This window comes from Rattus norvegicus, chromosome 14, assembly GCF_036323735.1.
Source record: "Rattus norvegicus strain BN/NHsdMcwi chromosome 14, GRCr8, whole genome shotgun sequence".
Taxonomy (NCBI): Eukaryota; Metazoa; Chordata; class Mammalia; order Rodentia; family Muridae; genus Rattus; species Rattus norvegicus.
This window is the reverse complement of record NC_086032.1, coordinates 1,974,068-2,262,425: the sequence shown is the minus strand read 5'-3', so window position 1 is coordinate 2,262,425 and position 288,358 is coordinate 1,974,068. Positions and strand designations below refer to the sequence as shown.

Genomic DNA, 288,358 nt, shown 5'->3' with positions numbered 1-288,358 from the left:
GTGTATTTCACTCAGTAGTATGCACTAACAGTAGTTGAATATCAATGTATCACTTCCAAATGATTCAAATTCATTGATCTACTGCTCCTCATTTTGTTAGAGGTCTGTTTTGTGGGCAAAAGTAGCTACTACTGCCTGCTTCATTTCCACGGTCTTTCCTTGTCAGTCTGTCCTTACTGGTGCAGGGAGTTTCCTCTGGGCAGCATATTGTTGGGCCTTGTTTGTCTATTTTGTTTTGGTTTTTAAGACAGGATCTTACTATTAGAGCTCCGACCTGGCCTCATTTTTCTCAGGCTCTTGAGTGCTAATTTACAATTATATATTACCATACCTGATAGCTCTTGGTTTTTTAGTCCATTTAGACAATCTGTATCTTGTTTTGTTTGTTGAGATTATGATTTCACTATGTATCCTAGGCTATCTTTGATCATTCCACAACCCTTTAGTCTCAGCCTCCTGAGTGCTAGGGATTACAGATATCTATTATCTTTTAATAGTAATTTAATCAATTTGGCTTTTGTCATCTTTTACTTGTTTTGAAGGCCCTTTTTTTCCTAGTTAGTCCTCTTGGTTTGGTTATATATACTATAAACAGTATTCATATTTATTTCTCCTATGCATCCCTCACCTAGTGTGCTTTTGTGTGCTTCTGTGTTTGAAGGTTCTCTGCTTTTCCTCATGGATACAGGACTCTCTCAATCATCTCTTGTAAATTGGTCTGGTAGCCCTGGATTCCTTCAGTTTTTCCTTCTTTTGAAAGGTTGTTTGCTTGGTTGTTTGTGGTCCTTCAAGTTGGGACCTTGTAGGCTAGAGAGATGGCTCAGTGTCTAAGAACAGTGCTCTTCCAGAGGTCCTGAGTTCAGTTCCCACCATGTGGTTACATGGTAGCTCACAACCATCTGTAATGGGATCCGATGCCCTCTTCTGGTGTGTCTGAAGACAGCAACAGTGTGCTCATACATAAAAAAAAAAAATGGGACCTTGCCATGTAGCTGTAGTCCTAGTGCCCCCGAACTCATTATGCAAACCAGATTGGCATCAGCCTCAGATCTCCCTGCATTTCTGTGTCCTAAGTGCTGGGATCGTAGGCATGGATGGATACACAACTTCACTGGTATCTTTCAGAGTTCTGTCTTCTTGTGGGACACCTGTCTCTCTATTGCCTGTTTTGGGGACCCTTTTCAGGCCTTAATGTGAGGGGAGGTGCCTAGTCTTATTGCAAGTTTTGAATGATATTCCTGGGAGGCCTTCCCTTTTCTGAAGGGGAGTGGAGTAGAGGAGACTGGGGGGCTTGAGAGGACTGGGAATATTGGAGGGAGAGGGTAAACTCTAGTCAGGGTGTAATATATGAGAGAAGTGGAGTAGAGTGAACTGGGAGGTTGGAGGGGACTGGGAATAGAGGGAGGAGGAGAAACTGCAGTTGGGATGTAATATATGAGAGAAGAACAAAAGAAAAGAAAGGTTAGCACGGGGAATGGAGCTTGTCTCAAGTGCGCAGAGCTTTGAGTTCAGTCCATACAAGCACATTGAAAGTTTTCTAATAAAATCAGAATTTTGCTTACTGATGACATTTTGGTGAGAATTAAAGTCTCCATTGCATTTAGTCAGTCTTTAGAGAAATTTATTGCAAGTGTTTGAAGAAAGCAAGCAATTGGTGTTAAACGTTTTATGATATATAATTTACTTAATATTTTTATTAAAAAGAGTTACATCCCAAATGGCAAGCTTGATTTTTGTCCGCCGCCCTCCCACTTCACCCCCCGCCACAGTGGTAGAATCCAAACATTCTATATAGATTGTTTCTAAAGCCCCCCACACATACATTGTACAAATGAAGGGTTTATTAATTTTACCTTTTTCTAAGAGTTTTTGCTGGCATATCAAGTGTGTTAATAGGTACAGGCATGTAGACGTCTTTCCTCATTGATAGTGTTTGTTGGTCTTTGAGTCCAAGACTTCTGTCTTAGTAAAGCCCTTCTGAATAGGAATTTTGTTATTTCAAGGGTACATCTTTCTCAGGAGATTCACCACAGCAAGTTGAAGGTGAGTGTCCCGTGGTCCGTCTTGTTTCTTCATACACATTGCTATTATTGGTTTCAGGTTGACACCAATTCTCGGCATTCAGAAGCATTCTCCAAAAAATGTGGTATTTACACAGTTTATAGCCACCCTGCTGACAGAATTGCATCTAAAATGTGAAGATCTGGAAAACTTAGCCATGATATTTAGAACCAGCTGCTAACAATGGTAAGTTGGATTGTGTCTTTCTATTTTGTTAGCTGTGTGAGCTTCTGATCATGCTCACGTGTTCACAGCCACAGGTTTAAATTTTCAAAAACCAAGTGCAAACCTCAAGCTGACTTTAGCTTGCTAACAACTCAGCTACCCCTCGTCCTCAGCCGTCTCTGCTGCTTCCTGTCCACTTGACTTTGTACCTGTCCTTGTTGCAGGTCCTCCTTGTACACTCTGCAGCTCCAGTTCTTGCATTCCAGGACACCCCCCTTGTCCCACCTGGGAAGTGTTTCCCCAGGAAACAGCAGCTCACTGCAGTGGCCTTCATGAGCATTCTTGGTCTGCTGCCCCAAGAGTGACATCAGCCTCTTCCTAGCAGCATCTCAGTTCCCTCAGTACAGACAAGAGGCAAATCTGTGTATCTAGCTTTGTTGAATTTTATCCCTGCTTCCAGGAACACTCTAGTCTTTTGCCCTTGCAGGTGACCGTTAGAACATCCCTGAACTGTATTCCTTCTGTTTTCTCATTTCACATGCCCCTTCTTGTGCTCAGATAGGATAGATTCTTTTAATTTTGAATTTGCCTAATTTCTTTAATTAATTCAAAATTTTATTGTAAAAACCAAACACAGAAATACACATATGTAATAAGAATAAGAGATCTTCCTTACTTCTGCTTCCAATCCCCAAAACATACTTGTACTAATCAGTTTTTCCCCTCATTAATTTATTTTTTCAATTTGCCAAATTGTGACTGTTAGTATTAACTGACCAAAAATACCATGGATGAACTAAGGTGTCGCCCATGGTAATTTATTCATTCACTTTACATCCCAATCACTGTGCCACCTCCTGGTCCCCCGCCTCAAATAGTCACTCCTCTCTCCCCTTGTCCTCTGAGAGCGGAGGCCTGCCCTTTATCCTGGCACATCAAGTCTGCAAAGACTACATCTTCTCCCACTGAGGCCAGACAAGGCAGCCTAGTTAGGGGAGGAGGACCCACAGGCAGGCAACTGACTTAGGGACATCTCCTGCTCCAGTGTTGAGGACCCACATCTGTGCCAGGAGGCCTAGGTCCAGCCTGTGAGAGCCCCCAAGGGTCCAGGTAAATTAACTGTCTCTTCCTGTGTTCTACCGTTTTTATATCTGATTATATTACATTACTGTGCAGAGATCCTTTTTGGAGTAGATTTTCTCCTTCTATCACGTGATTTCCAGGGATTGAACTCAGGCTGTCATGTTTAACGGTGATTTGCCTGAGTAGTCATCTCAAAAGTAATTACTTGATTTCCTCCTCTCAAATCATGACCTGTTTTTTTTTTTATTTGTTATATAATCATTCATATACACACACCACTGCTGAGTCCATTTAGGGTTGCTTGTATGTATATTCTTTCATGGCTGACACTTGATGTTGGATAGCCAATCAAGAGGCTCATCCTTGGAGAGGACTAGTTCATTCGTTCTCCCCCCACCCCCTCTACAAATGTTTTCCCCTGCTCTGTTAGCATGTCTACTGCTGCTGCCCTTATTCTGGTCTTTGTTAGGCAACCATATTATTGAAGAATCATGGGTGAGGCTTCCCTGTTATTTCTAGTAGACACATCCCTCCTGGTCTTCGCGCCCCAGTGGTCTTCCCATGCCTTCTTCCTAGATGTTCCCTGAGCCTTGCTTGGGTATAGGAGTTGTGTTGGTGGTTTATCTGGGCTAGGCATCCCATAATGCATTGCTTGCTGTATTCTGAGTAGTTGGGATTTTCTGTGATGGTCTCCATCTACTCAAAGAGAAGTTTTTTTGGTGAGGGATGAAACATTATACTTACGTATGAGTAGAATGTATTTAGGAATTACGATGGTTTAGTAAAGTAGCAGTAATAGGTTCTCCTTTAAGATCATGACCTCATTAACCCTGGGTAGCTGGCTGGGTTTCAGCTATCAGACACTTAGGCTGTTTCAGTTTTGCAGCTCTTGTGGATAGAGTGACCGTGAGCTGTCTGAACAAGCACGTACCTTAGAGTCCTTCAAGTATATGCAAGGAGTGGGACATTTATCTTTACCTTTTTTCAGAATTCACTGATTTCCAGAGTTACTGTTCACACTTTGCAATCACACCAACAGTGGATAAAGGTTCCCCTTTCCCTGCATCCCTTCCAGCACTTGTTTTGTTGATCTTTGCCATTCTGACTGGGGTAAGATGATTTGTGAAGGATGACGAACATTTTTTAAGATTTTCTTAGCCATTTGTATTTCTTCTTTTGAGAACTCTGTTCAGATCCATAGCCCATCTTTGGAAGGGGCCTTTGTTGTTTGGTGATGGTTTTTAGATCTACCTATCCTGTGTATAGCTGGCATGAACTCTCTCCCATTCTGTGGGCTTCCTCTTCACCTGTGCCTTAGTTCCTAGGTAAATGGAGTCCTAGTGCTTTCCTGCACCTGTATCAAAGGATACTGTCTATGTTTTCTTCTGTCAGTGTTTCAGTTTTCACGTTTAGGTCTTTGATCCGTTTGGACTTAGCTTTTGTGTGAGATGATAGCATGGGCCTAAGCATGTGAACATCCAGTTTCCCCAGCACCAATGCTGCTGTCTTCTGTCATCTGTGTCAGATATTAAGTGGCCGGGGGTGCGTGTTCTCACGTTCGAGTCTCTGGTGTGTGCCATACCATTTTGATTACACTCCAGACTTCAAGCTATATTTCAGAGGTACGGTAATCTACGTGCCACGGGTCTTTACGATCAGGATTGTTTTGGCCAACCAGAGTATTGTGTGGACTTTGTGTATCACTGTGAAGAAGGAAATGGGGACTTTGTTAATTCTAACAATCCAGAAATTTAAAGTTTTCATCTCATTTAAATTCATTGAAGTTTTGATTTATTCCTGGATATTTCCTTTCTTTAAAGCTATTGTGAACTGGTGTGTGACATCTTCCTCTGCTTGTCGTTGGTGTATTTTTAAAAGCTATTGATTTGTGCAAGTTGATTCTGTGTTCTGCTACTTTGCTGAAATTGTTGATCATGACAGACTTGTAGGGACCTCTAAGGTATATTATCCTGTCATCTCTTCACATGGATGCTTTTGACTTCCTTCCCTCACCTTGACCTGAGTCCGTCAGTGTGATTTACTACATTCGTTGACTTGTACACGTTGAACCAGCCCTGCATTCCAGGGTAAAGCTAATTTGGTTGTGGTGGTTTACTTTATTTTGTTGAGGATCAATGTTCGTCTGGAATACTGACCTATAATTGTCTTTTCTGTTATGTCTTTATATGGTCATGGTTTTAGTATTAGGGTAATACTATCCTCCTCGATGGAATTTTGTTTGTGCTGCAGTGTTTCCCTGTTAGTTTCTGTTCATTGAGGCATTTCTTTCATGTGGTTAGTTAAGACCGTGCAGCTTGTTTATCTACTCAGAGAACCAGTGCTTAGATTCGTTCTATTTTCCTGTCGTCTATGGGACTCAGGTTAGGTTTGTTCTTACTCCAAATTCTTGAATTGCATCATTAAGTCATTTGCTCTTGCATCATTAAGTTCAAGTGTTCTTTCTGATGGTCTTTTTAACTCAGAACTATAAATTTTCTTCATAGGACTGATTTCAGTGAATCCCAGAAGTTCTGTTTGTTTTTTCATCTCCAGTCATTTTCTTTGACTTCTTCTGTGGACCTTTCATCATTTAGTAATGAGTTGTTTAATCTTACTGAGTTTATTTGCTGTTGATTTTTAAGTTTTACAACATAATGGTCAGAAAGGATACAGGAAATGATTTCAACCTTTCTGAATTTGTTAAGATTTGTTTTGTATCCCAGGATGGGGTCTATTTTAAATACGCTCCTATAGGCTGAGTAGAATATTCTATAGATACCTGCTTATAAATCCATTTGATGCATGACACTAATTAATTGGATGTTTTTGTCCCGATGACCTGTCTATTGATGAGAGTGTGGTATTGAAATCACTATTAATGGGTTGTTGGTTAATCTGTTTTTTTATAGTAGTTTTGTGTGTCTGTTTGGCCAGATGTTAGGATAGTGATCCTGCTTGCTTCCTGGTCCCTCCAGGTTGAAGCACTCTTTTCCATCGTTTTACTCTAATGTGGTGCCTTACAAACAAGACCAGGATGGATTTGTTTCTTATTCTTTCAGCCCACCTGTGTCATGTGACTAGAGAAAGGCGTGTGTTGTTTGCAGCCATGCTGCTGTCTTCTCATTTCCTTTCTTCAGTTTCAAGTATGGCATCCAGTAAGTGTCCCGTGGGCTTGGTCTGTTGGATAGGAATTCTTTCAGACTGTTTGGATCATGGAAAGTTTTTCCTTCTACAATTACAGCAGATAATTTTGCTTAGCTTATGTTACTTGTGCCTCTTTCTCTGTTCTGCATTACTTGGTGTCCTGTGTAATCCTCGTATCTGTATAGATATGTGTGTTGTCTTAGGATGCTTCGTCCTAATCTATGCCTACAAGTTGAAGGTTTAGTTTTGTCATGGCATCCCAGAGTTCCTTTCCTGTGCTTTTAAATAAAATAATCTTTGCCCTGTGAAGCAAAAGTTTTTCCTAAGGGAGGTGAGCTCAGATTGACTTGTATAAGCATCACTTTCAAAAATCTTTAAAAATAACAGTTAAGTTTGCAGCAGGAACACTAGTGGAATGATAGGGACACCAACCCACCCGCAAAACTTTCCACCCAAAATGTATCCTGTCTACAAGAAAAGCAGGGATGGAGCAGAGACTGAGGGAATGGCCAACCAATAAATGGCCTAACTTGAGATCCATCCCATGCGCAAGCACCAATCCCTGACACCATGGGCCCTGGAGGAGATAGGAACTTTACAGAAAAACCAACAAAGTAAACTAACCTGGACCCTGGTGAGCTCAGAGACTAACCCACCAACCAAAGTACACAGAGCCGGACTGTCAGCATAAGTTGGGAGGGAGTAACTGTCTAACAGATTGATAGAAACCACTCCCTCTTTTCCCCATGGTGTAGAGCCAAGGGCTTCACTTATACTAACCAAATACCTTCCTACCGAGCTACACTTCTACATTCTGTTCTTGCTTGCCTGCCAGGAGACCTAGGCGTCCCCACACAGATGTAGCAGATGTGCAGCTTGGTCTTCGTGTGGATCCTGAACAGCTGGAGCAGGGCCTGTCCCAAAAGCTGTTGCCCGCCTGTGAGCTGTGCTCTTCTGGTCTGGCCCTAGTGGGGAGGATGTACCTAGCTCTGCAGACTTGATGCCATGGATGGGGGAAGGATATTGTACGAGGGGCTGACTGGGAGGAGGGGCAGTGATCAGGATCTAAGGTGAATAAAAATTAAATGGTCAGTTTGGAATTTTAAATCCAGTTGTCAGTTCATTACAGCCATGTCCATTGGTGGGAAGGCTTATCAGGCATACTTGGAAACACATGATGCCTAATTAGAAGTCATTCTGAACCTTTAATTAATGGATACCAGTTAAAAGTCATTTAATTAGCACATTTTAAGCATGTGGAAACAGGTGGTATTCAAGTGGCTTATGGACTTTGTCAAGCATAGATGTTTCAATAGACTTTATGTACATTTCTCACTTGCCCCACACTTTCTCAAATTATAAAGGATTATAAGTGAACAAAAACCATATTACTTTGACTATATAGATTTTTTTTCTGCTTATATGGTTGGTTTTTATTGACCATGGGATATTGAGTGTAAAAATTTTAACAGGAGGGCATAGAAGAGAGAAAACTGATGTTTCTTAGCACTAGATCACTTAAGACTTTCTCTGGGATGGAATTTGAACCGGGTCTCTGCCCAGCAAACCACAGAGTGTGACAATGATGCAGAGGAGACGGAACATACAACAATGGCTGTTGTAGATGTTAAAATGTTTAGGTTTCTTATCCAAACTCTTTTTGTTTCCCAGATATAACTTTGGAAGACAGAAGATGAATGCTTCTCACCATACCTAGAGTTTTAGCCAGTTAGGGTCCATGGGTGACTGATGACTAAGTGTGTAACTTCCTCAGACGCAGAAAAGCCATGCCCCAGCAAGAAGGAAGCTCTTACATCTAGACCCTTGAAACACAGGATATGAGGGAAAAATGAAGTCTTAAATTGAAATTTGAGTGAATGTTAGAGAAAATGTAATTATTCTTTTTGATTATAGCCAAAACTTAAGAAAATGATATCTGTGGCATATTGTAAACTCTATCATACAAATAACAGCAAAGTTAGATCAATAAATGTGATCTTCAGTGAAGTCACTTTTTCAAGAGCTGACTGCCCAGCTCTAAGCTCTCACCAGAGACCTCCTGTAATGCAACTACTACCCCCACTTGGTACCACGACATCCCTGTCCTCCTCCTCCATGGTTAGCCTGGGGACTACCCTTGAGCTCCCCATTCACACCTTTTCACCAACCTGCCAAATCTAGCCAGGGTCTTACACCCGGTACCCAGCCTAGTCTGACTACCCCCAACTACCCTCAACCATCCCCATATACACAGCAGTGAATCTCGTGGTTTCCAAGGTATCCCACATCTTGCCTAAATGATCACTCCCACCTAACAATGCCAGCCAGGCTTCTGGTAGGACCTGCCCTACCTACAGCCATCTAACAGGTAACTCCTACACTGCTTCTAGCCATCCTACTTGGTAGCCTGATGCCCCACATCCCATGCCCCCAGCCTCATCTGACCAGCCCTGCCTGTGCCACAGCCAACCTCCAGACTTACACCAGGACTTACCCCAACCACCAACAGAACCTTTTTAATCAGCTTCCAACTTGGTACCCACACTTCCCAAATCCTCCTCCCAGGTTCTAACCAGGTAAGCCACCCTGACCTCCCTCCCATCCATGCCTTTCTACAACTGGCCAAATCTAGCCTGGGTGCACAACTAATGCACCAAACTAGACAAGATGGATGAAGCGAAGAAGTGCAGGCTGACAGGAACTGGATGTAGATCTCTCCTGACAGACACAGCCAGCGCATGTCAAATACAGAGGCGAATGCTAGCAGCAAACCACTGAACCATGGACCCCCATTGGAGGGATTAGAGAAAGGATTGAAAGAGCTGAAGGGGCTTGCAACCCCATAAGAACAATGCCAACCAACCAGAGCTCCCAGGGACTAAACCACCACCCAAAGACTATACATGGAATGACCCATGGGTCCAGCTGCATATGTAGCAGAGGATGCCCTTGGTCCTGCAAGGTTGGACCCCCAGTGTTGGGGAATGGGGGGGCCAAGGGAGAGGTGGATGGGTAGGGGAACACCCTTATAGAAGAGGGAGATGGGGAGGGGATAGGGGACTTATGGACAGAAAACCAGGAAAGGGAATAACATTTGAAATGTAAATTTAAAAAATCCAGTAAAAAAATTAAGAAAAAAGTTTATATATATAAAAAAAAAAGAATTGAGAAAAAAATGCTGAAGCAAACTCAAAGTTAAATGAGGATGGAATTTTAAAAACCCAGTATCTCAATTGGGAAACTCACAATCTTTACACATAGGATGAATCAAGCAGAATATCAAATCTCAAAGAAGAGAATCTAGACAAGTATGGTATATGAATTTTTTTAAAGGCAGGAAAGGAACACACAGGTTATATGGACACCATAACAAAAACCTTTGAATTCTAACCTTAGATGAGGGAAATATCCCAAGTCAGTGGCATGTCCAGATCTTAAACAATACTGAAAAAGAAAATGTCCCCAAACTAAGGAAAGAAAGACACACTCTAACAGATACAAAAAGCACACAAAACACCAAATAAACAAGACTGGGAAATAAAATCCCTATGGCATATCATAATTAAAACACTATCTATATGGCGAATGCCAGCAGCAAACCACTGAACTGAGAATAGAACCCCCGTTGAAGGAATCAGAGAAAGAACTGGAAGAGCTTGAAGGGGCTTGAGACCCCATATGAACAACAATGCCAAGCAACCAGAGCTTCCAGGGACTAAGCCACTACCTAAAGACTATACATGGACTGACCCTGGACTCTGACTTCATAGGTAGCAGTGAATATCCTAGTAAGAGCACCAGTGGAAGGGGAAGCCCTGGGTCCTGCTAAGACTGAACCCCCAGTGAACTAGACTGTTGGGGGGAGGGCAGCAATGGGGGGAGGGTTGGGAGGGGAATACCCATAAGGAGGGGGGGGGAGGGGGATGTTTGCCCGGAAACCGGGAAAGGGAATAACACTCGAAATGTATATAAGAAATACTCAAGTTAATAAAAAAAAAAAAAAAAAACCCACTATCTATATGGGGAAAAGAGTGTATTGAAAGCTGCAGGAGAAAAAACTACAAGTCACATAGAAGGAAAATCCATCAGACTAACAGCTGATTTCTCAGTGGAAACTCTGAAAGCCAGAGGAGCCTGAAGCAATGCATTCCAGGTCCTAAAGGACTATGATAGCCAAACTGGACTAAAATATGCCCAGCAAAACTATCCTGTCATGACTGAAGAAGAACGAAAACCTTTCGGTGATGGTAAGCAACCCTATGTACAACAAACCAAACCTAAGGCAAATACAGGAAGCACACTGAAGGGGGTGAACGTTACAGAGACTATAGAAAGGAACACTAAAGAACAAATTACCACTGAGAACACAACACCAACAATCAACACCATAACCATCACAGTTAATAACTTTAAGTACCAAGAGCTTCAGTTCTCCAATCAAAAGTCATAGCCTGAATACATCAAGAGAACTTCATCTTATCTGCTGCCTACAAGAAACATCTAGTTTTAAAGATAGGTACTGCCTTAGAGATAAAGGGATGGACAAAAATACTCTAATTGGGATCAGGAAGCAATCAGCTTTGCTGTCCTAGTATCTGATGAAACAAGATTTCAAACAAACTAATCCAAAGAGATAAAGAGGGGCTCTTTAATCAAGGAAGGGAGTGTTAACCAAGAAGACATTATTATCCATTATTTGGTACGGACCAAAGTGTGGAGCATCCAATTTTACATAAAAAAAGAAAAACCTACTACTGTATGTAAAGACACAGATTAACTTCAATCCATTTGTAAACGATGATCTTAATGCCTTTTTCCCAAAAGACAGATCATCTGCACAAAAATTAGAGAAACATCAGATTTAATATATATCATACATCAAATGAACTTAGTATCTACAGAATATTCATTCTGCCCAATCAACAAAGAACACACATTATACTCAGCAGCACAAGGAAGCATTTCTAAAATGGACCACACCCTTGGACACAAAACAAATCTACAAATCCAAACATTATTGAGAGCACTCCTGGTATTCTATCCAACCATTAAAAGTCTAGTAAATACGCAGGCTCATGGAGATCCAAAGATCTCATTTCTGCATGATGACTAGAACAAAGAAAAAAACCAAGAAAGAAAAACTATCTGGGACCAAATGAAAATAAAACCTGTGGGACACATTGTCCTAGGATGAAAACTCATAGCAAGCACTAAATGCCTCATTAAAAAATCAGAAAGACCACAAATAATGGCCTAGTGATACAAGTCAAGAATTTGCATAAAACAAGAACAAACCAAATCCAAACCCACTCAAGGCAAGAAATAATGAACTAGGGTAGAGACCATTGAAATAGAAACAAAACCATACAAAGAATCAATTAACCTAAAATTTGCTTCTTTGAGAAGACAATCTAACAGGCCCTTGGACCAACTAACTGTAAAAAGGCAAGGACCTAAACTAACAGAATTTTAAAAAAAAATGGACAGGGAAATATTACAACAGACACAAAAAGAATTCAGAATAATATCAGGGAGAGGAAAACGGAAAACTTGTACTCCATTAAACTTGAAAACCTAAAAGAAATGGATGAATTTCTAGATTCACCAAAACCAAAGCTAAACCCAAAAGAAGTGAAGAACTGAGGGAAGCAAGGAAACTCTCTGCAGGTCTTCACCTCGTCCTCCTCTCCTCCAAATCCAATCCCATCTCATCCCCAGCTCTGGAGCACAACACTTGCTGTGGCCTCCCCTTCCTCTGCCCTCACCTCCAGGGGATCACACAGATCTCCAAACATCCTTCTCCCCGCTCATCCCATTATTCGAACCCCAGCTCCTGCAGGCGATCCATGAGAATCTGTGGCAAATCGAACCAGGAGAGCAGCCAGCCTGCGGATCTTCACCTCTCCTCCTCTCCTCACATGCAGTTCCCCAGTGTCACCCCCAAACCTATGGCTGAGCACCTGCTCTGGCTTTGCCCCCATCTCCCATGGATCACACAGATCTCCAACCTTCCTCCCCAGCCACCAACTCCAGCAGGTATTCCCTAGAAACCCTCCAGCCAAGCCTGCCAGAGTTGCAAGCAAGTAGGCCATTGAAGCAGGTAGGTGAGTGTTAGATCTTCACTCCTTCCCTCTTCCATATCCATTCCCTAGTCTAATCCCCAGCTCTGTAGCAAACTACCTGTTCTGGCCTCTCATTCTCTGCTTCTTTCCCAAGGGACTAAGCAGATCTTTGTGGAATGACCTGTTTCCACTCTCCTAATGGACCCCCTAAACCCCTCCAACTACCTCATCCCCATTCCTGAATGTCCACTCCCAATAACAAAAAACATAATTTACATAGACCAAGCAACACAAAGTCACCTCACCCTCCTAAGAACCAGAGAAGACAATAGAAGCCAAGAAACAAAAAACCACTAAAGATCAGGTATCATCACTTAGTGCCTTCTGGAAACAGGAACCATGGAGCAGTCAGGTGCAGGACACTTCTGGTTTCTGCCTGCTCTCAGAGCAGATGCGGTCCCACAGCTCTCTATTCCTAGATTCCTGCTGGGAGAAAACAGGTCTACAGAAGTGCTGACACACGGGCTTACAGGAGGGTCAAGCCACTGCCAGAGACAGCAAGACCAGCTAACACCTGAGACAACCTGATGAAAAGAGGCAAGTGTAGGAACCTAAGCAACAGAAACCAAGACTTCTTGGCACCAGCAGAGTCAGGTTCTCCCACCAAAGCAAATACTGGATATTCAAACACACCAGAGAAGCAAGGTTTAGATTTAAAATCACATCTCATGATGATGATGGAGGACTTTAAGAAGGGCATAAATAACTCCTTTAAAGAAACACAGTACAACTGGGGTGAACAAGTAGAAGCCCTTAAAGAAGAAACACAAAAATCCCTTAAAGAATTACAGGAAAACACAACCAAACAGGTGAACAAAACCATCCAGGATCTAAAAACACTAAAGAAATCACAAAGGGAGACAACTCTGGAGATAGAAAACCTAGGAAAGAGATCAGGAGTCATAGATGCAAGCATTACAAACAGAATATAAGAAATAGAAGAGAGAATCTTCAGGAGCAGAAGATACCATAGAAAACATTGACACAACCCTCAAAGAAAATGTAAAACACAAAAACTAACCCAAAGTATCCAGGAAATCCACTACACAATGAGAAGATCAAACCTAAGAATATTTGGTATAGAAGAGAGGAAAGATTTCCAACTTAAAGGTCCAGCAAATATCTTCAACAAAATTATAGAAGAACGCTTCCCTAACCTAAAGAAAAAGATGCCTATAAACATACAAGAAGCCTACAGAACGCCAAACAGATTGGACAAGAAAAGAAAAGAAATTCCTCCTGTCATATAATAGTCAACACACCAAATGCACAAAACAAAGAATATTAAAAGCAGTAAGGGGGAAAGGTCAAGTAACATATGAAGGCAGACTTATCAGAATTACACCAGACTTATCACCAGAGACTATGAAAGCCAGAAATCATGGACAGATGTCATACAGACCCTAAGAGAACACAAATGCCAGTGCACGCTACTATATCCAGCAAAATTGTCAACTAATATAGACGGAGAAACCAAGATATTCCATGATAAAAACTAATTTGCACAATATCTGTCTACAAATCCGGCCCTACAAAGGATAATAGATGGAAAACTCCAACACAAGAAAAAAGCAAAAAAGTAATCTTGCAACAAACCCAAAAGAAGAGACATACAAACACAATTCCACCTCTAACAACAAAAATAACAGGAAACAACAATCACTACTCCTTAATATCTCTTAACATCAACGAACTCAATTCCCCAATAAAAAGACATAGACTAACAGACTGGATATGTTAAGAGGACCCAGCATTTTGCTGCATACAGGAAATGCACCTTGGTGACAAAGACAGACACTACCTCAGAGTAAAAGGCTGGAAAACAATTTTCCAAGCAAATGGTCCCAAGAAACAAGCTGGAGTAGCCATTCTAATATCAAATAAAATCAACTTTCAACAAAAAGTTATCAAAAAAATAAGGAAGGGCACTTCATATTCATCAAAGGAAAAATTCACCAAGATGAACTCTCAATACTGAATATCTATACTCCAAATACAAGGGCACCCACATTCATAAAAGAAACCTTACTAAAGCTCAAAGCACACATGGTACATCACACAATAATACATCCCACTCTCATCAATGAACAGATCATGGAAACAGAAACTAAACAGAGACATAGAGAAGCTAACAGAAGTTATGAACCAGATGGATTTAATAGATATCTATAAAACATTTCATCCTAAAACAAAAGAATATACCTCCTTCTTAGCACCTCATGGTACCTTCTTCAAAATTGACCAAATAATTAGTCACAAAACAGACCTCATCAGATACAAGAACATTTAAATAATCCCATCCATCCTATCAGATCACCACAGACTAAGGCTGGTCTTCCACACCAACAAAAACAGCAGAAAGCCCACATACACATGGAAGCTGAACAACTCTCTACTCTCTGATAACCTGGTCAAGGAAGAAATAAAGAAATTAAAGACTTTTTGAGTTACATGAAAAGGAAGGCAAAACATACCCAAACTTGAAAGCAGTGCTAAACCCACAGTTCTGAGTGCCTCCAAAAAGAAACAGGAGAGAGCATACATTAGAAGCTTGACAGCACACCTAAAAGCTCTACAACAAAAAGAAGCAAATACACCCAACAAGAGTAGATGGCAGGAGATAATCAAAGTCAGGGCTGAAATCAACCAAGTAGAAACAAAAAGAACTATACAGAGAATCAACAAAACCAGGAGCTGGTTCTTTGAGAAAATCAACAACATAGACAAACTCTTAGCCAGACTAACCAGAGGGCACAGAGAGAGTATCCAATTAACAAAATCAGAAATGAAAATGGATACATAACAACAGAAACGGAAGAAATTTTACAAAATCATCAGATCCTACTACAAAAGCCTATATTCAAGAAAACTGGAAAATCTGGAGGAAATGGACTATTTTCTAGACAGATACCAGGAACCAAAGTTTAATCAGAATAAGATAAAGCATCTAAATAGTCCCATAACCCTTAAAGAAATAGAAGCAGTCATTAAAAGTCTCACAACCAAAATATGCCCAGAACCAGATGGGCATAGTGGAGAATTCTATCAGACCTTCACAGAAGACCTCATACCAATACTGTCCAAACTATTCCACAAAATAGAAACAGAGTACTACCCACTTCCTTCTATGATGCTACAATTACACTTATACCTAAACCACACAAAGACCCAACAAAGAGAACTTCACACCAATTTCCCTTATGAGAATCTATGCAAAAATACTCAATAAAATTCTCGCAAAGCAATCACATCAAAATGATCATCCATCGTGATCAAGTAGGCTTCATCCCCAAGCAGGGATGGTTCAATGTACAGAAATCCATCAACATAACCCACTATATAAACAAACTCAAAGATTAAAAAAAAAAAGCACATGATCATCTCATTAGATGCTGAGAAAGCATTTGAAAAAATTCAACACCCCTTCATGTTAAGTCAGGAATTAAGGCTCATACCTGAACATAGTAAAAGCAATATACAGCAAACCAGTAGCCAAGATCAAATTAAATGGAGAAAAACTTGAAGCAATCCCACTAAAATCAGGGACTAGACAAGGCTGCCCACTCTATCCCTATTTATTCAATATAATACTTGAACTCCTAGTCAAAGCAATCAGACAACAAAAGGAGGTCAAAGGGATACAAATTGGAAAGGAAGAAGACAAAATATCACTATTTGCAGATGATATGATAGTGTACTTAAGTGACCCCAAAAGTTCCACCAGAGAACTACTAATCCTGATAAACAACTTCAGCAAAGTGACTGGGTATAAAATTAACTCAAATAAATCAGTAGCCTTCCTCTACTCAAAGAATAAGAAATTACGGAAATGATACCCTTCACAATAGTCTCAAATAATATAAAATACCTTTGTGTGACTTTAACCAAGCAAGTGAAAGATCTGTATGACAAGAACTTCAAGTCTCTGAATAAAGAAATTGATCTCAGAAGATGGAAAGATCTCCCATGCTCATGGATTGGCAGGATTAATATAGTAAAAATGGCCATCTTGCCAAAAGCACTCTATTGATTCAATACAATCCCCATCAAAATTCTAACTCAATTCTTCATAGAGTTAGAAAGAAGAATTTGAAAATTCATTTGGAATAAACAAAAAACCCAGGATATCGAAAACTATACTCAACAATAAAAGAACTTCTGGGGGAATCACTATCCCTGAACTCAAGCAGTATTACAGAGCAGTAGTGATAAAAAAAAACTGTATAGTATTGGTACAGAGACAGGCAGATAGACCAGTGGAATAGAATTGAAGACCCAGAAATGAACCCATACACCTGTGGTCACTAGATCTTTGACAACGGAGCCAAAACCATCCAGTGGAAAAAAGATAGCATTTTCAGCAAATGGTGCTGGTTCAACTGGCAGTCAGCATGTAGAAGAATGCAAATCCATCAATTCTTATTGCCCTGTACAAATCTCAATTGCAAGTGGATCAAGGACCTCCAAATAAAACCAGATACACTCAAACTAATAGAAGGAAAAGTGGGGAAGAGCCTCAAACACATGAACATTGCGGAAAATTTCCTAAACAGAATACCAATGGCTTACGCTCTAAGATCAAGAATCGACAAATGGGACCTCACAAAATTGCAAAGTTTCTGTAAGGCAAAGGACACTGTCATTAGGACAAAACGGCAACCAACAATTGGGGGAAAAAATCTTTACCAATCCTACAGCTGATAGAAGGCTAATATCCAAAATATACAAAGAACTCAAAATGTTAGACTCCAGAGAGTCAAATAACCATATTAGAAAGTAGAGTACTGAGCTAAACAAAGAATTCTCAGCTGAGGAATGCCAAATGCCTGAGAAGCACCTAAAGAAATGTTCATCATCCTTAGTCATCAGGGAAATGCAAATCAAAACAACCCAGAGATTCTACCTCACACCAGTGAGAATGGCTAAGATCAAAAACTCAGGGGACAAAAGATGCTGGCGAGGATGTGGAGAAAGAGGAACACTCCTCCATTGTTGGTGGGACTGCAAGCTGGTACAACCACTCTGGAAATCAGTCTGGAAGTGCCTCAGAAAATTGGACATTGAACTGCCTGAGGATCCAGCTATACCTCTCTTGGGCATATACCCAAAAGAAGCCCCAACATATAAAAAAGACACATGCTCCACTATGTTCATAGCAGCCTTATTTATAATAGCCAGAAGCTGAAAAGAACCAAGATGCCCTTCAACAGAGGAATGGATACAGAAAATGTGGTACATCTACACAATGGAATATTACTCAGCTATCAAAAACAATGACTTTATGAAATTCATAGGCAAATGGTTGGAAATGGAAAATATCATCCTGAGTGAGGTAACCCAATCACAGAAAAACACACATGGTATGCACTCATTGATAAGTGGCTATTAGCCCAAATGCTTGAATTACCCTAGATGCCTAGAACAAATGAAACTCAAGACGGATGATCAAAATGTGAATGCTTCACTCCTTCTTTAAAAGGGGAACAAGAATACCCTTGGCAGGGAAGAGAGAGGGAAAGATTAAAACAGACACGGAAGGAACACCCATTCATAGTCTGCCCCACATGTGGCCAATACATATACAGTCATCCAATTAGACAAGATGGATGAAGCAAAGAAGGGCAGGCCAACAGGAGCCAGATGTAGATCGCTCTTGAGAGACACAGCCAGAATACAGCAAATACAGAGGCGAATGCCAGCAGCAAACCACTGAACTGAGAACAGGACCCCTGTTGAAGGAATCAGAGAAAGAACTGGAAGAGCTTGAAGGGGCTTGAGACCCCATATGTACAACAATGCCAAGCAACCAGAGCTTCCAGGGACTAAGCCACTACCTAAAGACTATACATGGACTGACCCTGGACTCTGACCTCATAGGTAGCAATGAATATCCTAGTAAGAGCACCAGTGGAAGGGGAAGCCCTGGGTCCTGCTAAGACTGAACCCCCAGTGAACTAGATTGTTGGGGGGAGGGCGGCAATGGGGGGAGGATGGGGAGGGGAACACCCATAAAGAAGGGGAGGGGGGAGGGGGATGTTTGCCCGGAAACCGGGAAAGGGAATAACACTCGAAATGTATATAAGAAATACTTAAGTTAATAAAAAAAAAACAAAAACAAAAACAAAAAAAAAAAAACAATGACTTCATGAAATTCATAGGCAAATGGATGGAACTAGAAAATATCATCCTGAGTGAGGTAACACAATCACAAAAATAAAAAAACCACACATGGTATGTACTCACTGATAAGAGGATATTAGCTCAAAAGCTCAAATAACCCAAGATACAATTCACGGACCACATGAAGCTCAAGAATAAGGACAATCAAAGTGTGGATGCTTCAGTCCTTCTTAAAAGGGGGAACAAAAATATTCATATAGGAGGGGACATGCATACAAAGTTTGGAGCAGAGACTGAAGGAATAGCCATTCAGAGCCTGCCCCATCTGGGATCCAGCCCATATACATACAGTCATCATGCCCAGACAATATTGCTGAGGCCAAGAAGTGCATGTTGACAGGAGCCTGGTACAGCTGTCTCCTGGGAGGCTCTGCCAGAGCGTGACAAATACAGAGTTGAATGCTAGACATAAACCACTAAACTGAGAATGCTGCTCCCAGTGGAGGAGTTAGAGAAAGGATTGAAGGAGCTGAGGAGGCTTGCAACCCCATAAGAACAACAATATCAACGAACCAGAGCTCCAGGGACTAAACCACTACCCAAAGAGTACATGTGGACAGACCCATGTCTCCAGCTGCATATGTAGCTGAGGATGGCCTTGTTGGGCACCAATGAGAGGAGAAGCCTTTGGTCCTGCTACAGGTGGACCCCCCACCCAGAGGAATGTCAGGGTGGGAAGGTAGGAAGAGGTGGGTGGTTGGGAAGGGAAAACACCTTCATAGAAGAAGGGGGTGGGAGGATGGGATAGGGGGGTTATGGACTAGAAACTGGAAAAGGGGATAACATTTGAAATGTAAATTAAAAATATCCAGTAAAAAAGTGAAAAAAAAGAAGATAGATTAAAAAGCTAGAATATACCTCAATGGTAGGGGATTTATATAATACCGCTAAATAGTAAATATACATAAAAAATAATTCAATAATTAAGAAAAAAAAGTTCATAGTGACACACCTACTCCAACAAGGCTAGACCTCCTAATAGTGCCACTCCCTGGGCCAAGCATATATAAAACATCACAGGAAGCATATAGAATACCACAGACTAGACCAGAAAAAAATTCTTCTCAGCATATAATGAGAACACTAAATGTACAGAACAACAAAAGAATATTAAAAGCTGCAAGGGGAAAAGACCAAATTACATATAAGGCAAACCTATTAGAATAGCACAAGACTTCTCAATACCGACCCTAAAAGCCAGAGGGGCCTGGACATACGTTGTACAGACTATAATAAGAGACCGAAAACACAAGCCCAGACGACTATACTCAACAAAACTTTCAATCATAATAGATGGAAAAAACAGGACATTTCATGACAGAATCCAATTCAATATTTATTCACAAATCCAAACAGGTGCTAGACGGGAAAGTACAACCTAAAGCGGTTAATGACACCTAGGAAATCACAAGGGATGCATCCCAGACCAACAAATTAAAAAGGCGGGAAACACACACACACACCCCAATATAATAACAGGAACCAACAAACATTGCTCATTTCTATCAGTACCACTGATCTCAATTTCCCCAATAAAAAATCACAGGAAATAGAATAGGTGCAAAACCATGATCCATCCTTCTGCTACGTCCTAGAAACACACCTTACCATCAAGGATAGACATCTCCTCAACGTAAAAGTGTGGAAACAGATGTGCTAAGCAAACGGACCTATAAATCAAGCTGGTATATCCATTTTAATGTCTAACAAAACAGAACTCAACCAAAACTAATCAGAAGAGATAGGGAAGGACATTACATATTCATCTGAGGAAAAATCCACCAGGAAAACATTGCAGTTCTAAACGTCTATGCAGCAAACACAAGGGCACCCTAGTTCGTGAAAGAAATGTTACTACAGTTTACATCACAGTGACCCTCACACACTGATAGTGGGAGACTGAATAACCACTTTTCCCCAAAAGACACAGATCATCCAAACAAAAACTAAACAGAAATGCTGTGGCTAACAGACTATAAGCCAAGAGGACATAACAGTAATTCCACAATTCACTCAAACACTAAAGATTATACCTTCTTCTAAGCACCTCATAGGACTTTCTCCAAAGCTAACCACATACTCAGATACAAATCAAGTCTCAACAGATACAAGAAAATTGAAATAACTCCCTGCACCCTATCTGACCACCACAAATTAAAGCTGGATATCAACAAAAACAGGGAAAAAAAAAAGCTTACAAACTTAAGAAAACTAAACTAACAATACTACTGAAAGAAAAATGGGTCCAAGACAGAAATTAGGAGAGAAATTTAAAAACTTTTTAGAATTGAATGTAAATAAATACACAACATACCCAAACATGGAGCGCAATAAAACCAGTTCTGAGAGGCAAAAAAATGGAGAGAGCCAGGCATGGTAGCACATGCCTTTAATCCTTTAATTTAATGGTTGGAAGGCAGAAGCAGTCTGACTTCTATGACTTTGAGGACAGCCTGATCTACAAAGTGAGTGCAGGACAGCCTGGGCTATTACATAAGAAAAAAAAGAAAGAAAGGATAGAAATCACACACAAAATGAGTAAACAGTAAGAAACAAACTCAGGGCTGAAATTAATAAAATAGAAACAAATGGCCACAACCAAAAATAAATTTTAAATTCTATGAAACAAAGAGTTGCTTCTTTAAGAAAATCAGTGAGATTGATAGACTCTTAGCCAAATTAGCCAAAGGCAGGGAGAAGATCTAAACTGACAAAATCAGAGATAAGAAGGGGGATATAAGATACACCAAGGAAATCCAGAGATTCGTGAGGACAAACTTTAAAAAACCCTATACTCCACCAAATTGAAAAATCTGAAAGAATTAGTTACTTTTCTCAATGCATACTGTTAAATAAAAATCAGATAAACAATATCACCTCCCTAGTGAAATAGAAAACAGACCTATAACCCTCTAGTGAAATAGAAGCAGACATTAACAAGTGCTAGATGGCTTTAGTGCAGAATTTTATCAGACTTTCAAAAAAGTTAACCTTGATACTCGTTAAATTATTCCATAAAATAAAAATAGAAAAATAATTGCCCAATTAGTCTTATGAGGTCAGAGTTACCCTAATACCTAAAACACATAAAGAAAAGAATTACAAACCAATTTCCCTCATAAACAGATACAAAAATTCTCAACAAAATACTTGCAAACTGGATCTAAGAACCCATCAGAAATATAATCCACCACGATTTCATCTCAGAGATACAAGAGTGGTTCAATGTATATAAATCCATACATTTAATCCACCCTATAAACAGACCGAAAGAAAAAACTACATGATCATCTCATTAGATAGAGAAAAAGCCTTTAACAAAACTGAACACCTCTTCATGATAAAAAGTCCTAGAGAGATTAGGGATACAAGGGGCATACCTCAAAATAGTAAAAGCAGTTTACAGCAAGCCCATGCCAGTGCCAACCAAAATGAAGAGAAATTCAAGACAATTTCCTAAAATCAAGAACAAAACAAAGTTGCCCATTCTTTCAATATAATGCTTGAAGTCTTAGCTGTAGAAATAAGATAATTGAAGGAGATCAAGAGGATACAAATTGGAAAGAGAAAGCCAAAGGATCTTTATTTACAGATTATAAGATAATATATGTAAGCAATGCTAAAAAATCCACCAGGAAATTCCTACAACCGATAAACACTTTCAGCAAAGTAGCTGGATACGAAATTAACTTTAAAAATCAGTAGCTCTCCTATACACAAAGGACAACTGGACTGAGCCAGCAATCAGAGAAACAACACTATTCACAGGAGCCTCAAATAAAACAAACTATCTTGAGATGAAAAAACTCTAGCCAAGCAAGTGAAAGACTTGTATAATACAGGCTTTAAGAAATTGAAGACAGAAAATAAGATATCCAAAAATTGAAAGATCTCTTTTTGGGGAACCTTGCTATAAAGGTAGCAGTCCCCCATGACAGGATGGCTTTCTGAGCTTAACCAAAAGGGAGGACTCCTTTTCTAAGTGGGGCTTCCCTGTCTCTTTGTCTGGAGAGTGTCCCTGAAGGGAAGTGGCTGGCCTTGTCTGAAAAGTGACCTTGTGCAGAGCTCTCTGCAAGACTGCATAACAGTACACATACACATGAACACACATACATGCACACACACATGAACACACATGCACACACATACACATGAACACACGCACATGCACGCATACACACACACATACACACACATAGACACACACAGGCACGCGCGCACACACACATGAACACACATGCACACACATACACATGAACACACACACACGTGCGCACGCACACACACATACACACGAACACACATACATGCACACATGTGCGCACGAGCACGCACACACACACGCACACACACACATGCGTGCGTGAGTGCACACACACTAAAACAATCCTCAGTAACGGGATCCCTAGCCTAAAGTTTTACTATGGAATTAATAGTAACAAAAACTGCACGGAACAGGCAAAAACAAACATGTTCATCAGTGGGGTTGAACCGAAAACCCAAATATAAATCCACACACCTATGAACATCTAATATTTGATAAAGAAGCCAGAAATCAAATAATAGACAAAAAAGATAACATCGTCAACAAATGGTGCTGGTCAAACTGGACAGTTGCATGTAGAAGAATCCAAATAGAACCATACTTTTTTTTTCTTTCTTAGATATTTTCTTTATTTACATTTTTAAATATTATCCCCTTTTCCGTTTCCCCTCTGGAAAACCCCTATCCCATTCTCCCTCCCACTGCTTCTATCAGGGTGCTCACCCACGCACCCACTCCAGCCTCCCCACCCTGGCATTTCCCTACACTGGGGCATGGAGCCTTCCCAGGACCAGGGGCTTCTCCTGCCATTGATGTCCAACAATGTCATCCTCTGCTACATATGCAGCTGGAGCCATGGATCCCTCCATGTGTACTCTTTAGTTAGTGGTTTAGTCCCTAGGAGCTCTGGAGGAGTCTGGTTGGTTGATATTGTTTTTCTTCCTATGGGGTTGCAAACCCCTTCAGCTCCTTCAGTCTTTTCTCTAACTCCTCTAAGTCCCCGTGCTCAGTCCAATGGTTGGATGCAAGCATCCAGCTCTGTATTTGTTAGGCCCTGGCAGATCTTCTCAGGAGACAGCTAGATCAAGCTCCTGCCAGCAAGCACTTCTTGGCATAAGCAGTAGTGTCTAGTTTGGTGTCTGTATATGAGGTGGATGCCCAAAGGGGCAGTCTCTGGATAGCCTTTCCTTCAGTCTCGGCTTCAAACTTTGCCTCCATATCTCCTCCTATAAATATTTTTGTTCCTGAAGCATCTGCACTTTGGTCATCCTTCTTCTTGAGCTTCATGTGGTCTGTGGATTGTATCTTGGGTAATTCGAGCTTTTGGGCTAATATCCACTTATTGGTGAGTGCATAACCTGTGTGTTCTTTTGTGATTGGTTTACCTCACTCAGGATGGTATTTTCTAGTTCCATCCATTTGCCTAAGAATTTCATGAAGTCATTGTTTTTGATAGCTGAGTAATATTCCATTGTGTAGATGTACCACATTTTCTGTATCCATTCCTCTGTTGAAGGGCATCTGTGTTCTTTCCAGCTTCTGGCTATTATAAATCAGGCTGCTATGAACATAGTGGAGCATGTGTCCTTGATGTATGTTGAAGCATCTTTTGGGTATATGTCCAGGAGTAGTACAGCTGGGTTCTCAGGTAGTGCAATGTCCAATTTTCTGAGGAACCTCCAGACTGATTTCCTGAATGGTTGTACCAGCTTGCAGTCCCACCAACAATGGAGGAGCATTCCTCTTTCTCCACATCCTCACCAGCATCTGCTGTCACCTGAGTTTTTGATCTTAGTCATTCTGACAGGTGTGAGGTGGAATCTCAGGGTTGTTTTGATTTGTATTTCCCTGATGATTAAGGATGATGAACATTTCTTTAGGTGCTTCTCAGCCATTTGGTATTCCTCAGTTGAGAATTCTTTGTTTAGCTCTGTACCTCATTTTTTTTCGGACTGGGGACCGAACCTAGGGCCTTGTGCTTGCTAGGCAAGCACTCTACCACTGAGCTAAATCCCCAACCCTGTACCCCATTTTTAATAGGATTATTTTATTCTCAAGTGTAACTTAAGTTCTTTGTATATATTGGATATTAGCCCGCTATTGGTGTAGGATTTTTCCCAATCTGCTGGTTGCCATTTTGTCCAATGACAGTGTCTTTTGCCTTACATTTTTTTTCACCCTGTACAAAACTCCACTTCTAAAGGATGAAAGATCTAAGTATAAGACCAGATACACTGAACTGGACAGATGACAAAGTGGAGAATAACAAACTCAAGGACACAAGACAAGACTTTCTGAACAGAGCATGGTTAGCCACTAAGATCTACAATTAACAAAAGGCACTCAGGAGACTGAAAACCTTCTGTACAGCAAAAGACACCATCATTTGGACAAAGCCACACCCTACAGAATGGGAAAAGATTTTTACCAACTTCATAACTGATAGAGGGCTAATACCCAAAATATATAAAGATTTCAAAAAACCAGGTATCAAGAAAATGTACATCCAGAAGAACAGACAAATCAAAAAAACTAATGAAAGAAAAAAAAAAACACAAGAGATGCTCTTTTAAAAAATGGCAAATGGTGATGGTAACATTTATAGAAAATGTAAATGGCCTAAAACAGACAAAAAGTTAGAAAGAAACATTTTCCTTTGTTTTTGAGACAGGGTCTTATGTGGCCCAAACTAACTTCAAACTCCTGACAGGCCCAAAGGAGCCAACGGCAGCTTAAAAGCAACGTCTGCACACTGTTGCACACTCGTGTTTGTCACAGCGAGACTCACTCCAGCAAGTGGGTGCCAGTCATCAACACACAGACTGAAAGGGTGAGGTAGGTCAAATGGCTGATGGATGACAGAGAAGCAGACAGGGAGTATTTTAAGCCAGGGAGAAAAATGAAACAGTTTCACAGGAAAGTGTGAAACCATGGAATCATCACTGTGAAGTGGGGTAATGAGACCCAGAAAGGCAAATGCTGTCTTTTTTTTCTGCCATGCAGTCTAGATTTAGAGAGAGAAGAAAGCAAGGTTAAGGAGAGATGATTGGAGGACAAGGGGTAGGAAGCTTGGAGGACAGGAAGGTTATGAGGTAAATATATCAAAGTATGAATCATGTAGAAAAGTGTCATAATTAAAGCCATATTATATACTCTCAAGCACTATTAAAATTACTATACTGTTAAAGTATTTATGTTATGGCAATTACAACAGTATAGATTGATAGAATTTAGTGGGAGAATCCAGAAATGAATCCACACTTTTTCAGTCAACTGATTTTGAACAAAGATGCCACGACAGTTCAATGAGGGGAAAATGCCCTTTTCAACGTACGACACAAGGCGATTCCGTTATCAACTGCAAGAAAGATGTAAGACCCTCACTACCACACACAAAATAAACTCGAAACGGGTCACAGACATATAAGGGAAAAAGAGAAAGCACAAACTTCTTGGGAAACAGTTCAAAGGTCTCTCACGTGGACACCACAGATGCATGGCCACAAGAGACCTCAACAAAACAAGAAACTTCTGTACCATTTTTTTTTTAATCACCATTGTGCGATTGAGGTGTGACTCAGTTAGCAGAGTGCTTGCCCAGCATACACAGAGCCCTGGGTTTGATCCTTAGCACCATATAAAGCAGGCATAATGGTACACACCTATGGTCCTAGCACTTTGAACATGGAGGCGGGAGAATCAGAAGTTCAAGGCAATCCTTCTCTATGCAGTGAGTTTGAGGCCAGTCTAGGCTACATGAGCCCATTCCAGCACACGTGTGCATATACATACACACACACACACACACACACACACACACACACACACACACACACCCTTTTGAGGGGATATAACTCAGCAGTAGAACGCTGTCTAGCATATAAATCAAACAGAATAGGGTAGATTGCTTATGACTGGAAGAGAAAGAAGACATTGGTGGACAGAAACAATGAAACACAATGTTGGTCTTTAGCAAGCCTAAGCTAGGCTGGAGAAATGGAGTTAAGAGCACTGGGTGCTTGCAGAAGACCCACATAGGAGCTCACAGCCACCTGTGACTCCAGTTCCAGGGAATCTGATGTCTCTTCTGGCCTCTGTAGGCACCAAGCTTGCACAGACACACAGGGGAAAAACACTCATGCTATGCATAAATCCTTAAGATAAAAGTAAATGCACATAGTTTTGACAGATATGACTAAAGAAATGCTAAAGAAAGAAACAGGTCAGGGTTTGAAGACTTTGTCCCAGTTTTGTATCTTTCAGCAGATAGCAAACAAGTTCTTTAACAGCAAAAAGGACCAGACATTGGAAGAGAAAAATGGTCCCTACCCTGAGAACTTGGATGCCCTGTGAAGCCCTAATTTATATGTATTATCTCAGTAACGATTTTAACTAAAAGCACTGTCCCTACCCCCAACCCAGCAAAGCATTTTTCTTTGGACACTTGCTTGTATAGTCATGCCACCTAGAAGGCACAGACTAAAAGGTTCCACTCTGACATGATATGAGAGTCAAAGAATGAAGGCAGGTAGGGGTCAGCCCAGGCATGAGTACCCTCAGGAGAGGAGTTAGCAGGGTCTGTTAGGGCCAGTTAGTGCTGGGAGTTGACTACAAGGACCAGAACTCTCTGGGCAGCAAGGCATTTCCAAGCAGATGAGAAGGAGTGTGGGGAAAAAAACCTACAATTACGAACTTGGGAAATTAACTTTCCCAGACCCACCCTGCCCACTATATTCTCTTCCTAAGGTTTCCCAATTTTTTCTAAACGTTGGTGCATACTAAGTTCCAGCTCAGCCGACCTATTTCCCAGAGGAATTTTGAAATAACATTAAACACCGCTCTGCCGCTGGTGAGCTCTTGACCCTCTCAAGGTGTGAGCAGCTGGTTCGGCCACGTGGACTTGGAGCCTGAGTTCTCTCCTCTCCACACCTCCACACCCTGACCCCTGTGTGGCGTTCTTCATTGTTGAAAACCGTGTGGTCTTCGACAACCATCGCCTCCGGGTTTTCTTGTGAATTCAAGATGGCGGAGAATAGGGAGAAAGTTTCAGGAAAACCCCACTGCTCTTTCGGGGACGAAGACTTGTGCTCTGGGTGGTTTTGACAGTGATTTTCACTTTCCATCTAAATACTATGAAACGCCGGGAGCAGTGCATGCAGCTTATATCCAGACCGGAAGGGTTTAAAAAAAAAATCTTGAATATTCTCACCCCTTTGGTATTTTCGAATTTAAAAACCCAGCTAGGAGCTGAGTGTAGTGGCTTATTCCTGTAGCCCCTGAGCTCCAGCAAGCGGGGCAGGGGAGTGTCACTGTGCTGTCAGCTAAGGTTATACGTACCACTGCCATTAGAGCTAGAGACTGACTTGGCATAGGAGCTCTTCCCTGCAGGTAAAGGCCCTGGGTAAAGGAAAAGAACCCAAAACTAAACTCACGTGAGACCCTTTCTTGGAAAGAACAAATGCTCCCAGGCCCGCCTACTTGGTGGGGTCCCCACGGTTTCAGCATCTTGTGGCAAATCATGTCCAATGGTGGTTGTTCTTTTGTCAGGGACAGGATCACTTTCCTAAGGATTCATGACAGAAATACAGCTATCTAGAAGCCCACATCTGCTGAGGGCCCCTGGAAGAGAAGAGGTGACTTCATTGTTAAATGTGCCTAGAAGCTGAAGTCTGGGGTCAGCATTGTAACTGCCATCCAGACTGGGAAGCACGCACTGGTGTGTGCACATCAGAACCCATCGTAGAGGGTCCTTGTCACCATCCTGCAGCATAACCTGCAGACAGAGACTGATTCCCCAAGAAATGTCCTAATAAGACATGGCATGTCCAGTAGAGTTCTTTTTCCAAAGGAAGCTAGCAGAATGGGAACTTGCCTGTCCTTCCCCCAGGAAAACTGATTGCCAATTGACCTGTGGAGAAAAGCCCTGCAGGAGACTTCTTGTCAGAGAGCCAGCCTCATCCCTGGGGTCCAGAAGGAAATTCTGATGCAAGGAGGTGCTAGTCTTCAGTTTGTTCCCTAGCACCTTTGCAGTCATAACCAAGCAGAGAATACTGCATGATTTCAAAAGCCAGCCAGGCACCTTGCAACATCTTCAGGAAATTCTGCACTCCCCTGGGGCTTTCGAAACCCCCCCATCTCTTGCAGAACAAAAGTAAGTTCTCAGTCACCTCCAGTTTCCATCAGTAAAGAAAGTGGAAGCCGGCTGTTTTCTACCTGACCCCAGTCAACCAACCTACGAGGCTTTTGCAGGACAAAGATAACAATGGAACGCACAGAAATGAGAGGGACAATGCAACCTATCTGCCCCGGCCCCACGCTTAGTTCTCAGCCTCCTCCTCAAGCTGCCCTATTAACATTATCTATCTTCAGGTGGAGGACATGAGCACCCAGCATGTTACAGAGAGCCTTCTTCACTGTGGCCGCGTGGCCCTGGCCATCCAGAATCTTACACTTCCTCTCTGTATTCAGCATCTAGACAACATCTTCATTGTCCACAGTCTTGCTGCTAGGAAATCGAAGTGGAAGTTACTAACTTACTCTAAGTCTTTCACTGGAAAAAAGGGCAGAAGGGTAAGACCCAGAGAGGTTTGTCTGACACAAGTCCCATGGCAGCAATTGCTAGAACCCAGTTCTTATACTACCCTCCTATGTGATAGGACACGGACACACACACACACACACACACACACACACACACACACAAAGAGACAACTACAAAACAGGAGAAAATATCTACTAACGACATGCCTGACAAATCTAACAAACTAATACCCAGCATGCAGAAGGAACTCTTAAAGCTCAATAGTGATTTCTATTCTAACCCAATTCTGTTTCTAACAGTAAACATTTCTAAGAAAGAAGACACACCTCTGTCTAACAGGCACATAGAAAACTAAGGCAACATCATTAATCATTAAGAAAATGTAGATAAAAACCACAGTGAGATACTACCTCATTCCAGAAACAATGGATTTTAAAAAAAGAAAACCAGGCATGGGGCTGTATTCCCAGAACTCTGGATCACGAATTCAAGGACAGCTTGGGCTACAGTGAAAACCATCTCAAAAATCAATCAACCAACCAATCAATCAATCAATCTTTTGATAAATCCTACCCCAAGATCCATAGCCAAAGGAAATGAAACAAATTTGTCAAGGAGACATCCCACCCTGCACTCCCACATTAAAAAATTAACTATTGGGGTTAGGGATTTAGCTCAGTGGTAGAGCGCTTGCCTAGGAAGCGCAAGGCCCTGGGGTTTGGTCCCCAGCTCCGAAAAAGAACCAAAAAAAAAAATAACTATTACAAATAAAACAAGAAGTGGAGAAAGCCAAAGTGCCATCAACTGAGGAGTGGACAAAGAAAATTTAGTATTCGGTCATGTAAAGTGAAGGAAAATGACACTGTTCAGCCACTTAACGAAGGAACTCCTAGTTATGGATGTGGCTCCGTTAGTGGGATTGCCTGCCTCGAAAGAAACTACAGATGATCCTCAGGACCACATAGAGCAGGTGTGAGGTCACAACCCTGCAGTCCCAGCGCCTGGGAGGGGTCAGGAGGAGGATCCAAAGTTCAGGGTCAACTGTGACCACCCATCAAGTTCCAGGAAAGCCTAAACTACCAGACACTCTTGTCAGAGAGACAGGTAAATGTGGAGAGGGGGGTAAAGAAGAGAAGGAGGTGGGGGATAGTAGGTGCCAGAATCTAGGGAGACTGGGGTTGGGGAGAAAAGGAAAAAGGTGGATCAGGAAGTGTAGTAATGAGACAGGAAGAAGTATCATAACCAAGGATAAGTCGCTCTGTATACCCCGAAGGCTAGAAAAAAAGGTGGCCTGTTTTCACTTTCAAGAAAAGTATTTGAAAAGGTATCTTTGACCTGATTCAAGCATTAGGCACTAAAGCATCACGTGATCCTCCATTAGCGTGTGCAGATGTCAGCTTCTCGTGTGTAAGCTTATAAATCAAAACCCAACGAGCCTTGAAAAAGACATAAGCATCTCAAGCAGGACTCTCTCCATCCAAACCCACCTGGGATAGGGCAGTCTGCCCGCCTGAGTGAGCGAAACTGAGGCTGCCTTTCTAGCCTTTTCTCCCCACGCAAGGAGCTTGTGAGACGGGTGTGAGTTTCAGTCAGAATACACAGAGGGTTGCTTAATGCCCAGAGATGCTTAATTTTTGTTTGAAAACTTTCAGAGTTTGGGGAAACAACTCAGTTTATGGAAGCTTCTCAGAGGAAAGCCTTTCAGCAGTAAACAGTAAGTTTCCAGTAACAGTCTTTTATCCTGCCACGTGAGGTGTGGTGCTGCACACCTTTATTCCCACCGTGCAGGAGGCAAAGGGGTTCTCTGGGGGTTCCAGGCCAGACAGAGCAACATAGTGGGATCTTGTCTCAGAAGAGGAAGGAAGGAGGGAAGGAGGGAGGGAGAGAGGGAAGGAGGGAGGAAAAAAGGAAGGAAGGTAGAAGGTAGGTTGGTTAGTTGATCAAACAGACGGACAGAAAAGAATGGACTTATCAAATTGTAAGAGTTCCTGGCATTTCATAGTTTCCTGAAGGGATTTTCTCTTTAAATAATGGACGACTGTTGAATTTTACCAAAGGCTATTCACGCACCTGTAATCTTTTGTCCTTGCTTTTTAATGATGAAGACCATTCTTAGGCATATGTCATGTAATCTTGCATCCTGGAGATCTCCAGAATGAGTTAGAAAGTGAAATATTCAACTTTGTCTTCTGTAAGTTCTGCATGTACTGGTATTTTAGTATTTGGTAGGATGAGAGAAACTCTCTGGGCCCATTTTTGTAAGAAGCATTCTAAGCAGGAGTTCAGTTACTTTCACTAACATAGGAATATCCAGATACGGTTATTTTCAAATAGTATTATAAAATATGTATGCATAGCCGTCAGGCTGACCAGCCACCCAAAAGCTGTGGCTACAGCTCTAACAGCCGCTCCTCTGCCTCTCTTCTCTTCCCCCCACTCAGCTGCCACCTCTCCCTTCCCCTACACAGGCCCCACCACTTTCCAACGCCCAGGAGTGCTCCATCACCACAGGAGTCCCTGCTGGGCATGCAGAGGAAATATGGACTCCTAAGCACCAGACTCCAACAGATCCCACTGAAGAGGCCAGACTTACATTCCGAGGCCCCTCTATGAGTCCCTCTGCTATGCGGTCCCACTTCAGCAAAGCACAAAAGTGAGCAAACTGTCTCGTGCACACTATGCCCAGCAGCAGACACGGTGAATATCTACCAGGCGCTATATGAACAAATGAATGCACGATTGAACATGACGGAATCCGAGAGATGAAACACAGACAGCGCCTGATATCGGGATAACTTCCCTGGAGGCGTGGCCACACCCCCTCAGAAACATTGCCTTTAACTCAGCTGTGTGCAACGGTGCCTGACACAGTTCCCACCGGGGTCTCATCTTACTTTCAGTGTAAGTGGTAGGACATCGCCATGCAGGTGTAGGCAGGTGCAAGACAGAACGAGGCCTGTCATTGGAGGAGAAGGAAGGATGTGCGGGAGAAAAGTTTTAGAGAGTGGGAAGAGACTGGAGCTGAGGAGAGGGAGAAGCAATGAAGAGAACATGGAGGTGATGTTAAGATTCCTCTCTGCACATTTACAGGTTGTTATGAATGTTCTTAAGGGATGGATGTGTACAGGGCTTTGTATGTCTAGGTGGGCAATTATATCTTATCAATCGGATCAGAGGTTATTGTGTTGTGTGTTCTTTCAGTTTAAGAAAGTATGTGGCAGCTGGAGACATTAGGCTGCCACGGAATTGGGATGTATATTTCTGGCATGGCAGCAACCTGCCTTGGGAACTAGATGGGTAGAGAGATTGTTGCCAGGTTCAGAGAGAAGCCATCGGCAGTGTGATATGGGATGGAGAAGAGAGGGTGAGAGGCTTTGCTGACTGAAATGAAGATATCTACCAGATATCTTGGGGCACTAAGGTGCAGGATCTAGTGCGGGATTAAAGACAGTGTTTTTGGTTTTTTGTTTTTTGTTTTTTCTTAATAATTTTACAGCAACAGTAAGTGTTCTCAGCTACATTTTAATGGTGAAGAAAATAAAATTCAGACAACTTAAGGTCACACTGCTAATAAGCAGAGCATGGAGTCCCACCCAGGGCTGACTGAGCTCATCCTAGAGTGTCCCACATGCCACTCTCCAGGACAATAAAGCAACAGTGACATTCACCACCCACTACACACACCCATGTACATTAGCAGGAAGGTGGTTATCAGATTAACAGCCTGCTGCTCCCACAGCAGAGAGTGACAGAACTAGGCTTTGCTGAGACTTCCGTGGAGGACAAGGACACAGAGATGTCCCAGGCCTTCTTGTGTACCAAGGGGAAGCCATGTGTGTACTCTTTGACATCAATGTCATTATCAAACAATGGGAGTATTGGGACCCTGACTGAAATGGGTCTGAGTCCTGACAGGTCTGTGCCCTGGGACTAGGTACTCAGCAGTACTCTAAAGCCAGAGCTCTACATCTTGTCATCTTGATGTGGCAGCCGTACCAAATGAGTGTCTTTGGCCCCCACAGATAAAAGAAGAAGGCACCCATTCTCCATTGTTCCTCAAGAGTGAGTGAGTCTGTGACCTGAGAACTGTTGAACTGTTCTGTCACTGAGTCTGTGAACTGTTGGTTTTGCTTTGGTGCAGAGATTCTGGGTCTCATTCCTCTTCTCCTTGCTTTCCCTTTCTCAAATTCTAACTTGCCTGTGTCTCTGCACACAAATCACACTGATTGTCACAGAGGAGGGAAGCTCAGAGCCAACATAGGAGGCAAATCAAATGGGTGGATTCGACTCTTCCTAAGCAAGACAAGCTGGTGTAGAATCATGACGCACCCACACTTTTATAAGGGACAGATGTGAAGCACGCCTGAATTGCTCTAGATTGCTACTTCTTCAGTGGCCAGTGGCAGGGAGGAGAAAAACCAACATCCATATACATTTACACGTTCACCAGGAAACAGGTTTACACTGTACTCCAATCAGGATTTACCACAAGCCTCGAGCACCACACCTAGTGAGCAGGCAAAGCCCAGCCCATTGTCAACAGAGAAAAGTCCATCTCAAACATGAAGGATTTTAAATCAAAATGGATGTTAGAAGAGCAGTATTCTCGCCAGTGCTTGCAGAGCTCAGCTAAAGCTGCCTCCAGTAGTGGGCAGAGAGTGTTGGTTGCTTAGGGGCCAGAGTTTTGGGGCAGCTTAGGAGAAGGGCAACTAAGGCTTGTGAGGAGCAAAAATGAGAATATTTTTATGGTCTACAACCACTCCACATGTGGTTCTCTGGAAATTCCTAGTACAGCCTCTGACCACCAGGGCCCATCCGTGAGCTGGCACACAAGAAGGCTGTCCTACCACGTGTGTTGCATTAGGTCTTCTGATAAATCTGACCCCAGAGATCTGTGCGGATCCTTGTAGACAGCTGATGCATTACTAGCTTTTAGTCACCATTCAAAATGTCTTAATGGCTCTCCACGGAGTCAGCTGTCACTGTAACGAATGCCTGTGATAAAGAGTTTATAAAGGGAAAAGGTTTGCTTTCCGCTCACAGGTCCACAAGTGTCGGAGCGAGGACTTGGTCCTGTAGCTCTGAGCCTGTGATAAAGCTGTTACTGGACCTTTAGGTCCACAGATATGCCACCAAGGTTCCCCATATTTAAATAAAAAAAGTGGAAACCAAATCTGTCCATTTTCTCTCTACCACGACTATGGCCATCTTATGGAACCAAGAGACAAAGGCTAGAATGTTTAAGTGTTAACTGTGAGACAGCAGGGAGGGGGCCTGTTCACTCTCTGTGTACCCCTGCCCCAGACTTTTTTCTTTTAAGATTTATTTTAGAGCTGGACATGGTGCCGCACACCTTTAGACCCAGTACTGGGGAAGCAGAGGCAGGAGGATCTCTGTGAATTCAAGGCCATCCTGGTCTACAAAGAGAGTTCCAGGACAGCCATAGCTGTTTCACAGAGACCCCCCCCCCCCGTCTCAAAAAAAAACAAAAAAACAAAAACAAAAAACAAAAAACAAAAAACAAAAAAAAACCCAAGCAAACAAAGAAAACATTTATTTTAACTGGGCATAGTGGCACGCACTGTAATCACAATACTTGGGAGGCAAGAGGCAGGCATAACCCTGTGAATTCAAGGCCAGCCTAGTCTAGTTCCAGGATAGCCTAAACTACATAGTGGGAGGGGAGGGGGCGCAAGAGTTATTTTAATTATCTGCATATGGGTGTGTTCAACACCTAGGTAACAGTAAAGTTACCTAGTGCTAAGGCCCAGCCTGCCCTGTGATTTGGCTTCAAGGTATCCAACTATCAGGAAGCAGGCAAGGCTCAGCCGTCCAAGTACAGACACCATAAAGACTCCTTTAAAGACATCACTGTGCTCTGGCTGCTAGGTCCTCAAGTGCACGTCAACCAGGGTTGACACTGGCAGGGGACAAAGATGGGTAACAACCACTAAGGGATTTGAATAAGCCTGTTAGAAAGCCCCCAACGGTGGCTGTTGTTGGCCTCCTCCAGAGGTGTGAGAGACTAGTATAAATGTCTGTCACTTACTGTCCTCATGTCAAGAGGCTGAAGGCCACTAGGTGTCTCTGTTTAGAAATCGCTGGACAGTCAGACCCTAGGCAGCGTCCGGATGAGAGCTGCCTAGACACCAATGTGCACAGTACATTGTGTGAGCTCTCCTGTGTGAACTCACACGGTACTGTGTTTGAACCCTACTCTAGCACTCACTATGTGACGGAGCAAGGTACTGAACATCCTCAAGTCTCCACCTGCAGGACAGGCAGAGAAACATGTGCACTCCCTTCATCAACACTGGCTCCTCCGTCACCTTGTGCCACCAGCTCCTTTTCCCACTCTTAGGACCCCTTTCTCCTGTCCACCACATATCCTGTTCTCCTACTGCTGTGTGCTGAACTGTCAGAAAGCTGCAGAGTCCTGTCTTCTGAACACAAGACACTTACACTTCAGAGAAGAAGCCCTGCTACTTCCCAGCCCCGGAATGAGTCTTCCCTGTCAGGTCTCAGGAACAAAGGGAATGAGGCCTCCTTCATGAAGCAACATTCTAATGAGAGACACGGGACAGGGGGCTCAAAACGGAGTTAAGAGATGGTTCCGTTATCTCCAGGATTCACATAAAAAAGGTAAGTACTGGTGCACACCTGTAATCCCAAGGCTTAGAATTAGAAACAAGTGGACTAATGGGGCTCTCTGGTCAGCCAGCCTAACCGTAATCAACAAGCCCAGGTCTTAGTGAGAGGCTAGGCCTCAAAACTTAAGACAGAAGACCCCTAAGAAATGACACTGAACCTGTCCCCTAGCCTTCACACACAGGAAAATAAAGTCTATGCGGCTCTGCAGAATGCCTGTGGCCACCTTACTGTTTACAGAAAGCCGTGAAACAAAGGCTGCTGTTATCAATGGCTGGTTCAAGAAGTGTGATTCTATCTGTAAAACATGTGTTTACACTTTTCTGACGTGTGTATGATGTATTTGTGATGTGTTTACTCGCTCATAAGGGCACGTGTGGAGGCAAGCTACGAGCTGCCTTGAGCTGTCTTTCTCCAGCGGCTCCTCCACCTGTTTTTGTAGACAGGCCTCTCTCTAAACTCTTGTTTCAGCTGGGTTGACTAGACACCAAGACCCCAGGATCTGCCTGTCTTTGCCCCCAGAACTGGGATTACAGACCTGGGCCACTACACCTGGTTTTTAATATGGGCGCTGGGAAATTCCAGGTTCCATACTTACACAACAAACTCTTTTTTAACTGAGCCATCTCCCTAAGAGCCTCCAAGTTCCTTACTAAAAATATTCATTACTCTTATAAGGAGAAAAAAATAACCTTTAAGAGGTTGGGGATGAGGGCTGGGGAGAATTATTAGCTTTGAGGAAAATATGGTTGGAGCTTCTGAGGGCTGAGGGAGAACCGAGCTGGGAGTCAGGGGAGGAGGTAATGGAAATATAAAGATGTGAGGGAATCTGGAGGTGAAGGCCCCAGGGAAACTAGGGTAAGATGTGGGAATGGGAACTGGTCACCAAGACAAACCACCTGACACTATTTCTGTCAATAGCAGGGAGAGCGGGAAAGGTTTCCAGCAGCTGCTGTGGGCAATCAGAAAGTCAATTAGCAGTAAGAGAAGTCAGCAGAGGGGCTCCACAGGAGGATCCAGCTACCCACAAGGAGCAGGTTCCGAGACTGCCAGTAAAGGTATTAGCTACAGACAGAAAGGACCTATGTGGCCCAGCTAGATCCATCCACTCTGCACGGGAGTCTGGATGCCTAGGATTCAACCTGATTTCTAATTAATACAGGAGAACTAGTAATGGTTTTATTTACTGACTTTTGCTAACACATTTTAAGAATACCCTTCCCTAGCTGGGCGTAGTAAGCCCGTCGTTAACATTTTACAGGAGCCATGATGAACAAAATATAAACATTTTAAATAAGGATGCATCTGACTACAATTGTACAGCACACCCTAGTCCCGCCCTCCAACCCAGTGCGGGAGGAAAAAAGTTAAAGCAACATATGGCAAGCATATCATCACGGGATTGAGCGTTCAAAATACTATAACGTTTTTGGTTTCTGTTCTTTTAAATGCTCACTTGAATTACATGTCCAAAGAATTGCAGGTCTCGGGTAGGCCAAACCTAGGATAGGAGGTTTCCCCGCAGATGCAGAGTTCCACATAGGTTTCTCTGCTTACACCTAAGCTACCCTGCCACAATAAAGAAACTTATTATCTAATATATCCTCAACCTAATCCACCTTTTCCTAGGTCCAAAGCCCTAGCACTTCATAACTCTTCCTAAAATGTGCCCACATGTGTAGGAAAATCCTGGCATAGGGGAATCCCTTCCCAGGAGAAAGTCTCAGAGGGTAATTCAGACAAACCTGCCCAGGTTCTCCGAAGCCTCCATACTCTTTCTCCTGGCGCCCTGACTCCACACGTGATCACGCCTACCACCTTGCCTAGCAGAGGTTGGGGGAGAACAGAGCCAATATCTGCTAAAACTAAACCAAAATTAAACAAAAGTGCAAACATGAGCATTACAGGGGGTAACGGGGCAACACGCGCGCCTTACCTCGAAACCAGCCTCGCAAGAGCTGAAGTCTGGCAACGTGCTGCACACAGGAAGCGAGGTGGTGCCCGCGCGGCGGCTCATGGGGAAGTGGGCGTGGCGTGTGGAAGTGGGCGTGGCGCCGCAGCAGCTGTGCGGGCCTTGAGTGAAAGCTGGGGACCCGCCCCGCTTTGCACCCGCCTACCTTGCAGCCATCGACCCTGCAAATATTTACCTTGGGATCTGAGCGACTGAAAATATTTAGCCGGAGCCAGATGCGTCGCGTGTCTGTCCCTGAAATATTAGCCAAAGGAGTGATTTAACAAAATCAAATGGCGGGTGGGGCGCCTGCCTGGCGGAGCTGTTGACTTTGTGCCAGCTCCGGTGGAGCAGCCGGTGCTGGTGCTGGTGCGAGTGATTCCGGAGAATGCCAACAGCTGGGAAGCAGGCCAGACCCATGGCGGGGAAAGGGTCTGTTTTGGTTTGGGGCGGATCGTTTTACATAAATCAGAGATGTGGATATACACCTTCCTTGAAGACTCTTAGAAAAGCTCTCAAAACGACCCTGGGGCACTACACGGGGAGGTGGTTTTATCTCTCAGCTGAAGAAAGAATGCTTGCAAACTGACAAGTCTGAAAAAAACAGGTGTGAGCGGTGCCCTTCTGCAAGCCGGCTGCTGTGCGGTCCTGCCAGCGCTCTGGCTAGCAGGGCCCACTAGCTCGGTTTACAGTGGGCAACCTGAGGGTGAGAGCCCTGGGATTCTACCCTCCTGGGCTGCTTTGTATGTCTGTAAAGGTGAGCTTTTCACTGTGTTAGTGCCATGACAGTGTGGAGACAGCTGCTTGTGAGGGAAGGCTTCAAGTGCGACTCCATAAACCTTTAGCGAAGAATCCAAAGGGGATCGATTGGTGGCATCTTCGAACATAAAGAAAATACAAGGCATGAGCAAAAAACAAATGATTCCTCCCTGTAAAAATAAATAAATAAAAAATATATCAGGGGTGTGGCCTCAAGGGATGGCGCTACTCTGACAAGGGCAGAAACACCCACAGGAGGCGAGCTGAGCAGCTGAGCTCCACTACAGAGAATTCCCCAACCCACGTTAATGTTCTTCATAAATCATAGTCTGAGCCTAGACCTCTCCTGTTTAATGGTAAAAGTGGAAGCTGACGATTTTGTTCTTTAGCATTAGGGATAAAACCGGGTTCTGGTGCTTACCAAATAACCATCAACTCTGACACCGAACTGTAAATTTCTCAGCTCTGGGTTGGTTTATTGGTTTTTGTTGTTGTTGTTGTTGATGATGATGATGATGATGATGATGATGCTTGTCACTTTTAAAAAACACTTCATTTAGTTAGTTAGTTAGTTAGTTAGTTAGTTAGTTAGTTAGTGTTGTGTGTGTATGTATATCAGAAGACAAGTTTTAGGAAACAGTTTTCTCCTTCCACATTATGGTTCTGGGAATCAAACTCAGGTCCTTAGGGTGAGAAGCAAGCACTCTTACATGCAGAACCATCTGGCTGACCCATTTGTCTCCTCCCAACACTTGTTACTGTGTTAACAGAAGCCCTGTAATATGAAACCGAAATGGTTTTCCAGCTTCTGAGTGACTTGCCCTAAAAGTCATCTTTTAGCTCCTGCCTCGCCTTTTCAGGACATCCCGTGTGAGACTACCTCTGCATGGAGTTACCTGGAATTCTAGGCTCTGGGATCCGGCCAGCCTTCCAGGAGCCCAAGAAGGGGCAGAGGAGCCTGAGCTCCGTGCTCATCTCTACTCCTGGAAGCTGGGAAGGTGTCCTTTCCCTGGGTCTAGAATGAGGCTTTGGTGTGATGTGGTCTTTACCACTGGTTATTCTTGATATCTACAACCGTACCCTTCCCTTCTTGTAACACATGAATACCAATGCCCACCACCTCGCCACCCACCCCGGGGCTCCCTGCTCATTTCCACTTCGGCCTTCTGCTCTTTTCAGAGTTCCTCTAAAGTCTCAAATATAATGCAACTCCTGGAGACACTTTCTTGGTTTTTCTGGTGCTGTCATTCATTGAGCTGAGGACCTGCACAGCCCAAGTCTGGCCCCTTTTTATGCACTAGGCCATATTTACACGATATACCATCAAGAGGTTCTGAGGAAAAACTGAGCATGTGTAGGAGGTTTTAAAGTTCTGTTTCATTTTGCCGTGTAGCCCAGGCTAACGTTTTAATCCTCCTGCCTTGTCCTCAGTGCCGGGATTACAGGCACACACCACAGTGCCTAGCTAGATATGTTTAAATGTTAAAGCAACGTCGTAGAATCAGTAAAGTTCTGAGTGGCAGTCTACATTGGGTTTTTATTTCATCACCTTGAAATCCTTTGTTCTGCCTACTACAATAAATAACGTCACTGAAATCTCAAAAAAAAAAAAGTGATGAAACCTAAAATATCTTAAAAGTTGGATTCATTTATCAATTTAAAGTGATGTGTGAATAAACTTATTGTCGGTGATCAAGTATTAAATTGATAGATCTCACCCATGAAGACCCAGAATAACTACTTACAGATTTATTTATTCTATGTGCATTTGTGTGTGCCTGAGTATATGTCTGTGCACCACTTGTGTGCAGGTGCCCTCAGGAGCCGAGAAGGGCACCCGATCCCTGGAACTAAGGTTATACAGGAGGTTGTGAGCTGCCCATGGTGGGTGCTGGGAACTGAACCCAGGTCCTCTGAAGTACTTTTAACTACTACGCAATTTCCAGCCCAAGAAGGAATGTTTTGAAGCTGCCCTCCTTTCTTCCTTCCTGTCTGATCCAGAAGGAATATGGAATCATACAGAATTCAAATGTTGTAAAAATTCATAATACATTCAGCAAAACTGCCCCAGTTCCTTTGTGCTTTATCCTCAGAGCATAAACATTTACTCTCCTTCTCTCATGGCTCTTAAGTTTCCCTTGTGTACACTAGCACTATTAGGGTAACCATTGATTTTTATCGGAACAGATAAAGGGGCAAAGTGACCCAAAGGCTGACCTTTAGGTTTAAACAGAAGAACGGGGACAGGAGACAAGCAGTCCTGGTCAAGGTGGTCCTGCCCATCATTGTCCAACCTCTAGTCCTGAAAGGGTGTCAAGAACAAATTGCTAATCAGCCAGTTGACGTATACCTCTCTGTAGTGGCTATTTGTGGCTGTCAACTTTCCTATATCTGGAATGAGCTACAATCCAGAATTGGAAGGCTCACCTGTGATCCTGATCTTGAGGCTGAGAGATACAAGTTACCTGGGTCTTGGTATGGAGATGTTGAGGCAAAGTGGCTATGAATCCCAGGAACTTAAGGCAAGGAGATCTCTGAGTTCGTGGTCACCTGGGACAAAGCAAGTCCCAGATCCAGGCATGGTGGATCTTTAATCTGGGACACAACCTTCTGCTGGAGACTTACCTAAGGACATTGGAAGAAAGAAGGTATTCTCTCTCCATCTTCTTCTCCTGCCTTGTGGGACTGAGCCACTGCTGGATGCTTGGACTTCCATTCACAGCTGCTGCTGACTACGTAGAGACTACCCATAAGTTCTGTGACTCTAGAGAACCCTGACTAATACACTCTCCCATAAATAACTGTTCTCATCTTGGGGAGGGGGAAGATAGCCTATCCTGCCTGTAAGGCCTTGCAACGAAATGACTCTTGGGTCCTTCAGTCTTAAAGAGTAAAGAGGTAGGTAGGAGACCTCTTGGCTTTTAGACAGACACTCCATTTTGAAATGCACATCCAAGCAGGAGTCTGAGCCTTAGCCATGGAAACAGGCACAGGTGTCAGGCTTCCTTCTAACTCTTAGTTACCTTGTGTGGTTGTTTTTAATTATCAAAAGCAGCTTCTAAGTGTCTGTTGTACGCTGCAGCAGCCGGGCATCTGCTGACTCTGCTGTAAGCTCTTCCCTATATTTCACTGCTCTCAACAGTGCTCTCAGGACTGAGGAGATGGCTCAGCAGTTGAGAGCTCACCTTGTGCTGTAAAATGAATGTATAATTCTAGCAGCCCATGTAAAAGACATACAACCAGATCAACCCGCTACAATGAAGACCAGAATTTGAATCCTTAGATGCCCACATAAATCCCAGGTGAGCAGATTTATCTGCCTGTAATTCCAGCCCCAGAAGGCAGAGATAGGGGATCCCCCAAAGCAAGCTAGCTAGCAAGACTAGTCCCATTCGTGAGCTCTGAGTTTGATTGAGAGGCTTGCCGCAATGAATAAAGTGGAGTAATTAAAAAAAAAAAAAAGAAACAAAAAAAACCTCCCAACCCCAGGCCTCTACACACATACACACAGATGTCCGTGTATACCCACATGTGTGCCCATGCACACTCAAAAATACCCAGACACACATGCACACCACACCTCACATATTTAAAAAATGGGAATGACACTAAGGTGGTGGCAAGCCTCGACGATCCTTAGCCCTCCTCCCTCAGAAGCTGCTGAGGGAGGGTCAGCCGAGGAGACCGTTAAATACAATCAGGGAGAAGAAAGTCTTTAAAAGCCAGACTAGATGGAGAATCAAAGGAATCATACTTTTAAAGATGTATGTGAGGTGTGGTGTGCATGTATGTGTGTCTGTATGTTTTTGCACACGTATGGGCACACAGTCAAACTCAGAACTCACTCAAACTTTCTCAAGTGCTCCCCCAGACCCTTTCCCTCTTCCTTTTGGCTAACTAGGATATTGAGCTGTAGAACCTCTCTCATTCTCCAGGTGAGGCCAGAGATATCTGTCCAGTTTTGGGTTAAACAACATGTAGAAATGAGACTTCATTTGTTTATTTTTTTAGGGATTGAACCAGGGCCACATTTGGCTAGGCCTCTACCACGGAGAAGAACACCTAGTCCTTTGTCTTTAAACATATATGAGTTTTTGGCTTGTGTGTATATATGTGCACCATGTGTGTGTGTGTGCCTGGTCCTCACAGAACGGAGTGTTAGGTGTCCTGGGATTGGAGCTACAGATGGTTGTGAGCCTGCATGTAGGCACTGGGAATGGAACCATAGTCCTCTGCAAAAACAACAAACGTGGGTAACCCCTGAGCTATCTTTCCAGCCCCATTGAAGTAGCAAATCCGTGACATCAGCTATTGAGCAAGGCGGATGCTCCTGCTGTTTTATTCACCTGAAAATTGTCTTCATGTGACCTTTTACCTAAAGCACAGCTTCACTGTATGCTGAGTTCACAGGCATCCTCTCTCGGTGCAATGGTTGCCATGAAATAACCTCTTCTTCTGTTGTTTTGTAAGAGGTAAACTATCCAAGTATGGTGGCTCCCAACACTTGGGAGGTCAAGGCAGGAGGGCTGCCTGTAGTTGTAGGTCAGCCTGGACTCCAAAGAGAGATCACACTGCCCCAAACAAACCATTTTTAAAAACATGAACGGTCAGATTTTTTAAAAGTACTTATTTGGTGTTTGTGTGAGGTAGGGGTGTGTGTGTGGTGGGGGTTAAGGTTCACATATGCTACAGTGTATGCATGGAGGTCATAGGACAATGTTTCAAGGACAATTCTTTTGTCCACCTTCTTTTTCAGGCATGGTCTTTTCTGCTACTGTGCCACATATGCGTTTCCGCTAGACTCTCCTGCCCTACCTCCCTTCTCACGGTAGGAATGTGACTCACCAAATCTAGGATTTACACGTAGATTCTAGGGACCACACTCGGGTCATCGGGGATGTACAGCAATTGCTTTTACACACTGAGCCGTTTTGCCACCCCGTTAGTTTCTGCTTTTTAAATTGGTCTTTTCTCTGGTTGCTTTGAAGGTTCTCTTTCATATAAGTGTGAGTATTACGCAGTTTCGGTATGATGTGTCTGGGTGAGAACTCTATACGCACATATATCCTGCTTGAGATTTGATGGGTTTCCTGCGCTTGAGAAATATCGCTCTTTCCCATTCTCGATCTGCCATCTAAAACTTGTTTGGATGGCCCTTCACAAAGCTTTATTATGTGTGAAGCAAAACACGTCATAAAACTGCACAGAGTAACACAGAAGCCCCACCACAATTCAATACTGCTTTCTCAATACCTGATAGAACAAACAGGCATAAGGTCGCCAGCATTCTCTACCCAATTAGTAAATAAAAACATTCCATCCAGCCGTAGTAAAGTACATGTTGTTGTTATGTACAGAAGGCCGAGGTCGTTACCTGAGGATATATAGCATTTGAGTAGTCTATATGAAGCCCCAAAATTTATTCTCAACACACACACACACACACACACACACACACACACACACACACACACGGGAGAGGGAGATGGAAGGAGGGAAAGAAAGAATATACATTATTTCTGAAGATGAAAAGAAAACTTAGATAGGTGATATTCTGAACCATAGAAAAGTATTACTCTATTTGAAGTAATCTATAAAAAGGTGTCCGAATCATCAATCACGAGGGAAATGCAAATCAAAACCACAACACTAGCACCTCGCCACAGTGAATGTAGTGATTATCAGTAAACAAAAGATAGATGTTGCCACGGATGTGGAGGAAGGGACCTGCTGCCTGGTGCTGGTTGCAGAGCAGCCAAAGTGGGAAGCACACAGAGGCTCCTCACAAAACGAGAAACCAAACTACCATGTACCCAACAACTCCATTTCTGGAACTGAATCTGAAGGAATTGAAATTAGCATCTCAAAGAGATATCTGCAACCCAAGCTCAGGTATCAATATTCTGCAACAATGTTCCCAAGAGCTAGAACAGAAACCACGGAGGGATGACCAGGTGAGGAAAACGTGGTGCAAACACACAAGAGGGTAGAGCTTAACATTTGCAGCAAAGTGTTTGAATTGGGAGGACCCGATGCTAAGATATAAACGAGGACAAATGCTAGTATATGTGCTCTCCATCTCTGTGACAAAAATAATCAATCTAAAAAGAGGAAAGCTTAGTCGGACACGGTGGCACACACCTGTAATCCCAGCACCTCAGAGTCTCCCAGGCTAAATCGGCAGGAGGATCATGAGGCAAGGCCAGAAAAGGCTATAAAGTGAGACCAATCTCAAAGCCAGATACAACGAAGCAGGTTTATTTTTGGCTCACAGTTTCAAAAGTTCTCAGGAAAAATCTGTCCCTGTTGCTTTAGGCTTATGGTAGTATACGTCAGAGAAAACCTGTACTCTCTGCAGATGCTGGAATGCAAACGGAAACAGGCTGAGATCGTGATCCCACAATCCCCTTCAAGGGCACAGTGCCGATGACCTCACTTCCTCCCACTAAGCCCCTCCTCCCTTATTCCTACAATACAGACCAGGGATTACTCCTTCAGTGTGTGACCCAGACAATGTGAAGTCTGAATGCTGGGCTCCCAAAGCCGAGAGGATAGAGAAAAGTGGGAAGCCTTGGTCATGGGTGCAAAGGTCCACTTATGCGAAACGAGTATGTCCTAGAGACCTAGCCTATGCTGTTGTGCACTGTCAGCAGTGATGTAGAGCATTAAAGACGTATTAAGGGTGCAGTCAACTTGTGTCAAGTCTTAGCCCATTAGCTCTAAAGGAGGATGGGACGGAAGAAAGGAAAAACTTTGACAGAGATAAGAAGGCAAATGGGAGACTGTGGTGATGTGTTCAAGGGTGAACACTTATTTCTAAACTCATACATTTATACATACATTAAGTATGTATAGCTTTTTCACGTCAACCATACTTCAATAAAGTGATACTTTTGGGGATTATGACATTTTCTTGAGGAACTGTCCTGTATCTTTTTGTTTTTGTTAAGATTCATTTTTATTTGTCCACGTGTGTGTGTGACATGTATAGGGTACTCACTGAGCCCAGAAGGGGTGGTTTCCCTGAGGCTAAAGTTATGGGCTGTTGAAGCTGCCTTACATGAATGCTGGGAATTGAACTCAGGTCCTTCTGTAAGGGAAACACATGCTGTCCACCACTGGGTCCTCTCTCTAGCCCTGTCTCCTGTTATCTACATAAAATGACCCTCTTTATCTCTGGCAAAACTTGGGTAATTTGATTGTTGGTATTGTTACCACTAAGTTATTCTTGTGTATGTGGGAAGATGCATTCTGGAGCACACATATGGAGGTTAAAGAAAAGCCTGGCACACATCTGTCCACACCAGTGTTTGAGAAAAGCTAGCTCTCCCCCTCCCCCTCCCTCTCCCCTGTCCACTCCCTTTCCCTCTCCCTTTCTTCCTCTGTGTGTGTGCGTTTTTATTTTATATATAAATATTTGCTTGAATGTATGTATGTGCACCACATGCATGCCAGTGCCCACAGAAGCCAAAAGAGAACATCCAAATCTCCTGAAACTAGGGTGGCAGAAATTTGTGAGATACCATGTAGGTGCTGGGAACTATACTGAGATCCTCTTCCAAAATAAGTGCTCTTAATAGCTGAGCCATCTCCTCAGCCCTGAAAAGTGGTCTCTTTTATCGTTAGCTGCTGAAGATGTCAGACTGGCTAGCCATGAGCTTTCTGAGATGCTCCAGTCTCTGCCTCTCAGCTTGCTGCAGGGCTAACAGCTTTATGTGGGTCTCAGGACCCAGACTTCTTTCCTCACACTTGCACAACAAGCAATTTACCAGATGAGCCATCTCCCCAACCCAGTAGTCTCTCATCCTTTTACTTTCAATCTACTCACATGTTTAAAATGGGATTTTTTTTTGGTAGAGTCCAAAAAGATGGTTCAGTGGGTGAAGGTGATTGCAATCAAGCCTGATGACCTGAGTTTAACCCCCAATTCCCACATGATGGAACAAGAGAACTAACTCTCACAAATTGCCCTCTGACCTGTGCAAATGCATGAGCACAGAAAATAAATGTAATTTTAAGAATATTAAGGAAGACAGACAGACTACATAGTGGGGACCTGGTATTCTGTAACAGTTTTCTCCAAGATTGAAACATTCTATCCTTCAGGGAAGCATCCTAAGCAGGAAGGTATACAACTCAAATAGCTTCAGGAAGTCCCCGAAACTGACCAAAGCTAAAAATCCCTCTCAGAAGGACCAACCTGCAAAGACTCTGAGACCAGAACAGATGCCTAAAAGAAGCAAAAACCAGCCAAGCTACATAGAAGAGGTTTGGACCAACTGAGACACCTGGCAAGGACATTCTCCAACCTGTTGGCCTGACTGCAGGTTGTGCAGTGTGCTCCAGGTTCCCAGCTTTTGTGAGTTGACACCCATGCTGGGATTGCTTTGGTAATGCAGCTGTCTTTGAATTATCTGATCCTGTAATTATCTCACCCATATCTCTGTAGTAACCCCAATAAAACTCATTGGGTCACCAAGTTGGATGATGGTGGGATCCCTACCTTGCTCTGTCATGGGTTCCCTAGCTGGGGGGAGTAGACATATCTGTTCCACAGGAAAATTTTTGTCACACAAATCTGGCCAGCCAAGAATACAAAAGCAAGACCATTTCTCAAAGTAAATATTTTTTATTTAAAAAATTTAAAACCAGTTCCTCACTCACTTGTCATATTTCAAATGTCCAATAACTATGTATGTGTGTGTAATACAAACATGCATGTGTGTGTATATAATACATATGTGTGCATGTGTGTATATAATGCATATATGTTCATATATGTTTGTGTGTATAATACATACATGTGCATGTATGCTTGTATGTATGAAGGAGGCGGTGGCAGCACCAGGCAGTCTGTGAGGAGTAATGGCAACCCAGGGCTGAGTCACTCTGCCCCTAGATCCAGACCAGCTGAATGGACAAAGGTAAATCTGCAATATTCTGGCCTGTGTCTCAGGGGTTTTGATAAATCCTAACCATAGACACTGAGGAAAGAAACGAGGTTCTTTCTCTCCAGTTTTGCCCAACTGTAAATAAATTCATTTTTCCTTTATCAAGGTCTGTTTCATAATTTCCCTTAGAAAATGGGGGAACGGAAGTGGGTAGCAGTAGTCCTGACTCCCTGGAAACCCAACAGTTGTGTGAGATCAGCAGTGAAGTCTCCCAGTCCTTCCCTGTCATCCTCAAAGTTCTTTGCTTAAGACAGGAAACCAATTCCTTGTCCAAGTCCTCCTTACCATTGCAATGACTTTCTTGCACCCGAGGTTTAGAGATGTCATTTTCTACATTTTGGCGGGTTGGTGGCTTTCGTCCTTAGCCGCTATGGCCTTACACTTTATTATCTGCATTCACAATCAGGAAGCTATGATACTCCCTGAGACAGTGCCGGGTACAATTTACACAATATGAGTTCGCTTTCTTCACCCTGGAGTAGGTCGGAGCTTCTGGGAGGGCCGGCTGACCTCCATCCAGTTCTCTACAGGTTGAGTCCAACAGTTCCCTGTGGTTTCTAGATGCTGGACTTCCTGAACAGTGTGGTTGGGGAATTTGGAAAGAAGGTGTTGATTGTGATTGGAGTCTAGAAAACCGTTGTGGGGGAGGGCATTTATCAACTTAGTGGAAATAACTCTGCAAACTGCCCTCTGCCACTAACAGGTGCATACACACTTTCTCGTTGCCAGGACCAATCAGCAGGCTGCAAGGGAGCTCAACCCAACAGAAGCAGGAAGAGAGAAGTCACAGAAGAATCATTATCTTCAGAGATTTCCCTCCTTTGACCAAAGAGAGTCAGGAATGCATGGAGGAGGGCTACCAACAATGCAGGGCTTTCTCTGTGATTCTCTCCCAAGCTGTGAGCATCAACGTGAGCTTAAAAGATAATAAATTATAAAAGTCATCTCTTTGTGCACGATATTGATTCATGCTGCAACCCTAGCATTCAGGAGGCTAAGGCAGGAGGATTGCTGTGACCACCAGGTCAATCTGGACTATACAGTGAAACTCTGAGTTAATTTATTAAATCGTGCACACCAGCATACACAGACACACACACACACACACACACACACACACACACACACACAAAACAACAACAACTGGGCCTTAGCAAGAAGGCTCAGTGGTAGGATGCTTGCTGCCAGGTCTGACAACCTGTGCTTGATCCTCAGACCACACGTAGTGGAAGACAAGAATGGATTTCTACAATTCGTCCTCTGACCTCCACATTTTGAGCTGTGGCACATGTGCACACACACACACATTCACACCACACATACACACATACACATACATACATGCACACACATACACACAACGCACATTCAGGCACAAACACATGATGGGGGCACAAAATAGATAATAAATAAATAAAAACAAGTTTCTTCCTGTCCCATAGGTTACAACTTTCTGATAAGTTGGATAGCCTGTAAGATAGTGTTGTGTTATGACACCGTGACTGAGTTTGTGTGCTGGGGATCTTCCAGGCCTTGATTTCCAGAGTCATGTCTTTGTCATTTTTTTTAGAAGAAGATTTGGAGGTAGGAAAGGGGCAAATATGTGAGTAGATTTGGAAATTGAGAACGTGAGAACAGAGCTAGCCTAGGGTTGGGATCGTGTATAACTCAAGATTGGTGAGCTTTGCCTGTCCCCACAACAGTGACAATAGTGACAGAGATCCAGGGTGCACTCGCAGCACCTGATGATCAGAGAATAATGCAAATGGGGCTAGAGAAGTGACTATGGATAAGATAGCTGCAGGCATGGGACCCAAGCTCATGGGACCAAATGTAAGGCCTAGCAACAAACCTTTGTAATCCCAGTGCTCAGGAGACCGCTGGCGCTCACTGGCCAGGTCAATGAGAGACCCTGCCTTGAAGGATGTGTGCAGCATCTCTAAAGATGACATCAGTCCTCTCGAATCCACATGCACCCGCATGCACCCTCACACACACACTGACTTTATGCATGTGTGCACACTTTAAATATATAAATAACAAGTCTGGTGAATGTAGTGCTGTCCTCTGAAGTTTAAAGATGTCTCCCTAAGCCCCACGATGGCCCTGTGAATGGGAATTACCATTACTGTAAAGTCAATTACCCTTTCTCTCTGACCTCAGGGTCAGGAGGAAGAGGGCCAGACATCTAGAGCTGAGTGCCTGACACAGACAGTGAAGCCACATACAGGCTCTGCATCCCAGCGTCCCTTCTACCATGCACGCAGGACATTGGCAACTCCTGTGCACATGAGAGGTGCACAGAGGTCCGCGTTCTCTTTCTGTATACGTCCTGGTTAAGCCTTCTATGGTCGGAGTAGAAAAGATGTCAGGACATCCCAACGACAACAGGTGTCCACCATCAAACCGCACTCCACTGAAGACATGCTAACCGGGTGCTTCAGAGAGTGGCTATGCGGAGGAATGATAAGAGAGGCATTTTTAGGACGACCAAAACAGAGAAACCCACAAGGACACAATGAAAACTGAAACCACACAATCTCTAAATAGAGAAGTAGCAATGAGCTGGTATTTTTGTACAAAAGCAAGAGCTTGGGAAAGAGGGTGCCTGCCGTGGAGATGATGCTTTTCATCTCCACGATTTGGGTGAGAAACAAAACCAATTATTTTGTTGTTGCGGTAAAACATTTCGGGTCTTTCTGGGCTTTGCAAAGAAGTAGCAGTAGTAGAACTAGCAATAATACAAAGAGAGGAATCAGGAGGCCGGGATGGGCATGAACAGACAGAAATCAAGGGCGCTGATAGAATTCTAGTTGTCTTGTTTTAGGTTATAATTGTATGTCTGTGTGTGGGTTTGTGTGTCTGTGTGTGGGTTTGTGTGTCTGTGTGTAGGTTTGTGTACATGAGTGCTTACTAGGCCAATGGCATCGGATCCCCCAGAGTTGGACTTCCAGGCAATATGAGCTACCGGATGGATATGGTGCTGGGAACACGACTTGGATGCCTGCCCCAGAATAGCACGAAGCATGAGTCTCTTGAGCCAGCTCTTCAGACCCAATAAAATGCCAGTTTTTAAGCTCTAACTGCCAGGGTCGCTCAAGGTTATTAGCACATTCACAGCCTACAACTTCATGACACGTATTCCTTTACACATGGCAAGGGTTCTGAAATAAAAAAACACATCCGCTAGGCATGGTGACACACACCTATGACCTCAGTACCAGGGGACGTAAAGACAGGAGGAGCAGTAATCCAACGTCATTCAGCTACACTGGAAAACTCAAGGCCAGACTGAGCTACGTGAGGCCTTGTCTCCACAAGACAAAAACTAAAAAACGTCCGTGTAAGTTTAACAGATGTTAAAGGAAGGGAGCCACACAGAAAATTTAGTCACTCTCTGACAGAGTCTGCCGTCAGGAATGGGATGCACAGTCCTACTCCCCAGTCAGTAAGGAAACATACTCGCATTTCTGATTTTAGAGTCAGGGATTAGGGGCTGAGGACATGGGGTCAGTAGTTATGAGGACCAGAGTTTGGATTTCCAGAACACACATAAATTCCAGGCAGCTGTGGTGGTCCCCTTGCCGTGCTAAATCTCAAGAGGGAGGAACAGAAGATCCCAGGGACAAGCTGGCCATCTAGACTTGCCAAATCTGTGGGCTCTGGTTTCAAGTGAGGAACCCTGTTTTGATATATAAGGTCAGAGTGATTAAGAAAGACATACAAAATCAACTTCTAGCCTTCACATGTATGCACACACGGATGCATGTCAATCACATACATGCAAACACGTACATACACATATGTATATCACACATACAAACACAGAGGGGAAAAAAACAAGTCAGTGAAAAGTAGAGTTTTGTCTCTGGACAGCAGCCAGTGACCGGTGTCAGAGGCAGGTGTATTTCTTTAAGGACACAGAGAATCCTGTTGGTTGTGCCTTCATCCCACAGTTTGGGTAAAGAGATGGTTCTGGAATCCCATCAGCAATGAACAGCTGATTTTTTAAAGATCTCTGGGAGTTGTGTGACAGGAAGAAATTACCAGAATAGATTTATCAAAATGTGTGCGATTCATTCCTAAGTTGATAGTGTTAAAATTAACCACAATCTAACTGAGAATATCAACTAATGACGTGAGCTCACCTTAAAGAACGAGGCCAGTAATTTGACTTAGGGCCAAAGTCCGAGGACCCAAACCCCTGACGGGCCCCTTGTTGATATCCTTTTAATAAGTGATAGCAGGTGCTAATATGAGACATGTGCCACACCTGTAATCGCAGGTCTCAAAAGGTAGAGAAGCCAGAGGCTCAGAAGTTCAAAGTCATATCCTGTTACACATGAGTTCGAGGCCAGGCTGAACTACAGGAAAGCCTGTCCCAAATTTAAAAAGACATCGGTAACAAACATGACGGTGACCCATTTACCTCGAGGCTACTCCACGCCAGAAAACCTTCTCCTGACTTCCTGCCTTTCGTTTCCCCAAGGTTTCCCAAAACTCACGCACCTCCTCAGCCTCCCAAGCCCTGGGTTACAGTGAGGGCTGCACTTGGTTTGCACCGGTAAAGCTCTTGCCCTGTGTGATGTGGTAATCTTTTTTTTTTCTGCAGATTAAGCTTCTGAATTGTGTTTAATCTTTAGAGTGGGATTGGTGAGCAGAGGAAACCAGATGTTTCGAAGAGACAACGTCATAGTGAAACTGAAAACATGGGCTAAGGAAAGATCTATCACAGCATGTGTTTCAGGGACAGCGAGCTTCGGGACATCCAACTCCTTTTTACTTGATAATCTAAAGTCAGGGGCAGGTATGGGGACACACTGGCATAATCCCAGTACTTGGGGTGGGAACGAGAGGATAGCCTGGGACACATAACAAAAAAAAAACGACAACAACAAATTCAGTTAATCCTTGCACACCATGAGACCAAAACAAGACAGCCATGATTTACCTGCTTGACTCTGCAGTAAAACTACTGTCCCTCCCAGTGCAGTCTGGCCCATTCCTGCCAAACTCACATCACACACAGGCGTTCTGATATGAGGAAACTACAGCCAAACTCTTAGTTTTAACCTTTCTGAAACCCTAAGCCCAGACTAGACCATGAAGTATGACTGCTCTTGGCCTCTCGTTCACTTATTCTGTCTGCAGTGTAGGCTCAGTTTAGATTGAAAACATCAGCGGTGCTAGGGAGACATCTCAAAAGTACTTGTTGTACAAGCATGACAGCATGAGCTCAGGACACCAGCATCCATGTGAAAGATGCCATGTGGCAGGCATGTTAACACCGCCAGTGTAGGGGCAGAGACGGGATCCTGGGAGATCACAACCAGTCTAGCTGGTGATGGATCTTGTCTCAGAGAGTTCAGGTGACAATGACAGAAGAAGACATCCAAACAGACCTCTGAGGTCTACATGCACAGGCACCTACACACACACACACACACACACACACACACATCTGTACACATATGTAGCATATGTGTAGACACCACACACACACACACTAATAAGTAGGTAAATGTATGCATGTATTTCTAACATAGCCACACCCAGAATTCCAATTGCTCTGAACTTTAAATTTTTAAGATAAATTTTGGAGGTGCTGGGAACTAAATCCAGGTTCTTATACATGCTATACATCCAGGTTCTATGATACTATGGAGGTACATGCCAGCCCCAGTAATATCTATTCATAAAGTATTTACTTTCTGAACCGAACTGATAAAAACCCTGGAGAAGTGGTAAAAAATACAATAGACATGATCTTGAGTTATATATTAATTATAAAAGAGTAAATAAAAGAAATCATCAGGAAAATAAAAGTGTAGAGAGAATCTTTATGTAATGTATGGGAGCATCACCTGTCAATAAAGAAGCCTTTGGCCAATGAGCTGAGGCAGGAAGTAGGAGGTGGGAGTTATAGTAGAGAGAGAGAGAGAGAGAGAGAGAGAGAGAGAGAGAGAGAGAGAGAGAGAAATTCTGGGAAATAGTCAGACACTAGATTTGCCTAGAAATTCTGAGGAGACAGATAAATAAACCTGAGAAGAAGTTAACCAGCCATGTGCCACACTTAATAGAACTGGATTATTGACATATGAGCTATTTAGGGAACAGAGCCAAGGTTATTGGACTAAGTAGTCATTAATAAATAGTTAGTCTTAGAGTCATTATTTTTGGGAACAAAGTGGTCAGGAGGAAAAGCCCAGAGTTATATAAAGATAGCTTATAAACGCAGTCACTCTGACACAGCCAGCTTTTCATGATCTCCCCGGGTTTGCCTTGGGGTCAGGATGTATACAACACTCACCCCTCTCTAAAACACATCTTAGAAAGCACCCCCAAAGGAGCATCACTTTTCACAACATGAAAAGGAGGAAAGAAAATAAAAGACATGTCACAGCCATATTTTTATCCACTCACACATGCCAGAAAGTTAGGAGACTCTATGACCCTGGGTCAAGGTGTCAGCGTAATTCTTGGGAACTTCAGGAAGGACAAAACCAGGTCAGAGCTACAGTCCAACCTCAAAAGAATCTCGTGAGGTGAGACAGTCTCTGTTCGATGTTCTTTCCGCTTAGGCTGGGAAAAGCCAATCTCTGTACTGGGTGTTTCCAGAACCCAGCCAGGGTTTTGATAGAATCACAGAACTAGATGGTCAGAGCTGGAAAGTCCCCTTGAGAGCAAGTGGTCTATCTTCCTCAGTTTACAAAAAAAGGAAATTTACCCAGAAAGGATGAACCTGCTAAAAGCCACTTAGGGCTCTGGTAGAGAATACATGCTCACCAGTTCAATGTTCTCTGTCTTAGCACAAGTGGAGGATACACTGTTTCCTCCTCTACAGTGGAGTCAGAATGTCACATTGCAGCACAATCAAGAGAAGGATACATTGTTTCCTCCTTTACAGTGGAGTGAGAATGTCACATGGCAGCCCCAATCAAGCATAACCCACCCAAGGATCACCCAGTCTTGGCAGAGGTTCCATGTCATCTCTACATGCTGCCTATCTCCATTTGTCAGTTAGCTAAATGCAGGGAATCCAGAGAAAGACTCCCAGAACTCCCTAGGAGCACCACAAGAAGGAAGAGGTCAAGATTTCTCAATGACATGCAAAGGCATCTGTGTGCACACAACCCAAATCCACCATGATGTTTGAGAAATAAACTTTATTGTGTAAGCTCTGAGATTTCAAGGCGTGCACTACAGCAACTAGCGAGCTGTTTGCTCTGACAAGCACCCTAGCAGTTTGACGACCATGATGATTAACTTCATGCCAACTTGACTACGTCACAGGGCTCCCACAGAGTTGGTCAAACATTATACTGGGTGTGTCTGTGAGGGCCTTTCTGAATGAGGTTAACACTCAAGTTACTGTGAAAGCAAAGGTCTAATGTCCTCTGTAATGCCTTGCTCAATCAACTAAGGATCAAAATAGAATCATCTGGGGTTGGGGGGGGTCTCAGTCCCACCAATATACTATATCTAAGATGTCAGTGGTGAGCCCTCACTCACACTGGAATGACATTGTTGGCTACCCCAGGCCTCCAGCACCCTCACTGCAGGTGTTGGTCCACCCTCCATAACCATACAAGTCAATTCAATATAATGTTATTTACAAAGGTAACTACAAGGCAATCCTTCCTGCTTTCAATTCAATGGGGTTGCATTCCTTTCTTTAAAAAAAAGATTTATTTAGTTAGTTAGTTATTATATGTAAGTACACTGTAGGGGGTTTCACTCCTTTCCTTTAAAAAAAACACATTTATTTATTTATTATATATAAGTACACTGTAGCTGTCTTCAGACACACCAGAAAGAGGGCATCAGATCCCATTACAGATGGTTGTGAACCACCATGTGGTTGTTGGGATTTGAACTCAGGACCTCTGGAAGAGCAGTCAGTGCTCTTAACCACTGAACCATCTCCCCAGCCCACTCCTTTTCTTTTTGGTACTAGGAACTGAACCTGGCCAGAGGCCTCTGATGCTAGACAAGAACTCTGCCTTAAGCTGCCTCCTCAGACACTTTTACTTAGTAATTTGAAACCAGGACTTGCATATGTTTGTGTTGGCCTTGAACTAGTAGCCAGGATCACAGGCATATACTTCCACATCCAGCACAACTCCATGCTTCTTAACTCAACTGTTCTATTTCTCCAAACTAATGGAAATTTTTCTTAGAAAATTTCAGACTTATATCCTAGACCCGAAACTTCCCAATCTTGGACCACCAATGACTAACAGAAAAGAGCCCTCCACGAAAACACAGGGAATCACTAGGGGTGCACAGAAAGTGTTGGTGTGTTTCCTGGACCAGTTACGTGCTTGGCCCTAGTTTTGGGGCTCCTTCACATCTCCCAGTCCACTGCTGACTTACGTTTCATGTGCCCAATATGAAAATAGGTACTGACCTGTGTGTCAGCCAAAACCTGCCCTGAGTAGTGCTTGACCCGCCTGAAAATGAACTGAGACTTGAAAAGCACTGGTCAGCCGCTTCCTCTGCTGAAACATCCCCCCAACAGAAAAATGCCGAAGACTAAAGAGAAAGTTCTGTGAACTTACAACAAAGTAACAAGACCCACGAGCCTCCCCACAGAGGTTCTATACGTAGTAAAGGATTTGGGGAGGAGAGCGGACTCTTTTGTGGAGCCGCCTGCCAACTGTGCAGGAAATTCCAGGGATACAGCTTTAAAGGGTAGTCCACCCATGCTGGGTTGGGCTTTTCAGTGATGCAGCTGCCCGAGTCACCCACGCTCGGTCAGTACATGCAATGCACTCTGGTTCACCAGGCTAGGATTAGTAGACTTCTTCTCTGTGGTCAGTCACTGGTGCTGCGTCTGAGTGGACAGATGCTTGTTAGGATCCCCAGGAGAAGTTACACAGCAGCAGGCTGCATTGTGAACCATCGGATGCTGAGTACATGTTCAGTGCTGTCTGGCTTTGCTAACACCTTCCTTTTGAAAATTCAACAAGGGATGTGCAATGCACACACGGAACAAAGTCATTTCACAGAAATGTATAAGCATCTACGGACTACAGCCGCTCATTCCTCTTTGAACCATGGGGAGAGGCAGATGAACGGAGAGAGTAGAGGGATAACATAAATCTGTTTTCTTCTGGAGTGAAAGGGCTTTCCTAGCTACATCTGAAGCATGCTTTGATAGTTGTCGTGTTTAGATTTTTTTTAAAATGGTAGTTTAGATAAAGAAAAAAAAAGAGGAAGGTTTTCAAATAAAAAGAGTTTTGAACATTATCTGGCATAACCAAACACCAGGCGAGAGCAAGTCACAGTATGCAGTACAAAAACACTGTGCTGTGGCGGTTCTCCCTCAGCGAGGTCGAGATTATTATCATCCCATGAATAGTGGTCTCAGTGCCGGGAAAGAGGAAGTCGGGTTTCTGTGAAATCTCAGGGAAGGTAAAGTCAAGAGGTGAAATATACAGGGGTCTACTAAATGTTAAAGAAAGAATGGCTCCCAACTGCCCCACAAGTCACACACTGGCATTCTGCTCTGATATGACTGATCTTTCTAACTATAGAATACTTGTCTCTGCAGACCTTAGACACACTGGACAGTTACTTCTCAGAAAGGACAACCAGGGAATGTCTGATTCGTGTGGGGGGGAAAAAACCAAAAAACAGAATTGAAACTAGGCTTCTTAATTTAAAAAAAAATAAGAAATTTCTCAATGAAGTTTGCAAAGCTTTAAGAAGAAAATCTGGCTTCCTGCTTTTGCCTCTTCCCTGCAGTCACAAATCAGGCTTTAATAAGCCTTGCAAGTTTAGGATCCTTCCCCAAATACCAGAAAATGAACTGGCATACTAAAGCAATATGTTTGGGACCAGTCAGAATAATTCAGTCTCAATCTTTCTCACTTTCTCCTTCTCCCTCTCTGTCTCTGTCTTTCACACCCATGTAAAATTTTATTAGTAAATGCTTATTGGAAATTAGGGAACAGCTAACATTTATAGACAATATAACAGAGTAAAAGACTAACATTTAGTGGGTCATGGTAGCCCATCCCTAAATCCCAGCACTTGGATGGTCATAATGAAGTACGAATAATAATTTTAACATTTTTTTTAAACTGTAAATACTTGTCACATAAACAAATTAAAGGAAAGGGCCATAAAACTTTTCAAGAAATTTGAAAAGCACACAGTAAGATTAAATACTTATTAACTACTAGAAGAACTCGTGTATCTGGGTAATTACGCACCTGAACTCTCAGTACTTGGGAGACAAAGGCAAATGAACTACACGGAGAGATCTTATCTCTGAACACTATAACCAGGGCCCAGGTGTAGCTCAGCAGTGGGGTGCTGTAGATCAAAGGCCCCCGATTCCAGTCCCATCACTTACAAAGAAGGGAGGGAAATAGAAATCTTACCCTAATCCGAGTAGAAGAATTCTTTTTCCGAGGGGTCACTCTGGCTAGACTAGAACTGTCCGAGACCCACCGGCGTCCGCCCTGGTGCTGAGAATACGGGCGCTTCCATGACTGGCAAATACAGTTCTGCGAACATTTGTTTCTGTTCTGTTTTGGTGTTTGTTGCCGGGATGAACACAATGACCCCAAGCGATTTGGGAAGGGAAGAGTTTATTTCATCTCACTGATTACAACCCATCTCTGAGGGAAATAAGACAGGAGCTCAGGCAGGAACGGAAGCAGAGACCATGAGGGGCACTGCTCATTGGCTGGATCCCTGGCTCCTACATTTCCCATACAACCCAGGCCTACCTACCCAAGGACAGTAGTGCCACAGTGGGCTGAGAACTTCTACATCACTAGCAAATAAGAAAATGCCCCAGAAGTGGCCACAGGCTAGTCTAATGGAGGCGTTCCTCAGCTGAGAGCCCTCTTCCAGTTGTAACAAGCTGAAAATCAAGATCAGCCACCACAATGTATTTATTTTGTGTGTGTGTGTGTGTGTTATGTATGTGTATGTGCACACATGTGTGCCTGAGTATGAAAGCCAAAGACAATGGCATGTGTCTTCCTACATTACTCTCTATCTTCATCGTTATTATTAATTATTATTTATGATGATGATGATGATGATGATTTTCTAACAGTGAGCCTGGAGCTCACTGATCTGGAAAGACCAGCAGGCCAGCAAGCCCCAGGCATTTTCCTGTTTCCAACTCCCCAGTATCCTCATTAGAGGTTCTTGCCTGGCTTTTCCCATGGATTCTGGGGATCCAAATTCAAATCCTTATGCTTGCAAAGCAAGCACTTTACCAACTGAGCCATCTCTCCACCCCTCAGCTTGATTCTTTAAAAGCTATTTGCCTCCACCCTACCAAAACCATCACACTAAATTTAAAAAATTAAAAGCATTCACTACTCCCATTCAACACAGTACTGACCACTGCTACCACAAAGACAGGAAGAATAACTTAAAAGGAGGGGGAGAAAAAGCTATAATCATTTTCATATCTTACTATTATTATCTTATATAGGCTGTTTAAAATTATATATATAGCAAATGTAACAGAGTTGTAAGATCAGCACACCGTCATATGTGTTTATAAGTACATATATATTCATATAGGGAGAATATGACAAAGAAACTTTTTAAAAACCAAATAAATAATTACTATGTTATATTTAGTATCAAAATGATTCCTACTCTCCTCAAAGTAAACAATGTATCTGTTGATAAACTCTTTCCCAAGGGGAGTCCTAAGCAACATTTACTCTTCCTGCTGTGGTCCCAACAACAAACCAACAGACTGAGGCAAGATTCCACCAGGGACCAAGTGAATTTACTGAGCACAGCAGCAAGAGGGGGTTTCCTGCAGGGTGCTGCTCCCCCAAACCTGCACAGTAGGAATGATGCTTTTCCCTAACTGAATAGATGGAACTCAACTCCGCTAGTTTTCCTTACCCATATACTCTAGCTCCTCCTATTCCCAAGGGCCACAAACAATTGAGGCAGAGTTGCAAACCACAGATAACAGGATACTCAGTTCTGACCCTACCCACATTTCTATAAGGGGAGTCAGCAAGCTCAGGTGGGATAATCCTTTTACCAAGGGACATAACCGAAACCCCAAAGATGGCTCAGAGTCATGACAGTAACACACACCAAAATTCCAAGAAAGTTTTCATGTGCAAGAACAAGGGTCAGGAGTAGCCATGATATTTTGAAGAGAATGAATCAGGTCAGAGAGAAGCCTCCTCTGCTAGTCATTAGGAGCTAACTTTTACTTTAATTATTTATGGGACTGTGGCTCAAGCAGAGATAGACAGTAGGACTAGTGGCAAACCCAGAGAAAGACCCACGGAGAACAGAAACTTGGGCTGGGCGCATAGATTTATGTGATCCTGGAAGTACAAAAGGAAAAGTTAAAAAAAAAAAAAAACAAGAAAGGAAGGAAATAGAAGCTACCACAATCAGAAGGGAAGGGAACTGAACCTGAACCCAGGTCCCCCCTGCAAGAGAAGCAGATACTCTTAAGCACTGAGCCATCTCTCTAGCCCCAGAGATTCTTAAGTTAAGAAAAGAATCAACAAAAACAACCGTAGAGGAATTGTCCTGATTCACTTTCTACTGCTATTAAAAAAAAAAATCTCGACCAAAAGCAACTTGGGAAGGAAAGGATTAGTTTAGCTTACAGGTCAGGATCATAGCCCACCCTAAAGGAAGCTAAGACTCCCCTCAAGCAACCAGGAACTCAAGACCAGGAAGAAAATCTGCTTCCAAGATTTCTACCCATGATTTGTGCAGCCTGCAGTCCAGAACTACCTGCCCAGGGTGGCACCACCATCTATCATCAGTCAAGAAAAGACTTTCCTGCAGGCCAATCTGGTACAAGCATTTTTGTCAGTTGAGGTTCCCTCTTCCCAGATGACCCAAGCATGTGTCAAGTTGGTAAAAAACTAACCAGCTGGGGACATACCAGTACATCTGACTATGCTAACACAAAAACCAAACTGACCTTCTCATCAAAGTGATAAGGCAAAAGACACCTTTAATCCCAGCACTCCAGAGGCAGAGACAGGGAGATCTGAAACAAGGCCAGCCTGGTCTACAGTTGTTTCAGGATAACCAGGGCTACACAGAGAAACTCTTTCTCTTGAAAATGACAAAAAAATGAACAAGAAAAGAGGAAGGTCACGGGAATACACACCCACCATGTTGTCTGACAGAGTCCTTTCATCTTGTAGCCTGTGTTCTAACGAGTGAGTGTTCCGTACACACAGAAAGAAGCTGATAAAGAAACTGGCAGCCTGGTTAAAAAAAAAAAATCCAAAGTTCGTGAACAAACATTTCATGGTGAGGGAGACCAGCCAAGCCAATAAACTTATGAAGAGATAACCATGAAATACAGATTACAACCGCATTCACATCCAATCTCCAAACATCGTTTAAGGCTTGGAAGACACAGGCAGGAATTCTCCCATGCTGTCATCTGGGGGATAGAAACTGATTCTATTTCAAAATAAAGTGAGTCAAGGGGCTTGCCAACCGAAGCCTAGTATCCAGAGTCTAAAGGGTGTGTGTGTGTGTGTGTTTGTGTGTGTGTGTGTGTGTGTGTGTATAACACAGAAATTTTAAAATTAATAAAATATATAAAGTAAATACTTTAGTAAATGGCGTGTATACCTGAAGTTATTATTTCTTCTCTGTAACTTCCAGTGGTTTAAATGTTTTGCTTAGAGTGAAAAGCACTATAATTTAAAAACTTCACTTTTTCCTAATAAGTCTTCAAAAATTATAAAATTTATAATTAAGTACTAAGACATTAAAAAAACCAAAAACAAAAACAACCTTAACCACAAAAATTGTCCAAGCAAGGATTGTTAGAACTCACCTGTAAATCTAACCCTCTGGAGGCAGGAAGATGACCAACTTGGAGCCTAACCTGTCTCAAAAGAAACAAAAAACAAGGTCTAAATTCTCATTATGAAAAATATTTCAGTTTAAAATATATGCCTATATGGTAAATAAATGAATGAAGCACTTAGATATAAATCATAGGTACCCTGACCATAAAATATAAAAAAGTAAGTATAAGTGTTTATTAAAACAAATTAAAAACTAAGCCATGGATTAAAGTTAGAAAGGCACTGAGTGAAATGTCTCTGAAGTTTTTAGGTTTTAGATCTGGCTTAATGATAAATAATGTTTAAATAAATATATAACGGGCTCCATAGAAAGTTTTGACTTGGGTAATAATTCAGAAGTGCAGATTGAACCATACAGAGCCCTAGACAAGCAAAGGAAGAGAGTGAAGACCTTTTGGCTTCCTCGCTCTTAGCTTACTCCTGTCAGATGACCAGGTTAAACAGAAAGGCTCCCAGCAGAATGGCTTATGTCAAATCACTATGCACACCCATTTTTCAGGGGTGGTGGCAGGCACCGGAATGACACTCTGCTGCCCCTTTAATTAAGGCGGTGCTTAGAGACCTCAGTTGTTCCATTTGTGTCTCAAATCAATCAGATGGAATTCACCTTTTACTGGGCTTGAATCCTGATAGCTCGGCACACTTGATAGGTAATTTAATCATGTCTGGTGTAGATGAACACAAACTCAAATTAGCTCCTGAAAGACTCGGCTAACAGGGTTAGCTGTGCTTTTCCACTTTTGTGCAAGAGCTGAGCTTCACCAACTGGCTAGCTGGAGGCGTTATTAAAAATTTAGTGGAAGAAACAAAGGTGCGCTGGGTGTCTCCCGTTACCCTTTCTACTGTTACTCCGGCAGACAAAAGGCATAGAGCCCACCTCGTGAATAATGCAAGGCGGAATATTCACAATCCATTTTTAATGGAGCAAAGTAATAACATTAAGAGAGATATTCTCAATCTTCAAATTTCACAGGGCGACTGGCACAGTAATTTGTTTTGATTCTAAACTGAGGGATACAGAGATAAATATTTTTCCCCAATAAAAGGGCGAATGCCAAAATTATAATTTCTAGCCTAAGCATTAGTGAGACATACTTTCTTGTTATCCCAACTACTTGAGTTGTAAAGCGTAGGAATTGCGAGTTCAAGGCCCAGCCTGGGGGATGGGGGAGAAAGAGAGAGAGAGAGAGAGAGAGAGAGAGAGAGAGAGAGAGAGAGAGAGAGACCTAATACCGTAAACAAAACCTATGAAACAAATATTCTGATGCCATCCGGCAAGATGGGGAGAAGACAGAACCCACGGGTTCAATCAGCTTGCCTCCTCCTTCATTATAATTTTACTTTTGAATCAGGTTGGTCCTAAGAGACGGGTGCCCACACTGACTTGTGAACAAGGCGCCTTCTGATCTTCTTTTGATAGGGCTTTGCCTCCCCAGATACTGTGAAACGATTCCCCCAAGCCTGGGCTCTTTATCACCCACAGTTTCTGAGACGCTACCTTCAAACCTCTACCGGGGTAAACTTTGAATGGGAATCAGCTGACATGGAAAGATTTAGTCGTGGAAAACCAACAAGGACGGCCAAGGACTTAATCTGAGAGGTTCACCCCACCACCACCCAAGCCCCACTGAGAAAGCCTTGTGTGATTCCCGGCTGCAAACAGAGGCAGATGGCTTTCCATAGAATGAAGCTCCTCCGTGGGACTTGTCCTCACTTCTGTGTTCCCAAACACATGCTGGGTACTCAGTTGACATGTGAGAAATTGATCAGTAGAAATAGTGTTGTCAGTTCCCTGGGCTACGTGGTCTGAGTCTCTGGCTAGAAGCCTTCAGAGCACAGGTAGTAGAGAAGCTAGGACCTTATCCTGGTTTCAGTCTTTTGAAGGACCAACTGATGGAACCGGAACAGAGTAACCTGTGCCGACTAGTTTTATGTCAACTTGCCACAAGTTGGCATTATCTCAGAGGGGAGAACATCAGTTGAGAAAATGTCTCCATAAGATCGGGGTGTAGGCAAGCCTGTGGTGCATTCTCTTAACTAGTGATTGACAGGAAGGGCCCAGCCCATCGTGGGTGGGGCCATCCCTGGGTTGTAGTCTTGGGTGCTGTAAGAAAGCAAGCTAAGCAAGCCACGGAGAGCAAGCAAGAAAGCAGTGCTCTTCATGGCCTCTGTATCAGCTCCTGCCTCAGGGCTGAGTTCCTGCACCAAAATATGGAACTTGGGGTATCCAAGTCATAATAGAATGTAATGGTGATAATCACAGGGTGACCCCAAGGTAAGCCCTGAGCCTCATTTCACATTTCACTCACATTTTAGGATTGCAATTTCCCTTCCATACATCAGCCAGCCAATCAGTCAATTTCTCTCTTTTCCTCCCCTCCCTTTTTCTCCCCTTCTCTACAGTCTCCATGGAATCTGAGTAGTCAAAATTAGGTTGGGGTGGAAGGACCACAGCTATGCTTTATGATTAAGGAAACTAGAAAGTGAAAATACTTGCCAAGACACAGAATACCTCAGTCACACACACACACACACACACACACACACACACACACACACACATTTTAAAAGCATTCAGGTCTCTGAATCAAAGGTCTATAATTTTTCATCTAGAAGCCCATGTCCTCAAAAAACCAGGACATAGGCTTTGTTTAGGTTTTGTTTTATTTTTGTTTGTTTTTGTTAAGGTGAAATTCTCAAAGGTAAAAATTGGTGTCTCTGTGGGTCCATCCAGGACTCTACAAGGCTATAGAAGTTGAGTATTTCATACTTCCTAAGTTTTCATTTAAGACATATTAGCCAGGTATAGTGGCACTCACCTTTAATCCCAGCACTTAGGAGGTAGACAAATCTCTATGAGTTCACTATATAGATATAGTGAGACCCCAGTTTTAAAAGGAAAGGGAGAAATTATATATATATATATAGAGAGAGAGAGAGAGAGAGACACACACAGAGAGACAGAGAGATACAGAGAGAGAGAGAGGAACAGAGACAGAGAGACAGAGAGACAGAGAGAGACAGAGAGATACAGAAAGAGACAGAGACAGAGAGAGAAACTGAGAGACAGAGAGACAGAGAGACAGAGACAGAGAGACAGAGAGACAGAGACAGAGAAACAGAGAGAGAGACTGAGAGACAGAGAGACAGAGACAGAGAGACAGAGAGAGACTGAGAGACAGAGAGACAGAGACAGAGAGACAGAGAGATACAGAGAGAGACTGAGAGACAGAGAGATACAGAGAGAGAGACTGAGAGACAGAGAGACAGAGACAGAGAGACAGAGAGAGACTGAGAGACTGAGAGACAGAGACAGAGAGACAGAGAGATACAGAGAGAGACTGAGAGACAGAGAGATACAGAGAGAGACAGAGACAGAGAGATACAGAGACAGAGAGACAGAGAGAGACAGAGACAGAGAGATACAGAGACAGAGAGACAGAGAGAGACAGAGACAGAGAGATACAGAGACAGAGAGACAGAGAGAGACAGAGACAGAGAGATACAGAGACAGAGAGACAGAGAGATACAGAGAGAGAGACTGAGAGACAGAGACAGAGAGACAGAGAGATACAGAGACAGAGAGACAGAGACAGAGACAGAGAGACAGAGAGACAGAGAGATACAGAGACAGGGAGACAGAGACAGGGAGACAGAGAGATACAGAGACAGAGAGAGAGATTGTTTTGGGGGCTGGAGAGCTAGTCCAGCAGCTTAGAGTTGCCTCCTGCTCTTTCAGAGGACCAGGGTTGGTTATTAGCACACATATCTAGTGGCTTGCAACCACTCAAAACTACTCCAGCCTTAGGAGATCCAATGCTCTCTCTAGGCTCTGTGGTTATGTGCACTCATGCACACATACACACACACAGAGTGTATGTCCGAGATTGCTTAGATATGAAAAAGAAACTCTCTCTCTCTCTCTCTCTCTCTCTCTCTCTCACACACACACACACAGGGATACATGGAAACATAATTAAAACTAACAAAAAATAAATCTTTTTAAAAGTTCTCAGGAATAAGAAAGGGGGGAGGTGGAATATGGAAACTGGAGCAGTTGTGATTTACATTTTGGTTTTCCTCTGCAGTCCTCTGGTCCCGGTGTACCCCACAGGAAAAAAAAAAAATAAGCAAAAACACCAATGCCCTTTCCCCCAAATTCCTGGCCTAATGAAAGACAAGCTGTAATAATCTTAATACTTTATTAAGTTAAAACAACATTCTAATAAATATGATTATGCTAGTTCACAATGCACTCAGGAGATTTAGAAACATTTACACCCGCACAGGAAATGCGTTCTTCCTAGATGATAAGGGGCGGCAGTTGAGGCCACAGCCTTTGCTCCACACCTGCCAGCTTGGGCATCTTATAAAATTCCACCTAACAATAAAAACTGGATTTGCTCATGAATTTTTGAAATAACTCTCCAGTTCTGTTTCGTTTATGCTTGAAAAACTCCAGAAGTGTCAAAAAGAAGTTCGAATGTTTGTGTGGCCTTTTTCAGAACTCCCTTGGAGGCGGAGAACACGGGTTCTAGCTATGTTGGGGTCCTACTGATAGCTTTTGGGGGTTAGGAGCGTCGATTTTAACCTCTGGCTCTCCCATACCTAATGCGGTTTTTTACTCTGATAACCTGTGGCCAACAACCACGCGCTGAGTAAAAGAGGAGCCCGTTCCTCTGAGAGGAGCTGCTCCTCTGCCGTTTCACCCACTCTGATTGGCTCCACGGGACCTCTGACTCCCTCTCATCGCCAAGTCCGCCTTTTCCTGCTCCTTCTCCTGGCAGGCCTGATGGTGCTTCTGATGATTTCAAAGGGATACGTTTCCTTCCCTAAACCGGTGTCTGGTGGAGGACAAAGAGGTCAGCAGTCTCCCCAGAAAGGTCAGTCTTTCTCAATAAAAGCATCGGTGGTGTCCAAAGTTCAAGCGGTGATGCCTCCCCTTTTAGCAGCTGCCCAGAGTTCTTCCCCGCCTGTGAGAAGGGCAGAAAAGGGAAGAACTGGGAGGTGCAAGATCTCATTTGATTCCCGGCTTCAGCTGTAGGGAAGCCCAAAGCACAAACGATTTCTGTGGATCCCACACTGGGCTGACCTTAGAAACAGGAGTTCATCTCCTCCAGGAGCTCCGGGAAGGAAGACGAAGGGGAATAACCAAGATGAGCTTTGCACACTGGACTCAGGGCCTGAGAAGGGGCTGGAGGGAGGCAGGGAAGACATCCCTCACAGTAGTGTTAGACAGTTGGTGTTGCAGACTGCCAGGGTACTCATTTGAGTCCATGCTGAGTCTCTCGGTGCCTCCTGAGATCCACCTTCCTCTGGAAGCCCTTCCCACACAGGTCACAGCCAAAGGGCTTGAAACCTGTGTGCTTTCTGCTATGAGTGATGAGGTTGGAGCTCTGACTGAAGGCTTTGCCACACACCTGGCATTTGTGGGGCTTCTCACCTGCAAGGATGGGAGACCAAGGGCAGGAAGTATGAGCCTATGATAAAGCTAGAGAGGGACCCGTTGCGACCCTTGTGCTCTTGCTAGCAGCTGCCTAAGACTTTCACGACATTGGAGAGTGATGGTTTGCAACATGAACCAACTCCTGGCCTGCAACTTAGTACCAGTAAGCCACGGGTGTACCAGGTGGAAGGGAGACTTTTTGAGTGGAGGCTCCCAGACAGAGGTCTCAAACGGTTTCCTGCTAAACGGAAACTGAGTAAAGGCCACGTGCCCTCCCCAGCTGAATCCACCCCAGGACCAGCCTGCCAACTTTTAGAAGCACAGGGCCCCCAGAGCAGATGTTCAGCAAGAGGTGGGAGGGGCTGTCCTACAGACCCTGTGACTGCTTTCATCAGAGGAAGTTTTCAAATCTGAGTTTCCAAGTGGGTGTTGTTTTGTGTGACCAGTGAAGCTGTCTTCCTTCTTGCTCTTGAAGAACACAGGTTTGTCCAATGTCTTAAATTTTTAAAAATCCACATTCGAGCCACAAATAATGTCCTAAGGTTGTCTATTCTTTTTTTTTTTTCCGGAGCTGGGGACCGAACCCAGGGCCTTGAGCTTCCTAGGCAAGCGCTCTACCACTGAGCTATATCCCCAACCCCTAAGGTTGTCTATTCTACCTTTTACTTCTTTCTTTCTTCCTTTCGAGGTTTGAATCACAGTATTCTTAATATGTCAACGCTTCACAACAGATCAATAGATAACAATAGAGGGAAACTGTTTAAAAGCAGGCGATAGGAAGAAAACCAACAGGTTTTGTCTTTCCTGGTCTTGTGCTCTGGTTAAAATTTGAGGAAATGACACATGTTCCCAAATAATCCCTTCATGGTTCTATGGTTGGTACTTGACCTAGAGGGAATCAAACCGAAAAGTGCCTGTTTGCTGGTTTCTAAAGAACGTCCATCTCTCTTTGTGCTCAAGATTTCTTTTTTTTTTTTTTTTTTTTTTTTTGGTTCTTTTTTTCGGAGCTGGGGACCGAACCCAGGGCCTTGAGCTTGCTAGGCAAGCGCTCTACCACTGAGCTAAATCCCCAGCCCGTGCTCAAGATTTCTTGATAAAGACTCACCCCACAAAACTTACCCTGTCCCTCTAGAATCAAATATGTCTGAGAAATGAATTCTACCCAAGGTTTATTAAAACATTTAAATAATCATTTAATTAAATAAACGTTTCATAAAGACTTAACTGGCCATCCAGCCAAGGTTCCATATGCACTTTGACAAGTTTCGCAAGCAACTTATAAAGAGTGAATTACAAGGAAACTTCAGTCAAGGGGACATGATTAAACCGAGGCTGTTTTGCCTGAGTTTTCTGATACAAATGTCTACACTGTTCACAAATACTTACTAACATTAATTGTGGGGTCCTGAAGGCACTGTGATTTTTTTTTTTTTTAAATACAGGATCTTGCTGTATAGTCCCAGCTGGCCTAGGACTCATTATGTAGCCAAGGCTAGCCTCCATCTCACAGGTCTCTACCGGTCTCTGCCTCCTGTGTACCACTGTATCCCACTGTGGTCTGATTTAAAGGATCGCTTTAGTTCACAAGCTCCTGAGAGTAAGCCCACCCATCTGCTCCTGAAGTGTTAAGGAAGGTGTCCCAGACTGGAAACAGGAGAACTGAAACTGACTGACAGATCACTCGCTGTCTGAGTAAGAGGATCCCAATTTACTGTGTGGAGCAGCAGGAAAAAAACCAAAGGGGAATGAACCATTTGAAACTTGGATGTTCCAAAGTACTAGGTAAGGAATTGTCACCGTTGGGGAACAAAATTGTTGATGTTTCAAAAAGAACAACAAACGAATCCTCCTTAACCAACTCCCACAGCTGTGAAAGTCTGCTACACAGGAAACAAGTCCAGACTACATGAATTTGAGAGCTCAGACCAACGAACCTGAGCTTGAACTCTGTAATCCTGGACGCATTATTTCATCCTTCCGAGCCTTGACTTCCTCATCTCTAAAATGTGGCTGAAGAAACAGCTCCTGTCTCCTGGAGTTGTCAACACAGACAGCAGGAAGCTTGGGAACACTTGCCTTTCTTTCTCCACTCAAAGTGAGCCTTATGAAAATGAAGCCTGGGTGACCTATATGAATCCTGACATCTCTAGAAAACGTTTACGTTGACCCCCTGGGAGGACTTGATGCAGCAAAGCTGTTACCATAGAGGAAGATACTCCTTCAGACCCAAGGACAAACCAATGTTCCTCTCCCTCTCGGGGAGAACTCATTGGAGACAGAACATTGGAGGGGAGTCATCTCCAGGTATCTCCTGCAAGCCCAGCCTTAGCTCACCTGTGTGGATGAAAGTGTGTTTCTTCATGTCTGACTTCTGGTGGAACCTCTTGCCACAGTACTGACAGGGGTAGGGCCGGGTATCCGAGTGAATGAGTAGATGTGTGGACAGTGTGGATGACCTCTTGAAGCTCTTGCCACAGATCTTACAGTCAAAGCTGCGTTCCTGCAGAAAGGAAGGGAGGGAGAAATGGGTGCCTCTTCCAGCAGCCTTCGTGTGGCTGGTGTTCTCTCTCTCTCTCTCTCTCTCTCTCTCTCTCTCTCTCTCTCTCCCTCCCTCCCTCCCTCCCTCCCTTCTTCCCTCCCCCCCCTCTCTCCCCAACACCTACTGATCTCCCAAAGTCAGAAACCCTCTTCTCCCTCCACCCCATCATTCAACACCCACTGATTAACATGTTTCCTATCAAAACACTTCACAGCCACAACCCTCCACACCCCAGGGCAAAAGTGTAGCTCCGCCCTGAATTTTTGACACCCTCTTCAGCAGGACATCAGCCACTTAAGATTGCCCCTCCTCCCCGTCACTGTGGGGTTGGGACCAGATGGGCTGCTGTCACAGACACTTGTGTAGTATTTTCCTTATCTCCCTCTCTTTAGTCATCATACAGGACCTGGTGTGCTGTGATTCTCAGGTGCCCAAAGCCTCGGACTTAAACAAGTTCTAAATGGATGAGTAAATGGCTAGCATTCACTACTGGACGCTGTGCGTGAACTGAGATCCTCCCTTGCCAGTCAGGAAAGATGAAGGGAACATAAACAGTCAAGCCAGTGCATTACAGCAAACTGCGACAAAACACCAGAATTCCACCGCTGGAGGCTCACAGCGGTGCGACGCTGCAATCTCAGATTGCACTACACTCTGGACCTCTATCACCCAGGATTCTCTGTACACCTAAATAGGAGCAAGCAGAAGGGGCACCGAAAGGCCGTGGAAAGTCCTGGGACAGTAGGAAAGTGGCTGGTGCCCAAGCGGAGGACGAACTGAAATATCCCCAGTGCAGCGCCAGGACGCAAGCGCCAAGCTTACCTGCGAGTGTACGGCCTTGTGTTGCTCCAGGCTCACCGCGTGCCCGAAAGTCTTGCCGCACATCTCGCACGCAAAGGGTCTCGTGCCGCTGTGGGACCGGCGCACGTGCACCTCCAGCCCATGCGGTGTGGAAAACACCTGAGGGCGAGTGGGGGGAGGGCAGGGAGAAGGTCGCTGAGGCGGGTGGCGGGGTGCGCACGCTGGAGGGTCACGGGCTGGGGACACAGGGCTGATGAGGCCGGGTGCGCGGGAGCCTCACCTTGCTGCACTTGATGCATTTGTAGGAGCCGCCGCCCAGCAGCAGGCGGGTGCACAGCAGCTCGGACTCCACCTTGACTCCCACACTCTTGTCCGCGTGCAGCTCGTGGCCGCGATCTTGGTACAGCCGGCCTGCGGCTGTGCTCGGCCGCTCGAACAGCCCGGCCGCCGCAGGCGCGAAGTCGCCATAGAGCCCCAGGCCCCCAGCGCTGGTGGCGCCGCTGGCTGCTCCGCAGCTCCCAGGCTGTCCCGCACCCGCTCCGCCCGCAGCCTGCTCCGAGCCGTAGCGCGCGGCCGGGCGGCCGGACTCCGCGCCGCGCTCGCAGAAGAGGCTCAGGCCAGCGCTGCGCTCCAGCGCGCTGCACTGCCGGTAGCTCTGCACCAGGTGCCGCAGGTCAGACCCCGCGAGGCCGCTCCACGCGTAGGGCTTGAAAGGCAGCGTGTAGGGCTGGGCTTCGTCCAGAGAGCGACACAGCGACTTCTCCGACGCTGAGGAGGCACAGGAGGCCGTTGGGTCAGGTTCGAGGCTGCTGGGCGGAGCCCGCAGTGCATAATCGCTACTGTCAGGCGCCCTAGCTGGTTAGAAAACCAAGTACACCCGGACACCCCGGATAAAACTCAGGTGGGCCCGCGAGGCTCCCGGGCCAGTGGGAGGGCAGCAAAGTGGTACTTAAATGGTACAGATTGAAGAGGTGGGTAAATTCATGATGGTTCTCTGGCTGGACCCCACCCACTCCCAGCCCCGAGCCCCTGCTAGTCCTGTTGGGACAGACACCTAGAGCTTAGGCCTAGGGTCCTGACTCCTGACTCCTTTTGAGTACTCCTCCACTCAATTCCTTTCTCTTTGCAATAGACTATGAAGAACGGAGAAGGTCAATACATTTTGGGCCCAGGCTATCTAGGAGTATCAGACTAAACAAACTGGGATGGCACCAAGATTTCTCAAAGCTATGAAGCTTTTCAGTGTGGTCAGCAAGGGGTAGCAGACAGGGGCGCCAAGTGTGCCCATCCCTGAGAAATTCCTGATGAAAAGTTACAGTTAAGGGCTAGCCACCACCTTCAGAAGAACACCTCTCCCTTCACACGCGTGGATTTTGCTACAACTGGATAGTGAATGGATGCAAGGAAATGTGCCACAGACTCTGGGCGGACCTGTCCCATGAGAGCCTGGTCACACGCAGCCAGGAAGAGCCCTCTGCTTGCGAGGGTGAATGAGCTAGTGTGACCGGGAAATAACCTGCTCTTGGCAGGACTTGGATTGATCTCCTTTCTACTTCTTCTGTGACCTGAGATACCCCCATCAACCCTCGCCAATAGCTCCCTGGAAATGAACCTGAGCATGCTGATTCCCCAGACTGGGCCTTCTTAACAGGAGAGAAAATGAAACTTGTGAAGGCAGAGCCAGCGAGCTGAGATTTTCAGCAGCAACCTCACTCCCCAGTGTGGTGCCCGGCTCTGTCCCACTGCCCAGGTCTCCTGCTTGAGGTATTCAGGTCTGGGTCCTGGATTCTGGGATCTGACACTTTCTAAACAATGAGTTCTGGACATAAAAGAAATGTCAGCCAGAGAGGACCAGCTCATTTGACCTCACCTGTCAGTTCCTGGGAAACGAAATAAGGGCCAGCCTAGAGCTAAGGGTCTTGGAAGGAGGTAGAGAACACCGGGCAAGATGTCCCGCACATCTGGATGCCTCCCCCTGAACCCTGTTCCCTTAGGAGCCAGCTCCCTAGGCTGACCCTGTGCATGCCTTGTGCGGGCTTCCCTCCGTGCTGTGCCTCCCCTCTCCCCCGCTCTCTGCCACAAGCCCTCGCCACGGGTCCTTACCTGGAGATACAGAGGGAGAAGGGGGCCTCCAGTAGTCCTCGAACTCGGAGCTCGGGTCACAAACGCTGCCTTCGCAGCTGTTGGGGGACGCGGAGGCTCTGTCTGGAGCCTCGGTAAGCTGAGACTCGGGGGACAAACGCTCTCGGGGCTCCATCTTCGACTCTCCTGCACTCACAGCGCCGCCGTCTGCGGAGAAGATTCAGGAGAGAAATAAACCTAAACCTGGCCGAACTGAAGTGGTTCCACCGTGGTACCCACGTCCTCCTCTGTCCACTCAGACCCGGCCCGGAGCCCTCCCCGATTCAAGAGCCCCGACTGCGAGCACCGGGGCATCTCTGGCAAGCTCAACAAATCTGAGCTCCCGGAAACAAAAAAAGCACCCGAGGGGCGTTAGGGTGGCCTCCCCTGATTCCTAGGGAGCGAGGTGGCTTGAAGCAGAGTCGGCGTCCCTGGCAGCTGCCCCTCCCGGCCTCTGCGCGCCTCGCACCTGCTCTGCCCGGCACAGGCACGGTCTCCAGGCGCAGGGAGTAGTCCGGCCCCGGAGAACGCGGCTGGTGGTAGCTGTGCGCCTTCTTGCTCTTGACCAGGAATGAGCGCGGCATGGTGGCCAGCCGCTGGTCGGATGTTTGGACCCTCGGTTACTCTGAGTTCTGAGAGGAGGGGAAAATTGGGTGGAAATGAGGGTCAGCACCGATGGCGGTTGTGGTCCGTTCCCAGGCTGAGGGAGAGTGCGGGCCGGGGAGGAGAGAGGGAAGCCGCGGGAGGAGGGGCTTGGACCCAGGCGCCACGCTCACCAGGTGGCACTCGGACAGGTGGCGCGAGTCCGGGCCTCCGCCGCCACTGCCACGGCTCAGTGGTAAAACCTGTCCCCGGGCTCTGGCTCACGTCCCTTGGCTCTGCCCTGCCCACGCCCCAGCCCCTCCCCTTCCCTAGCAAAGCTAGATCATCACTCCAGAGAACTGTAGTCCACGGCCGGCCCGTTATCCCAAGTCAGCCCTGCAAGCTCGCCTGCTCCCTTCTGGAGCTGCGGCGCGCCCGGGAAGCGTGGATTAGTTTAGCCGACCAGGGGCATCAGTGGTTGGGACCCGGAAGGGGCTTGGAGCCAAAACCTCCAAGAGCCCCGCGACACACAGAAGCGACAAAGGGGCGTACTAGACAGAACTGAGGGACTGGGTGCTGCAATGGCTGGAGCAGAAGGCAGGAAGCCTGAGGGACAGGAAAGTGAGGTGGGGTGGCACTTGTCCCAGGAGAAACGCCCACTGGAATAGTGGCGCGACACTGGCCAGGGCAGCGACCACTGTGAAACATTCCAGACCCGTGGGCCTCGCTTCGGAACCTAAGTCCCGGAAAGAAGTATTTTCCGATCTGCTCACCAAAAATCTTGTCCTAGGGAAGTTGGTGTGAACTGCGCGCTTGCTGGCAAAGCACGCGGTGCCCAAGTTTGTGGAGCGCCAACGGTTTCCCGGGCCAGCAAGATGAAACCGGAGCGCGCACCAGTGAGCAGTGGCCAGGAGGCCGGGGTCCCGGAGCCAGCACGACCGAGAGCTGGCGTCGCTTTCTCTAACCCCCAATCAGTTCACCTAATCTCGGGTCGAAACCTGAGCCCTGCGGGGAGGCGGGGCCGCGACTGCGTCCCAGCTCCTGGCCCTCTCCGGGGGCGACCCTAGGGAGGCCTAGGCTGAAACGGATCCGCCTGCCTCCACTGTCCCAGGCAATGGAGGCTGAACGTCGTCGGCGGGCTCCGGGACCACGGCGTAGGGCTGCGCACGCCCCTGACCCTTGGGCTTCGTGCGGTTCAGACTGCCGGACCCGAGCCCCTTTGCCCGCGGGCACCAAACAGGACACAGCCTGTGGTCCCCAAGGGCTCGACCTAGGCTCCTGGGGACCTCGGGGCGAGGGAGCCACGGGCCTCGGTCGGTTTGGCTCCCAGGACGCGGGCTCCGCCGCTTCAATTTTCCCGCACAGCCAGACGCTCCAACCAAACCACAGTTCTTAAAGCACGCACGGAGAGCAGGGGAACCGGGCGAGAGTTACGGGGGGCCTCGGTGAGGCTCCGGCCAGCGATGGCCAGGAATGAGACCCGTGGGAAAGCACGACTGCCTGGTCCCGCGCTGACCCTGCGTGTCAGCACCACGCGGGACAGGGCAGACACAGAGGTGGTGTCCTCGCCCAGGCCACAAGCCTACGCCTCGGAGGGCTTTGCTGGGTTCCGGGTAGGAGGGGTAGGGGTACGGCGAGGAGGCCCAGCGCGTGGGAAGCCAACCTCGTGCTGCAGCTGGCGTCCCGGGGGCGGGGCGGCACGCTCCTGACACAGCCGCCCGCCAGGCTTCCCTGTCCTCTGAGGCTGGGAATTCGGGAGCTGGAGGCAGGGCGCTCAGGAGGCGGCCTCCAGGGCCCAGCTGCCGCCACATGCCCACCAGATGTTTCCTTCCCGCGTGGATCCCACCCTGCTCTCTGAGAGCCAAACCGTGTGCCCCTCTATTCCAGATCTTTCGCTCCACCGCTTGGGTGGCTTCGGAACCCAGCAGCCCGAGCTCTGCAGCAGGTGGGCAGGTGGGGACCCGCCTGCGCCCTCGGGACGTCCCCACAGTGTCGATGTCCTCCTCCTACCAGTTCTCGAGGCCACCCCCGCCTGGGCAGGAGGCCCAGCAATTCAGCAAACCTACCTGCGGGGTCAGGGCGCGGGCATCGAGCTCTGAGAGTGAGCAAACTGAATCTTGCTTTCGGGAGAGACTGATCTGTCTCTCTGACTTTTTTTTTTTCTTCTTAATCTGCTTCCGAGCTCAGCCCCCAAAACCGCAAACTTCACTTCCTGAGCGTTAGAGGCGCTCACTAGCCTTCTCAGCCCCATCCCCATCCCCCAGTGGGACAGCGGGCCACGAGCCTCCTTTGCGCAAGGGGTCAGGAGGTGACAGGAGGGGGGTATCCTTGCGGCCAACTTCCCCGGGCACCCCTAAGCAGCTACCCCCACCCAATTTGTTTATCTGTGGGGCCGCGGGGCTATCTATGGAGTCCCCGGGATGTCTGAGAACCCAGCACTAGAAATGACTAGAAAGAAAATCGAAGTATTCTTGGCTCCTGGAGACTTCCGCAGCGAGAAGTCACAGATTCAGGACACAGATTGACGGGAGCTGGCGAGCGCTGCGAGCAGGCAGCTCGCACAGTTCCTGGACCCTCTGGCCATGGGCAACACAACCCGGTCGCCTGCTTGGGCAAGCATCGCTCCCCGATCGCAGCCGTGAATCACCGAACCCCGGTGCTGCCGGGCTGGAGCCCGGCCACTGGCCACCGCGTCCGCAGAGCGAAACCTGCGCCTCGGGCCCCCGAAATAACTTGTTGTGGAAACACTTGAGGATAAATACGCCCAACGAAGCTGAAAATACCTTGACACCCAATCCCAGAGGTTTGCTCATTTCCCTTCGGATTTAGGTAACGGTTAAATTTGGAAGAGGTGGGCGAGCGTCGAGCCCGGCGAACAAGGGCCGGGCTGGTGGCGCGTCCAGCGGGCGCCGGCGGCATCGGTGGGTGCGTCCTACCCACCCTGCCCCCGCCTCGCGCTCGCTTCCGGTGGTCGGAGCTGGGAAATTAAAGGCGACTTCAGGGCTGCGGCTCAGCTGAGCCTCACTTGGTCCAGGCTGGGGTGGGTTGGGAGGGGTGGCGCCTGAAGCCGCAGCAGACTACTGGGCCAGGGGCACGTTTGGCGTCATTGCAAAATGAAGGCTTCAGAATAATGTCCACCGTGGCCTTGCCCTCCATGGAGGCGTGGAATTAACACTATTGATGACAGGGTGGGGGCTGGCGCTCAAACCTCACTCTTCTGCAAATAAAAAATATAACCACTTGAGAACATTGTGCTGGGTCTGTGAACTGTGCACCTTCCCGCAGGGGTGAAGCTGTTGTCAGCACAGTGCTCTTCCAAGCGAATTGGGCTGGATTTCGAACGTTATTTCGTGCACCAACATTATGAAATGAGATCCTGGGGGGTCAGGTGATGCCCCGCAGATTACAAAAACAACTAATACGTGCTCAAGCGTATTGCCCTGCTGGTTCTGAAGAACGAACCCCGCGATTTGCACTCTTTTGCCACACACCTGACAGTGAACTAACTGCAATTATATTTTAGATAAATCTAAAACCGTTATAAGAAAAAGCCCTTTCTGTGGGAAAAAAGTCAATGATATTTTTCACTGTAAAAAAAAGTAAATTTGTACAAAGTTTTTGGATAGCATAGCATTTCTTCGGGGTTTTTGATAAGTTACAAATTTTATCAATACAGCCTATATCACTGTTGTGTGGTAGGAGACACATCCTGTCTGCTTGCTATCCAGTCCTCAGCTGCAGGATTCTCAACACACCCCTCTTTTTAAAAAATAAATGAACGCAGAGGTATGCAATTTTAAAAGGATCACACATACTGAATCAGCTAAAGGTAAATCAGGCATATTCTATTAATAATTCATTTATTGTGTGCTTTGTCAATTCATTGGGTCAATTCATAGTCTCAAAGCAACTCTTTACCTTGCTATCTTCTACTCTTCTTGACAAGGAAAATCAAATTTTCAAAAGAAAATTACAAGAACGATACAATTAAACTTCTTATTAAGCAAAACAGAATAAACGGTAGAACTGATTGGTTCTTTTTTCTTTTTTTCATAGAAGCTCAGAGTCAAATTTTCCCACTCAGGCTCTGTGACTAGAGAACAGTTTATTTAAGTGCTGCTGAACACTAAGCCCACCTTTGACTAATCACTTTCTATTCGCTATTGGTGGCCTCTTGGGATTTGGCTAGTAAGAACTGGCGCAAGGGTCCTCTGGAGGCTGTCAGAGGTAGATGGCTGTGGAATCCCCGTGCTTAAACTAAATAAATACACATCAAAGCAGTTAGCAAGCGAGGATAGCACACTCTGAGGTACATGGAGATGCTGGGGTGTGATTCCTATACTTGGGGAGCATAGGAGGGAGGCAGTGAGAATGGCACCCAGAAAGCTTAAAAGGTTGGCTTGGAGAAGAGGTTACAAAGACCTGTCTGGTTCAGTGGCTTCTAATCGCCTCTTGTTTACTTTATTGCTAAACTGAATGTAAAGAGAGAACCAGGTGCCTTGAGAACTCTCCTCCTCCCCTTGCCCCTCCCTCAGCCAGAAGGGTCCCTCTTGCTTTGGGGATCTGATTGAGAGAAGTAAGGTTCATGAGAAACAATTGCATTCACTGGGTTTTCAAGCAATTTACTGAAAAAAAAATTTTTTTTTTTTTTGGTTCTTTTTTTTCGGAGCTGGGGACCGAACCCAGGGCCTTGCGCTTCCTAGGTAAGCGCTCTACCACTGAGCTAAATCCCCAGCCCCCTGAAAATTTTAATAAGTAACATTATTAATGCACCTGTAGATGCCCAATGCCAGATAATCCCATCTTCCGAACAGTATCTGGCCAGCCACCTGTTTATCTGAGGGGCCATCTCATAGAGCTATTGAAAAAGACAAGTGAAGAGGTCCCTCGCCAGTAATCGCCTCAGCGCTCAAGAGGCCGAGGCAGGAAGGCCACACGTAAACACTTAGACTTAGCTTCAAAGAACAAAAGACTTGAAACATGAATAAAGATAATGAGATAGTATTAATCCTGGCTACTCTCCCCCACCCCCCACCCCCCACCCCCTACCCCCCACCCCCCTCCCGCACAGTGTTTAAGGCTTTAATGTTCTCCAGGAGGGAAGATTGGGGATTGGGAAAGCCCAGAGAGGGCGCTGCTCTTGCTCCCAGCATGCATTCTGGTAGTGTTTGCCTCTTTTACGTTGCTCAGATGTTACCGGGAGGGAAATGGACTTCGTGACTTTAGAAGGCAGATGTGATTTTCAGTCTGTGTTCTGCCAAAACCAACCCATGACCATGGGCAAGCTAGCTCAACTTTGCCAGCTGTTTCTCACCAGGAATCAGACCATCAACCAGCAATGACTGCAGAATGGCGGCGGTGAAGTCCTTCAGTGTTCCTTTTCACAGGTTCATCTGGGATGCGAGACTGAAGGGCGGTAGGTAAGAGGGTTATGGAGATGTTTAAAAGTATTACAAAGTGTATTACCTACAATCTGATAAGGAAAAAATGCCCCCCACAAAACCTTCCATGTTTTTTAGTCTGTTCTTGAAAAAAGAAAACAATCCTGTAGCTATAACTTTTTAAAAAATCATAGCTATGGGGTTGGGGATTTAGCTCAGTGGTAGAGCGCTTGCCTAAGAAGCACAAGGCCCTGGGTTCGGTCCCCAGCTCCGAAAAAAAGAAAAAGAAGAAAAAAATCATAGCTATAAGTGTGTGTTGTTTTTTTTCCTAGCATATTTACTTTATAGAACACAAACTTTCTATAGTAAAATTTACTTCAGGGGGAAAAATCACATTAAAACACTATATATAGCATTATTATTAATATGTGCACTGTTGTTTTGTTAACAAAAATAGATTTTAAAATTATAATAATCTTTTGCCATTCTAAACGCTGTAAATAATCTGTTAACTGTAATTTTCTTAAGCACTCTTGCCTAAGCATTGAGCTTTCTCTCTTTCTCTCCCTCCCTCCTCCTCCTTTTTTTTTTTAAAATAGTATGATGTAAGTTTTTTTTAACACCATTTCCTCCTTTTCTTTGTTCATGTGTGCATGGCGCAGGAGATGAACCCATTTCATGCCCCTGTTTCAGACTCTTCCTTTGGAATCTGTTTTTAAAGAGTGGAGTTTCTAAGTCCAGTAGTGAATATTTGAGTGGTCCTTGGTGCCTGTTGGAAGTGTTTTAGGTAGAATCTTGGGTGATACATAAGCCAAAAAATTCAAATCAATAAACAGCTGGAAGACTGCAAGGGGCCATTGTAGAACTGGTCTTTATTTTAGTAGAAGTGTTTGTTAGAACAGTGGCCACACCCTGTCACATTGCTGTAGTTGGTCTCTAGTATTGAAAAATATAAGTCTATTTGATTTTTTTGTCTTTGGAGGAACCATCTTATTGAGCACAGAGGAAAGAAGAGGAGTGCATGGGTTTTTTTTTCTAAAATATTTAAATTCAAACAAATACAAAGTGATAATTGTGTGACATCTGAACTTACCATCAGATACATAATTACCCCTTGGTAAATGGGTAAGTGTGCTGGCCACCAAACGGCACAACCTGAGTTTAATCCCCTAGGACTTACACGAGAAAATGAGAGAACTGACTCCCATAACGGTCTTCTGACTTCCGAATGCCCCCCCCAAATAAGTATAAAAATATATTTTAATATAATTAAAATAAAGCCTTCCCTTTATGAGTAGCAATGGATCAAAACAACATTCAAATAATGACACCGGTTAGAGTTTGATTTGATGGATGTCACTCATGGTCAATAGGCAATGTAAAAGCCAGAAGATAAGGAGAAACTCAACAATAAAAAAAAAAAAAGTGCTATAGCATGTCCACTGTGAGTAAAGCCTGCCTCTCTGAAAATGTACTCCCCCACTGTGTGTGTTCATGAGAGACCTGCAGAGTATCAAACATCTCCACCCACTGAGCCATCTCAGAACTCCTCTCCCTCGTCCCCTTTTGTCCTCTGTGACCCAATCAACTTTTTTTTTAAGATTTATTTATTCACTTTATAAATACATGAGTGCCCTGTCTTCATGAACACCAAAAGAGGGAATCGGATCCCACTACAGATGTTTATAACCACCATACTGTTGCTAGGAATTGAAACCAGGACCTCTAGAAGAGCAGTCAGTGCTCTTAACCACTGAGCCATCGCTTTAGCCCCTAGCATCAACTTTTATTTGCTGACAAACCTTAGCTTTTTCCAATTATAAACCTTAAAATTAGTTTGTCTAATAGACCACTGCCTGCACCCCCCTCCCTTTTTTGAGACGAGATTTTACCAAGTAGCCCTAGTCTTGGTGGAAGCTAATCTGTAGACCAAGTTGTCTTCAACACTGCAATGCTCCCCCAGCATTCAGTCTCAAGGACTGGTATTACAGGATGAGACACTATCGTATATACATGCTAGAATCTTTTAAACACAAAGCAAATGTTATCTTCCTTTAATGACCCTTTTCTGACTGGCATGTTTAAGTCTATAAGTTTATAAAAATATGGTATCACTAAAATGCTAATCTTTATAAGACAGGTTTCACAAATCTGAAGAGGGAGGGAGCTGGTGTTCAGGATTCACATGTGAGAGTGGTTCCTGAGAAGAGACTGAGTAAATAACATATCACAGCATGTGTGGGCTGAAGAGTGTGACTCTTACAGAGACAGACCCAGTGTGAACTCTCACGGAAAAAAGAGTCAATTTTATTTAGTGAATGGAAAAAGTAACGAGAGAGAGAGAGAAAAAAAATGAGTTTATTTTTCTTTTTAGTTTCATCACTTCCTCCAGGGTGTTTGATGAAACACTTTATTCTAAGTGGAAGAGTCTATGTATCATAACTTTAAAAAATTACTCACAAAACCCAGCTCTGGAAGGAATGTCTGACCCAGTATCTAGAGGGGAGGTAGAAGCTAGGGGTTTGGGGAACTTTAGGGTGCAGCTCTGGGTCAGCCCTGGTGATCTCGCCCACCCCAGGCTTGCCTTCAGATGGAATTCCTGGATCAGAGGAACTTTGGGGTCCCAGCGCAGGCAGATGCAACATGCTCCCTGCTCCCAAGGCCTCATGAATAGAGTATCCCGCTGTTCCCCACTCGGAGAATCTAGTGGTTTCTGTTTCAGGGATCTTTATCCAAGTAGTGGTCTAATTAGGCTCAGGTCTGCATGCTGGCCCAGAGATGCTGCCCCAGAAACACGTGCACCTTTGCTCTTTTCTAGATAAGTTAAAAAATCGAGATGACATTTAAGTCCAACAATTCTGTTGATTCAAAAAATCTCATCTCTTTGCACCTGAGTGGTACAGCTTTGAGCTTTGAGCTTTTTCGTGGGCTGGAGAGAGGTGTGAAGGGAACAGAAAATAGGAAGAAATAAAGTCTTTCCTCCCCTCTCTCAAAGACCCATCACCCCAGCAGTGCAGTCTTCTTTGGTCTACTCTCAACAGGAGAGCAGAGAAGAATAGCATTAAAAGTCCTCGAGCAGCTGGGCTGTAAAACATTCTCTTTGTTACTTTCTTGGAAAACAATTTTTTTTCCAGATTTTTCCAACAAGGTCTTATGAAGGCCAGGCTGCCTTTGGATAAGCTGTGTACCTGACTGAGTATGACAGAAACTCCCGATCCTCCTGCCTCGACCACTGTGCTTGGTTTATGTGGTATTGGGCACCGAACCCAGAACTTTATGATGCTAGGCAGGCACTCTACCAACTGCTCTACTTCCTGAACACCAGTAAAACATTCTCAAAGAGGAAATTAAAAACATATACCCATAGGCATCCATCTTCGCCATGTTAGTAAAACACTAGGGACATTTTGAAGTGTGGTCTTCATAAAAACATCTAGATGCTTATCTCCCACGCTGTGACTGTATTATACAGTTGTCCATCTAGACGACGTGCTGTGATTTTACTGTTACGTTACTAGGAGGTTATAGTCTCTGTCTGTCTGCCTCTTCTTTCCACTATTATATATATATATTATATTATATATATATATAATCTTGTATATAATATACTTGGATCATATTCCTAAACCTGTTGTTCTCTCTTAATGCCCATTGGCCCCTTCCTCTTCCCAAATAATCTTCCTTCTACCCTTATGTCCTAATTCTACATACAAAAAAACCATGAATGTCTTCTGACTGTAGCTCCCTTTGTTTAATGTAATTCCCTCCACTTTTCTACACATGACACCTTTTTATGCTTTTTAATGACTGGGTAATATTCCATGGCAAAATTATAACGCTTTTTTTACTCATCGATGGACACTCACCCTGATTCCACATCTTAGTTACTGTGGATATTGGATCAATAAGCACAAGTTTGCAGTTGTCTCTATTGTACATTGGCTTTTATTACTTCTGATGTATTTGCAGGAATTGTATCGTTGGATCCTATGGTAGTTCTATTTTTATGTTTGTTGAGGGACCTCCATACTGAATTGCATAGTGGACAAACTAATCCACACTCGGACCAACAGTCATAAGTGTTCCTGGCTTTTCGTGTGCTTGCCAGTACTCTGGTTTTGTTTTCTTGATGACAGCCATTGTGATCAGAGTGAAAGAGATTTTCAACGTAGATTGGATTTGTATTTCTCTTGTCATTAAAGAGGTTGAACTTTTCCCATGCAATTATTGGTAATTTACACGATTTCCTTTCACGAGCTCTTTATTCATTTGTCATTTATTGATTTGATTGTGCTTTTTTTCTATTTAATTGGTTGGTTCTTTACATGTGATGGGTATTAACTTTGGTCGGATAGAAGGCTGGCAGGATTTCCCCCAGTTTATAGGCACTCTCCTCACTCTGTTTCCTTTCTGTGCAGAGGCTTTTAATTTGATATGGCCCTACCCGTCAGCTCCTGCAATTACTTCCTGATATATTAGAGTCTTATTCAGCAGCTTGTTGCCAATATCTGCATCTAAAACCCTTTCCCTATATTTTATTGTTTCAAAGTTTGTTAAGGTCTTTAACCCATTCAAAACTGACCTTTGTCCAGAGTGTAAAACAGGGGTCTGATGTCAGTCATGTGTATGTCGGATACTAAAGTCTCAGTATAATGTGTAAAAGAGGCCATCCCTCCTTCCCTCCCTTCCTCCCTTTTTTGTACACTTATTTAATACATAGAGTGTTTTGCCTGAGTGCCTACAGATGGCCATGAACATCATGTGTGAGCTGGGAACTGAACTTGGGTCCTCTGTAAGAACAGCAAGTGTTTTTTTAACCTCTGACCTTCTCTCCAGCCCTGGCCATGTTTCTTGCATATGCTTTTGGCATCTCTGTTGAGATTCTATCCTCACTTCTAGCTCATCAACCATCCTGTCAGTGGCAGTACCGTGCCAGTTCGACCACCATGGAGTCTGCAGCACTGTCCAGAATCACCTCCTGTGGTACCTCTAGCATTACTATTGTTCATAGAGAATCCTGTAAACGCTTTTCTTAAAGACCGACCACCAGGAAAGTGTCTTCTGTCTATGAGCAGCCTTTGTACTTGAACACCCAGCTGAAGGCATCAAGCCAGTCATGACTCCAGCATGGCTGGGGCTGGGACTCAGAGTCAAGGTTCTACCTCTATCTGAGGAGCTGTTGGCAGTTGATGGCTGCTGAGAAAGGAGCTCTGGCCCTGCTAGGCTTCCCATGTTCCAGTGAATGACCTTACATCCACACACTATGGACAGCACGTGTGTGTGTGTGTGTGCATGTATATGTGTGTATGTATATGTGTGTATGTGTGTGTGAGTGCATGTCTGTGTGCATGTGTGTATGTGTCTATGTGTGCATGCATGTATGTGTATGCGTGTATATATGTGCATATGTATGTGTATGTATATGCATATGTATTTGTGAGTGCATGTCTTCTGCATGAATCCATGTGTGTGTCTATGTGTGCATGTGTGTATGTGCATGTATGTGTGTATGTGTGAGTGCATATCTGTGTGTGTGTCTGTGTGTGTGCATGTGTATGTGTCTCTGTGTGTGCATGTGTGTGTATGTACATGTTTGTATGTGTGTATTGTGTGTTTGTATGTGTGTATATGTCTGTGTGCATGTGCATGTTTGTGTCCATGTGTTTGTATGTGTATCTGTGTGTATGTGTATGTGCATGCATGCATGTGTGCGTGCATGCGTGCACGTGTGTGTGTGTGTGTGTGTGTGTGTGTGTGTGTGTGTGTATGAGTTGGTTGGGGAAGAAGGAATGAAGAGTGGATATGATCAAAATATACATGTATACACATAAGAAACTCTCAAAGAATAAATTTTAAAACACTTTTTTAAAAGAAGGTTCCTCACCAGAGGTGAGTTCACTATTGAATCAAGACTGAGTCCCTCCTAAGGTCCATGAACACCTACACTGAGTCATTCTCCTGAAGGCATCTACCTCTTACACCTGTTCCAGGAAAGATGATTAACTTCAGAGTAACTGAGGGGCAGCCGAGTATGGTAAAGGTACAAGCCCTGAGTTAGACTGGTGGGTGCTGGAAGTTATGGATGGACCTCCATGAGTCGTGGCTTCCTCATCTATAGACAGGGTAACAGTGGTGGACTTCTCTTGGGTATAAACTGAAGTTTCTTCATAAAGCCCACATTTAAGCTTGCAAATCATTGCAGTCTCACATCTCTAAAGTCTATGTTAGACCTCACAGAATCCTATTGAACCTTCCCGTTTTGCAAGAGGCTGGGAGGAAGGCATTATTTAGGCTCACTGTTTCAGAGAGCATAGGTTACTGTGTGGCAAAGGCATAGCCTGGGTCATGGTGTTTTGTTGCAGTGATAGAAAGCAAGACACTAAAGCTGGTGCCCACTTGCCCGGCCTTCCTGGCTTCTTCCTGGGGCCTTGGTACAGTCCCCACGACCCTGGAATTTCATGCATGCCTGTAAAACCATCACTGCTTGGGTGATGCCACAAGGCCATGGCTAGAGCAGCCTCTGTGTGACTGAACACTTCCCTGTGTGGGCCCTTCCTGCCCTGTGCATCTGTTTGTGCAGGGTTCCCCCTTGGCAAATAAAAGTGTTTCTGTATTAAAATGTATGTTTTCTACATCCTTCTACTCTGCTCATTGATCTTGAATTTCACCATAAATCTGGCTAGAGGCAGTAAGGAACAGGCACGGCACATTCTAAGAGCAGTGCTATCACGGAATCTCTTTAGTCTCGTAAATGGAACATAAAATTCAAGGCCACAGCAGAGCGTGGTTGGATTGTCCAGAACATAACAAATGGTTTGAAGGCTGGCATAGGAGACCAGCACTTTGGTCTTCTGAGCTTGCACCAGATTCATGCACTGATCTCTGCTTCCTGGGCTCTACGTCTTCCCTGTGTCACACCGCCACACATGTTCTCCCGTGTTTGTCTCATAAGAGTTTTGAAGCCCTAAAGATTCACAGTGGTGCCTGCAGTTCTCTTGTCCAGTGTTCTGTGTTAGTTATCACAAAAATAATCCATTAAACAACTAATCAGTTGCTTGAACCAAAACATCTGACAGAGAAGGAAAGAGCTTTGGTTTGGTTTTGTTTCTGAGACAGGGTTTCTCTGTGTAGTCCTGGATGTCCTGGAACTCACTGAGTAGACCATGATGGCTTTGAACTCACAGAGATCTGATTGCCTCTGCTTCTCCAGTGCTAGAATTAAATGCATACAGCATCATGCCTGGCCTAAGAAAGGATTTATTTTAGTTATGTATTAGTTGCTTTTCTGTTGTTGGGATAAAATATCCTAGGAAAATAGAGCTGTAATGCAGAAGTCTTAAAATCCCACTAAGAATATTATGGGAGTTAGAGGAAGGAAGAGGAGAGAAACGGAAGAGAAAGGTATCTGTGCTATCTTGTCTTAGATCAGCTTGACACAAGCTCAGGTCATCTGAGAGGAGGGAACTGCAATTAGGAAAAGAATGTCTCCATAGGATTACTGGGCTGTAGGCAAAACTGTAAGGCATTAGTGATTGATGGTACAAGACCCATTGTGGGTGGGGCCACCCCTGGGCTGTGGTCCTGGGTTCTATAAGAAAGCGAGATGAACAAGCCACGAGGAGCAAAGCAGTAAGCAGCACCCTCCATGGCCTCTGCATCAGCTCCTGCCTCCAGGTTCCTGCCCTGTGTGAGTTCCTGTCCTAACTTCCTTCAGTGATGGACTACAATGTGGAAATATATAAGCAGAATAAACCCTTCCCTCCCCAAGCATCTTTGGTCATGGCGTTTCATCAGCAGTAGTAACTGCAATTAGGACAGCATTTATAGTTATCATTATCATAACTGAAAGGATTTAACTGGAGGAGTCCTCTATGTGGGAACAGCACTGAAGTTTCAGAATGTAGGGCTTGTTAGGAGCAGGAAGTCTGGTGTACACTTCCAAAACATCAGTCAAGTAAAATAAAAACCTTTCCAGACACGTGGTCCTTGGCAGCCAGGCACCCTCCCCTGCAGTCATTCTAGCTATCAGAGCACATCTGGAGAAAGCACGTCTTCTTGTGCATCCCAGGCTGGCCTCAAGCTCTCCATCCAGTGCTGGGCACTGAACCCATTGCATGTTAGGCAAGTCTGCTGCGTCTCCAGCCCGACTGTAGACTACTGCACTGAGAGACAGCAGAGTGAGTATGGGGGAAAAAAACCAAGCAAACAAAAAATAAGAAAGAAAAAGCACCTGTCTAGATATAATGTGTTATTCTAGGTTAGACCCTAGGATAGCAAAAAATAAAAGTAAAAAAAAGGATCTTAGGGGAAATGTAAGGTGGAATGAGACCTAAAGAGAAGTTACTGCAGGGATTAAAAGATGGTGGCTGTGTTAGACAACAGGGGGCTGGTGCAGGTGACACGAGGACTCTGCACCAAGGCTGCAAAGTGCCTATCAATCTAAAACAATTCCAACATGAAGACAGCTCAGTGGGTAAGGATGCTTGCCAACAAGCCTGAGGGCTAGAGCCCGGTCCCTGGGACCCACATATCAGAAGAGAGAACAGCTCCTTCAAGCTGTCCTCACTTATGTTTAAAAACACTAATTAAAAACAAACGAACAAATAAATAAACAAGCGTGAATTTCATCAGAGTGAAAACTTGGCAGTTCAAAGAACAAATTAAGAAAGAGGAAAAAAACTGTTAACAGGAAAAAATATTTGCTACATTTGGATGTCATATATCTGACAAGGAAATTAGTATACAAAATACATAAATTACTCTTACAACTCAACAACAAGTGACAACCAAGACAGGCAGGGTGAAACACATGTGTAATCCCAGCCCTTGGGAGGCGGAAGCCAGGGAATCAAGAATTCCAAGTCATCGTCAGCTACACGAAGACCAGCATGAAGGTATGTGCGAAGGTTTAAAAACAGAGCTAAAAAACAGTCAAGAACAAGATAAACAAAAAGTAAACCAACAAAAACGACATAGTTCAAAGTGGGCAAAACTCTAAGTACACATTTTCCAAAGAGATACACAAAGGGCTGGTAAGCCCATGGAAGTATGTTCAGCACATCAGCCGCAGGGCAAAACAAATTCACCCTCAGAAGCCCCCACAGGACATCCAAGGTGGCCAATGTTGATGGAGACCTAGGGATTGTAGGATCGTGAAGCATTGCCGTCCCTTGAATTAGCTTTGGGATGTCTTGGCGTTGTTAAACACAGGGCTATGTGTGACCCATTGATTCTACCTCTAGGGACACACTGAACTGAAAATCTACGCCCTGATAGAAAGTGTGTATGGTAACTGCATTAACACCGTCTACGGTAGCAAAGACGCGATAACAAACCGTCTGCGAATTTACGAGCGGGTAAACTGGATTCAATATGCACACACTGGAATAATGGGGCAGGGGAGAAGCAGTGGACGTGTGCTACAACATAGATGAGCCCCAAAGACCTTGTGAGCTAGCTCAGTGGTTGAGAACTCGGGCTGCTCTCACAGAGGACCTGGTTAATTCCCAGCGCTCACGCTGGGCAGTTCTCAGCCATTTGCAACTCCAGGTCCAAGGGTGCCAGTGGTCTCTGGCTTCTGTGTACACCTGCATGCTTGTGGTGTGCATACGCTTCAGCGGGAGCACACATACACATAAGCCAGCTGAGACACACAAGCTGACCACTGCCTCACTCCCTTCTTCATGAAGCATCCGGCAGGGCCAGAGCTCTGGAGACGGACAGGAAGCAGCTGAGCGTCTGGAGACACGCTCTCTCTGCATGGAAGAGCTTAGGGGGCCCTCAGCACATCTGCTCACTTGCTGTTTTTGAAAAAAGGGTCTCATGTAGTCCAGGCTGGCCTCAAGCTCACTGTGTAGCCAAGGATGAACGTCTTATCCTTCTGCCTCTACCTCCAGGTGCTGGAATTACAGATGTGTACCATGCCTAGTTTATTGGTGGTGGTGATCAAACTCAGGGTTTTGTGCATTCTGGGCAAGTACTGTACCAGCTATGCCTACAGGCCAAAACTCTTAATAGTGTGGTTGGTCTAACCCCATGCTCCACTAACTGGAACAAGGGCTGGATTTCCAGGGAGATAAAACCGAGGTCAATGGGAATTAAATCCTTTCTTCCCAGTCTGGCTAGGGTAGGCTGTAAGTGTACCTGGAGACTGACTACAGAAAGCCCCAGGAAGGAACACCACAGCTGAGAGCAGAGGATACGCAGAGCCCAGATAACCTCTTCTCGGAGAGATGAGGCTCCAGGCACAGTGGTTGGCCGGCTGCCTGCCCCAGCGTGCCATGCAGAGCTGTGGTAGAAGCGGGGCAGTTAGCCTCTCCCAGGTGCATGTCAACCGCCACAATGCCTCTCCACCCAGAGTCTCTCATGTGTACAGAACGCACTTCCTGTAAAACAAATCAGAGAGACATCTTTCAAGTCAGCCAGCACCTTTCCATTCTCCCCTTAATGAGGATGCCTCTGAAGCAGCAGCTATCCTTGGCAGCATGGGGTGAGGGCCGTTGTCCGCACAGTAGCAGCTTCCTTTTTGAGGGACACGAGGAAGGCTTTCTAAACCTAACTCCTACCTCGGTATACAATGGATTAAGATATAATTCCAACACAGACTCCACTAGGTGGTTTCACCATCGAGGGAACGAAGACAATGCTTAGCTGCACCTGGGACACATTCCAGAAGAGGTCCCCCCACCTCTAGGTGCTGGGTGTTTTGTTGCTTTTTGAGACACTCTCATGTGGCCTAGGCTGGTCTTGAACTTGCTGTGTAGCAGAGGATGGCCTTGAACTTGTGATTCTCCTCCTCCTCCTCCTCCTCCTCCTCCTCCTCCTCCTCCTCCTCTTCCTCTTCCTCCTCCTCCTCCTCCTCCCAAGTGCTGAGAGTCCAGATCTGTACTACTGCATTTGGTTTATGACATGGTGGGATTGTATCTTGGTTACTTTTCTTTTGCCATGACAAAACACCAAGACCAAGGCAACTCGTCAAAGCAGGCATTTCATTTGGGGGCTCATGGTTTTAGGAGGTGAGTGCCTGACCGCCATGGTGGGGAGCATTGCAGCAGACAGGCAGGTACTGTGCTGCAGCACCCTAGAGCTTACACCTGATCCACAGGTACAAAGCAGAGAGAAGAAGAGAGCTACTTGTGAATGGTGAGGGCTTTTGAAACCTCAGAGCCCTCCCCCAGTGACACATCTCCTCCAGGAAGGCCACACCTCCTAGTCCTTACCAAACGGTTCCAACTTGGAAGCATGCATTCAGATAGATGAGCCTAAGGAAGTCATTCTCATTTGGAACCCTGAAGGATGGGGCCCAGGACTTCATAACACACGAGGCGAGAACTGTACCAACTGAGTTACAACCCAGCCCAGATGCAATCTCTGACGTCCTGTGAACTTAATCTCTGCAGTGGCCTGGGTACCATCCAGTAATCACACAGCCCAGAGGTATGAAGAGAATCTCTTTTACTGTATAGAAGCATCATCTGTCAATAAAATGCTGTTGGCCTATCAGCTTAGGCAGGAAATAGGGAGGCGGGGGTTCCAACAGAGAAAAGACGATAAGTTTGAGTCAGGCAGGGGGAGTTTGCTCCAGACACAGAAGAAGACGGTCGCATGAAACTGAGGACCAGATAACCGGCCATGTGACAGACCTTAGAATAGAATAATAAGATGACTAAGTTATGAGCTAGTCAGGAAATGACCCAAGGCTTTTGGCCTGGGCATTTATTCAATAATAATAAAGTCTTAGAGTTGTTGTTTCTGGGAACAAAGTGGTCAGGTGGAAAAATCTAAGGTTATAGAAAACACCATGCATTACAGTGACACTCAAAATTCCGGGTTTTCTATTTCACTGAAAGAATTATTCTCTATAACTAAATAGAACTAATATTTCATTTTCCTAGGAACTAAGATTAACTATTCAAGTATTTCTTCCTTCATGTGTAAATCTTAGGAATGGTTGGAACATTATTTGTATTCGAATGTCTCTAGAATCAATAAATAAACAGAGTAAAAACACATAGGTCAAACAGCATTATAAAGAAAGTAAAGCTGAGGGCCAATGACGTGGTTCAGTGGGATAATGCACTTGCTGCTAAGCCTGAGGACCGAGTTCAAATCCTGGGACCCAGAAAATAGAAGGTGATGACCAGTTCCTGAAGGCTGCCCTCTGACCTCCACACTGGTACTGTGGGTTGTGGGCACTGTCCTTCCAATAAATACAAAAATGGAAAAACTGAGGAAAGGCCCAGAAAGGGCTTCCTGGAGGTGATGCCAACACAGGGCCCTGAAGGAGGTAGGAGCCAGCTTTATGGAATCTGGCAGGAGACATGTTAGAATGGAAGGCCCTGGAGGGGCCACAACTTTTCTTCTGTGATCTGGCAGCTAAAGAAAATAGTGAGCCCCAGATTCATTGAAAAATGGCGTCCTAAGAAAAGAATACCATATGTCCTCCATGTGCACATGTATGTACACACACATGCACACACATGAATGCACATGTGGACAGATGCACATAGAGGCACACACATACAGACATACCTGCACACACACACACACACACACACACACACACACACACACACTGCACATACATGCATGCACACACATGTGCACAGGCCATTTTTTTCTAAATTTTGTCCAGATTCAACCAATACAAACCTAAGCACCAGGTTAGTGCCAAATTTTTATGCCAAACTGTCACTGTTGTTGAGGCAAGGTCTCTTGTCACTGCGGCTGCAAAAACCTCTCCATGTAGCTGAGTGTGACGTCATGTCCAGAGTGCTGTGATCACTCATGTGCTGTTATGCCTGGCTTGTCTAATAACTTTTAAAATTTCATGAATGTGTAAATTTTATAACCTCAGGTTTTATTTTTCCTTCTAAATGTCTTTCATTTATAAGCTGACTTTAAATTCTAAGCACACCTAGTGTTTTTTTAAACTAATAATTTGAGTTAAGTATCCCATTAGTTACTTTTGTTGTTGTTAGGTGAACTTCAAGGGGAGGAGTGGATGAATTTTGGCTCAATATGTGAGAAGCCCACGGTAGTGAAGGCAGGAGGCTACAGTCACCACCACCGGCTGGGGACAAAGTATTCAAACACATGACCCCATGGGTACATTTTCATATCCAACTGTAATGTTCTGCCACTGGCCTCCAAAGGTAATCTCTTAAAGCAAAATACATTCAACTGTAAAGATCTCTGCAGGGTGTGTTTGTTTCTTTCCCCCCCTAAGTCAAGGCTTCCCTACATAGCCTTGGCTGACCCGAGACTTACCACATAAACCAGGCTGACCTTGAAATTGCTGCTGTCCTCTTGCCTCTACTTAAATTACAGGTGTGTGCCACTCCTTGGTAAAAAAGTGCCTTTACCAATGCCAACATGATTCAAAATCCAAAGTCTCTTCTGAGCCCTTGGGACAGTCTGTCTCTAGTGAGCTACTGTTAACAAATTACAGACTTCCAGTACACAAGGGTGGGTATAAGCATTGCCTTTCCAAAACAGAGGGAAGATTTAACAAAGCAAGAGCCAGGACTCTAAAGAGCAAATTCTGGGGGTTGGGGATTTAGCTCAGTGGTAGAGCGCTTGCCTAGCAAGCGCAAGGCCCTGGGTTCGGTCCCCAGCTCCGAAAAAAAAGAAAAAAGAAAAAAAAAAAAGTAAAGAGCAAATTCTGAACCTGTGTCTAGCATCTGTGATTCGTGGTGGCACCATGTGGGTTCTAGAGCTTGGAAGAACCTTCTGCCCAGTCCTATGGCCTGAAGTACATTGGCCTCACTCTTGAGCTGGCTGCATTTGGTGTATACAGCCTCCCTGGGCATCTCCACCCTCCTGCTGTCTTCACTGAAACTCATCCTTCATCTTCGACCCCACTACATACCACCCCTCTTCTTCTGGGGAACTAAGACACAATCTTCATTATCCCGTCACTCTTTCAACCAGCATCCCTATAAAACCAGCTCCATGTGTATGACGCCAAGCTCTGCTTCAAGTCTGAGACAGTGCCTGGCCACCCTGGGCCTTAATTGCAGTGGCTTTTAAGAACCTGCGTGACAGAAGCAGGCAACAGATTTCTCTCAGTGGCCATTTTGGAGCAGAGTTCTTTAGAGGCTGTCTTCTCAGACACTCTAAATTGAAGTTTTTAAAAAATGGGTTTATATATTATTGTACCTTCAAACGTTCCACTGGTGAAGCCTTGTCCCCAAGGCATGGTTTCCACTGTCCCAGTGCCAAGTCTCTTTGCCCACAGTTGCCTTGTCTGCTACTGGGGTCATGTTCCTTTCCTGATAAAACCGTATTTTTTGCATTTGTCTGCTCCTGCCTCCCTGCCTCGATCTGGCTAAAAGGAGTGAGCAAAAGCCACACCACTTCCTAAACGCGGTGCCTTGAAATTTCCCCATACAACAATTCAGCCATTAACTCCAGTTCAGCTTCACTGGTGCAGGGCACAGTAGAATGTGGCCCTGCTAGCCTGTCACACAAATGGCCTCTAGCTCCATGCCTAAGTCCTTGCTCCCCTGGGAAGCCTCTTGAGCCTACCTACCCTTTCCTGTCCACCTTTTGATTTGTATGCTGGCCCTATGTGCTCCCATCATGGCCCATGAGGCTCTGCTTACCACACTACATCCTGCAGCTCCAACTGCCTCCTGTAAACAAGTCCCAAAGGCCTAGAAGTCACCGGATCGTCATCTCAGAACCTCACTGCTTAGTGCTGCCTTCCTGTATTTATTACTTAAACATTTCTGTGACCAAAATACCCTCAAAGAAGCTACCACTCAAGGGAAGTAGTCTTTATGGGCTCCCCACTAAATGTCAGTCCACTGCAGCAGCGGAAGCATGTATGTGCTGGTCACTCCTTCACATTTTGGTGGGTCAGGAAGCAGAGATCTCTGGCTAGATAGGACGGTAGCCATTATCCTCAAAGTCCCTCCAGCAAGGCCTCACTTCATACAGCTATCAAAACTGGGGACTGAGTGTTCAAACACATAAGCATGGAGAGTGGGGCATTCCACACCCTACCCCAACAGGCACATTCATGGCTGCACCAATCAGGATTACCCACTTCCGGAACTTTCTCAACATACCAAATAGCAGATTTGTAGTTACTACATAATCTCTTGGGCTATCCCATCTCCTGGTAAAAGGTCTACTCTAAGGGGACCAGATCCTTCTGGCTACTACTGAAAACACTACAATATGTTTTCAAGGTTCCTCTCTTGCTGTATAATCCATCAGAACTTCACTTTTTATGGGTTCAGGTCCCTTGTAGGCATACATCACACGTACCCAACCTCCATCCAGCTGTTGATGGACAGGAGTTTCTGCTGTGGACACTGGGGTGTAAGTACTGAGTCCTGCTCCAAGTATTTGTCTAGAACTGCTGGGTTGCATAGTGATTCTGTTAAACACTTGTCTTTTTTTTTTTAAAGAATTATTTCTATTTCTTTATTTTATGTTTATGAGTATACCGTAGCTGTCTTCAGACACACCAGAAGAGGGCATCAGATCCCACTACAGATGGTTGTGAACCACCATGTGGGTTCTGGGAACTGAACTCAGGACCTATGGAAGAGCAGTCAGTGCTCTTAACCGCCGAGCCATCTCTCCAGCCCCGTTAAACTCTTTTTCAAAAGCACTGTTCTCCACAGTAGTTTCAGCAGTGGCTCCACAGACCCCAATTTTTCTACGCCACTGCCAAATTTTTATTTTTTCTTTCTTCCTTTTCATGATGTAGTTTGGTGAGGTTACCAAGGTTTGTCCCAAATTTCTTGGTGGAGGAATCCTTCTGCCTCAGAACCCTGAGAACAGAACTGAGGCAGGTATGTGTCTCCAGAACTACTTTTCTTTTTGGATAGCCACCCTAAAGGATGTGAAACGGTACCTACTAACATTCACGTTTTCCCCTCTTCGACTGACTACTACAAATCGATCACGATTTTTCCTGTGTCTTCAAGAAGTATGGTATGTTCTTATATTTAACTCTAGTGACTCTTCTGGTGTATCTGAAGACAGCTACAGTGTACTTATATAATAACTCTAGTGACTTTCTTCGTACGCTTCTAAATTTCTAAGCGTTTCTCAACCATAAGGTCACTTCTATCCTCTCCTCCTTGTGACTGTTCCTGGATGCCACATCCTTTGCATGGCTCCAAGGACAGACCTGACTGGTGAGGGAATGATGGAAAAGACAAATACAGGAAATCTGGAGCCAGAGGGACCAGGCTCTCTGCTGGAGAAACTTCAGCACCAGGAATCTCACATGTGTATTCTATACAGTGGAGCCGAGAGGTGGAATTGTTGCATACAGCCGAACAAGGTGTGGTTACTACATGGACATAAAGAAGGCAGGGGCTGGGGCTGGGGATTTAGCTCAGTGGTAGAGCGCTTACCTAGGAAGCGCAAGGCCCTGGATTCGGTCCCCAGCTCCGGAAAAAAAGAACCAAAAAAAAAAAAAAAAAAAAAAAAAGAAGGCAGGGGCTAGGATATAATGATGGATCAAGAGAACAGGCTTAGCTAATCTGGGGAGGAGCAGTCTCTGCAGGAAAGCCATCTGGGGCCATAAAGACCCAAGGGGAGAGAGCTATGGTGGACATTTTCTTTATGCACTATCAACATCCACACTTGGATCTCATTGGAGGATGACTCTGCCATTTATCTGAGCCTCACACTACAGAGGACAAAGAAGTTCTGTCCTTTTCTCATGGGTCCTTGACAAGTTTGTGCCCAGTCAACAGCACCCATTTACTACAAACTTCACTAAAGGCTTTCTTCTTGCCCCACACCTGGAGATCCACACCTGGAGATCCACACCTGGAGATCCACACCTGGAGATCCACACCTGGAGATCCACACCTGGAGATACTCTGCCTCAATGGAAGGCATGTGTGCTAGTGGCATCTGTGGGTTGAGGCCGTGGATACCACAAACATCGTACAGCATGCAGGATGTCCTGCAACAAAGATGGGAATCCAAACAAACGTTCCAAGGTAGAGAAACCTGGATGATGCATACCTCTCGCAAAGGTCTTGTGATTTCTCACAAGCACACCCGCTTCTTCTGAACTCACTAAATCGACACTGCAATAAGGCTGCGGACCTCAAAGACGTTACGAAGCTCATCCTCAGTAGCTTCTGTGTGACACCTAAAGCACACACGTCTGAGCATATTACTGAACTCACTGATAATGCCTTTAATAACCTAAACTGTATTCGTGATAAAAATATGCCACTGATAATGGTTTCGGAAGGAAACAAATCTAGACATTTGGATGTCTACAAAACGGAAAACATCTTCTGGATACCAACTGCGTGCAGACGGTTTGCCACTCTGTGTGGAGCAGGTGGACGGGACATCCCCATTGAGGAGCACTACCCTCACCAGAACCAATCGTTTGTGGCCAAGTGTCCATCAGTAGGACTCTGGTGCCCCGTCACTCTAAAAGTTAATAATAATTTAAGGAAATAAAATCTTGCAAAATGAGAAACTTTAATTATTTAAAGCAAAGGCACAAGTAAACATTTTAGGTTATACAGTGTTACAATTAAGAAAACCCAACAGTACAATGAAATACATTTATAACTTTGCATGTCCAATGTATTACCGTGCCACCTCTTCTCTGGAAGGAAGAGGTATGTAGGTCCATGGGTGTAATGTAAAAAGTTGGATTTTAAATAGCATCTGCCTACTCTACTGTCAATAAGAAATTTTAATTAATTTCAGAATTAATAAGAAATTAATTAAAAATTGCTTGCTCATCTAGAGTAGCAGTAACTTTCACGCTGAAACTCACTGCTTTAGTGAGTTACTGACTCTGCATACGCTAGCCAGCAATGTCTTGGTGTTGTGCAGTGACCATGCTGACCATGAAGAGCTTACCGAAACATAATTGACATCCTTAGCCTCTAAAATTGAAATTACAGAGCATTATGCATGGTGAACACAGAACCAAGTGACTTCTTACGAAGCCAGGGACAATGTGCTTCAAAAGCAGTGACATCATTTCCAATCAAAGGCACTGCCTGGAAATTCACAAGCTGCACTGTGCTCAGGGCTAGAAAAGGCTTCTTCTCTTGTTTTCAACACAGACAGACAGTTAGCTGGAATATGATGTTTCCATCAACCAGCAAAGACTGACTGGCCGCCAACTGGCCAAACGAAATAAAAACAAACCAAAACAAAAAATTCAAACAACAAGAAACCAGAGTCGAAGTTGAAAAAAACAATCTCTTTGGCCTCGTTCTCCATAAAGAAAATGTATGCATTGATTTTGAAGAAGTCAGATCTGGGTGTGGCACAGTGGTAGAGAGCTTGCCCACTGTGTAAGGCCCTGGGTTCCATCCCCAGTACTGAAAAGAAGGTTTGTTAAAGTGCTTTCTGGATCCTAAGGTCTGGGCTTGCAGCCTCTCCTTTAGTGTCACCTGGGGCGGAAAGTCACTATCCCAAGAGAGCAGGGTTTTCTATGGTCCGTCGTCCGCCCATTTACTCCTTAGATCATTCTTCAAGTTTTAGAACAGATACCATTAGAAAGACACAAAGATATCAGATGAAGTAAAGCTCGTCATTAGAGCACAGTCCAACCCCTTGCAGTCCTAAACAGACCTAAACATTAGTTTGAATGAGACCGAGTCAGATCGGAGCAAAGTGTCCTGCAGGACCCTAACGGCCAGAAGGACTTCACATCTCTCAGGTGTATGTAAATTCAAATTTTTTTTTTTTTGAGGCAAAATCTTACTGTTACACAGGCTGGTCTTGTACTCAAGCAATCCTCCTGCCTCAGCTTCCAGAAAAGGAGGAGATGAAGGCATAGTCCCTACACCTGACTTGACTCAAAGAACCTTGAATAGATGCTGCTTCGAGCACAACAGCGTCAATGAATTCAAGTTGAATTACCATGGTTATTTCACACCTACTTCAAACCACAAAGAGCTCAGGAAGTTCTCTGAGCTTGTTTGTTTTTGGTGGTGCTGGAACTGGAGACAGGGTCGTGGGCATTCAGAGGTAAGCATCCTAACTTATGAGCTGTTCTGCTGGCCCCATTCAGGTTTCCTGATGTGGATCTTGATAACAACAGGGCTACAAGTCGTTTCACTTCACTGGGCTATCGACAACTCCCTGGACTAACAGTTCAGGACTGTCTGGAGAACCCTAAAGGACTAGACCCCAGCAGTGTTGTCAACACTGGGAGCAGGATCCACTCTTACCAGAGCCCTGACTATGATGCTCATGAACGCCCACCTCTACAGAAGACTCTCAGGAAACAGATTTAAATAAACCTACTTTATTGCCAGAGAGCAGGGAACTGAAAAACTCATTAGCTAGGCCTTTAGAAAAGCCTGGAAAGAGATTTGAATTAATACCTTAAATAACTAGCTTGTGATCACAGGTAAATTAAATACTAGAATTTAGTGGGTGCTCTGGACACAGACGGCACGGTTCCAATCTTGTCTGCCAAGTAAGAGAGGAGCTGGGGCAGTCTTGCTGGGAAAGCCTAGCCCAATGCAGCGTAAGGCATCACAGTTTTAGAATGACAACTTTTTTGTTTCTTCTACTCCATTCTGTAAAACATTTTTCTCTACATATACAACATTCTGTGTGCGAATGCACCTCCGTAAATGTACTAAATTCTATTTCCCACTATGGCTCTTCCTTTCCTAGGCTGCCAACAAGAGTGTGGAGACATCCAGTCAACAGTGGCCTGCAGCCTTCCCACAGGTTAAGTGTCCTTTCTCAACTCACAACTAACAGGCATTCGGCTTTCTAGAGAAAAAGTCTGAACACAAGGAAACGACTAAGAGTAAAGGGTTTTTATGGCTTTACCTGTCCGTTAGAAACTAAAGAATTTAAATAGAAGACTCACAACATTTTTTTTTCAGATATATTTGCTGTGCATCTTGGACCTTATTCTAGTGCTAAATTATATTAAATAGATTAGCATGAAATAGTATGTGCTATAGCCTCTTTAACCATGACAAGTTTATTAGTTAAAGATGGAGGAAAGAACTTCACCAGTAGTGTTTGAGCGGCAATCAGTTATGAATCTGCTAGCAAGTTACTAGAGCTGCTAAGCCGGTAGTGTCTGATTTGTATTTAGTTTTCTTTTCACCTGTTATTTACAGAAGTCTTGTTAGAACGCTGAAGGAAGTCCTTGTCAATGTTTGCTACTCCTGTAAGAGGATGCTGGGTGATACAGATTTATAAATATGTACAAATACTATATCTGTAGTCAACCTGCTACTATTCTGACTAACAGAGAGAAGTATAATACACATAAAACTTAGAAACTAAAACAAAAAACTTTCAGAACAATTACTTTGTGTTTAGAAATTATACAGAGAAAAAGTGTCGTGTGACAGTCTCTAATTGCCACAAACAACTGAATTTTAGTGAAGAGAGAGACATCCTCAAACACAGGTTGAATCACATCTAAGTTCTGGTCAGATGGGTAAAGGCAGCTGACTTGGAAGCACATTAATGAACACAAATGTACAGTTTGTTCAAGGAGCATAAAACACTGCACAAGAGCAGTTTTGTTTAAAAAGAACCCAATTTCCCACAGTCCTCAATGTTTAAACAGTCCTCACATTTAGACATAGCAGTATTTTCTAAATAGGAAACATTTATACTCGGTAATACTGTTAGAGCCCCATTTACCAATTACATACTTCAGTCTACTGTGGCAATGGAAATTCAGTGAGCATTTGGCAAAGACAGTCAGAGAAGACTGTAAAACAGACTGATGTGTACAGGACAAGGGATGGCTCCGGCTCTTCTCGTGTAACACTGCTGCCCTCAGGACTCCAGCTGTCACAGTGACGGTCGGTCGGTCACACGGTAGTTGAGTAGGACTCCCTCTGTGGGATCTGCTTCTCTGGAGCCTCCGGGTCACTCTCCTGAGTTCCCAGCACACCATCTTCTGCTTCGCTCTCACTGCCATCTGCCAAAGCAGGATTCAGAGACACGGGGCCAGATTTTCTGTGCAAAGGAAAACCAATGGCACTTTCCTGTAAGGAACTATCTATAAAATCTTCATCAGACGAGTGGAATGACTCATCGTCTCCTATTAGATGGCTGACAATGTGGATCCCATCAAAAGGAGGTCGGCTGGAGAAGTCCCGCTGGCCTTTTAGGCATCTGAGCTGTGGGAACAAAATCCAGGTTATTGGATGTACTCAAAACCAAGGCACACAACTGTCCCATGAAAAAGCAGGTAATTTAGATTCAAGGAAGACAAAGCCTTGATCTTTTCACTTATAGAAATATGTAATGGGACGTAACTCATTCTGATGGACTTTAAGTCCTATTACTAGATTTTATTATTCTTATTCTATAGATTAGAAAATAAACTTGAGAGAAACCTGATGAGATTTCAGAGCTAATAGTTTTAATTTCAACTAAAACTTTATTGTGCTAAGGATAATATGAACTCCATGCATCCCCTGATTTCCACACATCACAGTCTGGCTGCATTATAAATTATACCACTTATTCCCAGATTATTCTGAGGAAAATCACAGACAGCCTATCAATTTATCTGCAAATATTAGCTATGTTCCTAGAGGGCAGGAACTTGAGACAGTACTCTGCACTATAAACTCTGCATCTTGAAAGCATGTCACCTTAATCTGTAAATGAGAAAAATGAATCAGAATTCACTAAATTTCTGAGTCTTGGAACTGGTGAGGTAGATCAGTTGGTTGGGAGGTTCGCCCACAGGGCATAAACCAGGCTTGCTGAGAGCCCCCGCAGTCTCAGCACTGGGGAAGGAGGCAGGGGCATCACAAATTTAATGTTGCTCTCAACTACTTAACAAGTTTGCGGCCAGCTTGAACACATGCTCAAACTCCACAGGCCACCACATACTAACCTCACCTCAAATCCAGGCACATATGCCCGCCCTGTGTGTCACCTCTGCCTCCTCTCCTCTCTCTGGAATGCCTAACTTCTCTCAAAAGGACTAAGATTTTCCCTTTTCTTTTCTCTTTCTTTCTTTCTTTCTTTTTCTTTTTTTTTTTTTTTTTTGATTTGGCAACCACACCTCTGTTCTCTCTCTAGAGATTTCCATCTCTCTCTATGTCTCACATAATGAGTTGAAGAAGGTAAAAGGCTGCCTGCACTTGTGCTGGGAAACTGTTAGCTCTGCTAACCTTCAACTACACCCTCCATAAGCAGCACTTTTCAGAGCCCATCAAAGCTGCACGCTCCCCTCGACCACGGGCATCACCATCTTGCCCTCGGAAACTTAGGCTGAAAATATAGTCAATTCTGACTTTCATTTGTCCTGTATACTGTGTCTATTCCCCCTATAAAAAACGTGGAATTAAGAACAGCAAAAAATGGTTAACTGGCTACCACGGAGGCGAGCATTGAAGGGTGCTAAGATGCACTTCGTGTCCCTGCATTCTCCACTCTATCACCATCCCTGTTCTCAGTGACGAGCTCCGAGTGCCTATCTTTCAAATCTTGAGATAAAGGCAATGCGAAACAGACAGGAAATGTTACAAACGCTTTCAAAACTAACGGCTCTGAGAGAAAAGCCATCTAACCCTGCTGCGCTGCCTCCTAACTTTCCTGACAAGACTTCCAGGAAGAAGTGAAGACACTTCAGCAATTCCTTGCTCGCATGTAACAACTGGAACAAGGGACGCTCTGTTCAGTCAGGCGATTATCTGGCTCAGGCGTTCCTTCAGCTACACAGAACTGTCCCTGCCCTACCACAAGAGGAGAAATTATACTGGGGGACAGTGAAACCAGAGTAGCATGTGGTCCCTTGGCACAGCTGAGGGACGCTAAACTCAGCACTAGATCTTCAGCAAAAGTAGAGACTCGTGTAAGAACCTGGGTCGTGAGGCCCAGAGCTTTACGACAACCGCCATGCTCTGATGCAACATCCCATCACCGTATTGCAACACTTGATTTACAGCAGCTCCAAGTGCTGTTTTCAGTCAGTTAATCTCTTCCTTTCTCTTTTCTTCCCCAGATCCTTCTGAGGAAATACTATGGGACACGTGTCTTCCTTCCTCCTGCTGTTACCAGGAGGGGTAGAAGAACTGTTTGGAAAGCTGTGGTTTTCCTTTGCTCTAAGAAAGCTACCATAATGAACACATTGTAGCCTTTATCAGAAGGTGCAACTACAGAAAATTAACTATAGCTTGAAGACTCTATTTCTCTACATTGAGGATGATGGCTAAAGCCTCTTTGAGAGCCACTGATACAACAAAGCAGAGAAAATTTTTGGTTGTATAAAGAGGTAAGAGATGACGTATGACTGAGGCCGCTCCTTATCTTTGTCTTGGACTAAGGAATGGGAACGCTGGACTGTGGTGAGGAAGGCCTGTGTGGGGCTGTCAGTGAGCATCTGGGCAGGGAATCTCAGGAACTGAGCATGACTTCAAAAGGGCTATATATGGGCAAATCACTGGAAGTCTTCATCGTATCCAGGGGCTTGTGTAGAAGGCGGACGGTAGGCCTTCTGCACCATTAGAGATCTTGGCTTTCTGCTGTAAACACAGTGTTTGTAATCCTCATTACCAGACTTTTGGGAGTTAATTGGGGGAAAAAAGACCTCTCCCATTTAATGAACAGAAATCCTGGAATCTTTTCCTCCTAAGTGTCCTAAGAGAGTATGAGATATTGAGGTTGTGAGAATGGCTGCTGAGATCTGGAGAAGAGGGGGACTCTGGTCTACTGCACAAGGAGGGAGGACTCTGGTCTACTGCACAAGGAGGGAGGACTCTGGTCTACTGCACAAGGAGGGAGGACTCTGGTCTACTGCACAAGGAGGGAGGACTCTGGGCTACTGCACAAGGAGGGAGGACTCTGGTCTACTGCACAAGGAGGGAGGACACTGGGCTACTGCACAAGGAGGGAGGACTCTGGGCTACTGCACAAGGAGGGAGGACTCTGGGCTACTGCACAAGGAGGACTCTGGGCTACTGCACAAGGAGGGAGGACTCTGGTCTACTGCACAAGGAGGGAGGACTCTGGGCTACTGCACAAGGAGGGAGGACTCTGGGCTACCGCACAAGGAGGGAGGACTCTGGGCTACCGCACAAGGAGGGAGGACTCTGGGCTACCGCACAAGGAGGGAGGACTCTGGGCTACCGCACAAGGAGGGAGGACTCTGGGCTACCGCACAAGGAGGGAGGACTCTGGGCTACCGCACAAGGAGGGAGGACTCTGGTCTACTGCACAAGGAGGGAGGACTCTGGTCTACTGCACAAGGAGGGAGGACTCTGGGCTACTGCACAAGGAGGGAGGACTCTGGGCTACTGCACAAGGAGGGAGGACTCTGGGCTACCGCACAAGGAGGGAGGACTCTGGGCTACCGCACAAGGAGGGAGGACTCTGGGCTACCGCACAAGGAGGGAGGACTCTGGGCTACCGCACAAGGAGGGAGGACTCTGGGCTACTGCACAAGGAGGGAGGACTCTGGTCTACTGCACAAGGAGGACTCTGGGCTACTGCACAAGGAGGGAGGACTCTGGGCTACCGCACAAGGAGGGAGGACTCTGGGCTACCGCACAAGGAGGGAGGACTCTGGGCTACCGCACAAGGAGGGAGGACTCTGGGCTACCGCACAAGGAGGGAGGACTCTGGGCTACCGCACAAGGAGGGAGGACTCTGGGCTACCGCACAAGGAGGGAGGACTCTGGTCTACCGCACAAGGAGGGAGGACTCTGGTCTACCGCACAAGGAGGGAGGACTCTGGTCTACCGCACAAGGAGGGAGGACTCTGGTCTACCGCACAAGGAGGGAGGACTCTGGTCTACCGCACAAGGAGGGAGGACTCTGGGCTACCGCACAAGGAGGGAGGACTCTGGGCTACCGCACAAGGAGGGAGGACTCTGGGCTACCGCACAAGGAGGGAGGACTCTGGGCTACCGCACAAGGAGGGAGGACTCTGGGCTACCGCACAAGGAGGGAGGACTCTGGGCTACCGCACAAGGAGGGAGGACTCTGGGCTACCGCACAAGGAGGGAGGACTCTGGTCTACCGCACAAGGAGAGAGGACTCTGGTCTACCGCACAAGGAGGGAGGACTCTGGTCTACTGCACAAGGAGAGAGGATGCTAGCCTCTGCATAAAAAGCCTTGCTTGGGCTTAATACTGAGTGACAGAAGAATGCAAGAAAATTCATGCCAGTGTGCTGAGTCAATGAGAACTGTCAGGACTTTTAGAACTGTCCAGACAATGCCTGACTGCCTGGTGTTGGCCAACTGCCCAGGGAACCCTGTCCTGCAGGGCACATGCAGGCTGTTGTGAGCCAATCTATCCCCTCTCCCATGCTTTAGATGATGCACATCTAAAGTTAAACACTGCTGCTCCAGCAATGTGTTCCCTCTGTGCTTCTGGTCTTACAGGATAATCTTCTGGGTCAATCACGAAATAAAAATAATCGATGAAAACCATTGACTATGTTTCTCAGATAGTGTTGAACTTGTGATCTTCCTGCCTTAACCACTCAAATACTGAGATTTAGAAGCTGAATCACAACATCTGGCTCTGTATGTCTTGAAAAGTACACATATTTTAAGTAAACTATTTTAAGGCTCACTGCCTTTATTAATTCCTGGAAAGACATAAACAAGAATCCTTATGATACCAAACAACAAAAATTCCTTAATTGTGAAACTCCTAGGTGAACCCAGATGATATATGTTTTAAAGTTCCCAATGTGCTGTGAAGTACTTCTGCGAGTCACTAAGAAGCTGGGGAGGAAGAGAGAGGAGAGAAAAAGAATGAGAGAGATTTGCTATGGAAATAGAGGAATTGTGGCTCACATCATAATTAAGGAGCCTTTTATAGAGTCTTGAGACACTGCAAGAGAAGGGTCTTGGGTAGATTATCCTACAAAGATGATTAAGGTCAACATGGCCAACTCAACTTCCTACTGGTTTTATTCCTCAGTCTTTTTCAATTGAAAATAATTTTTTTGAAAAATATCTTCTGATCATGGTTTCCTCTCCCCCAGCTTCTCTCGGATCCTTCCTACCCACCCAGCTCCATCTCTTCTTTCTCTAGAAAACAGGCAAACAAAAAGCAGAGCAGAATGAGGAGAGAGAAAGCATAAGACACACACACACACACACACACACACACACACACACACACACACCCCAAACATACACACCACACACACCACACACACACACCACTCACGCGCACACAGACACATACACCAAACATACACACCACACACACACACACCACTCACGCACACACAGACACATACACCAAACATACACACACACACACACACACACACACACACACACACACACACACACACTATAAAAACACAAAAATCAGAAACCATAATAAACAAGCAAAAGACCAGTGAGACAAAACCAGCCCAAACAAAGAGAGTGAGACAAAGACAGCACTGCGGTCGTTCTGTGTTGACCTCTGCTGCTAGGCATGCAGCTACCCTTTTTTTTTTCTTTTTTTTCGGAACTGGGGACCAAACCCAGGGCCTTGCGCTTGCTAGGCAAGCGCTCTACCACTGAGCTAAATCCCCAACCCCGCAGCTACCCTTAAGTGTGGTCAATATATCCAGTGAGACTCCAGTGAAGACAAGGAACTTTTCTTTGCAAGTGGGTGTCAATCTTAGGCTGCTTCTTGGTTGGGGTGAGAGCTTATGTCCACTTGCCCTTGCTGAGACCTGTCTGGCTTGAACTATGCTTATTCCTCAGTCTTAAAACTAAAACAGTCAAATACTACCAGAGATGTAAAGTTAGCCTCTAAGAGATGCAGGACAAAAACAACACAGGACAGACACCTACACACCTACAGATATGTATACTTACAATGCACCTACTTACACTACATGCCTACAGATATGCATACTCACAACTACATATGTACAGATATGCATACTCACACCTACACACCTATAGATACGTATACTTACAATGCACACCTACAGATATGCATACTCACAATGTACACCTACAGATATGCATACTCACAGGCATTTCATTCTTGTGAGGACATGCTGCCAGGTAACTGCCAACATTGCCTATATTATTTATTATAATATTATGTATATTTTATGTAATATTATTTAGTTTTATTATAAACTTATTATATAAATATCATATTAACCAAAGACAAGCTAGAAAACAAAGAAATTCCATGGTCTCTAACCGTGTGACAAACACTGACATTCATCAAATCTTTTGAGAGAAGTCTAACCTTACTGGTCGTTACGCACACGACCGTACAGCCTGCTTCTCACTGCTAGTACATCTCCATGCTTCTTAGCCTCCTCATCTTCTGACGGTTGAGTGGTGCCTCATTTAGAAATGCACCAAGATCTTCTTAAACAATCCTCCTGCTGGGAAACTTTGATCCTACACCCTCCCCTGCCTGATACACACGTACATGCACATGCACGCACGCACACATGCACACGGTTTAAAGAACCACAATACATCTGAGCACACAGGTCTCAGAGGTGCCCGGTCAGTTCTTTAAGATGTGTATCAAGAGGCATAAAGTCCAGTACAAGGGTCAGCATTCTTAAGAACTTTGACTTCCATGTTTAAGCTAAGAGCCAGAAAGGTGGTAAGAGTTCATACCCTTGGCACTGCCTGGAAAATGATTTGCCTTCAGGTTTACCAGGGTGGTGCATTAACTGACTAGTGCCTGCAGCTGAGGATGACGTAAACTGGTCTTCCTCCCTCCTCTTCTCAGCTGTTGAAAGTCATATAGGTACCACAACAACAGGCATGTCATGTGTCTACTAAAGACACACCCCTGGAGCCTGTGGAGATGGGTCAGTGCTTGCTACACAGGTGCAAGAGCTCAGCTTACATCACAGGACCAGTCAAAAGCTGACGTGGTGGAAGGAATGCACCTATAGCTCTATCACAAGGAAAGGGTGGAGACAGAAGGGTTCTTGGGAGCTCCATTAAAGACCCTGTCTCAAGAAATAAAGTAGAGGGGGCTGCAGAGATGGCTCAGTGGTTAAGAACACTTGCTGTTCCTGAAGAGGTCGTGGGTTTGGTTCTCAAGCACCCACATGGTGGCTTACAATCCCCTGTGACTTCTGTTTCAGGGGATACAGCACCCTCTTTTGGCCTCCATGGGCATAAGGCAAGGGCATAAAGTACATGCATATACGCAGGCAAACAGTCATCCATGTAAAATAGAAATATAAAAACTCCCACATACTCAAACAGGCTTCAAAACTGACTTGCAAGTTGATCCTTGACAGTGATAAAAGCAGGAAAAGTACTGCTCACATGCAAACCACTTTATAAAACAACAAACAACACCCACTTACCAGCTAATGCAAGGGGCACAGGCCTATAATCCTAGCCTGAGTGATAGAGTGAAACCCTATCTCAACCAAAAACAAAAAGCTTCATTTATTCATATTATTGGGTACTGAACCCAGGACCTTGTGCATGGCTGAGAATATAGCTATAGATATGTCTGATGTTGGAGTTTTATATTTAAGTGAGCATTCCAGAAAAACATGGAATATTGGTTGCTGAACATATATTTTATCTTTATCTTTAGTCCTTGGACTACAGGGATGATTTTAAAATCAGTTTTGAGTAATTCAGCATTCTGATTCAGTAAGACACAAACTACATTAAAAAGCTGGTAGAATTCTGGACAGGTCCTGACTACATTCATGCCACCCTTTTACACGTTGGATGCAAACATCAGCAATCAGACAGACAGAAACACTCACGGGGGATAAAGGGCACTGTTCCTTACCTGATGTAGACTACTTCATCATGTTATGCATAAAGAAACAGAGTAGAAGTAAGAACATGAAGAATGTACACAAAGAACACTTAAGACACTAGAGAGACACTTACCACAACTTTAAAAAACAGTAAAACCCCAGCCCTGCACTAATAACAGAGAGACCAGAACTTAGGCTTTTTCTGTAAGCACGGAAACCCCAACCAATTAGCAATTAACAAATGAGGGTGGTAAGATTTATCACCAGCAAAGAATAAGGCATAAAATGCTGTATAGTTAATAACAAAACAGGAAGCTGTTGTGTTCGTAGTCTGATGAGTTTAGGCTTTGACAGGAAGCAGCAGAGTTTCTAACTAATGACAGTGAAAACTCAACACCAAAAGCTAACAGCAGCTGTGAGTATTCCACAGTAAGACTGGCCCTAACATTCCGAACAGAAAGACTGCAGAGACGGCATATTCCAAAGCTCCACATGACTCCATACAGTTAAGTCTATGTCAGTATTGTAGAACTCACCATCGTTTACTCTAGAAACTAAGCCTCTGTATGCTAAATTTATTTTGTGAATCAAACAAGTGACCTAATTTCAGAGTCTTGAAGCTTCTAGATAGAGACCATTACTAAGTAGCAGAGAAATCTGTGCTGAGAAAATCTAGTCACCTGGGCAAAGTGCACACAGGGTCAGAGGAGATAACTGTTTTCTCTCAGTGTTTGCAGTTTTTAAGGCACATTCTAGAACATCATTAACTTATCAAGAGTTAGAGTTCATTTTTATTTGATTTTAAAGAGACACAAATGGTATTTTTCTAATTTTGACATGGAAACAAAGCATTTCACAGTAAGATATTAATAAAAACAGATTTTATGGCATTTTACAGGTAGTGATACATACTACATAAGCAAGCATAACGTTTCTCTGTGTGTGAGCCGAGATTGCATGGTCCACACAAGTCCCACATTCTGAGATTCAAAACTGAGGAAAAGAATACCGGGTATTTTGAAAGACAATCAATCCACAACAAAGTGGAAAAAGCCATCCGCACACCAAAAAAACCCCTAACCAAATGAACTTTGATCACTCCTAGACAAGGTCTGAACTACCGAAGTGAGTCATGTGAGCTGCCAACAGTTGCAGTAAGTTTCCAAGGTTGAGTCATATCAGATTGCAGAGCTCCGTCCGCACATTTGCCTTTGTGTACCACTGTCTGTGAAGCACAGGTCTTCTTAAGCTGAATAACATTTCTGTAGGCAACACTCAACACCAAGAATAAAGTATACATCATGCTTCATATAAGAAAGCAGGCGCAAGCCATGACAGTCACACGGATTGCTAAGGTCTACACATCCTACCCATCCTTATGTTTGGTCAGCAAGTTTGTTCGGTTCTTTATAGAATACTTTCAATAGTTTTTCTGGATTTGAGAATTTAAAATAAATGAAAATAGGTAATTACATGCTACATTTTCTTTCCTTTATCATCATTGCCAAGCTGAGGATCACCCTGATCTCCTAAGCACAGGAATTAGAATGACGTCCAGCCAGGCTCTAAATTTCTCTTAATTATCGGCGTCTTTAAAAAACTATTACAAATACAACAGTGATTAAAACCAGAAGCACACGCCCAAACCAAAAGATTTCCAGAGAATCCAAAGAGGACCCAGTGACAGTGATCATCTGGTCCGGCTTTCTCAATCTATCACTGTAGGCCAAATCCTAAGGTACAGTAAGACGCCTGCCTCACAGAAACACTAGTAACTTATAGAAAAAGAAACAGTCAGTCACTAAGGACTCTGAAAAGTTTAACCAGGCAGTGGTGGTGCACGCTTGTTACCTCAGCACTCAGGAGGCAGAGGCAGGTGGATTCCATAAGTTTGAGGCCAGTGAGGCCTACAGAGAATTAATTCCAGGACAGCCAGGGCTACACAACACAGAGAAACCCTGCCTCAAAAAACCAAAAATACCGAAAATTTAAGAAATTGATGATCCTATGTAAAAATGTATAAAACACAATGGTTAATTCACATGCAGAAGCAGCAAATAGCTGTGTACCGACATGTGAAAGGCAGAAAGTTTGGAATTGGAGAAACTGACCCTGTCTACATGTTTCCAGAGCAGAAGGGAGGGGAGCCATCTATAGAGACTCTGTCACACAGAGGAAGCTCTATGCAGTCCTGTGGACAAGCAAAGTGAGACTATCGCCGATGTCTTCTTCCTGGCAGCTGATGGACCTTGACAAAACTGAAACCATTAGCAATATTTAGACAGCAGTCTAATTAATACCAGTGGTGATGAGGTGGTGAGTGGGGATAAGGTATGAGGTTCTATGTAAATTTATGACCAATCACAGGAAATAAATCACTTCACACTTGTTTCAGTCTGAACTTTTAAGGCTAGATCAAAGTACCACGAACATTTCATTTGATTTAACCTTTAGATGAAGCATTAAAAAAACACTCAGACTGTTAGCAAGATGAGCTCATGAAGGTTTTCTCTTCTGACTGGACTGAATTACTGTTAACAGGAATTGCTAAAGCTTTATGATGGGCTTCATCAGTCTATCAGTCAGGCCACTGGGAGCTCTCAGACAGTGCACTAGATGCGGCAAGCTGAAGAAGAGAAAAAGCAAGTAAGGCTCCTGCCACCAGATACCTTGTGTCAGGAGGAAGAGAGTGTGCGTCTGATGTCCGGTGTCACACCAATGCACAAGACACCCCAGGAGGAGCCCAGCACTGCCAAGAAGAGAGAAGCCTGAAGGCCAAGGCTTCAGCTGGGTCTTTAAGAATCAGCAAGTGTTGGAGGGGAAATTCAGGTATAGGTGGCGTCGTGGTAAGAGACAGAGAGGCCTGAGAACACTTCACGTGTTGAGAAACTAAAAGGATTGTGTGTGGCGGATCTAGGTCTTGAGAGATGAAACAAGAGAAGCAGGGACTGAACTATGAAGGATCTCCATTTATGCTGAGGAGTGACTTGGATGACGTAATGAAAGCTATGGGAGCCATAGAGCAGGAAGTCATGCTGTTACAGCTACATAATCATCTTAACACAGTCTTCTTTTATGGTCTACTAACTTGATGGGAGCATATTAGCTCTGGGCATCAACTGAAGTGCCTTTCTGGTGTGACTTCAATTCCACCACTAATTCCTACAAGGTAACTGAGGAACAAAAAATCTGCCCATACTAACGCAACGAGGGAGTCACCTATACACCTGGATTGTTGCAGGTCCTCTACTGTCTGCGCAGTCACTAACAACCTAAATAGCTGCAAATAAGACTGAATGAGGGATGTAAACAAAGTTAACAGAAAGTCTGCGTCTGACACACAGCAACTGCTAATTGCTGAGTACCATGGGCTCTTTAGTAGGTCACTGGTAGTCGTCCTGAAGCTTTCAGGTACCAGAACAGTCAAGACATATGATCCATTCTCAAAAGATGTACAAATAACTGTGTACGAAGTACCTTTAAACAATGTAATTAAGTTCCATTCATAGACCTCAGGGAATTTCAAAAGACAGAGAACATCAATTTTCAAAGATGGCTACTGAATCAGTAGGTGCACTGGCACACATGAGAACTTGAAAATTTAAGTTAGAGACCAGCCTTGGTTAGTGAGACTTTGTCTCAAAATGAAGGAAAAAATCAGGTAGGGGTACAGAGACACAGCAGCCCACATGTTTGAAGAGGTTTTACCAAGGCCATAGAGCTGCACGACTATCACCACAAGCAACCTAAGGATTCTGTCATCACCCAAACACACACACACACACACACACACACACACACACACACACACACACACACACACACACACACAGCATACTCTGCTGCCATGCATGGTCTGCCTGCCAGCCACCTTCTCCTCAACTCCAGGTAACCACTGATCTGTGGCTGTCTCTGAAGATTTTCCTATTCTGTGCTTCTTATGTGAGTGGTATCACTGTGTGTGTGACCCTCTGTGACTAAATTCTTATACTCTTAGTCTGTGTTACAGCACACATCAGATTATATTCTTCTGTTGCCTAGTTCCCTTCCATTGTATGGACATGCCGCACCTCTACTCATCAGCAGACAGATGTCTGGACTAGTTTTATTTTCTGGCTACTATAACAGTGTTATGAATATTTGTGGGATGATGTCATACGGGTGAAGGCAGGTACAAGATAGAATGAGGCCTGTCATTGGACGAGAAGGAAGGGTGGGTAGGAGAAAAATTTGAGGGAAGAGGAGGAAACAGGCACGGGAAGAGGAGGAGAAGCTGCTGGGAGAACATGGAGGTGATGTTAAGATTCCTCTCTGCACATTTACAGGTTCTTATGAATAGGATGGACGTGTACAGGGCTTTGTATGTCTAGGTGGGCAATTATATCTTATCAATTGGATCAGAGGTTATTGTGTTGTGTGTTCTTTCTTGTGGCGATTTAAGTTCAAGAAAGTATGTGGTGGCTGGACAGTAAGTCGTCACAGAGTTGGGATGTATATGTCTGGCATGGTGGCAAGCTGTCCTGGGGACTAGACAGGTAGAGAGATTGTTGCCAGGCTCAGAGAGTAGCCATCCGCAGTGTGATAAGGGATGGAGCAGAGCGGGTGAGAGGCTTCGCTGACTGAGATGAAGACATCTAACAGGTATCTTGGGGCACTGCGGTGCCGGATGTAGTGCGGGGTAAAAGACAGCATTTTATTTTTTTATAATTTTACAGCAACAAATATTCATGTACACGTTTCAGTGTAGATATTTCACTTTTCTTGGGGATAAAGACAGGAGAGGAACTTCCAGGTGAGATGGAAAGTATGCTTTGCCATTTGAGAAAATGAAACACTGTCTTCTGTATCTGTGCCATTTTCTTTTCCCACTTGCCATGTACAGAGTTCAGATTTCTCCACATCTCTGTCAATTTTAAGTATACACTTATATGTTCCTGAAGTAGAAACTTCCTGTAGGTTTGATTTGCATTTCCTTGATGGTTAATGGTGCTGAACTTTTTTCTTATGGTTATTGGCCATTTGTAGATGATATTAGGAAATACTCTCTTGAGGCTTGGGGGTTTAGGGTAGGGGTCAAGACAGGGTTTCTCTGTGTCGCTCTGGCTGTTCTAGAACTCACTGTGTAGACCAGGCTGATCTCAGACTCAGAGAGATCCACCTGACTCCTGAGTGCTGGCAATGTCAAAGGTGTGCGCCCACCACTGCCCACTGAGACTCTTTACCTGCTTAACAAATTAATTATTCATCTTTGTACACTGAGACTGAAAGCTCTGTATATCTTATTACACACGTTTATATGCCTGCCTGCTGCCTGCTGCCTGCTGCCTGCCTGCTGCCTGCCTGCTGCCTGCTGCCTGCTGCCTGCCTGCTTCCCTCCCTGCCTGCCTGCCTGCGCATGTGTATGGGGTGTATACAGGCACACGCAGGGTGTGCATGTGAAAGTCAGAGCCCAGTCTCTTCCTCTGTTGTTCTATTTCCATTTTCTTTTTAGGATGAGCCTTTACTTAGCTGTAGCTTACCAAACTGGCCAGTGAGTCCTAGAATGCTCCTGTCGCCCTCCCTCTGTGCTGGGATTATATCACCATGCTGGGCTTTTTGCATGGGTGGTAGGGATCTGAACTCAACGGGCACTGCACCCACAGAGCACCCCTATCCCAAGATGCTTCAATATTCGTCTTCTATTTGCAAGCTTGTCTTCTGATTTTCTTGATGCCTTTGAAGCATTAGAGTTGAGAGCTCGCCTGTTCTTTACTGCCTTGTTTATGGTGTCATACCTAAGAATAAATCTTTAAGGTAAGCTCTATTTTCTTTTCCGGTCAAAAATCATGGTTCAATCTAGAAAGTCAGGTACTGGATGTACTCTGTGGAAGACAGGCTGAAAACCACTCTAGTGATAGGGTAAGTTGCTCCACTTTAACAAACATGCTGAAAAATATATCTAAAAACCAGAAATCATATATCTGGCAACAGAAGTATACTTGAAGCAGAAAAAAACTCTGAAAACTCAATTTTCAAACAAATAAATAAAAACCAAGGATGGTTTCAAAATACAAACAAATGAACAAACAAACCTAAACAGACATTTCCCTAAAGATATAAATGGCCAACTGGGCTATTCCAAGATATTCCACTTCCTTAAGCCGTGTAAAGAATGCCCATAAAAACCACATAAACCCTAGTATACCTGAGAGACTGACCAAGGGAGAGTTGTTAGTTAGACAGAGGCTAGCCTGGGCTACAAAGGAGACTACAGTGCTCATATTTACTAGATGGCTGTCACCCCAAAGACAGTGCTAGCTAGAGATCAGAAGCATCACACACACCTGGTAGAAGGGAAATTGTTACGAGTTTTGAAAAACAGTGTGGTATTTCCTCGGCTGGTGAACATGGAGTTGACTTACAAGCCAACAAGTCTACTTATATACTGAAACGCAAACAGGTTCATACATTAGTTTGTATGTGACAATCATGGTAACATTGTGATGCTTTGCATATGCTTGGCAGCCCAGGGAGTGGCACTATTAGGAGGTGAGGCCTTGCTGGAAAAAGTGTGAGGTGGGCTTGGAGACCCTCCTCCTAGCTGCCTGAGGGATGCTCAGTCGGTTCCTGGCTTCCTTTGGATGAAGATGTAGAACTCAGTTCCTCCTGCACCATGCCTGCCTAGATGCTGCCATGCTCCTGCTTTGATGATAATGGACTGAACCTCTGAACCTGTAAGCCAGCCCCAATTAAATGTTGTCTTTTATAAGACTTGCCTTGGCTATGATGTCTGTCCACAGCAATAAAACTAAAGACAAGTATTATTCATGACAGAAGAATAACCCAATGTCTATCAACTAGTCAAGGGATAAAATGTGGTATACTCATTTTTTAATATTAGGCAATATAAAAGAATGAAGTATAGACATTGAGCACCATATGGATAACTCTTGAAGACATTATGCTACATGGAAGGACACAGAAGACCAAATATTACATATTTCAATTTACATGACATGTGCAGTATCATGGAACCTCTACACACATGGAAAGAGGGCCATTGGTGGCCTAGGGTGAGGAAAGAAATCTGGAGGTAATGAGGAGTGACTGCTGATGGTTACAGCATTTCTTCCTAGATTGCCAAGAGTCCTACAACTGTGAGGACCCTGTGAACACAACAAAGGCCCACAGAACGTGAGCTCTGTGTGGGGAAAGCCAATCACACAACTATCTGGATAAAATTATCCTTTGTGTGTATGATTCAAATAGAGATAATGACAGGCTGAAAATAAGTAATTGTATACTTGGAAGGTAATTTCTAACTGATAGAAAAAGGTAATGTAAACCTTCTACACGCAGCTTTTCCCTCAATAAAAAATGATTTGGGATGTAAAGTAAATAAATAAATTAATTAATGAAAAACTATTCAAAGGGAAAATAAATGATGGCTACCTCCTTCAGCTTCATTTGAAACAGAAAAGCAAGCTGCAAGGAAAGCCAAGGGCTCTGGGCTGAGCAGTGAAGTGTGAAGGAGGCCTCCTGAGTGACTTGCAGCTCTCCCTCACTTTCAGGAGCTGTGGCTCCGAATAACACAACTTTCAAACATGTAGCACCCCTCCCCCATGCCAGGGAGCACAACCCCCTCGGTTAGGTCAGCATCCTACTCCTCTGTCCTGCAAGGACGACGTGCAGGCTGCTCAGTGAAGATTGGGCACTTGCAAACCACATGACCTCATGAATGCTATCTTATCACCTCACAGGTTCCTCGCACTGACCACAACTTAAATCAGACAGGCAGCAGAGCAGCGCAGTGTGTGACACGTACACTGGTAGACATTTCCAGCTGTTCTGTTTGTGGGGAGAAAAAATCTGATTATCTCATGTCCAACTGCATCTGTGAGATACTGTTTATGAAAAGCACATGATTCACTGCTTTAAAAACCTCTAGCCACAGTTTAAAACTTTGTACTTTAGTAAATCTGAGAGCCAGGAGTTCATTTTTTACCAAAGCTCCTTTAACTGATACTTGGCAAATGTTCCTAATTTTGAAAAAAAAAAAAAAAGCTAGCACTGTATTATTTAGTTTTTAAAAAGTAACATAAACTTAAGTTGCTAGGGGTGGAAATGCATGCCCTTAATCTTGGTACTGGAACAGCAGAGGCAGGCAGGCCTCCCTAAATTCAAGGCCAGCCTGGTCTAACACTCTTGATCTAAATGAAAAACAAGGGAGCTGTGTTGTCCTGGCCTGGCCTCAGGGCCTCACTGTGATCTCTCGACGACTTCTGTACTCCTCCCTGGTTGCTTCTGGGAGTGCTTGCCCTAACAATGTTCTCCCACACGTGCCTCTCTACCTGAAACATACTGTGCTGTCCTTTCCCTGGCTCCTGTCTCCTCCTCCTCTACTACACAGCATAGGCAGCCCCAGAGCTGGGGACTGTGTGTATGGGGTATGGGGTACCATGTGTGCAAAGAGGACAGAGGAGGACATCAGTGTCCTGCTTTGTCACCTCTACCTTATTCCTTTGACGATTTCTCTCTGAACCTGGAGGTTGGCTAGAGGCCAACAAGCAACAGAAACACACCTGTCTCCTCCACCCTCAGAACACATAACCACCCGTCTTGTCTTGTTTTTCCTTAACATGGGTGTTGGGTTCCAAACTCAGGTCCTCCAGCTTCAGAAGCACGTGTCCCCAATATTAAGTCACCTCAGCAGCCCACACTGGGGAGTTCCTGACATGCTTCTGGTCAGGCTTCCATGTGCTTGTACCATAGCACAGTCATGTTGGCTGCTTTCCTCCCACCTCCAATTTCCTGTTCCATGGCTCTCACACAGCCCAGTCTAGGATGAGAAGGACCTTAAGAACCATTTACTATAATTGCTTCAGGATCATACATGGAGGCAGTATCTAAGGCAAACCTGGGAACTGAACGCTGTTCAAATGTTCACTAACTGGATGGATACATAAAATGAACTGGCATTTTAAGGTCACAGGATCAGTGCCAAGGACGGACCTAAAACACAGGCCTCCTGACTCTAAGTCCACAGTGAGTCCTCTAATCATCTCTAGCGTGATGGAGAACAAAGTCACGCACAACCTGGAACAAAAACTAAACTAAGACAACCCCCCCCCCCACATGCACATAGACAGACAGACCAACCAACTGACAGACAGACATTCTGAACTGTTGTTAAAAACCAAATAAACCAAATAATCTACATGAGCATCAAGTATCTTCCTTCTCTCGGCTTTAACAATGTATCTGGAAGAACTGCCCTAACAGTCAAAGGGAAAAAGCAGACGTTAGACAAAGAACAGGAATACTCAGCCTTTAAATATCAGACAGTATCAGAACATGATTTTCATGCAGAACTGGAGCAGCTGAGGAAGACTGGGTTTGCATGTGGGTGAGTTTTACTATTCCTTACCAAGCTGAATGAGCCTTAAGTACGAGTTCTGCAAAGGTCACTGTAGATGTTGGCTCTGTAATCAGGGAGAGTGCACAAGTAACTGACATGCTCTCAGACACTAATGCCTCACTGTTCCTATGGACTATGTAAGAGCCGGCCACTGCATGGTCTTCTCAGAAATGCTGTGGGCTTCCTCTCACCCCCACTCCATCTGCTAACAACTGTTAGAGAGAACCACAGAATTCATGGTAAGTTTCTTGTCTGACAGTTTCTTATATTTTCTACAAAAATATGGGCTGCCACGCACATTTTATTTTTCATAACCTACGTGGTCTTCTGTTTGTTCATTTGTTTGTTGAGACAAGTTGGCTCTGTAGCCTGTGCTGGCCTAGTACTTTCTGTAATCCTACCTGAGTCTCAACTGCTAGGATTACAACTAAAGGTTGCAACTATCCACTTTCTAATGACATGCTTCAGTTGTCTCTTTTCTATCTTCTCCCTCCCCTCTGGAGACAGGATTTTATTCTGTAATCCAGGCTAGCCTCAGACTCCCAGGAACTCCATTGCCTCAGTCTCCTGAGCTCTGTTTTTATAAGTCATCACACTGTCTTACACTGCAGTTCTGTCACTGATACTTTTTAGAACCATTCCTTAGGACATTTACTGGTCAGCACTACTAAACTTTGGTATACACTGTAGTATAAATATTCCCATGTAATGTAAACTACTATTTAGATGCTCACAAACTCAGAACGACAAACTAATGATGGTCATGGGGAGGGGGATGTGCATCCAGGGGCAGAGGAAGACCCAATACTGGAACCAGCTTGAGAGAATTCCCATTGGCAAATACAGGACAATGTGAACTCAAAAAAAAAAAAAAAAAACAAAAACAAAAACAAAAAACAAACAAACAAAAAACAAAAAACAAAACAAAACAAAAAAAAAGGTTACAGTCATGAGCTCCTATCACAGTGTCACAGTGTCTGCCTCAAGAGTAAGCAGACTTAAAGAGCTGACCAAGACTCTCCTCGCTGCTGATTTCCACTTAGGTTGACTCTGAGACTCACAGGGACTAAAACAGCCAAGGACAGGCATGAAGTAGGGTCTGTGGCCTCCCCTTCCTCAGCCCCACTCGGCTCCACATACAGAGTCACTCACCCTGCGGTGACTGGCGTGGCTTGTTCTGAAGCAGCCACTTGCTCAGATCTCACCCTAGAGATCTCCTTAGCTGCTGTTAGATTACCTTATTACTGTATATGCATGTGTGTATCTGCACCATGTGCATAACAGGTGCCCTCAAAGGTCTGAAGAGGTTCCAATCCCTTGAGCCTGAAGTTACAGGTGGTTGTGAGCCAACATGTGGGAGTTGGGACTTGAATCTGGGTCCTCGGAAAGAACAGCCAGTGTTCTTAACCCCTGAGTCATCTCTGCAGATCTGTCCTAGAAATCCTTAGCAAATGTGGGTATTTCCAAGAGATCTTCCTGCTTTCCTAAGTTCTAGCACCTTTCCTCATTTTTTGATTTTGAATTTCTCCTTCAAGTGGTTTTTAACCATCTTAGCACCTCCCACCAGACTTATTTTTTAAATTCTTATGAATAATCTCGTCTCTAATTAGATCACAGATGCACATAATTTATTAACAAGTTAAGAGAACCTGTAACCTACAGCACAAATGAGACACACAAACACATGTGACTGGGCACACCTTTCTCCAGACAATAGAACATAAGCCTGGGAAATGGTTACAGCAAGGCAGCTCATGGAGAACTGAAGTTTTACCCTGAATGTGGTAAATTATATTCTTTCTGAGTCAGGGAATGAGCAGAAAGACATACAGCCTTGTAAATGAGAAAAATAAATAGAACATTTGGAAATTTGGCCACCAGTTAAACTATGACTTCTTCTTACAGAATAGACTCAACAGGTAAACTAAACTGTCTAACTCATCTATAGCCACACTTTTATTTGTTAAATACGGGTATAGATGAATTATGGTCACTATTTTCATCTATTTATTTCTAGAAATATCAAATTTGGCTAGAAAACATCAGTTGCTTTTGTCTAGCAATTCACCTTCTCTTTAAGATTTTATGAAACCCCACTGGAAACTGAGGCATCTGCAAGGTCAGTTAAACAATTTCCCTGTTTTGGATGAAATGAAAATCCAAAATCTGTAAAAGAAAGAAAGGGAAAGAACAGAAGGTGAGACTAGATTTCCCCTCACTGGATAACGTGTTCTGAGGAAAGTGACTCACTTTAATTCAGTGAACTTTTGTATGCTAATAGCATGTCCAGCCACACATATCCTCAGGTTTATAGAAGGGAACAGATGCTATAGATCAAGTCTTTTGCAGGGACATTAATTTGGTCTCAGATACCAACTGTTATGTTATTAAAAGTCCCTTAATTCTTGGGCCTTAACTTCTTCACATATCTAATGAAACATAATGAAATGCTACATAAATTTTAAAAACAGATCAGCCTAAACACACATGAATCTTAACTCTTGGCTTTAAGTGCTGTTATAGCTTGGGTCATCTGTGTTCCCCGGAAGTGCATGTACTAAAGCACTGGTCTCCAGGCTGGCACCAGCAGGAGGTTCTGCAAGTTCTATAAAATGGAAAGTTCTATAACCTGAGGAGTTTTTAATTTTAAAATTCCCACTTAAGTAACAAAATGAATGGCCTTTTAAAATTATAATAAGCATTTTGTGGGCATTAAAAAGTTTTGGTGGATATTTAATCATATCTCTGGCTCAGATGTATATAAATATCAGAATTTTAAAATGAATATTTAACACATTTTCTAAGCAAATATCAGCAAATGTCATTTATAGATCTCCTTTATTCACTCAAATTTATAACTGCCTACTAAGTTTGTACAAACAAAAGATTCTGGACATATGGTGGTCTAACTTAAAAAAAGAAAAACCTGTCTCTTTTGGCCATCTGCAACATGCTCCAGGGAGAAATGTCATAGTTGCCATGCTAATGGCTACTCCTAAGAATCCAGGTATCAGTGCTAATGTCTGTATAGCAGCACAGGGAGAGCAAGTGAACCAAATTTAATGCTGGGTCAACCCAGCTGCTTGTACAACACTTGGGAACATAATGTAACACTGCTTTGTCTTAGTTTTCATGTCCACTCAGCTGAGAATGGTCCCACAATGAAGAGTGCTTTGTCCAAGATCAGCCACCTGACACAGTACTCAATAAACAAAACCACCACTGCTCCACAGACCATCAATGTATCCAACACTGCTCCACAGACCATCAATGTATCTACCACTGCTCCACAGACCATCAATGTATCCACCACTGCTCCACAGACCATCAATGTATCTACCACTGCTCCACAGACCATCAATGTATCCACCACTGCTCCACAGACCATCAATGTATCCACCACTGCTCCACAGACCATCAATCTACCATTCATAAAAGCAACCTTCTTCATCCAGCTGACAATGGACAGGGTCACAGTTAGCACAGGTATAGTGCTGTATGTGCAGAGGGAGACAAATGTGCCAAGTTTCTCTGGAGATGTACCTTCAGTAAGTACAAGACCAGCTAACAAACTGTTAGCAGTTACATGATCAACTACAGTATTAGTATTTAAATAAAAATTTCGGGGCTGGGGATTTAGCTCAGTGGTAGAGCGCTTACCTAGGAAGCGCAAGGCCCTGGGTTCGGTCCCCAGCTCCGAAAAAAAGAACCAAAAAAAAATAAAAATAAAAATTTCATATTGAAAGCTAAAGGTTTAGCAAATTCTAGCATACAAATGTTACCAAGGTCAGGTTGACTTTGGCTATCTTTTTTAAACTGTGAACTGCTATACCAAAGAATGCAAATAGAATGTAAAAGTGGCTCAGTATTTAATCCCCTCAGAAAATAACGGAACTGGACAATGGTAATTATAGCATTAATTTTAAAAATTTTTACATAGTATTCATGAGTAAGTATGTGTGCCTGTGATGAGTTTATGTACATCATGTATGTGTGAGTGTGAACTGAAGCTGCCAGTTGCAAGTTGTCTGACATGGGTGCTGGAAACTGAACCTAAGTCCTCTACAAGAGCAGTGAGTGCTCTTAACCACTGAGCCATCGCTCTGACCTCTACAGCAGTCCTTTCTTTGGTAAGTCTACTCCTGTTTTTAAACGTTTACTTTATACATGTGCATCTATCTGTGTATTACATGTGCACACAAATGCATGTGTGCAGGTATTTAGAAGCCAGATGAGGACATGGAGCTCTGGAGCTAGAATTACAGTCAGTTGTGAGCCTCTGAAACTCAGGTCTTCTACAAAGAGCAGCAGATGCTCTTAATCACTGAGCCATTTCTTCATTCTGTCAGGCAGTCTGACTATTCAACCAGTATCTTGGTTCAAACTTCACTGCTGTTTAACCTGTTTTGTGATAAACTAAAACAGGCAAATGAATTAATCTACTTGGAAACACAATGAAAAAGCATCTCAAACTGACTAGCTGAAATTTCTTCATTCTGTGCCCTACAGACTTTCTAGTTTAAAAGGCTTAGCAGAATCCTTTTACTTGGTCTACCCTCCCTTCTAAAGACCCCATCATTAACTCTTTAGTGAGGTTCAGCCTCCACTGAGCTCCTACCATGTTCTCAGGTTCAGTTCAGAGCCTGTGTGTGGTCCCAGCTGTACTGTGAATTTTCCACGGCCCATGATGTCTATCAGGAGCCTTCTTAAGCCCAGGATTTTGGCTATGCTGAACTGTATCTCATCACAAATTTAAAGTCTTTAATTTGGATTTAGCTCTTTAACAGGACATTGTACTCTGAAGATTAGTTTTCAAGTTTATATAAGAAACTGCTTTCAAAGTCACTAATCTACAGACATACAACACCTCACACACTCATACATAATTAGCGAGTGGTGCACACCTATCATTCCAGTGTCCAGAGGCTGAGGCAAAAGGATTGAAAGACTGAAATCAATCTAGATGGCAAAGCAAGATTCTGCCTCCCAAAACAGATTGATCGATCAATTAATCAATCAACCAATCGATGCATTAAAGCTAAATCTCATGTGAATAATTTCCTGTCTGTCTTGATAAAAACTTTTCTGTTTTTTTAAAGATAATGCATGTGACAATCAAAATTAATGCATATTGATTAATTAGAGTTAGTATTAGAAATACAATCAATTTACCTAATTTTTAATCCAACAATATTAGTTTTCTTACACTTTATGAGAAATTGCTTTATTTCAGAATTTCTTAAAAACATTCTCTGACACAAGGAGAAGTTCCCTGGGGAGGATTTATAGAATTCCACATGCAGAGATGAAACACAAGCTGTTTGTTTAATACATACTAATAGGTAAAGATTATACATAGGATCTGCCCCCAAATGTTTCCATGGATACTAATACTAATGTTATTATAATACCAATTATTTATAATAATTCTAATATATAATTGATACTAATATTGATGCTATCATAAATATTAACTATGCTAATATTGATAAAAATGTTCCTATTCAGAGAAAGCTGAAGTGGCCCACATGAGAATCTGTCCAGTTGGTTTAAGTTTTGTTTCCTCTTCGCTCTTAGACTAACTCCCTGCAGGAAGTTATCTCACCCACACTCAGCCTTCAGCTGAAGGGTGTCAGGCTATGAAAGGGCAATATCCACACTTGTTCCTTTGAGGTTTGAATTCATCTAGTGGCCAAGGAGTTTCCTTTCTTCTTCATTCTTTACAGCAAATCAAGTTTATGCTATCCTTTCAAATGTCATTACTGTGAATAAACATTCCTTTACTAAGATTCAAAGTAAGAGACGCGGTTTCACCTGCATTGCTGATATGTATCATGAGACAATAATGAAGGCTAGGAAGTGACCTAAGCTACACCAGCAAACAGGTTCTCCGTCACCAGAGATTAGTTTAAGTAATTTAAATCAGCCTAAGAGTTAGTCAAATTCTGACAATTTCACTGGCTGAATGCCAGAGATTCTAGGTGCCAGCTTAACAAGCATCCAAACACTGAGAAATCTGTTTAACTGATATTAGGCAAGTATCCTTTTTTGCAATCTCAGTAAGAACACCGTGAGGGGAAAGGAGGCCAGAGGGGAAAGACACCTCCCACAACGGTAGCACCACAAATCTAGTCAGTTAGGTGTAAGGAAAAGTTTAATATAACCAAAGTATATTTAAGGCTCGGGAAACCACCAGGTGTTTTCAGGTCACTCACAATAAAAAATAAGACACAGGTCAGGGATTGACCGTTTTAAGTTATTGCTAAAAGTTTAAGGAAGACAAACTTTAATATTTGGGCACAAAAATCTTTGGTTATAAAGGCAATCTTCTGAGGTGCTCTTACTGATAATCATGAATTCACAGAAACACTTGGCATGAAAAGGTCAGTAATAACGCGTCACACCAACAGAGGAAGGAAGGAAGGAAGGAATATGTGAAGACCAGCACTTATCATCGCTCACTCACCTCGTGAGTCAGCTCTGCTATCTGGTCCTTCAGCTCCCGAATGTACTGCTTAGAGTCAGACCTGTTAAGTTGTCCTTGGAGCTTACCCTCTTCTTTCTGTTTGGGACAATACAACAAAACCAAATCAGTGGACAGGTTTTCCATCATGAACTAAAATATTTCAAGGGGTTGGGGATTTAGCTCAGTGGTAGAGCGCTTGCCTAGCAAGCGCAAGGCCCTGGGTTCGGTCCCCAGCTCCAAAAAAAAAAAAAAAAAAAAAAATTCAAGACCTAGGGCAGCAGTTTAGTTAGCTTAATTCTGAACAAATTCCTTCTGTTATTGGAAAAGAATTCAAAATGAATAAAACTGAGTGTTTCTAAAACATGACTAATGCGTGTTGACAAACCACACACCTTATAAAATAACCCTTGAGAAAGTCTTAAAATTAATTATCCAACAAATCCTCTGATGGCAAAGTTACCCTCAAATTTCAAGGCCATGTATGTAATTATTGTCTCAGGCAGTGCCTAGTCAAGAACTCTCAACTGGAGTTCAAGTTAAACCTGAAGTATTTTGAAGAAACAAAAAGTTCTCCAATTCTAGAAAGGGATAATTAACTGATGCTCCTGCTGAACTTGCTCAGAATGTGTCCTGGGAATCCTCGTGTAGCTGATTTTAAGACACTGCAGGGCTGGAGAGAGGGCTCAGCAGTTCTGAGCATGCACTGCTCTTGAAAAGGACGCAGAGTTCAATCCCCAGCATCCTTGTCAACAGCAGCCTGCAAGGTCAGCCCCAGGGGATCTGGCATAGCAGATGCTCTCCTCTGGACTCTTCAGGCTACTGCACTCACATGTGCATGCCCCACAGAGCCACATGCACACAAATAACTGAAACCTACAAACAAGTAAACCAAGTCTTTAAAAGGGGCTTCTGGTCCTCACAGTTGTTGGGTAGATGTGGAGTCCTTTTCCATGGCAAGGGGAGGAGCTGCCTTTTCCCTTCTCCTCACTGGAGATCCCCCAGCCTGGAGTTTACTATACAGAAGAGGCTAGCCTCAAACTCAAGATCTGCCTGTTCCTGTGTCCCCAGAGCTGAGACTAAAGCTATGTGCCACCAAGACTGGCCAGTTTTCTTATACCATGAAAAGTGAACTCTCTAGATAACGGGCTCCTTAAAGAGTGAAAACAGTTTTAAAATATTCCAAAATGTTTAAAATTAGGAAACTATGTATTGATGCTTTAAATGTTTAGAAGCTGTTAGCTAGAGGTGACTGCTCTAATAACTAAATCACTCCTAAGACCAAAAGAGGACAGACTTACTTTCAACAGTGGACAGCCATCCTGTTTCATTTAAGTATTTCAAAGGCACAGAACAGGGGCAGTAAAGTAAGAGAAACTTCAGCATAGCCCATGGCTCCATAGCCCATGGCTCCCTTCCCCTACGGTCTGCTTGGCTCTACACCAACTCCACCTCACACTGCTGCCTCTTCAATGCAGGAAAAGTCTGCAGTAAAAGGGAGCCAGCGGGCAGAAGGAAAACTGCACTGCGAACAGGCTGCCAGGACTGAGGGTGCTCACTGACAGGAAGAAATGACATCACTGCTCTGGAGTAAGCCCCTGTCCATCCACGGGAGACTAATTTAGTAACAGTCACTTATCAGATGTCTTCAGCAATCCTCAAATCTTCATATCCTGCCATAGTATAGTCTCAATTAAATAAGATGTAAACTCAGTGGGAAGATATAAGCTGATATCAAATTCAACACAAATAAGATGATTAGCCAAAGATAAACTTTTAGACTGTGAGGATGAAGGCAAAAACCACAGAAAGACCTCAGGTTTGAGAAGATGGGGAAGGAGCAGCAACTCTAATTTATATTCACGCTCTTCTGTGGGGACACTTGCAACGGAGAAACTATTCGGGCAATACAGGGCAATACAGGGATCAGTCAGCCTGTTTAAAACAACTGAGTCCAAAGATGTTCCATCCAAAGGTGTGTTTGGCTAAAAATAAGCTTGCTAGAGCAGTTGATGTTTTTTGAAGGAAAGGGAACACTAATGAAAATGGAGACACCTGAAAACTGTCCAATGAAAGAGATGGAGGCCTGGAGGGATGGCTCAGTGGGTAAGGCTTTTTTTCTTGCGGAGGACTGGGGTTCAATTCTTAACACACACATGGTGGCTTACAACCATCTGTGACTCCAGCTCCTGGGATCTGATGCCCTCTTTGATATCCACAGGCAGCATGCAAACATGTGGTCTACACATACACTGAGGCAAAACACTCATAAAATAAAAATAAACAAATCTAAAACAAAGTTTTAAATTAAAGAGATAGAAGGATTTTAATGAAAAAAAAAAGATATCCAAAATGTGTATTAACTCCCTCTCCAAAACCAACAAAACCCCCAAACAAAATGAACAAAAAAGCAATGGTTAAAGACAAACCTCAGTGGTGCCTAGCACACGTGAGGTCCTAGGTTCAATCCTCAGCACCAGGAAACCAAACAATAACAAAAGAACAACAAAAACCAACCAACAAGCAAATGAACAAACAAACAAAAAAACAAAAGCATGTTCCTTGAACTTGTATTTTCTGGACAAAAGAGATTTCCAAGAAAAACATGCTATATTCAATTAAGTCAAATGTATACGGTAGATAAAATATTTACATTTAAAGATACGTGGAACATGAGTAACAACTGTTAGTGCATGCAGGGTCACCTGAGGAAAAAATAATTAATCAGCTCCATTTTTATCTTAGAATATTTCTCACCTACCTGCAGCACCCCAGTGTTCTTACAGACACACCTATCAAAAGACTGAGCATGTACAGACAATGTTCCACTTAAGGAGAGATCAATGATATTTAAAAGGGGAAACAGTCAGAAATTCCCTAAATACCATTTAATGACAAATAAAAATGACCCTGTACAAATTCTTGATTTTTAATGTTGTACAAACAGACTTTCATTTAAATATCACTTTAAGGCTTTTTAGTAAATAACTTCTTTCAGTATAAAAGCAAAATACATATTCAAAATATAAAATATATTAAAGACCTACATATTCTAAGAATTACACGTTAACTTCATAGCACTTCTAAGACAGTTCATTCAATTATCTAATGTTTAAGATTTTTTTTCTAAGTATTTTTATGGCTTCCTATTTTCAAGTAGTGTCATATGTTTGTTTCTGATAAGAAAGTGGGAAATGTCAGCTACAATAATAAATTTACCAGAGACTTGAGTTCTTGAGGTTTTCTTTTGGTCTAGCTGATAACAACAGATTGCCAGCTCACTGGTTTACTAAGTAAAAATAATTAGTGGAGAAAGGGGCTCAGTGTATCGACCCTCCACGTATGCACCAAGGAGACTCTTGCACACACACTTCCTGTCGGATCATAAATGACTCTTGAGAGGGTAGAAAGTAGTGATTCTAACAGGCATACACACCCTCCCCGTTAGCTTTACCAAGACAGTGTCTACCTCAGGATTTGAATCAAGCCTTAAGCCAAAGATTCTGTGTATAAAGCTTTTAACCAAAACGTCGATAATCACTTCACCTAAGTGTTCAGGGGCAAAGAATAATAAAACTTACTTAGAAGTGCATAAAAAGTAAGAAGGCTAGAATAACGAAGAGATGAACATCTGATAAGCAACATCACAGAATGAAGACAGTGACTTAAATGTGCTAATTACAGGGGCTGGGGATTTAGCTCAGTGGTAGAGCGCTTACCTAGGAAGCACAAGGCCCTGGGTTCGGTCCCCAGCTCCGAAAAAAAAAAAAAAAGAACCAAATGTGCTAATTACAGTGTTCTCACTGTGTCTGTACATTTTGCATAGTACTTAGAGGAAAGACATCACTCTCACAGAACAGTCCGTCCCTCCTTCCCTCACACCACCTGCTGGGAAGGTACATAGGCTTCACACTAGCCTTCATTTATATCAGGAGGAAATACCTACCTCCAATGGTTTGTTGACTTTGCATTTAAAATCTACCTTTTGTGCTAAGCACAGTGGCCCATATCTATAATCCTAGCACTGGGCAGTTGGGAACAATTGTATCAGTAGTGTAAGACCTGCCTGGGCCAATTAAATCCTGTCATGAAGGCGGGGTGTGTGTGTTGGGGGGAGTGTCTACCTTTTGAAGGCTGGTAGTTTAACACAACTCAGTGACACAACAGTTGTCTCTCATCTGGGAAGAAGCCGTGGGTTAGCTCCCCAGCACATATGCACAGAAATAAATAAAAATAATCCACATCTTTAGAAGGGGGAACAAAATTATTCATAATAGGAGATACTGAGACAAAGTTTGGAGCAGAGACTGGAGGACTGGCCATTCAGAGCCTGCCTCACCTGGGGATGCAGCCCATATACATACAGCCACCAAAACTAGATAATATTGCTGATGCCAAGAAGTGCATGCTGACAGGAGCCTGATATGGCTGTCTCCTGAGAGGCTCTGCCAGAGTGTGACAAATGTGGAAGCGGATGCTCACAGCCAACCATTGGACTGAGAGTTAGACTGAAGGAGCTGAAGGGACTTCAACCCCATAAGAACAACAATACCAACCAACCAGAGCTCCCAGGGACTCAACCACCATCCAAGACTACACACGAACAGACCCATGGCTCCAGCTGCATATGTAGCAGAGGCTGGCCTTGTTGGACACCAATGGGAGGAGAAGCCCTTGGTCCTGCCAAGGCTGGACCCCCGCCCCCGCAATGTAGGGGAATGTCAGGGCGGGGAGGCAGGAAGGGGTTGGTGTTTGGGGGGGGACCCTCATAGCAGAAGGGGGAGGGGAGATGGGATAGGGTGTTTATGGACAGGAAACCAGGAAATGTAATTTAAACAAATCCAATAAAAATTGTTTTAAAAAAATCAACATCTCTTTCCAATAATAAATGCTCCTTTAATTCTATTTTCCTGGGAATTTAGTATGACAAGTCATAGAGATTAAGCTATACCTTCTCTAAACTTTTTGTAACCAGAAGTGTTCCATATTTGTTTTTGAAGTATTTGCATACCCACAATGCGAAGTCTTTGAGACAAAACCCAAGTCACAACATCATGAGATTTATTTATGTATTTAAAATGTTTGTACTTTGGTTTGTTTCTAAGCCTATGGCCTTAACATGTGAGAGGGTGCTCTCCCACTGAGCTATGTCCCCATTCCACTTTTGTTTTTCATTTTGAGATGGTTCTTGCTAAATTATGCAGACTAGACTTAAAGCTCAGGCTTTGAGCTTATGATCCCCTGCCCCAGTATCCTAAGTGCTAAGATTACAGAGTAAACCACCACATCCAGCTCACAAACACTTTTCACACTCTTTATTCACATACACTGAAAATACTTTTTTAATGGATTTTTAATGCAGAGATTTGTAGGTTATGTATAGAATTTTCCATTTGTCACACATTGCCTGCTTTAAAAAAAGTTTATTTTAGATTTTCAGATTACTGAAATCCAACCTGTATCAAATGCCCAGAGTAGGAAAATACAGTCTAAAACTTCCATCAAAAAATTTGAAAAGTCAGACTCTTTGAGCAATCACTGCAAACTACAAGTGATGAACTTGTCTGGTCTGGACTCTCTCTGTGATGGGCCTGTCTGGTGTAGACTCTTTCTGCCAGCCGACTGGGTTAGGATATAATGCCAGTCCCACTCACACTGCATAATGGGAACAGGTGAAGACCACAGACTCTTCTTCAAATATTGCAGAGACAGCCTGCTCTAAAATTGGATTCGGGGCTCGGTGTGCCACTTAGGGCTGAGTGCCTGCATGCACAGGGACCTGAGTGCAAGCTTCAGAACCTATGTTCTATGTTTTAAGCAGCAACCTCCACACACTAAGGAGTTAACTTCTTATTTTATGCAGTTTATTTGTCATACCGGCTAAGTCGCCCTAAAAATATAACCCGAAACCCAAAATGCTCCAAATTAACCACTCTGAACACTGCCATACTGTGACAGGAGGAGAGTTCTACTTCTAAATGCATGTGACTGTGGATGAGGGAGACTCCATTGTATGCAGAGTAGAGTCATGGTTAGCAGCAACTAGGGTCTCATCAGAGACTGCTGCAGCCCACTCCACTCTTGATGTCTTACTTATACTGGTAAGTCATTCTTCATTACTTAGGCTAACTTAGGTTGATTTCCTGTTAGCTACAATAAAAGAATACTCTAAATAAACTTTCTCAAGTTTTTGTTAGTAACTGAATATGACACTATAAACTAAGCTAGAAATAGTTTAGAAACAGTGATGTCAAAGATAATTATTCAATACTATCACTGGGAGTTTTATAAAGAAAGAGGTTGAAAGTCCACTCACGATCCGATTTCTAAACATCTTAGATTAGGGTTTGAAAGTATGCTTTGAAAGTCATACAAGGGGAAACTGTGAGGTATTCAGTATGAAGACATATGTGTGAAATGTACTGGCTTCAACCACCTTCAAAAATATATAATTTCAAACATTAATTTAAAAATGTGAAGCATATGCCATCCATATACATAAAATATCTCACTAATTTTAAGTTAGGATAACCATGTTATTTCCCGAGGATCTCATACAATCCCTGCACATGTGCAGTGCTTGCATAAGGACATCTCTGAGCTCCAGGTTATCCAAGCCACGTAGGAAGATCCTGTCTCAACCAATGAAAAACCAAATCAAATAATATCCCATTACATAAGTATTTTACTGCCCACCACCACAGTGGCAGGATCCAGCAGGCCAGGATTCATGAAGTTGTTCACCCAGAACCTGTGCATTTCCCGAGTAGATAAACTTCAGAACACAAATGGAAAAGAGCTGTCAGGGTCTTTAATTTACTCTTTCAATTCTGCTGCCAGTTTCACTTCACAGTGGTTTCCGTGCTGGTTTGAGCTGCTCAGGTCCTCTCTACAGTTAGCTTAATTTTGAACTCAATCTCTTTCCAGCTTTGGACAAGGTTTCTCTGTGCAGTCCTGGTAGCCTAGACCTAGTTCTGTGGACTAGAAACTCAGAGACCACCTGCCTCTGACTCCTGAGCCTCGGGATTAGAGGTGTGAGCCACCCCACCTTTACCTGGCTCAGAAAACACTAAAATTTGCTAATGTATAATGAATGAGGAACTAAAAAACTGTTTAGGATATAGGTCCAGACATAAGAGTCTTGTGACTAAAAATCAAGAACTATTCTAAAGAATGAAGAAAAATCAAAGATTTGGTAAGCAACAAAATAATTCTCTGGCCACAGGAAGGCATCGGTGTCTATGGAAAGAAATGACAATAATGAAGGACACTAATTTTCTAACTTACTAATAATGGCAGATGTAGTAAACAGCAACACTAACGCATCTTAGATGGGTCCTGTACCAAGATGTGATACTGTTGCTTCAGCCACAGACTCACTACTTTATCCCCTAATCACAGGAAGCTCTAATCAGAGGAAGCATGAGGAAGAGACAAAATGTGTTCAGGATGTGTCACACTCTAATGGGTCACTGGAAGTGAGGAAACAAGTATCAGGTTAGGGCAGAGAGCAGATTCAGGAGTACCTTCACCTCTATCTGTCGCCCTCCAACACACCATTTTTCAAGCAGAAAACTGAGCGTGGTGCATCAAGCCGGAAGGCTGGGAGAATGTTGTAAGGAACAGTGTTCGCATGTCACCATGCAGCGAACGCAAGAAAGAGATGGCATCAAGCTGCTGTGAGAAGTGGCTGGGAAAATGTGGTTAGCAGGACTAACTCAGAACGCTGGGACACAGAGAAGGTGGGTGTGCCTGAAGGCCACTCTTGTGTGCCTCTTTATCTGTCTCATGTTGGTTATGACTTACCCTATCTTGCACAGGAAGGGCACTTCCTTAGACAGGAAGATAGTTGATTTTAAAAAGCTGTGTTTCAACCTACAGGTTTTAAAATATTCTACACAATCAGACAACAAAGTTTTTAAGATTTTAGACCCAGTAGCTCCTAAGTGATCCATCAGATGCTAGAGCCCAGGTAACAGAAACCTCAACAGACCAGGAGGCAAACGCCACAGCCCCTGGTCTTTCATTTACATCTGCCTAAATTTCCCCAACCTTCTTATTTTCCAAAACTCTCAAACCGATAGAAGAGCTGAGACATCCATACAATACCTCTATGTCCTATAGTCCTATGCAATAAACATTCTATTTCAATTCTTTTCCTTCTTTCTCCACCTATATATTATGCACATAGATATTTGTGATCCACTGGACATAAATAGCAGATATTATGACATTTCCTACTACATACTTCATCATGAATTGTCTGGGGATAAGAAACTGCTCTTTATAACTTGACCTACATACATTACAAATCTCTAAATTAGCAATAATTCCACAATACCATCAAACCTGTTCTTACTCAAACTCCCCCACAAGGACTAAAAATGTTTTATTTACTGTCTAGAATCAACCCAAAATTTGTGCTTATATCTGGTACTTTACTACTTTTTAGCCTTGTTTGATCTATTAATAACCTCTCTACATTTTTAATTGTTAACTTTTAAGGCTATAAATTATTCGTTAAAACAGCACTCTGAAGTCCAATAAAACTCCAAATAGAACACTGTTTTGAAATTACTTTTTCAAAACAAAGAGAAACCAGAGTAAACCAAATACAATGCATATCAAAAGGCTGGTTTAGAAGCTAGGCATGTGGTACATGTCTATAACCCCACTAGACTGAGCTACATATAAAGTGTGCTTCTAGAGTCAAATGTTTGCTATGTAGCTGAGGCTAGTCCAAACTGGACATTTTCTTACCTCCATCACCTGAATTATAGCCCTTGATTACACATCCAAGATACCATTTGGGGGTGGGGACACTTGCCATGAAATAGGCATTCAGAACTAAATGACACCAAGTTCTAACTTACATACGTGAGAGATTGTTTTTGAGACAGGGTCTCAGTATATAGCCCTGGCTGCTCTAGAACTTGCTATGTAGAACATATTGGCCCCCAACTCAGAGACCTGTGGGCCCCTGCTTCCTGAGTGCTGGTATTAAAGGTGTGGTCACCATGCTGGGCAACAGTTAGTTTTTGAAAGACGCTCACCCCAACACTGAGAAGAGCCTATGGAACACAAACACCGAGCCCTGAACTGGTCAACAGGTAAAGGTGCTGCCATTCTGCTAGACTGGTTTCAATCCTCAGAACCCAGAGGGGGAGACTGACTCCTGAAGCTGTTTTCTGACCTATACCTAAGCCACAGCACATCCCAGCACACGCTCAAACGCGGAACATAAAGAAGAGGTGAAAAACAACCAGGGTAGGAGCAGGCTGCTTAATACAGCCTTGGGAGGATCTCTGTGAGTCACTGGAAGGCTCTAGGCTGAAATTCAAATAGTGAAAAAGAGTCAGACACGAAAAATATCATGTAGCAAAAACTTCCAAATATGAGGAACAGCAAGAGCAACAGCCTTCATATGAAAAATGGAGACAGCTGGGTGCAGGCATGGGCGTGGCAATGAGGGCAGGCACCTTTAGTCCAGCACTCGGGAGGCAGAGGCAGGGGGATCTCTTTGAGTTTGAAGCCAGCCTGGTCTACACAGTGGATTCCAGGACAGCCAGGGCTACACAGTAAGAAGCTTTCTCTATAAATAAACAAACATAGCAGAGAAAAAGGAAGGCAGGTATGGCTGAGGCTTGCTTGTGAAGGCAAACGTGCTAACTAGCACAGAAGAAGCAGGCAGAGCCAAGCAGCCCAAGGACTCCTGTGGCAGACAGGAGCTTTGCTGGTAACAGACACTTTGTTGCTTTTACTTTCATTCTTGTTTTCTGTCTAGCAATGGTTACCTTAAAGAACTGAAATGTATGAATATTTAAAAGTTACATCAGGTAATTCGTATATGGTAAAGAAGAGATGACCTAGGCTCTACTCTCTGTATCATCAGGCTTTCTATTCGCCCAAGAGGCAATACTGCAACAGTTTTAATGAGGTTTATTATAAACAGGTTAAATTCATTTAAAGACAAACACACTGTCTTTTTAAAATGATCATATCCAAATTTACTTAAATATGTACATTAGCATATACATTACACATACAAATGTGTATATTTTAATTTTAAATTTTATGTTCTTGTTTGCATATGCCACATGTGTGCTGGTATCTTCTAGAGCTGTAGTTACTTCAGGTACATGAGCTGCCCAGTGCAGGTGCTGGGAACCAAACTCCACTGGAAGAGCAGGAAATGCTCTTGACTGCTGAGCCAGTTCTCCAGCCTCCACATGTGCATGCTTTTAAATGTATTAAATATGCATATATTTAACATAAATGCTCATAAAACACATCCATGATATACTTTTAACACATTAAATAGTAATATACTGTTTCAAATTTGCTCCTTTCCACTTAATGTCTTGTAACTATTTATTCTTCCTAAAAGATGTGTATGAACCTAGAGAATATCAAAGACTAACCATTCTACTAATGGGAAAGATTACCAATTGTTAAAAACATGATAACTCAGTTCAATTTCTAACACTAAAATTTTACAATATACACACATAAATACACATCATCAAACAAAATAAAAATACACTATGTTAAAAGTAATTTTGTATCTAGGCATCATACACAAAAACAAAATAAAAATTTGTGTTAAAAGTAATTTTGTAGCTATGCATCTAAAGATTTCACATAAGAATGCAGAAGGGGGGTTGGGGATTTAGCTCAGTGATAGAGTGCTTGCCTAGCAAGCGCAAGGCCCTGGGTTCGGTCCCCAGCTCCGAAAAAAAGAAAAAGAAAAAGGAAAAAAAAAAAGAATGCAGAAGGCTGGTGAGCTGGCTCAGCAAATAAAAGTACTTGTGGGAAAGTCTGAGTCTGAGCTAAAAAATGGAAAGAACAGACTCTACAAAGTTGCTCCACATTCTCCATGTGTGTATTGTGGTGTGTACACACCCACACGCACACCCACACACAATAAAGTAAACAGAAAATTTAAATAACACAAATCTAAAATAGAAAATATAAACAGTGATTAATGAAATAAGTTTACAGATGTTTGGAGAGAGTCGTGGTGGCACATGCCTGAATTCAGCACTCAAGATGAGGCATAATGACCTTGAATCCAAAGCCAGCCTGGGCTACATAAGCCCATGTCTCAAAGGAAAGTGAGACCTGCAGTGCGCACACTTGTGGCAGTTTACTAGTGTCACATCAGCATGGTTTTTAGATTACACGTGTGTGTTGGTTACTCTGAGTCCCACTGGCTTTCCCCTTCTGAGTTTTCTTCAGATATCTGACACACAAGCGAAATTTTCACCTAAGTCAGTTATTAAAATTTTATATATTACTTCTAGAATTTGAAATAATTATTTAATAGACCTTGATATTTTTTTAGTCTTGTTAGTTAAAATGAAAAGCACTGGTTATAAATAACTATCATAGCCCTAAAGGAAATAGCTGAAACAATTAGTAATCTCCCCCATGTTCTTTTCATAAAGATTTCAAAATAAATCTAAGGTTATGCATAGGATGTGGGTTTACTCTGGGAGTAGTATTACAGAAGGTCTGTGGTATTAGCAGGGTCATGACACAACACAGGTTGCTTAATCTCAGAAGCAAGTGTACAGCTTACATTTAAAAGTATTTTATGTTACAGCCACAGAGAAAAAACTCAATAAAAGAGGTTGGAGTACACAGAGGCAGAGCTAGGCTCTGTCCCTGTTCAAAACCACTTGGCTCTACAGAATACTTTCAAGAAGCTGCCTCTTACCTATTTTAAAGGTTAAATAACATTTTATGGCTATATTATGAAACGAGGCTCAACGGTCAGAGAGGCCACAATATTGACTTACAGCATAGCTAGAATTGTTATGTTCTAATTCGTTATTCTCAACTCATCTATTAAGGGAAAGGTCTTATGCACTGTAGCTGCACTGAATGGCTGCAAGACCTTGACAGGTAGCACCCGAGTGAAGTGATGCTGAAATGGAGAACAACTACTAACTTTAACAAGTTATTCCTGGCTTATAACTCAATCCCAAAGACAGGTAGCAGCCTGGCTAATGAATGAAGTAATACTGAAACATCAAGAACAACCACTAACTTTAATAAGCTATTACTGATTTATAACTCAGTCCCAAGGAAAAAAAAGTTAATCAGAACAGTAAATGTGGTAAGTGGTAACCTCTCCATGACTTTGAGGTGACTCATTTGAAACATCTAAAAACAAATCACACTAATCTCGTGTGCAACTGATGAATCCTCAAAACAGTTTCCTGTCATTTAAAGTCATGAGCACAAAGTTTGAATAGTCTTTTTAGTAACCTGAAGAAAATGAAAACACATTTGAGTATCTATAAGATATACGTTCTGAAAAGTACAGAAGGGAGAAAAGAAGTCAGAGTTACTTTTCTAGCATTTTTTTCATGCAAAGTTTGACTTAGAAAGAGAAACACATACTAGAAGTTTAAAGTGACACTTCTGACAACTCAGGACAAATATGCACATGAAAAGATCAGCCCTAGACTAAAAGCTAGAAAATGTCTCTTATAAATTGTAGTTTAGCTGGGAGTAAATTACTATTGTTACAGATATTTTTAAATCTACATAATCTGAGTTTCTAAACACTATGAAGTCATATAATTTACATTAGACGTTATCTGGAATAATCTTAAGTTTAAAGAAAAATTGAGCAGGTATTTCCATGTAATAGTCATGTAGCAGTCACTTTCCCCATCAGCCTCTTACATTCTTTGGCTATGTTTGTAAAGATTCAGGAACCAGTTTGTAAAGAACCAGGAACACATAATTATGAACTCAGATCTTTATACTGTCTCCAGGCCTGACAATCCCCACCCCCTTTTCTGTTGTAAACATTGACCTGAGACATAGTAACAATTTATTTACGTCTTTAGGCTCCTCTGGCTGTGACAGTTTCTCAGATTTGTATTTTTTTTCCCATGGCTTTGAGCTATGCTAGTCAAGTATTTGCAGATTTCTACAACAGAATCTGGGTACAGGAAGAAGATCCTAAAATGCCACATACAAATCCTAATGACAAGACAGCAAGCAAGGTGAAATACTCCCTATACCCAGCTATCTATGTTGAGAGAGTTACAAACTAGCTGTTTCTGCATTTTAAAATGCCCAAAGTAAAAGTCCTAAAAGACAAATACTTTATAATTTAAGGAAGTTGTTCAAAAGGGAAACAATAAATATACTTTGAGGATCAGATGGAATCTTCTCAGACAAAAAGAAGTTTGTCAGCCATAACACAACATATAAATTATCACCCACTGTGTAACTATTAATTTAGGAAGCTGGAAAGTACAAATCAATTACGAAGTTTTATGGTAAATTCCATAATTCAGAAATCATACTGTAATTTCACACTATTAAAAGGATTAAAATTTAAAGGTGGCAGTAAGACCTTATCACTTCCTTTCTATCTCTGTCAAAAGTGCACGCTGCTCAGGGCACACTGATTTAAACCTAGATCCCACATTCTCTGTCAGAACAGAATTGTGAGTGGGCGTTTCCTAAGCCAAGAGTGGTTGGGGTATTGCCCATCTGAGGCATCCCTAGAGGTTATCTGTTGGGCAAACTAGAAAATGTGGGTAAATGTTACTAAGTACCAGGAAAAGAGCCAAAGTTGGGTTTGAGTAGACCCATACCATTTTAAATGAAAACTTTCCGTTATTTGTAACATAGAAATACAAACCTAAAGGATCACTTAGGACACAGTTTAACGTGGTTTTGATTAGACAACATGCTTTTTTTTTTTTTTAATCAACAAAATACAAACTCAGTTCCATGGCTAAGAATTGGGAAGCATGGTTTAATTTTCACCTATTTTCCTCAATGGAGCTAAAATGAACTTTTCTATGCCTTATCCCACTGATTCTATATATTGTCAATGTAAAAACAGTTCAGACAACATTTGGATCCACTGAGCAGGGGAAACACCAACAGGAGGAAAAGTGACTTTTGCCATTTCCCACTACTCCAAAAATGACACATTCTTACATGCATTATTCTAAACGAGGTTTAATTTGAGCATTTTTTATAGGCTAAATGATATACTCAAAACCTTTCAGTGATTTTCCATGTTTCTCAGAGAAAAGCCAAAGTTCTTAGGTTCCATGTAACAGGTCCTATTTATTTCTCAGACTTTCTCCTCCCTTATCTGATGCCGCCCAGAGACCACTCCATTTGCTCACTCTGGAAAGGCCGACATGTCCTTACTCTTTCCAGTGCATGCTTTGCCCATATCTGCCTGTCTTACTTTGTTCCTTATTATTTTTAAGTGTATGTCTGTGCGTGCGTGTGTGCATGCGTGCGTGTGTGTGTGTACAGAGGTCAGCAGTGTCAGGGTCCTCTGGAAGAGCAGCCTGCACTCTTTACCACTGAGTTCTCCAGCCTTGCATGCCTGTCTTCAAAGCCTTGTTTAAATGTCCCTTCCAAGGAGCCTTGCCTGGTCACATTAATAAAGGAGCAGCAGTCTTATCTCAGCACCTTCCTTTTCTTCTATTCTTTCACCGTGACTTTCATCATCTAAACTACACTCCATGGGAGTCACTGATACTGTTCGTCAAACTCTTCTGCTTGCCACTGACTAAATAAGGAGATAAGTTTGAGTTGCTTACTAATCCAGCTAGTGATCTGAACACTAACATGTGTATCACAGACATGCCATAAATCTTGGCTAAACTGAAGTCAATACCCACTTAGATTCATAATTTAACCTGCTTTTCATATCTTTTAGATGGGAATAACATTTAAGATCAAAACAGCATTTCAAGAAATAAACGGCCTCACTTGCATTTTAATAAATATGAATGTTTTGACTATCTGTATATGTTGATGTTAGAAATAGTGAAACCAAGTAACAGTTCTTCCTCACAATGAACTTCATACAAAAAAGCTGAAAACCGTGTACCGACCCTGGTGTGGGACGGCATAAGGAGCTGCAGAGGGCGCTGCCGGAAGCACAGGCGCATGGCTGGGGCTGGCCGTGCCTCACCACTCACACTGATGGCTTTGTCAGAGGAGGCCGTGTGACAGCCCATGGCACCCAAGGAAAGGAAGTCATCAAGTTGGAAGGGAAGGAAGCTGAGAACAAGAACTTCTCTGATGGGAAAGGAACAGAGAGGCTGTAAGCAGTGAGCGGTGCAAGCGAAGGAGTTATTATTAACTAAAGGAGACAGTCAGTCTACGAGGAAGACAGCTTACCTGCCCTGGCAGAGGACTCTAATACTAATGAACAATGTTTTAAATGAAAGGAATTAAAGTGTAGGTTCCATCATAAATAGCAATTCACTTTTAAATCTTCTCTATCTCAGTTTCTCCAAACATAAGGATATGAGTCAATTCCTGCTTTAGATGGTTGCTCTGAAGACTAAACTAAGGAGATGGAAACACTGCTGGGCATGCTGTGTCCAGAAGTGCTGGCTACTAGTATTTTTGTTATTGGTATGCTGGAATAATTAAAGTTGCCAGTATGAAAAATGTTTCTAAAAGCAATAAGTCCATAAACAAAACGTTGAAACAGTGTTTTATATAGCACAAAAATTAGCTTGCTTAGCTCGAGGGATCCATACTGTTCTCTGGTCTCTGCTGGCACTGGCATGGACATGTATACACACTTTTGTAAGTAGCAAAAATAAAAATTAAAAAAAAAATCAAGGAGTTGGGTGGAGGGCCTGGTATTCTGGTTAATGCCTATGATCCCCGCCCAGGATCAGGAGTTCAAGACCATCCTCTAGTGAATGGGGAGGACCGAGGATTCAACAGTGGCAGAGTATTTGCCTAGCAAGCTTGAGGCCCAAGATTTAATCCCTAATACAGACAGCAGAGGGAAAGAGGAGGAGAGGGACGGGAAGAAAGACAAAGAAGAGACTAGGTAGGAAAAAGTACAAAATCCCTGTGTGCTATTGCTCAGCAGGGTACCTGCAGAAAATAAAAATAGTCTGTGTACTTTCCAAACCTAAAGGAATGACACTCAGCATCTTCACCAAAAGAAAGAACATGTGTTGAGGGGAGTGAAGTCAGCCTGTGATGACAACAGTCAGAATGTGGAGGCCTGGGATCCCGAGTTTTAATTACAATCTGAGGCTTCTGAGACCCTATCACAAAATGAACAAATAAGTATGTGAGAAAACAGATGTGTCTGACCTGATTTCAACAATATACAGAGTACAGCATTCAGTATGGAAGCATGAAAGAGTACTCCATGAATATATTCAATTATGCTTTTATGAACACATTTACTTTAAAACTGTAAATAGACAAAGCAGCTTCAGGTAAAGTAATTAAGCTGGAGTGCTGAGGGCTGGAGAGATGGTGCAGCAGCTGAAAGCACTCGGCGCTCCCTGCGCCTGCAGAAGGCCCTCGCTCATTCAGGCTGGAACTCACACCCGGGAAGAACACCACCCTGCCTGACTCCCCTTCCTCTGCTGTGGGGCAGGCATGAGGCAGGATGCGGTGCACATCCACACATGCAAGCACAGTGCTCATGCACACGGAGGCTTTTCTTTCTTTTTTCCAAGACGGGGATGTTATTAGGATGGAGTCTGAAGCCGCTTCTGCTGGACACCTGCAAGCCCCGCTGCCTGGAGGCTGAACCAGGAGCGTCCAGAGTCTGCGGCCATCTGGGAAAACAGCCGGACCCTGTCTCATCTCAGTTTAAAATGAGCCGAGAATAGCCTAACTTCATGACAGATGGTGCAGAGTGCACATGGCCCTGGGTAAATCCTTAGCATGGCAGGCAGGCAGGCAGGCAGGCAGGCAGATATATGATAGATCAATGATAGATGGATACTCATAACTACACCAAAAAGCATGCTTAAATTATGAATAATAGATGACATAGTCCAAAGTAAAATCAGGGTCTATAACAATATGAGTTACTATACCAAGACTTTGAAAAAGTTTAGTTTGTGAGACCCTAACAAACGCGGAGCCTGGTGCTATGTCTTCCGCTGGAATCCAGAGGCGGGAAGATGGCGGGGTTTCAGGTCGGCCAGGCTTCAGAGCACCACCTGGGAGCACTGATCTGCAGAGATTGTTGTAAGATATAGACTCATAGTCCCCTAGTGGAACTTGAGAATGGTCTGACATATTTCCACAACTATGACAACTGTGAATTATCTGAAGTGTAATATTTTATAACGAAAAAGAGTTTCAAATTTAAACAAAAACAATTTAAGAGGCTGATTTACAGATGTATCTCTGTAGTAGCTCATGCTGGCCTTCAACTTTCAATCTTCCTGTTCTGTCTTCAGAGTGCTAGAACTGCTGTCTGTGGATCTAACCTACATTAAATAAATGTTGAGCTACTGAGACATTTACTGAAAACGTTCTTTCTAAGTGAATTACCAGCAAGTCAGATCAAGAGCACATACGCCTCAGTCCTGAAGGGCTAGGAAACTGCCTCAAAAGTAGAAGGCACAGAAAGTTAAAGAAGACAACGGTGTGCAGAGGGCCACAAAAATTTGGAAGGATGTGAGGGCCCTGCCCTGGCAGGACAGTCTGGAGACAAGTGGGCAGAGTTGCATGTGGGATGGAGACATGGTGCTGAAGGCCACAGTGGACACAGGAGTCTGAGTGATGGCAAAAGGACAGGATTTCATGCTAGGAGTTCTGACACGATTGGGCAGGGAAACGCAACTGACAAACACTTCTGTCAAACAAAGGTAGCTCTACTAAGTGTAGGAAAGTTATCTCCAGTTGAGGCTGAGAAAAAAAAAAAAAACCTGATGGGAGATTACTGACTTAAACGCTGGGAAGACTCAAAAAAGAGGCCTGTTTTTCCTTTTGTAGTGCTAGGTCCATACAGCAGGTAAAATACTGGAGGGACGGCTCAGAGGTTAGAGCACCGACTGCTCTTCCAGAGTCCTGAGTTCAATTCCCAGTAACCACATGGTGGCTCACAACCATCTGTAATGGGATGGGATGGGATCCTATGCCCTCTTCTGGTGTGTCTGAAGACAGCTACAGTGTACTCATATACATAAAAATAAATAAATATTAAAAAATATTGGCAAGGGGGCTGGAGATATGGCTCAGCGGTTAAGAGCACCGACTGCTCTTCCAGAGGTCCTGAGTTCAATTCCCAGCAAACACATGGTGGCTCACAACCATCTGTCATGGGATCTGATGCCCTCTTCGGGTGTATCTGAAGACAGCAACAGTGTGCTTATATATAATAAATGAATAAATCTTTAAAAAAAATATTGTCAAGGAACTATAAGGTGCACAATGCTGGCTACTGAAGCTGAACACTTGCACCTCTGGCACGCATTATGGAGGGTAAGAAAGAAGTATCTGACGTTACTCCAGGGTTCAGTGTTCTCAGTGTGGTCATAAATAGTCTAGAAATCAGGACTCAAGACACGAAGAAACAAACTTTGGGATGAAGTAGGAAAAAAACTGACTTCACTCACACCCCACCCCAGATTTACCTGTGGACAAGCTTCTGGAGGACTTTCTTGATCGATGATTGAATGGCAAGGCCCAGCTCACTGTGAGTGGTAGTCCTGCGTGCTCTAAGAAAGCAGGCTGGGTGAGCCATGGGGAGTAACCCTATGCATACATGGTGCTCCTTAGTGGCTTCTGCTTCAGGTCCTACCTGAGTTCTGGCCCTGAGTTCCATGGATGACAAGCTAAGCTGTATGAACCCTGCCCATGCTGCTCCTGCTCACGGTGCTTATCACAGTCACTAAGACACCAGTCAGAGAAGCAAGCCTGGAATACTATCCTCATACAGGATGCTAACTTCTTCATCCTAGGTTATAAATTAAAAACATACAAATCGGATGTGTGGCCAGGACGGGGCTCAGCAGATAGGAGCATTTCCTGCTACTGTAGTGGACTGAGGTTCAGCTCTCAGCACCCACACGGTGACTCAACCATCTCTAGTTCCAATTTCAGGGGATCCAATACCCTCTTCTGACTTCCATGGACACTACACATACACGGCACACAGACATAAATGCAGGGAAATACTCATAGAAATAAAATCACAAGCATTGGTACTTCCAATGCTAGGGGATCCAACACACTGCTGTGACCTCTTCAGGGACGACAGAGTTCACAGATGTATACATGCAGATAAAATACTCAAACACATAAAACAAAACACAACAAAAATAAACCTTAGGGGGAAAAGGAGAATATCAAAATTACTTTGAGGGTGGAGGGTGGGGCAGAAGTTCAGTACATGGCCCAGCCTGATATCAAACTTGTAATCTCCTGCTTTAGCCTCTCAAGTGATGGGAGCAAATTCTCTTTTTTAAATAGAACTGACAGTGTGGAGACATGATAAAGTATTATTCAAGATGGACTGAGAACTGTAACAAAAACAAAGCCCAAGTTCTATGCTAAGATTTTGGACTTAAAAAAAAAAAAAAAAAACTAAACCTTTTGTGCATCAAAAACAACCACCTGTGGGGATCTGAAACTCTTTTGTGGGTTCTGTGCCTACTGCATGCACATGGTATACGGACATAAATGTAGGCTAAAGACTATACACATAAAATAAAAATAAATCTTAAAAAAGTGCCCCACAGAAGGAAAAACTGGAATTCTTGTGCTCTGAATTAAGGATATAAAATGATATGTGTTACAGAAAATAGAATTGCAATTCAAAAAAAAAAAACAGAAATACTGTCTGACACAGGAGTTGTAGATAATTCACAGAGCTGAATGCAGGAGTATAGGGGGTATGTACACATCTCTGATCACAGCAGCACTGTTCATAGCAGCAAAGGTGGATGGATGATGAATGGATGGATGGATGATGCACTGTAGTAGGCACAGGCAACAAAGGATGCACTCAGCTTTGAAAGGCGTGCACTGCATTCATGAACCTAACAACTTCATGCTAAGGGAAACTAGCCTGTCAAGGATGTTTTGTGATCCTGACAGATCCCTAGAGTGGTCAAATTCAGAGAGATAAGACACCAACACTATGATGGTGAATGCTGGGGCTATGAAAGGGAGGAATGTCAAGTTAGGATTTAATGAGTTTCATGCAGGAAATGAAAAAGTTCTAGATGGTACTGGTGGTCATACAACAGCATAGACATTCTTAATGTCATGGAATAGTAAATTTTAAAAGTTTTATGTTACGAATAAATAAAAATGCCCCCCAAGGCTGAGGACATTTATTAATAGGTAGAGCACTTACCACTCAACTCTGGGGGAACCAAAGTTCAGATTCTCAGCACCTACATAAATGTCAGCTAAGCATGGCAGCTGCCTGCAATGCTAGCACTCAGGAGGCAGAGACAAGGGACCGCTGGAGTAAGCTAGCTGGCAAGACTAAGCAAATTAGCGAGAAACCCTGCCTCAGGAAATACAGTGACAGCAATGGAGAAAGACACCCAGTTTCCATCTCTGGTCTCCACATGACTCCCCACCCTCACACGCACAAAAGCACCCTGAAGCAGATTAACGTTGACAGTAGAACCACAGCCATCAGGAGGCACATGCAGAGAGGAGCTACTCTGGTGTGTGGGAAGGAAGGACGGACCCACCACTCCACATCACTTGCACATCATACCTGGATCTCAAGCTCAGCAATGTGCTGCTGTAATTCGGCGACGGCAGCTATGCTATCAGCTTCCCGGAGCCTCACAGCCATGACTTCTTCCTTATTCTACAGCAGCAAATAAGACATAGCAACAAAACAGTTCAGTTCGAAGCTGAGCATTTTCGGACTTTACAAAATATTAAGATATATAAACTGCAACATCAGTATTACCTTGCAGTGTCTGAGGCAGCCAGGTATAAACAACCACGACCAACAGGATGAACCAACTTATAAATGCCCACTTATCAACTCAAAGCCAACTTATAAATGCCCACTTATCAACTCAAAGCCAACTTATAAATGGCCATTTATCAATTCAAAGCAGGTTCGGCCTCCAGATGAACCTGGTAAAATTTATGAGAAAACTTTTGGGATTTAGGTGTTCTGGGTTGTGAAAGGGGATTATAGGCTTTTACTATTTAAAGTGAGAATATTCAAATTCATTTGTAGAGTAAAAATAATGTGAACACAAACACTATCCAGATACTTTATATAAATGAAAATAAAATGAGCTTAAAGATCATTCACAAACAAATCATAAGCTTTTTAAAAAGATTCATTCATCTTATGTATGTGAGTACACTGTAGCTGTCTTCAGACACACCACAAGAGGGCATCAGATCCCATTACAGATGGTTGTGAGCCACCATGTGGGTGCTGGGAATTGAACTCAGGACCTCTGGAAGAGCAGTCGGTGCTCTTAACCGCTGAGCCATCTCTCCAGCCCCCAAATCATAAGCTTTAATCATAAAAAACTTAATGAAAATGAATCTACTTATATAGCAAAGGGACTGCCTTCCTTGAAAAGTTACAGTTGTTATGGAATTGTTACACTCTAACAAAGGGAACAGGAAGTACTAGGTGCTAAAATGACAATTTATACACTAACATGTATTATCAGGATCTGCAAAGGCAGTAGAGAAGACTGAATCAAGCAGAGCTCACATACGGGGCATTTCAGAGCTAGTGTCCTTGGTATACTTTACATGAATGATAAATAAAAACTTAGAGAAAAATCCTGTATCCATATGCTGAGTCTACCATTCTGAGTCTTTATCCATTACTTAGAAAAACTCAAAACAAATATCTTAATTGAACACTTTAGTTTGCTAACAGGTAAATATAGTATTAAATTCAGAACCACTGTTACCAAAATGTTTAAAGAAAACTGACATCCACACAGAGAATCTATTGACGATGAATCGGCAAGGGCAATGTGGCATTATAGTCTACCAGTTATCACAAGTCACAGGGATGTAACCTCAGTGTGCACTACATTATTTCTAAATGAATCCAGCTCCATTTTTGAAAAAGGACAATTCTTGAGATAGTACAATTCTACTGCTGCCTACAGATTTCTTCAGTCTAAATTCTAAAGGGCATGAATATTTACTAGGATGTAATTTCATCTCTGGATTTCAGTGACACTGATAAACCACTCAAGCTTCACTCTTGGTTTTTAATGACACCAGAGTCAGTTGATGGAATTACAGCTTTATATGTACCTCCAAAAGTCTTAATTTTCAAAGAATAAGGCAGCTTGAGTACATAAGGGCATCGTTCCTACTGTCTGCTAAAGAGTTTAGTACTTCCTGTTAAAGTATCATGACTTCCCTTCAGGAGTCTGCACTTTTCAGTGATTTCTCACACACACTTGTGCTCTATTCTTCACCCGATGGCCCCAGCCAATTGTCCTAAAGCTACTTACATTCCTTTCATAAAAAAGGAATTTATTTTAAATGCAATTTAGTTTAAAAGATTAACAGAAATTGTACTAATTTTTCTTAACCCACCTGCCACACACACTTCTCTTGCTCTCTGTTACGCAAAGATATTAGCAGTAACTGCCTGCTAATATGATGAATCAAGGGAGGAGTTTCAACCTGTGCACTTACCTGCATTTTCAGGTGAGTCATCACAAGCTAGATTTTAAAGGGATGCTCGTCAAAAGGCACATCACAAAGGAGCATTAGTAACTGCCAATGCAGACACAAACTTAACCAAGGCTAAGGCTGAAATGAGGTTCTTCCCTGAAACTCACCCTCTGAACAAAATGGGCTAACCTGTCTGAGAACAACCACTGAAACAAGATCAGGAAAAAAGAAGCAAAATGTAACCTGGGTGTGGTGCATGCCTGTGATCCAAGCAATAAGGCAGAGGCAAAAGAATCAATGAGATTTTGAAGCCAGTTTGGTCTATAAAGTAAAATCAAGGCTAGCCAGGCTATACATTGAAAGCCTGCCTAAAAGAACCAAAGCCAAATCCGATCCTGATAAATGTATACAGCCCCACCGCACTGACACTCACCTTGCATTCAATCTCTGCCTGCCTGCGCTTCGCCTCACTCAACTGGGCAAGCAACCCCTTGTTCTTCAGAGACAGGGAGCACACCTTCTCCTGCAGACTGGTCACCTCTTGCTCTGCTCTTCGAAGCTGGTTACTATTGATCTGGTTCTAGTGAGAAATGTAAATGATACACTATAAAGGATGAAAAATTCAAATAATTTTTTATCTGTCCATCTTATACTTTAACAGCCTATAAAAAGTAATTAAAATGTGTACTAAAAATGGAATGTTATAAAACTGCCTTTTATATTATATTACTTATTTAAATTACTTATATATTTTTTTCTTTTTCTTTTTTTTCGGAGCTGAGGACCGAACCCAGGTTAAATTACTTATATTATTATATTCGTATACTTTAGTATAAAAATGCTCAGCCAACTGTGTGGCATGTGTAGTTCCAGTAATTGGAAGGCTGAGGAAGGATGTTCAATTAAGAGTTTAAGAACAGTCTGGGCTACACAGGGAATCTGAGGACATCCCATACTATATAGCAGGAGAGGGGGAGGGAGGGGAGGGGGAGGGAGAGAGACAGAGATAGAAAGATCTTTAAAAAACCTAAATTCTCCAAAAAAGTATTAAAACTCTTAGCCAGCACATCAGCCTGGCATTGGCGCCCACCCATAATTCCAGTATTTAGAAAGTAGAGGCAGGAGGGTCGGGAGGGAGGGCTAGACCAGCTTTGTCTTTGTAGTGAGTTTGAGGTTAGCCTGGGCTACATGAAATCCTGCTTCAAAATGTTAGAAATGCTGAAAATTTTAGACCTCAATATATCATTTATATAAAAAAAAATCTACAAGCTTTGTCTTATGTGCTACCATTGAAATAAACAACTTTATTTCCGACGGATGTTAATTAAACACTGCTGCAAAGAATTCTAGGATGAAAACTCTTCCAACAACAAAATGCAAACCAGATTCAAGGCTTAATTGTAGGTGAGAAGTGTGTGACAAAAAAGAAAAGAGTATATTCTAGTAATTTCTCATAGTGGGATAATTATATGAGGACCTCAGATAAAATAAATGCTTAAAATTATGAAAGTATACAGGGAAGAAAAAAAAAGCATGAGCAAAAGAGAAGCCAGGAAGAAGGGGCAGGGCAGGGCGGGGCGGGGCAGGGCAGGCCCATCATCTCAGCACTGGAGACCAAGATCAAGGCCACCCTGCAGCGCTCAGTGCTGCCTCAAAGTCAGAGCAGGGGGAGGAGAAACGGTGAATTTGGCCAAAAAAACTTTTTTAGTTTTTAAGCCAGCATCTTGCTATCTAGCCTGGGTTGGTCTGTAATTTATAACCTTTCTGTTTTTCCTGCTGAGTGTTTCAATTATAAATGTGTGTCATCAGACTGGAGAGTTGGCTCAGAGGTTAAGAGCACTGACTGCTCTTCCAGAGGTCCTGAGTTCAATTCCCAGCAACCACATGGTGGCTCACAACCATCTGTAATGAGATCCGATGCCCTCTTCTGGTGTGTCTGAGGACAGCGACAGTGTTTATATATCTTTTAAAAATCATAAAGGTGTGTCATGCCTCATGAAATTTCACAAATTTAAAAACTAATCAAATAAAATTTTTAAAAATCAATATAACCGCTGATAATAGAAATTCAATGAGGGCTAGAGCAACTAGTCAGTAAGTTGAATGGCTGTCATGTGTGGCCACAAAGACTTCAGCTTCCATCTCTAACACCCACATAAAGATAAGCATGGTGGCACAGATTTGAAACTCCAACACTGGGGAGCAAACAGCAGGGGACGGTAGAGCTCCCTGGCATCTAGCCTGGTCAATAGAGGAACTCTCGGTTCAAAGGGAGATCTGTGCCTCCAAAAATAACATGAAGAGGGATCCAGGAAGACACCCCAAGTCAACCTCTGGCCTCTGCATTCCCACCCAAACATATACAAATATGCACATATGCATGACGCCCACATACAACGAAAGGAATAAATAAAGCTTAGGCGTGAATACTGAAAACTGTTAGTGTTCTAACAGAATGTGTAAGACACAGTAAATAAAAGAAGATCCAAATTTTCAGCATTTTTTAAAAGCTGTGGTAAGGTCCGTAAACATTTGAGAAAATTTTATTCTTCCCCTGCCCTCTACAAGAAAAAAATGTGGGCAAAGCCTAGGCCTCGTTGTGTAAGGCTATAATCCCAGCTCCTCAGGAGGCTGAGATAAGAGGACCTCAGATTCCAGGCCAACGTGCTGTGAACTCAAGGCAAGTCCACTGACTGACTTAGTGAGACCACGCCCCAAAGTAAGAAGAGTGACCGAAGCTCGCTGGTACACTACCATGGACTCAATCTCTACTCGAAGCTCACTGGTACACTACCATGGACTCAATCTCTACTGCTTCCAAAAATAACACATGGATATGAGTCTATAGTTCAGGGAGCACCACTAAGCCCAAGGATGACAAAGGCAACCAAATCCTCACCTAGACACGGAATAAGGCTCAGAGCGCTACCAAAGTAGACAAGTCAAGGAGAAAGGCAGGAATACGAAGGACAGAGAATGAAGGCACTTTACCAGAAAAATATGTAATGCTTTAAAGACTGCTTTTCATCCCTATAAGACTTTACTCAATTAAGTGCTCATATAAGAATAAAGGCAACCTCAATTTAAGAAACTTAAAGAAAGACAAGTGGAGTGATACACAAACCTATAATCCTAGCTATTTCATGGATCATGAGTTTGAGGCCAGACTGGGCAACAAAGCAAGAAGGAGGAGGAGAAGGAAGAGGCAAGGGGAAGGAAGAGAAATAGGAAAGATGCAGCAGACAGAGTAAACAGATGAGACAGACCAAATCAAATGAGCACGGACTCCATACGACCACAGCATATCCAATCATCTACAGGCGTACAAGGTGTACATGGAATAATATGTAACATGGATGGACACAGCAAGTTCCCCTGACGACCTTACTGTTTAAAATAAAGACATAATTACTGCCTTTAGAATTCATTTAGCCAGGGAAGTATTTCCAATTTTCCAGGTAATAAACAGTAATAAGAAGTAATAAAGAAGAGAAAATTTCTTACAAGAGAAAATAAATGAAAAAACTAAAATTAGGAAAGAGGAAAAATAAATGGGGGATAACAATGGAAGCTACAAACTAACAGATGATGAGGACTTTGATCTCTGGGGATGGTTAGAGCCAGAATACTGACACCAGTCTTCTGATTAAATAAGCGTGGGGATGCGGACCAAGCTTGAACTCAGTTTAACCTAGAAGCCTCCTAAGGAAAAAGGGAGGGGATTTAAGCTTTTCTTACCAGGGCAGAAGCAGCTCTAAGCTGTAAAGACAATTTAGCTAGGATGAACATCAGACTAGTGGAAGCCAAGGGTTGGCCTAGAAAGATGACGCCCTTCACAGTAGTCACAAATAACATAAAGTACCTCAGTGTGACTCTGACCAAGCAACGGAAAGATCTGTATGACAAGAACTTCAAGTCTCTGAAGAAAGAAATTGAGGAAGACTCCAGAGAATCAAGTAACCCTATTAAAAAATGGGGTACAGAGCTAAAAAAAGAATTCTCAGCTGAGGAATATTGAATGGCTGAGAAGTACCTAAAAAAATGTTCAACATGGTTAGTCATCAGGGAAATTCAAATCAAAACAACCCTGAGATTCCACCTCACACCAGTCAGAATGGCTAAGATCAAAAACTCAGGTGACAACAGATGCTGGCAAGGATATGGAAAAAGAGGAACACTCCTCCATTGTTGGTGGGACTGCAAACTAGTACAAACACTCTGGAAATCAGTCTGAAGGTTCCTCAGAAAATTGGACATTGGACTACCTGAGGACCCAGCTATACCACTCCTGGGCATATACCCAAACGATGCTCTAACATATAACAGGAACACATGCTCCACTAGGCTTATAGCAGCCTTATTTATAATAGTCAGAAGCTGGAAAGAAGCCAGATGCCCATCAACAGAGGAATGGATACAGAAAATGTGGTACATCTACACAATGGAATATTACTCAGCTATCAAAAACAATGACTTTATGAAATTCATAGACAAATGGATGGAACTAGAAAATATCATTCTGAGTGAAGTAACCCAATCACAAAAAAACACACAGGTTATGCACTCACTGATAAGTGGCTATTAGCCCAAAAGCTCAGAATACCCAAGATACAATCCACAAACCACATCAAGCTCAAGAAGAAGGATGACCAAAGTGTGGATCCTTCACTCCTTCTTAAAAGGGAACAAAATATTCATAGGAGGGGATATAGAGACAAAGTTTGGAGCAGAGACAGAAGGAATGGCCATTCAGAGCCTGGCCCACCTGAATATCCAGCCCATTTACATACAGTCACCAAACCCAGACAATATTGATGAAGCCAAGAAGTGCATGCTGACAGGAGCCTGATATAGCTGTCTCCTGAGAGGCTCTGCCAGAGCATGACAAATACAGAGGTGGGTGCTCGTAGTCAACCACTGGACTGAGAACAGGGTCCCCATTGGAGGAGTTAGAGAAAGGATTGAAGGAGCTGAAAGGGTTTGCAACCCCATAAGAACAACAATACCAACCAACCAGAGCTCCCAGGGACTAAACCACTACCCAAAGAGTACACATGGACAGACCCATGGCTCCAGCTGCATATGTAGCAGAGGGTGGACTTGTTGGGCACCAATGGGAGGAAAAGCCCTTGGTCCTGCCAAGGCTGGACCTCCCCAGTGCAGGGCAATGTCAGGGGGTGGGGGTGGAAAAGTGGAGTGGTTGGGGAGGGGAAACACCTTCTTAGAAGAAGGAGCAGGGGATGGGATAGGGGGCTTATGGCCGGGAAACTGGGAAAGGGAATAACATTTGAAATGTAAATAAAAAATATTCAATAAAAAAAAAAGACTCATAAGCTCTTGAACACTTTTTGTCACATACCCCAAAGGTTGGTCTTTTTTAAGATTATTTATTTACATCACAAATGTTGCCCTTCCTTGGTCCCCACAGCTCTTCCCCCTCACCTCTTCCCCTTTGACTCTGACAGGTGCCTCCCCCAGGTATGTCCCCCACCCTGGGGCATCAAGTCTCTGCAGGATTAGGTGCATCCTCTCCCACTGAGGCCAGACAAGGTGCCGGGGTGGGGGGGCGCTTTGGGCCAGCCCCTGTATGCTCTTTGGCTGGTGGCTCAGTCTCTGGGAGCTCCCAGGGGTCCAGGTAAGTTGACACTGTTAGTCTTGCTAACCCACACCCAACAGGCCAAGCATGACAGGACTAGACAGGAGTGCATAACAAGAGACAAAGCGATGCACTGAAGCAGCCTTGGGATGACAGAGAAACTGAATTATCTGACAGACGTAGGGGCTCAGCCTGGTTAGGATGGACACAGGAGGTAAGGCCTGTGCACAGACATATCTCCAAAGGGAAAGCAGAGCCCAGAAAACATCTGTAAATGAAGAGCAGTGTCTGGGGCTGGAGAGATGGCTCAGCGGTTAAGAGCACCGACTGCTCTTCCAGAGGTCCTGAGTTCAATTCCCAGCATCTACATGGTGGCTCACAACCATCTGTAAAGAGATCCGATGCCCTCTTCTGGTGTGTCTGAAGACAGCTACAGTGTACTTATATATAATGAATGAATAAATCTTAAAAAAAAAAAGATGCTTTTTGTCAAACAGAAAGCAGCCATTAACAAACAGCTTGAAGGGACACAGTCAAACCAAACTAGATCCAAGAGATGAAGAAGGGAAGGAATCAGGACAAACGTCTCAACAGACAGAAATTAGTTTAAGTGGAACCATGATATATGGACAGGCAGGATAGGTATAAGAAACTGTGAGGCTGGGTTTTTAAGAGTTTCACTGAGATAAAGCTCATCTATAAAGTTCAGCACTTCAGTGTACATTGAATTTGGAAGTTTTTAGCATATTATGCATTAAAAAACACTGTGGCTCTTTCCCCGTCTTGATACGCAGGAGAAGAACCGTGTGGCCAGGAAAGTGGGCGGTGCTGCCGCCGCCTCCGGTGCCCAGGTGCAGATGCAGCCAAAGGGTAGCCTGAGGTTACAAAGGGGAAGCCCCACAGCAGCCAGGCCCTGTGCTGGTTGGAGGGCTGGCAGGTACTCCTGACCTGCCATGCATTCCAGGGAGGCCTCATACAAAAGGAAATACTCAGCCGCCAAGACCAGGGCTGAAATGAAGACGAGAAAGGAGAAGGTCCTTTGTACTGTCACAAAAACGGTCGGGGGAAACAAGGGCATAATTTTAGCCTCTTCCATATTTTTAATTTCAATAAACGTTTCTGAGAAAGTAATTGGATTAAAGTAATTTAATTTAATTAATGTAATCAATTAATTAAAGTATGGTGCCTGACATGGAATGTCCATTTATTTGTTCACTGGAATACAAAGTGACATGTGAGTAGACTATGCCCCCTACTGACTGAAGAAATCCTCTGAAACAACCAATCACATGTTCCATTAGCACTTCTATGGATCCATGAATTCACACTGCTAAGGATAAAGTTTCCTAAATGTATCAGTAACGTACATGTGCAGACATTTGTTATTCCCTAAACAGGATGGAGTAACAATTATTTCTCTCACATTTATGCTATATTGGGCCTTGTACCTAAGGATGGTTTAAAGTATACTGAAGAATCTATATAGGTTAGATACAAATAATAAACCACTTTATTTAAGGAACTTGAGCATCTGAAGATTTCGCTCTCACCAGAGATCTGCATCTGCTCCACAGATCCTACAGGACAGCCTTGTGTGAAATACAGCTCAAATGAACGGAACTCAAAAAAGCCAAATATCCCTGTACAATACAACAGGCCTTATAAACACAATAATTTGCACATCTTAAGCCAAATTTATTTAAGTTAGGGATTTAATATAGAAAAGGGGAACATGAGAAGACTTAATTACTCAGAATCACACTATACACTGGGAAAGGCAGAATGACCATTGTAGCTGACAAAATGTGATTCTCTACTTGAAATGTAAGGAGACGGTTTTACTCATTACGGAGAAAACCATCTGGTAGGCAGAGCCAGGGTGCTGCTAAATATCATATAATGCACGGGGTAGAGAAATAAAACAAATGATTTCTAGCTCAAATGTTAAAAAAAGTATTCAAATTGAGGATTTTTTCCTTCTTAATTTGTGCAATAAGGCAACCTGATGAGTTTTACTAATAAACCCAAAAGTCTAACTTGTTTCGATTTTATTGAAGGGTCAAAGCAGAGATTACATCTCTGAGGGGAAAAATGGTTTGCCTATAATCTCGGCGCTAAGAGGCTGGGGCACATTAATGGCTCAGAGAGCAGGGTTGCTGTATAAGTGTGGAGACCTGAGTTTAGATTCCCCAGGACTCATACAGAAAGTGAGCTCACGTTTAATTCTAGCGTTGCACACAGTACAGGCAGGCAGGGAGGCAGGCAGACAGATCACTGGACTGTGCTAGCCAGCCAGCTTAACTGAAACCAACAAACAAACAAACAACAAAGACTGAGTTGCTGGAGCTCAAGGTCTGCTTACAGCACTGTCTTCAGAGAACAAGGGCAGGCAGCAAAAGGTAAGTTCTATCTGTCTGCAGGAGGACTAGAAACTACCGTCTAGACCTCAGCTTTTATGTCAGTCCTAAGGACTACACCACAGTGAACCTGATTCATTTACCACTCCCTTAAACATAACAGCACAATGTTCAATCGTTCCATTTAAAACCTACGTTTTCACTGTGCTTAACTTCATAGTATCTCGTCACTGGTATGTTTAGCTATATAAAATAGATTTGAGAAGACAGCTGTGTGGTGCCCTGATCCACACTACTTCCCGCCTACCTGGGCCGGCCCATCATACCTGCGTCTCCATCTCCATCATCCTCTGCTTCATCTCTCTCATCTCTGCCTGGGTCTCCGCTTCTCTGAGGCGAATGCTCATTAGCTCACCCTGCAGCTCACTCACGGCGTTTCTCTTGGGTGGGTCTTTCCACCTCCCAGAAGTCCGAGCTACGTGACGCTAAAGCAGAAACCATGAGATTGCAACACGTACTCTACAGGGGATGAGCTAACAGAACACGCATGTAAGCACTGCCCATCATCAATTGTTAATCTGCTTAAGAGAAGCTTTTGCCCTGTAATCTGTACCCTGGTTGGCTTTGGACGCATGCTCTTCCTGTCTCAGCCTCCTAAGGGCTGGGATTCCAGAGAGACATCACCATGCCCAGCTTAATTTATGCTACTGAACCTGAATTTTTGAAAATTCAATTATTAAAAGCCATGTTCTTCTAAAATTAAATTACATTTATTCACTGGTTTGGGGGTGAGGAATATGCCATAGCACATATATGGAGGTCAGAGGGCAACCTGTGAGTCAGTTCTCTTTCACCCAACTCAGGTGCTCAGCCTTAGTTATGAGGCCTTGCAGCCAAGTGTCTCCTCCCACTGAGTCATCTCACAGGACCCCTCAAAGACCAATTTCAACCTTTACTAGATCTCTCTCTTCCTATCCTCCCAACCTCTCAACCTTCCCCCAGTTCCCCACCCCTCCCACCCTTCAAGCCAAGACCACCATTCTGAAATTGTATGGGGATTTTTGGTGGGGGGAAGGGTTGAAGATAGGGTTGTTTTTTTTTCCTGTGTAGCCTTGGTTGTCCTGGAAGTCACTTCGTAGACCAGGCTAGCCTCAAACTCATCAATCTGATTGCCTCTGTCTCCCAAGTGCTGGGATTAAAGGTGTGCACTTCATCACCCCAGTAACTTATTTAAAAACTCATTCTTCTCTGTCTTAGAGATTGTTACATTTTGTTCTTTGACCTAATTTCTCTCACGAGTAGATACATTCGTGGAAATATACCTAAAGTGTCATTTATTTTTTAACAAGCATTTTCAAAAGAAGTTAAAATGTATGTATATACATTGGTGTCCCTTCAGGTGGTTCACACTTCCCAGCAATGTACCTAACAGTAAAGAAAATCTTCATTTGATGAATGAACAGACTATCAAATTGCCCTCTCAGTTTCATTTCTAGGGTTGGAAAGATGGCTCAGCAGTTAAAGGCTAGATTCACAGCCAAAGATTTAAGTTCCATTTCTATACCATAGGTTAGAGCGATTCATCAGACTAATTTCCCTGTGCAGTGGGTCGGTCATAGCTAACACAGAAACTGGCAAATGATCAAAGTGCAGAGAACAAGTTCATATGGACAGTTCAGCCATAAAGAAGGCATCTGTGTCCCACTCTATCCCAGCAAGGCTCGGGGACCACTGTGAAGAGGGAATGGAAACGCCTAGGAGTGCTGGGGAAGACCAGGGCAAGCAGGGTCTCTTGGCCTGACAGGACACTGCACTCATGAACTGTCAGCAGCTGCAGTTGCTGCACACGGCCTGTATAACCAAGCCAGTGGGCATTCCAGCATGAAGCAGGGCAAGCAGGTGCTCCTGACAGTTGCTCCGGGATAAGGCAGGGTAGGTTTCCTTTAAGAATGTGACCCCTGGAAGATCAATCTTGCTCAAAGGAATGATCCCATACCCATAAGTACATGTGCAACACAGACTGGACCACTGAGTTTAGGAAAAAAAGAGTCCTGAAGGTGGGAGGGAAGAAGGCAAAGGGTGTGTCTGGGAGAATTTGGGGGTGTCTCAATTGTGACAAAAAGCAAGATTCTTCAACACCTGCTATTTCAAATTCACACAAACCAAGTGCTTCTGTTTTAGTCCCTTTAAGAAAGCAGGTCAGGCCTGACATACCTGCCAGTGCTCTTCTAAGTCTCTGACTTGCTGTCGAAGTTCTTTCAAACCCATAATGGCTTCAGCTTCCCTCAGCTTCACAGCAATGAGTTCTTCCTGAAGCCTTGCAATGTTATTCTCATCAGGAAATGAGTTGTTCTTCTAAAGTCAGAGAAAAATTAAGATTTTTTTAAATTAGCTGTATATGCCTGTTTGTACACATGCATACATGTATGGAGGCTGGAGAGTAAGCTATAGGAGTTAGCCCTCTCTGGGGATAGAACTCTACTTGTACTCTTAAATATGGAACATGGAGTTGTATCAAAGTAACAAAGAGGAACTGGCACAGTTAACTGTGAAGATGAGATGAGCTCCCATACTCAAGGACTGGTATAATTAATATAGTCAAAGCGGCCATCCTACCAAGGGCAATCTACAGATTCAACGCAATCCCCATTAAAATTGTAACAAAACTCTTCAAAGAAATTGAAAAATCGATCTTCAGTTTTGTATGGAAACACAAAGATCCAGAAATAGCTAAAACAAGATTGAACAAGGGAGTACTGCTAGAAGGTAAGTTGACCACACAGCTATAATAATAAAAATAGCGTGGTATTGACATGACAACAAACACATTGGCTAACTGAACCAATTAAATCAACGGAATCAAACTGAAGATCCAGATGTCCACACACATGGATGCCTGATTTTTAACAAAGAATCCAAAACTACACACTGGAAAAAAGATAGCATCTTCAACAAATACTTGATCAAACTGGATGGCTGCTTAAAGAAGAATGCAAATAGATCTGTATTTATCTCTGCACCAAACTCAACCCCGAATGGACCAAAGTCCTCAATGTAAAGACCAGATGCCCTGGTCGGATTGAAGAGGAGGTAGAACAATCCTGAGCTCACTGACCTAGTGAAGGATTTTCTGAATTGGCAGCCTTAAGGTTACGTTTATTTTCTGCCTATCCCTCTCTCTTCAGACAGGGTCTCATGCACACCAGCTGACCCTCACCTTACCAGGTAGCCAAGACTGACCTTGAACTTCCACCTCCCAAGTGCTAGGGATTTTAGGTGTGTGCCACCTTTCCTGGCTTTATGTGCTGCAAGCTACCTCCTGTATTCAACTAGCAACATTTCCTTGTTTGCTGATTCAATTAACTAATACTCATAGTTCCTCATGTGTAAAAAACATCAAGTCCAAGTCAACTCTTTAATAAGTACTTAACAAGCATCTAGTACATCTCCCTCGGACTGAGAAGCAGGTACCATTTATGCAGTCTCTTACCTTCTCTATGTCCAGCACTTTGTCCTGCATCTCCTTCAGGGCACACTGAGACTCAGCTTCACTCAGTCTGGCTTGGACCAACTCCTTCTCCAACTGCAGCACAAAATCTTCGTTGTAGGTGGAACTGCATTTATGCTAAAGATTATGAACATATACTGAAATTTCATGGAAACACAAATGTATAAATATATATAAAGAGGAAAAACAATGATTATTTAACTTGGGTATTATGAGCAACTAAAAAGTAAAAGTATATTCAGTGTTTCAAATTATTTCATTTTCTCAACAAATGAGCTTTAAGAAAAGAAAGAAAAAAGAAACAAAGAAGGAAACAAAGAAAGAAAGGAAATTAAAGTTATCATAATTTTTGGTTTGGTAACAAGCTATTACATCCCTCAATGTTCATACAAAGTACCTTTCTTTTTGCTGTCCACCTATCATAATACTAAGAATTTATTTTGACTCTATAGACAGACATGATCTGTACAACACAGTAAACATTAGCCTTATGCAAATACTTAGTCCTTGAAATACGAAAAATCTTTGCTGAGTGTGGTTATAAACAAAAGATACAAACTAGCTTTTAACCTTGAGTTCAACCCCCGGCACCACCAAAAGTATAAAATTAAATAGACACATAAAATACCAAAATGATTTTGTTATGGATTGCATGTTGTAATATTTTAAATACACTAGGTAAAGAAAACATTGATATCCCTTTTGCTCTTTTCAGTATGGATAATACAATTTCTTAGACTGCTTATTTAGATTCCATTGTAGATTACAGGATCATCCAAAGTCTTCAAAATTCTATTTTTAATCCATTGAAAGCAAAAATGGCAACAGTAGTTAAGGTGAAGTATCTTAAATCCTAAAGAAAGTTGTATTTGCTTTAAAGATGTCAATTTCTTTAAAATATTTGCATAGATTAGAGAAAGCAAAGAAAAAGAGCAGATGCTACACAAAGAAATAAACCACAGAGACAGAGGTATGGCACCTTACACAGAAATAAATACACACACACACACACACACACACACACACACACACACACACACAAAATGTGGCCAACTTACATTTTCTTAAAGCCCAGTACATACAAAAACTGTAGTGCAAAAGTAATAAATGTATTATTAAGCTGAGGTGCTGGTGCACATAGATGATCCCATCACTCATTTACTCATTTTAGAAGCTGAGGCAGGAGAATCATGAATTCCACAGCATATTGGGATACATAGTGAGCTCCTGTCTCCAAAAAATAAATAAATTAAAAAAAAATAAGGAAGAAGAAGAGGAGGAGGGGGGAGGAGGGGGAGGAGGAAGAAGAGGAGGAAGAAAGTAGGAAGGGAGAAAGTTATCTAATTCTTCACTACGTTTGTGTGTGTATGTGTGTGTGTGAGAGAGAAAGGGGGAGAGAGAGAGAGGGGGAGAGAGAGAGAGAGAGAAAGAGAGAGAGAGCTATCATATAGCTATCACTTTAGACTTAACATAGATAATTTAAAAACTGGCAACTCCAAAATTTAAAAGAGCTATAGAGAACTCTCCTAGCTGAACTGTTTTGGGTGAATGGTTCTTTCTACTCTACATTAGGAATAAAGTGGGTATCAAAACTATTAAAAATGATCAAATGCTTTCTGAAAGCATTTCAATTTTGTTTATAAGATGCTTGGCATTCTGCCCATGCACCCAACAGAGGTACAAGTGGAAGCATGCCCTCCTCCTAGCTCTGGGGACAAACCCCAGGCTTTGTGCCTAGGCAAGCACGCCTCCACTGAGCCACATCACAGGGCACCTTAGCCCTACTATGCTGGTCAGGTGGAACTGAACTTGATCTTCCCGCCTGTGTGGCTAGGACTAACTCAATCTAAGGCACTTTAACCAACATGTCACGTCTAGTAATTCTGGCTCTATTAAAACAATGCTTATACGGAAAAATGTATCCGCAACCACCCTTCATAAACAACTTAACTGAACAAAAAATACTCTTTTGGACTGATCTCAGCCAAGCTAAAGGTATCATATATATTAATGATGTCACAGATATCCTATGGACATTACCAATGTTAATTTGTAACTCTGAGAGGATCTGTTCCAGTCTGCTTGCCGATATCCTGATAGCCCTAAGAAAATATAAAACTCAGACGGCTCCCATCAAAATAGAAGCTCCTCCACAGAGGAGGAGGAGGAAGGATTGTAGGGGCCAGAGGAGTCAAGAACACCAGGAGAACATGGCTGCCAGAATCAACTAAGCAGAGCTCACAGGGACTGAAGCGGCAACCATGGAGCCTGCATGTGTCTACACCAGGCCTTCTGTATACATTCTGTGGTTCTCTAGCGTGGGGGTCTTGTTGGACTCCTAACAAGGGAAGGGGAGGTTTCGATGGCTCTTCTGCCTGCTTGTGGGCCCTTTTCCTTCTACTGGGTGCCTTGTCCAGCCTTGATATGAGGGTAATGCCTAATCTTCCTGCATCTCGTTATGCCAAGCTTGGCTGATATCACGGGGACAGAGGAGCAGTAGATCTGGGAGAGGAGGGAGGAGGGGCTCAAAAGAGGAGAGGCTGTGGTCGGGGTATATGAGAGCAGAATAAATAAATAAAATTTAAAAAAAGAAAGCAGAATCCCCAACCGGGCAGAAACAAATAACTTGAACCATATACTAAAACACTAGAGAACTACTAGAGACGAGTTTTATCAATAAAATGTATCAAGAGGCTACAACTGGATGACATACAGCTGGGGCTTTTTATAAACACAACACAGACACAGTGTTCTTACTATAAGAAGTTTCTAAAGATTGCATTGAATATTCAAATTAGTAACCTGGACACATACATATTTTGTCTTTACTACATGACAACTACCACAATTATAATGATGGTAGTTGGCAAAGACCATTTATTTCAGTCCACACATAAGCAGGAAATGGCTTCCCTATGTTTGCCCCGAGTTCTGTAATGAATCTCTTCATGCCCCTGTGACCCTAGCAAACCCTATCCCAAGGACAGTGGCAAAGGATGGCTCTGCTTGGTCCAGCTCCAGTCGTCTGCTGGTATTGCAAGAATTTGCAAATATAAGTGATGAAGTTCTCTGCTTCTGTCTTAAGACGGTGGCAGAGCGAGTGACACACCGAGGGTGTGTATTTGGAGATACTTCTTACACAATGGCTAACCCTTTGCTTGAAATACAGAGAATCTTTAGATTCGAGAGGTAGAGGTTTGCATAGACTTTTAACAATAGATCATCTCTTAACACTAAAATCCACATTCCGAAAATGTTCCAAAACCCAAAACCTTTACAATGTGATAATAGTGCTCAAAGTTTCAGAACATCTCGTACATTCAGAATAGGGACGCTCAATCTGTATAGTAAGAGAAGATTCTAATCTAAAAAGACAATGGACACAACTCTTTCAAACACTAACTATACACAGCACTTGTGGTGGTTTGAATGGGAATGGCCCCTAAGGCTCCTATATTTGAATGCTGAGTCACCAGGGAGTGGCACTACTTGAAAGGATTATAAGAATTAGGAGGTGTGGCCTTGTTGGAGGAAGAGAATTACTAGGGGTGGGCTCTCAGGTTTCAAAAGCCTAGGCCAAGCTCTGTGTGTGTGTGTGTGCGTGCGTGTGTGTGTGTGTGTGTGTGTGTGTGTGTGTGTGTGTGTGTGTGTGAGAGAGAGAGAGAGAGAGAGACTTCATAGCAATAGAACACTAAAACAGTGCTGTTCTTTACATTCAAGATGATATATCCACAGAGAGATCCTGCCTCAAAGAAAACCAAACAAACAACAGATACCATATATATTTACATATCCTTCATAAAGGAAGCCATACAACTCTTTTGTACCATTTCTCATAACCCAAATAAGTAAGTGTGAAAATAATGTAAAAGTTCTCTCTCTATATATATATATCACAAGACAAAACAGTAAGACAGTACATGTGACTATCACATCAATAAGCATCTGGAATTAAAAAAAAAAATCACAAAAGTAAGAGTACTCCAGAGCAGACTTCTGTAACATTCTGACCTCCTCCAGCACATGGCACCCAAGGATGGTTACAACCATCCCTACTCCACACGCCCGGAAAAGCCAGGGATTCTGGCTGTCACTGTAGCTGTTGCTGCTGCTTTTTAACCAGGCATAGTGGCAAGTGCCTATAAACTAAAGCATTGGGAACTAAGAGGAGAATCAAACATTTAAAGCTAGTTTGGGCTAAAGAGTCACTATGTGTAACTTCGTGAGACAATGCATCAAGACAAAACGTACAACTTGGTGACAGAGCACATGTCCAGCATGTATGAAGCCCTGAGGTCAAACCCCAGGGCTATCAAAAAATACCTACCATTTAAGTATTATTTCATTTAAATATCTGAAAAACTGCATAAATCCTTTAAAATGAAATTTTATCTCTAGTTATTTTTAATTGCTGTTAATAACAAAGAAATGCTAAGAAAAAGATTCTCACTTTGATGACCTCTTATTATTAAAAATTAAATAAAAAAAGTGTAAATATGAGTATTTAACCTTTAGATAAAGACTAAAGATCAAGATTCAAAGACTATTATTTATTTATTTATTTTTTTTTTGGTTCTTTTTTTCGGAGCTGGGGACCGAACCCAGGGCCTTGCGCTTCCTAGGTAAGTATTATTTTTGATTTATATGCATACGTGTGTGTCTAAGAACCCATGACACGTGTGCACCCCCTCACAGACCAGAAGAGGTAATCAGAAAGTAGAGCTACAGGCAGTGATGAGCAGCTAGATGTGGGGACTGGGAATTAAACTGGGTCCTCTGAAAGAGCAGTATTTGTAACTGCTGAGCCTGATCTCCAGCCCCTCAAAAGGACTTTTAAAAGTTCTGCCCAGGGCTGGAGAGATGGCTCAGCGGTTAAGAGCACCCGACTACTCTTCCAGAGGTCCTGAGTTCAATTCCCAGCAACCACATGGTGGCTCACAACCATCTGTAATGGGATCTGATGCCCTCTTCTGGTGTGTCTGAAGACAGCTACAGTGTACTTATATATAATAAATGAATAAATCTTTAAAAAAAAAAAAAAGAAAAAGTTCTGCCCAGATTTATGCATACTGAGCAATCTTAAGAATTTGTAAGAGGTTCGAGTGTGGTTTGGGGTTAGTAAATGTGCTTAACATGCATGAAACCCTGGATTCAATACATAGCTCCCCACTTTAAAAAAAAAAAAAGCAAAATTACAAGATTAAATGTGTAATTTTTAGAGAGACGTATCAACTATGTTCCAGTTTTATCGGGAATACTGACCCACTGGATAAGTCAGGTACACAGAATTCTTATGTACGATTAAACACATTTTTTCAAATTATTTAGAAAAATCCACAACTTTCAATGATTTAAAAGATTTGGAAAAATAGTGTAATAACTAACTTTACATGTCCTTTAGATAAGAGACATATAGATTATATAGATGGATCCCACATTGGTGAGTTCCATATTTATAGACACAACCCAAGGATGTAAAGTTTTACAAACAAACCCACATCGATTTTTTTCTTGATATTTTTTCTACGTAATATGGTATAATAACTATTCATTTATCTGTTTATTACATTGAATTAGGCATAAATAACTTAGAAATATTTAAAGTACACAGAAGGATGTGTAGAGGGTATATGCTAATATGATGCCATGCTATATAGGAATTTGAACAGCCACAGATTTAAATGTACACAAGGGTTTCTAGAACCAATCATCCTACAGACACCAAGAAATAGCTGTAGTTACTTGATATAAAAGTATTCCCAATAGATTACTTACCAGTTGTAAAGAACAAGCTACATCTTTACAAGGGAGGCTACAGTAACCAATCTAAGCCTAGTAACCAAATTCATCACTGGTCTAGGACACAACTCAGTTTCTGATTAAAAACAAAATGAATTCTACAATGTCCTCTCTCATCTAAATGTCAAATTGAATCTAGTTTATAGAAAATACAATGATATAATGAGAAAGTATCAGAAAAATTCAGAGTGTGAAATAAAACAATGGAGTCCGATCTGCAAAGGCCACTGTTATTTCTGATACCAGTTACTGTCTCTCCTCCTTCTTTAGTCACTACAGACAGAGGCCTAGTGACTTCACTGATCATTTCAAAGACTCAGCTTGTGGTTACACTGATGCTCTGGACTTTGGTTTGTGTAGCTTTCTAATTGATTTCTGTTAGGTTGCAAGCCCCAGGAAAAATAGATAAGGTGCCTATTTCACGTATCTAAGTGAATCTGGTATCCAGGTTCTCTCAGAATGCCTCAGCTGCTAACTGTTATGGGGACCTCCTAGATATCATACCCTGCTCCCTACCCTCAACTCTCCAGGCCAGGGTGCTGGGCTGTTCTTCCTTATAGAATCCAACCGTCTTGGTTACCAGCTCTCTTTGTACCTTTGGGCCTCCTGGCTACTACACCTGACTTCCCTGTCTTCCCCCCAACTACTCCATGGCCTAGCTCAGTCTGGTCACATCTACTCTGGACTCTCACAGATGACCTTGTCTCTGCCTGGGCTCTCCTTTTTACCTACAATAAACTTTCTTCTCCACCACACCTAGGAACAGACAGTCTTGTGTTCCCTTTCCTTTTTATTTATTTTTCTTTCTTTTCTTTTTCTTTTTCTTTTTTTTTTTTTTTGCTTGTTTGCTTTAAGTTCAATTTACTCTCATAAATCTGCATTTTAAGGGCAAAACAAATTATTCTTTTAAGACTTAGTGCCTCACATAACACAAACATTGTTCTAAATTTCTCTACTAAGCATGGCAGTGATGGGGCTCACAAGTGTTCACATTGTTGTGCCTTCAGTAAATTATGAGTATATTCTAGTTTCCTTTCAGACCCGCCTTCTCCCACTAAATGTAAAAATGTTTTAACTTCCAACCGTTTGGGAAGTCTATTACCAATGTTTTCCTGTGTGTGTGTGTGTGTGTGTATGTGTGTGTGTGTGTGTGTGTGTGTGTGTGTGTGAGAGAGAGAGAGAGAGAGAGAGAGAGAGAGAGAGAGAGAGAGAGAGAGAATATGAGTGAGTAAGAGTGAGTGAGTGTGAGGGAAGTGTATTACAAATTTGTGTGGTGGGGGAGACACAGAGACAGAGAGACAGAGAGAATGTGTGTGTGAAGTGTATTACAAATTTATAAATATATATATATATATGAGAGAGAGAGAGAGAGAGGGAGAGAGAGAGAGAGGGAGGGAGAGAGAGAGAGAGAGAGAGAGAGAGAGAGAGAGATGTATTACAAGTTTGTATGTGTGCAGGAGCCCAAGGTTGACAACAGGATCCTTCCTTGACTGCTTTCCACCTTGTTCATCACAGAAGGATCACTCAACTAAACTGAACGTTCATTGTATCTATAATGCAAACTGGTCTGGTCATCCAGCTTGCCTCATGGATCCCATGTCCCTCTTCCAAGTCCTAAAATTACAATCAAACTGCTACTCCCACCCAACATTTACCCAGGTATCCAAATGCCTTAACCACTGAACCATCTCTCTAGCCCCTCTATTACTAATCTGAACCGAATGCTAATAGGGTCAAAGAAAATACTTTAATTCTTTCAAATTTTTAAGAGATCCAAGCACATTATATTTATATGAAGTATTAAATATAATATTTTAAAGTTTGTGACCAGAATATGTGTATTTATAAACATTACATTCATACTGAGGAAGTGTACTTGGCTGTTGTTGGATACTGTTTTATAAATGCTTGTGAGTTCAAAGTCGCAACAGAACTCTGGATTTTCTACTCAATAATGAGAGCTCACCACTGTTACTGAGATGCGGTATTTAAAGACTAAGTGTGTTAGGGCTGTAGAGATTAGCTGAGTTCAATTCCCAGCACCCATATCAGGAGGTTCACAAGTGCCTGTAACTCCAGATCCAGATGCCCTCTTCTGGCCTTTGTGGGCACTGCACACATATGTACAAACCCACACACAGCCACATACAGTATAATTAAAAACAACAAATCTTAAGGGCTACCAACTGAGTTCATCCACATCCCCTGTTTTATTAGTTCAGCATCAAAGCCTTCTATCAGTGGTAGTGCTGACTGCTATATATTGTTGTAGATTTGGCTCACTGCTTACATTATGTTAATTGGATTCCCCACATTACACAAGAATCCGCATGTGTGCATGTAGACACTGACTGCCCCCAGCTGGTTCTAACTGGTAAATGAAGCTGCCAACATCAATCGCTGGGTAGGGAGGCAGAGGTAGGACTTAGATCTCCCAGGCATGAGGACATGCCAGGAAAGGAACAGGATACAAACATGAGAACTGCAGAGGACAGAACCAGCCATGTGAGACTAGGGGAGAGGGGCCCCAGGGGCCACTCCCCTCACTGGGTCTGGGGTAGCAGAGATGAATTATAAAATTTAATAGGAAACGATTCAGGAATATCAGAGGGGAGAGTGAGTTAGCCACAAGGAGGTTTGGAAGTGCCCAGCCATTTAGCTGCTTAGGACACATTAAGTATAAACCAGACTGTTACATGTGAATTACTGCTTCAGTATATCTATTTCTAGATACCATAAAGGTAAACCGGATTGTTACATGTGAATTACTGCTTCAGTGTATCTATTTCTAGATACCATAAAGGTAAACCGGATTGTTACATGTGAATTACTGCTTCAGTGTATCTATTTCTAGATACCATAAAGGTAAACCGGATTGTTACATGTGAATTACTGCTTCAGTGTATCTATTTCTAGATACCATAAAGGTAAACCGGATTGTTACATGTGAATTACTGCTTCAGTGTATCTATTTCTAGATACCATAAAGGTAAACCGGATTGTTACATGTGAATTACTGCTTCAGTGTATCTATTTCTAGATACCATAAAGGTAAACCGGATTGTTACATGTGAATTACTGCTTCAGTGTATCTATTTCTAGATACCATAAAGGTAAACCGGATTGTTACATGTGAATTACTGCTTCAGTGTATCTATTTCTAGATACCATAAAGGTAAACCGGATTGTTACATGTGAATTACTGCTTCAGTGTATCTATTTCTAGATACCATAAAGGTAAACCGGATTGTTGCATGCAAGGAAGCAGCACGGCTGCTACTGTGGGTAGTCCTGAGACGACTTGAGTCCAAACTTACTTTGATACAGATGCTCTGAGTGTGATCTACTTAGGTCTGCAAGCTCTCCGCTTCCATCTCTAATTTATCCCCACCTTAGTACCATTCATTCTACTGCTGTGAAGAGTCACCACGGCCACGGCAACTCACATAAGCACTCAACTGGGGCTGGCTTACACTTTCAAAGGCTGAGTCTACGGTCATCATGGAGGGGGCACGGGACAGCAGGCGAGCAGGCATGGTGCAGCAGCAATAGCTGAGAGCTTACATCTCATCAGCAAGATGGAGACAAAGAGACTGCGCCTGGCTTGGGGTTCTGAGCTCTCCAAGTCCACATCCCCAGTGCTACTCCTCCTCCGACAAGGCCACGCCTTCTGGTACTTCCTGAACAGTCCACCAACTAGGGACTAAGCACTCACACTATGAACCTATAGGGCTCTTTCAAACCATCACACTCTGACTTCAATTAGCACAGTCACCCAACAGTGTGGGCAGACTAACTCGATCTTTAACTCCTGAAAATTCACAATGGGGATGAGTCTCCATCAACTGCCAAGTTATACAAATTTCCAGAGCCATAGAGCAGCCTCCTGTTCCTTCTAAATCTCTGCTACTGAGTGGGTCTCATTCACCAACAGGTCCACGGCTGTTGTTCATCCTCAATGTCCCTAGAGACAAGGACACAAAGTGTGAAGCCTTTAAGAGATGGGGTGTAGTAAAGGGAGTACACTAAGGATATGCCCTTGAGAGAGACACAGAACTCCATCTCTGCTGCCTGGCTGCCATGAGGAACAAGGTCCTACACCTAGACTTCTCATGATGATACAAATGCTGCCATTAGCCCAAGGAAACAACTATGAGCTGAAACCATGACCCAAATACAAATTTCTCCCTGAAAGCTGACTTGCTCCATGTGATGTCACAGTAATGTCCAGTTGGATTATATGCCCACCTTATCCCTAAAAGTGAACACAGGTCTCTGTCCTCTTGTACAGTAAACAGAATTGGTCTATTCAAACATCATATCTTAAAAGCACAACCTTGGCTGTGGGTAATAGCCCCTTTGACCACCAGCTGCCAAGGAAGCTCTCTTCTCATCAATCAGTGAAAACCCAGGTACTATAAATTCCTATCTTCTCTATTTCTCAAATGATTTGGGGGCTAAAGTCTTACAAGCCCTTGGTCAGGCATCTACTGGGGCTCATTTCTCTACTCCAGACCACTGACCTACTCTACTTCAGTTCACATTTATTCTTTATTCTAAAGACAAGCACACCCTGTGTTAAGATATATCCAAGCCTGGCCCTGATGGAGTTTCTACTTGCTTCCCTCTGATCCTACACTGATCACCCTGCTGTTCAGCACAGAACTCCATGTGCTTCTATAAGCACAGTACCTTATTAGTGTGTTTATTAGGTGTTTTATTATAGCTGCATGTTTGCCTACATGCATGTATGCATCTGAGGTGCCCACAGAACCCAAAGGGGAATTGGAACTGGGGTCACAGACAGCTGCAAGCTCCTGGTTGGGTGCTGCGAATCAACCTGCGTCCTCCATAAAGAGCAAGTGTCTTTAACCACCTAGCCACCTCTCTCCAGGCCCCTATCGTACATATTTACTGTAACCACACTGACTAAATGTGTTGTTTTGGTAAGCCTTTTTGCTATATTAAGCTTATTTGTTTGTTATTTAAAGATTACAGAGTATAAAACCATTAGAATTTTTATAAGCAGTGGTAATGTTTATAAACAACGAAAACAGCCTCAACAGACTTCATTGGTAAAGTTCATGTTGTATATGTTTTATCACAATAAAAAATAACAATATATAGATAAAAATAAATGTGTGATGATTAAAAGAAATTTTTAATCTGACTTACAATTCCACTTACAGAAAGTTCTAGAAAAGTCCAAAGTATTCAGGCACAGACTGCTGGGATGAGAGTAGAAAATGAACTATAACCCAGGACATCCTGAGGTGATGAAAATTGTCATTTCTATTGTGGTGATTACACAACCCCTCTACATGTAAACATATCAAATCACATACTTAAATTTCACAAATATGCGGGGGGAAAATATGTGGAAAACGTGAAATGGTCTAGCTCTACATACATCATCTCTGAAACCAAACGAAAGTGCATCAAATATAAAAGACTGCAGTTAGCAAAATAGGACTAAAACCTAAAGCTCTTCACAGCATAGAGAGTGCTACAAAGATGGCAGGAGTGGGCAGTGGCAGGAGGATGCTGTACTAGAAATCCATTACCTCTGCAGGAGTGTGGATGTAAGTATTGAATGGGAGAGGTCAAACATTCATAAATCTGTGTTTAAAGGAAGACTATAAGCAAATTAGCAATAATTGTACTTACTTCCCGTCACTGAACCTATCTACTTCTTTGAAAAGTATTTCTTTTGTCAAAAAATTCAATGGATATGATTCTGATTTTTGGGCTGGAGAGATGGCTCAGCAGTTAAGAGCACTGACTGCTCTCCCAGAGGTACTGGGTTGAATTCCCTGCAACCACACGGTGGCTCACGACCATCTGCAATGGGATCTGATGCCCTCTTCCAGTGTGTCTGAAGACAGCTACAATGTATTCTCATATATAAAATAAACAGGGGCTGGGGATTTGGCTCAGTGGTAGAGCGCTTACCTAGGAAGCGCAAGGCCCTGGGTTCGGTCCCCAGCTCCGAAAAAAAGAACCAAAAAAATAAAAAAATAAAATAAATAAAATAAATAAATCATTTAAAAAAGATTCTGATTCTTTCTCAATTAAAATCTCATAATTTTGCTACATATGACATTGGTAAGAATGTTTTGAATCTTAATTTTGAGGGCAGGGTGAGCTATCAATATTGTGAGATCGTTCACCTTCTTGTTCTGAATAGAGATTAAATGTTTGTAATATTAAAGAATTAATCTTGATTTACCATCTAAAATACTGGCTTTATTTTTAAAATAGTTCACATATAATGCTCTTGAACACACCGTGCACATGGGCCGTCTGATATGAAGCCCCATGCACAGGTGTAAGCTACAAAGTCCTTTGATGCCTTCTCACAGGAACATAACAGTCTCTTCTCACAGAAACACCTTCTCACAGGAACATAATAGCCTCGATATATCTAACCATTTATAGTTACTAATTTCATCTTAATTTCTGTCTTGACTAGAACAAAGGTCCATTAAAGAACGTATCAAATGAACTTATAAAACTGTAGCTATTGCTACAAAATAACATTTCTGTCTTGACATAGTAAATTAATTTTCACCAAGCCATAAAATAGACTAAGAATTCTTAATGAAGCATAAACAAGGCCACATTCCCAAACCTAATTCTCACTTACTGTTTTCTGTGAGAAACACATGTGTCTACATTAAAGTCTTTGGACCTCTCATTTCCTAAAAATGCAATTTCTATTACTTCTACAATAATCTTGCAAGGCATTTTAATATCTTAGATATAAAACTTGAACTTGGAAGTTCAAAGCTATGATGCTAAATTTCATTTTTTCAGTATACCCTCATAGCTTTATTTCTATGATCTATAATTTAATGCAATTTAAGAGACCATCTTCTTTGTGAGGAAAGGGAAATAAACTCTGAAGTAAACATCTGCTTTCTCCCTGGTAAATTTTAGCTCCATGGTGCAGGTCTATTCCACCCTAAAAGATGAGTATGGAGCTTCTCTCTTCCTTTTAGTCAGAAATGCCTAAGCTCACTCTGCTCAGTTTTGTCAGCCCAGATGACTGGCTGTAAACCAGCACTCTGTCCACTTGGTTCACTCTTATGCAAAGGTTTCAGCATTAACTGTCGTTCATGCTTCACAGCTTTAATGCATAAAAACTGCAGCTGGTGCTCATGCATGCATGAGAGCTACTGTCCTTCCACACAAACCCCACTCCAGTGACAACTGTTTCCACTTCATTGTTAAGAACTGTTTTTCTGTTACATGCCCTGTTATTAACTAAACCTCACATAAAAGCAGAACAAACCATTGCAGCTGTGGTCCTTTTAATATTACTTTAATATACCTATTTTTCTTAACTGCCTTCACTAAGGAAAAAAGTGTCTATGGCTTTCACTGCTCTTTTTTGTCCTTTTAATCTTCTAACTTTTTTTTTTTTGGTTCTTTTTTTTCGGATCTTCTAACTTTTGAATGCAAATAATGATGTTTCTTAATTTTACTGAGAAAAAGTAATGCTCTCTTTGCGGTCATTGTATCTGCTGTTCTGGCTTCTTTAGACCAGTAGGTTTGACAGGCTTTCTCTTCCTCCAGCTCCCACTTGAGAACAGAAGCAATAACTTCCTTATCCAACAGCTGCTTTTCCTTCTGACCCTCACAATCCTGTGAAGCTCACCTTACTCTGAGTGTGACAATGAGAAATTATGTCTAAATTCTAAAAGACACTGTGCCAGCTAGTTTTTATGTCAACTGAACACAGCTAGTCATCTGAGAGGAGGGAATACCAATAGAGAAAATGTCTAGGTAAGATCAGGCTGTAGGCAAGCCGGCAAGCCTGTAGGGCGTTTCTTAGAGACTGATGGAGGAGGGCCCAGCCCTTTGTGGGTGGGGCCATACTTGGGCATGGTCCTAGGTTCTGTAAGAAATCAGGTTGAGAAATCATGAGAGCAAGCCAGTAAGCAGCACCCCTCCATGGCCTCTGCATCAGCTCCTGCCTCCAGGTTCCTGCCCTGTTTGAGTTCCTGTCCTGACTTCCTTCCACAACAGACAGTGCCAGGAAAGCATAAACCAACTGAACCCTCTCCTCCCTACACTGCTTTTGGTCATGGTGTTTCTTTAATCCCAGCAACAGAAACCCTAAGACAACACTCAAGGATAGCTATGTAATGAGTGGCTGTTCACATCTTTAGGTTGATGCAATTCATACTTTTTAAGAATTACTGCCCATTTGACAAACTGTCTTCTCTTTAAGTAAATGTAAACATACATTTTAATCCATAACTCAATGTTCCGATATAGGAAATCTAAGCTAGAATATTTCATGAAATATAAGCTGTCAACATTATGAATGTTTTAAATGCATATATTCTAAAATCTAAGTACTAACAACATCTTTACAATGATCAAAAACCAGACGTCAAGATTACTTCCTATAAGAGAAATCTCTGAAAATATACAAAGCATTGTACTTGCTTATTTCCTAGAATTTAGAGTATAACATAAAAGAAAATAGTATCTACTTCTAACAAAACAGATTAAATAAAAAGCACAGGGATCCTTGTGTCCATAGTACGACCCCTCTGAATTACAGAACACACAGGGAGTGAGTGTCTCAACAGTTCCCCTAGAGCTGTGCTTTCACAGTATGACCTAAAGGGAAGGCAAGACAAGCTCTAGCAGACTCCTTACCCAATGGCGATGGTGCTGGAGCTCCCTGATGGTGCTTTCAGCCTGCTCCAGCTTAGCCCTGGCTGCATCAGTCTGTTGTTTGATGGTGGCCAACTCCCGTTTTATGAGGTAGTTTTCCTCAGCCTCCTGGGCTCTGGTCACTTGTCCCTTAGGACATAATTGTTTTGTGTGTATAAAGCAATTTAGAATAAATTCAAGGCAGACTGCCTTGTGAGGTTTAGTTATTTTTTTTTTTTGACATGTTAAAAAAAATACCTCAAAGAACAGAATAGCCTAGGTAATTATTAGCTAGAAGTTTGTTATTTTGCTCTAGCAAATTTGAGGAAACTAAATGAAAATTTCATCTGATAGTCTTAAGAATAATTCTTTTCTTAAATCAGGAAAAAATAAAAGTCATGCAATATTACTGAGTTGTACATGCAGAGCTAAAATGTCAATTAACAGTGGTTAATGTCATAGAACCCACTGTTTGCCATTTAAAATAAATACTTTAAAAATAAGGTTAGCTTTAAAACGTGCAGAGAAAGGCACCCAATTAATGATAATACGTTTATCAAAACATTAAGTATACAGCCATATGCCAGCCCGAAGAATTATTTCTAGAAAAATGCATGTAAAATTGCATGCATAAAGTATGGATTTCTAAGTTTAGGATTCCTTAGAGGTTAGCGAAAACACTAAAAATAAAAATAAAAAAACTATACCTGTATCAATCTATCTGCCAAGGAAGCACTTTCCTACAAAAGGAAAAATTTAGATAGAAATATAAAAGACAGGAAATCAAAGTGATAAATTAGGAATAAGAAGAAACATCCACATCCAAATTCCATCTACTTTTCACTGCTAATTAAAATAGAAGTTTAAATTAAAATCTATTTTTAATAAATGCATTTTTATTTTTAAATCTTAAAAATATCAAAATAGGGACAAAGTAGATAATCATGTTTCTAAAGGAGACAAATGTTTCATTACTTAGGACAAACAAGTACTTTTTCTTGAAAATATACTTTTAAATCTTTATTTTAGGCCTAATCACAGCATCAAATCACTTCCATGAAAGGAACAAAGGGATTTGGGTCAGAAAAATCCCACTCACAAACATGGCAGCAGGTGGGTATAACGTCAGCACCGGAGAGAGAGGGAAGGAGAGCTGACAACAGAACTCAGAAATTCAACTTAAACTCGAAATAATCCAGGATGAACACTTTGGTTCAGGAATTCAACTGAGACCTAAATACTTAGAGAATTCTAAGTGTGAAGCCGAAACCTGAGGGCAGATGCCGGTGGATAACAGATACTCAACTTTCTAGACACGAAACCCACTATCCACTTAGACCTCCTTTATCATTCCAAAGGTGTGGTGAAGTAAACGCCTTCTCTGTGAAAATGTCTAACTCTAATGATGAAAGCTGCATATTTTACTGCAAACTGGGTACTCAGTGAGGGCAGGGATAATACAGATCAAAAGGACTTAGTACACTCAATATATACGTGCAGCTATCAAGAAGTACAATCGCCTTCCGAGCGCTGCAAAACCATCTTGGAGGAGCTATATTTGACTCGGGATAAAGTACACTACCATCACACCATCAGCAAACCTGCAATGAATAGCTTGTTCTTCTGCAACACTACCTAATATAAAATCATGAAGGTTTCTAGAATAAAGGACAAACATTGCGACTATACCCCTTCCTAGTTATTTCTCTCTTGGATATTTAGCTATGAATTTTCGGAGAGATTTTAAATACACCTGGTACTAGCGTAGCATGAGCAGCAGATCCACACCAATTTACTCTGAACCTTTAGCTTTAAAAAAAAGTTTCTGAATTTGGCTATTTTTTTTTTCTTTTTTTCGGAGCTGGGGACTGAACCCAGGGCCTTGCGCTTACCACTGAGCTAAATCCCCAGCCCTGAATTTGGCTATTTTTAACTAAGGAAATTCTCATATTGGTTGCTTCTGCTTTTGCGACACAGTCTCAGACACGTGTCCTAGGTTGGTACAGTACAGCTGAGCATGGCTCTGAACTTCTGACCCTCCTTCTACCACCGCCAAGTGCGAGGATTATGAACAGACGTCACCCTGTCCAGACTACACAGTGCTGACACTGAGATCAGGACTTTGTGCATGCAACATGCCTACCCAAGGAAGCCTCAGACTCTATCCACCAACCCATTCTGTAAAACAGCACTACAGATACAGTCTATCAAGGAGGAAAAACGGGAAAACTCTCTTGCTTTCATATTACATGAAACAGGAAGGAAAAGCTAGTGAGCAGATGTTAAGTCAATTCTACCAAGCAAAGAGTTATAAAAGTACCTGGTGTTGAAAATCAACGTGAAAACAGAATTTAAGGTGGGAACCAGTCACTTTGACTAAATATAAAGCTGTTTGCTATATGCCTTAAAAGAACCATTGCCATGTTCAAACATGAGGCGAAAACGACAGGGCACATTTGAAATTCATCTTTAAAACATCCTGTCTGAATGTTGCCCCAACTAAGTCAGTCACACTTTTTAGAAGTTCTGTGAAAAGAAAGTAAAGGATACCAGTCCATTCTCTAAATAAAACGTCAGCTAAATGTTACCGCGGGTGACACGGTGAGACTTTTAGTAACTAGAGTAAGCTAAGGAAGCTGAGGTCAGCACCACAACTCAGGTGGTGCACACTCCAGACTCGGTGAAGATTTGTTAGAGTTAAACAATAATCATGCAACAGAAACTTGCAATAGTCATTAACTTACTTTTTCTAGTGTTTCAATGCGCTGTTTTAAAAGCCTGTTTTCTGTGCGTAACCTCTGCCAAGAAAAAAAAAAAGGTTGTTTGCAAGGATTCTTGAAGAGGGAAAACAACAGATGCCTAAGTCAACAGTGTTGAGAATGTGTACCTTTTATAATAAAAAATGACTGTAAGGAACTGTTAGATTATCAAACATTGAGTAAGAATACACAGCAAAGGAAACAATCACACTTATTATTCTAGCTGAGACTAAACTTTAAACATTAAATGTAATACTACATAAACAGCCTTTGTTTTCTCCATTCATAATGGCTTGTACTTTTTGTCTTAAGATTTATTTCAATATTCTGTGTATGAGTTTTGCCTGAACATGTATCTGTGCACTACATGTGTGCAGTGCCCAAGGAGTCCAGGAGAGGAGGCTGGAGTCCCTTGGAAGTGGAGAAACAGACAGTAAAGAGCCACCATGTGGTGCAGGGAATTGAGCCCTGGTTCTCTGGAAGAGCAGCCATGCTCTTACCTCTGAGCCATCTCCAACCTGACTTAGATATTCTCATGCTAACATCCCTGTCGCCTAGGGATATTAACAATATAATTGGTGTTCAAATATTAGTTGAACAAAGAATAAACTTTAAAAATGGATATTCATAGGGAAAATGCCAAAATGTTGCTTAAACTATATCAATTTCCATTCATGTTATAAATCCACAATCAAAAAGCCTTCCAATCTATAAATATTGTAAAGCATTTACTATGGATTGTTTCTAATTAAGAAATTAAAAACTCTAATTACCAGTATTTTCTTATTGAATAAAAAGTAAAACCGAATTTTAAAAATATATATTCAATACCATTTGAATAATGTAATTATTTAGTGTCAGACTCTCAATACTTACTACCAAATTACTACTTGTTAAACCTAAATCATTCCTTTGACAATCAATCTCTTCATACTTATTTTTATAGTCCATCAACATAATTTATTAATCTCATAAGTTGTTCCTGAACTTTGTGTTTGTGGGTGTGGTTAGTTCAAGTGTTTGCCCCACTCTTTGCAGTATAGCAGCTGCCACAGACTACAAATATCGTTCATGGTCTGGGAAGGGACACCACCCCAAAAAGAAGGATTCGCCAAGTTTTCTAAGTTACATTTAACAACAAAAGGAAACAGTTTGTTTATCATAAAATATTTAGAGAGCTAAATCTGAACCAGGAAGCACTGTACAAGTTAATTACAATAGAAATCATACTAAAATAAAATTCAGAATATTCACCTGGATTTCCATCTCCCCTTTAAATCTTCTACTTTCCTATAAATATTCCCTCTGAACAAAACAAACGAACAAACAAAAAACACCTAACCAAATGTCTTGATACTGTCTTATTTATGCCCCCACTCAAGTATTCACCCACTCTGGGGCATTGATACTGTCTTTAAATAAATCACTGTATAAACATGTGTGCTATGACTTCATAATTAGCTAACAGGTAAGACTGACTAATACACCTCAGTGTTAATACACACCACACACACGCGCACACACACACACATACACACGCACACGCACACACGTATTCTATGTATGTGGGTGTTTTGTCTGCATGTGCAGCTGCACACCAGAAGAAGCCATCATACCCCACAGCACTACAGCTGTAGACTGCAGGTACAGACAGACAGTAGGAAGTACAGACAGAAGGAAGTACAGACAGTAGAAGCTGCCAGCTCATGCTCAGGGCCTCGGAAGTGCTGTTGAGCTATCTGCCCAGCCCCTCAGGGTCCCTTTCTTAAGTGTTACTTCTCATTTAGACTATTCTGCACTGTAAGTTGCTGCCTAAAGATCTTTTCCATTTTGATTCTGTATTCATATGGCTCGATTTTGTGTGACATCTCTTAAGAACAAGAATTGTTTGTAGAACTGTAAATGAATTAACACAAAACACAAGATGTCTCCCATCCTCAGAAACTTGATTTGTAGTCCGAAATGTTCAAATTTTGTGATAGCCCACACTCTATACCCACTCATCAAGACAAAGACTCTCCCTTTCCATGGGTTCCCACATGGGGTATGACTTAACAGTACTAACAGCCCTAAAAGCAAAGCAAACTGCACAGCAGAGTTTAGTAACAATGGAGGAGGAGGAGGAGACCCACATGGTCCTAGGTATGAAAACTGTGCAGACCTCCAACAGGTTCAGACCAGATGACAGAACTGTGAGCAAGCAGGTCCAGTGGGAGACAGCTGCTATGAGGTGGGCACACTCACAGGGAACAGGGAGGGTCATCACCCAACCAGGAGGCTTCTGAGAAAAACTAGCCAAAACACCTTCTCCTTTAATTGAAGCCATCTGGAGACAAGCAGTGTTTTATAGCCATGCCCAATAACACTTAATGGTCATCATCTGATGCCTACTAGGGCCAAGTGAAAAATCAGACACACCTATCAATAAAGTTAGCTTATGTCGGCAGTTAACAGCACGTGTTCCTCCTTCAGAGAACTTGGGTTGAGTTCTTAGCACCCACATGGTAGACCACAATCAGCACTAAAGCCAGCACAGGGGTCCCACACTCTTTCTGAACCCCAGGGCACTAGGTATGCACATGTTCTACTAATATCCATGCAAGCAAAACATTCAGACATAAAATAAGTAAATCTATTTTTAAGTTGTTTTATGGGATGGACAGAACTGCAGGTAAACACATTTGCTGCCAAGTCTGATACCCTCAGTTCAATCCATGAGACCCATAGGGCAGAAGGAAAGAATCAAATCCCAGAGTTGTTCTCACCAATAAACACATGATCACGCTTGGCCCTTAGGAAGTAGCCCTGTTGGGAGGAGTGGCCTTGCTGCAGGAAGTGTGTCACTGTGGAGGTGCGCTCTGTGAGACCTTCCTCCTAGCTGCCTGAAGCCGATCTTCTCCTGTTTGCCTTCAGAACAAGACAGAGCACTCTCGGCTCCTTCTGTAGCACCATGCCTACTTCAATGCTGCCATGCTTCCTACCATGACGATGATGAACTGAACCTCTGAACCTCTAATCAGTCTCAATTAAATGTTGCCTTGGTCACGGTTTCTCTTCACAGCAATGAAAATCCAAACTAAGACATAAACATTTCTTTTTTTCTTTTCAAAATAGGGTTTCCCAGTGTAGCTCTGGCTGTCCTCAACTCAAATCTGTACGCCAGGCTAGCCTCAAAGTCAGAGAGTCACCTGCCTTTGCTTCCCTCCAAGTGCTCACCACTTATACACCATTATACACAATTACATTTATTATTATTATTATTATTATTATTATTATTATTATTATTAAGCACACTGTAGTTGTCTTTAGACACACCAGAGAGGGCATCAGATCCCATTACAGATGGTTGTGAGCCACCATGTGGTTGCTGGGAACTGAACTCAGGACCTGTAGGAAGAGCAATCAGTGCTCTTGACCACTGAGCCATCTCTCCAGCCCACAATTAATTTCTTTAAATTGTTTTATTTTTGGCATACTAGAGATTGGCACATAAGGAAATTAGATACTGGATCATCCAATCAGAGTGCATAATCCATGATTCCCACCCCACAGCATCAGAAGAAAAGGCAACTTCCAAACATCAGCTCTGAGCGCACCAAGGGCTCATAAGGATCCTAGGCTTGAGGCGGAGAGGTGGGCTGTCTGCAAAGGCACTTGCCAGCATCTCTGGGGCAGACATGGTAGTCTAAGGAAGGGAGCCAACTCCTGCAAGACACAGAGCGCCATCGTACTATTGCCATGCATGGTGCACATGGTACACCTTACTAAAAAGCCAACGACAAAAGGACATATTAACACGCATGCACGTGCACGCACACACACACACACACACACACACACACACACACACACAGAGTCACACAAGAATTACTAAGTGAATAAGTGTAGTAAGAATTGTTTGACGTTGCCAGGCCTGGTGGCAAATGCCTACAGTCCCACTCCTACAGTGGAGCAGTAGGCTCAGAAGGATTTAAAAGGCTTGCCTATCTCAGATAAACAAAGGTTCCAGCCTTTTGGAAACGTTGGGAAATATATCTGAGTTCACTGTGCTGAGCTGGCACTGTACAAACATTAAGGGTTCTATCAGTTTAAAGATGTCAAACTTATTTTTTCTTGTACAAGGTTAGTACACAGTACTAGATATGTAAGACCTTATTTATATGATTACAGAAACCAGTATTTTCTAAATTAAAAGGAATTTCTTGGCTTGCAGAGGTACAGATAAGGAGTTCAGAGTACAAATGCATTTATTTGCTTCAAATTGAAAATCTACCTGCTTTCCGGAGGATGATTCAAAACCATAATTTTTGCTTAAAGGAGAGAAATTTATGCTGGCCAAGGGATCCTGCCAGGCCACAATTGGCCCAACTAGCCCAACCCTTGTTCTGTAAAGCCAAACTATGTCACCCTGCTCTGAACTGCACAACACAACAAATACTTTCTCTGCCAGTTTTACAAACGTTGCAGAAGAACGCAGTTTCCACAGCTCTTCTCCTGAGGAACAGGTCAAGGCATGGAAACAGCTATTTCTTCTCACAGCAGAAGGACAGCAACTTCACTCACACCATCCTACTTCCAACTACAGGCAGATCCCAATACCCCTGGCCTGAAGAAATGTATCTGCAGTGATTTGAAAAGCCCTGTGATGCTTACTTTAATTTCACCTTGCTCTTCCATTTCTTTAGTTTTTATTGTAGTGTATTCTTTTTCAAGTCTAAAAATAAGAGAGAAAATTAAAGGTATATTTTCATCCAAAAGTAGTTATTGTTTAACTTAAAAGAACTTGTTAGCCAGGCATGAGAGGCAGAGGCAGGCGGACCTCTGAGTCTGAGGCCAGCCTTGTCTATAGAGCAAGTTCCAGGACAGCCAGGGCTACACAGAGAAGCCCTGTACTAAAAAGCCAATAGCAACAACAAAGAACATTATTAACATCAAACGCATCCCTGACTTCTCCTCCAGGTACAACTAGAAACAGTTTTTGTGAGAAACGAATAGCAGAGCGGTGGACTGGGTGGAGTGGGGAGGTCAGGACAGGAAATGTAGATGTAGTCCACGCGTGTGACACAGTCCGTGGTAACAACACCCGAGGCATGCACCAGACACAGCACCATGGTTAAGAAGTCACAGTCACACAGCAGGGAAAGCAGGCAACTGCTTTATACCATGAACACTGACGTATCAGAGAATAAGGCATCATGGTTTCTGTACTCTGCTTTATAATTTCTAAGAAGGAAAATAAATATGGCAAAGTATTAATAACTGTTAAAGCTAGATATAAAATATGGGTATTTACCTATTTTTATATATATGAATATTTTCCTGGTTGAAAAAAAATGGTACTTAGGAGTCAGGCTAGTGGCTATAAACTATTCCTTTAGAATTAGAGCTCATGGGTTGGGGATTTAGCTCAGTGGTACAGCGCTTGCCTAGCTCCGAAAAAAAAGAAAAAAGAAAAAAAAAAAGAATTAGATCTCATAAAAAGCAAGATGGAATGCTGTGCTGGTTTTGTTTTGGCAGTTTTAAGTGTCAATGCAAATTTACCTTCTTAGCACAAAGAAAATGACATAAAGAGAGCTTCAAAACGCCAGGTGTGGTGGCACACACTTGTGATTCCAGCACCCAGGAGGTACAGGCAGGAAAATAGTGAACTGCAGATTATTCTGGGCTACACAATAAGCCATATCACAAGAAAGACAAGGAAAGGGCAGACTCCATTGAGCCTGTCTGTGGGTGCAAGCACGCAGACTGAATGAATACAAGTTAAGGATAAAGTACAGAAGGAATATTAACAGCACAGGCCTGGGGGAGATGGGAGCATCTTGTACTCTGAATTAGTATCAAAAAGGAACAAAATACTTTATTTAGAAAAAGGGAGGAAGTCACACATGGTGGCCCATACTTTTAATCCTGTATAAGTGCAGTTAGGAAGATGGCCAGAGTTCAAGGCCAGTCTGACCTACAAAGTGAAACACTATCTCAAAAGAACAGCAAACATCTTGCAAGCACTGCTACAGCTTAGAAACACTTTAAACCACAGAAGCTCCAGCGCATGAACTCTAACTAAGCCATTGGGCTAGGAGTCATTTAAGTAAATACTAGGAGCTGGAGAAGAAACAGCCACAACTCTTACTTAACGTCATACTGACCTTACTTTTAAGACAGAGAAAAGGTCTAAGGCAGGAACTGAGTCTGAGCATCTTGAACATCTTGGAAATGAGATGAGAATCTAAACATCTCTCATCCTTGCTGCTGGTTGGCTGTGCTGCAGGCACGGAGGTAACACTGGGGCAGACTGTGAGGAGAGCCATGTCAGTGGCTAGAACCACTCAATATGTTCTCAGAAAAGTAGCACAGGAGGGAGGCTTGGTGTACAACCTGGTGGTGGAACGTGTACTTAGAATGCTCAGTCCCTCCGCTCACTCCCAAGAGTAACCACGTGATTAGAAACAGCAGCACGCTCGTCCACACGTGCATAAATGCACCTGACTCCCATCAGAATGGGAAGCAAGAAAAAAGAGATCATGGGAGAGAAAAAAAAAAAAGGTATGCAGAGTGATCCTGTGTATCAGTATTAAAAGTGGAATGATAGTCTAATATTGTCTGTGCTGTACTGAAGCTGATACTACCTAGTGAGATTAAAACGTTTCTAGCCTAAGGAAGAAAAATATGGCACTTTTCACTGCACTGTTTCCTATGTCCACTGCACTGCCTAGATGCTTCAGTAAGTTCTACAGCTGTGCGATCATACAAATTACTTACTTTTTCATTTTTTTTGAGTTGTATTTGACTTGGTAAGCTGACTGGATTAATTTTTCTGGGCCACCATCAAACTGATGTGGAATGACCTTCTGGAAGTGCTAAGAAATAATAAATGAAAAGCAGAATTGTTACTATACATGCTCCATTAATGACAGATCTAGAAACATTTAAGAACTCCTGAATGACTTACCTGTAACATCCCTTCCATGTCAAGTTGCATTAATTCTGCCTGATTCATCTGAAGAAGTGCTAATCCTACTCGAAACACTATTTCTAAACCCTGATGAAACAAATTAAATAAAGTTAAATTTGTTTACTCTTCCATCAACAAAAAATTAACCAGTCAAAATAATACCAAAGTAAGCATTAAGGATCTAAACTGAGAACTGACACACATTTTCTGTAAGAGTCAGAGAGCAAGCATTTTACACTTGATGCCCACCCTTCTGACTATACCACGTAGCCCTGCAGTGGACACAACACATGTAAAAATGGGCAGGGCTATGTTCCAAGAAAACAAATGAGAGGACAGATTCGATATGGAAATCACAGCACTGACTACCTGTTGAATGCCAACTCCATCCCAAATTGTTTAGATAAATCATATAAACTGATCCTTCCAAGAAGTTGCATTCAGAATGTTACATTCAGAAACAGAGGACAAAGATCACTTCCATGTCACAGGCAATGGGAGAGCAGTCACAGGAATGACCTGTCTTATTGTTTGGGAAATAGATGCACTACAACAATACTAACTGGGAGAGAATTTACTTCTCATTTACTCTCCCTGTACCATTCAAAGGTGATAAGGAGGATGAATTCAGAGAGCAAGTTCAAAACCTAACTGTATATATCTGAATCCTCGATACAGCCTCAGGAACTGGACCTGTCTGGACTCAGACGCCCCATAAATCTCAGCTTCCTCATCTAACAATGGGAACAGGGTCAGGACCACCCAGTAAGGCTGTTGGGAGGTTTACATGAGATAATTACAGAAGCAGTGCAGTGGAGACACAGGCTCTCTCGCTTCTCCCTGCACTGCCCTGCTCTAATTAACCAATGACTCCTTTATCAATGCTGTTATTCCTAGTCTGTTCATGTAGCTTACCTCAGACATAAAGATGTCAAATATCCTTGTTGCAATTGGTAGTGGGAAAGTTGTAAGAAAGATAGTCAGGAACCAGGATGATGCATACATTGATGTATGGAAACTCTGAGACTGAAAATGTACAAAGAGCTCTGGAAGATACTCCTAGAGAAGAGAAAAGAATAGTTAAAACACAGTTAAGCTGAGGGTTTCAAGGCAGATTATCCCCAGGTAAGCCTACATTAAACACAAAGGCCTAGAATTACAGAAAACTTCAACTGTAAACATTGACACTGAGTTAACAGCTGCACTCTCGGGAGGGCAAAGAAATGACAGGAACTGAACTTCAGGTCCATCTTCACAACGATTCACTGATAAGCAAAACCTATCATAGTCAAATATCCATCCAGCCATAACACTCTACTGAACAACAGAGTCAAAGAATGTTTATTCCTCTTTGTCGTCTTGGTGACTATAGTTGTTGGTGTCCTCTACACTTTTTAATTAGCTTTAATACTTTTTTTTTTTTTTTTGGTTCTTTTTTTTCGGAGCTGGGGACCGAACCCAGGGCCTTGCGCTTCCTAGGTAAGCGCTCGACCACTGAGCTAAATCCCCAGCCCCAGCTTTAATACTTCTAAAAATGTTTAAATAAAAGAAAAGCCATGATGGACTTTCAAGGACTACATATACCATCAGTCAGTCATTCATCTTTACTTCCTGCAAAGTAGGAAAAATGACAAGGCCTTCAGAACTGTCTTAACACTTAGCATCAAGAGTTTAAGGTTTGTATCAACAAACAAAATTACTATTTCAGAAAGAAGAAAAATTACCTCAGATGTATTCTGATTTTTTCTTAAAGTATGAAAACATTTTCATATCCCATTCTTTATACAACACACAAGATTTTATGACTCCAGAGAAAGGTGACTCTCGGCTGGGCGGTGGTTGCACACACCTTTAATCCCAGTACTCCAGAGGCATAGGCAGGCGGATCTCTCTCTGTGAGTTCAAGGGCAGTCTGGTCTACACAGGGAGTTCCAGGCCAGCCTGGGGTACACAAAGAAACCCTGTCTTAAGTAATCTGCCTCTTGTGTCAACAGAAAGGCTGACCCATATTCTAAAACTCTTTCCATCGAACTAAAATTGAACTAAAGAAGAATACTCATACTTTTCTATTAAAGGACAGTACAGTAAGGTTATTTATAAATAAATTTTAAAATTAAGTTAAAAAATAATCAAATCTAGAAAGATAAAAAATTTTCAAAAATGTTTTTCACCTTTCACCAGGTGTGGTGCCATACACTTTTAATCCCAGCATTCAGGAGGCAAAAGCAGAAAGATCCCTGTGAGTTTAAGGCCAGTCTGGTCTACATAAGTTCTAGACCAGCCAAGGCTTCATAGTGAGACCCGGTCTTTAAAAAAAAAAAAAAAAAATTTCCACTTGATTTTGATTCTAATCTTCTTCACGTTTATTGTGACTTCTAGATCATTTGAACCTTAAACTAGTTACATCGTAAGATGGGGAAAATGAGATGTCAGGGGAAGGAAGAGAAGGAAGGGGTGTTAACAGACACAGTGTCCACAAGCAGTGAACTGGCCTGCTACAGGAGACTCAGACCACCCAGCAGTGACAGCAGCAGCACACAGGTCAGTCATGGCACATTTGACACCAATGCTTAAAGTCTGAATGAGAAAGTCCCAGACCGCAGCTGGCTTGTTGACAGCTCCTCATTTAGAAGTAGGTCTAATTGTGCTAAACTGACCAAATCATCATGGAATTAAAACACTGGGTTTTTTTCCCAAATGTTGCTTTGCCCCTTTTTAAAACGTGTTTAAGTATTTTTCCTTCATGTACTTTTGTGCACTGTATGTTTCTATGCCACAGAGACCACAACAAGGCATCTGACCCTCTAGAACATGATTTATAAATGGTTGTAAGGTGCCATGTGGGTGGCAGGAACTACACCAGGTTCTCTATAGGAACAGCCTCTGTGCATTTGTATAAAGTTTGCTAAGATGACTTTTCAAAGAGGGGGTGCAGAAGGTGAGAGTGGACATTTACCTGTATCATGCATTCAAACTGGTACATGCACAGGCCCAACTCTGCCATACTTGGCTTAAACAGTTCACGAAGTCGGTAGTCTTGCATTAATTTAAAAAATACGCAAAAAGCTTCTTCTTCTGGCATCTATTTTAAAAAGAAAAAATAACATTTTATGACATACAAATAAAACCATATTCTAAACAAAGCATAGCTCAGTAGCAAATAGTTTCTTTTTTGCTTTGACCTACATGTGTTTATGTGTGCAGGTGTTCAGAGGCCAGGGGGTCAATCATGGAGGCCACTCCTTGGGCTCCATACATTCTGTTCTCTTGAGACAGGGACGCACAGAGCACAAGTTTCTAGCACTGGGACTGCACAAGCACCTGCCACACCTACTTTTGCACAAGGGTTTTGGACACTGAACTTGGCCTACGAACAATGTTTTGAATGGACATAGAGACCAATATAAAAAGCAGTACAACCATCAAAGTCAGGCGGTTCCAGGCTTCCAAGTCTGAGAATGGAAACTCTGAGACCAATGCCTCAACTGGTCTAATTCAGTAATTTAATTAACCTATATGTCTACAGCTATATATTCAGTATTTAATCAACCTATATGTCTACAGCCATACTACCCTGAACTGAACCTATCTAATGTAATTAACAAGTATCCATTTACAGGTAGATTTTTCCTTCTAAATACAAGAATAACATCAAAACACATATAGACTTTACTCTTAAGGACCTTAGACTTTGGGTTCGGTCCCCAGCTCCAAAAAAAAGAACCAAAAAAAAAAAAAAAAAAAAAAAAAAAAAAGGACCTTAGACTTTCTAGAGATAAACAGATAATACACAGAATAAATCATATTAATTTGTTGGTGGTGATGAATGCTATGGAAATAAACTGGAAGAGGTGGGAGTGCTGGGGAAACAAACCACTATTTATGTAAGTCAGGAAGGAATGGAGACTTAATAAAACACATTTTAAGAACTAGTAAAGGAGATGAGGGAGTACCGAGGAAAGAACAGCCCTGGAAGAAAGAGGGTACAGACCTAAGACAGAAAACGATCCCATGGCTCAGTCCCACTTAGTGGACATTTTGGAAAGGATTAGGAAGTGTGGCCTTGTGGGAGAAGATGTTACTGGCTGTGGGATTTTAGGATTCAAAAGCTCACACCAGGCCCAGTCTCTATCTGTATCTCCTCTCCTTTCCCCTTCTTCTCTCCTCTTTGCCCCTCTTTTCCTCTCCTTCCCCCTCCACTCCAACTCTCGGATGTGAGGTCTCAGCTACTGCTCCAGTGCCACGCCCATCTGCCTGCCTGTCGCCATGCTCCCTACCATGATGGCCATGGCCTCACCCTGAAACTGTAAGCAAGCCCTTATAAAACCTTCTTTTGTAAGTTGCCCCGGTTATGGTGTCTCTTCTTGGCAATAGAAAAGTCTCTAAGACAGACCTAAAGACGGAGTCCTGCTGCAAGCTTGATCAGCAAGCAGAGGCCACTGAGCTGGAGCTCAGGTTAGGCCGTGAACAAGGTGCAATGTGCACAAGCACTTAGCAGATCCAAGCAGAATAAAAAAATTAACCAGATTAAACTTGTATTACTTAAAAGAAGTCACGAGTAAAGGAGTAATAAAGAAGAAAAATGAAAACACTCTAGGTTCGAGTCGTTCTATTAAGTTTTTACTTTTACTTAAGACAGCTGGAAAGCTTTAGGAATTCTGAACAGAAGTGATATATCATGTAGACATTAAAAGAACTTCCGAGTTCTATCCGTAATTGTGTTTTAAAAGTATAAATCGCCCTGGGTTCGGTCCCCAGCTCCGAAAAAAAGAACCAAAAAAAAAAAAAAAAAAAAAAAAAGTATAAATCGCTAGGAAATACCTAATAAGAAAATAACTTGTTTATAGGATATTTTCTTTACTTACATTTCAAATGTTATCCCCTTTCCCGACTTCCCCTCTGGAAACCCCTTATCTGCCCCCTCCTCCTGCTTCTATGAGAGTGCTCCCCCATCCACCCACTCCCTCACTCACTCCCATCTCCCTGCCCTGGCATTCCCCTACACAGGGACATTGAAAGAAGTAACTTTTAAAAAGCATTGAAAATATTTAAGGGATAGCATTTGCATAACTAGATATCTTTCGAAAAATAATAGTTTTCTATTCTTCATTTGCAGTCTATAAGTACATTTCTTTTGGGGTGGGTTTTTTTCCCCCTGAGACAGGGTTTGTCTGTGTAGCCCTGGCTGTCCTAGAATTCACTCTGTAGACAGGGCTAGCCTTGAACTCACAGAGATCCAGCTACCTCTGATTCCAGAGTACTGGAACTAATGGCATGTGCCACCCCCACCCAGCTCTGTAAATACATTTTAAAAGAGAATATCCCCAAAAGATCTCTCAGTGTCCCACTTACTGAAGATGTTTGCAAATGACGAAATACATTTTTCCAGCCTCAACACAGCTAAGGACATAAGGCGCCTGCATGCCCTTCCTCTGTCCTAACACACCCACACATTCTGCTGTGGAAACCATCCCTATAGTAATTCAAGCCCTAAAGCCCCACTGACTTATGCCAATCACAGCATGAAGCCTGAGCCATTTTTATGGCTCTCCTCATCTGACTCTAGTTCCAAGCTTCTGCTTGTGTCTTCCGTGAGATGAAACATGCTGCACCCTAAGGTAGCTGCTATGTCCCCCACCCTCAGGTCACCTGAAAGAGCAGCAGTTAGCAAAGTATCACTTGAACTTCAGAGCCACTTCCACAGAATCAGCCTCTGCTTCCTAGGACTCATGCCAACCAAACAACCCATCTACTCCCTCACAAACTTAATGTGGCCTTCTCGAACTGCTGGGTCGCCTCCTACTCATTTTCACTAAGATGAATTCTCTAGCTTTTGACTCCCCCCTGAAGCCTGAGCCTGGCAGGCAGCTAATGTCTCAGGCTCTACAGCCACACCACAAATTGAAATCTGTTTTCTACTTCTTGTGTACCTATTTCTCCAAGACTAAAACATTCTCTTGTGGAGGGGCAGGAGGCTCAGGAAACAAGAAATTTGGAAGGCCCAAGGCTTCCTAAGGCTAAATACTTAGTGAACAATTGTTAGAGCGAAGTGAAACTGTGGTACGGATGCTGCACAGCAAACTCCAGCAAAGCAGCTGTGCAAGACTCGGTCATCAGGAAGGAAAACACTGCTCTCTAGAATCTAGAGTCTAGATGCTCAGCAGAGATGAACACTAAAATGTTATTTTGAAGTCAATATAAAAGAAGAGATTTGTGGCGAAGTTCACTAGGCTGATAATAACAATATTTGACTTTAATAGTAAAAAGGTGACAATCACAAGTCAGAAAGATTACAACTTTGTGGAAGATCTAACTACATCAACATTAACATACGTAACAACATTAACATATCCCTTACATAAGGGATAACTCAGCTTTACCTACCATGGAAAAATACCCTACAGTAGACGGCTAGCAGCTCTCATAACAGTGGGCATGACAGTGGTGGTCAGCAGTTTGTAGGGTGCAACAGTAGAGAGCAGGAGCTCAGGGAGCCTGAAGCCCTGGGCTCTATCCCTAGCACCTGAGCGACAGACAAAGTGAGAAGGGAGAGTCCTTACACGGGGCCTGAGAGTCACAAAGCAGCTTCTGATTCCTACTCTGTCCACCTCCTTACAACAGACGAGCCTCTGAGTGCCTCCCGTGTGCCAACGCCTGCAGACGCACACCTGCATCACTTTATGTAGCTCTCACAATGTACCACATGAAGATTATCTAAAACAGAAAGGTAACTAATCCAGCCCAAGTGAGTGCAGAACGGAGCCACAAACAACAGCCTACATACACAGCTCACATCAAGTCACTTTCCAGGCCTGAAACTCTGAGACTAAATAAAAAGGAAAATAGAATAAATAGATTTTCGGGTTGGGGATTTGGCTCAGTGGTAGAGAGCTTGCCTAGCAAGCGCAAGGCCTTGGGTTCGGTCCCCAGCTCCGAAAAAAAAAAAAAGAATAAATAGATTTTCAACAAGGCTAAAGAAATTAATGTATATGTCATTTCCCTTCAAAACTATATTGTCTTGTTCTAAATTCTAAGAATGTCCTACCCAAATCCATTCCCAAATTAATCAATAGCATCATGCCCCTGGGACAGTAAAGGAAGCTGAGTGACCCAAGTTACATCCCTGAAAGAGAATCAACCCCTGAAGCTGTGTCTGAGCCACACATATAGAGCAATTATTTTTCCAAGTTAGAAAACTGGGCCTGTAGCTCAGTGATACAGCACACAAAGCCCTAGGTTCAATCTCCAGCAAAGGAGTAAAGAGGAAGGAGAAAGATGGAGGAAGGTAGAGCGAGGAGGGACGAGGAAAAAAGGAAGGGGGAGAGGGGAGAGGGCAGAGGGGAGAGGGCAGAGGGGAGAGGGGAGAGGGGAGAAGGGAGAGGGGAGAGGGGAGAGGGGAGAGGGGAGAGGGGAGAGGGGAGAGGGGAGAGTACAGGACTTGAAACTTCTTTCAGTGGCAAGACAGGATTAGCATACATCGTTTTACCTTTTAAGTGCAAATGTAAATTACTGTGTGTATTATGTTTAGGGAGTTGCTACTCACACCCGCCAACTCACCTGCAGAAGCAGCAGTCCAACTATGAAAGCACTGCCCTGACAGTAGCCAACCTCGCGGTCCACTAAGGAGTACGCCTAGAAGTGAAATGTGACATTCAAATACTCCACACGGATACTCTATCACCTTCTCTAAAACCTAAAACTGGTGGGACGGTTAAATTAAAAGTCTGTTTACTGTTTTAAAAGCTCTTGCTTACTTGTTGCAGATATTATTCTATAAATATTTAAAAAGCAAATGGTTTATTACATAAAATTTCTTTTGACAATTTCCCAATAAGAAAGTGGAAGCTCCTAAGGACAAAGAAAATAAAGTAATTTGCACTTAGAAAGGCCATAGAGCTTAAAAGTCAAGTAAAATCTTTATCTGATAGAGATAAATAGTACATCCAGTTAAGGTAAAACAACAAAATTCAAATGACTTAAGAGACTGGTACTTCACAGAGTTAGATGGGAGAAAAAGAAACTGGGAAGGCAACATTGAAGAAGCCAGGGTATCCTTTAAAGAGCTGAGCACACTTTACAACGAGGACCATTATCACAGCTAGTGAAGTGGTTGCAGTGTGAACTATTTATCATAAAGAACCCAGCATAGGGGGTTGGGGATTTAGCTTAGTGGTAGAGCGCTTGCCTAGCAAACGCAAGGCCCTGGGTTCGGTTCCCACCTCCGGAAAAAAGGGAAAAAAAAAAAAAGAAAAAAAAAAAAGCATAGTCAGTGAAAGTTAGTTAGTTTTGTCAACCAAGGGTAAATAATGTGACAAGTTTTCTAATAAGTTCTCCAAACTACATGTTGATGAAGCCTCAGAATTAAAGCAGAAAGTGCCCTAAAACTAAGTTATTGCCCAAGTACCTGATTATCATGATGGGAATTCATGCTTCAGTATGGAAATGTAGAATTTCTGCCTTTTACAGATTCATTTCATTTTTAAAAAGTGAGTAAATGGAGCTCACCTTCATTACATTAAATAAAACCTCCTGTCCAAGGCTATCTTTTTCCTTAAAGAAGTTGTGTTCTGGGTAAGTTCTGGCAATGTCCCTCCGGATCAGCTTCTCACAAGGTGACGTCATCTTCAGTAGCTCTGAATACTGGTCCTTAACCGGCATAGTCTGAGCATCACACAGAAGCTGCCAAACTATGGCTCTGAAGTGGTGGGGTATCCCTTTACGAACGAGCTCCTAAGAAGAGAAAGGAAACAAACCTCTAACTGTCTCATACCCTATAATCCAAGAATTCTAGGGAGGGGAGTGTTGGAATGGAAAACCTTATCAAATTTATAATGTACAAAGTTTGTTTAATAATAATGAAATTCTTTAAACAAGGCTACGATTTGGCCCTTGGGTAAGTTCTGATCAGGAGCTACAAAGTCATGATAGATAGTCGTTTCACTGAGATCGTGGCCTTTAAAGGTATGAAGGTTCGGTAGTCCAAAGCCACACATATCCTGCTACTGTACCATCACATTCAAAGGGCTGGTGAAGGAAAAAGGCAAAATACTAACACAGACTCTCACAGTTTCAATTCTGAATTTACAAAACGAGAGAATTTAATTTCTAAAAATAATTTTCAATTGTGAATTTCTACAACTTACAACTCCCATCAAACATGGATAATGAAAATAAAAAGGCAACCTGTTCATAACACAGCACACAGATTACTTAGAAGAACCCTTCTGCTTTTCCTAACACCCTACAAGTCCATGTCTCTTACCCTCTAAATAAGAGAAAGGACTTCAGTAAACAGCGAAATACCTTCACTTGCTTTTCTTTCTTCTTGCGTACATCATCCCACTCATTCACAATTCTTCCCCATAGAATCCAAGAGTCTTCCTCCAAGTGGCTGAGGTTGCTGGAGGCCGATGAACTTGAAACAAGAGAGGAGCCGCTGTTTCTTCTTGACCCATTCACTGATCTTAAAGACTTACTGTCTGTCTCTATTAATCTAAACAGAATTAAAACTGTTTAAGATATCATCTCACATGATACTAGATAAAGTAAGAATGGCATTTAAAAACTTCACTACAATAATTAAGTTTTGTTGTTGAAACAGGGTTTCTCTTTGTAGCCCTGGCTGCCCTGGAAACCACTCTGTAGACCAGGCTGGTCTTGAACTAGAAACCCACCTGCCTGTGCCTCCTGAATAGATTAAAGGCATTTGCAATCATGCCAGCTCTACAGTTTGAAATCAGCAACTGCTGCACGTTTTCACTATGCGTAACAGTTAAAAACTGAACCAATAAGATATAAGCATTTAAATACAACTAGCCCCATAATAGTTCATGTTCATTGCCACTGAAAATAAAGAGGCCAATGAAAAGGCTCAGAGGATAAAGTGCTTGCTGCCAAATCTGACAACCTGAGTTCAATCCCCAGTGCCCACGTAACAGAAGAAGGGAACTGACTCCCCTGGGTTCTTCTCTGACCTCCAAATGTGTGCCACAACAGCACACACAAAAGAAATACTTTAAAAAAAAAAAAGTAAGGGAGCTTAGCACAGTGATGCACCCCAATAGTCTCAGAATCTCAGAACAGACTCGACTATCAGGAAGTTCAGCTAATCCCAGAGTTTTAAGACCAGCCTGGACAATCTCAAAAGCAACTCAAGGACCAATAGAATGTCTCAACAGGTAAAGGCACTTGCTGATGACCTGAGTTCAATCCCTGGGGCTCACATGATAGAAGGAGAGAAGCAACTCTCACAAGTTGTCCTCTGACCTCCACAAGTGCCCAAAAATACATACATACATACATACATACATACATACATACATAATACACACACACACACACACACACACACACACACACACACACGTTTTACATTTAAATTAGGGAAACTGGGGTGGGGGTGGCTCCAGGGGGAAAACATATATTTGGAAAAACCTCAACAGAATCTATAGATTCACTAATCCTTAAATCCCATATTTACTATGTGACCAGACCTAACAAGTAATGATTAAACTAAATCCCTTTTTTTTCTGTTCCACATACATGTATAGCCTATCTATCCAAACAGTGTGTGAGTGTGTGAGTGTGTGTGTGTGTGTGTGTGTGTGTGTGTGTGTGTGTGTGTGTGTGTGTGTGTTGAAATTATACATTACACATGAAGATGTGGCACAACCAGGCTCAGATTGCTAGCCAGGAGCAGTGAGCACCGAAACCTGCTATGCTCTGTAATCCCTCATCAGCTCACAATCCAGGCTAAGCAACAGCTTTGAACATCACTGAGCTGGGCGTGTAAAACTATGTTTTTCTCTTAAGATCCCTGTTGGCTTTGGAGACTGCAGCCCTGTTTTAGGCTCCCCTCTAAACAAAGATGGTTAAGGAAATGTAAAACATCTATTCCAGCCAGGTGTGGTGGTCCACACCATAAATGTAGCACTTAAGAGGCAGAGGCAAACAGATCTCTGTGAGTTTGAACCCAGCCTGAGCTACAGAGCAAGTTCCAAGACAGCCAAAGCTACACAGAAAAACCTTGCCTTAAAAAAATCAAGAATCTACTCCATGACTCGTTACAATGTGAAGTTCCAAATTTCAATTACATATGCACAGGTTATAAAGGAAGTCTAGAAAATGTGGCCATAAAAATTATGAATGGTTCAGATAGGAGGAGACCTAAAATGTATATTCGTTTAATGTCACTTTCAGTAAATTCTCAAAAACAATCATCTGTTTGGGGTACAACAAATGCTCTCAGCACTACTTTAAAATGAGTACTGAGGCTGAAAAGTAACATGAGTCAAATCCTGTTTTGTAGATTATAAACTCTTACCTTTCAGAAGTCAGATCTGTACATGTTTATAGCCCTACAGCATTTAGTCCAGTGTGAGCGTATTAAACAAAGGAATGTGGTAATACTGAGTTTTGAAAACCTTGCACATATATCTAGAAGGTATGCTATAAGTCATACTATATTACAAATTATAAAAACAAGTAAGTTCTATCCTTACTTGGAAAAAATCTAATATATTTTCATAGCAACAGAAATGTAAATAATTTTAAAGTTTCCCAAATATTGTTAGAAGCAAAGAAGACAAGAAGATAACGAAATGGGCAATAATCACATAAAAATGGTCCAACTTAGACCACACAGAGCATAATTTAAACCACGCTAACTCTAAAGTCTCCGCACACCAAAGCTAGGCAGCGTGGAGCTAACATGGCTCTCAGAAACCGCCGGTGTCAGACTATGAAATGAACCTGTAGATCCCTATCCTTTCAGTCCACCTCCATTCTCTGGGGAAGCCACCAAACATGGCAGCAGACCCAGCTTTCCCCCTTTGTGGGGGCCACTAAACCCTGCCTCCTACTCCATACCCATTCCTTTGGGTCAACCAGCAAGACTGACTTGGGCCTATTCAATGGACACCCCAACCCTGGGCTCAAGTATGCAATTTTCATTCTACTTCCTGTCTTCCATTACAATCCCTCTAGTCTTACCCAGAGTCCTACAGCAGTCAGCATGCAGGTCCCTCTTCTCCCTGGGCCTAGCCCCAGCGGCTGTCCTCCGCCCCCCAACCCATAACCTAGGGACTGCTGCTAAGCTTTGGTGTGGACTCTGATTTACTCCTTCCTGTGGATTCTTCTGCCCTCCCTTCTAGAAGCACTTGCTACCTTGCCTCCCTCCCCAACCCCTGTGGTCACAGCTGGCAGACACTCTACCTCTTCATTCTTGTGTGTCTTCATTACTCTCTGCCTTACTGCAACCAACTGGCGGGATACCCTCTTCCAACTACACCCCAAACAGTCTGAGAACTCTGCCCCACCTTTCAGTGTGGACAAACTCCCCCTTGGATCTTTCTGGAAGCTGCCCTCAGCCTGTTCTCCTTCCTAGCTCAGCTCTATTCCTCTCTGCCATCCACCAAGCTAAGAAGCACTCCCTACCAGGCAGCCTCAGCCACACTCTCCTATGATCCAGAGAGGGCAACAGACACCAAGTGTCTCAGTTAGGATTTTACTGCTGTGAACATTCACCATGACCAAGGCAAGTCTTTAAAAGAACAACATTTAATTGGGGCTGGCTTACAGGTTCAGAGGTCCAGTTCAGTATCATCAGGGCAGGAGTATGGCAGCATCTAGGTAGGCATGGTGCAAGAAGAGCTGAGAGTTCTACATCTTCACTTGAAGGAAGCCAGGAACTGACTGGACATCTCAGGCAGCTAGGATGAGGGTCTCCAAGCCCACCCCCACCATGACACACCTTCTCTAACAAGGTCACACCTTCTAATAGTGCCAGTCCCTGGGCCGAGGATATCAAACCATCACAACAACGAATGAAACACTCACTCAACCAAGACCAGACCAGACCAGAAGTCAGCATCTACGGGCGCCTCAATCAGGCTAAGCCCCAGTGCCTGGACACCAGTGCAAAAGCCACAGTGATCACTACCCAGGGCGAGATGTCACCCTGAACCCAGGAACCCACCCTACTACAGTAAGCCATAAGAAAGGCAACATAGCTGGAGCACAAGACACGGGCTTCAAAATAGCAATTATGAGTACTGTTAAGGACCCTAAAATGGATAAGAACGGATCCCTAATGAGGTCTCTGAAAACATGAATGAACAGTGGAAGGAAATAATGAGAGTCAAACAGAATCATAAAGAAAACCCAACTGAGGTAAAACTAGAAATGAAAACTGTAGGAAGTCAGGCAAAAACCTCAGAGAAGAAAGCCTCCCCGACAGAGCACAAGACATGGAAGAGAAAATCTCAGGTTCACAACAAGGTTGAAGAAACAGAATACCTCCAAAAAAAAAAAAAATGTTAAATCTAAGTATCCAGGCATAAAACATCAAGCAAATCTGTGATATTATGAAAATCTATAAACTATAGGAAGAAAAAGAAGAGGAAGAGGAAGAAAACCATGACCACCAACAACAACAAAATCATAAAGAAATTTTCTCTAACCTAAAGAAGGAGGTCCCTATCTTGGTACAAGAACCATACAGACAAGACAGTAGACAGGACCAGAAAAGAAATTCCTAGCAACACATAATAATCAAAATACTAAATGTACAAAGACAGAATAGTAAAAGCTACAAGGGGAAAAGACCAAGTAACATAAAAGCAGATCCATTAGAACAACACCCAACTTCTCAGTGAAGACTCTAAAACCAGACAGGCCTAGACGGATATTCTGCAAGCTCTTAAGAGACCACAGACGCGGGGCTGGGGATTTAGCTCAGTGGTAGAGCGCTTACGTAGGAAGCGCAAGGCCCTGGGTTCGGTCCCCAGCTCCGAAAAAAAAAAAAAAAAAAAAAAAAAAAAGAGACCACAGACGCCAGCCCATCTGTTACTATATCTAACAAAACTATTAATCACAATATGCAGATAAGAGGAAATAGTCTGTAATAATAACCAAATGTGAACAGTACCTATCTACCAATCCCCCTTTATAGCAGGTACCATAGGGAAAACTTTCATCTAGAGAGGCTAACCACACCTAAGAAAACACAAGAAATGCATCATCCCAAGCCAGTGAATCAAAAGAGGGATAAGAACTCCACATCATCAAAATAAAAGGAACGTTGTTCAGTGATAAGTCTTAATATTGATGATCTCGATTTTTCCCAATAAAAAGACACAGACTAACAGAATGAATTAGAAAACAAAATCCATTCTTCTGCTATATCTAAGGAATACATCTTACCATCACCAATAGACATTACCTCCGGGAAAAAAGATAGAAAAACATACTCCCAAAAAATAAATCCATGAAGTAAGCAGGTGAAGCCATTTCAATATCTGACAAAATAAGACTTCAAAACAAAATTAAGCAGAAGAGATAGGGAAACATATTACATACTGAAAGGAAAAACCCACTAAGATTGTACAATTCTAAACATGTATACACCAAACACAAGGGCACCCAAGTTCATAAAAGAAAAACTACTACACGTAAAATCACATACTGACCCTGACACACTGATAACAAGTTCAAAACCCAACCTTCACCAATACGTCAAGACAAAAACTACAGAGAGAAATCCTAGAGTTCAATGACATAAACTTAACATACTTAGCCGATATTTACAGAGAATTTCACCCCAAACACCAAAGACTATGCTTTCTTCTCAGCAGCACAGGGAATGCTCTCCAAAACTGAACACATGACTGGACACAAAACAAACCTCAATAGATGAGGAAAAACTATAACAACACCCTGCATTCCATTAGACCTCTCTCTACCAACTAAACTTGAACACCACCGAACAATCTACTACTCAAGATGGACCAACACAGAAATGGAAAAGGAAATCAAACATTTTTTATAATTGAGTGAAAATAAAAACACAACATACACGAAACTTTGGGATGTAACCAAGGCAGTGTTAAGAGGAGGTAAGTTCATAGCACTAAGTGTCCTCCTGAAAAAAAAAAAAAAAAAAACTAAAGAGATCTCATGTTACCACTTGGAAAGCTTCACAACAAAGAGAGGAACTAACGCCCAAAGCAGTCCCCATCGAGCAATAATCAAACTCAGGGCTGAAATTATCCAATCAGAAACAAACAAACACAAAGTTTAAATGAAAGGAAGAGTTGGTTCTGTGACAAAAATCAGTAAGATAAACCCTTAGCCAAATTAACTAAAAGATGGAAAAGAGAAAATTCAAATTAACAAAATTAGAGACAAAAAGGGAAATAACAACAGACACTGGGGAAATAAAGAGGATTTTAAATATGTACTTGAAAAACCTGAACTCCACCAAACTATAAAATTTAAAAGAAATGGATAATTTTCTTGATACATACTACCTACCAAAGTTAAAGCAAGATCAGAAAAGCAATTTAGATAGACCTATAGCCCCTAATAAAATAGAAGGAGTCATTAAAAGTCTCCCAACCAAAAAAAGCCCAGGGCCAGATGGTTTTAGTACAGAATTCTGCCAGACTTTCAAAGAAGAGTTAATCCCAAAATTACACAAAATAGAAACTGAAGGACTATTGCCCACTTCTTTTTACAAGGTCACCATTAAGAATATATAAGTAGGGGGCTGGAGAGGTGGCTCAGAGGTTAAGAGCACTGACTGCTCTTCCATAGGTCCTGAGTTCAATTCCCAGCAACCACATGGTGGCTCACAACCATCCTTCTTCCCGTGTGTCTGAAGACAGCTACAGTGTATTCATATAAATAAAATAAATCTTTAAAAAAAAAAAAGAATATATAAGTAGGTTTTATCCCGGAGATGCAGGGATGGTTCATTACATGTAAATGGATAAATGTAAACTATCATATAAACAAGACTGAAAGACAAAAACCACACGATCATCTCATTGGATGCAGAAAGGCTTAACCCTAACCCTAACCCTAACCCTAACCCTTTCATGATAAAAGTCCTGGAGAGTCTAGGAATACAAGGGACACACCTCAACATAATAGAGGTGATTTATAGCAAGCCCACAGCCAATGTCAACCTAAAGGGAGAGACGCAAAACATTTCTACTAAAATCAGGAATAAGACAAGGCTGTCCACTATCTCCAGACCTATTCAGTACACACAATACATGAAGTCTTAGCTAGAGCAATTAGACAACTGAAGGAGATCAATGAGATATAAACAAGAAGGAAGTCAAAGTATCTTTATTTGCAGATGATATGATTTTATATATAAATGACCTTAAAAACTCCACCAGGAATTGAGGGCTAGTGTCTCACACCTTTAATCCCAGCACTCAAGGTTAGCCTGGTCTACAGGGCTAAAAGTCTAGGACAGCCAAAACTACACAAAGAAACCCTGTCTCAAAGAAAACAAAACAAGGCAAAATGAAAACTCCACCAGGAAACTTCTAAGCTGAAAAACACTTTTAGAAAAGTAGCTGGATACAAAAATCAACACACAAAAACCAGAAGCTTTCCCATAAACAAATAACAGACTGAGCAAGAAGTCAAGGAAACAGTGCTTTTTACAGCTTCAAAAAATAATATGTAAATAAATTACTTTGCAGTAACTCTAGCCAAGCAAGCGAAGTCTTGTATATTAAAAACTTTAGAACATTAAAGAAAAAAATTGATAGGATATCAAGCGATGGCAAGATCCATTGATCGATAGGATTAATATAGTGAAGATGGCTATCCTACCAAAAGCAAATGCAATCCCCATCAAAATTCCAACACAATTCTTCACAGAAATTGAAAAAAACAATTTTCACCTTCATAGGGAAACACACATACACACATGCACGCATGCACGCTCACAGATAGCTACAGCAATCCTGAATAATAAAAGAGCTGCTAAAAGTATTGTCATCCTAGATTTCTAGTTGTAATACACTAATAGTGATAAAAACTGACACACTGAACAATGGAATCAAATTGAAGACCCAGACGTACATCCACAAACCTGTGGACACTCAATTCTTGGCAAAAAAGCAAAAAAAAAAAAAAAAAAAAATGCACCCTGAAGAAAAGACAGCATCTTCAACAAATGGTTGCTGCTCAAACTAGATGGCTGTATACGGAAAGAAGGCAAACATTCTATATTTAGTGCGGTGCAGACTACTCCAAATGGAACCAAAGACGGTGGGGGCTGTGGGTGGGGGAACCGAACAGGATTTAAAAGGAAAGGGATGAGTGGAATCAGGGAGGGATTATTGAGGAGGGAAGCAACACTAAGGGCCATTTGCAAGGTCCCATGGAAACCTATTCCTGTGGGAGCTTCTTAAAATATATGCATATGTAAAAGAAATCTAAATGGAGTGCCCCAACTAGACATTTTACACCACCAAATCAAACTTCCAGTGCCATGAATGAGTTACACCTAGTTGAGTCATTATTCTCACGAAGAGTGACCTGCCTGCAGAGGTGACTGCCTGCAGAGGATGCTAGTGCAATAGTAGCACCAATACTGTGGGCATAACCAGCCACTATTGGACTGGACTGAAGGCCCACTCCACCAGATGGAACCCATGCCTGACCCTGCTCAAGGAACCAAGATCATGAGACTAGATAGGCCATGGTCCTAGGGGAAAAACAAACATTATTGTTCTGCTAAATAATATACCAACAAAAAGACTTCTAACAACACTCTGTTATACACACAGATCAGTCTCTCTCCTACTCAGCCCTTATTAGAGAGGCTTCCCCTTACAGCAGATGGAGACTAAAACAAAGACCTACAGCCAGACAATGTGCAGAGACTGGAGATACTGAACACTCAATCCTACATGGGATGTCTTATTAAACTTCTCTACTCGGAAATCTGAGATCTGTGTGGAGGAGGAAGAGGCGAGAAGACTATAAGAGCCACGGGGGTGGATGACACCAGGGAAACAAGGCCTTCTACACAGCAGGACTGATGCACGTATAAACCCAGACACTGTGGCATCACACACAGAGCCCTCACCCGTCCTGGCCAGATGGGCTCCCAATGCTGAGACGGGGAAGTGGGCACAGGGTCCACCCCTAACCTAGAAGCCATCTCCAATTCACAACCACTTGGGAGAAAAGGTTAGCTCCCTCTAATGGAACCTCACTGGGTATATAAACCACAGTGAAGGTAGGCCCATGCCAGCAGTTGATGGCCTATTAATACAAAATGAACTTAATGGTGGTTTGATAGATTTCTTTTTTTTGGGGGGGGGGGTGTCTTTTTAAATCTTATTGGTCATTTGCTCATATATTATGTGATCCAGTTTTGTGTTGTTATGGGTTATTTTTAAATCTGTTTCTTGTGCTTTTTAATTTTGCGATTGTTTATTCTGGTTTGTTTTTACTCAACTGTTTCCTAAAGTAAGAAAGAAAGAAGGTGTAAATGTGGGACTAGGAATGAATACAGAGAGCCCCCTTTTTTTTACTGGAAACTTTGCAAATGTGTTTTAAAATGATATGAATTACTTAGTGAGGTTATTTTTTAACAGACTTTGTAAAAAGAAGAGGTATGAACAATATAGCTGCTTTCTCGTTTCTTTTATATTCTAGAAAATTTTAGGATGCTCTTCTCAAAAGAGCGCTTGCCTAGAAAGCGCAAGGCCCTGGGTTCGGTCCCCAGCTCCGAAAAAAAGAAAAAAGAAAAAAAAATTAAAATTCTCTTAAAAAATTAAAAAATAAAAAGTTCCTTCTGTCTGAGATTTGACACGTTGTGGAATACTTGACACATCAAGACTCTTCCCAGTGAACTGCAGTCGTCAGTAGTTTGTTCAAAGTGAGAAAGTGAGCCAAAGGTAAGATTTGGTAACCTGGTAACAGCTGCCATCATGACATCACAGCACACAGCCTATTATGAGTTTGTGGTGATGGTGGTGCTACAAAACAAACAAACAAACAAAAAACCTACTACGCTGCCAATCACATCATCCCTGACCAACGGTCACCCTCCCGAGCTGCCCGAGCTGCGTCGGTCTGCGGTACCGCTACAGCCAGGCTGCCTGCCACGAGCCCTGGGCAGAGGCTCCGGCGGAGGGATCCGCAGACGCTAAGGTCTCGGAAGAAGAGACAGCTACTGCGGCAGCACAAAAAGAGCGGCGACAGGGTGATGCGCCAACCGATGTGAAGGCAGATAGTGTCCACGGTGGCTGGCCCGGAAGCTGAGTGGGCCTCGGCCCTCAGCGTATTCTGCCAGGGCCAGGCCAGAACTGCCTGCCTCCTCTTCTGCGGCTGATCCAAAACCAACAAGGCAGCCACAGGCCGTCGGTGCCTGCCGCCTTCCACCAGGGGCCCGCCAAGACAACCTTCCACCATGGCTTTGAAGAGAATCCACAAGGAACTGAACGACCTGGCGCAGGATCCCCCAGCACAGTGTTCAGCAGGTCCTGTCGGGGAAGATATGTTCCATTGGCAAGCTACAATCATGGGGCCAAATGACAGTCCCTACCAGGGTGGAGCATTTTTCTTGACAATTGATTTCCCAACAGAGTACCCCTTCAAACCACCTAAGGTTGAATTTACAACAAGAATTTATCATCCAAATGTTAACAGTAATGGCAGCATTTGTCTTGATATTCTTCGGTCACAGTGGTCTCCAGCACTAACTATTTCAAAAGTACTTTTGTCCATCAGTTCTCTGTTGTGTGATCCCAATCCCGATGATCCCTTAGTGCCTGAGATTGCTCAGATCTACAAAACAGATAGAGACAAGTACAACAGAACAGCTCGGGAATGGACTCAGAAGTATGCCATGTGACTAAAGAGATTATTGGATCCTCTGCGAATAAAAGCTAGGGGAACTCTGAAAGAGAAAGTCCTTTTGATTCCCACTTGACTGTTTGCTGTGAACCCACGATGTACCGGCCTCGTCCTCCCTGGTGCACGGTCTTCATCTGATACAGTACTGTTGCATGTTGCACGCACCAAAAATACTGTGTTTCTGTACCAACACTGTCTCCTAGCAGACGAGCCTTCTCCAGGCATAACCTAGGTGTGAGATTAAAAGTTTTCCTTATTGACTTAAATCTGGATAACAAGGTGTGAGTGAGGGTGGTGGGTACAAGATACTGCTCAGAAGGGGTAAAGGTCCCCAACCTATAAGACAATGAGATGGCTTTTCAGTGGAAGCCATTTACAGCTAAATGTTTAAATGAATGAAAAGCTAGGTGAAGAACATGAATGTTCCTGTACTCATTTTATTCCAAAAGACCTAGAGCTTAAATGAACATTAAAACCAACCAGACTAAGCCAACCCACCTCCTGTATTTTAAAGTCTAATTGGTCAACAAAAATAGATCGGCACTATCGGTCCATAAAGTGTGCCTGGCTTTGTTCCCAAATCCTTTATACACGGATGACTCAACCTATTTTCTTTCACACTTTCTCTCCATATTCTTTGGTTTACTTGCGGTTTCTCAGTTGATTCATCACTAATAGCTCTTATTTTTATTATATTAACTGCTTAATCTATTTGGATGTAAAGGTAGACATTCAACTTGATGAAAAAAGCTTGTGTATAGAGACCTAATTGCTCCTCTGGAGCTTGTACAGTCAAGAATGATGCATCTGTGTAATAAACCAATTATTCTAGCCATTACATAAATTTTGTGTGAATAGGCTTTTTTTACTTTTAAGAACTTATTTAGCTGAAATTATTGAATTTTCCCTCAGCCTTGTCATTTCATTTAGATTGGTCACATTTTCAAATTATGAAACAATTCCAGGTTATAGCTAAAAAGATACTTTTAGAGTAATTTTATTAAATAAGGTAGAAACCTGAGCTTAAAGGCATTTTCATGAATATCCAACCTCCCAGGAATAAAACTTAAGAAACTTGCTTTGTTAATAAAACTAAGCTGCATTTTACCAAAACCTTGTGACACTCCTAGGTACATGCATAAAACAAAAAGGTATTGGTGAGTTAAAGAATAGCTTTGACCAAACTCAAAGAAGAGCACAATCACAAAGAATAGCCATGATATTTTAATTGTGCTATATATGCAGCTCTTTGAAGTCTTCCCTGACTCATACTCTAGTAAAACATTAGACACGCCAACTGTATTTGTCTGAAACAGCATTCTTTTCCTAACAGAACTGTAAGCCAGCCATTCTTCAGTCATGCTGGTATTCTCTAGGCATCAGGCAAAATGCATCTTTACACCGTCACACACACTCTCTCTCTCTCTCTCTCTCTCTCTCTCTCTCTCTCACACACACACACACACACACACACACACAGAGGAAGATCACAAGTTCAAGGCCAGCTTGAACTATGTAATGAGAGTGTCTCAATATCCCTCTCCCCCAAAAAAAGCTTGAATAAAAAAATGTAGCTCTAACATAGCATAGCCAGACACTGCAGTATACATTGGTAGTTGTAACACATGGGAGGCAGAAGCAGAAAAAGCACTACAAGTTTAAGGCCAGCCTGGTCAGTATAGGGAGCACTAGGCTGGTCAGGGCTACATAGATTTTGTTTAAAATAAAATCTAAATAATGAATCCTTTAACAAATCTATAATTTGCATAAAGCCTACAAAAGTGTAGTGCTCCAGGCTTCTCACTCACCACCCCACCACTCCACTGGAACGAATATACAGTGCCTATAAAGCTTAGGGCAGTGTGATGTCCTGGGCCTTCACACTCACAGTAATACACAGGGTAGAAAGCCCACAGCCATGTAGCATACCAGGTCTTCCCATTCACTCACTGGCTCAGAGCCTACAAAGGCCATGTGGTAAGTGTCATACAAGCCTAACAACCGTTGTTAACTTTGATGTTAATGTTGTGTGCCCTTTTCTGTTTAGATATACAAATACCACTGTCTTAACAATGCCATTATGTTATACAATAGTAATAGGATATACAGGATTACAGCTGAGAAGTAACTGGCAAGTCTGTGTAAACACTCATCCTCACATAGTGAAGCCCACAGTGTCTCTTCTAGACCTGTCCTATCACTAAGTAATACAGGACTATACTTAGATAAGGCATGCAGAAAAGAGCATTTACAACTGCCTTAATACATAGACTCTATAAAAATATCGTTAGAATAAAGTCTTCTCGTTTCTTACTGTTTAATGTGGTTAATCATTTAGGGGCCAAAACAGATGGCTGATAGCCATGTCATTTCAACATCAACAGCAGTGCCAGAGGACATAGTGCCTGATGTCAACAATTCCCAGACTTGAGCCTGGTGACTGGGAAAACGGGGTGCGGCACCACTGATAAAAGTCTGTAGCCACTGAGAAGTTCCTCTAAAACTTACTTATTCTCTTTAGCAGATGGGTTCACCATCCTGTAAAGAGTGGAGAATCAGAGAACACAACAACTGACACATATCTGGGTCTTCTATAACAAAAAACTGAATTAAATAATTTATAAACAACAGGTATGTATTATTCACAGTTCTGGAAGGTGGGAAGTCCAAAACCAAAGCACTAAGATTCAGACCTGACAGGGCTATTTCTCACTAACCCTGACTTCTACTAGTGTGTTCACACCTAACCCACCTGACAGATGCTGCTGCCAAAGGCTCCCTAAAGAGTTTCTCTTTAAAAAATATTTATGTATTTATTTATTATGTAAACAGCATTCTGCCTGCATGTATGCCTGTAGGCCACCCCTAAAGTCTCTTTTATAAAAGGCATTAATCCCATCCATGAGAAAAGAGCTTCCTAAAGGCTCAACCTGTTTGTTATATTCTAGATTAGAATCCAACGCAGGATTCTGTTGTCACAAACATTCAGACCACAGCAAAACTACATGCCTGAGGTAGAGGACAGACAAGCTTTCAGGTCAACACATACAGATTCCTCTCTGGTTGATAGAAATAACAAAAGCCACAAGAGTTTAGCACAGAAAACAACTCAAAACAACACACAAAAAGGTAAAAATGGCCTTCTCTCTCCAGTCTGAAAATCCAACTTCTTACTTGCCTTGTTTCTTTTTTTTTTTTTTTTTTTTTTTAAATTTTTTTTTTATTTATTCATTTATTATATATAAGTACACTGTAGCTGTCTTCAGATACACCAGAAGAGGGCATCAGATCTCATGACAGATGGTTGTGAGCCACCATGTGGTTGCTGGGAATTGAACTCAGGACCTCTGGAAGAGCAGTCGGGTGCTCTTAACCGCTGAGCCATCTCTCCAGCCCGCCTTGTTTCTTTAAAATGACAGCTCAAGCTGGAGAGACGGCTCAGTGATTAAGAGTGCTGACTGCTCTTCCAAAGGTCCTAAGTTCAATTCCCTCCACCCACACAGTAGCTCACAACCATCTGTAATGGGATCTGATGCCCTCTTCTTGGTGTCTGAAGACAGTTCAGCGTACTCACATACATAAAATAAAATCTTTTTAAAAAAATAAAAAAAGATGACAGCTCAAGAAGTTCAAGAGTCCTTTATACAAAAACTAAGCAAAAAAATAACACTCAGCCAGACGTGATGGCGGATGCCTCAAACCCCAGCACTTGGGAGGCTGAGTGTAGACCAGTGATGGGAGATTCTGAGACTCTAAATAAAATCCTGCCTTCACTTGAAGGAGAGAAGAAACAAAAACCTCAGGAAAAAAAAACCAACTCAAATGAAGTGCTTTCCTATAATGTATGTGAGTATATATGTTTAATGCACTGTTATATAATTTACACACACACGCACACGCACAGGGACAGATAATGGGCTGCAGAGATGGCTCAACTGGTTAAAAGCACTGCTGCTCTTGCAGAAGACCCAGGTTCAGTTCACAGCACACATGTTGGCTCACAACCATAACTAACTCCAGTCCAGCGATTCTAACACCCTTTTCAGCCTTCTCTGGACTCTACAGGTTTACACTCACATTCAGGCAAACAGACACAATAAATAAAAATAAATCCTTTTTAAAGATACATTTTGACATAGACTTGAAGTATCTGTTTTACTTGTAATATTTTCATTCATTAATGAATTTTGCTGGATGTTTTATATAGTATCCTACAGAAGTTGAGGTAAGCTGTTTTTGTTAGATTTTTTTTAAGTATTTAATGAACAGTAGACCATCTAGACCAGATTGTACAACAGAAATACAATGCAAGCTACTTGCACAATTTTTAATGTTCCAGGCAGCAGCCACATTTTGAAAATTTAAAAAGTATCTGATTTGTGTAATTTATTTTATTTGAGTTTCTTAATTTTGAGATAGGGTCTCACTCTATACCCCAAGCTGACCTGGAGTTTGTAGGGATCCTTCTGCCTTATAAGTGCTAGGATTTCAAGGATGAACCAGCATACAGAGCTTACTCTATCCAATAAAGAATGTCATTTCAAAACAGAAAATGTCATTCTAACATGTACTCAGTTTTCTTAAAATTGATGATATATGACTTTTTTCAAAACAAATCTTCAAAATCTGGCATAGTTTACACTTACAGTGTGTCTCAGTCAGACTAGGCACATTTCAAGTACCCAACAACTCTGTTGGCTAGCAGCTAACATACTACACAGTACAGACGTTAGGTAGATATTTAAACTAGGATACCAAAGATTCATGGTAATTACATTTTAAGACGTATGTAGTATACATATGTTGTGTCACAGTTGTGTCATCACTGTTGTGTCTCCTCGAGTGACACACTGGAAAGTGGTAAGCAACAGGAGACAAGAATGCCACACCAAAATGTACCACAGTAGGTAGTAACATTTTCAACAGTAACATTTCCCCACTGAATTGAAACAAATCATCCACACTTGAAGCTTACCTCCTTAAATTCATCTCTGCCAGTGCCTTTGTATTTTTAATAAGAAAAAGAGCACATTAACACAAACTAAAAACATCTGTCCTATTTCAACTTTAAGTCTATCAATTATTAACTTTCTTCAAACAAATCTCTGATATTGCACTAAACTATTTCTTCTTGTTTTTCTGGGCTGCCACATTTACTTTTTAAAGAAATAGCTGCAATGAGACCATGTAGAGGAACATGACTCTGTTCTCATGTATCTTACATCTTAAGTTTCTGCAACACTGCTCCCACTTTCCACCACTTCAATCAGACGGTTACATCTTAAGTTTCTGCAACACTGCTCCCACTTTCCACCACTTAAATCAGACGTTACAGACATACGGAATGGGGCCTCCATGGGGTCCATGCTGCTGAGACACCTACTGTGGGGTCACAGGTAGCAATAATTATGCCAAGCACGTTTTACCTTACACTTGTAAACGACACGACTTCCTTACCAGTGATCAGAAAAATGAGAAGGTGGCAGGGTAAAGAGAGGAAGAAAGCTAGATCTTCAGGTACGACATTTTATTTGGATTTTTTTTTGTTGTTTTTTATAAAGTTTAATATATCTTTCTGCTGGGCCTGGCATGGGCTTTTGAAAACTCAAAGCCCACTGGCAGTGACGCACCTCTAACAAGGCCACATCTAATCTTTCCCACCAAAACAGCTCCACCATTTAGAGACCAAGCATTGAAATATCTGAGCCTACAGAACCATTCTCGTTCAAATACCACACATGAGACTGAAGTCTAACCAAAGTGTCCAATTAACTACCAAAAGAGCAAGTGATCAAGCAAAAAAAAGGAACTGGGTATGGGGCATGCTTTTAATTCTAGCTCTGGGGAGACAGAGGCAGGCAGATCTCTGGGACTTGGAAGCCAGCCTAGTCCAGAACAGCCAGAGCTACAGAGCAGAGAAACCCCATGTCAAAAAAAAAAAAAAAGTTATTTTAACAGATGCCATAGAACAAATATCCACACAACTGTTTCAGGAGAGCCAAAAGCTCTCTTTTGGCCTCAGTGAGCATCAGGCATATAAGTGGTAGACAGATGACAGACAGACAGACAGGCAAAATACCCATACACATAAAATAAAAATCTTAAAAGACTTCTCAAAACTCTGATCTTGTATCACATACAAGGAAATTAATAAAATCACTTGAACCCAGGAGTGTGAGGGGCAGCTAGCAATCCAGTGTGGTGCCATCTCTTAACATCAACAAAGTAAAACTATAAGAAAATACAGAAGATACTTTGTATGACCTTTGGTCACCAAATGCACAATCCATGGAAGTGGATCTTTAAGGTGGTACTTCATCAGAATGTAGGTGCTGTAGAATCTAGGTGCTGAGAAGCTAGTTCAGTCAGTAAGGCACCTCCTGTGTGAACATGAGGTCACATCTGCGTCTGGGTCCTCTGCACCATGAACAAGCCTGCAGCCCAATGGCTGGTGAGAAAGGGAGAACACTTGACAGGAAGGTCCCTGGAACCTGCTAGCCAGATAATCAATGAGCTTCAATGAGAAACTGACCCAAAAAGTACAGTGGAAAGCAAAAGAGAAGACATTCAGCATATATCTCTGGCCTCCACCTCCACACATGCACTTACATCCATGCTGAACACACACCCACATCCATGTGTACACACACATACATACATGCACACATGCACAGCATACAACTTCTATTCCCCGAAAGATATTTTAGGAGAATGACAACCACCAATGGGAAAGGAAGATCTGAAAATCAACCTCCTGAGAAAGAATCTGTACCTTAAACAAAGAATTCTCAGGACAGTAGCTGGAGAGATGACTCGGCGGTTAAGAGCACAGACTGCTCACTGTTCCAGAGAACCTGACTCTGATTACCAGGACCTACACAGTGGCTCTTAACTATCTGCAACTCAAGTCCTAAGGGTCCAATGCCTTCTTCTGGCCTCCAAGAGCAGCAGGCATGCGTATATGATACTCATTATACAGATGCAGGCAGAACAGCTATACATACAAAGTAAAAATAAATTAAAAAAAAAAAGAATTCTCAAGATATGCTAGAGCAAACAACATAAATTTGTAAAATCAAGAGATAATCCAGGTATGATGGTACCTGCCTTTCTTCTTAGCCCTGGTGAGACAGAGGCAGGTGAGTATCTGAGTTCAAGGCCAGCCTGGTCTGCACAGTGAGTTCCAAGTCAGCCAAGGCTACCTAGTAAAACCCTGCCTCCAAAAAGCAACAGAAAAGATATGTGCAGACAGCAAACAAACGTAGAAAGAATACATTAATATCCATAGAAAACATAAATGAACCAGCACGCACTACTGGGACTGGAGAGACGGCTCACAAGTTAACGTACTTGCTGTTCTCACAGAGGGCTCAGGTTCCCAGCTCCCATAGACACTCATAACCACCTTAACTCCAGTTCCGGGGACCCAACACCCTTTTCTGACTTCTGCAGCTACCAGGCACACATGATGTTCAGACATATATGCCTACAAACACACACTTAAAAGTAAATAGTTCTTTTTTGAAAAAGGCATCATTGCCAGACATGGTGGTGAGAGATGGGGGCGTCCTCGGCTACACATAAGCTCCAGGTCAAACAAGAGATCTTATCTCAAAAGACTTAGAAAACAAATAAAACCATGCAGTATCAATATCTACTAAAACGGCTAAAACTCAAAGCCGTGATCATGGCCTAGGGATGTAGTCAGTTGGTAGAGTGCTTGCCTGGCACACAAGAAGCTCTTGGTTCAGTCTCCAACACCACATAAGCTGTGTGTAGTGCACCCCTGTAGAAACAGAACTTACGAGATAAAAGCAGGAGAATGAGGAGTTTAAGATCCCCTTAGCCTGGGCTACATGAGACCCAGTCTCGGAAACAATGTTTGATCATAACTAACGTGATGAAGGTAACCCCATCTTGTCCTAACTCCACTTTAGTCTGCTTGGACACTTCTCAGCCTTCTACCCCATAACAGTGACATCTGCGTTGACAGCACATTTGGGATTTCCATGACCTTGGCCAAAGGTTCAGATGTATTAACCAAACTAATGTTTACATGACATCAACTAAAACAATCAAAGAAGAAACGGCAGGGGCAATTGCCAGCCAGGTAGTGGTGGTGGTGCACACCTTTGATCTCAATACTCAGCAGGCAGAGGCAGCTGCATCTCTGTGAGTTCGAAGTCAGCCTGGTCTACAGATTGAGTTCCAGGACAGCCAGAAACAGCAGACAATTTCTACAGAGAGAAACTCTTGTCTCAGAAGAACAAAACAAAAAAAGAGCTTAATGAAACTGTACATTTTAAAACTATGTGAATAGTTTGAGTTACTAACACATCAAAAGAAGCTATTAAAACTTATCCTTTACCCTTAAAGCTGTAGCACTATACCTTGACCAGACACAAAAGGCTGCTGTCCCTTCCTTTCTTTAGTAGATGACAGTCCAGGGTCCTGGAACTCACTATACAGACCAAGCTGGTCTCAAGCTAGGAGTTTTGGCCCTGCCTTGTTGAGTGCTAAGATCACAGGGTTGCACTGACACCCATCTCTAAAGAGTTCAAAACTTAATAACAGAGTAAACAGAGTCTGGATTCCTAACAAAGGAATGTCTCACTCTCATGGGAATGGGGCCTTGCCTTCCATAGGATTCTTCACTGGACTGAATTATATATTTTAACCAAAGGAAACTATTTAGAAAGTTTAGAGTAAAAAAAGAGGACTGAGAGCACAGGCCAGTGAGGAATGTCTGCCTAACATGCAAGGCCTAGAGGCTCACTCCCCAGCTCTAAAAATAAACAAAAATGGTAGTTTTGCCCTAATAGTTCATAAAATTCATGAAGGATTTAGAGAGTCTAGAGTGCTAAGAAATGAATTAGAGAGTGCTATTAGTTAAAGCTTGTCTTAGTCTTAAACTCATGTCCTTGGGCAATTCCTGAAGGTGTCTGTTCTGTAACTCTGAAGAACAAAGGGCCAGAGACCAGGAAACAAGTACTCTCTGTGTGAATGAGCACTTGAGCTGGACTGTGGCTTGGGCTGTAGGATAAACCAGGAGAAATGGCCACAGCTGCACTCACCTGTTTTGTTCCTCCAGCTTAGCCAGGAGTTCTAAGTCGTCTGGACTCAACTTTGATGGGGAAGATGGTGACTGTGTTGGTGTTGACAGTGTGGTAGATGAGGATGTGGTATGTAGTGAGGCTGATGGACTTGCCACCTGGCTGGCCATCTGACTGACTGTGTGCGAGACTGTGTTCTTCACCCATGAGAGAGTAGAACTCAGCTTTTCTGCCACCTTGTCTGTCGCCACCTAAGAGTAAGGACAAAAAGCATAGTTCAGTTTTATTTCAGTCATTAGCACAAACTTGATACTGCTAAGTTTTCCTTAAAAATCTCTGAGGTAATGGGGATGAAACCTGGTTTTGCTACCATTGCTTTAACATCCAACTTTGAAACTTCTGCTTTTTATTTCATGTTTGCCTACATGTATGTCCACACACCGTGCACATGCCAATTGCCTTCAGAAGTCAGAAGAGGATGTCAGATCCTGAAACTGGAGTTATACACGGTTGTGGAGGCTATGCAAATGCTAGGAACCAAACTCAGGTTGTCTAGAGGAACAGCAAGTGCCCGTACCTCATGAGCCACCTCTGCTCCAGGCTGGGAACTGTTTGTTTCTACTACATGCTTCCAACACCAACAAACCAGAAGAGTGCTTTCCAAGCTATAAAATGAAGTCCAGCCTGAGGGCACACTCTTAATTCTAGCACCTAGGAAGCAGAAGGCAGGCAGGTCTCTGTGAGTTCAACATCAGCCTGGCCTACTCCTGGTTCCAGGAGCATCAGGACTACTAAGAGAGACCTTGTCTCCAAAATATCAAAGAGGATGTTGTCTTACAAAACGTATATTTCACTAGCATATACCTTAAAAATCTATATAGTGCTCAGTTTGCTGTTCAAGTATAAAGATGTAATCTCTCAGCTTCCTACTCTGCCCTTCTGCTCATGATGCCTTACCATTGTAGACACCCCTCATTGAGAACTATGACAAAAATGAACTTACTTCTACTAAAAAAATTAAAAGTATACATACACACAAACTACTTGTGTATATATGGGTATATTCCATCAGGATTTTTCCTTCTTTCTTTGTAAAGGATATTCTTTATTGAGATTTTGGTCAAAAAAAATTCAAAAAGTCAAAGAAGGAGTAGCAGGATGGACAGGCATCCTGAACAATCAAGACTAATGAGAGAGAGAGAGAGAGAAAGAGAGAGAGAGAGAGAGAGAGAGAGAGCGAGAGAGAGTGTGTCTGTGTGTGTGTGTGTGTGTGTGTTTTCAAGACAGTTTCTCTGTATATCCTTGGCTGTCTTGGAACTCACTACGTAGACCAGATGGGCCTCCAGAAATCTACCTCTTTCTGCCTCCCAAGTGCTGGCTGGGATTAAAGGCATGTGCCACCACTGCCTGGTCTGTGCAACAAGATCTTTTATCAATCTAAATACACTAGAGTGCTTTAAAGGTTCCAGCTTCAAAGGCACAAAATTCATTAAAATGGCTAAGAGAGTGGGAGGGCTCAATGCAGAACATACTAGGCTAAGTTGCCACAAGCAACTATAAGACCCAAATGTGGGGTTTGGGGATTTAGCTCAGTGGTAGAGCGCTTGCCTAGCAAGCTGGAGGCCCTGGGTTCAATCCTCAGCTGGGGGGGGGGGGGGGGTGCGCTTGGCTATCCTGGAACTCACTACACAGATCAGGGTGTACTTAAACTCACCAACATCCACCTGACACTACCGCCTGAGTGCTGGGGTTAAAGGCGTGCACCACACTTGGATAAACAATGTTTCTTAGAAAAGGCCTTGTGGACGAGTGAGATGTCTCAGCAGTAAAACACACTCGTGGATGCCTAGAGCTCCCACAAAAGATGGAGAGAACAAGCCCCACAAAGTGTCCTCTGTCCTCCACACGTGTACCATGGCGCACTGTCCATGCACACATATACTTACAGTAATGAGAAACAAACACAAAACTTGTGACACATGTACCCATAAAGATTGTACCATGGGGGGCTGGGGATTTAGCTCAGTGGTAGAGCGCTTACCTAGGAAGCGCAAGGCCCTGGGTTCGGTCCCCAGCTCCGAAAAAAAGAACCAAAAAAAAAAAAAAGATTGTACCATGGCACACACACCCATGAGTGTGACATACATAGGTAGCCATAAAGATCACAAGCCATGCCGTCCTTGTATGATCTTAAGATCTCAACTCTTATGTGATGGGAAAAAGCTTAAGCACTATAAACTATCTTCTGGATTAAAATGTCAGCCACCCTTAAGTTTAGGTATAGCAATTCATGCACAGACATTAAAATACCAATGCATGCGCAAAAATCTGTTCCAACTTCTGACCGTACTCTCATCACAGATTCTCCTTTAAAGCTGAAAAGTGGTGGTCTCTCCCCACATCCTATCCTTCACCCTAGTGTGAAAACTCTACTCAGGAAAAGAACAGTATAAAGACAGACGTACTAAACCATTCCACAAAGCAGTGACACATCTAAGACAACCTTTGTTGTCAGCAGCAGGACTAATGGGACCAGGGTTTTACCCCATTAGATCAGAATCCCTCTCTGCTAGATTCTTTCCTTTTGAAATAGTATTACAGAAGACGCCAGATGGGCCTGGTTACTGAGGGGAAAGTCCCTAAGAAAAGCAAGCAACATGAAATATGGGACCCAAGGAAACAATCATGGGATAATTTACTTAGAAGAACTAGGTCTAGAGCTGGAGAGATGGCTCAGAGGTTAAGAGCACTGACTGATCTTCCAGAGGTCCTGAGTTCAATTTCCAACAACCACACGGTGGCTCACGACCATCTGTAATGTGATCCAATGCCCTGTTCTGGTGTGTGTTAAGAGATTGACAGTGTGCTCACATACATAAAATAAATAAATCTTTAAAAAAAAAAAAAAAACTAAGTCTATATCTTTGAGGGCTTCCAGCAGTTTCTCAATGTGGGTGTCACACCTTCAATGGGTCAGAATAAACCAAGTCAGGGAGGCCAACGTGGAGTTACTAATACTGTCAGTGAGGCTGCCTTTGAGGGGCAGGTTGAACAAGCTGCATGCTGTGCATTCAAAGAGGCATTGACAAGATCTGGTTCCCACAAACAGCATCTAATGACAGCTGCTCCAGGTTTGCCACCAGGTAAAAGTGCTTACCATGCAACCTGGTGACCTGAGTTCATCCCCAAGATTCCAACCTCAGCTACAGTAAATTGTATCAAAAATAGATGAAATTCTAAAATTGCTTTTTGTTTTGACTTTTTCACATCTTTGCATTCAATTCTATAGTGTCTCATATTCAATTACATAGTGTGCCTTATCTTCCATATGCTTTAGGCCTATACTGGACAGCCTTTAATTCCCTGCACTAGAAACTCTGACCAGTGACTTTACCTTTATCTCCGACACACATCTTCAGCATTTAACAGTAGCCTCTTAACCTTTCACTGCTCTTATTTTTTCCACAACATTTTTATTTTCTCTTGAAATTTCTTTATCCCCTATTATTTTAGGATAATGTTTAATGTCCTCCAGTTCTGACGTCATTTTGAAGAAATGAATGACTGTACCTTGTCCTACATGACTATATTTATTCCTGGAAACTTCCTCTCAAGTCTGTTTTATCCAAAATTAATATAGCTACTTCAAATTTCTTTTGATTTATCAGCAAAGCCCTAAAGGGAAGTAAGCAAGGCCCAGGCACAGTGGAACACACCTGCAATCCTAGCACTCTCAAAGCTGAGGCAGGAAGACTCCAAATTCAAGGCCAGCCTAGGGTTATATGAGATCTCATGCCTCAAAAAAGGGAAAAAAGAAAAAGGAAACAAAGATTTACATACATATATACAGAGGAGGGCAGGTATGAAAACATCTGGTAGTTTCTGGTTCTATTTTGGTATGGGGGCAAGGGGAGTTTCCTCTCAGAAATACAAGTTTGTATATGATATGAAAGGACATATTCCCTTCTGAACAGCAACAGCAGTGTTTTTCCAATAACTACTTTACTGAAATGTAAAGTTGTATCAAGGCAATAAAGTTTTAAATCTTTTTTAAAGATTTATTTATTATATGTAAGTACACTGTAACTGTCTTCAGACACACCAGAAGAGGTCATCTGATCTCATTACAGATGGTTGTGAGCCACCATGTGGTTACTGGGAATTGAACTCAGGACCTCTGGAAGAGCAGCCAGTGCTCTAACCACTGAGCCATCTCTCCGGCCCAGTTTGAAACACTTGTATTTATTTGGCACATATAGGTGCTTTGCCTGCATGCCTGTCTGTGTGCCATGTGAATGTCTGGCTCCAAAGCGGGCAGAGGAGAGCGTCGACTTCCTGGAGCGGAGTTACGGAGTTGTTAGCTGCCTGTGGGTGCTGGAACCAACCTGGTCATCTGGAAGAACAGCCAATACTCTAAAGGACGGAGCATCTCTCCACACAGATGAGCTCTTTAATTAAAGACAAGTAGAAGATAAAAGCATGTTGTACCTTTACAACCTGTCTAATCAGGAGTCTCTTTGACATTCTGGGAAAGGCTGCTATTTCTAAATAGCTCTTGTCCTGAGAGTATTTGTACCCACCTCACTTTTCTCTCCATCTTTAAGATACTTCAGGCTATATTCAACATTTTGAATTCAAATATATATAGTAAAAAAAAAAGGGGGGGGGTTGGGGATTTAGCTCAGTGGTAGAGCACTTGCCTAGCAAGCACAAGGCCCTGGGTTCGGTCCACAGCTCCGAAAAAAAGAAAAAAAAATGAGTGTGTTTTTTTTTTGTGCTACTTGGTATTGTCCCCTAATTTAAACCCCACAATACTATATGTCTCATACTGTCCTTACACTGTTACATTAGCTATTATTCCTTAAGAAATAAAAATATTCAGAAAACATCAACACTGTCACCTAAACAAAGTCTACCTAGGTGAAATGACTAAACAAGCCAAAGCACTTGCTGTGTAATCCTGACCACGTGAGCCTGGTCACCAAAAAGCCAGATGCAGTGGCTTGAATGTGTAATCCCAGCATTCCTAAAGATTCAGGAGCAGGAGAACAACTGAAGCTCCAGGTCAGCAACCCGAGTATACAGAATGGAAGAAACAAGAAAGAGCCTGCTTCAACAAGTTGTGAGTCCAGAAATAACTCCTGCACACTATTCAGACTTCCACACATGTACCATTCATTCTCTCACCAGCACTCACGCGTGTCATGTATACACATACTTTTAAAATATAAATAATGTAATTAGAAAGTACATTCAATTAGGCTGGGTGCATACAGTTCAGTGATTTAGTGCTTGCCTAGTGTGTCTGAGGTTCTGGTTCAGCCCCCAACACTTAAAAGGAGGACAAATGCACAGTAAGCTACAGAGAAAAATAAATGTCAACGTATAAACTTGGGTCATGGTTAATACTCAGCCAACCTCTGCTGCTGTATGAAGAAGGATGTAAGGCAGGTGTGGTGGCACCTGTAACCCCAGCACTCAGGAGGCTAAAATATGAAGATTCTAAGTTCAAAGCCTGAGCTACATAGATAGCAAAATGCCTTTGAAAACAAAGACAAAATAAAAAGTCATAATGTGATGAAGCTATCATTTTTAACTATCCATCTGTAGCCTCTCTGGTGTTTCTACAGGTGGCCTGTATTAATTTTCTAGGACTGCCATAACAAAGTACCACGAACCAGATAGCTTAAAACATACGGAATCTTTTGTGCTGCAGTTGTAGAGGGTAGATGTCCAAATGGGGCTAGGATGAAGCTCAGGGTACAGTGTGTGCTCAGCATATGTGGGGCCTCATTCCATCCCCAGCACTGGGAGTGAGAGGGTACAGAAATGTAATGATGTAACTTAGTCTACACCGAGACTAAGGAGAAGCCAAGAGAAGAGTCTCTGGATGACAGACAGCCTAGCTGGGACGCCAGCATTAACTCCCAACCATGCATGTGAACACAATTCACATCATCCTGAGTGGAAGGCACAGGCTACAAGGCCAGCTGGTCTCCTCAGGGTTCTGGCTGCTAAATCCCTGACTCACAGGAGATGCTCACACACCTCAATGATTATATGAAGTCACCAAGTATGATGGTGATTTGTTATACAACTCTACTAACTGGAACAGCACCATGCTGTTATTAAATTAAAATATTAGCAACGCGTAGAGCAAAGTCAGAAAATTAAATTTCCGCTATTAGTAAAGACTAATATGGAGCTTGTTTTTAAGGAGACAGCAGATTCAACTAAAGGGGGGGGAGGTGCTTTTACTTGCCTGAAGGTAGTATAGGTACAAGAACCACATACTAAAAAGGCAGTAATTAGAATTTGAAACCCCAAAAAACTATATTAAATTCTGGAGGCCTGAAAATAGTTTTAATTAAGATTCTGTGGTGCTCTGAATAGGAACGTCCCCATAGACTCCTATGTTCAAATTCTTGGCCCATGGAAGTGGTACTAGTAGGAGGTGTAGCCTTGACTAAGTAGATGTGGCCTTGTTGGAGGAAGTGTGTCACTGTGGAGGCGGGCTTTGAGGTCTCCTATGCTCAAGCTCCACCCACCGTGGAATCAAGAGGTAAAGAATCCTAAGCTCCTTCTCTAGCACAATGCCTGCCTGCATGTTGTCATGCTTCCCACTACAAAGGATAATGGATTGAAACTCTGAAATTGTAAGCCAGCTCCAATTAAATGTTGTCCTTTATAAGAGCTGCCTTGGTTTCTTCAAAGCAATAAAACCCAAACTAAGACAGATAGGGAAAACTCGGGCTGGAGACATAGTTCAGCAGTTAAAACGGCTGCTCTTCCAGAGGACTCAGGTTCAATCCCTACCAAACACATGGAAGGTCACAACTGTCTGTAACTCTAGTTCCAGGGAACTGACACCTTCTGGCCTCCCCGGGTACCAGGACACATGTGGTGCACAGATATAAATGCAGGCAAAATACCTACACACATAAAGAAATCTTGTTTAAAAAATTTTTAAAACATAGGAAAAACTTACTAATTTCTAACTCAAGAGCCAGAATGTAAATAAACCTTCACAAAGATCTACTGAATGATTACATCAGTTATAAAATGATATTTTGATTATCATGCTAAAACAATGCCAAGAAGCCTTTTGCTTAAGTATGCTACATTCTTGAAATCATAAATCTTGTCTTTTATATAAAAAATAAGTTTTTAAATAAAAAAATACGATTCTGTTGTAATTATTTCTATTTTCAGTAAGACCAATTATTGAAACAGGCTAAAATATCAGTAAACAAAGGGATAAGAGCTCTTAGGTCAGTGGTAAACAATTCCTAATTAAATTAAATGTGGAAAATTAGTTCACAGCCATTAAAAGAATGAAACACAAATAGATTCTAGAGCATAGATTAACCCTGAAACAGTGGACTAAATGAAAGAAGTGGAATCCAGACTGCACAGTGACTCCATCTGAATGAAATGCCCATTATAGGGATGTGTGCAGCCAGAAGAGATTGATGAGGGAGAACTGACAAGAACAGAGGAACAGAGCAGCGAAAACGGATGTATAACAGTGTCACCTCCTGAGGTGACAGGAATTGTTTTAAAATTGACTATGACAATAGTTGCATGTATGAATAAACAAAAAGTCACCAAGTCACACTTTAGGTAGCAGTTCTTAACTTGTAGGTCATGACCCCCTTGAAGGTTGATCGACCTTTTTACAGGGGTCCCCTAAGAACATTGGAAAACACAGATATTTACAATTCATAACAGCAGCAAAATGACAGTTATGAAATAGCAATGAAAATAACTTTATGGTTAGAGGTCATCACAACATGTGGTATTAAAGTGTCACAGCATCAGGAAGGTTGAAAACCACTGTTTTAGGTCAATGATAAGGGAAATATACGCTATTTTCATTTGAGACTCAATATAAACGTTTACTCAAGAGGGAACCAATGACAGGACCAAAGTAATGATACCACCAAAGTCCAATCTGGCAAACCAACGAGTTTATTAGAGTTATTCACAAGAGTATAGGTAAAGGGGCAAGGGCCAAGGCAGGGACAACTCAAAGACAGCTACATCACCAAGAGCAGGAACCCTGGAGTTCATTACACTACTTGCAGAGAGCTCAACAGGTCAGAGAATCTCTCCTTCAGGCAGGTCTGAGTCTCTTCCAGGCAGCAGGCTAGTCTGTTCTCCTCAGCAGTTCTTACTGTTTATGTAACCTTGGGGAAAAGGAGGGAGAAACAGACAGACCATTTGAATCTGGTCAGTTTCAGGGACTTCCTGTAACTATGAGTTGCCTGTAATTCTATGTTTAGGTCCTAAGGCCCCATAAAATTTCCATCTTTCATATTAGTGTATCTTTTGATGTCATCCTTGTTCAGGTCTTCTTTAGGCAGTCATGCTGATTAAACCTCATGGGTTTCATCATGTCTACTCTGACATTTCTAGGAAAAGAAATGTGACAGCAAATTCCCTAATCTTCTGGTTCTTAACAATCTTTCTGCTTTCTTCCACTATGATCCTTGAGACTTAGGTACAAGAGTTGGGTAGTATCAGTTGGGGCTGGGCACTACAGAGGTCAGACCTGAAGTCATATGTTACAGGTAACTGTACAAACTGAGCAGGCTGTGTTTATGTATCCAGAGAGAGAGAGAGAGAGAGACAGACAGACAGACAGACAGACAGACAGAGAGCATGAGTGAGAGCGCACAATTAAAGAAATAGAGGCCATAAATTTGAAAGCAGGGGAGTGCATAGAGAAGATCAAAGAGAGGAAACCAAAGGGTGGACACAAAAGTAATTATATTTTAATTTCAAAAACTAAAAAAACTAACATAAAAAATAACAAATGGGGGGCTGGGGATTTAGCTCAGTGGTAGAGCGCTTACCTAGGAAGCGCAAGGCCCTGGGTTTGGTCCCCAGCTCCGAAAAAAAGAACCCAAAAAATAAAAAATAAAAAAAATAACAAATGAGTAAAACAACCCCTCCCCAAAGTCAAACATTACCAAACACTGCTCTTGAGATTTTTCTTAAGATACCGCTCTCCTGTATTTTAGACCCTAGAACTAATATATTCTCTCTCTCTATTCTCTCTATTCTCTCTCTCTCTCTCTCTCTCTCTCTCTCTCTCTCTCTCTCTCCCGGGGGGGGGGGGGGTGTGTGTATGTGTGTGTGTGTGTGTGTGTGTGTGTGTGTGTGTGTGAGATATTGTCTTCATTAAGGACAGGTGTGTGTGCACACATGTGTGCATGTATAGGGGGCCAGAGGTGGTTGTTGGGTTTTCTTATCACTACCCATCTTGTTTGAGGCAGGGTCTATCCCTGAACCCAGAGCTCACCTAGTGTTCACACTGGCAAGTCAGCAAGCGCTAGGGAAGCACCTTCCTTCCCGCCCACCCTGTCCTACCCCCTGCTGGAATTACAGGTGCATGCCACCACACTCATTCTGGGATGACACTGCGATCTGAACTCTGATCCTTACATACAGGTTGCAGACTCTTTACCATTGAGCTTGTTTGGGATTTGTTAGAGTTACCTGAAAGGAGGAAACCTCGATTGAGAAAATGCCTCCATCAGATCTGGCTGTAATTGATGAGGGAGGACCAATCCATTGTGGGTGGTGCCATCCCTGGGCTGATGGTCCTGGGTTCTACCAAAAAGCAGGCTGAGCCACTGAACAGCACCCCCTCTATACACTCAGCATCAGCTCCTGCCTCCAGGTCCCTGCTCTGTTTAAGTCCACATCCGGACCTCCTTTGATAATGAACAGTGATATAAAAGTGTAAATCAAATAAACCCTTTCCTCCTCAACTTTCTTTTTTTTTTTGGGGGGGGGGTGCTTTACCCTAACAACAGAACTTAACATGGGGGTCTCGCTATGTACCCTATTATAGCCTGAAACACAGAATCCTCCTGCCTCCGCTTTCTAGGTGTTGGGATTACAGCATGCATAACTAAACCAGATACAATGCTGAGTTTGGTAGCTTTGCTCTTAGACTTTACGATCCCATGTGTCACAAACTACTCTTCATGTCATGACTGTCCTATTATCATTTTTTGTTAACTTGCTTTGAAAATTTCAGCTTTTCTTCCCTCCCTTTCCTGTTTCCTAGCATGTAGTCTCTGATAGGAAGCTGTGTAATACAACTGTTTTTAATTAGCAAAGATTAATTATACACAGAGGATTATTGTAACAAACATACATGTATGTGTACAGTGATAGTATCTACCCCCCCAAGACCTTTTACAGTTTTTAACTGTAATTTAATTTTATATGTGAGTGCTTTGCCTGCGTGTATGTACATCATGTGTGTGCCTTGTACCCAGAAGTCAGAAAAAGTGGGTGTCGGACCCCCTAGAGTTGGAGTGACATAACTGCGACCCACCATACAGGTGCTGAGAATTAAGCCCAGGTCATCTGCAGGAGTAACAAGTGTCCTTCACTGCTGCCATCTCTCTAGCCTTCAGTCCTCATTCCCCTTCCATTTTACTTTGTCCTCCTCCTCAGACTCCAACTTCAGGAGGAGAGGGGAGCATTTTTGTTTTGGTTTTTCCTTTGTTTTAAGACAGTCATTCTATGTAGCTCTGGCTGTCCTGCAACTATACAGACCAGGCTGGCTTCAAATCACAGAGATGTACCTGTCTCTGCCTACATCTGTTTAATGATGTCCTCTGTTACTTAACATGATGACCTCCAGGTTCCAACCATTTTTCTGGAGACAACATGACTGCATTCTTCTTTGTGGATGAATAAAACTCCACTGAATATAACAATTTTCATTATCCAGCTGTCATAGTCACTGTTCTATTGCTATGAAGAGACACCATGACCAAGGCAACTTATAAAAGAAAGCATTCGATCAGGAGCTTGCTTATAGTGAGTCCATCCCCATCATGGTGGTACAGTTAACAGATAGGCAGGCATGGCACTGGAGCAGCATCAGATCCAAAGCAGAAAGGGGAGTTGGGGGGGGGGGGGTGTAAAGAGAGGAAGAGAGGGGAAGAAAGGAAGAGGGAGAGAGGGAGGATAGAAGAGGGAGGGACAGAAAGAAGGAGAGATGGGAAAGAGAGGAGACAGACGGACAGACATTTGAGTGCTTCATTCCCAGTTGGTAAACTACTGGGACAGTTTTGGAAGTATGTGTCCTTATTAGAGTAGGGGTGCCCTTGTTGGAGAAGGTGTGTCAATGGGGGTGGGCTTTGAAAAGCCTATTCCAGGCCAGTTTTTCTCTACCTGCTGCTTGAGGACCATGATATAAAGTTTTCAGCTACTTCTCCAGCTACTTCTCCAGCATGCTACCATGTTCCCTGTCTTAATGACAATGGACTAAGCCTCTGAAACTGGGAATAAGTCCCCAACTAAATATTTTCCATTATAAAAGTTGCCTTGAACATGGTGTCTCTTCATAGCAATAAAAATCCTAAGAAACCTCCCCAAAATGGTCCTACCAGCTAAGGACCAGGCATTCAAATATATAATCCTATAGGGGCTATTCTCACTCAAACCACTATATTCCACTCTCTGCCCCCATGGATTTGTAGACATGTATAGTGCAAAACACATTTAATCTAATTTCAAAAGTCCCATCATTCTTTCACAGTCTCAACACTACTTAAAAGTCGAAAGACCAAAGTCCTGTCTGACTCAAAGCAATCTCTAACTCTAACTCCCCTGTAAACTCAGAAATCAAATTACATACTTCCAAAATACAGTGGCACAGAATATACATTATTATTCTAAAGGGGATGAAAAGAGACATAATAAGCAAATACTGGACCAAAGCAAGACTGGTCCACAGGTAAACTCACCTCCTGTGACTCCCTATCTGATGTCAAAGGGCTTACACCTGAGAGATCTCCCAAACTCCCACTCCTAGCTTTGCTGACTGGTACACACTTTTCTACTGGGGCGGTTCCTCTTCCTTTATGCAGCTCCCCCTGGCAGACATCCAAAGCTCTGGCATCTCCAATATCTACGGGGAGGGAATCCGACACAGTGCAGCCTTCACTTTCACAGCCTCCATGCAAGGACTCCCCTGCCACATGCCTGGCCTTACTTGTGGAGGATGAGTCCACAGCCCCTTACTCCTGTATTCTTAAACCCTCATTCAGAACTAGGGGCCCAGCCTGCCTGCCAGGTTCTTCTTCCTGCTTGGACAGAATCTGGCCTTTTTAAGTTAAATTTGCATAAACTTTTCTCTGTTGGTGCTCTTTAGGAACAATTCTTTAGGCTTCTTTCTTTACACAAGTTGCAGATTACCCTAAGCCTCCTGAAATAGCTGAAGAAATTTTATGTAGGATCTACTGGGATGGATCACTTTAAAATGTAGGAATGGCAAGATGGTTCAATGGGTAAAGACCCTTGCCAAGCCTGAGGACCTAGTTCAACCTCTGGGACTCACACGCTCGGAGAAAACAGACTGCTGTATGTTGTCCTCTAAAATTTATACACCTGCATGGCACACACGTGCCTGTGTGCACACACATTAAATAACAAATAAAATGTAACCAGAAATGAAGTCACGAGCAAAACAGGTGTGTTTCTTTCACAGAGCTAGTCAAGAAAGCAGACCAAAAGCGAACCAACAGACACAAGAATATGTATGGCATGAGGACAAGGAGTATCAGGACCTGAGGGGGTCTTTCAGGACTACCTTTCAGAAAAAGGCAAAACTTAAGATCTACAAGATAAGCAGGAAGAAGGCCACTGTGCAAAGTGCCAGACCAAACAACAACAAAAACAAGCAAACAAAAAAGCATGCACAAAGGCTTTGAGGAAATAAAAGATGTGCTGGGCTGAACAGCAGTCCTAGAGCCAGTAATGGTTGTGCAGATCTGTGATCCCAAGCAGATCTCAGGATTGCATAGAAAGACACTATTTCTAAACAATAAGGGACAGAGTCAGGCACTGGTGGCTAACACATTTAATCCCAGCACTCAGGAGCAAGAGGCAGGCAGATCTCTGAGTTAGAGAAGAAACTGAAAATATCAGAGATCAAATCATGAAGATGATATTGGGAAATTGAGATCTATCTAGAGTATAACTAGAAACCACTAAAGGTTTAAACATGGGGAGACCACTTGTCTTAGGGTTTTACCGCTCTGAACAGCCACCATGACCAAGGCAACTCTTAAGAACAATGTTTAATTGGGGCTGGCTTACAGGTTCAGAGGGTCAGTCCATTATCATCAAAAGAAATACAAGGATATACTTATATACAACATATGTACCCATAAGCATAATAATGTTATTTGTGATGTGTGCTTTCTTTTATTTGGGACAGAGTCTCATGTATCCTAGGCTGACTTCAATTCATGGTCCCCCCCTCCTTTCTAGAGTGCTGGACTACAGGAATGCACTACCACCCATGGCTCTTGAGAGATTTCATTTAAGAAAATACCTTACATAAAATAAGTATTTTCAAATATATCACTGCTCAATCAGAGCATATATGTTAATATAACTGTAACATTACTATCTAGACGAATCAATCGCACATACTCCAGCGTGTGGGCGTGTGTGTTAAAACACCTAAGGCAATAAAATGGTGCAGCGGTAAAGGCACGTGCCTGACAACCTGATGGTACACACCTTTGATCTCAGTACTAGGGGGGCAGAAGCAGGCAGACATTGTCTGTTTCCAAGGTTTAGCATCCCAGATAAGAACTTTATTTCTTGGGTTCTCTCCCCAACACTTGGGTAATCTATTAATCTATTCCCTGACTAAGAATGCCTATTCCAGATATTTCACATAATAGAATTATAGGATACTCGTCCCTTTATTCACATGATGTTGTGAAGCCTCTGGGGCAGGGTAATACTCATATCATCCACACACATCCCATGTTCTATGTGTATGTCAGGCCTTTCTAGCTCTTGGTTCTTACAAACAATGCTCTATGAACAATGGCATACTAGGAACCACACTGGCTTCTTACAGTTCTAGCACAAGCTACTAAGCACAGTTACAAGGCTCAATAGAATTTGTCTCTGAGTTTAAGTTTCAGTATTATTTACATCCTTAACTGTCCCAATGAACTTGAACAGATAAATACATACTATTTTCACACATGGGAACTTGGTTTTTGTACAGTCCATCATGTCAAGACAACTTTATTTCTAGTCTTAGAAAGTATTCGGGGTCTGGAGAGATGACTAAGGGCACGGGCGGCTCTTCCTCAGGCCCTACATTCAATTCTCAGCACCAACACAGCAGCTCGAAACCATGTGTAACTCCAGATCCAGGGAACCCAGTAAATTCTTTTGGTCACCAGAGGCACCAGGCACATAGGTAGTGCACTGACACACACACAGGCAAAACACCCATCCATACACATAAAAGTTTAAATATATATACTTAAAAAATAAGAGGCAAAAATTCCATAATAATCACCATATGATGAGATCATAGCTCCAGGTTAGCAGCTCTCCTGAAAAAGAGGCAGAACTGAACAACAACTGGTTCTGGTTTTCTCTGTTCTGGCCAAAGAGAAGACACTACTCATCCTCCACAAACCTTATACTGCACCTACTCTACACCAAGCAACACAGAAGTTCACAAGAAAGAATAAGTGGATAATTCTGTAGACCTCTTACAGTTTTTAAATATTGATACTTGAAGTTTAAAATTGACTATTTCTGTGTCTCAGGTTTATCAGCCTCTGAGGACTCATACACTTACGCAGAAACTGGCAGGCTGTGAATATATTTAAGGGTCATTATGGGCTAGAGAGATGGCTCAGTGGTTAAGAGCACTGACTGCTATTCAGGAGGTCCTGAGTTCAATTCCCAGCAACCACATGGTGACCACAACCATCTTTAATGGGATCTGATGCCCTCTTCTGGCCTGCAGGCATACAAGTAGATAGAGCACATACAATAAATAAATAAATTTCAAAAAAAAAAAAAAAAAAAGGAATTTAAAACTACGCCTTTCAGAGCCGAAGGGTACAGTTCAGTGCAGAGCACATATCTAGAGCACAGAACACTGGAGGTTCAATCTCAAGAACAAAAACAAAATTAAGCTTTCAACATTGTTGTTATTGAATAGCCAGCACAGCCCTGGGTTAAAACTATGCCTGTCATTTATATAACATAAACCTTATATAACATATATATAACATAAAACATATATATATAACATATATATAACATAAAACATATATATAACATATATAACATTTATATAACATAAAAATGACTGAGAAGTGGAATGTAAAAATACAACAAACACTGGGAAAAAATCTAAAAATTCATAGAAAATATGGAGAAACGGAAAAACAAGAAACAACACAGAGTGGTGAAAGGCCCCTTTCCTTCAACGTTACTGTGAGCTAAACTTCAGAAAAGCAAAACCTGAACAGTCACCATAGCATAACTACGGGCCAGGCTGCGACAAGACTTCACCCTCGCATCGTATTTAGTCCTTACTGAGATAAGTCAGCGACCTCCCCAGCATGCCTTAGCTAATAGATGCTTGAGCCATCTGATACCAGTCCTAAAATAAATCTAATCAACTGTAAGTCACTGATAAGGTCAGCTACAATTTTAAGACATAAAAACAAAAACATGTCTGAGAATTCCACTCAACTGATAGCTTTTTAGAAAATTCAATTGAAGTACTCAGATGGAAAAGTGGAAAATGGAATTATTTCCATCCTGCAGGGAAATTCCTTTAGACAATTCAAAATAGCTTCAGGAAGTCCCTAAAACTAACCAGATTCACAGTCATTCTCAGAGAAGTCAAGCTGAAATGAACGCTACGGAAGACCAGAACAGCTGTCTGGAAGAGCTTTAGAATGAGTCACCTGGAAAAGACACTCAGCCACCTCCAGGTTCCTGGATGCTGTGAGCTGTCACCCATGCAGGGGTCAGCTTTGATGATGCAGCTGACTTTGAGTTATTTCCACTCCTGTAAATAACCTCTCACCCATATCCCTGTAATCCCAATAAAATACTTTGGATCATCATTTGACTTTGGTGGTTAGAGAGACTCTGTTAAGTAAGCATCACCTGTCAATAAAAAGCCTATGGGCTGATGAGGTGAGGTGAGAACAGAAGGTGGGACATCCCACAGAGAGAGAGGAGTTAAGAGACAGGTGAGATACTAAAGACTCACTGGAATGAAGGAGTCGTCACATGGAACTGAGAAGAGGTGACCAACCATGTGGCAGACTCAGAATAGAATAAATGGGTAATTCAGTTATGAGCCTCTGGCCTTTTCTCATGAAATTCTAGGCATTTAATCACGAAATATTAAGTCTAAGAGTCGTTATTTCAGGGGACAAAGAGGTTGGATGGAAAAGCTCATGGCTACAGGTGGTGTCTATACGTTGGTCTGTCCTGGGCTCCCTACCTGGGATGAAGAGACATGTGTTGTGTCTGTCACAGCCCCACACAGGGAGCTAAGTGTGAAAGCCCACACCTGCAGTCTCAGCCCTAGAGAGGCACCCACAGGCTAAGTTCAAGGGTAGCTTGCACATAGTTAGCTTTCTCAAGGCTCTGGATCTGATCCCACTGACTGAAAAGTAAGGAAGCATTAAGATGTAAAACTTTCCCAGCACTCAGAAAGTAGAGGCCAGCCATGGCTATGTAGAGAGACCCTGACTCAAAATATAAATTTAGTTAGTTTTAAGAAAGTTGTAAAACTTTTAGTTCACTAGACATTTTTCTTTGACTAGTTACAGAAAGTTCAAATAAAGTCAAACAAACACTGAATCACCCTTCAAAATTAAAAGTGCACATCCAGGCAGTGGTGGCACACACCTTTAATCCCAGCACTTGGAAGACAGAGGCAGCTGGATCTCTGTGAGTTCAAGGCCAGCCTGGTCTACATAGTGAGTTCCAGGACAGCCAGGACTACACAGAGAAAACCTGTCTTGGGGAAAGGGGGGGGGGGGTAATCGTACTCCTGCTTACAAACAAGGATACATCAACTGAGTCTTTCCTCAGTTTTTAAGTCTTGTGAACAAGGAATTCCATCCATTTTGGCAAAATAGAGTACACTGGCCTCCCCAGACCCACCATTATGCTTGACAATCAGTTGCCGAGCTCCTCAAGCTTGGGTTCCCTGGACCTGACACAGTTCCTAACTCACTCGACCTGCCTTACGTGACACACAAATGCACCAGGCTGCCTATCCCCTATTACCTTTTCTATCTAACAGTGTAACAAACCGGAAAAGGCAAACAAGTTCACAGCTTTTATTTTTGTTCTCACTTGTTACAGGAATTCCTAATAAATACCCACAGTGCTTCTCATCTATTTATTCACTTGAAACCATCCTCTGGGGACGGTGAGATGGCCCGGTGGGTAAAGATGCTTGCCTCACAAACCTGGCAGCCTGAGTTCAACCCCTGAAACCTACAAAAAGGTGGGAGGAGAACATGGAATCCACACAGCTCTTTCACATCCATATATGTGCTATGGCACACATATGCCTGTTGGTCTGGACATTGTGTGAAAGTGTACCTCTGTATTTTTTTAATTGTTAATACTGTACTGAAAAAGAGCTCAGTATTGGCAGAATTTTAGTACTGTCATTTTTATGACCTGTCACCAGGTTTTCTATTTTGTAAATATTCTTCCTTCCTCACCTGCCTAAAGGCAATCTAGAGGTGTGTATCAGATGTTGTCTCTGTACTGATTGGTTGTAATAAAGATCTGACAGCCAATAGTTTGAGCAGGGAGGAGGAGACTGGAACTTCCGGGCAGAGGGGTGACACAGGAGAGGAAAGCCAAACGGCATGGGAGATTCAGAAGGAACAGAAAGGGACAGGCATGGGGGTCACCATAGACTAGAATAGTTGGTTACGTTTGACTGGTAGCTGAGAGACTGCCCCAGCAAAATGCCTAAGCTTTAAACTCTATGAGAATCTCCACATCTCAGGGAAATCCAAAAAGGTCTCAAATTTATGTTCACATACATCATATACACACAACATACAAACAGTAAATGTAAAATCCATCTTCAACTTCAAGTTCTGTCTTCTCACCATCAAATTATGAGTGAGTCTTCTAAACTACTATTATACCTGAAGGTACATTTTTCTTCTTTCACATCTTATTATATAATAGTTTATTAAAACAACAATTTTATCCAGTAACCATTTAAACACTATTCCAATAAACTAATTTGTAAAAAACCTTTGAATTTATATTAGACACGACAAAATATCTATACTAGGTCAAAGATAGCAACTCATCAAAAAAAAAAAAAAAAAGATAGCAACTCATCATGTCAGTACCAATTCAGAGTCAAAATCTGCATCATCTTTCTACACCAGTGCCTTATAAATGCCCGTGAACTAATAAAAACAGAATGCATTATCCACTAGAAAGTCAATCCCATGCAACTCTCACCACAGATCCAGAACACAGAAGTCAGAGTCCTTCAGGAATCCTAATGATGAACTAACTTGCGAGACCATAAAGAGGAAAACCAACAAAGAAAGCCCAGATTGGGCCAGTTTAACCAGTTTTAGGACATTTTTCAGAACACAGCTGCAAGTGTTGGGTGATTACAATGAACAATGAACAAGTTCTGAGCCGGCATTGTCTTGGGCCCCTAGTGAGGGAACCCTGATGATGGAATGCCCGGCAGACTGCACGAGCAAGGAGGGTCCCAAGCAGCCTCAGTGATAGGCAGCCGGGGTGCAAACAGGAAACAGTAATCAAGCGCAGAAATGAGTGAATGGGATCGTCCTTCCTGAGAAAACTGAAGAGACCAAAGCCAACAGGGTCTACCTGCAAACACAATATTAACTGACATGCATATGAGGAAAGGCTATCATACCACCATGGTAAGTAGTAACTGCCAAGGTCACTTCTGACTGGCATCTTGAGTGTTCTGTAAAAACTGAAAGAAAAATGATTGTGATGTAGCACAACAGGAAGGATCTGAGCCTTAGTCACTCTGTGCTGTTCAAGTTTGTTAAAAGGCACTGTGAGGAGCACCACGGGGCTCACAGGTTCGGTGGCTAAAGAGTACTGTTTAGCAGCACAGACTTCATAAGGACATTTTAATACAAAAATTGACAAGACATATAAAGGTGTGTATCCTGGGCTGGGGAGACGATCTGTAGGTCAATGCTTGCCAAACAAATGTGAGGACTATAGTCTGAAATTTCAGAACTGTTTAAGAAAACAGGGGATTTTTAGGGGCTGGGGATTTAGCTCAGTGGTAGAGCGCTTACCTAGGAAGCGCAAGGCCCTGGGTTCGGTCCCCAGCTCCGAAAAAAAAAAGAACCAAAAAAAAAAAAAAAAAAGAAAGAAAAGAAAACAGGGGATTTTTCACTAGCCTTTATCAGTGAAAACATTATCTGTGTTTAATTGAGACCCTGCCTTGATGAATAAGGTGGAAATCAATAGGAGGGCCTCCAAAACTATGTGCACACGAGTGTGTACCCACACATGCAAATATGTATACACACAAATATATATGCCCACATGTTACACACACACAAAAGGTATATACTTTATATAAGCTTCACATACAAGAAACATTTTATATTTTATTTCTACTTCAGCAGGAACTACAGAGAGAAAATTATGTCTCAACACTTCTGTCCCTTGACTAGGCATGATGGTGTACTTTTTTTTTTTTTCTTTTTTTTTTTCCCCAGAGCTGGGGAGCTGGGGAGCGAACCCAGGACCTTGCACTTCCTAGGCAAGCGCTCTACCACTGAGCTAAATCCCCAACCCCCAATGGTGTACTTTTAACCCTAGCAAAGAAACAGACAGAATCTCTGAGTTTAAGGTCAGCCTGATCTACATAGCAAGTTCCAGGCCAGCCAGTCTCAAACTTTAAAAAAATCAAAAACAAAAACAAAAACAAAAAAAAACACCTTGGCTTATGAGGGTTTTGAAAAGAAAATCGACATATTAGTGTGTGTAGATACACACAGATACACACACACACACAGATACACATACACACACACAGATACACACACCCACAGATACACACACACAGATACACATACATACACACACAGATACACATACACACATACACACATACACACACACACACACAGACACACACACACACACACACACACACACACACACACACACACACACAGAGGACGGCTAGCAAGAGTCGGTTTTCTCCTTCTACCATGTGAGTTCCCAAGATGGAATTCAGGCCATCAGGACACCAAGCATCCACTAAGCCACTGACCCGATGCCTCATGTGTTTTAAAGAAAAAGCTGGCCAAGTATGGTGGTGTACATTGTTGACTGGGAGGCAGAGACAGAAAGACATCTGTGAGTTCCAGACCAGCCTTGTCACACAGTGAGCTCAGAACAGGCAAGACTACATAGAGACACCCTGTCTTGGAGAGAGGGGGGAGAGAGAAAACACCCTGGACACAATGGTGCATGCACACCCATAATCCTAATCCTATCACATGATAGGTAGAGGCAAGAAGATAAGAGATCAAAGCCAGTCTTGGCTACATAGCAAATTTGATGCCAGCCTGAACTACATGAGAGAACTCAAGTCAAAAATTAAAATATGGGGCTGGAGAGATGGCTCACTGACTTAAGATCACTGTGGTTCTTACAGAGGTCCTAAGTTTAGTTCCCAGCACCTACATGGTGGCTACAACTCTATGTAACCACAGTTCCAGAGACTCCAACACCCTCATCCAGCCTCTGCTGTACAGAATTATACACATGCATGTATACATGTAGGTACCAGAGACTCCAACACTCTCATCCAGCCTCTGAAGGGCTGTACAGAATTATACACACACATGTATACATGTAGGTACCAGAGACTCCAACACTCTCATCCAGCCTCTGAAGGGCTGTACAGAATTATACACACACATGTATACATGTAGGTACCAGAGACTCCAACACTCTCATCCAGCCTCTGAAGGGCTGTACAGAATTATACACACACACATGTATACATGTAGGTAAAACGCCCAACACACAAACAAATACATTTTAGGAGGGAAAAAAAAACCAAATGTGAAAAAATAAACTAGGAGGAGGGGTAGGAGAGGAAGACGAGTGAAGAACGCCAAGCTCTGTGGCCACCTGACACAGATGCCTTCACTGTGACTATTAGCAGATGACAAAGGTCTGACTTAAACAGTGGTTTCCGACTTCTAACAACAAACAGGTCTGGAGGTCGAACTCTGTAGTAGAGCACTTGCATAGATGAATATAACAGTGTAAGTGCTACCTCTCCCTATCACAGGACTTTCCTTTAATAACTTTTCAACAAGTTTTAATATTGCATGCTATAATATGCAAAATCTATCACTCACTCATTCAATGGTTAATGCACATGTAGAGTTACAGCTTCCAGATACCCAAACATATTTCTCATCTCTTACCTGACCTTCCCACATTTAAGAGAAGTGCCTTACAGAAAGTATCAAATAGTTCACCAGGCTGAATTATCTCTACAATAACTTCCAATTCTAACACTGTACGATTCTGGAACAATGAGTACTTCTAAAAAGAAAGAATCTGAGAACAGGGCTGGTCTTGGTAACAACAGCCTGTAACCTCAGTGTTGGGAGATGAAGACACGAGGGTCAGGAGTTCAAGGTCAGCCTAGGCAAAGACAGGGAATGAGTGACTCTGTGTGTGTGTGTGTGTGTGTGTGTGTGTGTGTGTGTGTGTGTGAGAGAGAGAGAGAGAGAGAGAGAGAGAGAGAGAGAGAGAGATCTCCCTCCTGGCAGCCAAACTTGGTAACTGTTCAAAAATCAAACTTAAAATGTGTGAATGTGTGAAGCGGGTAAGATGGCAGGCGTGCAGGAGAGATGGCAGCACATATGTATGATAAAAGCACGCATGTATGTATGATAAAAACACGCATGTATGATAAAAGCACGTATGTATGATAAAAGCACGCATGTATGATAAAAGCACGCATGTATGTCTGATAAAAGCACACATGTATGATAAAAGCATGTATGTATGATAAAAGCACGCATGTATGATAAAAGCACGCATGTATGTCTGATAAAAGCACGCATGTATGATAAAAGCACGAATGTATGTATGATAAAAGCACGCATGTATGATAAAAGCACGAATGTATGTATGATAAAAGCACGCATGTATGATAAAAGCACGCATGTATGTCTGATAAAAGCACACATGTATGATAAAAGCATGTGTGTATAATAAAAGCACACATGTATGATAAAAGCACGAATGTATGTATGATAAAAGCACGCATGTATGATAAAAGCACGAATGTATGTATGATAAAAGCACGCATGTATGATAACAGGCAGCTGGGACTCACCAAAGTTAGAGTGCAGACTGAACACATAACCTAGTTTGCTTCTTCATAAAAACATAGCTAAAGCACTGATAGTTTTGCTGAGACTAGTAAGACAGCCCAGTTGTCAAGTGCTTGTGACAGACCCAGGGCCTGACTTCAAGCCTTCATTCCCCACACAGAAAGCTGGGCACAAAGCAGCACGAAGCCGTAACTCCTGCCCTGGAGATGTGAACACAGGGGTCCCTTGGGGCATGCCAGCCCACCTAGCTGATTAGCAAGCTCCAGACTGAGTGAGAGTCTGTCTCAAAAAATACAGGGCAATTTAAGAACAATTCCAGATGTGTACACACACACATGAACACATATACACCACACAAAAGGATATGTGCAAAAGGAAGAAAATGAAATATTGCTGTTGTTTTTAAGACACAAACCATTAAGGTCAGGGAAAACAGGAAAAAAAATACAATCATCACCATTTTCAGAGGCTATAAAAAACTGAGCCAGTATGAGAACAAACTCGGTTTATACCACAGCTTTCTCAAAAAGCTGAGGAACTTCCAGAACAAATGCTGGGGACAGAAACTCCCACACAGCATGACGCTGCTGCTGCAGGTCTGCAAGATGGCTCCGTGCAAGCCCAGCACCCTGAGTTCAAGGCCCAGAACCCATGCAAAAGGGTGTCCTCTGCACACCACACACAGCACGGCACACACACACACACACACACACACACACACACACACACACACACAGAGAAATACAAATTCTAACAATACATTTTTAATTAAAAAAATCAGGGTTGGAGATTTACTTAAGTGGTAGAGCGCTTGCCTAGCAAGTGCAAGGCCCTGGGGTTGGGTCCCCAGCTCCGAAAAAAAAAAAAAAAAAAGGAAAAAAAAAAATCCAGACATTGGCTGGAGAGATGGCTCAGCGGTTAAGAGCACTGACTGCTCTTCCGGAGGTCCTGAGTTCAATTCCCAGCAATCATATGGTGACTCACAACCATCTGTAATGAGATCTGATGCCCTCTTCTGGTGTGTCTGAAGACAGCGACAGTGTACTCTTATGCATAAAATAAATAAGTCTTTAAAAAAATAAATCCAGACACTACTGTCTGAACCTAGAAGTCAAAATGGTAGACACTACTGGGCAGAGAATAGATACACTGAATAATAGTGCCCAGAATTCCCACTGCTCTGAGTCCGCATCAGGTACATGGTGAAATCACCAAACCACATACTTAATACTGCAAATTTTATCATATGCAATAACATCAAGTCTTAGAAGTATTACTGTGTGGGTCCCACCCCTAGAGATGCTGATGTATTCAGTCTACTAATGACAAGATCTCTCCATGAGATTGTAAGACTCAGCCAAAGCTGAGAACTTTTGCCTGAAAATGAGATGACAGGGTAAACCTGGACATTAGTGACTCCTGCTTATGATCTGCTCTTCCTGCCTATTAGCGGTCAGGTGCCAGGTGCTTTTCTTTTTTTTTTTTTTTTTTTTTTTTTTGGTTCTTTTTTTCTGGAGCTGGGGACCAAACCCAGGGCCTTGCGCTTCCTAGGTAAGCGCTCTACCACTGAGCTAAATCCCCAGCCCCTCAGGTGCTTTTCTTAACCACGAACAGAAAAACAAGAGACTGTCAGGCAGAAGACCCGCTACCAATCAAGCAATAATACCAAGTTGAAAGTTAACTTGGAGGAAGCAAACTAAGCAAAGAAAACAAAGTTTACTGAAACTATCTTTACCTTCCTGAAGTAGACCGGAGAAAACAAGATATCCACAAAACAAGGCAAGAGATGGATGAGCGAATGACTAAGGGGAGGAAGCTGAACCTTCCAGCTTACAAAGAGTGATTCATACATACATACATACATACATACATACATACATACATACATACATACATACGTACGGTCAATGAAGCAACTATTTCAGGCCAATCACAAAGGCCCAGAAAGACTAAGGCCCTGCATTACCCACAGTCAGTGGTGAAGAGGCTAAGACACTTAGCCTGTGTAAGGGTACAGCAAGGCTTTTGAGGATCCCATTCCTATCCTCTCACATGTTATTCCTGGAAACACTAACATGGAGTAACTCCAGACCAGGCAGAGTGAAGAACAAGGCTGAAAGCCAGGGCATTAAGCAGAAGTGTTTGTGGCAAAGAGCAATCACCCACTCCCACTTCCTCTGCCCAGCTGCAGAATGCTGGTGGCCAGATGTGTCCTCCTATCCACGGGAGACCCATTCCAAGACATCCAACACTCCCCGGAGGCTCCCATAGCCCCGTCCTCCGCAATTCACTGTGTGACTGTGCCCTGCATGCTGAGGTGCTATGGCAAAACTATCACAACTACTTTATCCTTCCTTACAATTTTACAGACTGAAGATTGTTCTCAGCAACATCTACAACACACAACTTCTTTATTATTATTAAGTCAACAATAGTCGCTGTTTCACTTCAAAGGAGCATTTTTGGTTTTTTTTGTTTTTATTACAGCCCCACTTTTGGCTCACACAAAAGGAAGTACTCTTCCACTAGGGGCCATTATTAGTGAAATAAGCGACACTTGAGCACAAGCAGGGCAATGGCAGAGCAGTCCATCTGACAACCCCAACGGTTACTGAGTAACCAACGGCTGTGTACAGCCCAGATAAGCTGGGACAAAGGAGTAATTAGCATCCCACTTGGATAGTATTCAGCTACTCAAAATGCACGTAACTTAAATCTAAGTGAGCTAATCTGTATCAAGCCCTCAGAACCGTGCCTGCCAAGGAGTACCTACATAAGTCCAATTTTAAGACTTCTTAGTTGTTTATTTCTGGAATTTTGCAGATACTGTCAGACCGCAGATAAAAGAAACCTTGGAAAGTAACACAGTTGCTCATGCCACGGATGTAGGTTCTGTCTCCAACCCTACCAAAAACAAACAAACAAACCAACCACAGAACTAAAAAAAAAAAAGAAAAAGAAAAAAAGAAACGTAAAATCACGAGAAACTAAGCATAATTCGTAAAAGTGGCACTTCACAAAAGATCAATACAAAAATGGCGAACAAGATATTTTTAAACTCGATCACCGCGCAAAATAAAGTCACACACACACTGATAAAGTACTGTACCGCCAACCGAGTCGCAGCATTTTTTCAAGATAAGTATCATCAGTAAGTATGGAATGACTGGAGTTTGAGTGTTAGATGGTCTTGAGAAAAGGCCCAACAGAACCTAAAGCCAGAAATTAAAAATCAAAAACAAGGGGCTGGGGATTTAGCTCAGTGGTAGAGCGCTTACCTGGGAAGCGCAAGGCCCTGGGTTCGGTCCCCAGCTCCGAAAAAAAAAGAACCAAAAAAAAAAAAAAAAATCAAAAACAAAAACAAAAACCCAATAATTTACCAGAAATAGTGCAATAATATACTACAAGAAGGTCGACGGCAGGGGACCTGTATGGGGACAGCCTGGGCTACATAGCAAAACGTTGACCCAGAAATAAAACCAAACAAAAAACAGTATTTTCACTCCTCCGTGGTATATATCCCAACCTAGTTAATTTCTTGTTGGTTTGTGTTGGTTCACTTAAAACTCGTCACCTGGAAACTTAAAACTGTGATCTTTTTACTCCAGATAGACTTGAATGAATTTTCTAAGATTTCCTTGACACAGACTTCTTCTCATAGAAGGCGAGCATTTTCTGCCTTACAGAAAGCAAAGTTCTGGAACACTGAGAAAATGTTACTAATAAAATTAAAGACAAAACACCGCGCAAAGATAAAAACTACCAACAGATCACGCTCCTCTAACTTCAGGAAACTCTGGAATTCATGCCCTCGGAAGAGGCAATTATCACCGCTTGTTGCTCTACAAAACCCCCTCCGGCAGAAACAGGACAGCGAGGGAACCGGTCCAGAACTTTTTGCTTAACTCTCTGGTGAAAAGACCTAAGGTCGTAGTCACCAGCGCAGACGCCACCACCACAATCCGACCCACCGGAAACCCGCGGTTAATCTCAGGCTAGCCCCGTTAGGCGAATGGAGACCCGGCGCTCGGGCGCTCGGCACACCTGGCTCGCCCATCACCTGCTCGCAGCCGCCCGCACGGGCAGCCGCCGCAGGCCGTATGGAGACGCCAACTTTCCGAGCAGGGCGCGGCGGACCGCGGTGTCCTCGAAGACCGGCCTCGAGGCCGCCGGGGCCAGGCGAGCGCGGGGAACGCAGGCCCCGGCGGGCTCGCGCCGAAACTCGGCGGCGGCCCGGCCCTCGGCGGCGCCCGCGCCCTCCCTCGCCGCAGCCCGGCCTGGCGCGGCGCCCCTCACCTTGGAAACCTGGGGTGGACTCCGCCGTCAACATGAACTTCCCATCCAGCCGGCGGCCCCGCCGCCGCCGCCTCCCACCGCCTCGGCCGGCTGGACCTCAGCGGCCGCGTTCCCCGGCTCGCGCCTCCCGCTCGGGATCCCGGTGCGGCCCGCGACCCTCCGCCGTACCGCCGGCGACTCGGGAGAACTCCGCGCAGTGCTGCGCCCGGCCGCTTCAGGAAAGCCCAGGGCGCAGGCGCGGCGAGGGCCTTAAAGAGCCCGGGCCGGCGGCCTCTACGGCATAATGGGTTCGAGCAGGTTAGGGCCCCGGCCGCGCTGGCGGAGCCGAAGTAGAAGCCGAAGGGATTGGACCGAGGAGAGCGGAGGCGGGGAGATCCCTCTAGGTCCTCCGCCCCTCTTTCCCAAGCGCCCAGCCCTCCGCGCTGCAAACTGCTGACTTCCCAGTCGCTCCAGCGGCCCTCGCCAGTCAGGGCAACACAAGACACGCCTCCCCGGAGACCCCGGGCGAGCAACCGCGCCGTGCTGCCGGGCCAGGGGCGCGCACAGCGGAGGCGCAGCCTTGCGAGGGCTGCCCCAGTCCCACTCCCAAAAACATTAATCAAAAGGGCACTCGCGGTGGTAAAACAGGCCTTCCACCAATCCTCTGGACACCGTGGGTTTATTCGGGAGTCCGACAGAGGGCAGAGGGTGGGCAATTATCCAGCATCAACCAAGAAATTCTTAGAAGGAAATTACTTAGTTCGAGACAAAACAAAACAAAACAAAAACAACAAAAAAAGCCTATTCATTTGGGTCCCGTCTCAGGAAGAGCAGACAACAAAAACTAATAAAGGCAATATAAATCATTTTTGCTATACACTTAAAAGTGACCAAAAGGATAGTGATTATTATCACGCAGTCAGAAAAGCTCCAAATTTTTTTTACTAATTTGATACCACTGTTTTTTACATTTATATTTGTAAGACCTGTCCAGAAAAGGTTCCACTACCGTAAACACTTCTAGAAAAGAATATTTTTCAACAAGATTAGAATATAAAAAATGGGAAGTAAAACCACTTGTCCTTCCTCCACCCAGCTTTGAAATTTTCAAAATAGTCTGAGGCAATTATTTTTGCATAACTTTAGGTCAGGTTACTAAAAGCAATTTAACATCTTCATGTTCCAGGCAGTGGTGGCACAAGCCCGTAGTCCCTGCTCTTGAGTGACAGAGGCAGGCAGATCTCTGAGTTCAAGGCCAACCTGGTCCACAGAGCTGAGTTTCAGGACACAAAGACCACTGAGTCTCAAAAAAAACAAACAACAAACAAAAAACTTCTTAGTAATTTAATGCATCTACCATAGCAAAAACATTATAATCTACCTCTCCAATTTATCTGCAAATTCTCTGCTTTTATCTGCTAAAGTTTCCTTGAATATCTCTAATCTTCGATTTTAAATTATTTTAAGTTATTAAAATAATTTATTTTAAATTATTTATCCCCGTTAAGAAGGATAGATAGAAAGATAGCCATGAATGCCCACAAAACTATTAACACTAGCTATTGTTTCAAATGTAGAAGGCAGGGAGGATAACTAAGAGAAGCATTTCCAGAGATGGGAAGATAATTTTTTATGACTATCCAAAGGCTTAAAGTAGTTTTTTTTTTCATTTTAAAGTATGTGAATGAACTACCAGTTTTGAAATAACACCAGGGTATACAATATATGATTCCATATATGCAAAATTCCAGAAGAGGCAAAACTGAATGTAGTGAAAACAGTCGTGATGGGACTGGAGGGACAGCTTATTGTGCTCAGTGTGTGACAGTGGCATTATTTTTGAAATACATGCTCTCAAGATAATAGTGCTGACGAGACCATTAGCTCTGGCCCTCCAGCATTATCCCTGACTAACGCCTTTCTCTCACTCGCCCCAAGTGTGTCAGTTTATTTGACAGAAGAGCTCACACTTTAATGCCCCACTTTTATTGCTAATTCTAGCTCTCACAAGGGCTCAGGCACTGGCGTAAGTGATATTCCACTGTGTGAATCCTACTGACACCACCTCTGCTCCTGCCGCTTACCCTCCGGTGGAAGAGACAGAGGATCTGTGGCAGTGGACAATAGCAGCACAAAGGCTGCTTTTATTTACAGTCAATTCAGTTAGCAATTCGAAGTTCTGTGTTCCATCCTGCAAACCCTGCAGGAAGCCCCTCTAAACCTGCCAAAGGTTGGGGTTGGGGATTTAGCTCAGTGGTAGAGTGCTTGCCTAGCAAGCACAAGGTCCTGGGTTCGGTCCTCAGCTGGGGGGAGGGGGGGGGGGTGTTAAGTCACAGAAACCCATGTCTTTGGTAAAAGTGTTTGAGCTCCATTGGTCCCCAAAAGAAAACATGGGAGGCATTCTTCAGAGAGGTCAAGTCACCCCAGATAGAGAGGGGGAACTCACAGCCACCTTCACCCTGAGCAGCTGGAATTTTAGCTTAAACAAGAAGGGTGCTTGTTTCTATTCTAGAATCTCACCGTCTCATTTGGAGAACACGAGAGCCACTAGACACGTGCTTGTATCTCGACAGCTTCAGCTTCTCAGTCTCACTCACACATTCCAAGCTCGGTAACAGCACCTGTGGCTAGAAGACCACAGGCAGAACGTCGACATCTGTCAGAAGTTATCTTGGTGGCACTGTTGCAGGAGGAAGAGAAAGAGTACTCCTCGGAGGGTTCCAGGCAATGGTTGAAACGTTTTGTGTTTGGGAAAAAAAAATGAAGGCTCACACCAAAACAGTTACATCACACCTCGTTAGGCATTTTACTTACCACAATAGGAATCTAAGATACTCGGGCACAAAATCTGGGGCCTCTCCACTTACCAGGGTTCTAAAAATGACTTCTTCGTCAGCTCTTTTCCTTCACTGTACCCACTGACTATAAGACAGGAGCATTGCCTTACGGAAGAACATCGATTCACAGCGTTCATTCTTGTGCTCTCTGGACCCTCGTGTGGAGGTAGAGACTAGACCACAATGAATGTAAAGATGGGTTATAACTACAGAGTTTGGACAACGTTTTTGCAAGGGTCTGTCCATGTGGTCTGCATGCCTGTTCACATGTGAGTGTGCACGTGTGTAGCAACCACCCTCTTCCTAATTAATTGGGGCAATGTCTCTCTCTCTCTCTTTTTTTTTTTTTTAAAGTATAACTTCCATTTTATTTTTCCATGGTATTTTTCTTTCTGCCTTCATGAAATCACCTCTTTACATGGGCTTTGGTGGAGGTTGGGGTGCAGCGCCAGAAGGTCTGAATCGTGGTGGGGGTGTTTGGTCCTTCCGGGCTTCACAAGATCGATTCCCGACGACCTTGCTATGAATGGCACAGCTCACGCAGTAGTGCAGCTTGAGATAGAGCTTGGGAGGCACGTAAGCGTCGAAGACGTTTGCTTCAGATATGCCCCTGACTGCAGCGGCTTCTAAAATGTTCCGAATGACAAACATCTTAATGGCCTTATCCTTGGGCACGCACCGGGCGCAATTCGTGCAGCGAATTGGCTGCACATGGCCGTGGCCCTTTTTGGCACGACCGTTGTTTCTCTTTTTTTTGGTCGTATTGGAGCCAAGACTCGAAAAGAGGCAACGTCTCTTAACCGAAGCCAGGACTCTCTGCTGCAGCTCCCGCGGCTTGCTTCCTGCTTCCTGTCTGGGCCTTCTGGGACCTGGACTCATAGGCGAGCTGCCTAGCCACTCGGGTCTAAGAATCTGCACATCAGTCTTCACATTCGAGGGTTAAGAACATTGCTTGCTGGGCTATACAGCCCACCCACCACCTTATTTCTATTTTTATAAACTCCGCCAAACCAAATAACGAGTTTCGAAATTATACCGTAAAATGGAATATCAGTACAGGATAAAAGAAGTACCTGATAAAAGCAGTCTGTTTGTTTCTTGGCTTCCTTATCTGTCTGAAGCAAGATAAAAGTTGGTGCAACTAGGATTAGTCATTTCACTTAAACTACCCAACTTTCTGAGAACTCGTAGCTTCCACCTTCTGTACGGTGCGTGACGGTAGGCTGTAACCTAAAATTTTAAGTGTACTCAGCAAAAGTATACTTAACCTCCTCGTATCTCAGTCTTCCCATCCATAAAACAGTTAGTAATATCTACTTAAGCACTAACCTGATATTTAAGTGGAGCATTGATGCCAAGCATATAGACACTCGGCAGGTGGTAGTTATTGCAATTACTATTTCCAAAGCCACAAGGTAACCAGTGCAGATATTAAAAAGACTCTGAATTAGGAGGAAAAAAAATCCTGACTCCACCACCCACTAGCTGTTTGGATGCTGATCTTGTACAGTTCTGTTCCTTAGCTAAAGCTAAGAGTCTAGCGAGAGAGATGGTTCAGTGGATAAAGGGCACTAACCAACCCTGGAAGCCTGCATTCTGTCCCTGGGACCCACATAACAAGGCAGAACAGTGGCCTATGTAATCCCTCCACTTCTTCTGCTCTCGGACGAAAAGCAGAGCCAGAATCAGCCGGAAGACTCACCCATCAGCTAGCCTGAAGTGCACAGCAGCACAAACAAGGGATCCTGACTTCCCGTCTGTGAAGGACACCAAAGCTGTCCTTCCGCCCGCACATGTGCACCATGGCATTCGTGCACCTGCTTTTAGACATTAGCAAATACACTCACTATAGACAAAATGAGGAGCCTGAAAAGCAAAAGTTAAGCCCACCCACCGTGACAGGTGTGTTGAGAGATAGGCTTCTACTTCATGTGAGATGGTGGTCTGTATCAGTCAAGCCAGGGACAGAATTCATTCAGTGTAAATTATCTCTTCCCTTATTCCCACCGAAACAAAAAACACCGCTGCTTTGTAGTATTTTCATGTGGAAGCATATGTAACCCACACTGGCCCCAGACTTGCTATGGAGCTGGTATACCCTTAATGAACCAAACCCTCACCTCCATTTCCCAGGCAGAAACCACCATGCCTGATAACCTTACAGTAAAATTAACTTCGATTTACAATGGCCTGTATACCTAAGCACAAGGGGCACCTAAGGAAAGAAACGACCATCAGTCAACATTGCCACCAACTAGAATTCGCGAACACACGTTATGGTAATCATATTCCTAGGCTAATTTTTATCTCCATGTGGAAAATTAGAAGCCTAAACGGAAAAAGTGGGACTCTATTTATTAAATAAGCAAAACAAATCCCCAGTAGCCAATAGCAGCAGAGAAAGAAACTATTGAAGCACGAAAGCTAATTATTACAACCCTCCCTGCGTGGAAATAAACCTACCACTTTATATAACTCCGGGTTGCTCACATGAACGGCCACAAGTGCAATGAGATAATATTCTTAAAATAAAACCAAAGACGTACCCACAAACAGCTGCTGTGCCTTAAAGACTGAGCGAGGTACACAGATGCTGATCCAGTAAAAGTTAAAATCCCCTGCTGCACTAAGGGCATCTTTATCAGCACTATAAAAAAAGGAAAAAAAAAAACAAGCTGCATTTTCAGACATTTACCTGTCTCCTATTAGGGTTTCTAAAGACAGCAGTCATCTTGGTGGTAACCATGATGGGAGGAGGAGACTAGGAGGCTGGGGATTTGAATTTAATTTACAGCTGACTCATAGGAGTGTTTACATCGGCCGGGGCCCCGGGGCTCCGCCCATTTAACACCCTTTCAGTCCCAGCCCCTAGCTCAGCGAGGTGGTAACTTGAAGGGCGGCTGGGGATGTGGGGGGGGGGGGGATCAGTAAAACGGGAAGCAAAGCCTTTTGAGTATCCAGGCATACTAATAGATGTTGGTTTCTTCTGCTCCCCACTTCCTTCCTCCCTCTCTCCCTCTTCCCTTCCTGACTCATGTCAGAATGATCTTGACTGAGGTGCCCGTTTTGAGGCACCGGCTAGAGGCTTGTCTAATTTGATACTGTTAGCTTGGACTTTAACCTAAGACAAATTATTACCTGGATATCTCTCTATCTCTTTCTGTCTCTGTCTCATCCTCACACCCACACCCACACCCATCCCACCCCACCATACTTTCCTGAAAGTTCTACAGGCTACTGTGTTACTCAGAGACTATGAGTAGAGAGTTTGCCATAATGTGGAACCAACTGGTAGACCTTGTGGGGGTCGGTCCTAAATAGAGCTCCATTTCTTGGAAGAGATCTAAAGTGTTGGTTTCGAAGACTTGTCTTGTTAATCATGGCTTACGTTTTAAGGCACTTATCATGCGTTGGGATCTATGAAATCATTTTTTTTTAATTTTCTTTCACTCTTCTTTAGTTTGGTTTTGGGGACAGATTTCATGAGCTCAGACTAGGCTTGACATTTCTATGTAGCTGAGGCTGGCCTTGAACTCCTGAAATCCTTGCCTGGGATGGCAAATGTATCTGTACTGCCATATCCAGTGGCATTTTTTTATCTATCACCTAAATCTTTTTTAGAACTATGTGTATGCATATGAATTCAGGTGCTTGTAAAGAAGGAGGCATCACATCCCCTGGGTCTATGTTATAGGCAGTTGTAGGTGCCCTCTAAAGGTACTGGGAACCAAATTCAGGGCTTCTGCAAAAAAAACGATGGGTGTGAGACATCTTTCTAGAGGTATAGCCTTTATCTCTAACCCCGTGGTTATCCCCATTCACAAGTAAATGCCAAGAAAGTCTTTATTTGTTTACTCACTCCGCCACTCAAAAAGATATCTCCTAGAGGTTATTTCAAAGCAGAATAGCTGTACTAATGACAGGCACAAGACTGTCACATGATAGGACCTATTAACATTCCCTCTCAGAGGGAGGTTTGAGAGGCTCACAATCCTCATGTGCCTCATGTGATGCCTTCTGAAACGACTTAAGACAGAAACAGGTAACTGGGGTAGGGTCTTGGTATTGAAGATGCCTGTAAGGATCTCTGTGTGTGTGAGAGGAGGGAAGTTCTGATGTTTTAGCTACCTTTAAGTTCCTTGTTGGGGATGTACTCATGTATGTATGTATGCATATATGTATGTATGTATGTATGTACTTATGTATGAATATGGTGATCAACTGTACAAATGCTTTGCTAAAGGGAAGGTCAGTAAGTCACATTTTCAGCTCGATGATAACATTACAAGCACTCACACGAGATAGATATCGCTAGACCCACTTAGGGGTTGTGATGAAGTAATGAATGGCCCAGCGGTTAAGAGCACTGGTTGCTCTTTCCAAAGGACTCAGATTCGATTCTCAGCCACATGGAAACCCACAGTCTCCTCTAACTTCAGTCCCAGGGAATCCACTCCTCCTCTTCTGGCCTCTTCTGCAGCCGGCATATACTCGATGCACAGACATACATGGAGACAAAACACTCATATACATAAAATAATTTTTTTAAGTTGAGAAAACTGTGGCTGACCCACAGTCACAACTAACAGTAAAAGGAAACACAAAATGCAAGTTTAGATCTCCCTTGACTATAAAAACCTGTGTCATTTGGAATTATAAAAACGGGGTACCCGTGTTCACAATCTGATATAGGGAAATATAGTGTGATATTTAAGGCAAATGAAAGAGGCTGGAATGATGGCTTGGTGGGTAAAAGCACCTGCTGCTGCTGAAGAGGACCTAGGTTCACGTCCCAACACGTGTTTGGTGCCTTGCAACCACCTGTAACCCCAGTTGCAGGGACTCTGACGCCCTCTTCTGGCCTCCACAGGCTCCTGCACTCACATAATACACACTCAGGCAAAACACCTCACACAATCAGTTAATCAATACTTTTAAAAAAGGAATGTAAGAAATAAATGGCTAATAGTGTGTATGTTCCCTAATATGGAGATGCAATACGGTGGGAAATACGGAAGGGATACCTCACCTGGAGGGGAGAGGTGTACTGTTTCACTGTCCGCATCTCTCCCGTGTACTTATCACAGATGTGGTCCCCTCACTGAACCTTAGCCACAGTTGGGAGAGTCTTACCTTGAAGGTTTGCAAACCACAGCAAGGAAAGTAAAATCCCTTGTCCTCTCCTCAGGAAATGCTCAGGATGTGAACCAGGAGACCCCACCTATTCTCGGAGAAGCGGACCTAGCACCTAGCGGGAAAACAGCACAAGGATTCCTCTTTCCAACCGGTTCTGTCTTTCCCAAACTTTAATTGCTTTTCTCTTTGTTCAGAGCGGTAAACTTCTCAACAACCTTTGAATGGTGCATTAACCCATCATTTTGTTTGAGACTGAGTTTCTCTGTGTAGCCTTGGCTGCTCTGGAACTCACTCTATAGACTACGCTGCTGGCTTCAAATTCACAGAGATCCACCTGCCTCTGTCCCCCAATAGCTGGGATTAAAGGTGTGCACCACCACCTGGGTTGTTTGTTTGTTTGTTTTTAATTAATTTTTTTTTTGTTTTGAAACAGTCTCTCTATGGGTTGTTGTTGCCGCTGTTGGTGTTGGTTGGTCGGTTGGTTGGTTTTGGCTTTGTTTTTTGAGACACGGTCTCATGTAACTTAGGCTGACCTTAACTCATTATTTAGTTATATTAAGGACAATGTTAAACTTCTGATCCTCCAACCTCTGCATCTTGAAAGCTAGAATCATGAGTCTGGGCTACCACGCACAATGTATATACATTGCCCTCACACGGAATCAAGGCTGGTCTTCACGACAGACAAATAGAACATGGCGGGCGTGCCACAGTGTGACCTGTGACCCTAGTCACTGCACTTTTCATCGTGTTCTTTTGGGTTCGCCTGCTCGGTGAGGAAAGAACACAGATACCCCACCAAAACTGACGACCAGCCTGTGGGATGGCTCAGCAGGTAAAGGCCAGGCAGGGAATGTCTACTGACACCAGTCCTCTCTCGCTCCCACGGAGGTCCTCTGACCCTCTCCTGTGCACACCACGGCACATGTGCCCCATGTTGAACAAATGGTGACTACATTTTACCACATTCAGAATCTGGGTTGGAGAGATGGCTCAACCGTTTAGAGCACTTGATTTTCTTGCAGAGAATCGGATTCAATCCTCCAGCACCCACATGATGGCTCACAACTAACCGTAACTCCAGTTCCAAGAGATCCTACTCCTTCTTACGACTTCTTGAGCATGTTCACAAGTGATGCACAGACAGATGTGCAAGCAAAACACTCCTACACATAAAAAAAAAATTTTTTTAAAGCCAATCAGAAACCAACATGGCGGTTGTTTCAATGAACTACCTTGAAAGCAGACCTTCAACCCTCCCATGCTTTCAGGGACTCCAGTCCTGGTCCCAAACTGACTGCATCCCGTGAGGAAGAAGCAGTCAGAGAGTGGATACTGAGTTCCTGACACTTGAAACCTTAAAGGAAAGTATGTGTTTCTTAGTGTTTTCCTACGTTAAATGTCAAGGTGACTTGTTTCTATAAATAGCAAGATAACTGATCCCATATGGCGGTAACAGAAATAGTTTAACTCTTGCTCTGCTGGAGCGTAAGTTCTAGTGGGAGGAAAAGAAACAATAGACGGATAAATTAAAAAAACATGGTTAGAGGGGCTGGAGAGATGGTTCAGGGGTTAGGAGCACTGACTGCTCTTCCAGAGGTCCTGAGTTCAATTCCCAGCAACCACATGGTGGTTCACAACCATCTGTAGTGGGATCTGATACCCAATTCTGGTGTGTCTGAAGACAGCTACAGTGTACTCACATACATAAAAAATAAATAAATGGGGTTGGGGATTTAGCTCAGTGGTAGAGCGCTTGCCTAGGAAGCGCAAGGCCCTGGGTTCGGTCCCCAGCTCCGAAAAAAAGAACCAAAATAAATAAATAAATAAATAAATAAATAAATCTTTGAAAAAAAACACAGTTAGAAAACTAACTATATGTGAAAGAATGAAGTTGGACCATTACATATATTCAAAAATTAACACAAGGTGGCTTAAGGGATTAGAATTAAGAGACCAAATGATAGGACTTTTATGAGAAAATGTTGTGGTTTGAATAAGAAATATACTCCAAAGAGATTCATGTGATAAAGGCATGGTCCCCAGAGGTGGAACCAGATCGCTAAGAGGTTACTCATGATAACTCTGTCTCAATCAATGGCTTAATCCCTGGGTGGATTCATAATATGATAGCATGATTGGGAAGTGGACCTCGCTGAGAGAAGTAGGTCACTGGGGCATCTCAGCCCTTTGCTGTCCCTTGCTCTCTGCTCCACCGTGCCCTCCCGACAGCCCCAGATAACTATGGAATGCACTCACGAGCTGAAATGAACCTGTCCCGTTAGACTCATCCAGGTATTTGTAACATATATTTTTAAAAAGTGTCAAACAGAAAGCATAGGAGGAAGTTAATTTGGGAATAATTTGTCAGAGGACAATTTGTGGGCAACGAAGCCAAGAGAATGAAAAGAACACCAATGGAATGGGATAAAATATTTGCAAGTCTTATACTTGATCAGAAAATAATGTTTGTGTGGGTGGTGATGGTACGTGCCTTTAATCTCAACACTTAGGAGGCAGAGGCAATCAAATCTCTCTGTAAGTTCAAGGACAGCCTGATCTACAGATCGAGTTCTAAGACAGTCGGGGCTACACAGAGAAACCCTGTCTCAATAAATAAAAAATACATACATACATACATATATACATACATACACACATACATACATACACACATACATACAAAACAATAAATAATAAATAAGTCACAAACACACAAATAAGCAACTTAATCTAAAGCTGGCACATGATATTTAAATTACATTTATTTATTTCTGTATGGATATGTGTGTATAGCAGAGCACACCCATGCCACAGCGTGCAGGTGAAAGTCAAAGAACAGCTTGCAGGAACACATATAACTTCTCAGAGCCCACCTACATTCAATTAAGAGCCAGTGAAGCTAGACAGCTTATATGTGCTTTCGCTAGGTTTGCTCATAAGGGACTCTCAGTCAAAAAACATTTAGACCTTGTGACTGAAGCTGCATTTTACTACAGGCTCCGAGAAAGCAGGCAGAGGAAAATAAACATCTTGCTTTTAATTTGTAACAGGTTAAGAGCCCAGAGTTTGCCTTTTGTCCTGTTTCAGAAGGGCAAACATCACATGACCTCACTTACATGAGGTACCTAGAGTAGTCAGGCTCATAGACACAGGAAGTAGACTGGAAGACACTAGAGTGTAGAGGAGGTGGGTACGGAGTCACTGACTCACGGTGTAGCTTCTGGTCAGCATGTGGTGATGATGAAAATGGAACTAGGTGGTCGGGAGAGTTTTGTAAAACAACAGATGCATTCAGCGCCAGTGGATTCTAACTCAAGATGGGTAAAATGGTAAACTTCTGGTTATGAGTATTTTTCCCACCACAGCAAAAAAGGTAGTCGCCATGTAGTTAAGTAATAAAGCACTTGCCTAACATATGTGGGGTCCTAGGGGTGCTCCCAAACAGAAAAAAAAGGAGGAGGACCTGGAAAGATAGCCCAGCAGTTAATGTACTTGCGCTCTTTCTGAGGATTCAGGCTTGGTTTCCAGTATCAGCATCAGGCAGCTGAAAGCTACTGGCAGGGGCTCTGACATCGACATCTGACCTCTAAGGCTTTGTATACACACACACACACACACACACACACACTCACATGCACTCACACACACTCACAGCATTCATTTACACAGACACACATGCACACACATGCACGCACACATACACCCACATACACAGACACACATGCACATACAAATACACACACACACATACACAGACGCATGCAAGCACGCACACACAGAGCATTCAATTACACAGACACACATGCACACACATGCACGCACACATACACCCACATACACAGACACACATGCACATACAAATACACACACACACATACACAGACGCATGCAAGCACGCACACACAGAGCATTCAATTACACAGACACACATGCACACACATGCACGCACACATACACCCACATACACAGACACACATGCACATACAAATACACACACACACATACACAGACGCATGCAAGCACGCACACACAGAGCATTCAATTACACAGACACACACAGAGTAAAGAACATTATAGGCAGAAAGAACAGCACAAATGTACGTGACATAACCAAGGAACTCCAAGGACACGTGTTTGATGAGAATACACTGAGCATAATTAGAAACATTGCTAATATACAAAGTCAGAGAGAGTCCAATTTCACAGAGCCCCCATAGGCCAAGTTAAGACTTCGGCTTTTGAGCACTTACCTAGGAAGCGCAAGGCCCTGGGTTCGGTCCCCAGCTCCGAAAAAAAGAACCAAAAAAAAAAAAAAAAAAGACCAGCTTTTATTCTAAGCAGAGGGATCTGATGGCTTAAAGGTTAAAAACATCCACGAGCTGTTCTGCAGGGAACTGCCTCTAACTGGCAAGGACTGAAGTCTGGAGACCAACTTCAAGCCACTGATGGCTGTTGGCAGCCTGGTACCTGTGCTGAGAAACTACCAAATATCGATAAAACTTTAGCCAACAAGATTTTCCTTCAGACAGGCTATTGGATAAAAGGGTCAGAGAAGCTTTCGGCCTGAACACTTAAAAGCCAGAACTGCCATTTCCTAAAACAGAGAGGACTGGGGAGGGAACAGGAGTGAGAACCAAGTGCTGGTTTCTTTATCTGCAGTCAATAGATGATTCGCAGGTGGTCGGAGAAACTTTCACAAGGTGCTATCGGGGCAGATGCTAGTGAGTGAGGACCCCACCCTCTGTGGTGGAATGAAGAATGTGGTGGGTAGCTGATAGTGGCTGGACTCCCTTTCTTTGGGTTCTCATCTACTGGGCTGCCTGTGTATTTATATTCTACACCACTGTGCTCTTGCTAGAAAGATCACCCTGAAGGAAGAAAACTGTAGCAGTTGTATCAACAAGGATTCATTTTGAAAAACTTCTATCCAATTCATCTGTTAGTGTTGTATTTCTTTAAAAAAAAAAAAAACGTGTTTCTAATATTTGAATGTATAGTGTGTGTTTGGACCAAGTCTACCCCCAATTCCTTTCTCTCCAACTTCTCCCTTGTTTACCCAAGTCCCTCCCCCTTTATGTGCGACACACACACACACACACACACACACACACACACACACACACACACCGTCTCTCTCTCTTCTTCAAAATATCCACTGAGTCTATTTAATGTGTGTGGATGTATAATCGTTTACTGGAACATATATAGCTTCTCAGAGTCCACCCACATCTCTGAAGAAAACTGACACCCTCTCATCCCAGAAGCCATCAACTCCCAACAGTTCCTCAGAGTCCATGCTGAGACTTGGGCTGTCCTGACCTTGTGCATGCAGTCTGGGCATATAAATTCTTTCGTGCATCTGTACTGTTAGGTCCAGGAGACACTGTTTTGCTGTAGATATCTACTCCCTCCGGATCTTACAATCTTTCTGTCCTCTCTTCTGTGATGATCACTGAAAGCTCATTTTACATTTTCTTCTATCGCAAAAGTTAACACACAAGCTTTCTTTCTTGCTTTTCTTTATTGAGACAGGGCCTAACTCAGTAGTCCAGGATGACTTGGAACCACCCTCCCTCCAACCCCGAGGTCTTTCACTGAACCTGGAAGTTGGACAGGTATGTATGGCTAGGACTGGCTTTCACTGCAGGGAACTGAACTCAGGTCTTCAGAGTTATAAGGCCAGCACTGTATCAGCTGAGCATTGACTCAGCCCTGTATGGAATGTTTTTCTGTGACAACAGTGTAATTAAATTAGAAGGCAACAACAACAACTACAACAACAACAACAACAACAAAAAGGTTTTCTATCTCTTTATATCTTTCTGTTTTTAAGGTAGTGTACTAATGACTTTAGCATCACTGTGACAGACCACTGACATAAACAACAATAAGGAGGAAAGTTCTGTGAACTCATTGTTTCAGAGTGATCAGTCCCATCCTACAGGGAAGACAAGGCAACTGGAGCAGCTTCGTGTGTTTGTGGGAGCATGAGGAAGCAGAGAGTGTTAAATCAGGACCGGAATAGGGGTTAACAGTGACCCACTTCCATCAGCAATGCTCAAGTACCTCCTAAAAGTTCCCCAGAAGCTGAGGTCTGTGTTCAAACCATAACACATGGAAAGGCTACCAATTCAGTCTCTACACATCTTGACCTAAGAAGTAAACTAAATAGTTACTGTTTTTAGTAGTAACTTTATAGCATGGAAGTGTAAGATTGCTAGCTACTGCTGGCATGAAAAATACTGGACAAAATGTAGCTGTCACTTGGGTTGTAGTGGACACTTCATCAAAACAATTTGGACAAATTCTTTCCTGTGTTTCAGGAGACATTCAAGAATATCCACAGCAGCAACAATGTAAGTACTCTGACAGGAGACTGCAGGAGCTTCCTTAACATAATACTATGTAACCGTAGAAAGGAGCAACTGTTCCAGCCAACTGCATGAAGGAACCTTAGGAAGGAAGAGTGAAGTACCAAGCTATCTGCCGAAAGGGTCTCAAGAGCTGAGAACTGAACAGTGATGAGGACTCAGGTTTCTTCCTGGTGTATTCTATGGGCTGCGGCTGAAGGGTCACCAGAACCCAGGAATCAGAACAGCCAGGAGCAACTCAGTGAGATCTCTGCTCTGGTCAGGTTTGTCAACAAAGCTAGGCAAACCTGGGAAGAGGGAGTGCCTCTACGGCCTGTAGGTGTGGCTGTAAGACATTTTCCGTTCTTCCTCTTCTTTTTTATGTACTTACTTATGGTTTTTAATTTACCTCACTTTATTCCGTCATTCAGGAATGCGTGGGTGATTCCTGTCCTTGATGGTTGCCATACACATACTGTGATATAATTATATCATTTCTCCCTTACCTCCCTTCAGATCCTCCTGGATACCCCTCCTTTTCAAACTCATGGCTTCATTAATTGTTGTGTGTGTATATGTGTGTATCCCAAAATACATAAGCACCTGTGGGACATTTTTTTAATTATCAATGTAGGCAGGAGGACTTATGCAGGAAGTGGGCCTGAGCTGTATAAAAAAAGATAGTGAAGCAAGCTAGTAAGCAGGGTTCATCTGTGATCCCTGTTTCACTCTTCCCTGGCTCCCTTCAGTGATAAACTGTAACAAGCTATGAACTGAAATAACATCTTTACTTTTATTTCATAGTTACGTTCAGCCATTATTCTATAACAGCAACTACAACTTTTGCCATCTCTCCAGTCCTGTGCTGCTTTCTCTCTCTCTCTCTCTCTCTCTCTCTCTCTCTCTCTCTCTCTCTCTCTTCTTTTTTTCTTTTTTTCTTCTTTTCTTCTTTTCGGAGCTGGGGACCGAACCCAGGGCCTTTCGGTTGCTAGGCAAACGCTCTACCACTGAGCTAAATCCACAACCCTGCTTGGTTTCTCTTAAGTAGCCTCTTTTCCTCTCCTCCTGAGAGTTAGGCAGATCCTATTCTGTCAAATCTTTCTCTGATTCGTCACTCTGTCTGCCACTCAATTAAACATCACTTTCAAACATGGTGCTTCCTTCTACAAACTAACTTTACTTTCATTGTTTGGGATTAAAAGTGTGTGCTAAGGATGTGTCTGCATTCTCGCCAGAGGGATTAAAGGGTGTGTGCCAAGGCTGAGCCACGCAACTAGAAACAGCCTTTTTCAGTAACACAGTCTAGGAGTTCATAGTGTGATGAAATATCCTGCAACAGTTTAGACCAACTGAGACCTGGAAGGGCAGTCTCCAACCTACTGAGCCATCCGTGGGCTGTGTAGCGTGCTCCAGGTAGCCAGCTTTTTTGAGCTGTCACCCGTGCTGAAGTAGGCTTTGCTGATTGCTAGAGTTAGTATTAGGCTAAGCAGAGTAAAAAATCAGGGGAAGAGAAAAGTCAGGTTTTGGATCAGTTAGCTGGGAGAGGAGTTTGAGCCAAAACAGTTGAGTCGAACAAGCCAGCTCAAGCTCAGAAAGAACTAGAAAAGGTGGGCTTATTCAGCAGTTAAGACTCTGAGGTTGAGGCTGAAAACATTCTAGGCCCAGATTCGACTGTATGAAGGTTAGACGCTTCCAGGACTAGGCCTAGGTTAGCAGACGGAGGCAGTAAGTCTTTAGAGATGCCAATTAGAGCAGAAGAATAAAATATACTTTTACACTAAACCTCTCCCAGGCAGCCTGGCCGACTTCTGCTTCTTCCAGGCAGCTGGTCCAGCCTCAGAACCCTCTTTGCTACTTTTCTCCTCTGAGAATCCTCTTTGTAACTCAGCTTCAAACTTAGACTGAGAAGGATTCTCAGCTTTTATTATTTACTTTAGCAGGGGAGTCTAGTGAATCTGGCCTTTTTTGGGAACTTTCTGAACCTAGTTTGAGTTTAGTCTCTTGCCTTAGAAGCTTTCCTGCAGGATGAGTGTTTCAACACCAAAGGAAATTGTTACACAACAAGAGTGCCCCGGTTTGATTACCATCATTCACATGGTAGTGCATAGCCATTTGTAACTCCAATCCCAGGGGATCCAAAGCTCAGTTTGGACTCCTCAGTATTAGGTACATGAGGTATACATCCATACTTGCAGGTAAAACACTCATACACCTAAAAAACAGTATGTACATTTTTTTTTAAAAATTATATGCCTTCACTTGGGAGGATAAGGCAGGACTGTCTCAAGTTTAAATCCACCCTGAGCTACATACATAGTGAGTTTCTGACCAATCTGGTCTAGACCTTAGGTTGGGCATGAACCACTCCCGCACACCTGTTTTCACAGAGAAATCCTTTACCAAGAGGGAGGAAAAGTTAAAGTGGCTGCTTTCTGACTCAAGCAGAAATGACCCTGCAGGTTAACTTTCCAGAAGAGAGAAAGGGGAGAACTGTTAGGATGCAGTGGTATACTTTGACTGGGCATGTTAATTAGGTGAACCAAAGGCAGGTTTTGATTGCTGGACTTCAATACTTTGATAGCTGGACGTTGGTAGTTAGACTCAAATGAGGAAATGGTCAAATAAGGGGAAGCTTTAGGAATGTAATCTGGTTTTTTGTTTTGTTTTGTTTTTGTTTTTTAGCTAGGCAGAGGGAATGGGGGAGAAGCCTGCCAGATCCCTGTTTGCCAGGCTCAAGCTGGCCAAAGTCCCTTCATAGACTGTGAATCTTTGTCTTTAAAGTGGGGGAGGGGAGTGCTCAGGGAGGCTGGGAATGTAACTCCTTGGCAAAGTGTCAGCTTAGCATACATAAGGCCCTGGGTTCAGTTGCTATGTTGAAGTTCCCTCCTAACTGAAATATTCCCTCCAGGAGCCAGGGAGAGGCTCACGAGATTGAGGTGGACAAGCATCACATATCTGAGAAAGCAGAATGTTGCAAGGTTGTGTCTGTTGAAGGCCCCTCCCCTAGCTTTGTGGAAAAGCAGTAAACAGCTGCTGAGGAAGGAGACTCCGACCTGCAGAGCTGACCTGTTGGCTGTCTGCACAGCGAGCTGAGCACTGTGGGGAGGGGGAGGGGTGGTGGTGGACTGAAGCTGTCTTGGGTTGTGAGGGGTTTGTTTTGTTTCTTTTGGTTTTCCAAGACAGGGTTTTTAATGTGTTGCCCTGGAACTCACTCTGCAGACCAGGCTGGCCTCAAACTCCCAGAGAGCCACCTGCCTCTGCCTCCTGAGTGCTGTGCCACCACTGACAAAGCAGCTGCATGAGTCTTTTCTGTTCCTGGTAAGTAACCGCTCTCCTGTACTCCTGTTAGTAACTCCAGTACAACTCATTGGTTCCGGGGTTGGACTTTTGGCTTATGTCTTTTTAAGTCAAGGTTCCCATGGCCGTGATGAAACATCATAACTAAAATCAACTTGGTGAGAAAGGGATCTACATCACAGTTCATCCTTAAAGGGAGTCAGGACAGGAACTCACACAGGGCAGAACCTGTAGGCGGGAGCTGATGCAGAGGCCATGGAGGGTGCGGCTCACTGGCTTATACCCCATGGCTTGTTCAGCTCACTTCTTACAGAGCCCAGGACCACAGCCCAGGGTAGTACCACGCACAATGGGAAAGGCGTTGATCAGTAATTAAGAAAATTCTTTGTAGTCTTGCTTGCAGCCCAGTCTTCTGGAGGCATTTCCTCAACTGCTCCCTCCTCTCCGATGACTCCAGCTTATGTCAGGCTGACATAAAACCTTCCAGTATAGTGCGGATGTCACTTTGTTCTTGATAAGTTTCCTTTGTGAGGGAAATAGAAATGTGTGGGCTATGTCTCCCCAGGAAAAGTCTCTCACACAACACCCGGGCATCTCACAAACCAGAAGGATCAGAAGTTCAAGGTTATCCTCCATTATGAGTGGCATTCTAAACGATGTCTTGAAATAATTCATACGTATTTAATGATAAATTTTTTAAAATAAGATTTATTTATTATATATGAGTACACTGTAGCTGTCTTCAGACACACCAGCAGAGGGCATCTGACCTCATTACAGATGGTTGTGAGCCACCATGTGGTTGCTGGGAATTGAACTCAAGACCTCTGGAAGAGCAGTCAGTGCTCTTAACCACTGAGCCATCTCTCCAGCCCTAATAATAAATTTTAAACCAAAAAAAAAAAAACATTATTTGATAGTTCTGGTAACTCAGAGATAGGTGATCCTATTACTGCTAATTTATAGGTTAAGAATTCTGCCTCATGGGGTTGGGGATTTAGCTCAGTGGTAGAGCGCTTGGCTAGGAAGCGCAAGGCCCTGGGTTCGGTCACCAGCTCCGAAAAAAAGAACCAAAAAAAAAAAAAAAAAAAAAAGAATTCTGCCTCAGGGTGGTGGCAAGATGGCCCAGTGGGTAAAGGCACCTGCATCCAAGCCTGATGATCTGAGTGGTCCAAAGAACTGACGATCCTCTAACCACCGCATGGGTGCGCACACAAATAAATACATGAATAAAATCTAATTTAAAAAAAATCTAATGAAAAGTAATTTGATCTCAGGAAGCTAATGGAACCACCACCCCCAAGTCTCCACACTTGAAAATAGAGGATTGTTAATAAGCATCTCCCAAGATTTCATCTGTATCCTCTTCTCCGCCTTCCCAACAACACTTGGATGGGAGGACTAGATCCTTTGTTGGGTTCCTCTTTGCCTTCTGCCCCTTAGACCATGGGCCTCCTTCTGTTGCAAAGTAGAACTGCAACAAGACCAAACTACCCATAATCAATGCTACTATCTTCAATAAAATTAGAGAATGAAGCCAGGCACAGTGGTGCCCACTTACAGTGCCAACTAGTCAAGAAGCTAAAGCAGGAAGATTGCTTGAGCCCAGGAGTTCCAAAGTTTGCTATCAGCCTGAGCAACATAGTGAGATGTCATCTCAAAAGTGACCACGATGACTGGAGGTGGGGTGGGTGGGGTGTCAGTGTAGTGGACCTGTTCAGTGTAGCCTTTGACGGAAGCAGAGTGCCAGGTTGTTTGTGTGTGCGTGTATGTACATGCTAAGGACATAGAATGTGGACACGGAATATCAGAAAAGAGAGGCATCAAATCTAACTCTAAGGTGTCTGTTGTCCCTGGCCCTCTATCAAGTATAGTTTATGTGTTTGTCCTTCTCGACCAGAGTTTCTGAACACTCTCTGTACATTCCAAGACCAATCAAATGACTCCTTAAAGCACAAACTTCCCAGGATGCTGACTTCATGCACAAGTGAATAATTAAACAGAAGAGTTCCATTCTGGGGTCTGGAGAGGTAGCTCAGTGGTTGAGAGCATTGACTGCTCTTCCAGAGGCCCTGAGTTCAATTCCCAGCCACCACATGGTGGCTCACAACCATCTGTAGTGGGATCTGATGCCCTCTTCTGGTGTGTCTGAAGACAGCGACAGTGTACTCATATACATTAAATAAATAAATTCTTTAAAGAAAAGGAGCTCCATTCTGATGTCTGTAACTGATAGTAATAATTACACTTTTATGTGTAGACTATTTCCTTGAAGGAGTTGTATTTGTTTTAAAATGCTCAGGAAAGAATTAATAATCCTCATTGTTTCTCCCAAAGATCCTGCTGAATATGTATATATCTTTTTTTTCTTTTCTTTTTTTCGGAGCTGGGGACCGAACCCAGGGCCTTGCGCTTGCTAGGCAAGCACTCTACCACTGAGCTAAATCCCCAACCCTGTATATATCTTAGTTTTTTTTTTTTTCACATGCTCTAGTAATGGAAGGAAAAGGCATATATTATCACTGTAATTTAACAAATGGATTCTTCAAAGGATTTATGAAGTCTATTATTAGGCATATGTTTTAAGCATTGGCTCAACAGGTAAAGGTGCTTGGTACCAAGACTGATGACTTACGTTCAATCCTTGGAGCCCATAGAGTAGAAAAAACCAACCAATTCCCATGTGTAACTGAGGGCTTTTCTACCCATGCTCCAGTTTCCAAAATAACAACTCTGAGGCATAGGTATAGATATAGATATAGATGTATAGAGGTATATATAAATGCCTAGGCCATAAGCTTGGTCTTGTTCTCTGACTAGCCTGTAACTTAGGTATCCTATACTATGAGTGCCTCATGGCTAGTTATGTCTTCCCTGCTTTAAGAATCTGTCCCCTCAGAGTTCCCGAGAAATCTTAGAATTCCTCTCTCCCTACCGTAAGGCCCACTTGGCTCAGCTAATAGGCCAGCAGCTTCTTATTGACAGGCAATGCTTCCATACAGCACACAAGAGAATTCTGTCAACACTTCCCCCTTTTAGGCCAATAAAGGCCTCTTTCTCTTTCAATAGTAAACCATAAGCAATAATAACAATTATGAAAATGTATCAGGTAAGATTTACAATCACAATGTCAGGTCCCTTAGTATTTGATAAACTTGGATAAAGTGCATTACTATCAACCCTATCTTGGTGAGTTCAGAGTTCTGTACCTAAATCAATTCCTATCATAACTTGCATTACCAACCTAAAAGCATCTTAGACTTTAAAACATTTTCTTAAACCCTATACAATTTAAGTTTAATTGTGAGACTGTAACTGTTGTCTTTTTGTGCCACTCAAGTGGCAGAAAAGGCTTTCTCAGCGGTGGACTCCCTTTGGAATCTTTGGAAACTTTTAAACCCTCTGCAGCCGGGCCCTTTCCCTAGACCTCCCTAAGGATCATAGTGCTTTCTAACCACTGTAAAGTTCATAAAAGTCATCTGGGGTGGGGTGGGGTGGGGTGGAGACATGGGTCAGTGGTTAAGGGCACTGACTGCTCATCCAGAAGTCCTGAGTTTAAGGGGTTGGGGACTTAGCTCAGTGGTAGAGTGCTTGCCTAGCGAGCACAAGGCCCTGGGTTCGGTCCCCAGCTCCGGAAAAAAAAAAGGGGGGGGGGAAGAAGTCCTGAGTTTAAATCCCAGCGACCCCATGGGGGCTCACAACCATCTGTAACGGGACCTGATGCCCTCTTCTGGTGTGTCTGAAGACAGATACAGTGTACTCATAAACATAAAGAAATAATTCTTTAAAAAAAAAAAAGAGTCATCTCCAGCCCCCTCCCTAGATTGTGCTAATTTTAAGGGAAAAGTCTGGAGGTTGGGGATTTAGCTCAGTGGTAGAGCGCAGCAAGCGCAAGGCCCTGGGTTCGGTCCTGAGCTTCGGAGAGGAGAGGGAAGCGGGGGAAGTCTGACCAAAAACCACTAATCCCTGAATAGGAAAACTCAACAATCCCTGAGATCCTCCCACCTCCAAGCTCAGGACTTGAAATACCAGCAATCCCTAGAAATCTCCTAGAAAGTTCTGCCCCTCCCTGCAAGAAACCCTATGTAACCCTTTACCTGTCCACTGCCCTGCTGTCTGCTCCAGGAGGCAGAGGGCAGAGGGCAGCGATCCCTGGTTTCATCCTTCCTCACCCTGGACCTCCAATAAATCTCTTTTATGAGATTTGCAGCCTGGTGTGACGTGACTCATCAGAAGACCCAAAAAGAGAAGACGAAAAGGAGCATGGCTGAGGCCCGAGCTCCTCAGTTCAGCTGGGGATAGGCTGCCTGGGAGCTGCAACGCCTCTGCTGAGGAGGCTTCTTCCTCTCAGAGCTGTACGGTTCCTGAGCTCCCGTGTCTCAGAATACTCTTCCCTTAGACACTGTCCCACCTCAGAGCTGTGTGGTTCCTCAGCTTCCAAGTCCCAGGACATCTCCCATCTGAGCAGGAAGGGTAACATCTAAAGGTTCTTTATTCTAATTTAAAGACGTCTCTAACCTCTGTTCTATGGCCTGTAACCTACCATTCCATCGTTCACTCCTCTCCTAACCTGTTTTATTCTGATCTCTCTTAAAAAGGACATACAAAATTGTAATCATTGAAAAAACAATTATTTGCATGCGATAAGTGAAACAAAGTCACAAGGGATCTAGATACATTGTGTCATTGTATTTTCCATTTTAACACACACACACACACACACACATAATTTTCTTTTTTAAATTTCCAACTCTCTCCATAAGGACTTCACTTTCTTAGTTTTGAACTAAATATTTCTTTCTATGATTTTTTTTAAATACCCAGTTTCTTTTCTCTTTCATTGTTTTCAAACTTAATACCTTACAAGTTCAGAAGTTTGGGCTTTTTAGTCCCACTGCAGCTCCAGGATAATCTGCAGGCTCCGCAGGTTAGCCTCCTTAGATAGGTCTAGTAGGCTGCCCTTGCCAGTTTTTGAGTGGAGCCTCATGCTCACCTGGAGCTGAGCCTATCTGCCCAGCTCTGGGAAGTTCTTCTGCCTAGAAGACATGCCCGAGCCTCGGGTTCCTCAGTAGCTATCCTCTGCTCACAGTACCTGTTCCCCACTTTTCCAGTCACTTTCGAAGTTTTCTTCCCTGGCTGCTTTCTTGCCTGTCTTTCGGAGCTTTCTCAGGCCCTATGCTTGAATAACATGCCCTATATGTGTTGCCATTTGTAATCTTGAACTTTTATACCCAGCCTCTTTGTTCCCAGAGTAAGGACTCTGAGACTTATGAGTTAATGCCATAAGTGTTGGCTAATCCCCCAACTATCTCATAAGGTTTATAACTCATTTACTCTAGTCTTTGCCTGACACACAGTTAGTTACATCTCCTTAGTTTCCCATGTCCAACTTCCTCAGAGTTCAGGATGGATCTACTGCTCTTGATTCTTGACTCTCTCTGCTGGATGTCCTACCTTCTAATCCTGCCTCAGCTCATTGGTTAATCAGGTTTTTATTGACAGGTGTTGCTTCAATACCTTACAAAAGAGATTCTCTCTACACTCACGAGTTGTGTTCAGACTCCTACACACACGTGCCATAGAACACATGCACACATAAATAAAAAATAAAATAGATAAATAAATGAATGAATGAATGAATAAATGTAAGCCTTGAAGAACTTCAAAAATAGACTATCATCACTTTTGATGATTCCAGAAGAGATGTACTTATAATTCAAATTTCTAATAGAAATAAATTCCCAGCAATTGTGGGCCTACATTCAGCCCCGACTGTGTTTACCCTGCACCACCACCGTCAGGTGTTGGGCTTTAAGGAAGCTTGGAGATGCCATTCAGGGAGTGGGAAGAATGCAGTCTAGGATGTGGGAAGCTGATGCTGGGATTCCCAAGCTCCCAAGCATCCAGTCGCCGCTGGGAAACCTCATAGAGGAGTTGGGAACAAAGGATTGGAAGTGCACAGGACCTCGATGATGAGCCAAGAACCAGGGGCTCCTAAACTCCTGGACATCCAGGTGCTGCTGGGTCTTGAAGCGTTGGGAACGGAGTCTGGGCCCACAGGCTGAGGATGATGCAATGAGCCTGGGGCTGGGGAAATGGGAGCTCCGACTTAGCTCATTGGCGATTGTCCTTAGCTTGGCAGAGGTTGTCTGGGAGCGCAGAGGGGCCTTTTTCGAAAGACTCAGGCTGCAGCTCGGTAGTCTGCTTTCTCCATGCTCCCCACAGCGGGTCTTTTTTTTTTTTTTTTTGGTTCTTTTTTTCCGGAGCTGGGGACCAAACCCAGGGCCTTGCGCTTCCTAGGCAAGCGCTCTACCACTGAGCTAAATCCCCAACCCCTACCCACAGCGGGTCTTGATGGAAGAGACAGTCCATGTTTATCCATACCGTTTATGTACTGTTCATCGTGGAAAATGGATGCATACCGACTCCTCAGGGTGGACCAGAGATGAAATAACTTTTGCAGGAAGGATGTCTGGAAAGAGAAGCTTATTGGCTAAACCAGCAGATTCTAGATATCTCATTAGCACGGAGAACTCTGTTTTAGGCTGTGTGGGAAGTGTGGTATGTGTTCTGAGCCAAGATTCTACTAGGGAGCAGGGGGCACCCTACTGTCTTGGGTGGGTGCCTGGGTGCCTGGGACTCAGACTCACTCAACCTTAAGTTTCCTGGCATGGTCCACTGTTCCACAAGAACCACTAATAAAGGGTTGGGGACTTAGCTCGGTGGTAGAGCGCTTGCCTAGCAAGAGCAAGGCCCTGGGTTCGGTCCCCAGCTCCGGGGAAAAAAAAGGAAAAGAAAATCACTAAGAAAATGCCCTACAGCCGTTTCTTAGGGAGGCATTTTCTCAATTGAGGTTCTTTCCTTTTGATGACTCTAGCCTGTGCCAGGTTGACATAAATCTAGCCAGGACAGAGGGTAGTGGTGAGATCAACCCCAGGGCTCCACATGTGAAAGGTTAAGGGTCCTGTCACTTTGCTGTACACCTTGCTTGTACTATTTTTCATACAGAGAAACACGAGGGACCCATTTTCTTTCCTCATGTCCTAGTTCACACTCGGGTCTGAGTCAGTGAGATCAACAATAGATCAAGAGAGGCCAGTGAAAGCCCAGCACACATGGGGATTGCAAAGATGTTTTTACATCCTGCGATCTTTGGAGTCTGTCAGGGTTTCCAGGAAGAACTTCCCTTTGATCCGGGCAGGAGGAAATCATCTTGTTCTAGCCTTGAACTTTACAAAGCCATACACAGAAACAAATAGAAAAATCCCATTATTATGTTGGTCACAAAACAAAAGCAACACATGATTAAGGCCACGCCTCACTGAATACACTGTGAACCAGAAACTCCAAGCAGTTACCCTAGTGTTGATACCTTCTAGACACCAGGAAAATGCTAACGCAAATTTCTTGTGCTAAGTCCTCAAAACAGAAGGCAATTGTGTCTGAAGGTCATGAAGACTTTGGTTTCTGATGTTGCTGACATTTGAAAAATGCTTTTTTGTGTAGTGGGGCTTGAGTAATACATTTTTTTAACACAAAAGAAAATTAAATTATGGAATTCTTTTTTACAATGTGAATGCAAAATAGATTTGTTTAAAGTTCTTTTTGTTTTGCATGTTTGCACAAATGTGCTCCTCCTGCATTCATCATCACAGTGGTCCATCGGAAGAGGATGTCAGATTCCCTAGAACTGGAGTTAAAGACCACTGCGAGCTGCCATGTGGGTGCTAGAAATAAAGTCAGTAATCGAGTGCTCCTAACTGTTGAACCATTTTCCCATCCCCGTGGAAAAGATTTTTTTTTTCTTTTCTTTTTTTTCGGAGCTGGGAACTGAACCCAGGGCCTTGTGCTTGCCTGGCAAGCGCTCTACCACTGAGCTAAATCCCCAACCCCTTCCTTTTTTTTTTTTAAAGATTTATTTATTTTATTTATATGTGAGTACACTGTAGTTGGTCTTCATACACTTCAGAAGAGAGCATCCTATTACAGAGGGTTGTGAGCCACCATGTGGTTGCTGGGAATTGAACTCAGGACATCTGGAAGAACAGTCAGTGCTCTTAACCACTGAGCCATCTCTCCAGCCCAGGAAAAGGTTTTTTCTTTTTATTCGGAGCTGGGGACCGAACCCAGGGCCTTGCGCTTCCTAGGCAAGCGCTCTACCACTGAGCTAAATCCCCAACCCCACCTTATTCTTTTGAGGCAGAGTCTCTTACTGAACATGAACCTGAAACCAGGTATGTTCTCAAGCCTGCCTGTAACCTCAGTACTGGGAGGGGAACAGACAGAAAGACAAATGGCGTTTGCTGTGTACTAGCCCAGCTTCCTCGCAAAGAGGGGTGGGGAGAGGCAAGTACTACAATGAGCTGTAACCCCAGTCCTAAACATCCATTTCTTACTTGTCTCCATGTTCTAATTTCTGGTTCCAGATGCATTCCTTGTGTTAAAATAGCTAGAGTTAATTTAGACTTGATGTGAGATATTTTAGAATAGTGAAGAGATATTCTAGAATAGTATAACAACACCAGGCTGGGGAGATGGCTCAGTAGTTAAGAACATTGGCTGCTTAACTGTGAGGATTTGAGTAATCCAGTCAGCTTTGATAACTAGCCAGGCATGTTTCAGGCATCCTGTAACCTCAGCACTGTTGTGGGCAGAGACGAGAAGATAAGTGGCATTTGCCGGGTGCCAGGGCGGCCAAAACTTTTAAGGTTCAGGTCAATAAGAACAAGGTCGAGAAAGACAGAGGCAGGCACCCGATGCCCTCGTACAGCCTTTATGTGTGTATACCCATGCATACACTCACGTTCATACATAGAGCAAGATAGTAAAGATTCTCAGAGAGCAAATCAGTCTTTTCAGGAAAATGAATTTTGAGTATTTTAGTATTGCTTGCTCTGAATTATGTCAATACAAGTGTTCAAAGCCCAAAGAGATCTGAATTTTAAAAGGAATTCAATTGATTTGGATATGGTGATGTCCGCAAGTGGTCTCGGGACTCAAGTAGAATCAGAAGGCTCCTGTAAGTTTGAAGCCAGCCTGAGCTGCAACACGGACACCTGTCTCAATTCAGGGACAGGGCCGAGGTGGCTCGGCAGATGAACACACCTGCTACCCTAACCCCTGATGACCCGATCTTGATCAGCAGAACTCTGATAGTGGAAGGAGATAATTGGGACTTGCAAGTTGTCTCCTGACTTCCACATGCCTGCTGTGGCACAGACAGTGCAGCCCTTAAAAAATAAATAAATGTAAAAAGAAGAAGAAAAGCGGAGAGAGAAAACTCCTTTTAGTACCTTTGAAAAGTTGAGATATAAAGATATATAAACATGATCTGAACTAGTTAATGTGCATGTATATATATATGTAGGTAAACATATACATGCATATGCAAATGTACTATACATATGTTTTGTGTGTGTGTGTGTGTGTGTGTGTGTGTGTGTGTGATTTTCAGAACTCAGATTGAAGCTACCCATTGACAGAATGAAATGGAGATTTTGTGAAGTGGGTGTGTGGTGTGGTCAATCTTCCCCACCCCCCAGCTCTTAATGAATAAAGCTGATATACTGTTAGTATATCAGTATTAGTATGATATTCTAATGTAAGGAACTGCAGCCATCATGCATGATAAGTTAATATGATAATTATGGTTTGAGTATATTTGCCTTTCAGAATAAAATCAGGAGCTGTAAAACTGAAAGCCCATGTAAGACAGCGGTTTTCAACACACAACCTTTTCCCAGGGGTCATATACCAGGTATTCTGCATATCATTGTTACATTACAATTCATAACAGTAGCAAAGTCACAGTCACGAAGTAGCAACAAGGTGATTTTATGGTTGGGGAGTCACAACAACGTGAAGAATTGTATAAGGAGTCACAGCATTGGGAAGGATGAGAGCAACTGTGTAACAAATTCTCCTATTGTGCTTAGAGATGGAGAAGATTCTTCTGGCAAAGAAAATCACATCTCTTGGAGAACTAAGGATCATGAGCAGTCAAAGCTGGCCAGGAATCAGTATTGTGTGTCTAATGATCTCTAACTGCTGTCATTAACAATTTTTAAATTTCTGTACTGAATTTTTAAGAGCTTGAAATTTGTATTTTCTGTAACCAAAACAATATTTTTCTTCCTAAATAAAATAATTATGATCGGAACCCATGGGGGGAGGCTTGATAGTCGTCATAATCAGGGTTTCTATTACTGTGATGAAATATCATGACCAAAAGGCGAGTTGGGGAGGAAAGGGTTTATTCACCTTTGTGCTTACACCTACACAAGGGAAGTCAGGACAGGAGCCTGAGATAGGAGCTGATGCAGAGGCCAGAGAGAGGTGCTGGCTCCTTCTGCTGCTTTTTTATAGAACCCAGGACCACAGCCCAGGGATGGAACCACCCCACAATGAGCTGGGTCCTCCCCCATCAATCACCAGGAGAAAATGCCCTGTGGCTGGATCTCATGGAGACAATTTCTGAACTGAATATCCCTCCTCTCTGATGGCTCTAACTTGTATCAAGTTGAAACAGAAAACCAGCTAGTACAATACCTGAACACATTTTTTAAAAAAAAATTATTACTTTTATTTTATGTGCATCGGTGTTCTGCCTGCATGGGAGTCTGTGTGAGGGTGTCAGATATTGGGGGTTCAGACAGTTGTGAGCTGCCATGTGGGGGGCTGGAAAACTTCCAAGATCTGAATCATCAGAGAGGAAGGAGCCTCAGTTGAGCAAATGCCTACATGAGACCCAGCTGTAGAGCATTTTCTCTTGATTGCTGCTGCTGTCGCTGCTGCTGCATACTATCTGACCCACACACTTCCAGGGGATTCTGCCTCAGCACGGAACTCACCACAGGAGTGCTGGATTACAGATACATACTCCATGCCTGGCTTTCCATAAGGGTTCTTGGGGTCTGATCTCAATGCATCAGGTTTGTGTAGTAATCACTTTTATCTGCTGAGCTATCCATAAAAATACAAATATTTTTTTTCGGTTTTCAATAATTTTATACAAAGTCACAGTATTAGAACTTGTAGAAAACAGGGTGGGAAGGTCTGGGGTGCAGTGTCAGCTCAGGAGGTGTCCATTGTTTCACCTTTGAGCTCATTGACGAGGAAGGCATCCTTCATGTACAGTGTGGAGCGGGATTCATCCAGGGAGAGGGAGTGTGCGCGCTTGATGTCATCCACCAGCACCTCTGTGCCCTGGCCGCTGTGATGAGCTGGAGGTCTCAAGCCCAATGCGGGTTAGCACTGTGTAGGCGTCCTCACTCATCTCCACATCTTCCTCCTCACAGCGGATGCGCAGAATCTGCGTGGTGTCCTTCTCACTGTAGGGCGATGTTGACACAATGAGCAGACGGTCTAGCTGGTCCATGGGGATGCCGTGGGGACTTTGGTACCTGGTGCCTCGGATCCGGGTGATGCCTCGGTTGGCGGCCATGATAAGGACAGCCTCCATGTCACTCTCCAGGGCCCGGTTGAGGAAAGAGAAACTCTCAGTGTCCAGCATGTGGACCTCGTCGATGAACAGCACCCCAGGGATGATCTCCGCTTTGCCCTCCTCCCTCCACTCCGCCACCTTGACATTGATCTATTCTCGGACTTCTGACTTGATCTCCCCAGTGTCTCCTGAGAAGAGGGCTAAGAAGCCCTGAGTGTGGGAGTTGATGACCTCAATCTCATGGAGGGACACGGTGTGCACCACCTCCTTGCGTTTTCGCAGCTCTCCGTCCGGGCACAAACTTGGTCTGGGAGCCATCATAGTCTCGGGCACGTGTGAAAGAGCGGCGCAGCTTAGAAATCTTGCCAGTGGCCTTGTCGATGGTGATTACGTCCCCGGCCTGGACCTTGTCCTTGGTCAGGGACTCGATCATCTTGGTACACAGATCATAGATAGTCTCCATCTCCATGGTCTTGAGAGTCAGTTTGCCCACCTTGAATCCCGTGCATGTGGCTGGCCGGTCAATCTGGATCTCCACCACGTCACCTTCAATGATCTCTGTCTCCTCCTTGATACTGACACCAATGGAACGGCAGAAGGCTTTTGTTAGAGCCTCGGTCTTGCTCATCTCCAGAGAAAAGATTTCACTGCCTGCGATAGCTGTGAACTGTGTGTCTGGGCCCAGTGCCTGGACCATGCCCATGGCAATGGCTGTCTTCCCAGTGCCTGGCTGGCCAGGGATGAGGACGGCCCACCCTGCAATCTTCCCTTCTCAGATCATCTCCAGCACCACGCCAGCTGCACACCAGGCAGCTAGCTGCCCCACCATGCCCTGGGAAGCCTGTCTTGGTTCCAGGGCATCATCCAATCCCAGACCCCGGATGTGGGAGTGAGCGCTGCTTCGCTCGATTCTTGTCACATCGCGGATCTCAGGGACTTTGGTGGTGACTGCCACGGTTGCCATGATGCACACCAACCCAAAAATACAAATATTTTTAAGGAGTTCTGCTGCCCCTGCAAAATCAGAGTACCAGAGTCATAAAATGCTATTGCCAAAATAATTGGGTACACAAAATTTGTTTGGGGAAGCAATTTTCAAAATTGCATTCTCATTGACTTTATAAAGCTCTCGACCTTTCATGTGTTTAAATAATTGTTTGCATTTATTTTCCCCCCTCAGGTATCATACAGCCCAGCCTGGCTTCCAGTTCACTATGTAGCCCAGGCTAGCCTTGCACTTTGTGATCCTTCTTCCTCTTTCTTTTAAGTGTTGAGGCTGCAGTACTGAGCCGCGCACCCAGCCCTAAAAGGAAGCCACCTGAGGAAGGAGACTTTAAAAAGCTAACTAAGAGTGATGGAGGTAGTGGTGGGGCGCACTGATAATGTCGGGAATCCCGGGGACAATGGAAACATAAGGCAACAGGAGAGTGCAGTGGGTTTTGTTTTGTTTTTTTATCATGTAAACTAAGAACTTACTGGAGGTCAGAAGTGCTGGAGAATGAAAAGTATGCGTGAAGCAGATGCCAAGATGCTATGTAAAGGCGGCGGAGACTCTCCTAACTCATGCCTGAGGCTCTGAGGCTGATCTTCCTAGCAGCCCTGTGTGCTAGGAATTCCGATATATATATATTCCAGAAGTGAGTCAAGACATGGAGAAGGCATGATTTCAGCATAGGCAAATTCATTTTATTAAACTTAATCTTACCCCTTCTTGCTTAGAAAAAAAAAATATATTCGTGTGTGTGTTCGTACGCGTGCGCGTTTAAAAATGTCCTAGCAACAAGCCTGCATTTCCTTTTCTCATCTTGCTTGCGTGTTGAGATGACAAAATCTGACATTCGTCCTCCGACCGGCAGGGGGCGATAGGCTGCGCACCCTGATGCCTCCAGCCACTCTCTTTCCCACGTCGCTTGCGTCCTGGAGGTGCTACATACTGCGCATGCGTACGCGACTCCGGTCTTTTTCCCCCTAGCGCGGCCGACTCTGCAGGTCTGCGTGGAGCCGCAGTTGCGGGTCTCTGTTCCGCAGGATGGTGAGTGGGCATCTGGGTCTCAGACCCGCGCGTGCACGGGGGCGCCCCCTCCTCTCGCGGATGCCCATTCGGGGCCCGCTCGTGCGACCCGGGGGGCAGATGGCGTTCGATTCCCTGCTCTGCGGCCGCCGCTCCAGCGTGGCCTAATGGCTGCCGGGTGCGAGCCGGGGGAGGGGCCGCGGCGGAGGGTGCCCGGGACGTGGCTTCCGAGGCTGGCCGCTGGCCGCAGACTCCTCCGGGATCGTCAGGAGTCGGTGCTGCGGAGGCCCGAGTCCCTCGGCCGCGCACAGGGCCCTGAAGCCGGGAGTGTCTGTTGAGGTCGTGGCGCCGCAGCGTCCGGGAAGGGAGTCCGTGTCATTTGGGGTGTGGCTGCCCTTGGCTCTACCTGGCCAGTGTCTGGTCCTGTTTTCAGTGTTTTGCTGGAACCGGACTGAGTTGGGGTGCGGTTCTTTATGAGCGGGGAGTAATTGCAGATCGTACTGGCCTGCTGAGCCCAGTTTAGGCAGGAAGTCAGCGTAGTGCGGTTGTCGGCACAGATTGGGTGCGGTGTAGGTGATACATCCCAGAGGGCTGGCGTGGGGATCGGTTGGTACAGGACGTGGAGGATTGTTTAAAGACAGTACGAGAATGTGTTTGTGCCTGTGAGTGTAGCGAGGAGCCTGCAGTTGTGGAAGGGAGAGGGCTGAGGCTTGCTTGGGCCATCTTTATGTGTTTTTAGACGCTTCGTTGGGTGTACTTGGCGAAGAGAACCACTGCAACAGCAGTTCTCAATCTGGTTCGCGACCCATCTGTCAGATATTTGCATTACGATTAATAACTACGAAATTACAGTTAACGAAGCAGCAACGAGATGTATAGTTGGGGCTCGCCACAGCATGAGGAACTAAACGTGTTAAAGGTTGAGAAGCACCTCACTACAGCGATACTTGTTAACAGTCAGCTTAGAAACATGCTGTAAAAGTTGACGGTCGTAATGATTTGCTTCTGAAACTTAGGCATTGTAATTTAGTGCTCAAACGCTACCAAATGCTAGGTCATCTTGGGCTACATAGTGACAGACTGTCTCAAAAGAAAAGTCAGGGAATGAAACAGTCACCAAAGCACTGATCTTTTTTTTTTTCCTTCAAAGGGGTTCGTGAAAGTTGTCAAGAATAAGGCCTACTTTAAAAGATACCAAGTGAGATTTAGAAGGCGGCGAGGTATGACCAACTTTTCCTGTTTGAGTTCCTGAAGGATCAGCTTCGGGGTGGAACATTTTCTTGTTCAAATCTTTTTTTCCTTGCAGAGGGTAAAACTGACTACTATGCACGGAAACGATTGGTGATCCAGGACAAAAATAAGTACAACACACCGAAATACAGGATGATAGTTCGTGTAACGAACAGAGACATCATCTGCCAGGTGAGCTGTGTTCTAGGCTTAAGCAGCGCGATCAGACCCACAACTCATATTAACTATGGTAGAGATGATTTTCTTGTAGTAGATTTAAAGATTTAAAGATTGCAGTTGTGGGGGTGAGATTTGGAAAACCCAGCTTATGTGAATACTCTCCCAATTACCATAATCTGTCATGTGCTGTCTTATGTTATGGGCTTGTGTGACATTTTATTGATTTAAAAGGGCTGGTAATTGTGAGGCTCATCTGTAATCCAAGCTGTTTCTGTTTACTGTTTAAATAGGTTTTAAAATGTACAGAAACATCTCCTGTGAAAGTCCTTTAAAAAATGGCAATTCCTGTATTCAGGGCTCTTACAGTTAAGGGCGATGCTTAGCTGAAATTTGCTGACCGGGAGACAGATGCAGTTGCTTTCTGTGCAAATTTGTTGACTACAACGGTGGGGTTGTCTGACGTTCTGATAATGAAGGGTGAAGTGTCAGAGACTTGGTCAGATTTAGCTCAAAAGGTACTTTTAGTAAATGATTATTTGCTTTGGTGGGGAGGTTCAGATCATTGTAACCAACCTTGGCTGGCCTTGAATTCACAGCTCTGCCTGCCTCTGCCTCCTCGGTGCTAGGATTAAAGGTGCCCTGTTTTGAGATGGGGTCCCAGTGTATGACCGAGGCTGATCTGTACTTTTTGTAGGACAGGCTAACCTTGAGCTTAAAGATCTACTTGACTTTGACATTTTTTGGAATCTTGCAATATAGCCATGAGCTCAGGCTCTATTCCAAGATATCCCCCTCCCCAGTTTGTTTACTTTTAAAGGCACCTATGATTTCACCAGCTTATCAGCCTTAAATAGTTTCAGTATTTAGAAATAGCTATTATAATTGGTTCTGACATGCTGTATGTATTTTAGCCATACTTTTCCCCCTAAACCACTATGTAGTGACACCACACAGATTAATGTTCATTGAGTTGTCTCTTCTCCCCACATCTTGTTAAAAGGTGGGACAAGTACTGTAGAATTGAAAGCAACACATTAATCTGATTTTTCTCACTGCAGATTGCATATGCCCGTATAGAAGGGGATATGATCGTCTGTGCAGCATATGCACATGAACTTCCAAAATACGGTGTGAAAGTTGGCCTGACAAACTATGCTGCAGCCTATTGCACTGGCCTGCTGCTGGCCCGCAGGCTTCTGAATAGGTTTGGCATGGACAAGATCTATGAAGGCCAAGTGGAGGTGAATGGAGACGAGTACAATGTGGAAAGCATAGACGGTCAGCCTGGTGCCTTCACTTGCTATCTGGATGCGGGTCTTGCCCGAACTACAACTGGCAATAAAGTTTTTGGCGCCCTGAAGGGAGCTGTGGATGGAGGCTTATCTATCCCCCATAGGTAATAAATAGTATTAAGGTTTCTGTCTTGATTCCCTCCATGTTGAGATAGAAAGCACTGGCAGCAGCCTATCCTTCTGAGATGCCGATGCCTGGGCAGTGTAGACTCTAGAGGGGGGAAGCGAGTGTGTCTGTGGAATTCAGAGAGGAGCTGCTAATGATGATACCGCACTAACTGAGCAGTTAGTAGTTGGTCCTTTGATTGCATATGATGTAATCATTGTTTCAAGACGGGACTGATGGCAGCTCCTGAAGTGAATTCCTGGGAGTGTTGTAATTTCTTGTCTGTATACTAAGGTGAACTTTTCATTTTAGTACCAAACGATTCCCTGGCTATGACTCTGAAAGCAAGGAGTTCAATGCAGAGGTGCACCGGAAGCACATCATGGGTCAGAATGTGGCAGACTACATGCGCTACCTGATGGAGGAGGATGAGGATGCGTATAAGAAACAGTTCTCTCAGTACATCAAGAACAACGTGACTCCAGACATGGTAAACATTTACCTGAACACGCTGCTCGCTTACAGAAAAAACTGCTTATTCTGTTTAATAAGGGGTTGTAGTCTTAACATGTGTTTATTTCACGTTGTAGAACAGGTTAGATGTGGCTTTGTGGGTAGGTAAAGGTGGCTACTGAGCTGCTGCTGCTGCGTTGGAGTGAGGTTGTGTACTGGTCAGGTGGGAAAGGGTTTTAGATGCTCATGTACACGGGCTTTTAGCATTTAAAGTCTGGGCAAATGGGTGGTCGGAGCAGCTCCTGCATTGCCTGCTGCATCTTGCTGGTCAAATTCTGTGCAAACTCGATCACTAGCTCTGCATGATGTGGCAGCAGCTAAGGGAACCAGGTTTGCTAGAGTAACTGTGGTGATAGCAATGTACCAACCTCAGGAGCTACTGAGGTGCCCATTCTGTCCCAGTACAGTCTTCCCTCTCTTTTAATAAGAGACTTTTTGTTTTGTGGGACAGGATTTCTCTGTGTAGTCCAGTCTTGGAAATCAGAGATCTGTCTGCTGCTGGGATTAAAGGTGTGCGCCACCACCACCCAGCTTTGGGGGTTGAGCTGGGGGCATGGGGGGAATCTAGGGACTTTATTACCAGGGCCACCTTTGAATTTAAGATCCTGACTTAAAGGCTTGATTTACCGTACCTACTGCACTTTGGTTTTGGGATGGTATGAAAACTTCATTTTAAAGTTTATTGAAATCCTTGGGAGCTGTACTAGTTGTTTGCAAAAAAGTAGGGGTGGGGGAAGTAATTCGAGTTTGATACTGGAATCTATCGGCTCTACAGTTTCCTATCTAAAGTGGAAATACGTCCTGTGGTCTGGTCTGTGTGTGCTCTGGGCATCACCTACACTAGACTCAGCTTGACCTCTTATGAAAGGAAGGGAGCCATGGACAGACTGCTTCACTGCCGTCTTCCGGGATCTTGTGCTGACTCCTCATGTCATGCTTGCTCAGAAGGTTCTCGGGCTTCACATCTTTTTTTTTTTTTTGGTTCTTTTTTTTTTGGAGCTGGGGACCGAACCCAGGGCCTTGCGCTTCCTAGGCAAGCGCTCTACCACTGAGCTAGGGCTTCACATCTTATCACATGCTCATGACTGCTTTTCAGCTAATGCTTTTTATTTCGTGGTACTGGGGATTAAATCCAGGGTTTTCTATGGAATGAAGCATCAGTGCTCAACCTCTGTAGTTCATTTTATCTGGTGTATTCTGTGTAGCTCCTGAAACCTCCTGTTTCTCAGCAGAGTGAATAAATCCACGGCCTCATCTGCATATGCAAAGCTATCATCCTTTCCTCTCTGTTAGGAAGAACTGGGATGTTAAATTTTTGCAGTTTTCAGACTATAATAGTGGGTTGAAGGAACATTCTGTCTTACTGAGTGCCGGGGTCACTGTTGTGAGAGTGTGAGGAAATCTGCACTTCGTGGGGACTTGTCTCTTAGGGCATGGAAGGGGGTTGAAATAGTTGGGGCCTGCAGTGCAGTAGACGTTTCTGCATTATTTCCTCTTTTCCACCTCCATGTTGAAATGAATCGATTTAGAAAGCTGGGGTATAGACACTTTAATAAGAGCTTGCCAGGTATCAAGCTCTTGGCACTCCTGTTCTTGAGCACCTATATACTTCAGGGGGTTACAGCCTTGAATTTTATTTTTTAAAAACAAACTTTAGAACCAAGATTCCAGAAAAACAATCTAGTCAATGGGGAGAGAGGTGGCTTTGTCAGTTTAGAGATCATACAAGCTGCCACATACTAAATTTGGCAGCGCTAGAGTATGGAGTATGTCTCTAGTGCTGGGAATTGCTTTAAAAGGCCTGTCACATAAGAGGGATTGTAAATCTTGGATATATGGGATGACAAAAGAAATAGCTGTTGCCCAGTTTGGTGAGATACCCCCTTATGCCCTTGCCCTCAGTGGTCAGTGTGTCCTTATGTCCATATAGTTCATGTCTTTTGGGCATGCACCTTCTCTTGAAAGAATTTAGGTCGTTCAGTAGACTAGAGAGTGTGGTGTAGTTGTACATAAATGGGCTTGTAGACACCAGGAGTGGTTGCCTTCCTTAGGAATACATGTAGGTTACTCATCCCAAGCAGTGAAATCTAAGGAGAGGGTGGACTCTACTTGGGCTTAGTTAGGGTCTTGGAGAACTGACAGCAGGTGAACTGTACCTTACTAATAGGGCAGGTGAGATGAAGGCAAATACTGTTTGCTTTGCTTTGTTCCAGATGGAGGAGATGTATAAGAAAGCTCATGCTGCTATCCGAGAGAATCCAGTCTACGAGAAGAAGCCCAAGAGAGAAGTGAAGAAGAAGAGGTGTGTGGTTAACCATTCTCTGGGAAAGAAACCTGCTGCATCTTGCTGGTCAAATTCTGTGCAAACTCGATCACTAGCTCTGCATGATGTGGCAGCAGCTAAGGGAACCAGGTTTGCTAGAGTAACTGTGGTGATAGCAATGTACCAACCTCAGGAGCTACTGAGGTGCCCATTCTGTCCCAGAACAGTCCTACATAAGCTACCTACATGGGAATCTTTCTTTGCCTGCATTCATAACATTTCTGCCTCTGCCTGACTGTGAATACTGAGCTTATGGTGTGGGCCATCATGCTCAGCTGAGGTGGCTTTTGAGTTTGATGGAGTAAACAGAATAGCCAGTGCAGTTGAGTACCTGGATTAGAACTTAATACGGGCACTCAGGAGGTTGAGGCATGATTGTCACAAGTTCAAAGCCACCTAAAGGATATCTAGGAGAACCAGGTCTTCAGATAATGAGAGTTTTAGCCTCTATCCAATTACAAAGGTCTTGTCATTTTCTTTTTCAGCTGAACTTGAGAGATACTCCTGTCTTACTCCTTACTTTGTTTTGTAGGTGGAATCGTCCCAAAATGTCTCTTGCCCAGAAGAAAGACCGGGTTGCTCAAAAGAAGGCAAGCTTCCTCAGAGCTCAGGAACGGGCTGCTGAAAGCTAAAGCCATTTTCTATGAAGATTTTTTCATAAAGACAATAAACATTGATCAAAGCAGCTTTTTCTGTGTTAAGCTGTTATTATGAGACTAGGAAATAGTGTGAAATTACAAAAGCAAAGGAGTAAATAGTTTAATTTATTTTACCTTTTTTTTTTTTGTTGTTGTTTTTGCACCATGGCATGCCTCTGCTGGGAGTAAGGGCAAGTATCACCACACCTAGCTGAGATTGTTTTGTTTCTCCTCTAAAAGTTTTTTTTTGTTTTGTTTTGTTTTGTTTTTTAACTGGGAAAGGCCAGCTTACATGGGTTCCTGTAAAGCTCACGAGTGTTTCTTGGGATTCTAGTATTTCTGGAAGGAGTCCTTGTCTTTCAGACTTTCAGATTTGATAATTAGCAGCATGATCATCAGGACATAGTTCTTCATTTATTACAACCAGTTGATTAGTGGGAAGAAAGTACCTCAAGGTCAATCTTGAAAGTGAACAACGGGGCTGGGGATTTAGCTCAGTGGTAGAGCGCTTACCTAGGAAGCGCAAGGCCCTGGGTTCGGTCTCCAGCTCCGAAAAAAAAAAAAGTGAACAACTGGTGCTAATCCTTGGCTTTAAAGATTTGAGAACAACAGTGGAGTTTATGTCGTGGGGAGAAAGGGAGGACTGGGGCTTTTTGTTTTTGTTTTTTGTTTTGTTTCATCTTTATTGTACATGCCAGACCCGAATGTACATAAGAAAATAACTTGAAAGGGTCAAATATTAAACCTTGCCTATCAGGTTCATGTGGGAAAAAGTACTAGGTGATATATTTATGCCTCTTAAGAAATAGCCCTTCAACCACAAGGAGCAAGAACTCTTGCTGATTTATTCCAGTCTTCCTTGGTCTGTCTCAGCTGAGGCAGTCTGCATCTGTAGCCTCTGCCTTACAGTGTCAGGTAAACAGTTGACTGCTGGTCTACATCCCCAGCCTAAGATAATGTGCATCACTTGTTGACACTATCAGAGCTTCAGGATAATGAATTTCAGTTGCAGTGGTAACTGCATGTAGAATATATGCTTGAAGCTAAAAAGCCATTCAGCAGTGGAGCCATCTGAAGGTAAAATGTGTAAGTATACAGTAAACCATGCTATATTAACTGAGCTTTAATAAACGAGTCCTTTGAGTTTACCTGTGTAGCATTCTTTGTGTTACTGTGCAAACTTTTACCATGCTAAAACATTAGTAAGTCCATGTATGAATGTCTTTGTTTAGACAGCAGCTTCAGTGCAAACAATGTCCAGCAATGGGATAGATAGGTTGACAACCTACAGAACACTCACTATGCAATGGGATTGGCTAACACCTACAGACCACTCACTGTATGCAATGAGGCTTTTCACAGCATTAATTTTTTTAAAGTCAAAATAGTTAACAGTGAATATACTTATGAACTTGTAAAAAGGCAGGAATGAGTTTTGGACATCTCTTGGCTCTATACCTGCCATCACTGTCATAACATGCATTTAAAACGACTCCATAGGCCCAGGGGACAGAAGCCATTCTTTTAAATGCTCAAACATAAGTAGATTCTCAATAGTGGTAATAGTCCAAATTTTACTAGGAGTCATTTGTGTAGGAAATTTTCTTCCACAATAATGTCTTCAGGTTATTTAGTATCAAAGAGTGTTCCATTTCCATTTGATTTGCTGTGATCTTGAGAGCAATACAAGAATAAAGCTGCTTTTCTAGTTCTTCCCGGATTTCGCCTGGAGCACCATGCAGTAGGTAGTCTTTGAGTAACTGACAAGCTTTTGCCAAGTTCGGTTGTATTACTTCTGAAGTACACTTCATTGTACTCAGGTCACAGCTAGTTCTGCAGTCTGTACCGTAGACGCAGTCCAGGTCAGACTCACAGTGGCGGTCCTTGATGAGTTCCTTTAGGTTTGTCTCTGGCACAATTTTCCTCATGTCCACCATTTTCAAGTCATATTTCTCATTATATCCTAGGTTTTTGGCACTGGTGTCACACATGAGAAAGTTTCCATAAGGGCCATGGAAAACATCCTCTACAAATTCTAGAAGTCCTATGGCTATCTTGGCTTTTCTGGGCCATGATGGTGTGAACAACTGATCCATGCTCCTTCTGAACCCAGATGGGATAAAAAGTTCCATAACCCATGGAAGACTTATTCCATACAGAGAGGTATATTCAACACTTTCCATCACATAGAGATCACCACAGAATCCCATTAGTTTGGGGGTATGTTCTTTATCTTGAAGTATTACCATCAAGAGAAACTCATTCAACTGGAGAAGTGCCCATGCTGACTTGGCTTCTCCTAGGGACACCTGGCCATCTCTGTCTCCATCAGCCACTGTCAGGATGAGGTTAACCAACTCAGAGAGGTTTCCTTGGTCACCTAATTTTGCCTGCCAAGACAAGAATTTGTTGAGTTACACAGACTAGAATTAGGATCCTAAATTCAAAGCCAGTCTGTTTAACTTAGCAAGTAAATCCAAGTCTAGAGTTCTGTGGGTGAGGGTCCTCCTGAATTTAACTCCTGGTCTAAAAACAAAAAGCATCTGTAAAAGAATCAGTTCTAGGTCATACCACAGTGCTAGCAGTTACCTTGCCACTGAATAAAAAAGAAAATTTATATCTCCCAAATAATAGGGGTGTGGTGTCTGTGCACATGTGGTGTACTATGAACTGTTGTGTGGGTGGATGTTGGCAGACAACTTGTAGAAATCTGTTCCCTCTTTCTACCATGTGGGTTCTGGAGATTAAATTCTAGTTAAGACATTTGGTGGCAAGTGAATTTACTTTTGAGCTATCTCCCTAGAATAAAAAGTAAATTATTTCTAATACTATTTTTGGTTTTGGGTGTTTTAAGTTTTCTTTTTTTGAGATGGTCAAATGTAGCCTAAAGGGACTCTAAACTAAATTCCTGATTCTCTTCTGCCTTCCAAGTCCTGAGATTATATATGTACATCACAATGGATTTCTTTAGATTTAAATAATTTCAAGTCCCATGTAATAGTGCACACCTGTATTAATCCTTGCTACTCAGAAGGCTGAGGCAGGAGGATACTTTTTCAAAGCCAGCCTGATCAATTTAGTCATTTTCAAAATCAGTTAAAAAAAATAATAAAAAGGGCGGACTAGGGATACAGCTCAGTGGCCCCGTCTGTCCTTGTTTTGTTCCCCATATAAGAGGAGAGGAATGGACAGGAATCCAGGGAGATAGAGTACACTAATTTTATTTCACTATTTTGGTTTTAGATTTATTGATTTATTTATACAAGTGTCACATTATAGTCCAGGTTGGCCTGCCCATCTGGCTTCAAACTTAAGGCAACTCTCCTGCTTCAGTCTTCAAAGCAGCTAAGAGTACAGGAGTAAGCCATTGTACCTGGCTCTGTATCAGGTGAATGTCAAAATGCACAGCAACCTAAGACCCCCTCAATTCTAATAATAACTATCGTAAATAATCTAAGACCCCTCAATTCTAATAACTACCATAAATAAGAAAAGCTGAGCGTCCTCCAGTTGTTTACTTTCTCTGGATCATTGCTTCCAGACCGTCTCTGATGGAGGTAAAAGGCTGTCAGCAATGTGAGGCTCTGCCAGCCCCTCTGTAAGGGACGAGGCTTCACTCTGAGGAGTGGCGCTAGGCGGACTCACCTTGAAGAGACTGTACACCATTTCTTTGAATTTCTGTACAGTAGTTCCCCTGGTTGGTTTATCAAATAGCACGATTTCCTTTCTTGGCTCCAGGTCAGTTCCAAAGTCAAGATGGGGAGCTTGCTCCATTTGACACTTCACGACACCTGGCAGGTTGTCCCAGACGCCTAAGTACATCTTTGTGAAGAAAAGCGTAAGTTGTGCATCATATGAAAGGAAACCGCACAAGCATACAGCAGAAATGTTCAGGTCCTCTACAAAACGTAAACAAGCACTGGACCTCCCAGCTACATCTGTGACTTTATTTTTACCAGTATGAGGCAGTCCACTGTGTCACCCAGGCTCATACTCAAATCTTCTTGCTTAACCTCCTGGGTAAACACTAGCATACTCAGCTCCTGACTTTATTCCTGAATGCAAATCTGAAGTACTCCCAAAGTATTTCTTCTTAAAGGACTTTTAAAAGATAAACAGAAGGCTGGAGAGATGGCTCAGTGGTTAAGAGCACTGACTGCTCTTCCAGAGGTCCTGAGTTCAATTCCCAGCAACCACATGGTGGCTCACAACCATCTGTAATGGGATCTGATGCCCTCTTCTGGTGTGTCTGAAGACAGCTACAGTGTACTCATATACATAAAAAAAATAAATAATTTTTAAAAGATGAATATAATGCATACATAGAGTTTTTTAAAAATAAAACTGGAAGGATCCTAGCCAAAAGCAAGGCCCGATATGATCTACTTCTCTAGGCCCTAGTTCAAGGGGGCATTTTGTGCTTTTGTGCAATGCTTTTTGTGTAGCTAAGATTTAGGGCCCCCCTAGGATGTTTAGGCTGGTGGCAAATCATGGACATTAAGTGGGTACTTATCAAATTAACATTATGCAGTATTTACTACATTTTATTCAAGGCTGAGTTCCCCACAAACAGCCCCTAAATGGTGTGATGAGCTTGGAGTAAAGTCAACATTGTAATGGAAACTCAGAGGATAGATGTGAAGACAAGGGATGTATGAGGGACTTACAGACAGCAGAGCAAGGAAGTGTCCCTGCTGGACTTGCTGGAGCCCCAGATCCCACATGCCACAGTGTGTCTGAATGTCGAACAAGAAGTGGTGGGGCTGACGCTGACCACGCCAGTCTCGTCCTCCTCTGCCTCATCCCTCCATTTGGGATGGGAATGGTTTTGTTAACAAAGCCCTCTTCATGGCTTGGACACTGTGTAAATGATGGGGAAAGCAGCCTAAGAAACCTCTGTTCTGTCTCCTTTGAGGTAGTCATTACGCAGGTGAAGGCTGGCACAAGTTAGACCAAGGCCATGACTGGACAGTAAAAGAATAAGGCAGGGACAACGTTTTTGTAGGGAGGGAGAGAAGGAGAAGGAGGGAGAATCAAAATGGAGACTGAGAAAGAATGACCCCAGGTCCGGGTGGTCCTGAAGGGCCAAGGTAGCTGGGATGGATTTCTGTAGGCGAATTTATCCTATCTAGGTGGGTGGTTTATATCCTTATGGCTGTATTGTGTGGATGCACTGTACATTGAGTATTTAGCATATAAATCTGGTTGTTGGGTTATAGTTTATTGAGTCTTGATATTACTGGGTAGCTGGGACCAGAGTTCCCAGCTGGCCAGGATTGGCAGGGTGACTAGCAATGGGGACAGAGAGACCGCTAGGGCCGGAAGACAGCTGGGCTAACATGGCCTGGTGCCTCACTGAAGCCAGCTGTTGCTGAAATAAATTAATGTTGGTTCTATATGGCCCTACAGTACCAGAACCAATACCAGGGAGCCACTGCCCCGTCCAAGATTACCAGGGGACAATGGTGGAGTGGTGATGCATGGGAACCAGTAGTGCCCCTTTCTTAACTATACCACAACAAGAGTCTTTCTAGGTAGGTCAGGATCACCTTGAACTCACTGAGTAGCCCAGGATGACACTAAATTTACAACAGTGCTCTGCCTCAGTCTCCCAAAAATACCTACTGAATGACGTATCAAACCTTACAAAATGGAAATACATAAAAGTCCTAAAGCTTCATTTGATTCAACAATTTTTAGTTATGTATATTTGAGAGGATGTGTTTTGTCTTTAAGACAGAATTCATTCTCTCTCTCTCTCTCTCTCTCTCTCTCTCTCTCTCTCTCTCTCTCTCTCTCTCCTGGTTTGCCTGGAATTTGCTATTTATATCAAGCTGACTTCAAACTCAAAATCCTTCTGCTCCAGTCTCCTGATATAAGTATCCCTCAGCTTCAAAATTTTTAGGAAAATATTTATTTAGTGTATGTGAGTACACTGTAGCTGCTTTCAGACACACTAGAAGGTGGTATCAGTCTACAGTACAGATGGTTGTGAGCCACCATGTGGTTGCTGGGAATTGAACTCAGGACCTCTGGAAGAGCAGTCAGTGCTCTAACCACTGAGCCATCCCTCCAGCCCCCAAGCGTTAAGAATTTTTTAATAATGCTTTTTAGTTTAAGAGAAACTTAGAATTTACTAGCCAGGTAAAATAGTACAATACTATAAACACAGCTCTTAGAAGCTGGAGGCAGAATGATTAAGAAAAGCTACAGCCACAGAGAGAGGCCAGTCTGGCCTATGTAAGACAGTTAAGACAGTAGCAAAAAACCAATGATTAATAATGATGACAACGGCCAGATCCATACCTGGTTGTTGGGCTTGGTGGACAGACATTTTCCAAAGTACAGTGTTTCTGTGACACAGAGGCTGTTGCATGCAGGCCCATCAATAACTCCGGTCTTGTATTTGTCACACTGGGAATCAGAAATAAGAAGCTGGTAAATGTTCATGAGTAGAAATATCTGAAGAGTCTGAGTGATTGATAGTTACTCTCAAACCAGGCAGTGGCGGTGTGTGCCTTTAATCCCTGCACTATGGAAAGGGAGGCAGAGGCAGAGGCAGAGGCAAGGGGATCTCTATGGGTTTGAGGCCAGTCTGGTCTACAGATCGAGTTCTAGGACAGCAAGGGAGGGGCTACACACACACACACACACACACACACACACACACACACACACACACACACACACACACAGAGAGAGAGAGAGAGAGAGAGAGAGAGAGAGAGAGAGAGAGAGAGAATTTGGAAGTATTCTTTCCAATTAACATGGTCTGAGGCAGTATGGTTTCTACTCCTTCCAAAAGAAAAGTACTATATTTTTTTTAAAAAATGGTTTTGAATTTTAATTAAATTTAAAAGTTCAAAATAACAAAATATGGGCTGAGGGGGCTGGAGAGATGGCTCAGCGGTTAAGAGCACTGACTGCTCTTCCAGAGGTCCTGAGTTCAATTCCTAGCAACCACATGGTGGCTCACAACCATCTGTAAAGAGATCTGATGCCCTCTTCTGGTGTGTCTGAAGACAGCTACAGTGTACTTACATATAATAAATGAATAAATCTTTAATAGTGTACTCATATACATAAAACAAATCTTTAAAAAAATACAAAATAACATTACCTTGGTCATTCTGGCATCCTTGAACTCATACAAAAACAAGAAAAAGAGAAGAGAAACATCTACTCTATCTCTGATAAAATTATGTTCGAATCTAGGTGTGGTAGTATGGGCCTATATTCCCAGCACTCGTGAGTCCAAGGCAGGAGGATCTTGAGTCTAATGACTACAGCAAGGCCCTGCCTCAGAACAAACAAAAATATATTAGTGTAACCCTAAGCACAATAAATGAGGATGATCTACTACTACTACTACTACTACTACTACTACTACTACTACTACTACCACCACCACCACCACCACCACCACCACCACCACCACCACCACCACCAATGATCTACGTAATTCAAAGATTCTGTCAGAGCCCAGAAGTAGTTGAGATTAAATTCCCACTGAGACGTCAGACCAAGTTGTCAAGGCACCAAGCAGAAGGTACAGCTCAGAAACCAAACCATCCTCCTGGCTTGAAAGGTTTAAGGGACACAGCTGTGGGAATGTCCCAGAATTCCACTTGGCTTCAACAACGCAAGGCTAAACAGCAAAATCCTTAAAGTGTTATCTTGTTGGAGGCAGGCAGTGGTGGACTGGAGCTGGAGGGGCTGTGGTAAGCAGTCCTGCAGCATCTGGGGAGAACTAAGGGGAGCCAGCCTGTCTCTCAGCCTCATCTCCTCTTTCTCACACACAACACACACAGGCACATGCACACCAACTTCACCTCCAGTTTGGTTTACTGCCTGGCTGCTTATGAAAGGAATATGAAAACTGCTACCAGATAAAGACAATATCCTGGAAACTGCTGGGATGAGACGGCGGAACAGAAAGAGTGCTGTGAATTCAAAGGATTTACTGACGCCCCTTAGATAAGACTTCGAGGCATCAAAAACAACAAATCAGAGGGGATATAGAATAAGCTAATGGAACTTAGAAAGTAAAGGAACAAAAACCTAGAAGTAAAAAGCCACATTATGTGGATTGGAGAGAGGGCTCAGTGGTTAAGGGCACCTGCTGTTCCTATAGGGGACCTGGGCTCAGATCCCAGGACCCACGTGGTGGCTCACAGCCATAAATAACTCCAATTGTGGGGGGATTTGACCTCCTCTCTGCTTCCACTGAATGCTCATGGTATTCAAAGACGCAGGCACAGATACTTACCCATTTTATTTTAAAAGGTAGTGTGGTAGAAAGGATAAACAAGGGTAAAAATATAGGAAGACCGAAGATACTATATTGAAAAAACTGAGGAGAACAGGAACTGAGAAAAAGTAAAAAGAATCTGAGATAAATCTGTAGATGATATGGAAGACCGAAGTTGCATGCTGGGAGCAGTGGTGCACTTTAGTCCCAGCACTTTGGAGGCAAAGGCAGGTGGGTCTCTGTGAGTTCCAGGACAGCCAGGGCTACCCAGAGAAAACCCTGTCTCATTTAAAAAAAAAAAAAAAAGATACACGGCAGTGCACATGCTGGGGTTTGCAACTGGAACTTGCCCCCACCCCCACCGCTGCCCCCAAGGCTCATGCACTGAAAGACCGGTCTCCAGCTGGGCTGCTGGGCAGTGGTGTCAGAGTCAGAAAGTGAAGCTGAGGTGTATGATGGGGCCGCTGGGTAGAGCCTGTGAAGGATGCTCTGTGCTCGCCCTTCCTTCTCCCCAAGCCTTTGCTTCCTGGCTCCTTCACCAGAGGCTCCAGCCACCATAGAGTTCTGCCTTGTGTCAGACCCACAGCAGTGGATCTAGACAGGCATGAAGCATGTGGCATGAGCGCCATGAACTTTTCTTCCTGAAGCTGGTTTTTCTTGGGCATACTGTTACCCACCCTGTGAGAAAGCTGACAAGAACAGTGGAAAAGAAAAAAAAAATTCAGCGTAGATTTTAAAAGCTTCATTTTAATCTGCAGATAGGAAGGGTATATATCCTAAGGAGAGGTGATGTGAATGTCTCTTGTGACAGGTGCCTTGACATTTACTGGACTTCAAAAATGAATACTGAGGACTGTGGATATCAATGTATATGAATGGAGGAACTGAGCATGGCAGCCAGTTGGAGAGCAGGTCAGGATGACAGCATCCGTGGCATTGATTTGGGAACTGCTGATGCAGTATTGCCGTGCCTGTGTGTCCACAGTGTGGCAGGCACTGCCCAAGTGCAGCGATCATCTATTGTCTTGACAATTCTGTCACAGAACTTATTTATTGCCACTTCCACTGTAAAGTTAAGGGAATAAGTGTCAGTTAAGGCATTTTAAACAGCCAGGATCAGGATCCCAACCCAGGCTGCCTGGCTCCCCCCCACTCCTGTGCAAACTGTGGTGCTCCGGGCTCCTGACACATGCTCCCACTACTAACAGCACTTGGTGCAGATCCCTGTGAACAGGGCTGGTCCCGAGGAAAATGCTACTACCTGGAGAAGTGGCCTTTAGTTTTGGGACAAGCCTTGGGCTGTGCCCTGCTTTCTCTGTTAGCTCTGGCTGTAACTGAGAGTGTGGAGTCCACCTTTACAGACGGAACAAGGCAGTCCAGTCCCTACTGCAGGTCTGGGAGGCCATGAGGGCACAGCGATGCCCAATGCCTTTCCTTTGTGAGATTTCTTAGGAAATGCAGGCATCTGCATGGTGCATCTGCATGGTGCATCTGCATGGTGCATCTGCATGGTGCATCTGCTTGGCAGCAGATGACCGACTGACTCACTGGCTCAGTTCTTCCTGATGCAGGGGGGTGGGAGCCCTGAGGCAGGTGAAGCCTCCTGAGGCAGGTGAAGCCTCCTGCAGGGACTGTCCACAGAGGGATTTAAACCATGCAGACCACACATTCTCTGATCATGAATGAATAAACAGATTGGAAGGAAAACAAAAGTCATCCCCCGGGCTGGAGAGATGGCTCAGCGGTTGAGAGCACTGACTGCTCTTCCAGAGGACCTGAGTTCAATTCCCAGCAACCACATGGTGGCTCACAACCATCTGTAATGGGATCTGATGCCTCCTTCTGGTGTGTCTGAAGGCAGCTACAGTGTACTTACATATAATAAAAGTAAATAAATAAATCTTTTAAAAAAAAGTCATCCCCAACGGCTGCCACTCCCAAAAAGATGAAAATAAAATTTACTGAAAGTCGGGGTTGGGGATTTAGCTCAGTGGTAGAGCACTTGCCTAGCAAGCACAAGGCCCTGGGTTCGGTCCCCAGCTCCAAAAAAAATAAAAAAGGGGTTGGGGATTTAGCTCAGTGGTAGAGCGCTTGCCTAGCAAGCACAAGGCCCTGGGTTCGGTCCCCAGCTCCGAAAAAAATAAAAAAGAAAAATAAAATTTACTGAAAGTCTATGTGGGAAAAAAAGGAGGCTGAGCATTCAGAGTGAGAGTTCACTAGAGCAGCCTGAGCTACAAGACGACTTTGGGCCAGCCTGGGCTAGAATAAGACTCCATTTTTTTTTAAAGATTTGTTTATTTATTTTATGAGGGCATCAGATCTCATTATAGATGGTTGTGAGCCACCATGTGGTTGCTGGAATTTGAACTCAGGACCTCTGGAAGAGCAGTCAGTGCTCTTAACCGCTGAGCCATCTCTCCAGCCCAAAACTCCGTTTTTAAAGAGGAGGTGGAGAAGGAGGAGCAAGAACGATCTAAAAGGAAAATTTAAAGTAGACTTGAAAATGAATATGCAAAATATTTAGAATGAAACAACAATTAAAACTTGTAGGAAACAGCCACCAGCATCTCTGTGAGGGGAATTTACAACTCCAAACGCAAGGTTGAAAACGTAAGAAAGCACATGCAGCACTAAATAGGCTCAAACTTAAAGCCTAAACTAAGTAAAACCAAAACCTGCACTAATGGCAGCAGAGTCAATTCCTCAAGATACGGGAGGCAACGGGAGCAACGAAGTAACAAGCAATGGAATACCAGAGATTCATCCTCATAATCTCAGGAAGACTGGCCATGATACAGGACAGAAGGCAAAAGGAAGCACTAACAGGCAACCACTGGGTGGTGACTGTGAAAAATACGAATGATTTCATGGCAATACGTTTAAAATGAACAATTTCCTAGAAAATGCAAATAACAAAAACAATGTCGATGAAGCAGCAAAGCTGAACCAGGGTAACAGATTGTTCTAAAAAAAATGTCCCAGACAGACAGGCTGTCCCACTGTAACCCAGGCAGGCTGTCCCACTGTAACCCAGACAGGCAGGCTGTCCCACTGTAACCCAGGCAGGCTGTCCCACTGTAACCCAGACAGGCAGGCTGTCCCACTGTAACCCAGGCAGGCAGGCTGTCCCACTGTAACCCAGACAGGCAGGCTGTCCCACTGTAACCCAGGCAGGCAGGCTGTCCCACTGAAACCCAGGCAGGCAGGCTAACCCACTGTAACCCTGGCAGGCTCTCCCACTGTAACCCAGGCTGAGCTGGAACTCTGTGCCTAGGCTTGCCCATGTGGATCCTCCTGAGTTGATCTCCCAGACATAGGCATGAGCTACCTGGATTCTTGTGAATATTTTAAATAGTGAAATCGGAACTGAGAGGGAAAAAAGGAATTGCTCAAGAAGAAAGAAGCATAAAGAGGTACTGAGAGGAATGAACTAGCACAAAGTATGACACACATATGCAGATGCCATGATGAAACTCATTACTTTGCATGCTACCTGTCCGTGTAGATTCACATCTTTGAACACTGGGAACTGTTTGGGAAGGATTAGGAGGTGTGGCTGTATTGGAGGAGGTGTGTCACTTATGGTGAGCTTTGAGCTCAAAAGCCCACACCATGCTCAGGTAGCTCTCTGCCTCCTACTTGGGAATAGGCTGTAAGCTCTCTGCTGCTGTTCCCGCACCATGCCTGCCTTCCACTGTGATGATCATGGACTTACCCTCTGAAATGTAAGCTCCAATAAACTCTTCTCTTGGTCATGGAATAAGCGTGTCTTATCATAGCAATAAAAAAGTAACCAAGAAACTACCTAAAGTTGGGCATTGATGGCTCACACCTTCAATCTCAGCACTCGGGAGGCAGAGGCAGGTGGATCTCTGTGAGTTCAAGGCCAGCCTGCTGCTCTACAGAGTGAGTTCCAGTACAGACTGCCAGAGCTACACAGTGAAACTCTGTCTTGAAAAACCAAATAAAGGAAGAAAGGGAGAGAGAGTGAGAGAGAGAGAGAGAGAGAGAGAGAGAGAGAGAGAGAGAGGGAGAGAGAGATACAGACAGAAACAGAGACAGACAGACAGACAGAGATACAGAGAGAGACAGACAGAAACAGAGACAGACAGACAGACAGACAGAGACAGAGACAGAGACTACCCAAAGAAGTTAAAAATCAGAACACACACATAGAGACCTTAACCAGTAGTGAAGTGTTTTCCTAATATGTTCACGACATTACCAACGAAAACTAAGTCAGTAATCAAAAGATCTTTTCCTCCAAAGAAAGCAGGTGACCCCACATGCTGCATGGAGTTTTGTTTGCAGGAAAATGAAGCCTAGGCCCAGTCAGCTTCCAGAGCCTGTGCTTTTAATCAGTCCAGCTAGGCTGACAAGCTGAACTGGAACTAGAAGAACAGGTTTAAAGTTGACTTACTCAGATGCCCCTCCCAGAGTCCTCACTGATCACCCCCTCCCTCCACACAAGCCACCTGAGACAGAGCTGCAGCTCCATGCTGTCCTTTCGGGACTTTTGTGCAATGACTGGCAGATCATCAAACACAGAGAAGGGCACCTGCCAAACTGACAAGCTGAGGAGCCTTCTCTAGGTGTAGCACATTCTGTCATGAAGAGCTGGGGCAGGACTGACAGCCGCCTCCTTCAACTGACCTGACTTCAACTCCTGAATCCCAACATCACTTCACTGTATACAATCAATATTCAAAAGCAGCTCTCTGCAACGCTTCCCTCTCCACGTGGACGATGGCCGCACACCCTGAGCCAGCATTCCTCCTCTCTTCTTTCCTTCTAGCCCCAAGTCCAGCATCATCTGCAGCCTGGCTATCCTGTCTGGCGGAACACAGGTGATTTAGAGGCACAGACTGTCTTGGGCATCTCTGAAGTTCCCCTCCCCTTGTAGTGTGTAGAACAGTATATAGTATTGAAAGTTCCTTTTTATTTTCTTAGTAAAGGCTTTTATTAGTAAATCAGTAAGCAGTGACTAGTCTGGTAGTCAGCCACAAGAATCAGATTTCTTGTTATGAGAAAGGCCTCAAGCTAATCCTGCGTCAGAGGGACAGTCACAAAGAACAGCTGTGGCTTTCCATCCCAAATCAAAGGCACGTTTCCCAAACGTTTGTGTGAAAAAAGCAGCTGGCTTCATAAAACTATAATCACTCTAAGAAATGTCTAAAAATTTTTCAGGAGTATATCAAATAGCCAATAATGTTACTAAGCAACTTAAATAAAAGTCCTGAGACTTCCTGTTGTAATAAACCGTGCACGTTTAACTTTGATTGGACATTCCTCATTATAGCAGAAGAGGGCACTGTTTGCCTTCCTTTTTACAAACCTCACTCCTATTGAGGGAATCCTTCCCTAGACTGCAAACTGGACCACAAGGGGGCAATAACCACAAACATATGTGTAATCTTTGGCTTCTAAATATTTTCAAAAATCCATGTTCTAAAAATGTACTTAAGATATCACTTTCAGACAGCTGGCTCTCCTTAAGACTAAAAAAACCAAGCACAGAGATACATACACACAAAGACACTGGCACAGACAAACTGACAGACATACATACAAAAAACACAAGACACACAGACACAGACACATGCATACACAGAGACACAGACACCCCCCCACACACAAACAGACACAAGGCACTCATACAGACACACACACATATACACACATACAGAGACAGACACACACATAGGCACACAAAAACATACAGGCCTCCACACACATGTACACACACAGGCACACATGAACTCAGACAGACAGGCACACACATATATACACAGACACCCCACCCTCCACAAATACAACAAAGATACCCATACGGACACACAGCACCCACACACATATACACACAGAGAGGTAAAGCTAGCTTGACAAAAGGCACAGAGACACCCACCAACAGACACACACAGACACACACAGATGTATAGGCACACAACACATACAAGCAGACGTACACTGACAGACACATGTACAGAGGCTGACACACAAGCAGATGCACACAGAGAAGGCAGAGCTGGGTTTTTCACAAAGCCTAGAAAGTTTCCAGGCTCCAATCATTGTTTTCTCCACTCCTCTCTCAGACATTTCCAGTCTTTGCCGTTTTCTGTGCTCTGTCTCAATTTTCCCCCATTTTCTCTCTATTGACTTCTTCCTCAAACATTAAAGATGCTCAGGCAAGGCGAGGGTAAATGGAATACTGTTGTGCATTTACTGTCTAACCAAGAACATGGCTCCTAATGGCTTCAATCTAGTGCGTCTTAAGCTGATTGCTTTAAGTAGCAAACCATTATCTTTGGAAACTGAGTCTCTAAAGAGACTGTGATTAAATTAGGGTCCCTGCAATCTCTTAGTGCTTCAGTTTAGAGGGTGTGTTCCTTTAACACTCACACCAGCCCTCTAAAATGTGGCGGGGCACGTCTCAGAGAAGTGCAGACTGGACCCTGAACTACCACCACAGAGAAGCCAGTCAGAGGACTCAAATGGAACTCTGTGGTCCTCAGACGTGTAC

The 288,358-nt window shown here is 43.2% G+C and overlaps 7 protein-coding genes, 1 long non-coding RNA gene, 3 other non-coding genes and 1 pseudogene across 37 annotated transcripts in view; 6 read left to right on the top strand and 6 right to left on the bottom strand.

Moving 5' to 3' along the window:
* Positions 1–8,460, top strand: part of Rpap2 (RNA polymerase II associated protein 2) — a 78,286-nt gene extending 69,826 nt beyond the window's left edge. For 5 of the 6 annotated variants that reach the window (XM_063273014.1, XM_008769929.4, XM_006250548.5 and 2 more), the window contains 2 exons: positions 2,101–2,247; positions 8,125–8,460. In XM_063273014.1, coding sequence (XP_063129084.1) covers positions 2,101–2,242 — 142 coding nt within the window. In that variant the 3' untranslated portion in view covers positions 2,243–2,247; positions 8,125–8,460. The other variant, XM_008769928.4, reaches the window with a different exon arrangement.
* Positions 8,461–58,234: 49,774 nt separating this feature from the next.
* Gfi1 (growth factor independent 1 transcriptional repressor) lies at positions 58,235–76,937 on the bottom strand. Of its 5 annotated transcripts, none has more exons than XM_008769920.4 (8): positions 75,062–76,937; positions 72,883–73,045; positions 72,396–72,581; positions 70,573–71,060; positions 70,314–70,451; positions 69,287–69,452; positions 61,473–61,523; positions 58,235–60,888 (listed from the first exon to the last, which is right to left on the bottom strand). In XM_008769920.4, exons 2-7 carry the CDS (start codon positions 72,995–72,997, stop codon positions 61,519–61,521), a joined length of 1,098 nt encoding a protein of 365 aa, XP_008768142.1. In that variant the 5' UTR covers positions 72,998–73,045; positions 75,062–76,937; the 3' UTR covers positions 58,235–60,888; positions 61,473–61,518. The 5 variants fall into 5 exon arrangements, 4 of the variants coding, with proteins under 4 accessions (XP_008768142.1, XP_008768139.1, XP_008768140.1 ...); XR_359278.5 differs by lacking the exons at positions 58,235–60,888; positions 61,473–61,523 and adding exons at positions 65,692–66,479; positions 66,599–66,949 and having other exon boundaries at positions 75,062–76,933; XM_008769917.4 differs by lacking the exons at positions 58,235–60,888; positions 61,473–61,523 and adding an exon at positions 65,692–66,949 and having other exon boundaries at positions 75,779–76,933.
* An 18,895-nt stretch (positions 76,938–95,832) lies between these two features.
* Positions 95,833–241,902, bottom strand: Evi5 (ecotropic viral integration site 5). Of its 13 annotated transcripts, none has more exons than XM_006250525.5 (20): positions 241,761–241,902; positions 209,731–209,960; positions 190,286–190,475; positions 189,488–189,712; positions 188,540–188,614; positions 183,939–184,064; positions 181,898–182,041; positions 180,980–181,069; positions 180,790–180,887; positions 178,684–178,744; positions 174,016–174,069; positions 171,979–172,011; positions 171,275–171,421; positions 156,785–156,919; positions 155,509–155,649; positions 153,621–153,779; positions 145,775–145,921; positions 143,438–143,533; positions 122,929–123,024; positions 95,833–99,501 (listed from the first exon to the last, which is right to left on the bottom strand). In XM_006250525.5, the coding sequence occupies exons 1-20, from the start codon at positions 241,809–241,811 to the stop codon at positions 99,190–99,192; spliced, it is 2,610 nt and encodes an 869-aa protein (XP_006250587.1). In that variant the 5' UTR covers positions 241,812–241,902; the 3' UTR covers positions 95,833–99,189. The 13 variants fall into 13 exon arrangements, with proteins under 13 accessions (XP_006250587.1, XP_006250585.3, XP_038947467.2 ...); XM_006250523.4 differs by having other exon boundaries at positions 241,612–241,828; XM_039091539.2 differs by having other exon boundaries at positions 156,785–156,877; positions 241,612–241,828.
* Ube2d2b (ubiquitin-conjugating enzyme E2D 2B) lies at positions 200,026–201,500 on the top strand. Its single transcript, NM_031001.2, has one exon. It carries the CDS (start codon positions 200,211–200,213, stop codon positions 200,652–200,654), a length of 444 nt encoding a protein of 147 aa, NP_112263.1. The 5' UTR covers positions 200,026–200,210; the 3' UTR covers positions 200,655–201,500.
* LOC108352688 (40S ribosomal protein S26-like) lies at positions 217,663–241,604 on the bottom strand. 4 transcript variants are annotated; one of them, XR_010057653.1, is made up of 3 exons: positions 240,768–241,604; positions 240,139–240,180; positions 217,663–217,898 (listed from the first exon to the last, which is right to left on the bottom strand). It is a non-coding gene; the product is annotated as a 40S ribosomal protein S26-like (long non-coding RNA). The 4 variants fall into 4 exon arrangements; XR_010057651.1 differs by lacking the exon at positions 240,139–240,180; XR_010057650.1 differs by lacking the exon at positions 240,768–241,604 and having other exon boundaries at positions 240,139–240,758.
* Positions 239,396–240,128, bottom strand: LOC134478821 (small ribosomal subunit protein eS26-like). The gene has a single exon (XM_063273812.1). The coding sequence runs from the start codon at positions 239,942–239,944 to the stop codon at positions 239,480–239,482; it is 465 nt and encodes a 154-aa protein (XP_063129882.1). The 5' UTR covers positions 239,945–240,128; the 3' UTR covers positions 239,396–239,479.
* Ruvbl2-ps1 (RuvB-like AAA ATPase 2, pseudogene 1) lies at positions 264,845–266,272 on the bottom strand (annotated as a pseudogene).
* On the top strand, positions 267,190–273,634 carry Rpl5 (ribosomal protein L5). Of its 2 annotated transcripts, none has more exons than XM_063273668.1 (7): positions 267,190–267,326; positions 268,456–268,525; positions 268,612–268,727; positions 269,774–270,111; positions 270,426–270,604; positions 272,844–272,928; positions 273,482–273,634. In XM_063273668.1, exons 1-7 carry the CDS (start codon positions 267,324–267,326, stop codon positions 273,579–273,581), a joined length of 891 nt encoding a protein of 296 aa, XP_063129738.1. In that variant the 5' UTR covers positions 267,190–267,323; the 3' UTR covers positions 273,582–273,634.
* On the top strand, positions 270,264–270,357 carry Snord21 (small nucleolar RNA, C/D box 21). Its single transcript, XR_005493615.1, has one exon. It is a non-coding gene; the product is annotated as a small nucleolar RNA SNORD21 (small nucleolar RNA).
* Positions 270,904–271,035, top strand: Snora66 (small nucleolar RNA, H/ACA box 66). The gene has a single exon (XR_005493616.1). It is a non-coding gene; the product is annotated as a small nucleolar RNA SNORA66 (small nucleolar RNA).
* LOC134478782 (small nucleolar RNA SNORA66) lies at positions 272,987–273,118 on the top strand. The gene has a single exon (XR_005493617.1). It is a non-coding gene; the product is annotated as a small nucleolar RNA SNORA66 (small nucleolar RNA).
* A 603-nt stretch (positions 273,635–274,237) lies between the features above and the next one.
* The window catches only part of Dipk1a (divergent protein kinase domain 1A), a 70,836-nt gene continuing 56,715 nt past the window's right edge, over positions 274,238–288,358 (bottom strand). Inside the window, exons 1-4 of one of the 2 annotated variants that reach the window (XM_039092152.2) lie at positions 279,894–280,001; positions 278,255–278,447; positions 277,233–277,409; positions 274,238–275,977 (exon numbers count right to left, since the gene is read on the bottom strand). In XM_039092152.2, the coding sequence (XP_038948080.1) occupies positions 275,165–275,977; positions 277,233–277,409; positions 278,255–278,311 (1,047 nt within the window). In that variant the 5' untranslated portion in view covers positions 278,312–278,447; positions 279,894–280,001 and the 3' untranslated portion in view covers positions 274,238–275,164. 2 annotated transcript variants of the gene reach the window in all.

Bases quoted from the DNA above. Each gene is read 5' to 3' on its own strand.
- Gfi1 (XM_008769917.4), bottom strand. From the start codon at position 72,997: ATGCCGCGCTCATTCCTGGTCAAGAGCAAGAAGGCGCACAGCTACCAC. The intron at 72,582-72,882 runs GTGCGAGGCGCG...TCTTCTCCGCAG, and splicing joins GCCTGTGCCGGGCAGAGCAG to ACGGCGGCGCTGTGAGTGCA. The intron at 70,452-70,572 runs GTGAGGCTCCCG...ACTCGCCCTCAG, and splicing joins AATGCATCAAGTGCAGCAAG to GTGTTTTCCACACCGCATGG.
- Ube2d2b (NM_031001.2), top strand. From the start codon at position 200,211: ATGGCTTTGAAGAGAATCCACAAGGAACTGAACGACCTGGCGCAGGAT.
- LOC134478821 (XM_063273812.1), bottom strand. From the start codon at position 239,944: ATGAGTCCAGGTCCCAGAAGGCCCAGACAGGAAGCAGGAAGCAAGCCG.
- Evi5 (XM_006250523.4), bottom strand. From the start codon at position 241,746: ATGCAGCTTGTTTTTTTTTTTCCTTTTTTTATAGTGCTGATAAAGATG. The intron at 178,745-180,789 runs GTAAGTAATTTG...TCTTATTTTTAG, and splicing joins AACTCAAAAAAAATGAAAAA to ACTTGAAAAAGAATACACTA. The intron at 153,780-155,508 runs GTATGTCAGGCC...TTTCTGCTTTAG, and splicing joins ACTTAGAAGAGCACTGGCAG to CGTCACGTAGCTCGGACTTC.
- Rpl5 (XM_063273668.1), top strand. The intron at 268,728-269,773 runs GTGAGCTGTGTT...TTCTCACTGCAG, and splicing joins ACAGAGACATCATCTGCCAG to ATTGCATATGCCCGTATAGA. The intron at 270,605-272,843 runs TAAACATTTACC...TGTTCCAGATGG, and splicing joins CAACGTGACTCCAGACATGG to AGGAGATGTATAAGAAAGCT.